The 246,599-nt window shown below is 36.5% G+C and overlaps 4 protein-coding genes, 1 long non-coding RNA gene and 1 pseudogene across 13 annotated transcripts; 2 read left to right on the forward strand and 4 right to left on the reverse strand.

Annotated features, from left to right (window-relative positions):
• Positions 1 to 33,953: 33,953 nt before the first annotated feature.
• Positions 33,954 to 36,209, reverse strand: LOC112648002 (casein kinase I-like; annotated as a pseudogene).
• Positions 36,210 to 91,170: 54,961 nt separating this feature from the next.
• Positions 91,171 to 91,997, reverse strand: LOC112648003 (dnaJ homolog subfamily A member 1-like). The gene has a single exon (XM_035718884.2). The coding sequence runs from the start codon at positions 91,927 to 91,929 to the stop codon at positions 91,207 to 91,209; it is 723 nt and encodes a 240-aa protein (XP_035574777.1). The 5' UTR covers positions 91,930 to 91,997; the 3' UTR covers positions 91,171 to 91,206.
• A 43,486-nt stretch (positions 91,998 to 135,483) lies between these two features.
• Positions 135,484 to 136,690, forward strand: LOC112648004 (tubulin beta chain). Its single transcript, XM_025429375.3, is given in 2 exon segments — positions 135,484 to 136,434; positions 136,436 to 136,690. Coding segments are annotated over 2 exon segments (1,191 nt in total). The 5' UTR covers positions 135,484 to 135,498.
• Positions 136,638 to 192,500, reverse strand: METTL4 (methyltransferase 4, N6-adenosine). Of its 5 annotated transcripts, none has more exons than XR_004817165.2 (10): positions 192,367 to 192,500; positions 190,137 to 190,964; positions 188,195 to 188,257; positions 177,282 to 177,651; positions 175,088 to 175,157; positions 165,080 to 165,254; positions 162,028 to 162,131; positions 161,565 to 161,656; positions 155,362 to 155,731; positions 136,638 to 136,906 (listed from the first exon to the last, which is right to left on the reverse strand). XR_004817165.2 is itself a non-coding variant. In XM_025429380.3 (10 exons), the coding sequence occupies exons 3-10, from the start codon at positions 190,530 to 190,532 to the stop codon at positions 155,586 to 155,588; spliced, it is 1,416 nt and encodes a 471-aa protein (XP_025285165.3). In that variant the 5' UTR covers positions 190,533 to 190,964; positions 191,802 to 191,880; positions 192,084 to 192,358; the 3' UTR covers positions 154,171 to 155,585. The 5 variants fall into 5 exon arrangements, 4 of the variants coding, with proteins under 4 accessions (XP_025285165.3, XP_025285163.3, XP_025285164.3 ...); XM_025429380.3 differs by lacking the exons at positions 136,638 to 136,906; positions 192,367 to 192,500 and adding exons at positions 191,802 to 191,880; positions 192,084 to 192,358 and having other exon boundaries at positions 154,171 to 155,731; XM_025429378.3 differs by lacking the exon at positions 136,638 to 136,906 and having other exon boundaries at positions 154,171 to 155,731.
• NDC80 (NDC80 kinetochore complex component) lies at positions 192,494 to 241,378 on the forward strand. 5 transcript variants are annotated; one of them, XM_025429376.3, is made up of 17 exons: positions 192,494 to 192,624; positions 193,919 to 194,028; positions 201,538 to 201,615; positions 204,278 to 204,401; positions 204,482 to 204,654; positions 205,346 to 205,448; positions 211,851 to 211,940; positions 214,308 to 214,401; positions 215,609 to 215,715; positions 216,449 to 216,593; positions 219,527 to 219,732; positions 224,705 to 224,857; positions 228,678 to 228,767; positions 233,267 to 233,359; positions 234,607 to 234,737; positions 236,555 to 236,657; positions 241,046 to 241,378. In XM_025429376.3, exons 2-17 carry the CDS (start codon positions 193,928 to 193,930, stop codon positions 241,181 to 241,183), a joined length of 1,929 nt encoding a protein of 642 aa, XP_025285161.1. In that variant the 5' UTR covers positions 192,494 to 192,624; positions 193,919 to 193,927; the 3' UTR covers positions 241,184 to 241,378. The 5 variants fall into 5 exon arrangements, with proteins under 5 accessions (XP_025285161.1, XP_025285162.1, XP_035574520.1 ...); XM_025429377.3 differs by having other exon boundaries at positions 204,326 to 204,401; XM_035718627.2 differs by lacking the exon at positions 241,046 to 241,378 and adding an exon at positions 237,506 to 238,101.
• Positions 211,934 to 231,920, reverse strand: LOC112648007 (uncharacterized). Its single transcript, XR_003128653.3, has 4 exons — positions 231,784 to 231,920; positions 227,674 to 227,825; positions 213,363 to 213,504; positions 211,934 to 212,345 (listed from the first exon to the last, which is right to left on the reverse strand). It is a non-coding gene; the product is annotated as an uncharacterized LOC112648007 (long non-coding RNA).
• Positions 241,379 to 246,599: the final 5,221 nt, after the last annotated feature.

Here is a 246,599-nt window from a genome sequence, read left to right on the forward strand (position 1 = left end):
TGCTTCTCCCTCTGCCTATGTCTCTGCCTCTCTCTCTCTCTCTCTGTGACTATCATAAAAAAATAAAAAAAATAAAAAATAAAAGAATCTATATAATAAACACCCCCAAAAAACACCCCTCAAATATGTCTTTCCTTGCCAAGTGTACAGAAATCCTATTTCCTAGCAACTAGAGAAATCCAATTAAAAATATGCAGAAAAAATGAAAGACATTTCTCCATAGAAGACAAACAGATGGCCAACAGACACATGAAAGATGCTCATCATCACTTATCAGGAAAGGCAAATCAAAACTACAGTGTGAGAGGCATTTGTGTGGTAAAGCCGGTTAAGTGTCAAACTCTCACTTTCAGCTCAGATTATGATCCTAGGGTCCTGAGATCAGGCCTCTCATTGTGCACCTTGCTCAACATGGAGTCTGCTTGAGTTTCTCTCTCTGTCCCTCTCCCTCTGCCCCTCCCACTCATTATTTCTCTCTCTCTCTCAAATAAATAAATAAATCTTTTTTAAAAAACTGCTATGTGATATCACCTCACACCTGTCAGAATGGCTAAAATCAAAAACACAAGAAACAAGTATTGGCAAGGATGTGGAGAAAAACAAACCTTCTTGCACATTAGGAGAAATGCAAACTGGTGCAGCCACTTTGGAAAACAGTATGGATATTCCTCAAAAAATTAAAAATAGAACCACCACAAGATCCAGTAATTCCACTACTAAGTATCTACCCAAAGAATACAAAAACACTAAGATGAAAGATGTATGCACCTCTATGTTTATAGCAGCATTATTTATGATAACCAAACTATGGAAACAGCCCAAGTGTCCATCCATAGGTAAATGGATAAAAAAGATGCAGAGTAAAAAAAAGAAAAAGATGCAGAATATATATATATATATACACACAATTGTATATATACATAGGTAAATGGATAAAAAAGATGCAGAGTAAAAAAAAGAAAAAGATGCAGAATATATATATATTGTATATATATATGTATATATATATACATACACAATGGGATTATAACAAAAAAGAGAATGAAATCTTGCCATCTGCAACAACATGGATGTATCTAGACAGTATAATGCTAAGTAAAAATAAGTCAGTCAGTGAAAGACAAATACCATATGATTTCACTCATGTGAGGAATTTAAGAAACAAAGGGGAAAAAAAAGCACACCAAAATACAGACTCTTAAATATAGAGAACAAACTGATAGTTACCAGAGGGGAGGTCAGTGGTGAGATGAGTAAAATACATGAAGGGGTTTGAAGAGTACACTTATCATGATGAGTATCAGGTGATGTATGGAATTGTTGAATCACTATATTGTACACTTGAAACTAATTGAACCCTGTATATTAACTATACTGGAATTAAAATTTTTTTAAATATTTATTGATGACCATTATCAACCAGATATGTATGTTACTAGCTATTCTAGGTAGGATGTTGGCTATTACATATACATAGTTTTACTCTTTATTTTTCCTTTTATAAGAACTAAATTGATTGGTATATTTAATTTTTTTTTAATTTTTTTTTTATTTATGATAGTCACAGAGAGAGAGAGAGGCAGAGACATAGGCAGAGGGAGAAGCAGGCTCCATGCACCAGGAGCCCGACATGGGATTCGATCCCGGATCCCCAGGATCGCGCCCTGGGCCAAAGGCAGGCGCCAAACCGCTGCGCCACCCAGGGATCCCCGGTATATTTAATTATTAAAATGATGTCATTTTCCTTACTATAGTAGACTGCCCATTTTTAAAGTTTTTTATATACTTATATGAACATTAAAATACAAGTTGTTGAGTTTATTAGATGATTTAAAACAACTGAAAAGTAAGGATTAGCTATTAAAATTGTCCATGTAAAGTTGCCTGTGTATGGCACATATTTCACCTTTTACTGAAAGCAGTCAGAATCAAATTAATCTGACTCAAATATGTCTTTCCTTGCCAAGTGTACAGAAATCCTATTTCCTAGCAACTAGAGAATGTACATTCCTGATACCAACTAAATTGCCTAGTACATGCTAGGCATGCAAGAACTTTTTTACGATTCATTTTATTTCTCTTCTAGAACACAAAGGAGACATTGTTGTAGTTCAGAAAAACACCTGCACAGAGATGTCACTTAAGTAGAAAACATTGGATGCAGACAGTTTTCCAACATGTTCAAATTCTCCATCGCAAACCTTAGAACCAGGTGAATATCATCCATTTTAAATGCTTTAGCATTTTCATCCATTTTAGGGAAAGAGGCATTTCTGGGATGACCAGATAGGTCATCCTATATATATTCTTATTATATGTGTTATAAACTAAATAGAGGCTATATGCCTAATATAGCATATATGGTAATGATATGTGTGGCACCCACACCATCACCACTGCTTTCACTCCAAAAAGAGATACATATTCTTAGTTTTATTATTTTCTTTTGATTGAAAATGACACTATAAAATATATAAATTTTCATCTGAGAGTTTCTCAATTGTATCTGGTGACATAGCACGGTTTAGAAACTTGTCTGAGACTGACTCTATTAGTAATCTAATCAGCAAAGATCATATCCATGTGTATGTGGTTATACATTTTGACTTTATTGGACTAACCCAGGACCATTTCAGTGCTGCAAATAGTGTGCCCTCTGGTTTGCCTGAAACAGTCCTGGACTTCTCAGAGTCCTTGATGAAGTCTTCCACAGTTATATAAATTGGACAATTTAGGAATTTTAAAATTTAATGATCATTTGATTCCTTTTCTATTTTATTTTTGTTAATGCAACAGGACTTAAATAAATGAACTTTGATCTTTGTTTTAAAGATTACTAAAAAAAAATTGTGTGTATATACATATGGCTCTTGAGGACAAGTAGCTTTCACTACACTACAGGATATGGTCTCCATGTAGTACATATAAACCTGCAGATGGATTTTTCTTGAGTGCTTTGTACTGTTGATTGGTAAAGATCAACAGCACAAAGATCTGTACTGGTTAGTTTTTGCCATTTCACACTAGTAAAGATCCTAGTTACTTTTGTAGAACCAAACCAAAATGGAGTCACTTATGTCAATGACAAAAATGGAAATGCTCAACACAGGCACATAAAGGAAACTTACCCAAACTTACAGGGATTTATTTACAGCTCTTCTCAGAAATCAGCAAAGCACACCAGCCAGTACCCAAACACCAAGTCTATTTGCACCGTTTCTGATTTCCTGTTTCCCTGACTTAGGTTTCCTGTTCCAAATAGGGAAGAAGACGACTAGGCTTCAGCTGAAAAAGCCAATGAACTTCTGCATTTAATCCATAAAAATCCCTTAGTATTGTAAGCAATTCAAAACTCATTGCTCCCATAGGCTTGAATTTCATGGCTTAGAGCTCAAAAACCCTGCAATAAACTCATCTTTCTGCTTTGTTTTATTCAGTGCACAGAGGTTAGTTTTTGCTATTTCACACCCTCAATGGTCTGAGATAGCCTGTAGTCTGTGCTTACTTCACAATACCACAAAGGGAATTATTTCACAGAATAAAAATATAAAAGGAAAAGAAAGGTAGAACTAAAATCTGATTTTCACTGGGTCTTTTGGAGGAAACCATTTATCGCTGACTTGAACTTCAAAATTATTGAGAAAGCTCTTTGACTTCATGATACAGAATACCCAGCTCCTAGAAGATAGTTGATGTAATACACCTGGTTTGGGAGTTTACTCTAAAGATCAAAAATGAAAGGTATATGATGGTCATAAACAAGTTTCCCTAGTCATCACCATTATATTTCCCTTGTCCCCCTAAAATACTTTGGGCTAATGACAGTGAAACTTGAGATTATTTCTTTTACTCTACTAGTGAGTACCAGAAAGAAGCAAAATGTCATCTCAATGGCACCAGAAGAAAAGTGCACTCAAGATCCACTACCACTTTTCTGCTTTAAGTTCTGTTGTCATTAATTTATTCTATTACCCCTTCTGTCTGAACTTTATCATTCTCAACCCAAATAGCACTGTCAGAGCCATTTTAGAATGCTACAATCCTAAGGTTGTCTGCTACCAAAGTATAACCTTGCCAACCCAAACTGATACACTCTCTCAGAGAAAAGATTATGTAATGCATTATTTTTGCATGTGAAACTATTCTGAGGGACCTACACATAGAAAACTGTGAACAGCTGCCAGGTCTGTCACATCTTCCAAATAAACTCTGGTGATCAATGGAGCAGTAAATGTCATAGTTAAATCACCCTCATTCTACCACCAGCATTATTATCCCCAATTCAGACAGCGAAAGATTAGAGTACTTCTTAAAAATCCCCAAAAGCTCAACAAGGGACTTAAGATTTGGATACAGCTCTCCTAATTTCTCAAAAAGCTACATCAACGCTAGCTGCTTTGTAATAGTGCATAATTCAAAATATGATTCACACTGTTCTACTATCCTCCTCAATCCTCAAACTTCTCTTCAATCAGTGAAAGCCCTTTTGAAAGTTTTTAACTGTTATTATTTCAATTTTAGGAAAGAAAACTCCCCCAAAATGTGGGAACATATTTTCTGAGCTTTGTATCAGCTACTTTGTTGGTTTTTTTTTTAATTTTTTTATTCTTTTATGATAGTCACAGAGAGAGAGAGAGAGAGAGGCAGAGACACAGGCAGAAGGAGAAGCAGGCTCCATGCACCGGAAGCTCGATGTGGGATTCAATCCTGGGTCTCCAGGATCGCGCCCTGGGCCAAAGGCAGGCGCTAAACCGCTGCGCCACCCAGGGATCCCTGTATCAGCTACTTTGTACTTCATATAACAAAAATTATTCATCATTCTTACACATTCTTCCTCCAATTTACTATACAATCAGAATCCAAACTCTTAAATGTGGCATCAGAGACTGAAAAAAAATAATAGAATACAACAAAGAATTATGTCTTCATTTTTTTCTCATGTAGAAAAAGCTGTTCAATACAGAATAAGCATATTTCTCATGGTTTTTGCCATTGTATGATTTTAAAAGCTTTGTGCATTAAAAATAGAAAAAATTCTGTTTTCAATTTACTTCATAATTAAAATTATCTTTTTATTTTTTTTCAAACCTACCTAAACCTAGCAAATGGAAAACTTTATGCACTAAGGCTGAATGAAATCACTGCATTGAAGGTCACATTTTGAGCTTTGAACCTGCAATTGTTGAATGTTTTTCACTCTGAAAATATTGTGATCAAATAGAAGAATCTCAACATTATCATTTGAATGACAATCATTATTCTACTTGGCAAATTATGTAAATTTCTGTAGATTGGCAACCAAGGTCAACAGGTTTTCATAATTCGAGAATAAAAATTAAACACCAACATTTCAGCATTTTAGAGACAAAGAGAGAATTTTTAAAACTTCACATAATATGTTGTAAGTTCAGAAAGCTGTATATGGAGAAACTGCAAAAATTCAATGAATTTGAAATAACCACTTCTTTCTTAAAGAGAACTCACCACATTTCTTTAAGGATTTTATATTAAAGCAGCATTACATCCAGTCTTTTTGGAAAATCTAGGAAAATCTTAATTCCAATTGGGAACAATTCTTCACTCCTCTGTCATTCAATTAAAAAGAGATGATGATGTAAAATTGTGTTTGCTTTTATTCATATAAATCACAACAGTCCCAAGTAAATTATTGTTCTTCTAAAGTTTATATTTGATTTTACATATTGTTTTTCTTCTCTGATATTTTTATACCGATCTCATTTTTACAGCACAATATACCTTTTTCTTGCAGTTTAGTAATCTACAATTATTATTATTAGAAGAGGATGGGTTTTTTAAAGCCACCTCCTATGATACTCTGCAATCAACACATTTATTTCTCAAGTTCTTTTTAACATTCCTAACCAAGAGCAATAATAATGTTTGAAATGAAATGATCCTCCTTTACTAATGTTGTGATAATCAGTACCACTCAGTCTGAATGTCACAAATGATCTCATATTCCACATATCTTGCATTTTGCAGTAAAGATTCAAGCTCAGGATAGTTTTTCTATATTGAATTAAACTAGAAAGAATTAGGAAATTTAGTAGGACCCTGATTCTTGGATATTAGCCATAACAAAATAGTCTCCATATATAGTCAGGCTTCCTTACTCAAGTTTTCCATTTTTCCACTTTTTGTCTGATCTCATGATTATTTACAAAAGCCTAATAAAGAATGGCAGTTTGCATTGAGTCATATAAAACCAGGGAGTTCTAGAGAAAGTAGAGTGTGATCCATATCTATGAGTTCTCTGATGATACCAAGTATTGCCAAGTAATGTTACTGCATTAATGCTATATCAATATAGATATTATCAGTAAAAGCCATTAATATTTATGAAAAATCTAAATCTATGGTTTACCCGTGTGTGTGTGTGTGTGTGTGTGTGCATGTGTCTGTATGCTATGCATATATGTACATGGTATCTGTGCACATATGTATGTGTGATGTCTACAAGGGTGTATGGGCGCATGATATGTGTGCACAGGGTATCTGTGTGTCTGTAAGCAGTGTGTGTGTGTGTGTGTGTGTGTGTAACAGGAGAAACCTGCAGGGGAACAAAGAAACAGAAATGAGAGAGAAAAGATAGATGACAGCAAGCCAAAAACCATTTTCTTTCTTTCAGAGCTGATCTCTCCAATGAGATCAGGGAGTTTTTGAGGCTAGAAGGCATAGGAAAATAGACATATCATAATCAGCCCAAGTTACCTAAGGATGTGCTCTGATAATAAAGCAAGCTCCAGGGGCAGCCCGGGTGGCTCAGCGGTTTAGCGCCACCTTCAGCCCAGGGTGTGATCCTGGAGACCCAGGATCGAGTCACATATCAGGCTCCCTGCATGGAGCCTGCTTCTCCCTCTGCCTGTGTCTCTGCCTCTCTCTCTGTGTCTCTCATGAATAAATAAATAAAATCTTTAAGAAAAATAAAAAAAGAAAGAAAAAGAAAGAGAAAGAAAGAAAGAAAGAAAGAAAGAAAGAAAGAAAGAAAGAAAGAAAGAAAGAAAGCTCCAGAACCCTAATCTGGGGCAGCTTTCATATCCCCACTAAGATTGTATAGTCACAGATTATTTTTCGTGTTTTGATCTTTTTTAATTTAGTTTTGTGGCAATTTGTATATGACAAGGTATAGAGGACAGAAGGACTGGGGTGTTTAAAAGCCTAGAAAACCCTGCTGATTATAAACAAAAAGGAATTCTGTCAGTATGTTGTAGTTCCCTGTGACTACAAAAACAAAAACAAAAAACAAAAAACAAAAACAGCAGCAAGGGCATACATTTCAGGAGACTAAGAAGCAGGTTTGCTACCGAACTGCCTTGATCAACTTTTTTTTTTTTTTTTTTGGTTTTTTGGGGGTTTTTTTTTATCAACTTTTAAATTAATATTTTATGTGACAGGGAAGTGTCCTTTCCTCCCCACTCCCATCCAAGGATTTATTACCAGCTCTCCCCAAGAGACCAGCTGGAAGAATAGCCCGAAGGAACAGGAATTTTCCCTGGCTATTATCTATCAAAGATTTTTCTTACAGCAGTAGCTATAAACTGGCAGATGTGGAGCAAAATAAATTTAATTCATATTTTTCCCCTAACCTCTATATCCCTCTAAGGAAAATATTTGGGTGTCAATAAATCTAAGCTGCAAAATGTCCTATTGTTTCATCAGCCTCTAATGAACAAATTCAAATACAGAAAAAAAGACAAATTTCTTTTTTTGTTTTTAAGACAAATTTCAAGAACACTTACCCCCTACACTGTCCCAGGGACCTGCCCTGGTGGACCTTCAGAGGGGACCATTACAGTGAATTTCTATCTTTGGGTTGAAATGTACTGAAGTAGGTCAAGGGTGTTTGGAAGGTTCCTTCCTAAGACGTATGTACTACTGCACTCCTTAGGTTGCTTGCACAGCATTCACATCACAAGCCAGGCTGCAGGGTGGGCTTTGCCACTCCTCAAATCTGAACCTATAAGCCTGAATCTTCTTTCCCAGAAGCTCTAACCACCTGACTAAAGATTACTTAGGTCCACTTGATATTTCTTTATGGAAACAAAACATAAAGAAGGAACACAAAGGGGGAAAATTGCATTATTTGAAAGCTCATTTTGTTTCCTCAACCTTCTAAGTATGACCACTAAGAGTGAGTTTGAGTTAGGGAAATTATAACAAAGAAAATTTTATTGAAAATGTGGTGGTCAGGAGAAGAGAGAAAGAGCTTCAGTTTAAAAGAAAAAGTATATATAATCATCTCTTCAAATACAACTATAAAATATTACTAAACACAGATGTATAACCATGACCCTTTATTTTTAAATATTTAATGTTTAACATGCTCCAAAGCTTGATACTTATAATGTGATATTTAAGGAAGAAATTACACTTGACAGTGTTCATAAAATACAGATTAAATTATATTTCTACCAAATTAAAACAAAATAGGAGAGAAAACCTTACTATGAAATGTTTAAGTTGCTAGAAGATAGATCACACAGAGGGATTCATCACTGTATTAGATTTTTTTTAACTATAATGTACAGCCTTTGACAGATATGAGATACAGAAAAAAACCTCCTAATGAGACAATAATTTTTGAGGCAATAAAATGAATATCTCTTCTCCTCTATATTCTTCTTTCTTCTGGAAGAGAAGAGATATTCCTTACATAAGAAAGTAAATAAAGGGGATCCCTGGGTGGCGCAGTGGTTTAGCGCCTGCCTTTGGCCCAGGGCGCGATCCTGGAGACCCGGGATCGAATCCCACGTCGGGCTCCCGGTGCATGGAGCCTGCTTCTCCCTCTGCCTGTGTCTCTGCCTTTCTCTCTCTCTCTCTGTGACTATCATAAATAAATAAAAATTAAAAAAAAAAAAAAAAAAAAAGAAAGTAAATAAAGGACCAGACAGAACATAATAGAGAAGATGGAAAGATGCGAAATTACAAAGCATAGTAAAAATATGGGCAAATAACTAAGAAAAAAAGGGGGAAAGAAACCAAGTTGATGAAGAAATGTAAGAATAAAAACTTTTTTAAAGATTTTATTTATTTGAGAGACAGAGTGCGTAGGTGCATGGGAGCAGAGGACAGAGCAGAGGGGGAGGGACAAGCAAACTCTGTGCTGAGCTTGTGGCCCACAGAGGTGGTCAGTGGGTAGGGCCCAATCCAGGACCACAAATGAAATGAAGAATGGAATGCACAACCAGTGAGCCACCAGGTCCTCAAGAGCAAAAGTATTTTTAAATAACTCTTATGAGGTACCTGGGTGGCTCAGTTGGTTAAATTCCAACTCTTGGTTTGGTGGTAATTTCAGGGTCCTGGGATCTAACGGGCCTCAGGGTCTTTACCCAGTGCAGAATCAGCTTGAGATTCTCTCTCTCTTCCCTCCCCTTCACCTCTCCCCACTCCCTGAATTGTCTCTCTTCCTCTCTCTCCAAAATAAATAAATCTTAAAATAAATAAATAAATTTTATTAAAAAGGAGAAAAAGAAAGGTAGGGTGTTACCAAAAATGTCAGAGAAACTAAATAAGTTAAAATTTGCATGGAAGAAGGGAAAGAGAACTGTGATTGTTGTTAAAGTTAATTTTTCCTAATTACAATATCAAATGGGAAAAATCTAGAAAATACATCAAACTAAATAGAAGAATAAATGATATACATAATCCCACAATCCAAAGCCAAATATTATGAATATTCTAGTGCATTTCCTTCTATATTTTAAATACATTTTTATATAGTTGTGAAGCTATCACATTTAAATTTGTATTATAATTTTAACCCTTAACATGTTATTAGAGAAACTGCAAATATTTTTGTTATATAATATTTATTATATAGATACACCACAGTTTTATTATCTTTTTTCTATTTGGGGATATTTACGTAGATTCCGATTTTTGAGCACTATAACTGCAGTTCAAAAAGCATTTATGCATTAGTTTTTAAATCTATATTTGGATTTTTTTTTCTTTTTTTATTGATAAGAATCTTCAATCTGAGTACTGCCTTTTAACAAATTTTTAAGTCCATAATATGGTACTATTCATTACAGGCACAATGTTGTACAGCAGATCTCTAGAACTTACTCATGTTGCATGAGTACATGAGTAACAACAACTCCACATTTCCTCCTCCCCTCAGTCCTGGCAACCACCATTCTAGTCTGTTTCTATCAATTTGACTATTTTAGATACTTCATACAAGTGGAATCATCTAGTATCTGCCCTTCTGTGGCTGGCTTAAAATTCACTTAGCACAATATCCTCCAGATTCATCTTTATTGTTACCGGTGACAAGATTTCCTCTTTTTTAAGTCTAGATAACAGTCCATTGTATGTACCACATTTACTTCATCCATTCATCAATAGACATTTAAGCTTTTTTCTCATTTTAGCTATTTTTAACAATGCTACATTGAACATGGGAGTACATGTATCTCTTCAAAGTAACTGGTTTCAATTCTTTTAGCTATTAACCCAGCAGTGGGACTGCTGGATCATATGATAGCAATTTTTTAATATTTTTCAAGATTCCCCATAATGTTTTCCACTTTGGCTGCACCAATTAAATTTCCCATCAACACTGTACAAGGGTTCCAGTTCCTTCACATCCTTGCTCACATTATCTTTTTCTATGATAACCATCTTAATTAATAGGTGGGAGGTGATACCTCATTGTAGTTTTGATTTTCATTTCCCTGATGACTAGTAATGTTGATCATCTTTTCACACACATGTTGGCCAACTGTATGTCTTCTTTGAAGAAATGTCTTTCAAGTACTTCGCCCATTCTTTAATTGGGTTATTTGCTGTTGTCTTTTTTCTTGTGCTGCAAGAGTTGTTTATATTTTTTTGGATATTAACCTCTTATCATCTACATGGCTTGCAAGTATTTTCTCCCATTCTTAGGTTACCTGTTCACTTTGTTATTGTCTCCTTTACTGTGTAGAAGCTTTTTAGTTTAATATCTCCCCACTTGTTTATTTTTGCTTTTGTTGCTTGTTTTTTTGATGTCTTAAGTTTCTTTCTTTGGACTGGATTTCCTTAAGCCATATCATTGCCTCAAAGGCTTCTTTGTTAAATCTCCTGTCATATATGGCTAGGTTGAATAAGCTTCTAATTCAGACCCCCAGAGACAGTGACAAGACTTCATATGACCACCAATTATTATCATTTTTTAAATTGTAATAAGAATATAATACCATTTTATTCTTATTTCATTTCACATTTCTCTGACTACTAGATAGCATGTTTTCTCTTCTGTTGTATCTTCTTATACAATCTCAGCACTTTGCAAGTGGTCTTTTTCTTTGCCAATTTATTTTAACAGAATTGTCACTTTTCTTTTTGATATCTATTAGTTTGTTTTTTGTTTTTTCTTAAGATTTTATTTATTTATTCATGAGAGACACAGAGAGAGAGAGGCAGAGACACAGACAGAGAAAGAAGCAGGCTCCATGCAGGGAGCCTGATGTGGGATTTCATGCCCAGACTCCAGGATCACACCCTGGGCCGAAGGCAGGCTCCAAACTGCTGAGCCACCCAGGGATCCCTGATATCTATTAGTTTTTAATATAGTAAAGATAATAGCTCTTTGTCATATATACATATACATAAGCCCATTGTTTTATCTAGTGTTTTATTTGTCTTTTATTGTGGAGTGTTAATTTTTCTTAATGGGTTTTCTTTTCTGGTAAAACTTATCTAATTTTCTGTGTAATTTTATCTATCAATTTAAGCCTAGAAGGTTACTATATATACAGATATCAGCTATTTCTATACGTATTCTTCTAACTTCCTATAGTTTGACAGTTTTAATTTAATGCTTCAGGACATCTGAATTTCTTTAGAAAATATAAGAATCTTAATTAACTTCACAAACTTTTCTTTTTTTTTTCTTCACAAACTTTTCTAACCAGTTTTAATTAGTTATCAAATACTTATATATTCATGATGCCTACTTAATCATCTATTAAGTTTGGATATATATTTAAGTCTGTTTTTGGCTTAACGTTTTGCATTGATATATTTCTGCATCAGAAACACATTTTTAGTTACTGTTATTTAATAATATATTCTTTTATATGACAATTATGGTGATTATGCTAACTTTTATGAAAACTTCCTTGCATACCTTGCCTGTTTATTCTTCCATATAAATTTCAGAAAAAATGATATCCTGCTCAAAAAGTAAATGTTAGGGTATTTAATTGAAAGTGTATTAAATCTATAAATGAAATCAGGAAAAATTAATATCTTCATGATATTCACTCTTCCTAATTCACTTTCGATCAAATATAACTATATGTACTTTCTTCATATATTTCTCACATGCTTCTTGCTAAGGTTATTCATTTTCTTTATGAAAGCAATTGTTTTATTAACATATTTTTATAATTCATTATTGTTAGTATAAAAGTCTTTATTTTTATGTATTTGTTGATATCCAGTTTTTTCTAAACTGTAATTATCACTGTTTAATTTTTACCCTTGGGCTTTATAACTATATGAGCAATTTGCAGGCAAAAAATGATAATATGTCCTTTCCAGTTGCGTTATTTCTGATTCATTTTTTAAAATCTTGGTTTTTTTACCATTGCATTGAAAGGGAAAACTTGAGATCACATCAGCTGTGTAATGGAATTTCAAATGCCTCTAGTTAAAAAAAAATATTTTAGGACACCTGGGTGGCTCAGTGGTCGAGCATGGGCCTTCAGCTCAGGGTGTGATCCCAGAGTCCCAGGATTAAGTCCTACATCAAGGTTCCTTGCACAGAGCCTGCTTCTCCTCCCTCTGCCTATGTCTCTGCCTCTCTCTCTGTGTCTCTCATGAATAAATACATACAATCTTTTTTTTAATTGTGCATTTAAATATATATATATATTGATGAAAAACCAAACAGTTATGACAACTGGAATGAAGTTCAAGCTAAAACTAAATACCTAACTGGGAGAAAGGTTTTCAGAAATCTCCACTTTGGGGAGAATAGGCAGAGGTATTCATTCAGGGTGGTCTCACAAAATAGCCAGAATAGAATTGAATTGAGGAGCACCTACAAACAACTACTATTGCAAAATAATTATCATACTTAAATAATTAAGACATCTAAAATTTCATCATTAGAATATCCTAAGCCTATCTCTTCCCATAGCCTCTTTGAAAATATAAATACTCCAAGGATAAGTAATACATGTCATTAGAGTCTGATTTATACAAACTACTTTCCTCCTTAAGAGAAAAATTGAACATGTAGGAAGCATTAGATCCCTGATGAAGAGGGAAACCAAAGGAGAATGAATGACACCAAAACCAGGTATACTTCATTTAAGACACAACTTTTCTTCTGACCAGCATTCCACTGATTCTCTTCCTAACCTGTAATCTTCCTCCCCTCTCCTTTTCCATCACTATTACTCTTACCTCAAAACACCTAGACTCTAGTTTCATTTCTTCCAGGAATAGAAACTATAGCTCCAAAATGCCACCTAATTCTCAGGCTTCAATTTCCTATAAATTAAACATTGGAACAAAATAATCACTTGGAAGTTTTATAATTTTAAGTGTTGATGGCTTATTGGTGTTTCTGACAGGAAAGGGTGAAATGTTCTTTCCAAATTTTAATGCTCTCTCTTTAGACAAAGAAAAATACTAAGTGTTTCACTGTCTAATCCAAAGCAAAAATCAAATTTCCTTTAAACTGACTTTTAACTATGAAATACTGATTTGTTGTTTTTAGACCATCAGACTTGAGAAACTAAATAAAATATACATTGTTCTGTTTTAAAAATATTTTTTCAGGCTGGTTATCATGTGGCAGATCAAACGCATACATTCCCCTCCTCTCCCTTGTATATCCTCACTAACAAAACTGTAAAGGTTATTATTTTTCCTTAAGGGTATTTTTGTAAAAGAAAGCATAAACTTATAAGCACAAGGAGTTTTGGAAAAAATAATGATAGGGGTTGGAGAAAGGAATGAGTAAGCAGAACACAGGATTTTTAGAGCAACAAAACTACCCTTATGATACTGTAATGGTAGATATATGTCATTATGTATTTGTCCAAACCCACAGAATGTACAACATCAAGAATGATCCCTAATGTAAGCTATTGACTTGGGGTAATAATCACATGTCAATGTAGGTTCATCCGTTGTAACCAATGTAACACTCCAGTGAGGAATGTTGATAATGGGGGAAGCTATGCATATGTGGGGAGAGATCTCTGTACTCTCCAATTTTGCCATGAATCTAAAACTGCTCTAAAACGTAAAATCTATTTTTTAAATGGCAGTAACATTTGGGGAGATGCAAATGAATATTTCTGAAGACTGGAAAAGGTTGAATCCTAAATTGTCAGTGGGAAAAACCAACAGAAACCTAAATTACAAACTGAAATTTTCAAAAGTCTCAGAAATCAGCAGATTTAGGAAGGTGCGGTGATCCCTGGGTAGCTCAGCAGTTTAGCTCCTGCCTTTGGCCCAGGGCGCGATCCTGGAGCCCCGGGATCGAGTCCCGCATTGGGCTCCCAGCGTGGAGCCTGCTTCTCCCTCTGCCTGTTTCTGCTTCTTTCTCTCTCTCTGTGTCTATCATGAATAAATAAATAAATAAATAAATAAATAAATAAATAAATAAATAAATAAAATTAAAAAAAGAAAGAAAGTAAAGATCCGGCTAAGACTGGGAAGAACGTTCAAAGTTTGGTTACCTAAATGAGCTCCCCTACTTAGCTGAGTGACTGACACTCCTTCACCACAGGGAATAGGAAAATAGAAATCCTCTGGACTGGGACACCAAGCACAGTTGAAGTCAGGGATACCACACTGAAAGATTAATGGCATATCCCACTGAAGAAGACTGAATGTTGAAACCCCAAATCTCTTCTCTGACTTGGATCACAGAACACTGGCAAAAGAGATCTTTATGTGCAGAGTCTGACCAAAACACACACAAAAAAACTAAAGATATTGATATTTCAGACAAAAAAAGAAACTAAAGATATTGATATTTAGTGTATCCTCCAAGAAATAACCAAATCAGCTCAGCCTATTATAAAGTCCATCATCAACAAGGCTTGTAAATAAATCAGCTTCTTACTGGACCACAGTTAAACATTAATTAACATCCAGGGACTAGAGACATAGGAAGAAAAAATCATGTTTTCGGAGAAAAACAAAACAAAGATAGTTAAAGGAACTTAAAAGAAATTGAGATCATTCAGGTTAAGGACTATTTTTTTAAAAATTATATCAGTATTCTCCAAAAGAAATAGGATTTTGCATCAATAAAGCATGAATAAAATACTGCAGAGAAGAAATTTTCAGAAAACAAAAAAGTACTTTTACTTTTTAAAAATAGTTGTAGAAATCAAAAATGACTAGAATGACTAGATAATAAAAATGAAATTATCTCTCAGAAAGTAGAATAAAAAAGACAGAAGTATGAAAAAATAAGAAAGAAAGGAAAGAGGTTAAGTCCAAGAGGTCCAACATCATAATAAAAGAGATCCAGAAAGAGAGAACAAAAAACTTTCCAAAACTGAAGGATACATTTTCACAGTGAAAGAATCCATGAGAGCACAGAATAGTGGATAAAAATAAGCCTACTCTAAGGTACATCATCAAGAAATATCAGAACTGAGTCAGAGAGACTGCTCTTAAAACTTCCAGAAATAAAATGAATTTACACACAAATGGTCAAGAATCAAATTGGATCACACTTCTCAAGTACCCTGGAAACTGGAAGAAATGTCTTCAAAATTATGAGATAAATTATTTGTAATAAAGAAATATGTATCTAATCAGAATATCAACTGAAGATGAATTGAGAATAAAGTCATTTTCAAACATAGGTCAAAAATTGGTCTCCCACTTACCTCTATTCAAAAGGTTACTGGATGCGGGATGCCTGGGTGGCTCAGCAGTTAGAGCGCCTGCCTTTGGCTCATAGCGTGATCCCAGAGTCCCACGATTGAGTCCCACATCGAGCTCTCTGCTTGGAGCCTGCTTCTCCTCCCTCTTTCTGTGTCTCTGCCTCTCTTTCTCTGTGTCTCTCATGAATAAATAAATAAAATATTTTTTAAAAATTACTGGATGAGTATACCAAGAAAGATGAAGACATGGGACCATGAGAAAAGTGATTCAATTAACAAAGACTTGAAAAGAATATCCCATAGTGAGAGAGATGAGTGAGTTAAGATATCAGCTATGCAGAAGGCCTAAAGAGCAACCAGTCTAGATAACAGTAAGTCAAAATCTCTATTTGGGAAGATTTGAGGTAGATAGTATAGGAAGCATCAGCAATCCATCTCCCCACCCAGATAAGAACTATACTAGCAGAATCTGTGTGGTGTAACTATTTTGGAACTCTAGAGTCTAACGAAGACTTGCCACTATCAGGGAAAGTTGTGAACTATAAGTTACAGTTAACTTTAGCCAATTTCAGCTCTTAGCAATGTAGCAGCTACCCATTCCCCATTGTTCAGTTCCATGGCAGGCAGCTGTGCATGTGCTCCTGGAGCAGCTTTCATACAACCTGTGGGATACAGGATGGGCAATAAGGTCTCTGTCCTCCAAATATTAGGAATCTCTATTCATCACTATTGATTCTACAGAAATAAAAAGAATTAGAGTACTATGAGCAGTTGTACATCCACAAACTGGATAACCTAGATGAAATGAAAAAATTCTTAGAAACACAACATCTACCAAGACATCTTGGTAGAAAAGATGGAAAAACAAAATAGATAGATTAAAAGATGGAATTAATAATCAAAAATCTTCTGACAAAGAACAACCCTGGATGAGATGGATTCACTGAGGAGCTCTATCACACTTTGAATTAGTTAACACCATTTATGAACTAACACCAATCCTTCTGCTGTACAAAACTGAAGAACAGGAACACTTCTAACTCATTTTATGAGGCCAGCATTACTCTAGTAACAAAGTCAAGGATATTACAAGAAAAGAAAACTACAGATCAATATCTTTTATGAATGTTGATGCGAATCTCCTCAACAAAATACTGGTAAACTGAATTCAATAGTATATGAGAAATATTATACACCATGATCATATATGATTTATTCCTGGAATACAAGAATTCAACATAAAAATTGATCAATATAAATATACCACATTAACAGAATGATGGGAAAACCCCATGACCATCTCAATTGATGCAGAAAAAGCATTTGATAAATTAAGTATCCTTTCAAGATAAAAAACACTCAACTAAGAATAGAAGTAAACTACCTCATGATAACTAAACATAATAAAAGCCATATATGAGAAATCCATAGCAAACATCATACTCAAGGTTAAAAGACTGAAAGCTTTTCCTCTAAGATGAGAAACAAAGCCAGAATGCCCAGAAGTGGGCACCAGAAGTGGTGAAAACCACTTTTAGCCACAGCAATTAGGCAAGAAAGAAATAAAAGACATCCAAATTGGAAATGAAGAAGCAAAATTATCTTTGCTTATAGATATGATCTTACTTATAGAAAAAACTTAAAGATTCCACACACCAAAAAAATTGCTAGAATAATCAATTTCAGTAAAGAAGCATGATTTAAAGTCAACATGCAAAAACTAGCTGCATTTCTATACAATAAACAATGAACGATGTGGAAAAGAAATTGAAAAAATTGAAAAGAGTGTAGAGATTACTTTGAATAATAATAATTTTTTTAAATCTTTTTCAAAATTTCCAAGGGTTAAAAAAAAAAACAATAGGGGTACCTGGGTGGCTCAGTCAGTTAAGCCTTTGGTTCAGCTCATGATCCTGGGGTCCTGGGATTGAGCTCCACACCTGGCTCCCTGTTCATCAAGGAGTCTGCTTCTCCTTCTCCCTCTGCCCCTCCCTCCGCTTGTGATTTCTTTCTCTTGCTCTCAAATAATGAAATCTTCAACAAAAAAGAATAAAATATTGGAGGTGAGACAATCAGTGCAGCAAGTGTAGTTGGTCACTGCAAGGCAAGTGTTCCACTCGTCTCCTTCAGTACAACCCACCAGCTTGACAGCAAATCTCTGAGTAACCAAGAAAATTTAAAACTTTGGGAAATGCAACCATCTCAGTTTTGCAACAGGCAAAATTATAAAGTTGTGGTAAGTACATGAAGAAAGTGATCCTGTTATAGCAAAGGTTATGAATGTGACCAACCTCAAAGAGTATATGGAGGCATTAAGAAGCCCCTTGATCAAAGAATCTGGATCCAGATGTGCCATACTTTGCAGAAATGTTGTAAAAACAACAGAAAATGTAGTTGTATATATCTGGGAAAACCTCCAGAAATTTCTTCTTCTGGGAGTTCTTTATAAAAAGTATATGAGACTGACAATCATATTGTAGTATATAAAGGAGAATAGCTTTTAGGGATTAGTACTACAGAAAAATTAATTTCTTTCCCTATTTGAAAAAGCTCTTTAGCCCCTTGTACTATTAATAAGTCATCACATAATTGTTATACCTCTATATTGTGTTCTGGAGTGCCTGATTTATTGAAATCATTGTGTGTAAGACCTATTGTGAATACAAACCTATCTGAAAACCAAACTTGTAAAATGAACAAACAAACAAAAAGATTAAATAGTTTATAAAACATTGCTGATATATATTAAAGAAAATATAAGGAATGTATCCTATATTCATGGATTAGAAAACTTAATATTGTTAACATGTCAATACTACCCAAAGCAACCTACAGATTTAGAATGATCCCTATTAAAGGGATCTCTGGTGGCTCAGTAGTTTGGTGCCTGCCTTTTGGCCCAGGGCGTGATCCTGGAGTCCCGGGATCGAGACCTGCGTCGGGCTCCCGGCATGGAGCCTGCTTCTCCCTCCTCCTGTGTCTCTGCCTCTCTCTCTCTCTCTCTATGTCTATCATAAAATAAATAAATAAATCTTTAAAAAAAAGATCCCTATTAAAATTCCAATGTTTTTTGCAAAAATAGAAAAATCCATCAAAAAATAATATTGAATCTCTGGGGGCCCCAAGTAGCTAAAATAATCCTGCAATAGCACAAAACTGGAGGGCTCATACTTCCTGATTTAAAAACTTACCACAAAGCTATAGTAATTCAGTTTTTGCAAGATGAAAAAAGTACTGGAGATGGATGATATTGATGGTTGCAAAATATGAATATACTTAATACTGCCGAACTGTACACTTAAAAACAGTTAAGGTGATAAATTTTATGTCTATTTTACCACAACTTTAATGACTGAATATCCAGTAGGGACATCTCCAAAATATGAAAAAGATATATTAACTGAATTTTTTGATAAATTAAGAAGAGGTTTAAATATTTATTTGCTCATGAGAGATACAGAGAAAGAGAGGCAGAGACACAGGCAGAGGGAGAAGCAGGCTCCATGCAGGGAGCCTGATGCGGAACTTGATCCCAGGACCCCAGGATCGCACCCTGAGCTGAAGGCAGACGCCCAACCACTGAGCCACCCAGGCCCTAAGAAGAGATTTAAACTTCTGAGGGATAAATTAAGGATAAGAGATAAGTACAGAGAAAGCAAAGAAAATGCAAAACAAGACAATTATTAATTGTAGCAAAAGAAATTTTTAAATCTATGCAAATAAAAAAATAATCACTGTAAACTACATGAGCAAACAAGGCTCACCTCTTACATTTGGGGAGGGGGCAGAGAAAGATTAATGAAGGCCCATATATCATATAACCATATATATTTAAAATGTAAATCAAACTAAAGAAGTATGAAATAAAATACATCCTATCCTCCTACCTTAAGTGAATGACCTAGAAAGCCAGGATTGAATTTAAAATCCTCATATTTCTCAGAGTTCCACACAAGAAATTAGCAATAGATGGAGAGTTAGCTACTGACCTCAAACCAAGAAACGTCCTGTATCAGGCTCCCTGCATGGGGCCTGCTTCTCCCTCTGCCTATGTCTCTGCCTCTCTCTTATGTGTCTCATGAATAAATAAAATAAAATCTTTAAAAAAAAATCTTTACATATAGAATTTTCAGAAGGATGAGGAGGATGGGAAGCATGCAGTACAGTGCTTGGTAAGAAGTAGGAAATGATTAAAGAAAGATAAAGCCTAATTTTTTATGGGAGTAAGTCAATAGATGATGCCTAAAAGTTAAAAAATCTAAAAGTTGCCATACAACTGTGTTATTTTGAGATATGAAAGAAAATTAAAAAAATAGCTATGAAGCACTGAGCTCTAAGAAGCAGAAAATGAGGGAGAACAGAGATATAACAGGGAGTATTATTCTTCATTAAAAGCACTGTGGAGCCATTTGACAACTGTACATATATTAACTTTGAAATTTTTTTAAAAAGAATATAGTGCAAAAATTTTTTTTCAAATTGTTTTTCAACTTAATATGATCTCTGCAAAGCTTTTCATTAACCCAATCCTTTCAGAATAACAAAAATGTAAGAACCTGTGGATTAGGGGAGAATATTAATATTTAATATGTAAGATGAACACTGGTGATGGGAAAGTGTTTCAGATTAACTAACATTCTTTTAGGTTTTTGAGGGCACTACATATTTAAATTAATTCATTCAACAGGTATTTATTGAACATCTATGTGACAGGTATTGTGCTAGAAGCTGGTGATAGAGAAGTGAAACAAAACTTTTAAAAGACATGTTTTCTGCCCTTAAAAAGCTAAATGTTCAGTCCAGGTGACGCTGTAGAATCAAATATTCATTCAATGAATATAAAACATCAACTATGATACTTGCTATGAAGCAAAGTTCTTGGTGCTATGAGTGTATAGAATAGGTAAATGTGATTCAGTGAAAAGAATGGGAAAGTTTTCCCCGGAAATAATGTATGAGCAAACATCTCAAGAATGAGTGGGTAAATGGGGTGCCTGGGTAGCTAAGTGGTTGAGCATCTGCCTTTGGCTCAAGTCATGATCCCAGGGTCCTGGGATTGAGCCCCACATCAAGCTCCTTGCAGGGAGCCTGCTTCTGAACCCTCTGCCTCTCTCATGAATAAATAAAGTCTTTAAAAAAAAAAAAAGAATGGGTAATAACTGACCCTTCAGAGGAGTCCCACATCCCCCTGGGGTAAACGCCAGCCTTAGTATCATCCTCAGTGCAGGGAGGGAGCAGCCCTAAGAAAAGGCCTCAGTAAAAAAGTAGTAATGGAGTTCAAATTTAGTAGCTGAGGCCCTATGTCAAACAAGCCCTGGAGTTTGAGATCTGTGAGGTGCATTGTTGACAAAGTACTGGAAGAAGTACAGGGAGAGAGAAAGGGACACAGCAAATGTTCATACCATCAGGCTACAAGATGGAAAATGAATTGATGGTAGATGCAAAGAGACCATGCAGTAGGTCAATTAAAGATAAAAACATTAAGTGTATGCAAGGAACAGGGTACTTTAAATAAGCAATTAATACACTGCAGGGTATTTTTTCTTACCTCTGATTAAAACCCTTTCACAGTCAGAATTTTCAAGTTACCTTAAAATACAGTATCTCTGAAAGGCATTTAACTCCTAAACTCATTAAGAGATTATCTTGTTATTTTCATAACAATATTTATTTTCCAGGAGGTGTGAAACCCTGTAAGTTCAATCATTAGAAATAAGTTGTAACAATTGGGGGACCTGGGTGGTTCAGTCAGTTAAGCATCTAACTCTTGATTTTGGCTCAGGTCATGATCTCAGGGTTGTGAGATCCAGCCCCCGATGTTGGGTTCCATGCTCAACAAGGACTCTGCTTGAAGATTCTCTCCCTCTGCATCTCCCCCAACTCACACATCCACTTGCACTGTCTCTAATAAATAAATAATTTTTTTAAAAAAAGAAATAGGTAATAACCATTATTGATCAAAAGAAACATCTAAGCTACCTCAGAGAGGCCAGACAGACCTGATTACAAATCTATTCCAGTCTTCTCTTTTCTAATACTGAGAGTCATGTGCTGCTTTATAGGGTTTTGTTTGCTTGCTTATTTCCATTTCAAGGCTTAAGGGAGAACTTTCTGGTAAATTTCTTAGAGATGTATGATGCCCTGCAATTGAGCTACTTTGCCAGTGCGTTAATTTTGTTCTTTAATGGCAATACCTCATATCTGTAAGAACCACTGCTTTATGTTTGTAACAAGAACCAGCAGATAATATCAATATCTTGTTTATTTTCAGAGAATCAATTATTTTATGGGAAAAGAGAAGATATTTCACCATTTTGGCACTTTTTTTTTTGATAGCTGCTTAATACAGACTTCAATATTCTACACCGTGAACTTTCCGACAATGTCCTATTTCCATTTAACTTAAGTCGCAAGCTCAAACACAAATATGATTTACAGAGTTACCTACTCTACTCTGAAGCACCCTGAATGTCCAAGATATTCTGGACTCTTTTTTATAAGAGAAATGAATAAAACAAACACATAATAAATTAACATATCTGACAAAAATGCTACTCTTCTCATTAAATTTTCCATTATTTCCTTTCTATTCTTTCAATCTATAAATTCATTGCATCATTTTTCACACCACATTCAGCTTTTCAGACTTAAGCTCTGTAGTTCTACTAAGTCTTCAATAGTCTGTCATTGTATGCTTCACTTATTTTTAATTATCATCCCTTAAATATCCATCTATTTTTCCTTCCCTAGAGGTCAGTGATGATGTTAGGATCTTTTATACTCTTGGTTTCTCAGTAAGAAGACTCCCTATTCCTTCTTAATTAACATGCTCCCTTTTGTCCTATGCCTCACCTACCCAATTTAAAACAAAGGACTCTACTTCAATATATGCATGAAAATGTCAAAACTTATCATTTCCACTGACCTTGAATTTTATTCCAGTATTACCTTTCAGCAATGGAAACTAGGCATTGGAATATAAATATTTCTCATAACTGAACAGTAGCTCTGATATATATTATCACAAAGCAAAGGAGGAAAAAAGCCCATAAAGCATATAGAACCATTTGCAAGTTGTTAAAATCAGAACATAATTTTAAGAATCACACTGTTAATGAAAAACATTGTTCATGTCAGCTACAAGTCATTTAATATACTAAGTTTGGTACCTCACTTTCCAAATTATGTTCCAAAAACTGAAACAATTCTCAGTATCTGTTTACATGCCATAAAATGACCTGGTGATTTACTCTATTACAATGTTGACTGGTATAGACAATCTCGGTGCAATAAACTATAAGAAATTTTCAAAACTTCAAAACTATCTGCCCAAATAATCACTTAAATCTTGACCTATGCATAATAAAGGCATTTAACCCAGTTATTCTCCTTCTTTTCTGTGTTGTCCATCTCCTTCTCAAAGCCTTCTCATGACTAATAATTATCTTGTCCCTCCTATGTATTCTTTGTAGATTTACTAAATCAGAATAGTAAAACACGGTGCCTAACGGTTCTTTTGGTTTTGTTGCCATTGGTTTATTTTCCCCTTAACTTAGATATAGGCTTCTTGAAGGCTTGATACTTGTCTTTAAATTCTTTTCTAATATTTCAGTTATCTCCCAAGAAGAGATCCCCTGCACAAGGTCCACTTGCCTTCATTACAGAATTACTCAGCCCCTACTGGCTATACTCTGCAAGTTCTGCACCTGTGGATAGGTTAAAGAGCTCTGCCTCTGTTAGAAATTCTTTAGTTGGGGGGGGGGGGAGGCGGGGGGTATATCAAACTGGCTTAAATAAAAATATAATTACTATTTAAATGAAAATTCCACATCAAGTAGTAACTTCAAGTGTGGCTTTTTTCAGCACTTGGGGTGTTTTCACAAGTCTTCTGTGCTTCCTCTGAGTTGACCACATTCTTGGACTCCCTGCAGTTATTCCTCTAACTTCAAGCTCCCATAATCATCAAATGCAGGCCATAGTTAGAGGGAAAGTCCAACAAAGCACAAATAAAAATTTGGATTGAGTCTTCTTGGTTGAAATTGGCCAGGTTGATCGTGCTGTTTGGCTTGGCATGGGTAAGAAGTCCAGCTATAGTGTCCAGGGGTAGAGGCACTCCAACCCAAAGCATTGTGGGCCAAGAGAAAGGTAGAGTGGCCTCCAGGCAAAATTGTACTGGGGATGGGAACATGGACAAGGGGGGACAAAACAAATCCACTGCCACTTATAGTACTGCATCCACTTTTGACTTTTTAGGTAATTTACTATTTTTTTTCCTAAAGGTAAGTATGGTCAGAAGATTAATCCTCTATGAGATCTGTTTTTTTTTTTTAAAGATTTTATTTATTTATTCATGAGAGACACAGAGAGAGAGGCAGAGACACAGGCAGAGGGAGAAGCAGGCTCCATGCAAGGAGCCCGACGTGGGACTCGATCAGGGGTCTCCAGGATCACCCCCTGGGCCGAAGGCAGGCGCCAAACCGTTGAGCCACCCAGGGATCCCCTGAGATCTTTATTGTGCTACTATAATGTTCCTTAATGGCAAACACATTCTACAGAACTGAACAAAATCTTGTTTTTCCAGAAATAATTTCCAGATTTGTATAACATAAAATGACAGATTTACTAATAGTATACCTAAACTTCTACTATTCTTTAGTGTGCTCTTCTCAAGCTTTCAAAACAAAATCATGAGTTTTCTTCATTACCTGTTTTTGGCATTATGAACAATTGTCACACCACAAATACATGCCTTCTATTAATTTATAAGCTCTAATTTTTTTTTGTATTCGTTGTCTCCAATTGATAAGAGTTCCAAAATAGTTCCTGGAGTTAACAGTTGTCAACTCATGGTTTTAGTTACTTTGAACCTTTTAAACGTGGCACTAAAAGCTCCCAATGGCAAGGGGAGACATGTAAAAAGTCTATTAATATATCCCCTGTTCCTCTCAAGAAGGCCATTCCTTTTAGCACTTTCTGTGTTCTCCTGTGTCACTGTCTTTTTCTTTTTTTATGAACACTTGAGAAACACGTCAGATGTCATTTCTCATTTCCTCTCCCTCTTCCTTCTCTTTAAGTATTTTGGTAGAAAACAAAATTTCCAGAAATACATCCGGATTTATTTATCCATTAGATCTGTATCTTTGCATACTGTGGAATATTTTTAAGCAACACCACGGGTTCTTTTAGTTTAGTGATTTGGGGGGTTTGGCCTCTTGTCAATTTCTTCCCACACTTATTCTTTTTCATAAAGTTGACTTTTTTTCTATTCAAACTTCTGTCATATGTTTACTTGTCTTCTCCTCTTCCTCTTAAGGCATGCTAGTAGCTTCTTAAAGATGCCTTCTACAAACAACTCTTCCAAGGACTAGGATACTGCTTAAGCCTAAAAATCATCATTTTAAAATTATTTTTTGTTTTTTATGTACTCATCGAAAATGCAAACTGAAAGAAGTAGAGTCATAAAATAAAATACTCTTAAGCTTATTAATATTCTATATTTATATATACAAACACTATGAGTCCCAAAATAGTAATTTAAAGCGCTAGATATTTTTGTCTATTGATTTTAATTAAGTTTACTTTAGGTTGTCGAGATCTCAAGTAAGAGAGAAAGGAGAAATAGATGAAAATATCACAAGCAAGCTTTTTATCCCAGCTCTTGGGGAAAAAAACTAATAAGCCACCTCCACAGTGAATTTCTAGTGAATCATTAACCAGGGATTTGTTGCCTTGGTTACTGAGCCAGGTAGAGATTCCAGTAAAAAAGCAATGTGACCTATGAGCTCAAGAAACTGAAGAAGTGAAATTTCTGCATGATGATATTTGTAGTTTCTATAGAAAGAAAACAGTATAAACGTATGTTAAAATAAAAAGGGAAAAAAGAATACCTTGATTTTTAAACTAATGTTAAAGACATTTACATACATACACACATGCTTAATAATAGCAATGGTGTGTGTTTGCTTGCAAGATTTTACAAAACATAGACCATTTCCAATATGAGACATCCGTCCTAGAAAACAACGCACTTTGCTTTTCAGTGGTAAGCAGACATTCCAACAGTAGAGAATATTTTTACAATAATAGATTTATAAGACAAGCATTCAGAAAGCAGAATAATTGAGTATATTTTATAGGCAAAATATCTCTGTGGCTTTTTCATTGAGCTATAGATATATGGTTCTTTACATTATATTGTATCAAAATAAGAATCACTTAAATATTGGTACCAAACCTAGAAGAACTACAGGCAAAAACAAGATGCAGAATTTGAAGGCGTAACTTCAGGCATCACCATTATCTTAGGCTGAAACTAGCTTTATTACTAAACTCAGGTGCACACCAAAGATGTTGATGGTCTACTAACCAACAATCAGTGTTGGCAAAGACTACGTTATCTATGATGGTTCATTTTGTTCTCTAGAGAACCCTAATAGTATCCAAGTCCTACTTCCCACTCTTTCATGCCAATTCTTCAGGCCAGTCCAGTTTACAGAAAAATAACCCAATGACAGAGTAAAAGACTGACAAATTCACAGCTGTCCTATGGATGAGAATGAAGCATTTAGTAAGATTAAATCTTTTAATTTAATTCTTAAATTCTGCCAACAGTTAGTGATAACCAGGCAGCATGACATTGCCAAAAGGACAGAGTTTCTGGAGTCAGTTGGCCAGGCTTTGTAGTCTAGCTCTACAAATTACTGACTGGGTGGCTGTGAAAGTAAAAGTGCCTCAGCCCTGTTTACTCAGCTATGCAATGTGAACTCTCATACTTAACTCCAGAAGACTGTTACCAAAATTCAGTGAGATAATACATACAAAGCTTCTAGCTCAATAAAAATGGGTATCTTTATTCCTTCACATTTCCCACATGGAAAACTTCCATTTTTCATTCTAAAAAAATCAGATTTCCTGAAATGCTTAAGTTGGGGTTCTAAAATTTAGAAAATTTTCCATATACATCTGTTAAGAGCTTTTTCTTTTCTTTTTTTTTTTAAGTGCAATATTACTATTGGCTCTCTTGGTCTGGAACCTTCCTTCAATACACATAAACAAATTCTCTGACACAAAGCTGGATATAAAAGTTAAAAGGGTAGACCTAATGGTCAAAATGTGGTGTAAATTCCTAAAGTGTGCACTTTGTTTAATCCATGCCCAAACTTGAATGCAGTCATATAGGGCTCACACCTAGTCTTATAGCCCCAAATATGCAGCATTCATGATCAACATATATTCTCAATCTTAATTACTGAGTTTACAATCTTCCCACCATACTCTTATCTGTAATTGCAAAATTTCTTTCACCATTATGAATTCAATTTGGGAAATTAACTTATTTTGTTCGAGCTTAGTTCTGGACTAAGTTAAGTAAGATAGATATTTGGGATCAGTGGTTTTTTGCAAATTCTACAGAAGGTGCTGAGATTTTCTCTATTCCCAACCTGGCCTTATTTAGGCTTCTCTTTTTATTAATGTAAAGGGCTTTCAGCCTTTATTTCCTGTTAAAGCTCTTAGATGCTTATTACTTGATGTTTACCCTTTATCTTTCAGAGACAGCCAAATCCTAAGATGTTTAAGTTTATTATGCAGATTTCAAAAGAAAAAAAAGAAAAAAAAACTGTATTACACAGATTTCAATTTTTTTAGGATTCATTTTTTTATAAGAACTATCTTACTGGTAGCAATAACCAAATGGTAAAAATACCACTGCAGCTTTAAATTATATGCTTAGTAAAACTTTCTTTTTCTTAATTTATCTATTAGCTAAATAGTGTGTTATATTTAATATGCAAGAAATAATTTTTAAATGTTAGCCAATAAGATTAAAGTTTTTTTTAATAATAATATTTGAAGGTATCTATTTTATAAAGAACATTTTTATTCTATAATTCCCTATGTTTTCATGTGTTAGTATAATTCTGTTATATGAACATGGACCTCTGGCCTATTTTATGCAGTTCCTAAGGCAGATATAACAAACACTATGACATGGTTTCTGCTTTCAAGGGATTTACAGTCTCCCAGAAGGGACAAGCATGTAAGCAAGTCACTTTAAACTACATTAGCCAAAGTACCCTAAAAAAATAGATTGAGGCAAGAGGAAGCTCTTAAGATTCATCTGGAGCATACAATTCCCCAGGAAGCAAAAGTAAGGAAAACTATAAGTAAAGCTGAAAAGAAGGGAAGCAATGCAAAGTGATGCATTACTGGTCTGGCAACTCCTTCACAATAAACCCTAAAAAGACACAGCTGGTCACTGGTGGTGCATTTGCTCAGCTACTAAGATACCAACGTAGAGACACTCAGCTTAAAGAAATCTATAGGGAAGTAAAGACAGAATACAATAAAAGATAACACTCTGTCTGGCCTGGTAGTTCTCAGAATGGTCCACACTGTTCAATCAAAGCTTAAGCGTATATAAATGTGTGGACTGTCTTTCTCTAACAATAAATCTCACCTCCCCTGGGAGCAGTGGGCTTAACAAAGGATATGATTCAGAAAAGGAACCAATAAACTCATTAACTGTTACTCTCAAACATGTCAAAAATTTCAAAATCAGTTTCCAATGGTGGAAATTATTAGTTAATCTGTTTCACCTTCAATGACAGGTGGCACTCTCTTTATTATATTTGCTCTTTGCCCTCCTGACTTTTTATCCTTTCCCCAGATAAATCCCCCCAGAAGAGAAGATAAGCAAAGTCAAATACAGGGGTTATAGCCAGTCTAAGATTTTTGTTTTTATGGTAGGTAATTTAATATAAACTATAGCTTTTAGAATTCAGCCTCCATTTAGGCTGCTGCTGAGAATTCAATTTACAATCCATTTAGTCATTTTCTCATTCTGTAGGCATTCATGTGTAAGTAGACAAGCAAAAAAATTTATATAATGAAATTAATTTTTGTGAATACAAATTATTTCATTCTGAACATGTATCTGTGTCTTCTCTATGAAAATAAAAGTCTTAGATTTCTAAAATCTCAGCTTTGATTCTTTTCAGCAATTCATACATACTTAGCTACCTATATACTTTTTACCATTGTAGACATTATAAGTAGTTCCAAAAATTAGCCTCTCCCTTAATAGAGTTCACTATTTGGTTAAGGAGACAATACAGAATCAATATATCAAGGAAAGAAGTTACTGTGGAGATTTGTTAAGGCCAACACATACACCTAAAACAGTTAATAATTATAACTAAAAAGGTAAGATATAAAAAAAAGGCAATTGTTAAAATAGTTTGAGAAGAAAGGAATGAGAACTCAAAGAAAACTGATAGAGGAGTTAGTAAATAAACTTTAACCTGAAGAATACCCAGACCTTAAATATGAAAAGCAGAAAGGGAAAGAGCAGCTCACTTATGGAAAAATAGCATAAGCAAAGGAACAAAAAAATAAGCATAGCAAGTTCTCAGGACAATGCAGGAAAAAAAAAAAAAAAAGAGAAGAAACCCAATATAACAAAGGGCAGTGGTTGGGGAGGAACAGGAAATAAAACTGGTAAGATTGCAGAGAGAAAGATTTGAAATTCTAATACACCATGATATAGATTTTTAAATATACATTAAATCCAATAGCTTAATTCTCCAGCTAACTTTGTTCAACCTTGCAAACCTTCCAGAAATCCACAATAAAATTACTAATGGGAGAAATCTTGATCAAGATGCCAGCAAAGATCCTGAGCTTACCAATTCCATGGACACATCAATACTACAACTACAGTTGACCCTTGAACAACACAGAAGTTAGGAGTGCTAACACTCTGCACAGCCCAAAATCCATATATAATTTTTGACTCCCCAAAAACTAATAGCCTACTATTGACTAGAAGCCTTACTGATAATATAAACAGATGATTAACACATATTCTGTATGCTATATGTATTATACACCATATTCTTAGAATAAGGCTAGAAAAAATTGAGAAAAAATCACAAGGAAAATACGTTTACAGTAGTTTACTATACTTATCAAAAAATTCAAGTATAAGTGGACACACACAATGAAACCCCATGTTATTTAAGGGTCAACTGTACATATAGAGCAACACTCTCCAAGGACAACCTGAAGACTAGCAGAACAGCTTTTCCACAACTAAAGGTGTAAATATAAAGACACATTAGAAGGGTAGATGGGGCTGGGATGTAATCTAGTTAGGACTTATACCCCCATATGGTGACCCACAAGTGTGGAGGTTATCACAAACATGAAGGTCCTCCCTAAGGAGCAAGGGGTTCAAGCTCCACATTGAGTACCCTATCTCTAGGGACATGTACCAGGAGAATGAGATTTGAAAATCAACAGGGCTTAACTTGAGGAGAGTTGGAAGGCCACAGGAAACCAAGGCTCTACTCCAGAAAGGTTCATACACAAATCCAGTTGTTCTGAGACCCAGCACAAAGGCAGCAGTTAGAAAAGCACCTGGACCATACATAAAGGAGATTTGCTGACTAATGTTAGTGCATATACCAGAGGGGCAGAAATCTATTGAAATTACCATCAACAGAAGTGCTACATGGCTTTTTTTTTTTTTTTTAAACTATCCTTCTACCTAGTTGTCCCAGCCAAGTCCCAATTTTTGACATCCTCCATCTATCTTGCAAGCGCCACTTGCTACACCCCAGTGTTTCCCTGCAGGCCCACACCAGTACACACTCTCTCCAAAGCAGACCTGCCCAACACCTGGTTGACAACTTCAGCCAAGGCCAAGACCAACAAACATGTAAAATGGCTCCTGGGGAAGCCAGCCTTGTCTATTAGTACACTACAACAGGTGGCCAAGCATCATAGCCAGTCATGCTAGGGGCTAGCCTCACCTACCATCATGCCCACAATAGTCACAGCTCAGCCACAACAGGAGGGTACATACAGCCCACAGATGGGACACCCCTAGAATACCTGCTTCTAGTCACCAGCAGATTGTACTTCTGGACCCCACAGTACACCTTCTATATAAAGCCACATCTTCAAGACTGAGAGACATGGCTAATCTAGTTAATACATAGAAACACAGAGATTCAGGAAAAATGACAAGACAGAGAAATATGTTCCAAACAAACGAACAAAGCAAAACCTCAAAATAAGAACTAAACAAAATAGAGATTAGTAATCTACCTGATAAAGAGTCCAAAGTAATGATTATAAAGATACTCACTGGGACGCCTGGGTGGCTCAGTGGTTGAGCATTTGCCTTCGGCCCAGGGTGTGATCCTGGAGTCCTGGGATCAAGTCCCACATCAGGCTCCCTGCAGGGAGCCTGCTTCTCCCTCTGCCTGTGTCTCTGCCTCTCTCTCTTTGGTCTCTCATGAATGAATGAATGAATGAATGAATGAATGAATAAATAAAATATTTTTAAAAATAAAAATAAAGATGCTCACTGAACTAAGGAGAAAAACAGATGAACATAGTGAGAACTTCAAAACTTTAAAAAAATAATCATAGCTAAAAAAAAATCATAGCTGAAGAATAACTACAATTAAAAAAAAAATACTAGAGGGAATCAATATCAGATCAGATGGTGCAGAAGAACAAATCATCAATCTGGAAGTCAGGTTAATAGAAATCACCCAAACTGAACAGAAGAAAGAAGAAAGAGAGAGAGAGAGAGAAAGAAAAAGAGAGAGAAAAAGAAAAAAGACAGAGAAAGAAAGAAAAATTTTTTAAATGAGGATTATTTAAGGGACCTCTAGGATAGCATAAAGAATAGTTAATATTTGCATTATATCATTCCAAAAGAAGAGAGAGAGAAAGGGGCAGAAAATTTATTTGAAGAAATATAGCTGAAACTTTCCCAAACTTGGAAACGCAAACAGACATCAAGGTCTAGGAGCATGGAGAGCTCCAAACAAGGTGGACTCAAAGAGGTTCACACTAATAAATAAAATCTCAAAAAATAAAGATAAAGAGAATTTTAAAAGAAGCAAGAGAAAAAAAAACTAATTATATACAAAGAAGCACCATTAGACAATCAGCTGATAGTTCAGCATAAACTTTGTAAGCCAGAAGGGAGTGTCGCTACATATCCAAAGCGCTGAAAGGAAAAAAACCTACAACCAAGAATAGTCTACACAACAAGGCTATTATTCAGAATTTAAAAAGGGGTAGAGTTTCCCAAACAAAAGGAAAAGAGTTCATCAGCACTAACCCAGACTTACATAAATATCAAAGGAACTCCTTTTTTTAAAGTTGTTATTTATTTACTTGAGAGAGAGAAAACACAAATGGGGGGGGGGGGGCGGCAGAGGGCAAAGGAGAGGGAGAAGCAGACTCCCCGCTGAGCAGGGAGCCTGACTCCAGGCTTAATCCCAGGACCCTGAGATCATGACCTGAGCCAAAGATACTTAACCAACTGAGCCACCCAGTCATCCCTCAAAGGAACTTCTTTAAGTGAAAGACAAATGGCCATAACTAGTAGTTGAAAATTAGAAATAAAAAACCTCACTCATAAAAGAAAATATATAGGATATATATTTAGTAGAAGATTTAGTAGAGGTATATAGTAGGGGATCAATCGCTCATAAAGGTAGTATGAAGGTTAAAAAACAGTATTAGGGATCCCTGGGTGGCGCAGCGGTTTGGCGCCTGCCTTTGGCCCAGGGCGCGATCCTGGAGACCCTGGGATCAAATCCCACGTCGGGCTCCCGGTGCATGGAGCCTGCTTCTCCCTCTGCCTGTGTCTCTGCCTCTCTCTCTCTCTCTTTCTCTGTGTGACTATCATAAATAAATAAAAAAATTTAAAAAATAAAAAATAAAATAAAACAATAAAAAACAATATTAGTAAAATCAAATATATCTAAATTAGCTAAGAAAAAAACAAAATAAAAATATATAAAATATAATATCAAAAACATAAAACATGAGGGGGGAGTAATAATGTAGTGCATTTGGAATGCAGTCAAACTTAAGTGACAATCAACTTAAAACAGACTGCTATATAGATACATTGTTGTTTGTGAACCTCATGGTAACCACAAACCAAAAACCTGTAATAGATACATTAAAAAAAAACAAAGAAAGAAATACAAGCATAACACTAAAGAAAGTCATCAAATCACAAGGGAAGAAAACAAGAGAAAAAGAAAAATGAGAACAACTGCAAAAAGCAGAAAACAATTAACAAAATGGGAAAATGTACATACCTATCAATAATTACTTTAAATGCAAATAAACTAAATGCTCCAATCAAAAGACATGGCTAAATGGATTAAAAAACAGCAACAACAAGATTCATCTGTATGTTGCTACAAAAGATTCACTTCAGACCTCAAGACACACAGACTGAAAGTATAAGGATGAAAAAAGATATTCATGTAAAAAAAATGAAAAGAAAGCTGGGGTAACATTAATTATATCAGATAAATTAGACTTTACAACAGGCTGCAAAAAGAGACAAAGAAGGTATTATATAAAGGAAAAGGGCTCAATCCAGTAAGAGGGTATAACAATTATAAATGTCTATGCACTCAACACAGGAGCACCTAAATATATAAAGCAAATACCGACTGACACAAAGGGAGAAATTGAAAGTAATACAAAAATACTAATAGACTTTAACATCCCATTTGCATCAATGGGTAGATCATCCAAATAGAAAACTACTATGGAAGCATCAACCTTAAATAACACATTAAACCAGATAAACTTAATTCATAAATAGAGGACACTGCAACCAAAAACAGCAGAATACACATTCTCCTCAAATGTACATGAAACATTCTCCAAGATAGATCACATATTAAGCCACAAACAAGTCTCAAAAATTTTTTAAAGATTATAATCATATCAAGCATCTTTTTCCTGTCACAGAAATATGAAACTAGAAATCAATCACAATAAAAAAAAAAAACTAGCAAAACACAAACAGATGGAGGCTAAAAGACATGCTACTAAACACCCAAGGAGTCAACAAAGAAATCAAAGAGGAAATTAAAAATTACCTGGAGAGAAATGAAAATGGAAACACAATGTTCCAAAACCTATGGGGTACAGTAAATGTAGTTCTAAGAGGGAAGTTTATAGTGATTCAGGCCTATCTCACGATAAAAGAAAAATCTCAATAAAAATTTTTCAGTTTTTAGTTTTTAATGAACTTGTAAAAAAGCTCTCATTTCAAAATAAAAACAGAATCCCAGATCATATAGATGTTTATTTACAGTGATTACAGTGATTACATTTATCTAAGCAACATACATACATGTTCACTTGTAAGATGTTAACTAAACTTCTGTGACAAATATGCTTTTTAATACCAAGAACATTATAGAGTTAATGCAGAATCCTAAAGATAATCTAGTAGTCACTAAGTTTTTCTGAAGTCTTTAGATGGTGTTATTTCTAGCACACGGAAGCAGGCAGGGTCTTTCACCTGCTCAAACACTGGAATCTTTGGTTGCTACCATATCAGCTGGCTGGCAAACAAGAAGCCAACCATTTTAAGAATGTTTTAAGTGAATAACTTGCAAACCCCAGGGATGGATGAACCCTAAGAATGCACAATTGTGAGCATTTACAACCATCACACCTGTGGCTGAAGACTGTTCATGCCGTTCTTCTGAAATGAGATCTCAAAGCAGTGTAGTTCAAAACAAAAGATTTAACAAAAAATTGGCTTATGCACAATTTCTCCACCAATTTGTGTCAACCATTTTGTTAACTTTTCCACTTGAAAAAATGCAATAGAAAACTGGACACCATGTTTCACTATCTCAGTTAATATTCACAGTTACAACTCGGGACACGGCATCACCAATGCTGCCCAGAGCCAGTTTATACTCAAGTTCTTTACATAAAGTAAATGGTTGTTCACAACCACTGGCTAGTGTACATATGAACAAAAATTCCTAGAACTGGGGAGAAACAAACGCTGCTCCAATCATCTGCTCTGCTTCTTCTGTTCCTCAATTCACGGTTAGAAACCTGTGGGGGTTTGGGCCTGCTGACCCTGCCCACTTGAAGAGGCCGCCTACTGTGCTGCTTTCTGCTTCAACGTTGTCCAATCAAATGTGTAGTCACACTGGTGGTTCAGGGTCCTGAAGAGAATTCGGAATAGCTGCCTCGGATACAGGTAATCCGGGGCTTCCTCAAAGCATAGCCCACGACAATACGTGGCAAATTTTGCAGGAAACCCCTTACAGAAAACTTCGACAGGAGTGGATATCTTTTCACCAATCTTTTCATATTTTTGCTTTTTTGTTGCAGCCTTTAGTCCTTGCCGTGGCTGGCTGGTTCTATTAAAATACATCAAAACATACCCTAATGATTCCATGTCATCTCGGCGATGATGTTCCATACCAAGATGTGCGTTGATGCTAGCATATCGGGCAGGGCCAGTGAGATTTTTATCATCTCTGTATGGTATGTGTTGCCTTGTCCTGTTGTTCTGTACTTTTGGGCCAAACCAAAATCAATAAGGAATAATTTATTACAGTGACGCCCAATACCCATTAGGAAGTTATCTGGTTTAAGGTCTCTGTAAAATTCTTCGTATGCACATACTCAATTCTACTGATCATCTGGTCAGCTAACGTAAGTACAGTTTTCATTGTGAACCTTCTTTTTTTTTTTAATATTTTATTTATTTATTTAGGAGAGACACACAGAGAGAGAGAGAGAGAGAGAGAGAGAGACAGGTAGAGGGAGAAGCAGGCTCCATGCAGGGAGCCCCACGAGGGACTAGATCCGGGGTCTCCAGGATCACGCCCTGGGCTGAAGGCAGCGCCAACCGCTGAGCCACCCGGGCTGCCCCATTGGGAACCTTCTTGAACAGAAATTGAAGAGGTCTTGGAGACCGGGTCCGAGAAGATCCATACCTAGCACACCGCAGTCTCTCCTGACCATACCTCCGTACGTGGGGGTTGCCCACCCCGCCTTGAAGAATCTCACAGAGTCGGCTGCCGTATAGCCGCTGGGGATGCCTGGCCTCCTGAGAGAGTCTAGCTTCTCTGCCACTTCCTCGCCGTCGGTAATGCTGATCGCCAGATAAACGTCCCCGAAGGAGCCAGACCCGACCTTCCGTGCCAGTTGGTATTTCCCTCCGGCAGTGAATTCGGCCTTGGAGCCGCCGCTGCCCGCCATCCTGAGAGACCAAGGTGGAGGCTGGGGCCGAGCGCCGACACCTCTGAGGGGAGCACGGAGGCCTCTGCGGCTCGTCCGCGGAACGAGGCTGCGGCGGAGGGCGGCAGGAAACGGACAACGTTGGCTCTTCCAAGGCGTTACGGGGCCCGGAATCGGCCGAGCGGAACCGACCACCGCGGCTCAGTCAGGGGCCGCAGTTTGCGACGGGCGGTTCTCGCGCGCACCAGACCCGGCCACTCGTTTCTGGGCGGCCGCCGGGCTCGCTTTCACGGCGACGTCGCGAGCTGGAAAAGCGGCGCGGTGGTTTACGGCGGTGATATCGCTGGCCCCGCCGCGGCCGGCTCCCGCCCGGCGGGACCCCTGTCACCACGCCGACGCCCTCGCCGACGCCGCCATCTTGTTACTCCGGCTCCAGCCAACACCTCAGCTAAAAAATTTAACTATACACCCTGAATAAACTAGAAAAATATAAGGCATAAAGTTGGTAGAAGAAAGGAAATAATAAAAATCTGAGAAGACATAGATGAGACACTGAAAAAATAGAGAACATCAATAAAACTGAGAGCTGATTCTTTGTAAAGATATACAGAATTGACAAACCTTTAGCCAGACTCAACAAGAAAAAAAAAAAAAAAAAAAGAGGGGCCAAGTAAATAAAATCAGAACTAAAGAGAAGTTACAACACCACACAAAGGATTATAAGAGACTAGTATGAAAAAAAAAAAAATAAGAGACTAGTATGAACAATTAATTATGCACCCACAAATTGGGACAGCCTAGAACATATGTGTAAATTACTAGAAACATACATTCCTCTAAGGTCTAATCAGGAAAAAATAGAAAATCTGAAACAGACCAATTACTTATAATGAAATTGAATCAGTAACCAAAAAACTCCCAACAGAAGTCCAAGACCAGATGGTTTTACAGGTGAATTCTACTAAACTTTTAGCAAAGAATTAAGACCTATCCTTCTTAAACGATTTCAAAAAATTAAAGAGCAGGAACACTTCTAATTCATTGTATGAGGCCAGCATTACCCTGATACCAAAACCAAACAAAGGTATCTCAAAAAATGAAAATTACAGACTAATACCTGTGATGAACACAGATGCAGATATCTTCAACAAACTACTAGCGGGGATCCCTGGGTGGCTCAGTGGTTTGGTACCTGCCTTTCGTCCAGGGCACGATCCTGTGTCTCTGCCTCTCTCTCTCTCTCTCTCTCATAAATAAATAAATCCTAAAAAAGAAAGAAAGAAAGAAAGAAAGAAAGAAAGAAAGAAAGAAAGAAAGAAAGAAAGAAAGAAAGAAAAGAAAGAAAAGAAAACCTACTAGCAAACTAAATTCAAAAATACATTATAAGACTCATACACCATACTCAAGCAAAATTTACTGAAAGACGCCAAGATGGTTCAACAAACACAAATCAACCATGATATATTACATTAACAAAGTGAAAAATAAAAATCATATGATTATCTCAATAGATGCAGAAAAGGCATTTGACAATATTTAACACCTATTTATATTAAAAACTCTCAACAAAGTGGGTATACAGGAAACCTACCTCAACATAATAAATGCCATATATGGAAATCCCACAGTTAACAATCTCTATGTAAAAGCTGAAAGCTTTTCCTCTAAGATCGGGAACAAGACAAGGATGCCCACTCTTGCCACTTTTATTCAACATAATATTGGAATCCTAGCAACAAAAAGCAGATGAGAAAAATAAAAAGCATCTAAATTGAAAAGGAAGAAGTAAAACTGCCACTATTTGCATATAACATGACATGATAGACATAAAAGTCTAAAGACTCCACCAAAAAGCTATTAGAACTAATAAATGAATTCAGTAGTTGCAGGATAAAAACTTAATATACAGAAATCTTTTGCATATTTCTGTATACTAATAATCAGAAAGAGAAAAATAGAGGGGTGCCTGAACGGAACGACTCAGTCAGTTAGGTGTCTGCCTTCAGCTCAGGTCATGATCCAAAGGTCTTGGGATCGAGCTGCATGTCAGGCTCCCTGCTAAGCAAGGAGTCTGCTTCTCCCTCTCCCTCTGCCTCTGCCCCTCCTGCTACTCATGCTCGCTCTCTCCTCTCTTTCGAATAAAGAAATAAAATACTTAAAAAAAGAAAGAAATTAGAAAGGTCCATTTACAATTGCATCAAAAAAATAAAATAAAATATTTGGGAACAAATTTAACCAAAAAGGTGAAACATCTATACAGTGAAAACTATAAGACATTGATTTATGAAAAAATATGAAAGATGTGGAGAAAAGGAAACTCATATATTCTTGGTGGAAATATAAATTGATGTGGCCACTGTGGAAAACAATATGGAAGTTTCTCAAAAAATTAAAAATAGAACTAAATAACCTACAATCTGGCAACTCATTGCAACATTTTTTTAATAGCCAAGATGTGGAAAAAACCTGAGTGTCCACCAACTGATGAATGGATAAAGAAGATCTGGCATATATACAATGGAATACTGTTCAGCGACAAAAAAGAATAACATCTTGCCATTTGTGATAACACAGATGGATCCCAAGGCTATTATGCTAACTACAATAAATCAGAAAGAAAAATAGAATTACCATATGATTTCAATTCATGTGGAATCTAAAAACCAAAACAAACAACAAAACAAACGGAATCAGATTTATGAATACATAGAACAAACTGGTGATTTCCAGAGGGGAAGAGGAGTGGGAGTTGGGCAAAATAAGTGAAGGGCATTAAGATGTACAAACCTTTGGTTTTAAAGTAAATAAGGGATAGAGATATAAAATACAACATAGGGAGTACTCGTGATAATACTGTAATAACTGTATGTGAGAGATGGTAACTGGGCTTACGTTGATCATTTCATAATACATATAAATGTTATATCACTATGTTTATACCTGAAACTAATATGATATTGTATGTCAACTATACTTCAACTTAAAAAAAATCTAGAATCATAAAAAGATAACAATAATCACTAATGGTTACTGAATGACTAGACCAGAACGAAGTGTCTGAAGACAGGGAAAGCATATATAATTCCACTGAGACAGCATGAATCACACTGCATCATCTAGAATCTTTAGTTATTTTAAGTGTTCCAAGAAGGATACTTTATATACTCAAAAAGCATAAATTTTTAGTCAGAGGTCACCACTTTTCTTCCCCAAACACACTCACAAACCTTTTAAGGAAAACCAAATGTGCAATATCACTTTCTGAGATACAAAATGTTCCCTCTCTTGTGACATGTGTAAAATTGCATCTATCAGCCCTTCTTCATATTTCCATGGCTTTTATTAACAAAGTACCAAAAACCTCAGTCTGACCTTTTATTATTTCTTATGGGTTTCTATTTTCTTTTATAATGTTTCCTTAGTTGCTAGAATCTAAGAGATTATTTTAATTCTAGATATATGTAACTTGAACATGATTCTGACAAATTTTAAGACATGGTAAATCTCATGAACAATGCTATGGGAGATCTTTAGTAAAGTATCTGTGTAGTTTGTGGCAGAGTTACAACCACAAAGGACTTTGGACATTATTTCTGCTTTTCAGATATTACTTGGTCTGGAATTTGATGACACACTGAGACTACATTCTGCCAGCATTTGAAAACATATGTTGATGGTTGGGCCTTGGCCAGGCTAGCTATTGTCCTGATGACACACTGACAAAACCCCAAAGCGTGTGTGTGTGTGTGTGTGTGTGTGTGTGTGTGTGTGTGGCAAAGTAAGGATCTGTGGCCCTTTGTGGTGGTAGAAAGACCCTTGCGTGCTGATGTGGCCTCTTCCTCAGCTTCCTGTTATGAAAGGCAAGGATCCCAATAGCTCCCAGTTCTACAGTCTGACCAGTGAACTTTAAGAGAACTAAGGAGACACTGAGGTATTAAAAATCTGAGGTAGTGAGACCCTGAAGAGGTCTGTGTGGGCCATCCATTCCATCTGACTCTATTTCTTGCTTTTTTATACTACTTGTTTGCCAATTTGGTAGTAAACCCACATGAATGGAAATTAAACCAGATCAAATTTACCATTCTCATTAGACTTCAACATTAGATTAGAATATGTGTTCTGTCATAACAAGCTCTGTTGGACTTCTTAAGACTGTTTGTTATTTTTTGAATGATAATATCATTTCAGTTAAATAAATAACTAAATCTCATTTCACCTGCTATATATCAAATGGGAAACTCAAAGGTTAATAAGAAGTAAAAAGCCTCTGCCTTCAAAGAACTACTATTAGAAGTCCATTGAAGGAGAAAGACAAATAAAATGTGTTCCACAGTGATGTGCATTGAGTGCAGTGGGAATTTAGAGGGTCACGTCACCCATGCAGTTGAGAACATAAGGCCTGATAGAAGTGAGAAAGAACAGGAGACAGATATCATCTTAAAGGGCTTACTAAAAGAGGCAGCACTTGAACTAAGCACTCACTAATTTGAATAATCAGGAGAAAATGAGTTCAAGATCTTCTAAAGGGAAGAGGATAAGCCAAAAAAAGAAGGCAATAAACTATGTGACATGTGCAAGGAATCAGAAGCAGTGTGCTGCCACTAAAGCATAAAATGTGAGACAGGAATGGCAGAAGATGAAGTCCATGATGTAGGTACATGATGGACTTTGAGCTGTATCCCAAAGGTGATGAAGAGTTACTAAAGGTTTTATGTAGGATGAGTAACATAGTCGGATTTGTGTTACCCACTGGACAGTGAGTCACTCAGTGGCAGTCTAAGTTAGGTCTTGATAAAGAGAAAAGAAGATTTGTGAATTGGCTCTATGGCACATGAGTTTGTGAGTTACCCTGATCTTCTGTCCAAAAGAGTTCACTTTCTTTCATGCACATGTGTGTACATGTGTGCAGGGGTGTTAGAGAGACAGATCAATCTGTATCTTTATAGCTTCTGGAATACCACCTTTATACAAATATTAAAAATGTTTACAAGAATGTTCATAGGGGGTGCCTGGGTGGCTCAGTCAGGTAAGTGTCTGCCTTTGGCTTAGGTCGTGATCCCAGAGTCCTGGAATGGGGCCCCAAGTTAGGCTCCCTGCTTTTTGGGGGGTCTGCTTTTCCCTCTCCCTCTTCTCCCCTACTTGTGATTTCTCTCTCTCTCAAATAATAAAAATATTTTAAAAAGTAATTTAAAAAAAATTAAAAAGAATGTTCATAAATCCTCTGTGCATTATGTAACAAAGATTACAAAAAAACCTAAAGTTATGAGAGCATATAATTTCAGAAGCAATGTATGGAAGGAAGGACTCTACCCAGCATCTCTCAAAGGATGTGAGCTATAAATTGCTACTGAAACAGAAATCAGCCCTGCTAACACAGCATTCACTCAATTTCAGAAACCCCATAATTATCAGTAATATTCAGGGCCCACTCAATCCAGATATCTAAATGCAATAGTCCCTAGAGGGGTCCTTTTAGCTAAGGACCACAAGTAGGCCAAAACTACTCACTGGGAATGACTCAATTCACACTAAAACACACACACACACACACACACACACACACAAAACCCCACAAATATAAATAATAAGAACTAATATTCTGAAATTGACTCTCAGGTCCTCTGAATACTCTGGCAAGCACATGCAATTAGTATGACTAAGAACACAGCTTAGCTGCTTTATCTGGAGACATCTTCCTGGGTAGCCCTAGATATGCTGAATATCCCTAGGGCTGATGCTATTTCCTTTCAGTAGGATCAGTCTTGGTATATGAAGTTATTCAAAGTTCTTCTCTACCTGTTGATTTATACTGAAGTTCTGTTTCATATAAATATGTTTTACAAAATGCTTGCAGCCCGCTCTACTTTTTAATTCTTGGAATAGCTTTTATCTGCCTACTGATCTAGGTAGCACTAATATAAACCTCATGTGTTTAAATCTCCACTATGATAGCTATAGTCTCTCTGAGGTGGAGAGGCCAAGGGGAAGTTTTAATCTGTTCCCTTGCCAGGAAGAGTGTCCATGCTATTAAGGCTCCAGCTATAAACAGATCTACGATGCATATGCCCCTGACATCTCCTATCTTAGACATTCCATCTCCAAGAGTAAAAACTCAAAGACAATACTGTGTACATTATACTCACTACACTCAGTCTTCTCAACTTTCTCTTCAGTGTAACATATTTGACCTTGTTATCAAAAATTACTATATTATAAAATAATAACTAAGGAGTCCAGTTTTTAGAAACCACTCTCCAACTTTTCCAGGAAAAGAGACATTGTTAAACCTTGTAGTTTGTATATATTCAATCTGGGAATTCTGGATAATATACTTCAGTATCTAAGCCACCTCTTACCAAAAGATAAATCTACCCAGGATGGGCTTAATTCAAATTAGTCTCAGTGAGATATCTGATTTTGAATTCAATTATGTTCTAAATACTGAGCCTAGATGTCTAAGCCTTTGTATTTTATTTATGCTTTCTATGCTATAATAAACTTCCTGGTTTCCAAAGTTGATTTTGGAATCTCGTCTTTAAAAATTCTGCACTGGGGACACCCGGGTGGCTCAGTCCCAGGCACTCAACTGCTGAGCACCTTTCCTTCTGCCCAGGGCATAATCCTGGAGTCCCAGGACTGAGTCCCACATCAGGGTCCCTGCAGGGAGCCTGCTTCTCCTTACGCCTGTGTCTCTGCCTCTCTCTCTCTCTCTCTCCCCCTCTCTCTGTGTCTCTCATGAATAAATAAATAAAATCTTAAAAATAAATAAATAAATAAAAATTCTGCATTGGTTAATAATTATTTGTACAGTTATATCTGTCACTGCTCACTTTTGCTCTCAACTGAGGAACATATTAGGCTGTTTAATAATTAACCATATTTTCTTCCATGTCTTCACCTTTTGTTTACCAAAAATTCAAAAAACAGAATTCTAATGCTGCTCTCGTAGAATGAGTAGGTAGGATCATTATATTCACATAATTCAAGTGGAGAGAAGGGAAAGGGTATTCATCCTATAAAGCCCAAGTCAAGAGGTTCTGCTCTTTCTACTCCACATAGGATTGAAAATCTGTAAGCCTCCAACAAAATTTTGTGACATTCTTGACACTCCATGAGTTGCTGAAACATTTATGTAACTATTTCTAAATAACACACCACTCTAGACTGGAGATGGAAAGAATGCTACCAGTTCTGACTTCACTTCTTACAGCAACACTCTTAGTGAAGAATGAACACTTCTTGTTATAGACTTCTAGCCTTGACTTTCTCTGTGACAGTGCCAATTAATCACCCTCTGGTTCTCTGCTTCCAGCTTCTGTAAATGGAAATGTTATAAAAACTTAACCCATCTTCTGAATGGTGATGTTGTGATGGCAACTGATACATGTAAAAATACTTAGGAAAAAATATAACTCGATATTCTAGCATTAGCATTACTGCAAGTAGGACAAAATAAGTTCCAGCCTGGTGAGGGAATGTGCTAAGCCAGTATAACAGATGAGAGCTGAAGATCAGAAATAGGGAATTACCTCTTCTACCCACTGTCTAGCTTTGGTCCTCTCTCCAAGACAAACATTATTAATGGTAAACTTCAAAAGGGGAGATGCAGAAATGCACATTTTTCTGGCTATCATAGAAAGTTGTAAGCGGTCTGAAATACAGCATAGGTCTTTGTTGTTAGATTAGAGTCACATAACCCCAGAGATGGAAGTGATTCTAGCAACCATTTATCTCTTATCTAACTGCTTCATTTTGCAGAGGATATCAAGGCTTAGAAAAAGTAAAGCAACAGGTCCCAAACAACATGGCTACTTAGTGGCACTGCTACAAGTAGAATCCAGGTACTCGGATCCAGAACTTTCTCCACTCTACCTCACTGCCCATCTCTTTCATGTTTCCTGCATCATTTTAAAATAAGTAACAAAGGAGAAGTGGGGGAGAAAAGATAAAATAAAATAACAAAAAGGGCAGTGAATTCATTTATTCATTCAGTCAACAAATATCTACTAAGTGCTTATTTGGGGTGAGGCATATTCAACGCAGTGACAATACAACAATAAATAAGACCATCAAAATACACTGTCTTCGTGAAGTTTACCTCTATATGCAATGAGAGACAGAAAAATGATTGCTAAGAAAAAATAAGTAAAGCAAGAAAGGAAAGTATGGGGGGAGGAAATAAAAGTTTCTAAATGAGGTAAGCAGGGAAGGTGACTTTTAAGTAAAGACCTGAAGGAAATGAGAAAACTAGTCAGGCAAATATATAGCAGACAGGTATTTTAGACAGGGAAGAGTGAGAACAAAGGTTCTGACGTAATGGCTCTTAGCTTGTGCAAGGAACAGCAAGGAGACCAATGTGGCAGGTGTGACAAAATGATAAAGGAGTCAATGAAGTCCAAGAGGTTCAACAGGAAACAAGTTTATGGAAAGCTCTGTAGGTCATAGTAAAGACAGGAACTGAGTCTGACAGGACGCCATAGAGAAATAACATGATTACATTTTCATTTTAACATAATCACAGGGTTAGGAAGAGAATGAAAGTAAGAGGAGGAAACATTATTATAATAATCCAGGGGACAAATGATGGTGGTCTGAGCCAGGATGATAGAATGGGAGGTGGTAGAGAGGACAGAATTTGCTGATGAACAAGATATGAGATATGACAAAAAGAGAGATGTCAAGTATGACACCAAAGTTTTTGCCTGAAAAACTGGAAGAATAGAGTTGCCATTAGCTGAGACAAGGAAGAATACTGGAGACACTGGTTTGAAAAGGAGGGAGTGAATTTCAAGAGCTCTGTTCTTTGACAAGCTCATTCAACATCTATGTGGAGGTGTCAGCTGGATGATTGGATATGTAAGTTTAGAGTACAGAGGCAGAGCCTAGCTGAAGCTGTAAATTTAGTAGGAGTTAAGAAAACAGATATTTGAAGTCATGAAAGTGGACCAGATCACCTAGGGAGAGTGAGGCTAGACAAAGAAGATGCTCAATTACTGAGCCCGGGGTTCTCCAACATTTTCACACTGAGATGATGTGCTAGAAAAGAGTATCAGGAAGCTAGAAATGCAACAAAATAATTATGATCCATTCTCTCTGAATTCCTATCTCTACACATCCTTTTATGACTAAATTTGTGTTCCTTTTTATTAGCTTATTTTTGCCCAAAAATCATATGGCCCAATTTTATCATTTGTCTTATGCATCAGTCTTTACTTCAAAGGATTTATGATATTTTCTAAAACCTGAACTGCCTTCCACTCTCTAAAGAAAACAATTGCTGCAATCAATTACACTGAAAAGAATATGCCAGAAGACATATTATAAAGTGTATAGCTTTCCCAGATGGCTATTTAAAAGGAGGAAATGTTCATCTGTATATATATTTGTATGTGTGTGTATACACAACTAATATTTATTAAGTGTTCACTAGGTACCACTCATCCTATTAATAAATACATTACAGGGCACCTGAGTGGCTCAGTTGGTTAAGCATCCAACACTTGGTTTTGGCTCAAGTCTAGATCTCAACATCATGGGATCAAACCCTAAGACGGGCTCTGTGCTCAGTGTGGAGTTTGCTGGAGATTATCTCCCTTTCCCTCTGCTCCTCCCCCTGCTCATGATCTCTCTCTCCCTTTCTCTTAAATAAATAAACAATTTAAAAATAATAATAAGCACATTACATTTATACATTATCATAATACCTTCACAATAATCCCATAAAGTAAGTACTCTTATTTCCATTATATCTGAAATGGGAAAATGAGGCTTCCAGATGTTAAATAATTTGCAAAACTTATCAGCTACCCTGGTTTATAGGAACTGAAGTTAGACAGTTTGACTCCAGAACTTCTACTCTTTAAACTTTTGCCCTAAGTTTGTAAATTGGCTACCAGTCCAGGAGATGGATTTGAGCCCATATAGCTGTTTTATTCAGGACGCATGGTGTTTTCAAAAAGGAAATGTACTTCGACTGCCTTTTGGGGGTATGCATGTTCATTACTTCACAACCCACACCAATCCTCATAGCCTTCATCTTTCCGCCTTCATCATGGACTTTCCCTGGTGCACAAGGTACATTTGAGCTATTGATGCTTGCTCTTCTATACTTCTTCCTTTGGTCTTTAATAGGTTTGGCATGACTTTAGGGTACAAAACACATATATTATTTCTTGCACATTCACAAACACACACAAACACAACCACCACCAACAACAACAACAACACTACCAGGAAAAGTAAAAATAAAGCTTTCCTTTTTTTCCATCCCTAATACTTTTCCCAATGGTAGTCATTCATAGTGCCTAAGGTTCTCGCCTAGATTTGCCTCTACAAACGTAATTCAAATCCAATTCTCACAACGTAGGTGCAACTTGTTTTTTTGCATAAAAGCACAGGACTGTGCCCTGAGCATATTCCATAAGAGTGGGAATCCATTATCCCAGAGATGCATCACCTCATCATTTGTTGATGTTGTCATACTCTTTATCTCTGAGCAGCAGCCTATGACACATATTTATGTTCTAAGTGTGAGTGGACTCAAATCATTTTTGTTTTGAAATGGAAAAACCTCTGCCAATAAGTGTTGTCTTATGGACTCATTCTTAATTGCACATCCATTATACATTAGCACATTAGAGTATTTTCTTAGGGATCCCTGGGTGGCGCAGCGGTTTAGTGCCTGCTTTTGGCCCAGGGCGCGATCCTGGAGACCTGGGATCGAATCCCACGTCGGGCTCCCGGTGCATGGAGCCTGCTTCTCCCTCTGCCTATGTCTCTGCCTCTCTCTCTCTCTGTGACTATCATAAATAAATAAAAATTTAAAAAAAGAATATTTTCTTAAATTACCTGTATCAGGAGCTAATATATTTCTTCAACTGTTTCTGGCTCTTGAGTACTATAAACGGCACTATAGTTTTGTCTCCCTTTTTGGATTTGGAGGGGAAAATCTAAGTTTGTATGTACCCTCTTTGGTTGTTGTTTCTTTAAAGAAACTTAAAAGACACTAATAAAAACCAGATTGAAATCCTGTTTGCTGTAAAAAGAAATGATGAAAAATGTTATCTATTTGTGGATCTAATATCTTGGGAACATAATCTTAGTGAGGTATTAAAACCAGTTTTTCAGAAGCTACTCTGTGTTGCAAGTTCCAACAGAGCAGAGATAAAGACGGGTGCTGAGCACTAAATTGGGCCAGCTGTGGTTTGCACCTGGGGCAGTGAAAGAGTGCACAGCTATTAACCACTATGGGTTTTTTTTTCTTTCTGGTGGAAGAGTTGGATTTCTCTTCCCTTTATATATTTATATGCAAAAGATGACTACAGCCTTAAACCAAAGAGTCACCTATTACATGTTTAATAATTCAATTCACTAATTAGAACACGAGGACTCCTTCCCATTTAAAATTTATTAAATACCTTAAACAAATAAAAAATAATCAATATACTGTGACAATTTTCTTCACATAGTAACAAAAATAATTCAGAGTAATTTTAGTAATATAGAGCTATTACTATTATTCCCATTTTATATATGAGGAAACTCAGAGAACCAAGTGACCTTCCCAAGATCACACAGTTGCAAATAATAACTGGACAGACATTCCAACTTACATCTCATCCTTCTGAATCCATATTCTGTCAGTGAGTTTGCTATCTTTGTTTGTTGGTTGCCCTCATATTGGTGATGGAAATCAGTAAGACAGATGGCCAAATGTCCCAACACTCACAGTCAACAATAGGCACTAGAAATGGGTTAGGAGAATGGAAAATGCCTTACTTGTCATCATCTAACAACTTTCCCTTAGTCAGTCTGTGGACATAAAAAGCTCCAAGTAGTTCCTAAACTGCTAGGACAGTTTTCCCTTGGAACACTAGCTCTGCAAGTTGTTGCATGTAGAGAGGTTTTATGAGCACATTTCTTCCCAGGGATTTTCAGTATGCTAATTTGCCCCAAGATTCTCCTAGAAAAGGGTATAATATGAAGTGTTTTTTCAAGATCTCATTTTTTAGAGTAACTGAATAAATCAGTGTACAATGGAAGATCCTGAGGAGCCCCTGTTCTTGTGAATCCCTGCAACTCACTAAATTCTGGAGGATTTATCCTAGGAAGCATCTCTCATAGCTTCAGAAAACATTGTTTAGGATAGTAAGTAGTAAACTTACACAAAGTTCACTCTTCTAAAATTAGTATAGAACAAAAATATAAATAGACTCAGAAATTGCTCAGAACAAATGTATTAATGGCATACTTATCATAACTTACCAAGGTAAACTAGGAATGGTACAACTTAACATCTATGCAGATGTCAGAGTTGTCACTTAGTCTGTTTCCAACCTGCCCCTCTGTGCCATTCTCTGAGATAGCATTCCAGGTTTTGTGGCCCAGGCCTGACCCAGGATGACAGCCCTGGTGTTCTTAACTCAAATTTACTTCAGGGTGGCACCCAGCACTGTATTCATTCTTGTTAGCGATAATGAGATGAACTCAAGGCTTAAAATTAATTGTGTTTAAATTTAGACATCTACATTTAGAATCTCTTTCCAAATCTCAATATATTCTTTTGAACTAATACTTATGATTTCTCCCTTATTTTCTTTCAGTGATGAATAAGAAAATTAAAAGATAGTAATATTATACAAGAAATATTTTATAAAACTCCCTTATTTTGAATTCCATAGATATGCACATATTTTTTAAAAATCAACACAATATCTAAATGGTGCTATAAAGGAGAAATAATAACTTATAATAAAACCAAATGAATGTCAGTAGATGAACGCCTAAGAATTGCAGTAGTTCAGGATATGGAGAATTCCTAGCTTATGCCAACTAAAAACAGCAGCCCACCTTCACTGTGACAGCTTAAACATGGCCTCTCTTTCAAAAATGTCTACTAAGTATCCATTTCCTCCCAACTTGAAAACAGTATATTAAAGAAATTTAAGTAGGAAGCAATATGTTCCAATTACTTCCTTAAAAGATCACTTTGGGAAAAAAAAAAAAAGGATTACTTTGGCTATTGGGTGGAAAATGAACCAGAAGGGGACAAGAGGGGAAACAGCAAGACCAGCCCAGAAGCCATGCAATGATCTGAGCAAAAGATGTTACTGATCTACATGATGCTACATTCATGCTACTGATAACCAAATCTCCAGTTGGTCTATTCCCTGTGTCCAGATGTCTTTTGGATGTCTCAATTTTAATATGCTGATAATATGTGAAATATTTTTAAAGTTTTTTTTTATATACAAGAGAGAAAGAGGTAGGAAGGGAGGGAGGGCACACAGAGAAAGAGATAGAAAGGGAGGAAAGGATGGAGTGCACACAGAGTGAAGGAAACGGACAGACTCTGAGCTGAGTGCAGAGCCCTATGCAGGGCTCAATCCCATAACCCCGAGATCATGACCTGAGATGAAATCAAGAGTCAGACACTTACCTGACTGAGTCACCCAGGTGGGTGTCCCATATGTAAAATATTTCAGTCCTCAAAGTAAATTTTAGAATCCCAGTCATTCTCTTACAAATCACTAGCATCTCCAATTTTTTTCTAAATATTTTATTTATTTATTCATGAGAGACAGAGAGAGAGAGAGAGAAAGGGGTGGGCAGAGACACAGGCAGAGAGAGAAGCAGGCTCCTCACAGAGAGCCTGATGCAGGACTCCATCCCCGGACTGGAATCACACTCTGACCCAAAGGCAGACACGCAACCGCTGAGCCACCCAGGTGTTCCGCATCTCCAATTTTATCACCATATCAGTCTTATATATCTTTTCTGCAGCACCTCTTGAATTTTTGCTTTGTTTTATATCTAATCCTAGCATTGTTTTTGCATCTGGAAAAAATGACAGCCTCTTAGGTAACCTACTACCTTGTATCTCCAGTTGAAATCCACTCTATCAGCAGCTTCTGGAACAATCTCTCTAAAATGCCAACATCTTCACTCCTAAGAAACACTATCTTACTCTGGCATTAGTAGTAAACTTACACAAGGCATTGAAAGATTAACTGGAGCTTTCACATGGCCTGGTGTGGCCATAGAACCCATGATGCACCAAACTTACCTCACTGTCAAGACACCTTAAACAAGTAAGTTATCCTTCCAATGCAACATCTTTCCCATTCCTCTTCTACATTGCCTACCCCTCTTTTGCAATTTCTAACTACATCTTACTAGACTTAACCACCAATTCCAACACTCTGAAAAAGACAGGAACATTCGATTCTCTCCTTTTAAATGATACACACACACACACACACACACACACACACACACATTTCTCAGTAAATGATAAATTCATTTCAAATGTCAAAACAAGGTTGCAAAAAGATGACATAAGGAAGTCCAAAATGTCACTTTATGTGGATTTAAGATTCATGACTTTCCAAATCACCTGATCATTCTACAGTGGCATATCAGATTAAATCTTCTATAAAGCGGCAATATAATGCAAACTTAAAGCATTGATTCTAAAGCATGAACCCAGATTATTTGGGTTCAAATCTCAGAAATGTCATTAACTACCTAAAAGAATTTAGGCAAGTTAAACTCTCTGTGCCTTAGTTTCCTAAACTGTTAAATGAATAGTAGTAATAGTATCCATTTCCTAAGATTATTCTGAGAAGTGAATGAATTGTTGCATATAAAACATTTAAAGTGGTACTGGGCATATAGTAAACATTTCTCACATATTAGCTTTATTAATACAGCAAAGCTTGCCCCTAAAATGCTTACAAATATATCCACAGACATATAACTTTATTTTATGAAATGAACAGCCTTTTTTCAATAAAGATATGAGGCTTAGCAGTTACATTATAATACTTATCACTAGAAGGAAAAATTTACTAACTAGAAATAAGCCACAGACTCTAAAATAAAGAGAAGTGCAAAAGCAATCAGGTTACATCCATTACTTCTTATGTGATATTTGTGACCCTTTTCAATGGCTATGAAATAGGCCTACTAAGATCTTTTAGAAAAGCTGAGTACTCAATGGTATGCTTCTTATGAAATCCTAATTTTATTTTATTGATGGCCATCTTTGAGCCACCGTAGGAACTTTAATTTTCATTGAAATCACCAGGACATTATGGCACTATGGTTCCTTCCCTTTAAATTAAAAATTAAAATTGAAAGAAATTGATTTTTCACTATTTTCCAAGTAGGATACTTTCTCCAGAATCAAAAGAATACCTTTTTTTATCCCACTGTCAAAACATCTTTCAGTAATGAGTATCAATTTTTCTTTAAAAAGGAAAAAAAAAAACATTTTGACCAAAACCCTAGAATGTTAACTACACAGAAGATTCCAGAGATAAGGTCTCTACACAATAAATGCATTAATATTATAACATCACAATTGGAAAGAAGAGACAATAGGAAAAGGCATTATCAAATATGTTCCAGATTTCCTTTCACTGAAGTGGTAGACAATGAAAAGCCATCATGTAACTGGTCCAAGAAGTACATCTTGTAGCATAATTCCCAAGTCAAAGCAGAGGGAATATTTGGATTTACATCTTCAACTGCCAACCACGAAAAAACAAAGCAGACTTACTTCTGTTCCCAATATGTTCAATAATTTTTCTTAACCTCTCACTAGGGTGTCTGGGAATCTACTAAATAGCAGTGCCTCATCATTTCCCCAGCCAACACGGAGGTCCTGGACATTCCTCAGAGATAAGGGCCACACTGAAGAACCCAAGGAGTGGTAGGATAATAGTCCTAGTTTCATCTCTAAAGGATGTCAGCAGAGGCATGATCAGTTCACCAGCTGCTTTTCTATATTTCAGACCTCAGCAGGGAGAAGTCTGAGCCCTACAGAGGTTTGGTAAAGTTCTGCTTGAAAACTCCTTGGTTCCCAAGAGAAGTGTGGCGAATCCAAAAACAGAACTACCCTCAGGGCAGAACTCACACCTCCAGTCTAGCTCAGCCTCGGTCCTACAGGGGATTTTCTTCAATGAGTTTCTTCAGCAAGTGCTTTCAAATTGCAAATGTGGCCTTGCATTAATTCCCAATTGGGCAATATCTTGTCAGGGAAATTGTAAATGCCTTTCACATCAGGGGATGTTTCTTATAACATCCCTTTGGAGCCCAACATACGCATGTATTAAATCAATTTCAAATGAATGAATGCAGTTATTTGGGAGGAAGGGTGAGCTTAACTAGCACAGAATCATTCCCATATCTCTGTGCAGTTTAATAAAACATCTATATATATCCATCTCTGTTAAATCAAATCATTTTAAATGTCTTTAATTCATTTAATCATTATTTACTGCCTGCCCTTTAGGTAGAGGAATACAATGGAAGATAGAGGCAGAGTCCAAGTCATGGAGACCCTCATATTCCAAATAAAGAACAGTATCTTATCTTTCAGAGGTTGGAAAGTCATTGAAGAATTTTTTGCATAGCTATAATAGTCAGTTTTGCTTTACAGATAGAATACTCTGATGACAATGTGGACTATGGATTTGAAGGGTAAGACTAGAAGCTGGGATAGGTGTAGGACATCAGGACAGAAATAATGAAGACTTCAACTAGGGCAACAGCCTTAATGATGTAGAAATGGGAACAGGTATAAGATACAAAATAGGTATAATTTGGTGACCAATTGTTGAGGGTCAAAATTCAAGAATGATCATCAGGTTTCTAACTTAGATAACGAGGTGGTAATGGTTTAGGAAAATATGATTGACTTCTCTCCAGATAAGAACCTAGATTTTTCTCGTGCTTCTTTCATAATACTCATCACATTAAAAATGTCATATTTGTCTTTTCTGCTAGCCTATAATCTGCAAGAAGTTGGGAACCATGCTGTGGTATTTTCATTATCTCCATTTACAGGCTCCAGCACATGTTAGATGCTTAAGAAACACTCCTTGAAGGAAAATTGGCATATTGAGCGGTAGCTAGGTGGCTCAGTCCATTAAGCATCTGCCTTCAGCTCAGGTCATAATGCCAGGGAGCTGGGATGGAGCCCTACATCAGGCCCCCTGCTCTGTGGGGAGCCTACTTCTCCCTCTCCCTCTGCTGCTCCCCCTTCCTGTGCTCTCTTAAATGAATAAATAAAATATTTTTAAAAATTGGTGTATTAATTTTGAGGTGACTCCTATATATCTAGGAAGAAGATCATTTGATCCAAAAAAAAAAAAAAAAGACATCTCATACTTTTTTTTAGCTCTGAGCCTACCAAGTCAACATCAGGAGTAAAACCTGTATACCGTATTCATTAACATCCCCATCAGAAATAAAATTCCACAGCTTCTCTAATTTAATATTTCCATGGTTCAGCAGACCCTGTTGTCAAAAAAGTCTTCCTAAAATATAGTGCAAAATCATTGTTTCCATTAAAATCATAATTGGATTTCATGATATAAATAAGTTAGCTTTTTTAAAGCTATCTCTTCATAGAAGTCAAGAAAGATTTGAAAGTAGACATACCTCCATGAAGAAAAAGTGAAAGCTTGTACCAAGCTTTTGGCTGCACACAAAAGATTTTATTTTCCTTAAAACAAATTAATAAAAGCATGATAGATACACAGTCTTTGAAATTCTAACAGTCTTACCTTAATATTCTTCTAGATAATAAAAAAATAATATTGTTCTTTCCTTTTTTGTGAAGTTAAGCATTAAACCCTGGTCCAGTGTAAATTTAACAACACTCTGTGTTTAATATACAGATCCTTAATAACTTTGCTTTCTTGTGGATTAATAGAATTTTTACCAGGGTCCCAGCAGGAACAGGTGGCACACTTGAAACAGGCAAATTTGAAGAGTTTATTTACAAAGGGATTAATTATAAAGGCAATGCTATCAGGGAACTACAAGATATAGGAGAGTCATCCCGGGCTGGTAGTAGACTGACTATGATGATCCCTATGCCAGGCAGGGAAGCAGTGTTACTGGCATCTAGAGGGAGAAAGTCAAGTAGAGAATAATCCCTTGAAAGGACCAGAGACTTCTGTTGAGAGGAACCGAGTCAACTTCATAGTAAGGAATCTTGGGAAGAAAATACCCAGTCAAGCTGTCTCCTCTGATCTTTTACCAGGACCACCTCCCCGCCCACACCCACCCCCACCTGGTCAAACCCATCTGAGGACAAAGGTAATGGATAGCCATATAGGTCAGCCTGCTAAGGAAGAAAACAGGGTTCAGAAAAGTAGAAAGTTGATCCTGAGGAACAAATAGAAGCTATCAACTCAGAGTTACTCATTTGAACTTTTCTACCTAGAAACGACTACCTTTATCCATTTTCCAGGGTCCAAAAGGTTTTTATCTTGCAGAGGATAAATTTTCCTAAGTTTACATTGAAATTTATAAGGATACAGCTATCAACAGACCCTGAGTTTCTATACCAGAGCAGCAGAGAATCTGAAATGAATGTAGTTCTAAAACATTGGGGAAATACGTACAGAGAAAGTACAAAGTCAAACACCCAGTAAAATTCTAAATAAACAGTCTAGGAATTACATCCAAAAAGTTCTTTAGAATTTTTTAGAAAGTTTTTAGAATTTAGGGATGACTTCATGATTTGTGTCTCATGTATACACACACACACATCAAGAGCTTTGGTACTAAAAGTATCCTTCCTTTATCTCTTTTTGGAGATCTAAAATCTGCCTATCTGTGGAACTATACCTCAACGGTCCCTTTTATCTAAGTGCTTAGTTAGACATGTTCTCAAAAAGTACTATTTCAACATGAAATCTTTTTCTTGTCTTATATGTTCATTTATCATAATATGTCCAATGGTGTTAAACTGCCATTCAGTATTTTCTTAACTACTTGATATGTATCCTACAGAGCATGGCACTTAGTAAGTGCATAAAGTTAGTAAAATGGTAGCAGGTAGTGGTTGCTCTTATTTGTTCCTCTTTTGAACACATAGTATATTGTTTTCAAAGCATGGATTCAGAAATGTACTCTTTAATGTGAGGTTAGAGGTTGGAATCAAATTTCTGCCTTACAATATGTACTGTCATGAATATAAATGTTAAATAACAATGACAACAAAAGGCACTACATTCTCCTGGTGGATATCTTGAAGTTTAGGATAAAGACACTAAGGTCAATGAGCCACGGAGATTGCAGGTAAGACCAGACTGGCGAAGACTTTAAAATCAACCCCCAAATACAGTTACTTATTCATTTATTTATTGTAGCATTACATCCTGTTTTCTTCCCAAAATAAATGAGATGCTTCACTGTCAATTTTCCCTATCTTTCTTTAGATTAGAAACTGACAGTTTAGATCACGTTCTGTCAGAGCAATGAAATCACAGCACAGCCATATGTTATTTAAAGACCTGGATTTTATTCACCATAGGTAAAGTTGACTGAAGTGAAAGAGCCTGATTTATATCACTGGGTTGCCAGCAGGATAGGGATCACAGCCTCTGCCTCCCATTGTGAATAAGATCTATAAAGGAAACTGAGCTTCTATTTTTCTACCAGAGCACTCATTTTACACAGTGTCGACTGACAGAATTTTCAGGAGCAGAACTTCAGCCAGTAAAACAGGAAGGTCTCTCTAACTGGTTTAGAGTATAACTAGCCAAAAGTTAGGAAATAGAAGAAATAAAGTTTCATGGCATGACTCCTCTCAGATACTAGGCAAGTAACAGGTGCAGGAAAAAAAAATGTCTGTTACTTTGACCTTGATATTGCTAATGTCACTTAGAATGAGAGTTATATTGGTTAAACCTTCATTTGAAATGCAAAGTTGAACATGCTTACCTCATTCACTATTCTGTAAGACTTTCATAGTCAACCTATCTTTTATATTCATGTTTTCCATCATTAACAGTACTATTTTAAAATATACCAGTCCTCTCACCAGAGGCTATCCTAGCTAGTCTGTCTAGTCCTTTACTATACTTATTTTGTTGACATCCTGAATATAAGTATTGTCCAAGGGCCTTTAATGAAGGACTTCTATCAACTTCTTTTTATTATTAAACCTATCAAAATAAATTCTACCTCTCTACTTCTACTTAGAGCATAGGAAATCATAAAAGAATATTGTTCTTGCCATAATAAGAAAACACCAGCTAAACACCAGCATACTAAAAAGTATGCTTTTCTCTAAAGCCATCAAAGCATAACAAACAGAAATCAAAATTCCAGAGAAGAATGTGAATCCTTTTTAGTTGACTAAAGACTGTGACTGCTTTCATATCCCTGACTATGTCTCATCTGGGCACATAAATAAGTAGAGGAGCTGGTCTACTATAAGTATTTCTTTGTTGGGACAAGGAAATAAACAAAATTGTACGATTATATGAACTAGAGAGATGGTATAGAATCTAGAAGAGTCTTAAAGGTAATGCTGATCTTCCTGACCCAACAATTCTTCCTCAATCTTACTAAGTAGCAGCTGAGGGGCAGGGCTAAAAAGCACAAAAGGTATCACTGACTTCTAGCTCCTGAGTCACAAAGTCCTGCCTGAGGAATAGAGCTGAACTCACCCATAACATATTTTAGAACAGAGATTATCTGAAATTAAAGCATCAACCTAGCACTGGCCCAGCTCAACTCTATTAAAATAAATATCAACTTTTTGCCTACCTTCCTTACAAAGGAAACAGCATGTCCTCCAAAGGGGGAAAAAAATCTATTTCAAGCTTTACTGTTTTTTGCATGTAATATTCAGCATACAATAAAAATTATGCAACATGAGCAGAAGCTTGAAAACGTGACCTATAATTAAGGGAGAAAAAAGTCAATAGAAGCAGATTCACAACTAATCAATATGTCATTAGCCGACTTGGATTTTGAAAATAAGTATTGTGAATATTTAAAGAGAAAAAGATGGACAAAATGGGTGATCAGATAGGAATTTCATCAAAGAACTAGAAGCTCTAAAAACAACTTGAATATCCTAGAACTTAAAATTTTTTAAGTTGAAATAAAGAATTCATTGGATGGGCTTTAAAATATATTGGGAATAGTAGAATAAAGGATCACTAAACTTATAGATAGATGAAAAGAATGTATGGTGATAACATCCTGGTGCTAAGCACTGCTTACATGTCAATTTAATCCTCACAACAATCCTATGGATAGGTTTCATTATCCAATTTTATAAATCAGAAAACTAAAGCTTGGAAAGCTTAACTAAATAGCCTAAGATCACAGAGCTAACATGGATAGAGCTGGATTTCAAACTCAGTTCTGTAAGACTACAAAGTCTCAGTTCTTAACAACTATGACAGACTGCCTCCCTTTGAAAAATCACTTAGGGGGGCATCTGGGTGGCTCAGTGGTTGAGCAACTGCCTTCAGCTCAGGTTGTTATTGTGGGGTCCTAGAATCGAGTCCCGCATCGGGCTCCACACAGGGAGCCTGCTTCTCCCTCTGCCTATGTCTCTGCCTCTCTCTCTGTGTCTCTCATGAATAAATAATCTTTAAAAAAATCACTTAGGGCATTACTCCTTCAATATGTTTTAATACATCAAATTCAAGAATTTGAATGTAGATTGACTATATGTTACACTGTATAATCACATGTCATGAAACAAAATAATTCTATAAAAGGTAATCAGTGAATAACCAATGAACAAAAAACTACAAACTCTTTGATGTTAGAATTCCTCAAAAAGAAACCTCCTTTTTTCATATATTGCTCATCTGTGCCCCAAATCTAGTAAAACATCAAATAAAATACATCCTTTTTAATTATTTGCTGCCATAAATTATTAATTCCAGAAATATTAACTTGAAATTTTTAGAGGAAGAAATTTATATTACCTAATTATAGTTAATTTGATTAATTGTGTTGTTATCTTTGCTGTTATCCTGTATCTTCTGTTCTTGTCAGGCATGACAAACCATTTAAAACTTGGGCTGTGGTGAACTTAGCATTATATATTATATATATAATATATATAGCATTATATATTATATATTCAAACATTATGATGAAGAATGGAAGAAATGCAGTGATGATTAATATACATCAAAAACTTTTCATCAACCACATGAATCTCATTTATTTAGTCACTGGCCAACTGAGCAAGGGCCTCTCAAACAGAAACATTTATACTAAAATTATTCCAATTAAAAAGCATATATATGTATGTATATATATATATATACATACATATATATATTGGTATGTCTGCTATTATGCTCTGCTTATATATATTTCATATCAAACCTACATATTGCAAATGCTGCTTCTACTTGGGACCTATTGGCAAACCATCTGAAACTTGCTTATCTTTCAAATGTAAACAAAAGAATTAATGCAATCCACTATATGAAATTGGGAAGTCATAATTTGTACAGTAAGGTACCTACCACAATCAAATAGCAAGAAGTTTCCACTTTTAATATAACTGAGCTCTAAGCAGCCTTTATCAGACTGACCAAGCATGGGAAATAAGAATTAGAGGACAATTTCCATCAAAACAATTTAAGTATGATTAAAATTTAAGTGTGAACATCTCAGACACTGAGCCCATCCTTAATTTCTAATCTTTTGTAGGGAGAACAACCACTTGATATTGTAAATCTGTACTAAGGACATTTAGTAAATAATGCAGTGATGGTCTAATCCTATGCCAGCTCAAGTATATAGAAACATTTTAAGTGATTACACATAACTGAATCATACAGCATGTTCTTCTGTTTCTTTTCTTTGCAACCTGTGAATAATTTCTGATCCTAATGATAATAAATCCCATTTCCATCACAGCACATAAAGATTTATAGTTAATTATATGATGAAGTCTTTAAATAAGCTAAAGTTAGAAATACTGCAATAGGCAACTATTAAAAATACATTTCTTTTAGGAAAGAGAAAGAGATAAAAGACATTTAGCAAAAAACAGTTTAATTTCAGGGAACAAGTACAATATAGGAAGCAAAGAATAATAAAAGGAAAGTAATGGAAATCCAGAAAGTAAAAGTGAAATTCCTTTAGTTTCTCTGCCAGATGACATGAATATTGTATTCTTTTTTATTTGATATACACAATTGAATATGTACATTCCATACAAGAGTTAGAAAAATGAATTAGAGCTATAGTAATAACACAGAAACATGCCTAATACCTACCACTGAGTATAAAAAGAAAACTGAAGAGAAATACATAGTTATAAACTTTTATGAAAAAGCACTATTAACCAAACCCATATATCATCAAGTGAACATAAATGGATGGGGAAATGTTTTAGAAAAATACATACCAAAATGTGAAAATGGCTTCCTATAAGAGAGAACTGTGACTGCAATGGGAAAAAGGAATTTTAATTTTTATTCTAGTTATTTCTGTGTTATTTAAATTTTCAGTAAGAATACATTTATATATTGTTTGGCAATTTACATAAGGAGTACAAATATGTAAGTGTTTAAGACAGACGCACAACTTCTTCTTTAGTGAATAGTACTATAGACTGGAAAACATCAAGGCAAATACCAATCCAGCATTATTGCTGCTTGGAGTCCAGTCCCAGCTCAACCCTGACTGGATATGTGACCTTAGACAAGTTGTCAAAACTGAACTGATGCACTTCAATGTCCTCATCAGTGCAATGAGGAGACTGAATTCAGTGATATCATAAACTCCTTTCTGCCTGTGTTTACAAATTTACAATGAAAAGGAAGATTCACTATCACAATGAAATTATTCCAGCTTTCAGGGCACCTGGGTGACTCAGTCCGTTAAATGTCTGCCTTTGGCTCAGATCATGATCCCAGGGTCCTGGGGTCAGGGTCCTGGATCGAGGGCCACATTGGGCTTTCTGCTCAGTAAGGAGTCTGCTTCTCCCTTTCCTTTCTCTCCCCCTGCTCATTCATTCTCTCTCTCACTTTTTCAAATAAACAAATAAAATCTTAAAAAAAAAAAAGAACTATTTCAGATTCTATTCTCCTGGTAAGTTTTTTTTTTTCTCCATAATCAAAGCATATAATCACATATATAGTTTAAAATATTCCAATTTTATATACACATTCACACCATGAACTTATACAAACACGTACATCCTTCAGGAGGAACTCAAGACCAGTCATCTTTGTGGCCCTCTACATTCTTGACTATAGTATTTAATAAAATAAAATCTTAGCTTTGTTACCAAATGTGAGAAATTAATGAATTAATGTTTATTCTAATTACTCCTATTCTGTTTCAATCCCAATTGGTGTACTTAAATTCAATTCTGGTATGAAACACCTAGAGTTCACACAAACCCAAGTTAAAGGGCTCAGCCTACAACAAAACTGCCCTCATTGGTCTGCAAGTTATCTAGGCTCCTAACCATGAGTCCTCTCATTAGCATAAACTCAGACATGACCTAAGGGTCTCATGAATAACAAAACTACTTCCATCACTTGGGAAATTCCATGGCTTTTAGAACTACATGCCAGGAACAAGGGACATAGATCAGACAAATTATTATACAGCAACACCAAACCTATAGGAGAAAGTACTTAAATTTGACAAATTCAAAGCTTTTATGTTATCAATCTAGAACTGCCACCAACATAGCACCCTTGATTATTCCACTGATTACTTGACTTCCAGCAAATAATTTCCACTTCAGATTTGTAGTTGCTTTATCTCTCTATAATCCTGACAAAGAAGACAGCATCTTGGTTAAGCATTGTAAGTTCTAGAATTAGATTTCTTAGATTCAAATCCAGGGTTCTACCACATCTCAATTTTAAGCTAATTACTTTACCTGTGTGTGCCTTTGCTTCTCCATTAGAAAAATGGGATATAAAAATTAAACCCCCCCCCAAAAAAAATAAATAAAATAAAAAATAAAAATTAAACCCATCTCCTATGGTGATTGTAAGGATTAAATGTGCTAATAAATGTAAAGTGTTTAGAACAGTATCTGACAATAAATGTCCACTTTCATTGTTGTTATCATAATGGAACCAATGGATACTATTTATTAAGTGCTGTATCTTGGCACAAAGAGCTTTAATGTTATTCAAATCATCTTTAAAGTTAAAAATCCTTTCTTAAAAGTAAATATATCATTGAGCTCCGAAAATGAAGGAGTTAGACTAAATAATCTGAAGGTCTCTTCCAACTCAGAAATATTATAATTATATAATTGGCCTCCTGGCATCTAAAATAATTCTAACTACGTAGCTTAACTAGTGTGACAACCTTATACATTCCCTTAATTTCTCTGATACTAATACCTCACTGCAAATGATTATCAAGAACTCTAATGTAGTAATTGAAAACTGGTTTTTCAGAATTGGTATTCAAAGTATGAACATGGAATCTCTACCAATACATCCCAGAAAGGGTCTATTTCAGAAGCATAGAGCTATCTGACAAAGTTTGAGAACATACACAGACCTGCATGCATCTAGCAAGATGCAAAAGAGCTATTTTCTCTTTTCTGCAAAGGAAAGTCCACTTTATCCTCCTCCAGTTTTCAGGCAGACAATTGAGTCGACCATCTGTCAAACTCATCCTCCATTATTAAGCAATACCACTCTGTGTTTGTCTTTCACTCATCTTTTTTTTTCCTGTTTGATACTGGTTCATAGAACTTGATATGGTGGATCATAAGATTTTATTAAAACCATTTAGAATTCCTAGCATCCTGACATCTCTTTGCCTCTGATCTTTTCGTATTACTTAACCCATAGGCTAGAATCCCACATGTTATATATGGATGGGAGAAAATGAAATCAAATAATTTCTCCATTTCTATAGATCAATATTTTGAAGATAAAAATAGTGCCTTGTTTTGGTTTCTTTAGAAAGCTAACATTCAAATGTTAAGAATCATTCAAACTTAATGCTGAAGGGCATGGTTCTTAATTCTCATATATATAAATGGGTATATATCTATGTATCAGCACATCTGCAATTATGTATTCCATTCAGAATGCCTCAAAGTAATGAGAATGGATAAAGAAATAGTATGGACTGGGGGAATAACAAAATAGTTTAAACAAAAATAAAAAAATACAGAAAAATCTCATATTTAGGAATGGAATATTATGCTAGAGAATGCTGTCCATATCATTTATCTTCATTTAGACATCTTCTCCATTAAAAGGTGAACTTATTGATTCATGTAGCTAAAACTCTGAAACTTTGGCCTAATGAGAGCACAAGAGAATTCCTACCTAGCTGATCTGCATGAAATACCCAGATGGTTGATTAATATCCACCACCTAAAGGGAGGACTTTTGTGCCATGCTATAGGACTTTCACCTTGTACGTATTTCATTCAACATTTTGTAATTTTTTATCTAAATGAATGTACATGAAGATATCTTTATCAGATTCTCACTGGAAGCCAAATAAAGTGTTGGTGTGATGACTGATGGGTCCAATATTCAAAATTATCTTGATGGTTTGAAACAAGAACATCGAAGAAAAAAATAGAAAAGAATAAATCCTGCATATAAATTAGGGAATTTTTAATTGCACAAATATAGCATGGGGAAAACTGCTTTTACTACATGTCTTATGAAAATTATCCGCTAATTTCTTTAAGGATAAACTCAGTATGAGCCAACAGTATAAACCAGCCTAAAGAGGGTGGATGAGAATTTGAGCTTCATTACTGAAAGAAGTGGTCCAGATTAAGAACTTCAGAAAACTGTGTGCTCATGAGGTTGTAGTTTGGGTTCCATTTTAGATAACTATCACTAGGTTATTAAGAGGAATACTGACCACCAAGTGCACTTAGATTTACATTTCAAAAACATGACTAAGGTTCTTTATCATTTACTTTGCCACAATTTTTCCCCAATGCTGCTTAGAAACCAACAGCGGGGACTCCTGGGTTGCTCAGTGATTGAGCATCTGCCTTGGCTCAGGGTGTGATCCCAGGTCCTGGGATAGAGTCCCACATCGGACTCCCTGCAGGGAGTCTGCTTCTACCTCTGCCTATGTCTCTGCCTCTCTCTGTGTGTCTCTCATGAATAAATTTAAATTTTTTTTTAAAAGAAACCAACAGCAGTCTATTTCTCCTCCAACTCATATTTATTCTGAAAAAAAATAAAGAGAGAGAAAGAAACAGAAAAAGAAATGGGGAAAGAAAAGTCAGTGATGTTTCTTCTTGTTCTTAACAGACTTAAGAATTTTAAAAGTCAGAGATGACCACAGAAGTTAGAGATGAAAACCATCTTTGAAGCTGCTCCATCCTAGAATGGCTTTTTAGAGGATTTTACCTCCTACCTTGGATGGAGTGAGCAACCTGTGCTGTGTTCCCCTCATTCAATGTGGAAGGAACCTATATTCCTCATTTGTCTTGGTACTCTAGACCCCCTGCCTAAGTGGATGGTTTTTATTTGGCATCACAGGATTTTTTGTTTTGGACACAAAGTGTCCTCATCATGTGTGTAATATTATTATTTAATAAGCGTTGATGTCATCACCTTAGTAGATACGAATTTGTACTATACAGATATCACGCATATTCTATTAAGAATGATTACAAATGATTTTTATTTTATTTTATTTATTCATTCATGAGAGACAGAGAGGCAGAGACAGAGGCAAAGGGAGAAGCAGGCTCCATGCAGGAAGCTGGATGCAAGACTTGATCCTGGGACTCCAGGATCACTCCCTGAGCCAAAGGCAGATGCTCAACTGTTAAGCCACCCAGGCATCCCCACAAATAATTTTCTAGTTTATAATTTTATTTACACAACAATCCATATTCATAAACTATATTTGCATACCATTCTCAAAGAGGAAGTAAAATAATCTTAAAAGGTATTGGGTTAATTAAAGAGAATAGGAGATTACAAATTAAAATTTCCTTCAAAATAGAGATTATAAAAGAGGAAAATGTGAATAGAGAAGAGTCAGGTTACACAAAACTCTTCAACTTCTTGGAAGACTCTTAAGAAAGAGCAAATAAGGCATTACTTTCATTATGTCAACTAATGAGTAGGAATGACAATGACAGGGCTTTCTATTCAATATCAAAATTTCCAAAAATAAAAATAAATTCAGCCAAAATAGCAAGTTCCATGTCAATGGAAGAGTTCAAGAAGAAATGGAGTTATTTTTCAGTGACATGGTAAAAAGAAAGAGATTCATGGGGTTCAAGATTGACTATAGGATCTCTAAGAAATTTCCAACATTTAAAAATCTATGATCTATACTTATGAGAAAGCTCAATAAAAGCTTTTAAAAGGTGAAAATCATAAATGGAATATGTCAAGAGTTTGCTGCATAATCTTACAACAGCTTTACCCAAAACATGACTATTGCTTATGAGTAAAATGATGCTAATATTTATATAGCCTATATAATGCAGTACCTATTCTGTAATATCGGTTATATCAGCATGGGCCTTGAAAAAGGATGACAAATTTGTGAAATATTCTGGGCGCTTGTTGTTCAGATACAACAGAGTGTTAATGAGAAAACAGGAGATTTAAAAGTATGTTTAAGAAGCTCAGGAAAAGAGGAGGGAGGAGCAAGATGGCGGAGGAGTAGGGTCTCCAAATCACCAGTCTCCACCAAACTACCTAGAAAACCTTCAAATTATCCTGAAAATCTATGAATTCGGCCTGAGATTTAAAGAGAGACCAGCTGGAATGCAACAGTGAGAAGAGTTCGCGCATCTATCAAGGTAGGAAGACGGGGAAAAAGAAGTAAAGAAACAAAGGCCTCCGAGGGGGAGGGGCCCCGCGAGGAGCCGGGCTGAGGCCGGGGCGAGTGTCCCCAGGACAGGAGAGCCCCGTCCCGGAGGAGCAGGAGCTGCACCGACCTTCCCGGGCGGAAAGGGGCTCGCGGGGAGGTGGAGCAGGACCCAGGAGGGCGGGGATGCCCTCGGGCTCCCGGGGACACTAACAGAGCAACTGCGCGCCCAGGAGAGTGCGCCGAGCTCCCTAAGGGCTGCAGCGCGCACGGCGGGACCCGGCGGGACCCGGAGCAGCTGAAGGGGCTCGGGCGGCGGCTCCGCGGAGGGGGCTGCGCGGCCCCGGGATCAGCTCGGAGGGGCTCGGGCAGAGGAAGAGGCTCCGTGCGGAGGGGGCTGCGCGGTTCCAGGAGCAGCTCGGAGGGGCTCGGGCGGCGGCTCCGCGGAAGGGGCTGCGCGGCCCGGGAGCGCGAATCACCAGCGCAGGCTCCGGAGCACAGGGCGCCGGGACACAGCCCAGGATCCGGCCTCCCCCGGGACAGGCAGAGGCCGGGAGGGCCCAGGACAGCGAGGACGCTCCTGCCCCAGCTGAGCAGATCAGCGGCCCCGCCCGGAGCCTCCAGGCCCTGCAGACGGAGTTTCTGCCGGAGCTGAATCCAGGTTTCCAGAGCTGCCCCGCCACTGGGGCTGTTCCTCCTGCGGCCTCACGGGGTAAACAACCCCCACCGAGCCCTGCACCAGGCAGGGGCACAGCGGCTCCCCCAACTGCTAACACCTGAAAACCAGCACAACAGGCCCCTCCCCCAGAAGATCAGCTAGACGGACAACTTCCAGGAGAAGCCAAGGGACTTAAAGTACACAGAATCAGAAGATACTCCCCGGTGGTTCTTTTTTTTTGTTTGTTTGTTTTGTTTTGTTTTTGTTTTTGTTTTGTTTTGCTTTTTGATTTGTTTCCTTCCCCCACCCCCTTTTTTTCTCCTTTCTTTTTCTTTCTCTTTTTCTTCTTTTTTTTTTTCTCGTTTTTTTTTCTTTTCTTCCCTTTTTTTTTCTCTTTTCTTTCCTTCTTTCTCTCCTCTCTTTTTCTCTTTTTCCCAATACAATTTGCTTTTGGCCACTCTGCACTGAGCAAAATGACTAGAAGGAAAACCTCACCTCAAAAGAAAGAATCAGAAACAGCCCTCTCTCCCACAGAGTTACAAAATCTGGATTACAATTCAATGTCAGAAAGCCAATTCAGAAGCACTATTATACAGCTACTGGTGGCTCTAGAAAAAAGTATAAAGGACTCAAGAGACTTCATGACTGCAGAATTTAGAGCTAATCAGGCAGAAATTAAAAATCAATTGAATGAGATGCAATCCAAACTAGAAGTCCTAACGACGAGGGTTAACGAGGTGGAAGAACGAGTGAGTGACATAGAAGACAAGTTGATAGCAAAGAGGGAAACTGAGGAAAAAAGAGACAAACAATTAAAAGACCATGAAGATAGATTAAGGGAAATAAACGACAGCCTGAGGAAGAAAAACCTACGTTTAATTGGGGTTCCCGAGGGCGCCGAAAGGGACAGAGGGCCAGAATATGTATTTGAACAAATTCTAGCTGAAAACTTTCCTAATCTGGGAAGGGAAACAGGCATTCAGATCCAGGAAATAGAGAGATTCCCCCCCCCCTAAAATCAATAAAAACCGTTCAACACCTCGACATTTAATTGTGAAGCTTGCAAATTCCAAAGATAAGGAGAAGATCCTTAAAGCAGCAAGAGACAAGAAATCCCTGACTTTTATGGGGAGGAGTATTAGGGTAACAGCAGACCTCTCCACAGAGACCTGGCAGGCCAGAAAGGGCTGGCAGGATATATTCAGGGTCCTAAAGGAGAAGAACATGCAACCAAGAATACTTTATCCAGCAAGGCTCTCATTCAAAATGGAAGGAGAGATAAAGAGCTTCCAAGACAGGCAGCAACTAAAAGAATATGTGACCTCCAAACCAGCTCTGCAAGAAATTTTAAGGGGGACTCTTAAAATTCCCCTTTAAGAAGAAGTTCAGTGGAACAGTCCACAAAAACAAAGACTGAATAGATATCATGATGACACTAAACTCATATCTCTCAATAGTAACTCTGAATGTGAACGGGCTTAATGACCCCATCAAAAGGCGCAGGGTTTCAGACTGGATAAAAAAGCAGGACCCATCTATTTGCTGTCTACAAGAGACTCATTTTAGACAGAAGGACACCTACAGCCTGAAAATAAAAGGTTGGAGAACCATTTACCATTCGAATGGTCCTCAAAAGAAAGCAGGGGTAGCCATCCTTATATCAGATAAACTAAAATTTACCCCAAAGACTGTAGTGAGAGATGAAGAGGGACACTATATCATACTTAAAGGATCTATTCAACAAGAGGACTTAACAATCCTCAATATATATGCTCCGAATGTGGGAGCTGCCAAATATATAAATCAATTATTAACCAAAGTGAAGAAATACTTAGATAATAATACACTTATACTTGGTGACTTCAATCTAGCTCTTTCTATACTCGATAGGTCTTCTAAGCAAAACATCTCCAAAGAAACGAGAGCTTTAAATGATACACTGGACCAGATGGATTTCACAGATATCTACAGAACTTTACATCCAAACTCAACCGAATACACATTCTTCTCAAGCGCACATGGAACTTTCTCCAGAATAGACCACATATTGGGTCACAAATCGGGTCTGAACCGATACCAAAAGATTGGGATTGTCCCCTGCATATTCTCGGACCATAATGCCTTGAAATTAGAACTAAATCACAACAAGAAGTTTGGAAGGACCTCAAACACATGGAGGTTAAGGACCATCCTGCTAAAAGATAAAAGGGTCAACCAGGAAATTAAGGAAGAATTAAAAAGATTCATGGAAACTAATGAGAATGAAGATACAACCGTTCAAAATCTTTGGGATGCAGCAAAAGCAGTCCTAAGGGGGAAATACATCGCAATACAAGCATCCATTCAAAAACTGGAAAGAACTCAAATACAAAAGCTAACCTTACACATAAAGGAGCTAGAGAAAAAACAGCAAATAGATCCTACACCCAAGAGAAGAAGGGAGTTAATAAAGATTCGAGCAGAACTCAACGAAATCGAGACCAGAAGAACTGTGGAACAGATCAACAGAACCAGGAGTTGGTTCTTTGAAAGAATTAATAAGATAGATAAACCATTAGCCAGCCTTATTAAAAAGAAGAGAGAGAAGACTCAAATTAATAAAATCATGAATGAGAAAGGAGAGATCACTACCAACACCAAGGAAATACAAACGATTTTAAAAACATACTATGAACAGCTATACGCCAATAAATTAAGCAATCTAGAAGAAATGGACGCATTCCTGGAAAGCCACAAACTACCAAAACTGGAACAGGAAGAAATAGAAAACCTGAACAGGCCAATAACCAGGGAGGAAATTGAAGCAGTCATCAAAACCTCCCAAGACACAAGAGTCCAGGGCCAGATGGCTTCCCAGGAGAATTTTATCAAACGTTTAAAGAAGAAATCATACCTATTCTCCTAAAGCTGTTTGGAAAGATAGAAAGAGATGGAGTACTTCCAAATTCGTTCTATGAAGCCAGCATCACCTTAATTCCAAAGCCAGACAAAGACCCCGCCAAAAAGGAGAATTACAGACCAATATCCCTGATGAACATGGATGCAAAAATTCTCAACAAGATACTGGCCAATAGGATCCAACAGTACATTAAGAAAATTATTCACCATGACCAAGTAGGATTTATCCCTGGGACACAAGGCTGGTTCAACACCCGTAAAACAATCAATGTGATTCATCATATCAGCAAGAGAAAAACCAAGAACCATATGATCCTCTCATTGGATGCAGAGAAAGCATTTGACAAAATACAGCATCCATTCCTGATCAAAACTCTTCAGAGTGTAGGGATAGAGGGAACATTCCTCGACATCTTAAAAGCCATCTACGAAAAGCCCACAGCAAATATCATTCTCAATGGGGAAGCACTGGGAGCCTTTCCCCTAAGATCAGGAACAAGACAGGGATGTCCACTCTCACCACTGCTATTCAACATAGTACTGGAAGTCCTAGCCTCAGCAATCAGACAACAAAAAGACATTAAAGGCATTCAAATTGGCAAAGAAGAAGTCAAACTCTCCCTCTTCGCCGATGACATGATACTGTACATAGAAAACCCAAAAGTCTCCACCCCAAGATTGCTAGAACTCATACAGCAATTCGGTAGCGTGGCAGGATACAAAATCAATGCCCAGAAGTCAGTGGCATTTCTATACACTAACAATGAGACTGAAGAAAGAGAAATTAAGGAGTCAATCCCATTTACAATTGCACCCAAAAGCATAAGATACCTAGGAATAAACCTCACCAAAGATGTAAAGGATCTATACCCTCAAAACTATAGAACACTTCTGAAAGAAATTGAGGAAGACACAAAGAGATGGAAAAATATTCCATGCTCATGGATTGGCAGAATTAATATTGTGAAAATGTCAATGTTACCCAGGGCAATATACACGTTTAATGCAATCCCTATCAAAATACCATGGACTTTCTTCAGAGAGTTAGAACAAATTATTTTAAGATTTGTGTGGAATCAGAAAAGACCCCGAATAGCCAGGGGAATTTTAAAAAAGAAAACCATATCTGGGGGCATCACAATGCCAGATTTCAGGTTGTACTACAAAGCTGTGGTCATCAAGACAGTGTGGTACTGGCACAAAAACAGACACATAGATCAGTGGAACAGAATAGAGAATCCAGAAGTGGACCCTGAACTTTATGGGCAACTAATATTCGATAAAGGAGGAAAGACTATCCATTGGAAGAAAGACAGTCTCTTCAATAAATGGTGCTGGGAAAATTGGACATCCACATGCAGAAGAATGAAACTAGACCACTCTCTTTCACCATACACAAAGATAAACTCAAAATGGATGAAAGATCTAAATGTGAGACAAGATTCCATCAAAATCCTAGAGAAGAACACAGGCAACACCCTTTTGAACTCGGCCATAGTAACTTCTTGCAAGATACATCCACGAAGGCAAAAGAAACAAAAGCAAAAATGAACTATTGGGACTTCATCAAGATAAGAAGCTTTTGCACAGCAAAGGATACAGTCAACAAAACTCAAAGACAACCTACAGAATGGGAGAAGATATTTGCAAATGACATATCAGATAAAGGGCTAGTTTCCAAGATCTATAAAGAACTTATTAAACTCAACACCAAAGAAACAAACAATCCAATCATGAAATGGGCAAAAGACATGAACAGAAATCTCACAGAGGAAGACATAGACATGGCCAACATGCATATGAGAAAATGCTCTGCATCACTTGCCATCAGGGAAATACAAATGAAAACTACAATGAGATACCACCTCACACCAGTGAGAATGGGGAAAATTAACAAGGCAGGAAACAACAAATGTTGGAGAGGATGCGGAGAAAAGGGAACCCTCTTACACTGTTGGTGGAATGTGAACTGGTGCAGCCACTCTGGAAAACTGTGTGGAGGTTCCTCAAACAGTTAAAAATATACCTGCCCTACGACCCAGCAATTGCACTGTTGGGGATTTACCCCAAAGATACAAATGCAATGAAACGCCGGGACACCTGCACCCCGATGTTTCTAGCAGCAATGGCCACGATAGCCAAACTGTGGAAGGAGCCTCGGTGTCCAACGAAAGATGAATGGATAAAGAAGATGTGGTTTATGTATACAATGGAATATTACTCAGCTATTAGAAATGACAAATACCCACCATTTGCTTCAACGTGGATGGAACTGGAGGGTATTATGCTGAGTGAAGTAAGTCAGTCAGAGAAGGACAAACATTATATGTTCTCATTCATTTGGGGAATATAAATAATAGTGAAAGGGAAAATAAGGGAAGGGAGAAGAAATGTGTGGGAAATATCAGAAAGGGAGACAGAACATAAAGACTGCTAACTCTGGGAAACGAACTAGGGGTGGTAGAAGGGGAGGAGGGCGGGGGGTGGGAGTGAATGGGTGACGGGCACTGGGTGTTATTCTGTATGTTAGTAAATTGAACACCAATAAAAAAATAAATTAAAAAAAAAATTTATTATATAAATATACACTTAGAGTTTCAAAAAAAAAAAAAAAAAAAAAAGAAGCTCAGGAAAAAAAGGAAGAAAAACACATTGCCTAAATGAAAGCACATGAATACAATCCTTAAAAAACAGCTGAATGATAATTATAATCAAAGACAAGGTTAATCAAAACAAAGAACCCCCAGAGAGGCTATGATAAAAATGATGATTAGTGGGAAGATTTGAAATTATTTAAGTATATAGACCAAATGCTAAAATAACCATGGGAGTATGGCTACATGTAAAAATGTACCCTCCCTTTACCAAAATAGAAGACTTCCTTATTCCCAGACACAGGGAATTTAGGGCCAAGAAAGCTGTATAAACAAACCTTGTTAAACTAACCTTTTATCTTATTTATTTCTTCACAATTTACTACCCATGACCAAAACTCCTTTGTCTAATCAATTCTTCACAAATGTATTGTTCCTTTCTCTAAAAGCTATAAAAGCTTCCTGCTCTGGTCACTTCTTCCAGTCTTCATGCTCTTGTGAAGGCTCTCATGTACGTGAAAAATTCAATAAAACATGTATGGTTTCTCCTGTTAACTGTCTTACGTTTGTTTCATTCTTAGGCCCAGCCAGAGATGCAAAGAAAATAGAGGAGAATTTTTCCTCCCATATATAAGTAACTGTATGGTGAACATGCATTCATTGCTCTTTTCCCCTTAGGTTGTTGGGTATTAATATTATAAATAAATAATTGTTCAGAATTTTATGAATTTTTTTAAAATTATGAATCTTCAATATAAAAGTTTAAAAAGTATGTTAACCTTGATTAACTACAAAATGCATAATTCAGTAGTGGAAGGAAAAATCGTAGTTATCTCCCCCAGCAAGCATTAGAAATTTCTTGGGCAGGACTTCCACTGGTAATAGAATTTTAAGGTATTAACATCACAAGGTAATGATACCAAATGCTATTCACAGTGTATGGGGCTGTTGTTCATAGTTTAAGTGGAATTCCTTGTTGAAAGAAAAAAAAAAACTTTCATTTGGGATGCTCAAGGATCCTTTCAAAATGTAAGAATGTCTTTTTATATAACAAAGGGAAGTAGAAAAATGACAAGAGGCCAGAAGATCTAAACTAAAGCTGTGGCTCAGGTCTTGGTGAAGAGGAAACACTCCAATAAGTTTAGGATTTAATAAATGGCTAGACAACAAAACTAAAGAGAAGAATAATAAATGGTAACTACAAATCTACATCCTGAGATTAAAAAGAATGGAGATTAATCGGAATAAAATTAGGAGCAACAGTCTCAGTAGAAAATTTGGTTCAAATCACACCAGAACCTCTACAGTGCCCCCCACCCACATCCCCAGCTATTATGAACCTAGGACTAGATTACAAAACCCAAAGAAAATGCAAAAATATCAACTGGTTTAAAAGCAAGAAACATTGAAAGAAACCAGGGAACATAATTTCTTATATTTTCTTCTAAAGAAATACCTGCAATATATAGTGGGGAGGTGAGGGGGGAGGACTCTGGTGTAGCAAAATAGATAGACTGTGACCTTATAATGTGATTAAAGTCTATTGGTGCTCATAAAAAAGGCGACACTTAATTACACCATGCTTTTCATCTTCCAAAGCACTTTACAAGTACTGTATTAACTAATTAACGATGGAAAACCTGATGTTTCTTGGAAAAGACTACTGTCGCTACTCTTCTTCACCTTTTAAATGAACTTTTTTTCAATCTTGAAATACGACATGCACAAAATGGGTGATATTTAAACTTTTCAAACTAATGATTAAAGCAAGCAGTTCATTTTCCTGGTACTTTAGAGTTGAATTGCAATAAAAGATGTAGGTAAGCTATCTAAAAAGAGAAACTACTCTACTGGCTTATGAAACTGCATCTGGTAAGCACTAGTGAGCCCTGATAAATGATGAAGTAGCAGTAACTTGAAGATGCTTACTGTTGGCCTATGGCTTCTATATCCTCTAGAAAAAGAATAAACGCACCCATTCCCACATGCACTGGGTACTCTTGATTGTCTTCTTCACCTCTAGTCATTTTTAGATCAGGCATTTGTAAAAAGAACACTGGACTAATACAGTATGTTCTCCAAATGTTTTTGATTCTTAAAAAATGTCTCTTAAGGGCTCATCTAAGAATTTGATTCACACTACTCAGCCATTTACTCATTCAACTAAAGGTTATTAAGTACCTATTATCAACAAAGCCCTCTAAGGAGGGTTTAGAGTCACATGCATATCTCTCTAATCACCTGAAGAGTTGGCTGACTAGCCCTGTATCTCTCAAATCACCTCCAGAGATGAGTGGCTATCATTCCTACCTATACTCCTCCTGTCTGCTCATAAAAATCCTGCCTGACAAGGCCAGGCTGAAATCGCCAGCCTAGAAGAAGGCAGAATGAGATAGGGAAAAATTAACAGGCTTCAGTATATATATATATATATATATATATATATATATATATATATATATAAGCTCTATATATACTGCTCTAGCTAGCAATCAAAACTTGGTAAGATTATTCACCTCCTCTGGCCCTCTGTTTCCTCATATAAAATGAGACTGATAATACTTTCACAACTGTATAAGCAAATACACAGTTATACTCTGTATATAGAGTATAATTGGCTTAGTTCCTTTGATTTTAAAAAATGCTTTTCCATTTCTTATACTGCTAACCGGGTTCCTTCTACTGAGATGGTAGAGTTTTCTGCACAAATTATAAATAATAATTTCTTTGCAACTTACTGTAAATATTAGATAAAATAATATAAGAGAAATGTCTAGCTGATGGTACAGTGTAGTAAAATATATAGGATTTGGAATCTGGTAGACCCAGTTATAAATCCTGATTATAGCATTTAGTGAGCAGGACCCTGTATTATACCTTCCCAACATCCCATAGTATCTTTCACAATGCTAAGTATATAGTAAACATTCACTAAATTTTTCTTGTTTGACACTGACTTATTAGCCAATCAAGTAAAATACACACTTGTGGACCTATACTTTATTTACCTCCCTCTAGCTATATTGGAACAAGCAGATTCCAGCAGAGCTTTTGGTCTCTTCCTGGGGGTTAGCTCAAAAGTTAGAGGAATCGGAAAAAAAACTGACACTTTCATCTCTGAAGTACACATATTCTCGGATCAGTAGCTCCAAAATGAACTAGAGATAGCATGATGCCTATTACTTATCTAGCAATCTGAGCTTTAAGAATAAAAATACAACGGGGAAAAAAGACAATCTCTTCAGCAAATGGGGTTGAGAAAATTGGACAGCCACATGCAGAGAATGAAACCAGGCCATTTTCTTATATCATACAGAAAAGTAGACTCAAAATGGAGGAAAGACCTACATATATGAGACAGAAATCCATCACAATCCTAGTGGAGAACACAAACAGCAACTTTTGTGACCTCAGCTGCAGCAACTTCTTACTAGACACGTCTCCAAAGTCAAGGGAAACAAAGGCAAAAGTGAACTGTTGGAACTTCACCAAGATAAAAACTTCTCTACAGCAAAGGATACAGTAAACAAAACCAAAAGGCAACTAAAAGACTGGGAGAAGATATTTACAAATGTCTTATCAGACAAAGGGCTAGTATCCAAAATCTATAAAGAACTTATCGAAGTTAACACCCAAAGAACAAATAATCCAATCAAGAAATGGGCAAAAGACATGAACAGATATTTCTCCAAAGAAGACATACAAGTGGCCAATAGACACATGAAAAAATGCTCAATATCATTCAGCATCAGGAAAACACAAAGCAAAACCACAATGGGATACCACCTCACACCAGTCATAATGGCTAAAATTAACAAGTCAAGAAAGGACTGATGTTGGCAAGGATGTGAAGAAAGGGGAACCCCTTGTATACTGTCGATGGGAAAGCAAGCTGGTGCAGCCACTTTGAAAAACAGTATGGAGGTGCCTCAAAAAGTTGTAGCATTACCCTATCACCCAGCCACTGCACTTCTGGGTATTTTCCCCAAAGATACAAATGTAGTGATCCACAGGGGCAACTGCATGCCAATGTTTACAGCAGCAATGTCCACAATAGGCAAACTATGAAAAGAGCCCATATGTCCATCAACAGTTGAATGGATAAAAAGATGTAGCGTGTGTGTGTGTGTGTGTGTGTGTGTGTGTGTGAGTGAGAAATCTTGCCATTTGCAATAATCTGGATGGAACTAGAGGATACTATGAAAAGTGATATAACTCAATCATAGACAATTATCATATGATTTCACCCATATGTGAAATTTATTTTTTTAATATTTATTTATTTATGATAGTCACACAGAGAGAGAGAGAGAGAGAGGCAGAGACATAGGCAGAGGGAGAAGCAGGCTCCATGCACCGGGAGCCCGACGTGGGATTCGATCCTGGGTCTCCAGGATCACGCCCTGGGCCAAAGGCAGGCGCCAAACTGCTGCGCCACCCAGGGATTCCCCCATATGTGAAATTTAAGAAATAAAACAAGATCATAGGAGAAGAGAGGAAAAAATAAAACAAGATGAAGTCAGAGAAGGAGACAAACCATAAGACTCTTAATCATAGGAAACAAACTGAGGGTCACTCAAACTGAGGGGTGGGAAGGGGATTTGGTAACTGGGGATAGACATAAAGGAGGGCACATGATGTAATGAGCACTGGGTATTATATAAGACTGATGAATCACTGACCTCTATCTCTGAAACCAATAATACATTATATGTTAATTGATTAAATTTAAATATAAAAAAGAATAAGATAGAGTGAGCTCTAGATATCTAAAAATTCTCAGTATATTTATTATTCCAACTCAGATATTTAAGGAATATCCTTTCTGACCTCTGCTGCATGCCTTTCAATAATTTACTCCAGAGGTCATGGATTACAAACATGGATTATAATTCTAGTAAATATTTTCTTGGAATTGTTCCTTTTTTCCATTCTTCCCAGTCATTCTTTAATCAAAACAGGATCTGAGCAAACAAGAAAAGGGAACCCTCTTACACTGTTGGTGGGAATGTGAAATGGTGCAGCCACTCTCGAAAACTGTGTGGAGGTTCCTCAAAGAGTTAAAAATAGACCTGCCCTACGACCCAGCAATTGCACTGCTGGGGATTTACCCCAAAGATACAGATGCAATGAAACACCGGGACACCTGCACCCCGATGTTTATAGCAGCAATGTCGACAATAGCCAAACTGTGGAAGGAGCCTCGGTGTCCATCGAAAGATGAATGGATAAAGAAGATGTGGTCTATGTATACAATGGAATATTACTCAGCCATTAGAAACGACAAATACCCACCATTTGCTTCAACGTGGATGGAACTGGAGGGTATCATGCTGAGTGAAATAAGTCAATCAGAGAAGGACAAACATATGGTCTCATTCATTTGGGGAATATAAAAAGTAGTGAAAGGGAATAAAGGGGAAAGGAGAAAAAAATAAGTGGGAAATATCAAAGGGGGACAGAACATGAAAGACTCCTAACTCTGGGAAACGAACTACGGGTGGTGGAAGGGGAGGTAGGCGGGAGGTGGGGGTGACTGTGGCGGTGACTGAGGTGGGCACTTGACGGGATGAGCACTGGGTGTTATTCTGTATGTTGACAAATTGAACACCAATAAAAAATAAATTTATTTAAAAAAAAGATCTGAGCAAACATACACAAATTCTAATTTGTTCTGTCCAAAAATAATAATAATAATAATTTGTTCTGTCCAAATTTTAAATCTCTCTTACCTATTTCTAATTTTGTTATTTATATTTATGATATAAGCTATATCTATATACATCTGGTGAAGAGCAATTGCAAAACTTATCAAGAATTCTCTTCAGAAAACTGTTCTCATAAGTACAAATTGTTAGCATCTATCACCATGTGATGTAATCATATAAAAGCTTTTTCTAGCTTCATCCCAATAAGGTACCTCTCTATTACATTATAAAGATAAATGGCAAAATGTTTTGCATGACACTTAAGCCATTATAGAATTCTACAGGGAATGCTAGGATACTACTAGTTTTCTGATAAGTAACTACAGCTAAAATTTAGCTTTAAATTCTAAGTTTTTTTATCTTGATTTTTTATTTGAGTATAGTTGATATACAATGCTGTATTAGTTTCAGGTATACAACATAGTGATTCCACATCTCTATATATTATGCTATGCTCACCATAAGTAATCTCACATCCTTAAATTGGCTGATCTCTTTCACAATATTTATTTCTGACTAGACAATTTAGCACTGAACACAATTAGATCATAAAATCAACACAAACATGTATCAAGAGTAAATATGCTGCTGTGTTCTTTGAAGAAATAATAGTTAAGTAACCAGCTTGAGGATGGATGTAACACTTTCCATTGTGAACAGCCTAAACCAGTTACATTATTCTATCCTGCAATGATGCTAACTCCCAATTATCCCTGATGATTGGATGAGTAATTAGGATTCACAGATAAAACCCAAATTTATATTAGGACTTATTAAATATCCACTGCTACTTTAGAGTAAATACAAATATTGAGCCTTCTATTTCCTACTACCCTCAGATTAGCTATCAAATCATAATTCTTTTCTGTGTGATATTATTTAATTGAAAATAACAATGCTATTACGTCTCTTTAGTTTTTACATTAATTAAAAATTCTTCATTAAAATAAAACATTCTAAATGTTCATCTTGGAAAATATTCTATATTCTATACATTTAATTATCAAATGATTTTCTTATTCATCTAACTTAGAGTGAAAATCATGAAGAAGAGGGGCAGTCCATACTGTGTATCAGTTTTGCTTGTTGTTTTCTTTTTGAGTCAAAAGAATCTTTCCCAGGAGCTCTCCAGCAGATGAGTTCCACTGGCCAGAATTGGGCCATCTGCCCCCATCCAAATCAACGTATAAGAGATAAGACCAAATGACAAATTCTTTTGATAGATATAAAGATAATAAGCTCAAATTTTTAGTTTCTATCACCATCAGACATAATCATGTGAAAGCCTTTTCTAACCAGTGTCAGGATAGGCCTCCTCCCAAAGAGTTACTATTGTCAATCACCTTAAGTCAATGTTATTTCCTTATTTGGAGATAGGAAGGTGTTAAAAATTACAGTGACCTGGGTACTGACCTGACAGGGAAGACTAGTTGGAGAATCAAAAAAAAGAGGCACAGGAGATCCCTGGGTGGCTCAGCGGTTTAGTGCCTGCCTTTGGCCCACGGTGTGATCCTGGAGTCCTGGGATCGAGTCCCACATCAGGCTCCCTGCATGGAGCCTGCTTCTCCCTCTGCCTGTGTCTCTGCCTCTCTCTCTGTGTTCTGCCTCTGTGTGGGTGTGTGTCTCACATGAGTAAATGAATAAAATCTTTAAAAAAAAAAAAAAAAGGAGGCACTGTTCCATTTATATTATGAGTAGGAATTTCAATGTATTTCACTAAAATTTCAAGCACTATTGTCTTTATTTTTCATTAAGAACTTGTCTTTCCTGAATCCCTTCCATAAAATGTTTATACCCTGTGTACTGAGGTCTTCTCAAGAGAAAAGGAAAAAGTAGTCTGGCAACTCTTGAGATGATTGTAAAAATGACAGGGGACAGGAAGAAGAGTAGAGAGCAGAGGGAGGCAGAGAAACTGAGGTTTTAGCTAGAGAAGAGAAGACAAAGAGTTTGGAGGTCAAGAAGAATGCCCTCAGGAAGCCTCTGCAAACCAGTCTTTGCAAAGCAGAGGGCTTGTTTTAGAAACCATAATCAGTGGAAGTAAATCCAGTGCTAATACAGAATATCAAAAACTATTTTCATTTCTCCCTTTTTCCCTAAGCACCCTCTTAGCATACTTCCCACTTAAGATCCTGTCTTTGCAATCATCCAGTCTATATTCCTCTCCAACCTCTGACAACCCACAGAATATTTTTCTAATGAAATTGATATGTCAAATAGAAATTCCAGCCAGAAGGCATGGCAAGCTGAAGCATCCAGGTATAAAAGTAACAACTGACAGTCACCTCACTTCATATTGGATTTGCTTATCATCCCCAGAGCAAACACCTTAAGCTGTGCAGTCCTGAAAACTATAGCATATACATATTTTTATATCTGTAGGAGGTTTTCATAAGTAGCTTTCTGATTGCATTCTCCTCAAGCAACTAGAGTACAAAACAGGGGTTGATAAGTCTAGCTGCAAATTCATTTCTCCAACCAGAAAAGAAAGAAAAGCCGAATGCTGTAGTTGGGGTTCCACGGTACTACAGACTGGCAGAGGGATTTTCTCTTACCCAATGCAAACAGGATCTCTAAAAGTAAGGGAGCAGGCAGAGCAAAGATGCAATTAAAGAGTGAAGAATGGGTGGTGGTATAGTTGAGAAGAACATACAAAAGCTCATGTTTAGGGGCCAGGGAATCCAAGAGCTAGGAAGCACACAGCCTTGTTCCATAACTGAATGGGACAAGCACCAAGTGCCAGACTGAGCCAGGCCCCACAAGAACTAGGAATATCAGGATCTAGGCAACCTTCTGCAGCTGGCTATACTATACCCTAACAGTGCACTCACTCACTTCCACAAACGCTCTTTCACTGTTTTCTTCTCATAGCTATATGGTAACTACTCCCTCATCTTTCTCACCATTTTCATAATACTTTACTGATACTTGTAAACAGAAACATCTCTCCTTACATCCTCGCTATCTCCTTTTTGGTTCTATTTATTGCTAAGGACTTAGCAATAGAAAAGGAATTCTCCTTTTTTCTCCATAGTTAGAGTTGTGATAAGTGCAAGTGGGTATACTCCTATGGCCAGAATAAAAGTGCCAACAGGGTCTTGACTTTTTTCCATTTACCACATCCCTCCCTCACAGCCAGTACCAGAGTTCTGACATTAGTAGAACCTCAGCCTCTTTCAATTCTTTTTTTGTCTGTTACCGAAAAATCATAGCCAAATACATACAATGAAAAGCTATTCAAGAGCTCACATTACCTATGATCTATCAAATCAATAGTTAAATCTTAAGCATGGCAATTTATATGAAATATCAAGTACTTCATAGCTTGCCAGCAGCTTCATGCTTATCTGTGTCTAAGAATTCCCAGAACAGTAACCCCAACATTCTCACCCTTTTCCATTCCAAAAATTTCCTTACTAGAGCCCACTCTGAAGCAAGAACAAAATCTTCAGAAAAGTCATGTTATTCTAGAAGCATAAAGAATTTTCCCTTTTGGAAACTTATAAGTTGAATTATGTCCCCCCAACATTCACATATTGAAGTCCGAACCCTCTGTACCTTAGAATGTAACTGTATTAGGAAACAGGTTCTCTACAGATGTAATCAAGTTAAAATGAGGTCATGAGGGTGGGCCCTAATCCAATATAACTGGTGTACTTTTTAAAATGAGAAATTTGGAGCAACTGGGTGGCTCAGTCAGTTAAGTGTCTGACTCTTGGTTTCAGCTCAGAGTTGTGAGATCAAGCCCCATGTAGAATTCTACACTCAGCATGGAATCTATTCAAGATTCTTTTCCTTCCCCCTCTCCTCCCCACCCCCTACCCCGTTCACACACTCTCATTCTCTCTAAAATGAATGAATAAAATCTTTTATAAATATAAAAAATGTAAACATTAAAATGGGAAATTTGGACACAGAGATGTAGAGAGAGAGAAAAGACAATGTGAAGTAGCATAAGGAGAAGACAATTATCTACATGCCAAGGAGAGAATTCTGGAACAGCTCTTCCCTCACAGTCCTCAGAAGGAGCCTGCAGATCCCTTAATTTTGGACTTCCAACCTCAAGACTGTGAAACAATACATTTCTGTTGTTTAAGCCACATAGACTATGGCATTTTGTTATTGCAGCCCCAGCAAAGTAACTTAGAGACATCTGAAATCACATCTGGAAGAGAAGATAAGAAGGTAGGGTTCTAGGGCCAAGTGGCCATCTAGAACATTTCATCCTGTGAAAAATAAAGAAGTGAGAGCACATGTACAAAACACATAGCATAGTGCCTGACTTATAGTCAAAATATATGGACTCTCACCACAGTTTCAGAGGTTAGAGGACACACATTCCATTGTTATTGCTCTGTGAAGTGAGTAACAGGCTCATCTACCCAGACAGAGAATCCGGGACTGACTTCACAGGCTAGCACAGGCCACCCATTAAATCTCTCTTACCAGATGAAAAAATACCCAAGACATTTAGTCCACACTATCAACTATAATGAAGCATGATGTAATGAAGACACTGGGATGGGTGTTATGAGATAGACAAAGTTAACAATATTTATCCCTTGCTTCAAAGAGTACAGGTTCAGAGAGTACAGGTTCTCTATATCATCAAAATAGAGACCATCTGAGGGAATGCATCTGTAAATTCCTATTATACATTGAGCATGTGTACACACTTCACTGAAACATCACTCTCAGCTCCCTATAGTCACCAAAAATTACTCAAAGAGCATTCCCTGCTTGATAGGAGCCTAGCACTTCCTGCAAGAAAGCAAGGTGTTAATCTTCATGCACTTGTGTTTCACAAATAACAATTCCAGAGGGACAAAGATACCAAATGGCTCAGCATAAGGTGGCAGCATATGTCTGCTTTGGAAATTCTAGTACAGTAGTTTCTCATTATTGTATTCTGAGAAACACATCTTCTTGAAAAAAAAATGTGTTACATACATTTTCAAACCTATTCAATAATAAAGAGAAGAATATAGTAACCCTCCCACCACCCATCCCCACTCCACACTTGCGTATTCACCACCCACCCTCACATCATTTTCATGAGATTATCCCCTTTCATCTATAACCTACCTACTTCCCCACCCACTAGATTATTATAAAGCAAACCCCAAACCTATTATTTCATTCACAAAGACTTCAGTGTGCATCTCTACAAGACAGGATATTAATCAAATATCAAACTTAAAAATTAATAAAGCTCCTTAATTTCACTAAACTTCCTAATTAGTTTATAATTTTTATAGTTTATCATATTTTTTTAGTTTATCATTTTTATAGTTTGTTCTGAACCATTATATTTGACTGATATATCTCTGAAATATATTTTAATCTACAGTTTTCTCCTCTCTCTTTTTCCTTCTACTATTTAGTTGTGGCCGAAACTGTAACATTTGCCCTGCAGAATTTCCTGCATTCTGGATTACTGGTACTGACAACTACCTCTGAACTAGTAGTTAAATCTAGAGGCTTGGTCAGATTCAAGCTCAATATTTAAAAAGAATATATGTGGTGCTAGAAACATGTCTGGCTGTCTCTCTTTCTATGACAATGTCATGAACCAGTGAGCTCATGAGCTGATCTATCCATTATAAAGTTTCTGTTCTAGTTTTGTTTTCCCCAAGTAGAGTCTGGAGCGATAACTTGAATGCAAGAGGCTTAGTTGGGAGATGATCTGAAGAAGCAGTAGTGAAAGTGTAGGGCCAGAGACAAAGGAAAGGAAGAAAAAGCAATGAAAGTGTATATTAGCAACTCCACTGAGACTTCCTGAGAAGCATGCAGGAGACCTTCAAGAATGGCCACCTAGAAAATAGGAGGCAGGAGTATTTGTCCTTTAGCTCCCATCTTTTTGTTGAGGGTTGCTCCTGGGAACATGTAACTCTTCTACACTTGGGTCTGACTGTGAATGCTGGAGCCAGAGCAACTCAAGAGGTAACAGAGAAGGCTGTGGAGCAGAGAACAAAAAGACTCCACATGCATTGAGGGGTGCTGGCAGTAGGAGAGGAATCTGAGTGCAACAGATCTGTCCACGAAAGATGAGCCAAAATAAGAGATGGTCCAAGAGGATGCTGCACGAGCATCAGAGACACCTGCCACAACCCTCATCAGCCTTTCTCTAATGCTAATAATTTTAACAGCCAATAATGATCATTGCCTACATCCATTATATGATTAAATGGGAGATACAAGATGAAGGTAATTGTGCTGTTCCTTTTTCATATATTAGCGGATATTCCTTAAAAAGGCGTTTTCCCACAAGAACTATTTGATTACCTTAAATAGTGTTCATTCAGGTTATAGCGTTTGTTCAAGAGTTTGATTTTTTCCTTTATTCATCTGTTTTCAGAGTAATAATATGACCAATAAACCATTACCCTTAATAATATGATGATGACCAATAATTATCCTTATGTACTAACAGATTTTAAACACATTTTACATGTTTTAATTTATCATAGTCACTATTTCTTTTTGATATTCAAATCACCCCATGATTGGTTAGTGTGAGCCCCTCAAATGAGTCTTTTTGACATGGCCCTAGTTGTCCTAGTAGTCTCCTTGCTTTTTGATACAACAAAGATATTTCAAAGTCATTTTGCATATTTTTTCCATTAAGACCTAAAATTGGCTATTTTCAAACCTATTCAATAATAAGGAGAAGAATATAGTAACCCTCCCACCACCCATCCCCACTCCACACTTGCGTACCCAAGGAATCTCAATTCCTTTTAGGAGACATGGCAATTATGGACCACAATCTAGGTATCAAGTGGACTCTTAGCTACCAGGTTGATCATCGTTTCTTTCTGGCCTTTTTGACAGACATATTAAAAGACATCATAGTCCACATTAAAATTTCTAACTCAAATTCAGAAATTTAGGTTTATGTAATTATTTAATTTTATATTTGTATCTCTTTTCCCCTTAAGCCAAAAAAAAAAACCAAGGTTCTTCATGACATAATCAAAATTACTCATTTTAGCCAACTCTATATATTTTCAAAATAGTATCAGTATTATTACCAATGGCATAAATCTTCAAAAAAAAGTTTTAAGATTTCTTTTTGTCTTTAACATATATCTGACTAGGTGGGCACATGGGTGGCTCAGTCAGTTGAGTGTCAACTCTTGATTTCTGCTCCTGTCATGGTCTCAGGGTCCTGAGATGGAGCCCCACATCAGGCTCCATGCTCAGTAGGGAGTCTGCTTGAGATTTCTCCCTCTCCCTTCACCGGCCCCCTCAAATACATAAATAAATATTATTTAAAAAAAACCATGAAATTAAGGCACATCAGTTATACAGTGTCAAAATATTCACTCAAAATATTTGTCTTAGTGTGGGTAGGCCACCAACTTTATACACAGTTCATTTGCTTTATTTTCCTTTCAATTTTTTTAGAATTGTTTTTTAATGTTGATTTAATTTTGTTTTATATTACAAAAATTTACATAATTCCAAAGTCAAAACTAAAATAAGGCACATTCAGAGAATTCAAGCTTCCATATCTTTTCTCTCCATGGGAACCACTTTTTAAAAAATCAGTTTTTAGGGGGTCCCTGGCTGGCACACTCAGAAGAGCATGTAACCTGATCTCAGGGCTGGGATTTCAAGTCCCATGGTGGATGTAGAGATTACTTAAATAAATAAAACTTTAAAAAAAGAAACAAAAATCATAATTAATAAAATTTTAAAAATCAGTTTTGGGGGTTTTCTCTTTCATTCATTGTTTAAAAATATAAGCAAATATATTTCATGTTATGTTGTGATAGTTAATGTGTCAGCTTGACTGCATCAGTGTCCAGATATTCAGTCAAACATTATTCTGGATGTCTCTGGATTAGATAGTTTAATTGGCAGACTGATCAAAGCAGATTGTCTTCCAATGTGGGTGGGCATCATCCAATCAGATGAACACCTGAATGGAACAAAAGACTGATCTCCCCCAAGCAAGAAGGCAAAGTGAGACATGAACTACATCAATTCTTCCTGGGTTCCCAGCCTGCTGGCCCACCCTTAAGATTTTGGAATTGCCAGTCTTTATAATTGTTGAGTCAATTCCTTAAAATAAATCTCTTTATTTATTTCTAATCTTTTCTGTTATAGATAGTACTGCAATAAATGATCTTGTGCATCAGTCATTTTGTGTTTTTGCCAGTGAATCCTATTAGACACCTAAAAATAGGATTATAGGTCCAAAAGCAAGTGCATATGTAATTCTGCTAGATAGAACCCTATCTATCTCATAGGAGTTCTACAACTTTGACTTCACAAGCATTATATGAAAATGCCTATTTCTATTCAGGCTCCCCAACAGAATATGATGAGTATCACACAATGATATCTATAGAGGCAGTTACTTTTGATAGGTAAGAAAAGATAATAGTATCTCTCAATATGAACAAGGTTATATATCTATTTATATGTAATAGGGCATATTTACTTCTTTTCCTACTAACTGAATGCTCAAATCCTCTGCCAATTTTTTCTAAAGAATTTTGGTATTATTCTTAGAGAAGAAAAAGAGGCTTAATATATAAGAGGTTTTTTTAAACCTCTTATATATTAAATATAATAATTATTTGTGATATATTGTATTTTTCCCAGTTTATCTTTTTTTCATATAAAAATTTTAAAATGTTTATTATTATTCATCCCTAGTAATTACATCACATAAATGTCATTGTTTTTGTTAACAATTAAGTTGTTATTAAAAGTTAACAACTTAATAAAAGGTGTTAATTAAGGGACGCCTGGGTGGCTTGGGTGGTTGAGCATCTGCCGTTGGCTCAGGGCGTGATCCCACCTTCCAGGATCAAGTCCCTGCATCAGGCTCCCCGCAGGGAGCATGCTTCTCCTTCTGCCTATGTCTCTGTCTCTCTGTGTCTCTCATGAATAAATAAATAAATAAATAAATAAATAAATAAATAAATAAATAAATCTTTCAAAAAAAGTTAATTCCAACCACAGAGAAAACCAGTCACTAGCATTATAACATTTATGGTGCTATGAGATCTGATTCCATTCTCCATTCTCCCCATCCAATTTCTGATCTTTCACATAACCCACTATTTATCCTATACTACATGTGCTTAGGGTAAAATTCAAGACCACTACTATAAAATAGAGCTCCCTGTCCTCATTTATCTTCTAGAGAGTACCTTTTTCTGCCAAGATAAGGTAGTCCAATCTACCTAGAGGCCAATCCCTTAAGCTATTGGCTATGAAAAGTAGGTGGGTCACATTTCTTTTTCCTGAAAAGAATTTTAAAATGTGATATAAAGAAATTATTTACTTGGGACCTTGATCCTGAATGATAGAGTCAGGAAATCAAGACCACAGGGAAGGCCAGCTCCTACAAGGAGGGTATACAACAGCTGGCAACTCTGACAAGAGCTCTTTCTGAATCATGAAAATGGAGTCTCTGAATTGGAGTGTGGGGGGATGAACAGAGAAAGAGGAGGATATAACATTCCTGTATTGGTTCATGATGGCAGAGCATTCCTACAACCCATCTCTTCCAGGGTCTTTCACCTGTCATGAGGCACAGGTAGAGTGGAGAAAGTTCTGGTACATTCTCCAATGATAACAATGAGCACTAGAAAATTAAAATCAGTAGGGAAAATAGTGGAACAATTTATAAATAGGAGCCCTTAATTCATTAAGTGAGTGGATACAAGTCTAACTTCTCCAATTGACTGCTGTTTTTGAAATTTATTTCCAGTAAGAACAAAACTTAATTCCTCTACTGGGGGAGTGGGGAGGACTTTAAACGTAAACAGTCTCAGAGAGGTGATTCTGTGTATTACAGACTGAGAGAGTCATTAAGGTTAGCATTCTTACCTAACAGCAAGTTTTGATCGGGGTGGGGAACAGAGAGTAGCTTAACCTGAAGGTAAAAATGAAGTAAGAAGGTAAATTGTGAGAGGGGAAAGAAGGAAAGATAGCCTGGAGACACTAAAATCAAATTCTCAGCTTCAATGCTTTGCCTAGAGCAACCCCTGAGTTGCTAATTTCTTAGCCTGCCTAAAAAAAAAAAAAAGAAAAAAAGACTTCCCCTAAAAGCTTCATTAACTCCATAAACCAGTGATTACAGCAGCCTTTAATACAAAAAGAATGACTTTCCATTTTACTGAAACCTTAAGGGAAGACACTTCAAATCAACTTTGAAGTGATCTTAGAAGAAATGAGAAGAAACAGAAGAGAGGCAGAGAGGGAGAGGGGAGGAGGGAAGAGGAAAATGGAAGAAGCAAGGAAAGGGTCCATGAACATGATACAAGACACCACTATCACGTGGTGGGGGTGGTTAATGGGGATAGTTAACTCTGAGATACATCTAACAAAGTAGATTAAATTCCACTGGTTAATCATTATAGACTGCAGGAAATACAATCATGGCACTCTAAGGACAGCTGTACTGAACAGGTGTCATTCTTTTTGGCTACTAAACAACTGAACACTCCTCTTATGTCCTAGGACTCCCCCTACCTTGTCAAATTTTAGGAGAAGCTGAGTCACCCTCTGCTATAAAAGCTGAAAATCTCTGCTACTTTGTTTCCCAGTCTCCATGGCAGGTATGAGTGTGTTACCTACACATTCCCTTCTCAGACTTTAGTGCGCATAGTGTATTATGCCTGAGGACTTACCAAACCAAGAGAACTTGTTAAAATACTCCCTGAGATTCTGACTCAGTATGACATTGGAGCTACATAATTTGCAACTCTAGCAAGCTCTCAACTGACAGGGATGCTGCTAGGATCTGAACTACAGTTTGAAGAAAACTGACAGCTGTCGCTAATCTGATGAACCCATGTCGGGCTTTGCCCTAGTGATGCAAAGTAGAGATAGAAAAGAATTTTCTGGTGAAAAAGGGAGTTTTCAGCAGGTCCACAGGGGCAGGGGTCATCCACCTTCCCAAGTTATCTATGTTGAAAGTGAAAATGCACATGAGTGGGGCGGGGAGGTAGAGCAGAGAGGCAGAGGCATCTTTGCTGAACCAGTTCTGCAGCATAGATCCCAAGTCAGCTTCTCCAGTCGTCCTGGTGATTTTGTGAGCCGGCAAATCCTATTTCTTTTTTTTTTTTTTTTTTGCAAATCCTATTTCTGCTAATGTCTGTCACACCCTGTTGTCTGGAAACAAGGGCTTTGACAGAAATAACAATTATTAAAATAAGGAAAAGACTTCTCATATCTGTTCCTCACAGTACCTCACTCATTACTATGCACTCAACAAAAACAGTGTTATTGCCATTTGCTATTATTACTACCTAGAAAATAAATAGATCTTAATGATAATCCTCATGTATTTCTTTAATTACACATGTCCCTTTCAAAGACACAAAATATGTGTATGAAAAAGATGAACTTAATTTTACAGCCCCCTCATTTATCAACTCTCCTCCCCATCAGCACCTTTGACCTTGAAAAGGTAAAGAGACAGGAGAGGAAATGGGAGCAGACAAGGTATTATGGTCAATGCTGACAATTTGGGATGTAGCTGAAAGAATCAATTACGTAGAAGAGGAGAAAATGCTGACTATATCCAGCAGGCATTCAAAGAGGAGTATCCTAATCAACATGTATAAGGAAAATGTACAAAGTACAGTGTGCAGCTGATCTGCAATATACATTTTTAAAGATTTATTTACTTATTTACTTGAGAGAAAAGGAGAGTGTGTGTGAGTGGGGAGAAGGGACAGAGGGAAAGAATCTTCATTCACTTCTTCTGTTCCTTTCTCTCTTGTCCTCTTCCATTCCCATTACACACATCACATGTTTCATAATTGTCCCACAGTTCTTAGATATCCTATATCATTTTTTAAATTATTTTCTCTTTGCTTTTTAATTTGGGACATTTATATTAATGTATTTTAAGTCTCACTGAGTCTTTCCTCTATTAATGAGACTATCAAAGTTATTCTTCATTTTTCTAACTTTTTTTATTCTTAGAGTTTCTATCTCTCTGCTTACATTATGCATCTGTTCTTGTATATCATCCATTTTTTTCCATTAGAGAATTTAGCATAGTAATCACAGTTATTTCAAAGTCCAAGTCTGATTATTCCAAACTCTCTGCCATAGCCGAGTCTGGTTCTTATGCTTGTCTCATCTCTTTACACAAACTGGATTATCAACAAACTGACCAAAGTTTATATGAAAAGGCAAAATACCCAGAATAGCCAACACAATTCTAAAGAAAAAAAGCTAGAGGACTGACACTACTTAATTTCAAGACTTACTATAAAGCTACAGTGATCAAAACAGTGCAGTATTGGCAAAAAAAAAAAAAAAAAAAAAAAAATCAACGAAGTAGAACATAAAGTCCAGACACAGACCCACACAAATATAGTCAACTGATTACTGACTACAGAGCAAAGGCAATTCCACCAAAAAAGGACCGTCTTTCAACAAATGGTGCTGGAACAACTGGACATTCACATGTGGAAAGAAAATAATCTAGACACAGATCTTACATTTTCACAAAAATTGACTCAAAATGGATCATACATTTAAATGCAAAGCTTCAGAACTTCGAAAAGAAAATAGGGGAAAAGTAAGGTGCTCTTGACTTTGGTGATGAATTTTTTGATACAACAAAAGTACAATCAATGAAAGAATAAAATTGATAAATACAACTTCACTGAAATTAAAAGCTTCTGTTCTGCAAAAACTGTTGTTAAAGACTAAAAAGACAAGCCACAGACTGGGAGAAGATCTTGGCAAAACACCTATCTGATAAAAGACCTGTATCCAAAAATAACGCATAAAATTCAACAATTAAGAAAACACTTATTCACAGCTGATGAGAATGCAAAATGGTATAGCCAACTTTGGAGGACAGCTTGGCAGTTTCTTATAAAACTAAACATACTTTTACCATATGATCCAGCAACTGCACTACTTAGTGTTTACTCAAATGAGCTGGAAAGTTATATCTAAACAAATACCTACACACAAATATTTGTAGTAGTTTTATTAATAATTACCAAAACTAGAAAGATATCCTTAAATAGGTGAATGGATAAGCAAACTGGTACATCCATACAATGGAATTTTATTCAGCAATAAAAAGAAATTCACTGCCAAACCACAAAAAGACATGGAGGAAACTTGAATGCATATTCCTAAGTTAAAGAAGCCAATCTGAAAAAGCTATATAGTAATTATTTTAACTATATAACATTCTAGAAAAGACAAAACTAGAGACACAATAAAATAATGCATGGATGCCAGCAGTTCAGGGGGGAAGAGAGAGGGAAGAGAAGGAAGAAGGATGACTAGAGGGGCACAGAAGATTTTTAGGGCAGTGAAACTATTCAGTATGATACCGTAACAGTGGATATATGACATTCTGCATTTGTCAAAACCCATAGAATGTACAAAGGGTGAATTTTTTTTTAAGATTTTATTTGTTTATTTGAGAAAGAGAGAGCAGGAGGAGGGGCAGAGAGAGAGGGAGAAGCTGACTCACCACTGAGCAGGGAGCCCAGTGCTGTCTGATCCCAGGACCTGGGGATCATGACCTGACCAAAGGCACACAAGACATTTAACTGAATGAGCCACCCAGGCACACCCAAGGAGTGAATTTTTACATAAATTATGGACTTTAATTAATAATCCATCAGTATTGGTTCATTAATTGCAACAAATGTACCACACTAATGCAAGATGTTAATAATAGGGGAAATTATGTGTAGAAGAAAAGAGCATATATGGGAACTCTCTGTAGTTTTTGCACAATTTTCTGTAAACCTAATACTGCTCTAAAAAGTAAAGCCTATTAAAGATTTTTTTACTCTCTGAACACAGTTATGCTCTAATGTTGAAATCTCAGAGCAAACATACAGTCTATCAAAGAGGTATCTACATGTAATTTTCCAAGGGTGTTTTTAGTAAATAGCCCGAAGCTGTTTTCTCAGACTCTAAGTAAACAAACCAAGTTTAGTCTATAGCTTGTGACTCATCCTGGCCTATTTCCTATGAAACAGAAAAATATCGCCATAATCTGCTTCACTGAATTACTTACATCTCATTCTCAAAAGCCTTCTGTATCACATATTTAAAAGCTCTTTCCCATCTGAAATATTATTATTATTATTATTATTATTATTTAGATCATCATCCTACTTTCCTTCAACAAAACCAGCTCATATCTCTTGGTCCCGAGATTTTCTTGCACATTTCTACCTCTTATGGAGATTCCCCAAATGTCATTCTTCATTATCTTCCTTATTATCTTGCTATCCTATCTTCCATAAATTACTCTTAATTTTCAAATCCTTTCTGAATTCTTCCTCTATATCAATATTTCTCTAAAAAGTTAGGTCTCAAGTAACAAATTGGGCTAACATATGACTAAGAAATAAAAAACATAGGGAAAATGAACTACTGTGAGTTAAAGTAATTCCTGGCTAAAAACCATAGAGTAAATTTTGAAGTTGAAATTAGACTGTTGCCTTTGTCCCAAACTAACCCTCTTCCACTGGCAACATTATGACCTTAAATATGCGAAGGAATAGCATGCACCACTCAGCAGAAAGAAGAAAAATGGATATCAAGAAATGCTTAAGTAATATTTATACATAACTACCACAAGTACCCAGGAACCAAAACTAACTCTTCTTGTCTGGAACTACACATTTTATTTTTTTATTTATTTTTATTTATTTATTTTTTTTGCTTTTATATTTGAGTTTATTCTTCATTTAACTTTTAAAACACTACTATAGTTGAATATTAAAACAAAAACAATAGCAAGTCGTGAGCTATGATTATAGTCCTTCACTCATCCACTACTGCATATAAAATGCCAGCAGCAGTGTTATTCACCGGCCCCATTAAGAAGTCTGACACTGAACACCACCCCTAGGATGATGTTCATCATCCTCATATGCTTCCCCATTGTAATGGCGCCGTCTCTCCTGATTGGGATCAAAGTCCACAAGTTCTACCTGGTCCATTTCATCAGTCTCTTCTACTTCCTTCCTCTCAGGTAGGAGTTTTTCCAGCAAAGAAAGTTTATCAGGAGAGAGAAAGCCGTTCTCGGGGAAGTTTACCTTAAATTCGATGATTAGGCGACCCTTCTCATATGGTCTACGATAAATTGGCATGCCTTCATTTAGCACACACTTGATATCCCCATGCTTGACAATCTGACCTGGATGAGAGGTGATGACGATGGTTCGGTTGTCAAGAGTAGATATTGGCTTTTGAAAGCCACACAGGGCTTCAACCAGCTGTATATCCATACACATGAAAAGATCTTCTCCTCGTCGAGTAAAAACAGCATGGTCCTTCTGATCTAAAACAATGATAATATCTCCTGGTTCCAGTCCTGGTTCTTGGTCTCCCTCACCATGGAATGTTATCTTCTGGCCATCTTTCATGCCTTTGTCAATATGCACTTCTAGAATCTTCTTCTCTCGAACTATCTTCCTTCCGTTGCAGCTTTTACAACTATCTTTAGGACTGATCCGTTCCCCATGGCCCTGGCACTCCATGCACACAGACTGAATTTGCTGAACCATTCCAGGTCCTATCTGATGAATTCTTATTTGCATTCCAGTACCTCGGCAATTGGGACAACATTCGACTGCTCCTTTCTTACCACCTCGGCCTTCACATTTATCGCTCTGCAAAAGAATGTGATTTGCGATAAATGGAACTACACATTTTAAATATAAACTAAATTGATAGACGGTTTTAAAACATAACCAAGAATATGAGTTTAGAGGCAGGTTAACTTGGAGGTGGTTTACTTATCACTACCACTATTATTCTCCTACTATTACAACTAACAGGTGAGGGAGCATCACAATTCAGAAATGATACAATAATAGTCCTGGAAAAAGAGATCCTCCTGAAAAATACTGATACCTGAAACTATGAGGGATATGTAACTCATGAATATAAGTTCAGGCCACAATGAGATATCAGCTCACACCTGTTAGAATGTCTATGATCAAAAAGATAAGATATAAAAGTGTTAGCAAGCATGTGGAGAAAAGGAAATCTTTGTGCAATATTAATGGGAATGTTAATTGATGCAATCATATGGAAAACAAGATTCCTCAAAAATTTAAATAGAAATACCATATGATCCAACAATTCCACCATCCATATTTGTCTAAAGGAAACAAAATCACTATCTTGAAAAGACAACTGTACCCCAATGTTCACTACAACATTATTCACAATACCCAAGACAGAAACAACCTATGTATCATCAAAGGATGAATGGATAAAGAAAACATAATATGTATATATCACATATACACATATAATATGAATATTATTCAGCAATTAAAAAAGAAGGAAATCCTGCCATTCACAACATGGATGACCTGCAGGGTATTATGCTAAGTGAAATAAGTCAGAGAAAGACAAATACTGTATGATATAACTTACATATAGAATCCAAAACAAAAACAAACTAAACTCATAGATCCAGAGAACAGGTATGTGGCTGCCAGAGTCAGAGAGTGAAGAGTGGGCAAAATGGATGAAGGTGGTCAAAGGTATAGGGGCACCTGGATGGCTCAGTTGGTTAAGTGTCTGACTCTTGATCTTATTAGCTCAGGTCTTTATCTCAGGGCCATGAGTTCAAGCCCCATGTTGGGCTCCACAAAGGGTGGGAATCTACTTTTAAAAAAAAAAAAGGTACAAACTTCCAGCTATAAGATAAATAAGTCCTGGAAATGTAATGCACAACATGGTGATTACAGTTAATGCTATATTGTATATGTGAAAGGTGCTAAAAAGAGAATAGATCTTAGAAGCTCTCATTACAAGCAAAACTATTTTTGTAACTATGTGTAGTAATGGATGTTAACTAAACTTGTTGTGAGTCATTTCATTGTATACCTGAAACTGGTACAATGTTGTGAGTCACTTATATCTCAAATTTAAAAACAAATAAAGTAGGAAAATAACAACCTTAAAAAGAGAGGGAAAGAGGGTGGGAGGAGGGAGGAAAAAAATTAGTTACCTCAGGAATAATACTTGGGCCAACCAAAGTATTCTGGGATCATCTGTTAACCTTCTTATCATAAGGATCACCACTGAGCTTCACTGGGACACTGAAATAAAACATATGTAGAGAACCTACACTATAATCAATTTAAAGTTAAGACTGATATGAGTAGCTGAAGTCTTCTACCATGTAAACACCCTTTTTAAATAACTTCCTCACTAAGCTGGCATCCACAAGACAAAATCTTTTTTCTGCCAACTAAATTAATAGGATAATTGTGGTTTAGCCCTCATTAATGCCATAGTGTCATCACACATTCTCTATGAGATAATGAATGCAATGCAAAATAGCACCTTCATAGAACTTTAATTTTTTGAAGTTCTACCATATTATTATTTCCATAAAAAATATTTAAATCATTACTGAAACAATGACTATTAAATAATTTTTGTTGCTGCTGTAAGAGATTACTCCTTCACATACTCATTATATGATCAAATCTTATCATTTAATATATGACAATTTCAGTGATTTTCATGACTCTTTTGGACCTACAAGATATGGTCCAGATGTCTTAAGGTCTTTCAATAGATGGCCTTACTCTACCTTTCTAATCAAATCAAAGACACATATTCTCTAAGAGTATTGCTCTTTCATGCCCTTATGCTAAAACATATCCTTCCCCTTGGCAGTAACTAGATAAGGACAAACAAAGGGAAATTGTTCCACCTTTGGTGAGGGCTTCTGAACAGCAGCAAATGTGAACTCCCCTCCCAAGGGACCAGGGAGCCTGCTGGTGCCATTTTTCCTCCTACCCATCATCAATGAGAGACTTCAGTGAGCAGCACACCGCCCCACAGTGAAGGCTTGAGCCACTTAAATCACAGCCTGCAGGCCTGCACTCTGCAGGTGCTTCTGAAGGAGAGCAAATGCACCTGAGAGTCAGAGCAGCACACAGTCCCACCCCCAGAAGTCCAGCACAACCCCCCCCACACACTAACTCTACTGACCATAGAGTGCTGCAAAGCTTAAGCTCTAGGGAAAATAGGATCTAGCTTCTTTTAACAAAGAGGCCAAAACAGGTCTTGTTAAAACTGGCAACACCCTGGAGGAAGCACAAGCACTCCCCACTGCAGACAAGGAGAAACACTACAGAAGATTGATTTGAGGGAAAAAGCAGCCAAAACACCATACATCAGAGACACTTCCTGAAGCACCAAGCTCTGGAGAGTATCTGACCTCTTCCTCATAAAGTCATTACTCTCAGGAGTACATTAACAGATTTTCCCAACACAGAGAAGAAGACAGAGACCTACATAAAATGCCAAGACGGAAGAATTCATCCCAAAAGAAAGAACAAGAAAAGGTCACAGTCAGGGATCTAATTGAAACTAACATATCTAATTTATATAAGTAATATGCCTGATCCAGAATTTAAAGCAACAATCATAAGGACACTAGTTGGGCTTGAGAATAGCTTAGAAGACACAAGAAGTCCCTGACCAGAGAGATAAAAGACATAAAAACTAGTCAGGCCAAAACAAAACAAACAAACAAATAAAGAAACTAGTCAGGCCAAAATAAAACATGCTATAACCAAGATATAAAACCAACTAGATAATAATGACTATAAGGATGGAAGAAGCAGAGAAACAAATAAGTGATATAGAAAATAAAATTATGGAAAATAATGAAGCTGAAAAAGAAGAGAAGAAAGAAAAATATTGGATTATGAATGTACACTAAGAAAATTCAGTGACCCCATAAAGCATAATTACATTCCTATCAGAGGAGTCCCAGAAGAATATGAGAAAGAAAAGGAGGCAGAAGGTTTGTTTGTTTGTTTGTTTGGCTGGTTGTTTATTTGTTTTAAGATTGTATTTATTTATTCATGGGAGACACAGAAAAGAAAGAGAGGCAGAGACACAGACAGAGGGAGAAGCAGGTTCCTCGCAAGGGAGCCCAATTATTCCCAGACCAGGAATCATGCCCTGAGCCGAAGGCAAACACTCAACTGTTGAGCTACCCAGGTATCCTGGCAGAAGGTTTATATAAGCAAACTATAGCTAAAAACTTCTCTAATCTGGGGAACGAAACAGACATACAAATCTAGGAGGCACAGAGAACTTCCATTATAATCAACAAAGGAGGCAACACCAAAACACATTGTAGTAAAATTTGCAAAATATAAAGATAAGGAAAGAATCCTGAAAACAGCAAGGGAAAAGAAGTCCCTAACCTACAAGCGAAGACAAATAACGATAGAAGATCTCTCCACAGAGACTTGGCAGGCCAAAAGGCAGTGGCATACATATTCAACATAAAGAATGGGAAAAATATGCAGCCAAGAATATTTTATCCAACAAAGCTGTAATTCAGAAGAGAAGGAAAGGTTAAGAGTTTCCCAGATAAACAAACGCTAAAGGAGCTTGTGACCACTATAACAGCCCTGCAAGAAATATTAAAGGGGGGGATCCCTGGGTGGCGCAGCGGTTTGGCGCCTGCCTTTGGCCCAGGGCGCGATCCTGGAGACCCGGGATCGAATCCCACATCAGGCTCCCAGTGCATGGAGCCTGCTTCTCCCTCTGCCTGTGTCTCTGCCTCTCTCTCTCTCTCTCTCTCTCTCTCTCTCTCTGTGACTATCATAAAAAAAAAAAAAAGAAAAAGAAAAAAAAAAAGAAATATTAAAGGGGACTGTTTGAGTGGGAAAGAAAGACCAAAAGCAACAAAGACTAGAAAGGAACAGAGAAAATCTCCAGAAACACCAATTTTACAGGTAATGCAATGGCACTAAATTCATATCTACCAATAGTCACTCTGAATGTAAATGGACTAAATGCTCTAATCAAAAGACATAGGATATCAGAATAGATTTAAAAAACCAAGATCCATCTATATGCTGCCTACAAGAGACTCATTTAGACCAAAAGATACTCGCCGATTGAAAGTGAAGATATAGAGAAGCATTTATTATGCTAATGGACATCAAAAGAAAGCTGGAGTAAGGAGAAACCATATTTATATCAGACAAACTAGATTCTAAGCCAAAGACTATAACAAGAGATGAAGAGCACTATATCATGATAAAAGGGTCTATTCAGCAAGAAAATCTAACAATTATAAATATTTATAACCCCAGCTTGGGAGCACCCAAATATATAAATCAACTGATAACAATAAAATAATAGTAAGCAACTTGAATACCCCACTTACAAATCATATGAGCAGAAAATCAACAAGGAAACAATGGCTTTGAATGACACACTAAAACAGACGGCCTTGGGCAGCCCCAGTGGCGAAGCGGTTTAGCGCCGCCTTCAGCCCAGTGCCTGATCCTGGAGACCCGGGATCGAGTCCCACGTCGGGCTCCCTGCATGGAGCCTGCTTCTCCCTCTGCCTGTGTCTCTGTCTTTCTCTCTCTCTCTATTTCTCTCTCTCTCTCTCTCTCTCTCTCTCTCTCTCTGTGTGTGTGTGTGTGTGTGTGTCTCATGAATTAATGAATAAAATCTTTAAAAAAATAATAAAAATTAAAAATAAAACAGATGGACTTAACAGATATATTCAGGACATTTCATCCTAAAGCAGCAGAATGTACATTCTTTCTGAGTACATATGGAATATTCTCCAGAACAGATCACATACTGGGTCACAAATCAGCCCTCAACAAGTACAAAAAGATTCAGATCCAAGGGCCTGGGTGGCTCAATCAGTTGAGCATATGACTCTTGGTTTTGGTTCAGGTCATGGTCTCATGGATCATGGGATTGAGCCCCACATCAGGTTCTGCGCTCAGTTCAGAGCCTGCTTGGAGATTCTCTCCCTTTGTCCCTTCCCCCACTCGCTCATGCTCTCCCTCTCTCTCTCAAATGAATAATAAATGGATCTTTTAAAAAAAAGATTCAGATCATATAATGCACATTTTCAGACTATAAAGCTCTGAAACTTGAAGCCAACCACAAAAAAAACTTGGAAAGACCACAAGTACATGGAGCTCCAAGAGCATCCTACTAAAGAAAGAATGAGTTAACCTGGAAATTTAAAAAAGAAATTTAAAAATACATGAAAACATGGGATGCCTGGATGGCTCAGCAGTTGAGGCCCTCAGCTCAGGGCATGATCCTGGCGTCCCGGGATCAAGTCCCACACTGGGTTCCTTGCATGGAGCCTGCTTCTCCCTCTGCCTATGTCTCTGCCTCTCTCTCTCTCTCTCTCTGTGTTTCTCATGAATAAATAAATGAAATCTTTAATAAATAAATAAATAAATAATACATGAAAACATGATGGTCCAAAACCTTCAGGATGCAGTAAAAATAGTCATAAGAGGAAAGTACACAGCAATACAGGCCTACCTCAAGAAGCAAAAAAAGTCTCAAATAAACAACATAAACTTATACCTAAAGGAAGTAGATAAAGGACCAACCAATAAAGCCTAAAGCCATCAAAAGAAGTAAAATAATAAAGACTAATGCAAAAATAAAACATAGAAACAATAACAACACCACCGAAACAGTAGAACAGATCAATGAGACTAGGAGCTGGTTCTTTGAAAGAATTAATAAAATTAATAAAACCCAAGCCAGACTTACCGAAAAATAAAAAGGACTCAAATAAAATCACAACCAATACCACAGAAATACAATTATGACAGATTATGAAAAATTATATGCCAACAAATTGGGCAATCTGGAAGAAATGGATACATTCCTAGAAACATGAAAACAACCAAAACTAAAACAAAAAGAAATAAAAAACTTGAACAGACTCATAACCAGCAAAGAAATTGAATCAGTAATCTAAAATGTCCCAACAAACAAAAGTCCAGGGCCACGGGGATCCCTGGGTGGCTCAGCAGTTTAGCGCCTGCCTTAGGCCCACGGCAGATCCTGAAGTCCCAGGATCAAGTCCCATACCGGATTCCCTGCATGGAGCCTGCTTCTCCCTCTGCCTGTGTCTCTGCCTCTCTCTGTGTGTGTGTGTGTGTGTGTGTGTGTGTGTGTGTGTGTGTGTGTGTTTAATGAATAAATAAATTTTTTTTTTTTTTAAAAAGTCCAGGGCCAGATGGTTTCCCAGGGAAATTCTACCACACATTTAAAGAAGAGCTGAGTTATTCTTCTCAAACTATTCCAAAAATAGAAACGGAAGGAATTCCAAACTCAATCTATGAGACCAGCTTTTTCTCGATTCCAAAACCAGACAAAGACCCCACTAAAATGAAGAATTACAGGCCAGTATCCCTGATAACATGGATGCAAAAATTCTCAACAAAATACTAGCAAATAGAATCCAACAATACCTTAAAAGAATTATTCACCACAATCAAATGAGATTTATTCCTGGGCTGTATAGGTGGTTTGATATTCACAAATCAATCTACATGATATACCACAGTAATAAAAGAAGAGATAAAAACTATATGATTTTCTCAATAGATACAGAAAAAGCATTTGACAAAGTACAGCATCCATTTTTTAAAGTCTTTCTTTCTTTCTTTATTTCTTTCTTTCTTTCTTTCTTTATTTATTTATTTATAAGAGATACAGAGAAATAGAGAGAGAGAGAGAGGCAGAGACACAGGCAGAGGGAGAAGCAGGCTCCATGCAGGGAGCCCAACGTGGGACTCAATCCCTGGACCCCAGGATCACGCCCTGGGCCAAAGGCAGGTGCTAAACCACTGAGCCATGCAGGAATCCCCACATCCATTCTTGATAAAACCCTCAACAAAGTAGGGATAGGGAGAACATACCTCAATATCATAAGACCATGTACAAAAGACTTACAGCTAATATCACCCTCAATGCGGAAAAACAGCTTTTCCTCTGAGGTCAGGAACAAGACAGGGATGTCCACTCTCACCATTGTTATTTAACATAGTCCTGGAAGTCCTAGCCTCAGCAATCAGACAACAAAAAGAAATAAAAGACATTCAAATCAGTAAGAAAGTCAAACTTTCACTATTTGTAGATGATGTGATACTCTACGTAGAAAACCTGAAAAGACTCCACCAAAAAATTGCCAGAACTGATACAGGAATTTAGCAAAGTTTCAGGATACAAAATCAATGCACAGAAATCTCTTGCATATCTATATACCAATAATGAAGGACCAGAAAGAGAAATCAGGAAATTGACCCGAGATCGTGATCTTAGCTGAAACCAAGAGTCAGGTACTTAACCAACTGAAGCACCAGGTGCTCCATATTTTTTAGTATTTTAAATAACGCTAGGAGAAATACTTGTGTAACAAATCTTAAGCATTTATCACCTTAGAATGGAACTATGTCCTATGTCCTTAGAATTTGAATTACTGATTATGAACATTTTTAAGGCTCTTAACTCAAATTATTAATGTGATTTCTAAAACCTCTCCCCCAATTTATACTCTTCATAACAGTAGAGCAATGTGTTTATCACATATAATATTATTATTGTTGCTTTTAATCTCAGCTAATTTGTTTGGTGAAAATGGTAAAAATTTTTATTGATTTAATTTGTGTTTCACTGATGACTAATGAGGATGAATAATTTTCATTTCTATTAGCCATTTGTACTCCCTGTCTGCATATTTTCCATTCATTTCCTCCACTCTAATTTCAACTGGGTCTTTTTTTTTTCAAGTTTTAACTTTTTATTTTAATTCCAGTTAATATATAGTGTCATAATAGTTTCAGGTGTACAATATAGTGATTCAACAATTCCATACATCACCCAGTGCTCATCACGACAAGTGCGCTCCTTAATCCTCATCATCTATTTAACCCATCCCCCCATTCGCCTCTCCTCTGGTAACCACTAGTTTGTTCTCTATAGTTGTGTCTGTTTCTTGGTTTCTCTTTCTCTCTCTTTTTCCCCTTTGCTTGTTTGTTTTGTTTCTTAAATTCCACCTGAATGAAATCATATGGTATTTGTCTTTCTCTGACTTACTTTGCTTGCTAAACTATACACTCTTGTTCTACCCATGTTGCTGCAAATGGCAAGATTTCATTCTTTTTTGTGGCTGAATAATATTCCATTATTTATATATACCACATCTTTATCCAGTCATCAACTGATGGGCACTTGGGCTGCTTCCATACCTTGGCTATTGTAAATAATGCTGCTATAAACATGTATCCCTTTGAATTAGCATTTTTGCTAATTCTTTGGGTAAATACCTAGTAGCACTTCCTAGATTGTAGGATAGTTCTTATTTTTGAGGAACCTGTATACTGTTTTCCAAAGTGGTTATATCAGTTTGCATTCCCACTAACAGTGCAAGAGAATTCATTTTTCTCCACATCCTCAACAACACCTGCTATTTCTTGTGTTGATTTTAGCCATTCTGATAAGTGTGAGGTGATACCACATTGTAGTTTTGATTTGCATTTCCCTGATGATAAATGAGAATGAGCATCTTTCCATATGTCTGTTGGCCATCTGGATGTCTTTGGAGAAATGTCTGTTCATGTCTTTCACCCATTTTTAATTGGATTATTTGGTTTTGGGGTGCTGAGTTTTATAAATCCTTTTGCACATTTTTAGTGTATATCCAAAATATATAACCCTTTATCAGATATGTCATTTAGAAATATCTTCTCCCATTCTGAAGGGTGCATTTTTGTTTTTGTTGGTTATTTCCTTCACTATCAAAAGCTTTTTATTATGATACAGTTCCAAGAGCTTAGTTTTGCTTTTGTTTCCCTTGCCTCAGGGTATCAAATGGGTCTTGATGTTTTGCATGATGTGTATATGCTCTTTATAAATTAAGAATACTAATCTTTTATCAAATCATAATATTTTCTAAATATTATCATTTACTTTTCCATTTTGTTTATGATGTTTTGATATTCTAAGCTAATAAGGAGCCATAATTCACCACCTACTTGGGGAGAGGGTACCAACTCCTTGAGAATCTAATAAAGTCACTCCTTAGAAATATTAATATATGCAAATACACATTTCCAAATAATTTTAAAGGGTTTATGGATCTCTTGAATTCCATCTACGGACTCTCAATTATATTACTTATACATTAGTCTTTCATCTGGGTCCTAACCACCTTACAATTCTACAGGGTTATAGAAATTCATCTTAGCAATTGTGGTATGTGAAATGAATGTAGAGCGTGTTGTACATAGTGTTGTGTTGGACAAAACCAATGTGCAATGTCAGTAAGAAACTGTTTTAGGGGCCAGCAAACCTGAGCTCTCAAGCTAATTCTTTCAGTAGCTAAATGAGCTGAGAAAGGAATTTAATCTTTGTCTTCAGATTTTCATCTGTAAAGTATGCACATATGTGTGTCCACTCATATGTGTGTCTGTGTGCGTGCATGTAAGGTGTAGTGGGGATAATTAACATTCTCCTATTTCTAAAAAGGATATATGATATCCCATTATGCAACACTTTTACTTTTAAGTCATTAAAAACCTTCCTGTAGAAAAGAAACAAACTCCAACAACACGGCTGTGACTATTCAGTACTCCTTAGTTGCAAGTAGTTACACTGCCACTTAATGGTACCATTAAAAATGCATTGTCACCATAGTAACTGCAGCATTACAAGACACCAAATCTTTCCCTGAAATACTCATGCTGAGCAGCATACATTGTCTTATGCAATAGTTACTTCCACCTTTTGTTTTTTTAACTGAACACTTAGCTTTCCCTTCTTCCCCAATTTATTTGTAGCCATGAAAAAACTGTCAAGAAACTGCTTAAAAAAAAACAAAACTTTCTGATACTTGAAAATACATAGTATCAGTTGTCAACAGTACACTATCTTGTAGAATGGGAAACAAAAATGTTCCACTCTGGACAAAATTCTGATATAATTCTTCTGCTACCAGTTTTTCACCCCTTTGTCCTTATTATTCCTCCCTGCTGGCCTTTTGTCCTTTGACTGATTTCACTCCCCTACTCCTGACAGTCTGTCACTTGTACATCCTATGTCCTATTTTCTCTGTAGGTGATCACTAAGAATAAAAATATTAGTAGACATTGATTTGAGCGATGAACTTACAAAGTTAATTGCATTTTAAGAGAGGAGTTCTGAAGGCTACAAACATTTCAAGACTCAAAGCTTTAAAAGTCATGGAACAGATAATGCGGTCAGTAATTTGAAACAGATATCCCAGCCTCATGCCTCTTCAATTCCAGATAAGCTATTTTTACTCCATCTACTTTCAAGGTCCTTTTTTTTTCCATTAAAAAAAAAATGTTTATTGAGGGGCCCCTCGGTGTCTCAGTTAGTTAAGGTCTGACTCTTCATCTTGGGTCAGGTCTTGATCTCAGGGTTGTGAGTTTGAGCCCCATGTTAGGCTCCACACTGGGTATGGAGACTACTTAAAAAAAAAAAAAAGTTTGTGGAAAACCTAGCCAGTGTTTTCTAAGGCACAGAGGCTACACCAGCCAATGAGATTGACAAATGCGTATCATACATTCTATCTAGTTCAAAGGAAGACAGAAGATCAAAAAAGTAAACATACATTTTTTAAAAAAAAAAGATAAATTCAGCCCTGAAGATCTAAAAAAGCTTTTCAAGTAAAGTATATTACCCACTAGTTGCCAAGTCTTGAGGTAGAGAAGATTCTACATGTTTTTGGAATAGTAAAAAGCCAATGTGTCTAAAGCACAGTTCATGAAGAAGACATTGGTTTAGGGTGGGGTCAGAGACATTCCTGTAAGATCCTAGAGATGAAAATGAGAAATCTGGATTTTATTCTAAATCTAATGGCTAGTCAATGGAAGATTTCACAGAAGGAAATAAAATGACCTGATTTGTTTTTTGTAAATATCACTCCTGTTTTCCATATGAAGAATAAACTGTAGCAAGTGACAAGGGAAGTAAGGAGACAAATTTGAAGAAATTGCAATAGTCAAAGTCAGGTACAATAATTGTAATTGGCAGCAAGGGCTATGGTATGGCTCCTTTTGATATTAAAATGAAAAGCCCCTGACTAGATTGTTAGAAAGTTTTATTTGCTTTCACTCCTCAAATGCCATCATGTTTGCTATTTTCTGATCCAAACTCCAATGAACAAATGAGAAGAATATAATCACAACTTTTCTATTCCAGGACTTCTTCTCTTCTGTATCTAGCTTTGATTTGGTCAAATACTTAAGTGAAGCACAAATCACAAAGTCTCTCAGAACTTTTAACAAATCATAGCAATAAATGTGATTTATACAAAACAGAACAGAGTTAGAACCAAGGCAGAAACCCAGCATTCCACCTTTCACTGTGTAGTTCTCTCCACGAGCCCATACTTCCAGTGATTCAAGATATGTTCCATTACATCTCTTAATACCTATTTCAAAAATCCTTATCTGTGTAGCAGCCATCCAAAAAGAATGCAACAAATAAGTGAAGAAATTAATTAAATGGCTAATTGATCTAGAGGTATCACAAATTTTAGGAGAGATGTGCCATAATCTTTTATAAAAAACTGAATTCATTAGTGTAAATATTACATGCTTTCACGTGGAATCACAGAATGACAAATTGTTAGAGTTGCAAAGAAAGAGTGTATTCTAGTACAACCCCTCATTGCATAAATTGGTAAATTTAAATAATTTTCCCAAGATTATGATGCATACTAAAATCAGCTGCTAAACAATAACACAATTGATACCTTCCCTCATAGGTTGTATTCATTTATTTTGCCCATTATCCAAAATCCTAACCTATATCATGTCATCATTCCCCCCACCTTGTTACCTTATATTCCAAGGGCATCATTGTAACCACCCCCTTGCACATGTGCTCAATTATTCTGACCCTCATTCACTCTGCTATAGTCTGAGTCCTACTCATGATTAAATCCAACTTTTTACCTACTCCACACCTATATCTAGGCATCTGGCAGATCAACTGGAGCTGGAAGCCTAGCATGACCTCATTCCTCTGTCTGGTTAGCTAGGGCTCTTGACTGGGATGTCTCAGTTCTCTTCCACATGGCCTTTCTAGCAAGATAGCTCCAATTTCTATTACAATGGTGGAGCATTCCAAGAAGGAATGAACAGAAACTGCAAGCTACCTTAAGAACTTGCTGAGAAGTTGCACATCACTTCCAGTGTATTATATTACCCAAAGCAAGTTAAAAAGCCAGTTCAGATTAAGAGGGAAGAGAAAAAAATCCTATATCTTGATAGAAGGGGCTCCAAATAACTTATGGCCATATTTCATCCAACACAATCAAGATATTTGAGGAAATGTCAATGCCTCATTTGCTGAAACCAAAAAGAAGCCACCTTAAACATTATCCCAACATCTTCCAAGTGTTCTTATTAAACTTTCAGAGAGAGAATTATGCCCCATGCTGGAGCTATATTAACCATCTTCAACCCGAATTCCCCTTCTCAGTAACATTGGAAATAATCTCATAAAACTGTTCCTTCTTCCTTTCAAATCTCCTGCCCTCTCAGACACAGCCCCCATCTTAACAGAAAAGTAGCTGCCAAGAACAGTTGGGGGAAAGAGAGTAAGGTGGGAGTGAAAGAGGATTGCTAAATATGTTACATGCATTTATTTTGAGTTAAGTAACAAGTCATTTCAAACATTTCATTCAATTAAATCATAAAGCATGTAGAAATGGTAGAATTTTAAAAGGTCTTCAATGAAAAAAACTGAATACTTAGAATATATTAGCTTAGAAAGCAAGTGTCAGATTCTGACAAGAGGTACCAGCTAGATATGCGCAGAATATTGGATTGAAAAAGAAAAGTAATAGATATAAATGAGCTATTTAGAATAAAAAGTGCTGATATTGGGTCTTGAAAGTGACAGTAGGGAGCTTTGTTAATGAGGAGAACAATCTAAAAACATTGCAGGTATTCTTACATGAAGAAAACTGTGTTCTCTTAGCAGTCGATACAAAAATTCCTTTGTAGAGAGAACATCACCGTTATTAAGGAGATGCTCTGATAAGCCCCCTTGCAAGAGAAACAAATTGGCTGGGCTTTGGTTTCTTAAAGAAGAGCGGAAGTAGTTGATGTTAAAGGAAAGAGAGAGAAACGATTTGCTTGAGTGCAAGAGAGAAAAACCCAGGGTTGCCCAACACTGACAGGGAAAGCACTGGGCACATGGGATGGAGTAACTTTGAGGCAATAAAAGGCTGTTGGGAGATATTTCAAGGGAAATGTTGAATATAACTCGAACTCCCCCAAAACCCAGCAAAGTGTGCCAAATTTCATAAAATGTTGCATGTGCCTGACTTTTTTTTCTTTATAGACTCTTAGTTGCATGTGGAAAAAAAAATTCAACTAGCTTTGGAAAAAAAAAGATTTAAAAAAGGAGGATTGGTAGAAATGGGGCTGGATCCTGGAACTGGAATACACTCCTATTCTCTCCGTTTCTCATTTCAGCTTTTCTCTGGATGCTTACCTTATCCCTTTTCATGCCAAGGAGCAGAGAATATGACCCTCAGCAGCTCCAGGCCCCACACCCCAGTTTCATCACTCCACTAAGGCCCAGCATAGGTCAGATGTGTACCCCCACATCAATCACTGTTGCCAAAAAAATGACATCTTCCATTGTATGACAGCGAAAAATGCTGGTCTAAAAAAGGAGGAGGGGTGGAATTGACACACAAAACAGTAAATGCCCACTCCAGACTACATGGAAAATACTAAAAGGCCTAGGTCTGCACACAAGCAGGTTCAGGACTAAGAAACAGTCAACCAGCACTCAGTGCTACAAAGAAACAATTTAAATCATATACTATTCACTTTCTCTCTAGTCATCAAGTAAAATATTATGTCATTTCTGCTTCCTATTTTTTCACAGGTGACAAGAGGCTAAGGTTTCATATGAGGATATATTAAACAGTAAACTGAAAAACAATTTTTCACATTAACTTTTTTCTGGTCCCATCAGGCCTTAATATATGAATGCATATTTCCGTGAAATTATTAATACATAAATTATTCAAAGGAAGTAGTAAAGAAAATTTAAATTACAAATGGTAATTAAAATTAAATTTAAATACATGAAATACAAAATGGTAGGAATCTTATCTCTTATCCAACTAAAGCAAATGTGAACCAAAATATGGCTGTTCTGCCTATCAGCAAATTTCTTTCATATACAGTATGAAATGAAACCCTACTGGCTTTATCTAAGTCATTGACTCCCAAGGTTTTCTTGCTTATTTTGATTTTAAAATAGAAAGCAGTGATACTTTGGGGATAGCTATATATGAAAAGAAAGCAAAACCAATCAATACAAATCAAAACTACAATGAGATACTACCTCACACCAGTGAGAATGGGGAAAATTAACAAGGCAGGAAACAACAAATGTTGGAGAGGATGCGGAGAAAAGGGAACCCTCTTACACTGTTGGTGGGAATGTGAACTGGTGCAGCCACTCTGGAAAACTGTGTGGAGGTTCCTCAAACAGTTAAAAATAGACCTGCCCTACGACCCAGCAATTGCACTGTTGGGGATTTACCCCAAAGATACAAATGCAATGAAACGCCGGGACACCTGCACCCCGATGTTTCTAGCAGCAATGGCCACTATAGCCAAACTGTGGAAGGAGCCTCGGTGTCCAACGAAAGATGAATGGATAAAGAAGATGTGGTTTATGTATACAATGGAATATTACTCAGCTATTAGAAATGACAAATACCCACCATTTGCTTCAACGTGGATGGAACTGGAGGGTATTATGCTGAGTGAAGTAAGTCAGTCGGAGAAGGACAAACATTATATGTTCTCATTCATTTGGGGAATATAAATAATAGTGAAAGGGAAAATAAGGGAAGGGAGAAGAAATGGGTGGGAAATATCAGAAAGGGAGACAGAACGTAAAGACTGCTAACTCTGGGAAACGAACTAGGGGTGGTAGAAGGGGAGGAGGGCGGGGGGTGGGAGTGAATGGGTGACGGGCACTGGGTGTTATTCTGTATGTTAGTAAATTGAACACCAATAAAAAAATAAATAAAAAAAAATATCCAATTTTAAATCATAATATGTACACGTAACAATAACTGTCATATTATCAAGGTAACCCTCCAACTTCTCACTGTATATGCTACATATCCTACATATCCTAGGGCATTCATTTCTATCAGGAAGCAATTCACCACTATAAACCATACTTTACAAGGAGGGGAAGAAAGAATCAGCTTTTCTAGGTACTTTGTGACCAGAAAAATCTCATTGCTTAGAATAGGAAGCACCAGGGCCACTGCTGGGTTTTGGTTGCTGGTAAATTACCAGGAAGGAGAGAGAACATGAAGCTACCTTCTTTTACAACCTCCATACCTATCAAAAACAGTCCTCTTTTTCATGCCTTGTTAGAGGTCTGTCCAAGAGGCTAACAGTAGACCAAAGAGAAAATAAACCTACTGTGGTGCAAGAGACCATTTAGATACATTTTGAACTGGAGTAATCACTCCAGCCTCATCTTTTCTCATCCCTTTCAAGATGATTGCTTCAGATAAGTCTGACACCCTTTTCCAACCAGGAGTTCAAGTGCTAGTTGTCCAGAGGAGACTTTAAACAGAAGGTGTGTTGCCTAAAATAGAGTGCTATCAGCAGTTAAAGGAGATTTGTATTCTAGTCACTTGTATTATACTTTTTTCAGAAATACTCACGTTGCTGACCCAAGCAAAACTACATGGCACACAAGATAGAAATAGGTCTAAGCAGAGTTGTCCTTTAGAGGGATGCATACTTGTTCTGCCCACCTGGAGAATCAAAAATGTTACACAGAGGAGCTGGTTCAATTCAGGTATCTCTCCTGAACAAAATCGGAAGGCTTGGGAGTTTTTGTCTGTTTACTGGTTGGTTCATTGATGGGCTGATTGGCTCAGCATCTTAAAACACATCTAAAAATAATGTTAAGAGTGATTAAAGTCACCTAATGGAGTATATGATAAAGATTGTAGAATACATAGAGACATAGACACAGCTTACACAGACCTCACAACACAAATAAAATAAAGGCATCCTGGTCTTTATCACCAGCACCTCTCTACCGAAGTACTGGTAAAAGTGTTAATCAGGAACAGCTGAAAGAATCATGCCTATTTTGGTTCTATACCATCCTTTTTTCGTTATTTATCCAATGTATATAATTTACTAATCCTCTTTTAGAGCTATATAGAACCATGTTCTGTCTTCATTGGTCACTTCCTTTTACCAAAGCCAATGAATTTTCTGACTAAAATTGTTCAAAGTTCAGATTCATAAACTTTTCAACTGTTATAGTCTTTATTCAATTGCCCTTAACAACATGGATTTTTTTTTTTTTCCTCTGCTGTCATTGTAGGTGATTCCACCTCTGGCAAGAATTAAATAATTTCTGGGCTAAGTGCTACTTCAAGGGCTCTTTTCTTATGACTCAAAATAATAAAAACCCCTAGTTCTTCCTCTGCCAAACAACCCCCACCCTTCACTTTTGTTGAACAATTTCACTAATGAGGGCATCAAAAAACACATACTACATAAATGAATGGATAAAAAAGGTGTGGTGTGTGTATATGTGTGTGTGTATATATGTGTGTGTGTGTGTGTGTGTATATATGTATATATGCAATATTACTCAGACGTTAGAGAATGAGATCTTGCCATTTGCAATAACACAGATGGTATTACGCTAAGTGAAATAAGTCAGCCAGAGAAAGACAAATGCTGTATCATTTCACTTATATGTGGAATCTAAAAAACAAATGAACAAAGAAACAAAAAAAACCAGAAAGATCCATAAATACAGAGCACAAACTAGCAGTTGCCAGAAGGGGTGGGGGCAGGGTATAAAATACATGAAGTAGAGTAGAAGATACAGGCTTCCAGTTATGAAATGAATACACATAGGAATGAAAGGTATAGCCAAGAGAATATAGTAAACAATATTTTAATAGTTTAAATGGTGACAGATGGTAACTACACTTAGGGTGAGCATAGCATAATGTATAGAGTTGTCAAATCACTATGTTATATACTAGAAACTAATGTAACATTGTGTCCACTATATTTCAATTTTTCAAAATTTTTTAATTTTTCAATTTTTAAAAATACACTACAAAATCTATAAATTAGGCAAATTTTATTTATTTTACAAATGTGTTCACTGGAAGATTCACTTAAAGAACACATTATTTTACATTCTTTGAATTTTGACATTATTTAATTTACATGTCACATTTTAGACTCACACTATTATTGAGCAAAATTGGTTTGCTATTCTAAAATGCAATTCATTCATTTACAAACATGTACTGCCACATTGAGTTATTTACAAATATGCATTCCCTATAGGGTTCTAGTATATTAAATTTGGAATATACTAAGCAATGGAACCCATTACTATAACCTGCTCCTTCCACAAAGGAAGCTTAAAGTTCCTTCCATAAACCCCTGACAGGACAATCAAGATAATCTAGAGAAGACTCAAAAGTGCCAGATGGAGACTCCCATTTCTAACATACTGGCAGACTACATAACCTAAAAACTCCTACAAAAGCGGACTTCATATATTCAAACCCTCTTAAACACATTACTGAGATAACAACAAGGTAAGAAGAATAATAATCCCTCCGTGCTGAAAAATATCAAGGCAGTTCAAGTGTGCTGAAGCTTTAGCTACTCTGGAGTGGAGATGTGAGTATCTTTCTATAAAATAAGGTCATAAGTTTTAATGACCATATGGTGACAGAAAGACCTTAGGCTCAGACAAGTCAAGATGTTGAAACCAAGACTGCCTCATTCTGTAAGCCAGAACCCTCAAGCAGCAACACCCTCAGGAAAACATCAACTTTCTGCTCACATCAAAGAAAACAAGAACTTTTGTCTATCTCACCTTCACTCTGTGCATCAGTTATCGACCACTGCATAACACCATCCAAAACTCTGTGGCTTAAAGCGATGATTTACAATTTTTCAGAATTTAGTGAGTTGACTGAATGGTCTTCTCCTGTCTAACCTAAGGCACTCCTGCAGTTGCAGTCAGATGTTAGTGGGAAAAGCTGAAAAATCCAAGATTTCACCTCAGGTCTAGAGTCTTTGTGTTGGATCTCCTCCATGTGACCTCATCCTCAAGATAATTAGACCAAGTTTTCCTACATCTTCACTTGGGCCAGACTTACATCATGGACTGACAGCTCCTCTAGCCTTCCCCTGCTTCCTCCCTACTTTCTCTCATGTGGGCATTTTCTTATGAAAATCCCTGTACAATTAATCTCATTTTGGTGTCCATTTCTGGAAGGACCTGGGTTAACAGATTAATTCACAAAAACTATAAATTAGGAAGTAATTATTTGCTTAACAGAGTAATTCTACTAAATAATGAATGAATTCCCCTGGGACACTTTACATTTTAACCTTCAAAAGGTACTGAAAACAACATAATAAACCCTTATGTACCCAACACCAGTGGGGGACTAAATGTATTTGACTTAGAAATTATTTTTTTAAAAGATTTTATTAATTTATTCATGAAAGAAACACACAGAGAGAGGCAGAGACACAGGCAGAGGGAGAAGCAGGCTCCATGCAGGGGAGCCCGACGCGGAACTCAATCCTGGGTCTCCAGGATCAGGCCCTGGGCTGAAGATAGCATTAAACTGCTGAGCCACTGGGCTGCCCTTAGATATTATTTTTCTAGAGTTTGACAAATATGATTGGATTAGTGTTCTGTCTCCATACACTGCTCTGTTCTTCTCCCCAAATTCATGAGGCTCTAGGACAACTCAGGAAAATTAGTTGTCTGATTCCTCAATGTTCGGAATAATGAAAACACTAGAAGATTATAATAAGCAATCTCTAATGCATACTGTTTGTTCATTTTACATTTCAGGGCCATTTGTTTACAAGCTTCTTTTAAAGATCCTATTAAATACCTCTGCAAAGTTAGCATAATGGTCAAGCAACATTTTTACTCATCAGGTAGGGAAATGTAAGCCTTGATATTCCCAATGTTTTACAGGGACTCACTTAGTGGGGTGCCAAAGAGTGTCACCTAACATCCATTATTTCCAAGAATAATTAAACTAGAAAAGCTTTAAAGACCTGTATTTCACAATAAAAAGAACATGCTCAGAAGAAAACATATTTGGAAGCAATGTCTTTATTGCAAATATTTTTTAACAACAGAGAAAATACAGGAACTTTTTATCTCTAAATAAAAAATTAAATTTTTAGAAGACCTTGGGATTCCTTTCTAAAAGAAATGTCTTCCATGATATATATGAATGAAGCATAGTTTTTATTTCTAGCTTTGTATCAGTCATGAAAAGATCTATTACTTCTCTTCTCTGATCTTTCCTACTTTTTCTCCCTCACTTGCTCAGTGGTCCACTATTCAGTTATACTGACCATGTAACACTAAAATTCCAGAAATCAAAACTTAATTCACATCTGTTTGGAATCACAATAAAGATAAATATCCTGTTTAATTTCATGCCACTCAACTTTTTGCTAAATTTTGAAGGTGCAGCTTTAGGAAGCTTTCCTTGAATATAATCTCCTATCTTCTCCCTCATTATGATACTTCTGTAAATAAAAACTTTTTTAAAAGGTTTGTAAGTTGAAGAACATGGATTTTTATTCATGCACTTATTTGCCATAAGCCTGAGTGGCTCAGGCTTATGACACAACTCTGCCTCCAATTCTTCTGTACTATCTGCAAGGCTAACTTTTCTACTTTCTTTCAGGAGATTTTTATTCCATCATCACAGTTTCAGCTATGACTTTAGGATTGGATAGCTGTTAAGAAACACCAAGGAGATGACCAAATCTCAGAGACATAGGCAGGAATCTCTGATGTCAATGTCCCTCCTGCCACAATCTTTCCTCCAAAGAGTGCTAAAGAATTTGTGCTTAGTCATTTTGAGAGCAATACTCTCAAAGGTTATAATCTTAGCCCATTCAGGCTGCTATAACAAAATACCACAGACAAGGTGGTTTATAAACAATAGAAATTTATTTCTCAGTTCTGGAGGCTCGAAGTCCAAGATTAAGGTACCATCATAGCCGCATTTTGGTTAAAGATCCCCTTCTGGTTCATAGCCAGCACCTCTTCTTGCTATGTGTTCTCATATAGTAGAAAGGACAAGTGAGCTGAATATCTTCCTTAAGAAAGTCTTCCAAAGACTTCAGATGAAAGCCCAGACCCATATCAGAAATATGGGCTGAGGCACCTTTGGCTTTATCTTGTTTGTGCCTCACACACAGCCAGGCCTTACTGATCCCCTGGTAGGTCATCAGGGCAGACTGCACATACCTGTGTGGCACTGCTACTATGTTAACAACTCTGCCCACCTCACTCCCTGGGAGCACGTGACTTGCACTGGACCAAGGACACTGTGCAGCTTCAGTGAATCGCCTAAGGGAAAGGGCATGTGGCCTATGCCAGGTCCCATGTTCACCAGGAATTTTGTAACTACATCCAGGATAGAAGATTCTCCTTCCTCTTGAGGTGAGATGCTATAAGGCTCCGAGCCCAGAACAGCCTAATATAGATGGGGAAAGCACGTGTGAAGTAGGAGAAAATAAAATAAACAAGTAGAGGAAATCAAAACCAAAAGATGGAAAGAGCGCTGAAAAAACTTTTATTTTGGACCAAGATAGCTCTCCCTTACCCTTTTCATAGTTGGTTGGATGACCAATTAATTTCTTATTTTTTTGAAGTTTGTGCAAGCTAGGTCTCTGAAACTTAGAACCAATGAGTCCAGACTAATGTTTTCTACTTTTTATGCACAGATAAAACCACAGCTTATGCAAGTTAATGGGCTAATTTAATGTTGTTTTATTGAATTTCATATTTGAAATGAAGATCTCAGTATTTCCTTTTATCACACTTAGTCGGCAATATGCTATTCTTGGCATATCTTCCCTTCATAATGAATATATAGTATCACAATCCACTACTGTAACAGAGAGAATAAAGTGAATTTTGAAAACCAAATGCTGTCTCTTTCTATATTCTGAATGAGGATGGAATAAGGGGACAAATCTCCATTTTGCTCTATTCCTCTTGAAGGGCCAGATGGAGAAGGCTGGATAAGTGGGCCCAAAGTTGACAGTCTACTGCTTAGCATAGCCCCGTGAGGATCTTTAGACACACAACAAACATCCAAGGACTAAGTGTAGAGGCAGGGGTTGGAGAAAGCTGAACTGATCTGTACATAACAGGAACAATAACTGGGAAAGAGAAGTAAGAGAAAAAAAGAAAAAGAGGGAAAGAATAAGAAAGAGTCCCAAACACATACTGGGAAACTGAAGCCCTGTTGTCCAATAAGGCTCTTTTGAGAACAGGGAAGCTGAATATTTAATTTGATAAGTTAACTACTGCCTGAAGTTGTAGTATAAGTAGGACAACCATATAATTTATGCCTCAAACTTGTGCCCTTTGAAAGTAAAAAAGGATGCTATTAATAATCATGCAGTATCAACAGACATAATCCAGGGCTGCCACATGCAAACAGACCTATAGTCCCTCACATAACCTTGTTATTATCCTCGTTATTCAGTGAAGTTGGCCACACCCATGACTTGTGTGAGGTTTTCAGAGGTAAAATAAGAAAAAAAGAACTCTTTCAGATTTTGGATGGTGAATGCTAAACAGGAACAACTTCCCCATGATTGCCAAAATTCCATTCACTACACTGTCCCAGTGGGGAGAGGACTGAGGGCTGGTCATGGTGACAAGCCACCTGGAGATATGAAGCCCTCACTCCATGTGAATTTGGAATCAGCCAATCATTTGAACACAGGCCAAAACATTAGTCACATCATGTTCTACCTTTCTTGCACTGTCATTCTCTCCATTAAGAGATTAGACAGGAATTTAATTAATTCCTACCTGGAAAACTAAAATCTTTCATTTTAATTTAAAAAATATATAATTAAAAAAATATATATATATATAATTAATGCCTCTTTTTCCTATGGCACCTCTGGCTAACTTCTACAGCTTCTCCCTTTACTCATCTGAAAAAGGAATAATAAAATTTTGAGGTGTTTCCAGAGTTCCCAGGCCCAGGTAGCCATATAGAGCTTGCAGTATATTACAATATGGCAAGAACATTCCAGTGTGTTAAAATAGGGCAAGTGTACACATCATTCAGTTTTATAGTCTGTCCAGAAGTTGCAAGGCAGAAAAAAAAGAGTTGGGGCCATGATTATCATGAGTTCTAATATCATGATTTTCCCTCACTCTCAAGCATAAAACATAGGTCTGATAGAAAGAATTATGACCCTTGATTCACACAAACCTAGATTTGAACCCTAGCTGCATCATTTACTACCAGTCTTGTAAATTAATGTAAATTAACTGTCATACTAATTACCCTACTGAATCTCTTTATTCATCTTTAAAATGGGATGATAGAACCTAACTGATAAGGATATTGTAAAAATTAAATCAGTGTATCAGACATCTACTGTTCCATACCTCACATTCTCTTGAAACAATTTTTTTATTCCAACCATCGTACAGCCTTATGTGGTGTACCAGTTTGATGCAAAATAATTCAACAGCCAAAGAGACCTACATAATTTGGAGGACCCAGTGCAAAATTAAAAGGCCCCTTGTTCAAAGATTATTAAGAATTTCAAGTCAAGGATATGAGTGAATTAGGCTAAGCACATATTGCACATATGCACACACATGGAGCCAGTGCTATTGTTCCACCTCTCCATAGTACTAGCCATCTCTCTCATTCTGCCCCAAAGCTTCTTGGGTACTGTGGCACTCATACCTGTGCAGTCTGGAAGCCTGAGTGAATTACAACCCATGGACCAATCCTCGAACATTGGATGATGGAAGCTGGTGAAAAAATGCCACCCTCTTCTGTCACTCAGGTGGATAATTAGAGATTCACTGCATTCTACACATGGCTCTTCAGAGGCCAGAAGGATACAACTTTAGTTGTCCGCAGTATAAACAACCTGATGATGAGCCCACGAACCAGCTCCTTCCCCTCTCCACACACACAAGCTGTGTTCATCTCTGCTCTCAGGCTTAGATGGGGGCACAAATTTGGCAAAGCACTTTGTAAAGACTGGGTTCATCAAAGCTCTCCCTCCCTTCTCTTCTGAGCTGCAAAAGCCAGCAACCAGGAAAGAAAATAAGAATCAAATACTGACCATAGTCTAGAATTAGAAAACAAAAAGAGAACTTTATGTTCATTATACCCTTCTACCTTCTCAGTTCACCCCTCCCCAACCCTTCACCCTCCTTTGCCTCAATACCATATACTCAGATTTTCTTTAAAACCCATCTGGTTAGTCTTTGATTAAAAAATTGTGGAGATTCTATTTACTGAAGTCCTATTTTTTCCAACCTTCATTTGGCCTTGGTCCTGTAATAATCTCACTACAAGAGAAAATATGATCATGACTCAGGCTCTGAATGAGAAAAGAGAGCAAAAGTCATTATTTTTACCAATAATACAATAAACTAATTTAAAAGAAGTAAAGTACTTTCAAGGCACTACTTTAAAAGAATAAAGAACTGAATTCTTGGCTAGCTAAGAATCACATTGAGATTACTATAAAAAATTTATATATTTTACTTGCTTTATGTCATATGTTACAGTATTATACTTTGTTCTCCCAAAAATAGTGTTCTTTCTTTCATATCTTGTATTCATCAACACAGTTATTCGATAACCTCACTGAGAGTCATAATTAGAACAGGAAAACTGTATGAAACAATAAAATGATCTTGAGCTGACCATATTGGTTGCCCCTCCAATCTGGGTACCACCACATACTAGATGCCCACTCTCAGGCAAATTCTAAAAAAGCCCAATAATCAAAATAAAATAAAATAAAATAAAATAAAATAAAATAAAATAAAATAAAAAAATAAAATAAAATAAAATAAATAAAATAAAATAAAATAAAATAAAATAAAATAAAATAAAATAAAATAAAAAAATAAAATAAAATAAAATAAAATAAAATAAAATAAATAAAATAAAATAAAATAGCCCAATAACCCAACAGGGTCCAAATTGATATGGATCAGTACCAGAATTGAATTTTTCTATACTATTGAGTATTACACTACAGATACCAGTATGCCAAAATACCTCACAGTTTTCATCATCAAATCTACAACACTTACAAAAGCACAGTACTATAAATAGAAGAGTATATTCTAGAAACCACTGAACACAATAGACTGTCAACACACTGATAAATCCAGTACTTATAAATATTATAAATAACATAAATACTAGTTTGATCTTTTACACGGTACTTACTAATATGCTGTACATAAGAATTAACTGCAGATTAGGGTACATAGTCTCTTCATTAAAAATACTTATATAAAGTTTAAAAAAGTATTAGATCTATAACTTAAAGCAGTTTCTTTTTTCCAGCAAAATCATAACAAATTTAGGTAGTTTTTAAAATATTTTACTTAAATTCAATTTGCCAACATATCGTATGCACCAAATGCTCATCTCATCATGTGCCCTCCTTAATGCCCATCACCCAGTTACCCCATCCCCCCACCCACCTCCCCTTCTGCAATCCTTTGCTTGTTTCCGAGTTAGGAGTCTCTCATGGTTTGTCTTCCTCTCTAATTTTTCCCCACTCAGTTTCCCTCCTTTCCCTTATGGTCCCTTTCACAATTTCTTATATTCCACATGGGAATGAAACCATATGATAATTGTCTTTCTCCAATTGACTTATTTCACTTGGCATAATACCCTCCAGTTCCATCCACATTGAAGTAAATGGTAGGTATTCATCCTTTCTGAATCAGTCCATCTTTCCATATGTCAAAGGGCATCATGGCTCCTTCCACAGTTTGGCTATTGTGGACATTGCTGCTGTGAACACTGGGGTGCAGGTGTCCTGGCATTTCACTACACCTCTATCTTTGGGGTAAATACCCAGTAGCGCAATGACTGGGTGATAGGGTAGCTCTATTTTTAACTTGAGGAACCTCCACACTGTTTTCCAGAGTGGCTGCACCAGCTTGCCTTCCCACCAACGGCAGAAGAAGGTTCCCCTTTCTCCACATCCTCGCCAACATCTTTTGTGTCCTGTCTTGTTCATTTTAGCCATTCTCACTGGTGTAAAGTGGTATCTCATTGTGGTTTTGATTTGTATTTCCCTGATGCCAAGTGATGTGAGCCATTTTTTCGTGTGCTTGTTAGACATGTGTAGGTCTTCTTTGGAGAAACGTCTGTTCATGCCTTCTGCTCATTTCATGACTGGATTGTTTGTTTCTTGGGTGTTGAGTTTGATAAGTTCTTTATAGATCTTGGATACTAGCCCTTTATCTGATACATCATTTGCAAATATCTTCTCCCATTCTGCAGGTTGTCTTTTAGTTTTATTGACTGTTTCCTTTGCCATGCAAAAGCTTTTTATCTTGATGAAGTCCCAATAGTTCATTTTTGCTTTTGTTTCCCCTGCCTTCATAGATGTGTCTCGCAGGAAGTTTCTGTGGCCAAGTTCAAAAAGGGTGTTGCCTGTGTTCTCCTAGGATGTTGATGGATTCTTGTCTCACATTTAGATCTTTCAAATATTTTGAGTTTATCTTTGTGTGTGATATAAGAGAATGGTCCAGTTTCATTCTTCAACATGTAGCTGTCCAATTTTCCCAACACCATTTATTGAAGAGACTGTCTTTTTTCCATTGGATATTCTTTCTTGCTTTGTTGAAGATGACTTGACCATAGAGTTAAGGGCCCATTTCTGGGTTCTCTATTCTGTTCCAATGATCTGTCTATTTTTGTGCCAGTACCATATTGTCTTGATGATCATAGCTTTGTAATACAGCTTGAAGTCAGGCATTGTGATGCCCCCAGCTTTGGTTTTCTTTTTCAGCATTCCTTTGGCTATTTGAGATCCTTTCTGATTCCATACAAATCTTAGGATTATTTGTTCCAACTCTCTGAAGAAAGTCCGTAGTATTTTGATAGGGATTGCACTGAATGCGTAAATTACCCTGGGTAGTATAGACATTTTCACAATATTAATTCTTCTAATCCATGAGCATGGAATGTTTTTCCATCTCTTTGTGTCTTCCTACATTTCTTTCATACGTGTTCTATAGTTTTTAAAGCATAGATCCTTTACTTCTTTGGTTAGGTTTATTCCTAGGTATCTTATGGTTTTGGGTACAACTGTAAATGGGATTGATTCCTTAATTTCTCTTTTTCAGTCTCATTGTTAGTAATAGAAATGCAACTGATTTCTGTGCATTGATTTTGTAACCTACCTCATTGCTAAATTGCTGCATGAGTTCTAGCAATTTTGGGGTGGAAGCTTTTGGGTTTTCTATATGTCATCTGCAAAGAGGGAGAGTTTTTTTACTTCTCTGCCAATTTGAATGTCTTTTATTTCTTTCTGTTGTCTGATTGCTGAGGCAAGGACTTCTAGTACTATGTTGAACAAAAGTAGTGAGAGTGGGCATTTCTGTCATGTTCCTGAACTTTAGGTAATTTTAAATGAATATATTCACATATTAATTCATTCAATAAATATTTCTTGAAGACTAATATGTGCCTGGAGATAAAATAATACACAAAAGAGAAATGGATCCCAGCCTTCAGGAATTTATACATTGGTCAAGAAAACAGACAAGTAACACGCATTTAGAAAACAGAGCGATGTGTGTCATGATGGGAGAAATTCAATCTACTGTAGCAGTGCTGGAGAGGAGCACTAAATCCATATGTGTGGGGTCAGGAAAGCTTCCAGGAGGAAGGAACAATTAAGCAGACTTATAAAATGAGTAGTAGGGGTTGGACAAATACAGAAGGGCAGAAATGGAAAAGGTTTAAGGTGGAGAAAATACATGTTCAAAAGTCTAGATGTCAAAAACTAAAGTATACTCTTTAAGGGATTGAAATAGATTTCACATAGCCATATTATCGAAGATTAAAAATGCTTTATAAAAAAAATGCTTTATATTCAGGGTACCAGGCTGGCTCATTCAGTTAAGCATCTGCATTCAACTTAGGTCATGATCCCAGACCTCCACATCTGGCTCCCTGCCCAGCAGGCAGTCTGCTTCTCCTTCTCCCTCTGCCCCTCCCCACTGCTCATGCTGTCTCTCAAATAAATAAATAAAATCTCTTTAAAAAATTTAAATGCCTTAAATTCCTTAATGTGAATAAAAATGACTTTATATAAATTAAATCTTTCCTTCTTCTGTGGCTGCTCCACTATTGGGATGGATACACTACTGATGCGGTGATGCCAATGATGTGAGGATTCATTGATATCACTGATAAAATTGATGCAGTCCCCAACCAGTTGTCACCAAGAGAAACTCTATACTTCCCTCTGACAACCTAATCATAACTGTTACACTGATGCTATTTTTAAAAATCCTATGCTTTTTCTTGTATAAACTATTAGCTATAAATAATGTCTTAGCATCAGATAATATTGTAATACCAAATTTAATTTCCTCCCTTATAGTCCTTAAACAAAATAGAGATTAGCAGTGTCAGTCCTTCACACAGTGGAAAATTTATATAACTTTTGACTCCCCAAAACTTTACTAATAGCCCACTACTGACCAGAAAGAAATTTTATCAATAATATAGTGAATTAGTACATATTTTATATATTTGTCATATACTGTATTCTTAAAGTAATCTAGAGAAAATAAATGTTAAGAAAATCATAAGGAAGAGAAAATACATTTACAGCATAGTAATGTATTTATTGAAAAATATCCACATATAAGGACCTGCAAATCCATGTTTTTCAAGGGTCAACTGTATACGTCTTTATCTTCAGTTTCATCAGAAAAATCTTGATGCTCTTATTCTACCAGTTTACCCCTGAAATCCATAACCACAGAGGGTTTGAATAGTTAAAAAGCTGAACGTAAGGATTATCTAGTTTATTTTTAAATGAACAAATACTTTTGGCTAAAACCTTAACCACTCAAATATATATACTATAGAATGACACATTTTTTCAGTTGCAAATGTGGGTCTTTAAGAAATTAGAGGTTTCCCAGAAGAAAGGAGTCTATTTTTCAAGGTAGCTGCAGGTTTTTTCAGTGCTCATTTGTCTCTATTCATTGCAGTACGACTGAAGGTTTCTCCTACCATGGACCTACAGCAGTTTTGATCAATAAACCAACCAAAAATAGGATCTTATTATACTGTACTGTTACACAGATTTTCTTCTAATGATTCCTCAAGTCTGTCAAATGTAGCCAAGGAGAAAAGATTCTGAACTTCACTATATATACATATTCAAAACCAAGTTTCTACTATTTTTCTCAAAAGTAAGCAGCATATTACAGGCTAATGCTGGGCACCTAATAAGATTAACTGAAGAGAAAATCCAGACAGTGTATCAAATTCACTTATGTAAAAAAAGAATTTCAAAAACATAGGTAAGGAAAAAACCAAGAGGCAAGTAGGAAAATGAACAAAAATATATGAACGGTTTACAAAAAAAGGAAAGGCGGGCAGCCCTGGTAGCGCAGCGGTTTAGCGCCGCCTGTAGCCCGGGGTGTGATCCTGGAGACACTGGATCGAGTCCCACGTCGGGCTCCCTGCATGGAGCCTGCTTCTCTCTCTGCCTGTGTCTCTGCCTCTCTTTCGCTCTCTCTGAATAAATAAATAAATCTTTTAAAAAAATGATTCTTTAAAAAAAAAAGGAAAGGCAAAGGCTATGGAGAATAAAGTAATGTACAACTTCAGTCAAGATAAGAGAAGTACAAATTAAAGCAATACTCACCCACTATCTTTCAACTCTTAGATAGGCAAAAATCATAAAATTTAATACCACACCATGTTGGTAAGTCTATGGAGAAGTAGACAATATATATTGCTGTGTGGAATGTAAATTGATTCAACCTCTACAAAGTACAATTTTACAATATATATCAGGTAATCTCTCTCTCTCTCTCTCTCTCTCTCTCTCTCTTTTTTTTTTTTTTTTTAGGTAATCTACTCTTAAACAGAAAATTGTTTTCCTAGGAATTTATCCAATATAGTCAAACGTGCAAAATTATATATGTACAGGATATTTTATTGCAGCATTGTTTGCTATAGCAAAGATTAGAAACAAACTACATATCCATCAATAGATAAGTGGTTAAATAAATTTTGCCATACCTATTCAAGGAAACAGTCTACAGCCATAAAAATTGATGAGGATTCTCCTTTTGTAACAGTATGAAATGATTTCAAATGCTGAGTTTAAACAAAAAATACAAGTTACAAAATCACATAAAGAGTATGCTACAATTTGCATAAAAAGAGATGTCAGGGAGTATCTACATATATACTTATTTGTATATGCATAAAAGACTTCTGAGAATATGTTTACAAAACTGATAGCATTGTTTGTTTCCAAAGAGGGCAACTGGATGGCTAAGGAATGGAATGGAATGAAAGGGAGATTTTTATTTAAGCACTCTGGTAATTTTTTATTTTTGAGCCATGTGGATATATTTCCTATACAAAAATAAATAAATAAAATTTAGATTAAAAAAAAAAAGAAAGAAGAAAGGAAAGAAACACCTTAGCCTGAGCATCAGGATTTTTAATCACTGGTTCTGTCTCAGCCTCTAGGGTCTTAAGTCACCTCACATCTCTGCAGCTTATTTTTCCTTTCAAAAAATAAGTTAGATTGGCAAAATTCTAATTGTACCCTTTTATGCATTTGTAAGAAATCATGGCTTCAGAGGAAAAACAAAGTAATACTTTTATGCATTTCACATGCAAAGCTTAATGGTGGCTCTGACCAACACAACTGTGATTCATTTCCTTATAATCATACAGCAAAAGCCCAGATTCTATGCAAACAGTCCCATTCTCTTCTTACAAATACATGATATCAACATGGTCTTTATGGAAATACATCAAGTGTCCCTATAACCATATGCCAAGCAAGCAGGTGCCTGTCATTCTCCAATTCCTGAAGGCAGGTGGTTCTTACTCTTTAACACAGGTCACTTAAGGAATGCCAAAGACCCCAAGGCACATCTATCTCACCTATTGGTTCTCACTACAGTGTGCATCTGCTTCATTCAATACAGAAGTATGCTGGTTCATATCTGTGCATACACAACTTAGTGATGCATAAACAACGTAGTGGTTGGCATACATATATGTACACAATAAAACATACTAAATGAATTTGTCTGAAGGTGAATTTATTTTACATATAAAAATATATTTATTATATATACACACATATATTAAAATAACCTTAAGGTAATAATTTACCTTAAAATCTATTTATGATAAAAAAAAAGGCTAGAAATATCATCGTTGCAAATATGCAACACTCTACAGAGCAAGGTTAACCAAACAACTCACAATACTCTAACAGTAACTCATAAAGCAAGAGCATCAACTAAAATGATTACTATAGTCAAGAAAACAGGGATGATGCAGGGATAACTGAGTGTTTCTCCTTGACATTGCGGTAACTGCAACTATCTACATCAGAACAATACCTTAGGAGTTTTGTAAATTTGCCAAGAATTACACAGTAGCCACAAATGTACTGACTTAGAGCCCTCTGATTACCTGTTAATTTTCCTCATGAAAGCCAAATTTTGGTCTACTTTAATGGTTCATTTAATAGATTATTGGTTAACCAGCCGTACTTATAACATAAAAATGAAAGTCTACGGAACAGGTCATTCACCTTTCCTCATTTGTAAAACAGTACTTACTCCTACCTCACAGGATTATTTGGAGGATCCAATGATAGGGAAGGTTGTAACACTATTTTACAAAATGTGACCAGGTCGTTAAATTCCCCATTAAAGCCGAAAACAACTCTTGTTGCAAGAGCCATGCACCTTGAGCTGCCAAGGACAGTAAATGTTGAATTGTTAAAGGTCTCAAAGGACCTTCGTAGACTGAGGAATCAGGACAAATGTTTATGTTTAGTTGAGTAACTGAAATTAAAGTTATTTATAACTTTCTAACTAGAAAATTAGATATTAAGGATACACTGATTCATACAGATATACATGTATACATGTGGAGGGGATGTGTGTATATATATTTGACCAGTATAAACAAATTGCCTAACAAGTATGATATGCTAGTACACTCAATTTCTAGCTTCTGGTAAACAACTATTGAAGTAACAAAACAAGCCAAATTTTCACATTCTCCACTTGGGAAATATGCCCTGTAGATATTTAATAACGCATTCTGCTTTTTTGAAATTATTATATTAGTATATACAAATTTACCTTCAGGATCTGTTTTAATTACAAATGTGTCATGCATAAAACATGTGGAATCATTTCAATATGTTCATTATCCTTTGCGCCATTCTTCAATTCATAAGGCAAGTTTAATTGTGGTATATTCATCAACTCTTCTTTAGTCTTATGATTTCTGCAGATATTACTTCAGCTGAAATTTCTAGAAAATAGTCCTCTGGCCAGTTATCCCTGATTGGGTTCCACTTCAGAGAACAGTATTAATCAATATACTGGAAAACACATGAGCACCAAAATCACATTAAATCTAAGCTCCATCCATCCCATGGGGCTCTGACTATGGAAATAGATTCACATATTTTAGTAGATAATATTAGCAGCCACAATTCTTTTTCAAATGAAACCTGAAGCAGTCATGCAGATTAGCACCAGTTTAACATTTTAAAACTTAGTTTTTAATCAGGCCTAGGAGGAAATGATTGTAGCCTCCCTGATTATTTATTCTCTCCACTCCACTAGGTAACATGAAGCTTAATTATACTTTTGTTGAGGCTATTTGCTCTTCCGAAGTTTAAGTTTCTATGAATGTTGAATCATTAAAATACGTGCAGTGGAAACATTAAAAAAAAAAAAAAAATCCTTGCTCCCAATCAAGAGACTCAAGAAATCCCAAACTACCTGAGGCTGAAGGGATTGAAGCATAATTAGTTGATAGATACAGCAATATTTATTTGAGACAATAAACCAGAATTTAATTCTCAGATGAGAAGCCAAAATGGAAAGCCAGACGGTGAAATAAAAAGGCAAACTCCTAAAGGAAACTAAAGAACTTGAGGAGAAAAACAAAAGTAAGAAGTTATTAGAATTGGATGGTGGCATTAAACATCGAGAGCATCTTAGGTGACTTTTTATAAGGGTGAGGAGCCCAGAGGAGAAAGGGTCTAATCGAATTGACGTTCAAGTGGCTGAAAGGAAAGCAATTTGACCAGTCATCAAAAAAGTGGTTTGGGACTTTTTGAGATCCAGACTAAAAAAAAAAAAAACAAAAAAAACAAAAAAAAAACAAAAAAAATTCTATCTCAATAAGGAAAGATGAGACCAGAGAGACATTTATACTAAAGCAATTGCTTTTATCCCTTTTTTTCCTAGAATGATACATAATGACAAGTGAGGTTTCCATTTAAGACACATCCCCCACAAGCACAAATATGTGCAACTTTTTACATTTTGTCCCTCTCTTTTCAATTTTGGAATTGTAATACATGACTATATCATCTTTGTGGGATAAGCTCTCTAATGTGTGGGAAAGCACTTTAATGTGTGTGAATAATGTAATTATTCATTACTTGGAATATACCTCACAAATGACTTAACATGGGCTGTTAATCAACCAAAGGTAAGACAAATTAGGAAAGGTAACCAGAAATCCCTAGAGAAGGCCAAAGTATCTGACTATTTTTAATAAGCTCATGAGGGCCCATAGATTAAAAGAATTGATATTCCCCAAAGCCTCATCAGATTTGAACTCTGTCACTCACACTCCATACTAGCATCCAATATATCTCTACCAAGTTCACACTACCTTCTATCTTGAGATTCGGAAATCAGAATCAACAAAATCTGGTGCAAATTTTAAAAGTTATAACTTATGAATCTTAAATTTTGGGAAACATTTTGAAAATCTATCAGCTCACACTCTCAATACACAATTTTCTAAACTCTGCTCTGCAAAGGATAGATTGAGAAAACAAAAATTGGCCACCCAGGGCACTTACTTTTGATTTGGATCTGGTCAAAAATATGAAACTAAAAACCCACCATGGGGTACTGAATATATAGAGAAAGATCAGAAAGTCTCATTTCACATATTCTAGGAAGCTTACTTTGTGTATATCTCGTGTTTTTTGAGATGCAGTCCACACTCCTTGAAGCAGTCATATAAGGGTACAACCAATTTTAGAAATTCTTCAAGGTACAGACAGGCAGCAGTTTAAATGACAAGTAGGACATGAGGCATATTGTAAACATTAAGTATTTCAACATATGATATCCCTTAAGCATCAACAGAGTAGGAAGACTCTCAATATTCACTTCATGCTTAAAGGCACCATTTTCTATCATGTGAATGTATTCTTTAGTCTGCTCTAATTTGACATCTGACGGAAGGAGGAGGAAAGCCAGGAGGGAACAGATAGATATGTCAAATGTTTATTTCCACATATATTTTATTATCAAACTAGAGAACATGGATGGCCAAGAGTCAACAGCAGTTATGATGGAGGCTGTAAACCAGTGGCAGCTCCCTAAACAAAATGACCCAATGCCACACTTGGGCTGTAACTCCAGCTGTAGTTATTTAGCATCCCTTGGTTTCTGCCCATGTTCTGAGCCTGGTTCTCAAGACTTCCCAGTACTGGATATCTTTGCAATAAATTTTTTTTATGCTTCTTAAGTTAACAAAACGTATTTCTGTTGTTTGCAACCAAGAACAACTACAAGTGACAAATACTTTTTTAGGCAAAATGAATAGTGGAGTATGCTAGAGTCCCTGGCTCTGTTAAAACCCCTACATTGAAGTATTAGGAGTTTCGGTTTCTAAACATAAAAGCAAAGTTCAAAGGAAAAAAGTGACGTGACAAATTGAAAATTAAAGCATTTCTATATGAGAATATACCATAATTAAAATTAAAAGACAAACTAAAAGAGTACTTAAGGGATCCCTGGGTGGCGCAGCGGTTTGGCGCCTGCCTTTGGCCCGGGGCGCGATCCTGGAGACCCGGGATCGAATCCCACGTCAGGCTCCCGGTGCATGGAGCCTGCTTCTCCCTCTGCCTGTGTCTCTGCCTCTCTGTCTCTCTCTGTGTGACTATCATGAATAAATAAATAAAATTTAAAAAAAGATTTAAAAAAAAAAAAAATAAAAGAGTACTTAAGAAAATGCCAAGGTGGGACACCTGGGTGGCTCAGTCAGTTAAGTGTCCAACTCTTTTTTTTTTTTTTTTTAATTTATGATAGTCACAGAGAGAAAGAGAGGCAGAGACACAGGCAGAGGGAGAAGCAGGCTCCATGCACCGGGAGCCTGACGTGGGATTCGATCCCGGGTCTCCAGGATTGCGCCCTGGGCCAAAGGCAGGCGCCAAACCGCTGCGCCACCCAGGGATCCCAGTGTCCAACTCTTGATTTCAGCTCAGGTCATAATCTCAGGTTGTGAGACTGAGTTCTGAGTCTGGCTCCACGGTGAGTGTGGATCCTGCTTAAGATTCTCTCTCCCTCTCTTCCACTCTCTCTCACATACCCTCTCAAAAAAGAAAAGAAAAGAAAAATGAAAATGCCCAGGGATCCTAAGGGCTTTCCAAGTTAGGAATATCGCCTATCTCTCCCAGACTGTGTGTTGGTTGTTTTGATCTCCCTGAAAAAGAAATTATACAAGAAATACAACTTGTCAAAAGATTTTATTCTCTATTAAATTTATTTATTAAATTCAGGGTCCAATAGTACTGCCTGAATAATTCCTACCTATGCCTTAAAGTGAGATACTACAACCATGTAAACACTCCTGGGTTTGAGAGATGGAATTATCTTGGTAATGAGTTTTTATGGGTGACAGAGGAATGGTCCTTGAACTTGACAAAGTTAAGCCTTCATGGGTGTGACAATAGTCTTAACACGGCAGAGTAGAGGGTGGAGGCAAGGATAGGAAGAAAGTAATGTTCCCATCCCGTTAACTGTTTCACTTAGGCAAGAAGTTATGATTAAAACTATATAGCTAGTCATAATTTTCCTTTATCTTATGAGACCTACCTAGGGAAACATGTAAGGCAAACAACCACGACTGCTAAATGAAAGGGTTTCTAGCAGATGAGTAGAACTTCCATGTTTTCTTTTTTTTTTTTTTTTTTTCATGTTTTCTTGTATTGATTACATAGCCCATCTCTGGGAAAGGTACTGTTAAAAAACAATTCAAGTAAGTAAATTTGAGGATCTAATTGGCTTTATCAACAATTCATGAATTGGTATATCTCATCTAGCAAACAGAAGGGAGCTCTGAGGACTTATACAAAGTGGAAGATTTTTATAAGCAGGAGGGTGGGACAGGGAGGGTAACCGAGTAGATAAAGCTGCTCAGGAAACTCCAGGCTGATTGCCTTAAAATTCCACTCCTGGGAGAGGCTAACACTGCAATAAGGTTAGGTAATAAGTCTTGGTGGGGCTTAGAAAAAGGGACTCCATTTGGGGCTTGTTGTTTCTTTTTAACAACACAAATACTCCGGTTGCCTCACTTATGCATAGCACTTCATGGTAATAATCCAGGCATCCTATATGCTTCCCATGAAAGGGAAAAATAATTTTTTAAGTGTCAGTTCTCATGGAATAGATTTCCCCAAGATTCTCCCTATCTATATAAAATCACTTTTGCATCTGCATCTTGGACTCAGCTTTAGTCCCACAGCAGTAAACTTACATCTGACTGATTATAACAATTAATACAGTGAATTCTAATGAGTTCAGTTTTGAAACTGAAATCCTTTGCAATGATTAGCAGCCCTGTTAATCTGGAGAATTCCAGTATACAGGAGGTCCAAAAGGCAGAGTGGAAAAAACTGACAGAGGGCAGTGGAAGGGTTAGTTTGAGAGGAAGGCGTAGCATAGCAGCACAGAGCCAGGCTAGAACAGCCAAATTGGAAAAGACACAGGCCTAAATGGGCTGACATTTCAGGGACATAAAAAATGACAGAATCAGAGGCAAAGTGAGCTTAGCTAGGCACAGTTCTGACTAGAATGCATCACAGGTTACTGTGCTGAGACAGAGTAAAGAATTGAGGATTGCCTTGTTACCTTAGTACAGGCAGAAATCTCTACAGAGGACTGATATGCTCTGGGCTCTGAACTGAACACTGGTTGGGGGTGGGGGAAAGTTTTATGCTTTAGCAAAGTACAGACACCAGGGCATTGAGTTGTTAGGTGAGGGTGAGGTCCATGTTAGAAGGGAAATAACCAACATTCTGGCAAACTTTTAAAGAAGCAAAGCAAAATGACAGTAAGAAGATATTCTCTGTCCTTGTCCTCAAACTCACACGACTCCTGTTCTACTTTTATCTTTACACATAACTTCCCAATCAGTCTGCTTCTATTCTCTACTCTGTAAATCTGGCAATTATAAATTATATGCCCAGGAGGCCAAGACACATCTGTCTTGTTCCATACCATATCCCTAGCACATAGTACAGTGCCTGATAAATAGGTATATGATAAATATTTGTTGAACTAATGAATTAGATTTTTTTACCCAAGTGCCACATAGTCTATCACTAATCTCTCATTTTATCACAATATACTGAAAACTTCTAATACTATTACATCATTTTTCAGGCCCTTTTTCCTGGGTATGTACAAAGCTATTATGTCACAGATTAAGGACTTAGAAGCAAACTCTAACAATTGAAATAATAAGTAGGATACTAAGAATATAATGAAAGTAAAAATAAAGTTTTCTAAAATATTAATTTCCAAAGATATTTCAGCAATAAGCTGTGAATACTGGAAAAAATATGACATAAAAAAATGAGTGGTGATATAAGAAATTCAGTAAGATCCTAATTAAAGTACATTTTGCATAATAACAATTCTTTTTATTACTTATTTATTTGAGAGAGAGGAAGAGAGCACGAGCAGGGGTAGGGACAAAGGGAGAAGGAGATGCAGACCCTGAGATCCCAGTGAGTTAGGGACAGATAGGTCTAGGCAGGGAAAGATAAGGGAAGGCCCCAGAGTCAGGCTCCCATAAACCCCAAGGACACTGAAATGCAACAAAAACACAGATAAGGAAGTAAATCTGGCCCCCAATTCCAAAATGATAGGGATATCTTCTTTTGATGGCTATCAAGTAATCACCGAGTCAGTCATAAGTCATTCACTCAAGATGACACAAGAAATCTCAAGGCTATCATCTCCCTAGTCAGGTTTTCTATAAAAGGCCAGCCAAAAAAGCCCTCAGTGGCAACCCTGTCTGGACTCCTCTCACTCCTGAGAACCTTTTCTATACCCTTGCTTAATAAACTTCTAGCACTTTACTCACTCTCCTTTGTCAGGAAGATTCATTCTTCGACTCTATGAGACAAGAATCTAGCTCTCCCCCATTACCAGAGCTAACTGGTAATCGGCATCATGACCTGAGCCGAAGGCAGACGCTTAACCAACAGTCACCCAGGCGCCCAGGCATAATAACAATTCTTACTAGTATATGTCTTTTAGCAAATGCTTGTGAATACCTCAGAGAAATGTGGCACAGATTTGTAGCCCTTAAACATTTCAAAAAATAATTACTTCTAAATACAAAAAAAAAAAAAAAAGAACTAATACTCCCCTGGTATTAGAAGTTCTACCATTTAGCAACATTAAATTATTGAGAAACTATGCATTTTGAGTTGAGCTAATATTATAGAACAACTTGGGAGTTATTCAAATCATTATATTTGTCCAGTTATAAATATAGAAGAAAACTACTTTGCTTAGAAAAGATTTCTCCCCATGAAGAAAGTCTGAGTATCCACTCTTTCAGTAATCTGCCCATCTTTAACTGTCTTGCAAGCTTTCTACTCCACTGAAATGGCTTTTTTTTTTTTTCCAGGAAAGCCATGAATGTTTTTGTAAAATTATATCTTCCTTAATATTTTCGTAGCTCTGAATCTTCAGTTAATCCTCTCCTGGAAAACTCTCTCTTCCATTCGAAGAAAAAGGAAAAATAGGTTTGAGACCTGACTCTACATGTAGATAAGACAGTAAACAGGCACTTAACCTCACTGGGCCACTTAAGTAAAAAAAGAAATGATTTTTTTTTATTGTGTTTATTTATTCATGAGACACACAGAGAGAGGCAGAAACATAGGCATGGGGAAAAGCAGGCTCCCCATGGGGAGCCTGATGTGGGGACTCAATCCCAGGACCCTGGGATTATGATGTGAGTCAAAGGCAGATGCTCAACCACTGAGCCACCCAGGTGCCCCAAAAAAGAAATAATATTTACCTACAGAATTGATGTGAGAAAAATAAGACACTGTGTGTAGCAATCCTTTGTAAAGTCTTACAGACCTATTAGTGTCTTGTATTTTGCAACTAAAATTGATTCATTCTATCAAAGACCTGTCATCCATACATTCATCTTCAACTTTAATGCAAACAATCCAATTCCAAAGCAATTCATGTTTAATATGTTAAACATTTTTTCAATGAGTTTTCCTATATTCAGTGTAATAGGAGCTAAAGATCCAAAAAGGAACACTCAAGGAAGGAGGAGAAAACCAGATGGGTTCAGCTGTCCTCAATGTATAGTTAACACAGTAGAATAACCTTGAGCCATGTTGTCCAGAAGCATAAACAAAATGCTTGCCTATTTTCACTTTTTTTTCTCATTTTTCTCTCTCTTTTCTCTCTTTATCTCTCTTGCTAAATTCCAAGAAGGCCTAGAGAAGAAACATAAATTTTATTTAATTAAAAGCTTTCAGAGCACTGAAGTTGCTATAGAACTGTGCCCTCAGAGACAACAAACCATCCTTCCCATCAAGACATTTAAAATCATAGTGTGATGTAATGTCTTAGTCTTCACACATGAAAAGGCTGACTGAATCTCTCAAGTCTCTGATTCTTTAATTAACTCCTTATCAGAGATCCGTAAGAGCAAGTTTCTGGTCCTACGCCCCTAACATCTCTCCTATTTGGTGAGTTTGGACAGGTCATGTACAAATACAAAGACTACTTGGCCAGCAGCCAAAGCTACAGTTGGACTCTCCATGTGCCTTCTATTCCCTACTTAGTGCCTGTTAGGCTTCCCAAAGGCAAAAGTGAAAGGAGAGATAGTCCAGAGTCCTTCTCATTAGGCATACTGGAGAGAAGAGAGGGCAATGGAAAGGAAGGGAAAGGAAGAGATCCAAAATACATTACCATTTCCAAAAAAATCATGTGAAAAAAGCCCTTTTACCCTCTTTATACTTACCTCTCAAATTTTCCCTATTAGGCCAATTCCAACCCCACAGTCCAGTTATATGTACCTAAGGACTCCATTCCACATATGAGCTACTTTTCCCTAGAAGGGAGGGAGAGGGAAGCATGAGTTCCTTGAACCCACACAGAAACCAGAGTAAACCACTAATAATACAAATTTAACCACTTCAATGATAGTTTTATGAAACTCAGTCCTGAAAGTATCAAAATAATAAAAACATTCAGAAAGGTAGAAAATTAAATTGTGATTTTTTTCAAAAGAGCGTGCAAAAGTTATTTGGACCTGCCTATATCTCCTATGACCATTCAGCTCTCGGTTTTAGTTTCGTTTTTGGTGAGCTAAGAGAACAGAAACCTCTCCCTATTGAATGTCCTGAGTATCCCTCAAATTCAACTGTAATGATTTGAGTTTAGTCAAAACACATGTAAAGACTGGCCTTTGAAGAATTATTACTTCCGAGATGATATCAATAAAAAGAAAACTCTATATTCAATCCTATAAAAACCATACTTTATCAGAACTAGAAGGAACCCTGCATTTCCATCCACTCCCAACACTTTCTAAATTAGGCTCTCTACTGTAGTAGAGGAGATTGGGAATTACTGAGAGAAAAAGGTTAAACTTAAGGGACAGCATTCCTAATCCCAACCCACTTCTAATTTCACTTGTCTTATCTATGAGGTTTCTGCTCAGTTTGTCTGGCTTTGTTTTTAAGAAAAAAGTCCCAATACTAAATATAAATTTGAAAATCAACAGACTCCTCATTTTCCAGGCAAGGAAATTATCTAGAGAGATAATTTGCCCAAGCTGCTTAATGGCATAGCCAGATGAGAACACAAGCCTTCCTATTCCATACTCTACGGCCTCATCTCCAAAAATATCGTAACAGAATCAACTACGCAGATACAAAGAGAACCTGTGCACACTTAACATGATTTTTTCTAACTCAAATTATGTTATTTTTTTACTATAGGAATAAGAAATCAAATTAAAAGTCTAACAGAGTAGCCACTAGCATACATGATTTAAATTTTAATTAACTAAAACGAAACATAATGAAACATTCAGTAACTCAGTCACAGTGGCCATATTTCAAGCATTCAAGAGCTATATGTGACTACTGTTTGACAGCACAGAGAGGGCACAGTTCCATCACTGCAGAGAGTAATACTGGAAAGTGATGGTGTAGACACTATGTCAGCACAGTCTGAACAAAACAGCATTTGATTCATGTGTCACAAATGCCACCAACAGACACTCATCACCCCATTCAGTACCATAATCCCTTCCAAAGAATAGGGCAAGATACACATTTTACGTCCCGCTTTCTTCTGTTTAGCAGAAAGCACAACTATAACTCACACAAAACCTTTGGAATTTATCCTGTCATATTTCTCTATACAACCAATCATGTTCAAGGAGCATGTTTATATACAGAAAAAATAATTTTTCAACTGCAATTGTTAATATTTTCCTAAATATAATTTTACATGAAGTAAAAAAATGGATAGTATTCCCAAGATTTTAAAAATAGGATTAGGTAACAAATCTAGGAATTCTATATTGATACCTTAACTTCATTATACATTATCCACAAGAGTAAACCAAAGTAAAGTTGAGATAGTTTTTTATAATTTAAGAGGAAATTCCTATAGTAAGATATATTGGAAGATCACATACTTTTTAAACAATACTCCAAATGACCATAAAGCATGAGAGAAAATAATATTACCATTAAAAAGAATTCAGTTTAATGTTGAGCGTGGCCCTAAAGTGAGCCAAATTGCTTCAGAAATTCTTTGCTAGTATAGTTAAAGATAGGTTTGGATTTTTTTAAGTCTAAGCATTTTAAAATAGAATTCAATGAAGAAGTACTCTATGATAAAAGTTATTTTAGAGACATAAAGAAAGGAAGCTGGGAAATTCTATAGCAAGCCCTCATTTCCTGGCATTAATAAGTTTTATGTAAAGGTGAATATAAAATTTAGTATCTTTACTACTCTTTCCTAGAATTCTTAACAAATATCAGATACTTACCTGTCTAACCAAACAACGAAATAACAAATAATGCTTTCTCTTTTTTTTAAATTCTTTTATTTCTTTCTTTATTTCAGAGAAAGAGAGAGCATCCCAGTATGGGGAGGAGCAGATAGACAAGCTGACTCCCCACTGATCATGGAGCCTGCTCTGGGGCTTGATCCTAGGACCCTGAGATCACGACCTGAGCCAAAGGCAAATACTTAACTAACTGAGCCACTCAGGCACCCCATAATTTTTTTTTAATTTTTAAAATTTTTTAAATATTTTTTAATTTAAATTCAATTTAGGTAACATATACTGTATTATTCATTTCAGGGGTAGAATTTAGTGATTCATCAGTTGCATAACTGATGACAGTGTTAACCCACTGCTCATTACATCAAGTGCCCTCCTTAATGTCCATGATCCAATTGCCCCATCCCATCCACCACTTCTCCAGCAACCTTCAGTTTGTTTCCTGCAGTTAAGAGTCTCTTATGGTTTGTCTCCCTCTCTGTTTTCAATTTAATGTTTTCTCAAAACACAGTCAGAATTATGATCTGGTATTGCAATATGGAAATGCCCGTTCTAGGTAATGTCCCCACTAGAGTCTATAAAGCAGATTTCCTATATTCTTAGTGATCATAAAATTCCCTTATGATCCCCATTATTTCACTGTCTTACTTATTCAGCAAACATTTATAATGTACATACTATATGTGAGATACTATAGCTAAGTGCTAGAATACAAAGACAGGGCAGTTATGGCTCTTGCCCTCAAGAAGTAATGATAATTTGGAAAGCCTGGGTGGCTCAGTGGTTGAGCATCTGCCTTTGGCTCAGGGCATGATCCCAGGTCCTGGAATAGAGTCTCACACTGGGCTCCCTGCAGGGAGCCTACTTCTCCCTCTGTCTGTGTCTCTGCCTCTCTCTGTGTGTCTCTCATTAAGAAGGAAGGAAGGAAGGAAGGAAGGAAGGAAGGAAGGAAGGAAGGAAGGAAGGAAGGAAGGAAGGAAGGAAGGAAGGAAGGAAGGAAGTTATGACAATTTGTAAAGACAAATTTGTAAAAACCTTTTTTAAGGTTGTGTGGAGGAAACTTGGAGATACTGCAGGTTCCTGTCCTGGAAACAGGAAGTACAACTTCTGGTTTGTCCTTATTTCATGTTGAAATTGTTAATGTTTCTGCTGGAATTTCAAAGTTTTCTTATCCTAATTCATTTCTCTTTCCTTTGTTGTTTTCAGCTTCTTACGCATTCCATTTATTTACTTTCTATTATCTTAACCCTTTCATATTTCTCTAGAATGAAGTCTCAATTTATTTTCATTTTTAAATCATTTTTATTTTTTTAAATATTTATTTATTTATTCATGAGAGAGATTGAGAGAGAGAGGCAGAGGCACAGGCAGAAAGAGAAGCAGGCTCTTCACAGGGAGCCCAATGCTAGACTTGATCCCAGATCCCAGGATCACGACCTGAGCTGAAGGCAGGTGCTCAACCACTGAGCCGCCCAGGCGTCCCTTAAATCATTTTTAATTGACTTATCTATACATGGGGGAATAGGAACAACATGATCTGGAGAGCATCCACATTAGATGCCTGGCAGTTTGGAGGCTTTCTCCTCCCTGCTCTCATACCCTATATGCATATCCTCTAATTCCTTCAACAACTATATCTGTGCTCTCAGAAACCATCTCCCAGCCCAATACAAGATGGCTCTACAGAGAACGTTCCTGTCACTGTGCTCGGACCTCATTGCTCCAGCCTCTGGACACATCCCATCCTTCCAGCCTGCGAATAGCAGTATAGGAAAAAACCACATCTCACTTTCCACCCCATACACACCTTTGAGAGAAGCAAAAAGAATTAAAATAAATTTTAACAATAAGGGAAATTGTGCACATCCAGGCCGGTCAATGTGGTGACCAGACAGGTGCCAAGTTCTGGGAGGTCATCAGTGATGAACACGGCATCGATCCCACCAGAACCTACCACGGTGACAACGACCTGCAGCTGGATCGTATCTCCATGTACTACAATGAAGCTACAGGTGGCAAATACGTACCTTGCCCTATGTTGGTGGATCTAGAACCCGGGACCATGGACTCTGTTCGCTCAGGTCCTTTAGGGCAGATATTCAGACCAGAAAACTTTGTTTTTGGGCAGTCTGGGGCTGGCAACAACTGGGCCAAGGGCCACTACACAGAGGGGGCTGAGCTAGTGGACTCAATCCTGGATGTGGTGCAGAAGGAAGCTGAGAGCTGTGACTGCCTGCAGGGCTTCCAGCTGACCCACTCACTGGGCAGGGGCACGGGTTCTGGCATGGGCACGCTGCTCATCAGCAAGATCCGAGAAGAGTACCTTGACCGCATCATGAACACCTTCAGTGTGGTGCCCTCCCCCAAAGTGTCTGACACAGTGGTTGAGCCCTACAATGTCACCCTCTCCATCCATCAGTTGGTAGAGAACACAGATGAGATCTATTGCATTGAAAATGAGGCCCTGTATGACATCTGCTTCCGCACCCTCAAGCTGACCACGCCAACCTATGGGGACCTCAACCACCTTGTCTCAGCCACCATGAGTGGTGTCACCACCTGCTTCCGCATCCCTGGTCAGCTCAATGCTGACCTCCGCAAGCTGGCAGTCAACATGGTGCCCTTCCCACGTCTCCACTTCTTCATGCCTGGCTTTGCACCTCTGACCAGCCGTGGAAGCCAGCAGTATCAGGCCCTCACTGTGCCTGAACTCACCAGGCAAGGCTTTGATGCCAAGAACATGATGGCTGCCTGTGACCCCCGCCATGGCCATTACCTCACTGTGGCTGCTGTCTTCCGTGGGTGGATGTCCATGAAGGAGGTAGATGAGCAGATGCTCAATGTGCAAAACAAGAATAGTAGTTACTTCGTGGAATGGATCCCCAACAATGTCAAGTCCGCTGTGGCCCTGTGGCCTCAAGATGGCAGTCAAGATGGCAGTCACCTTCATTGGAAATAGCACGGCCATCCAGGAGCTTTTCAAGCGCATCTCAGAGCAGTTCACAGCCATGTTCCGGGGCAAGGCCTTCCTCCACTGGTACGCAGGTTAAGGCATGGACAAGATGGAGTTCACCAAAGCTGAGAGCAACATGAACGACCTTGTCTCTGAGTACCAGCAGTACCAGGATGCCATCGCAGAAGAAGAAGAGGATTTTGGTGAGGAGGCCAAAGAGGAGGCTTAAGTCAGAGTACCATCACCTCAGGCTTCTCCATTCCCTCTTCTTCAGCTGCCCCTGTCCTCTCCCTCAGAATTTGCCTTCTCTGCCTGTCTTGGTTTTTTTAGTCTTCTTCCAAGTTCTGTCCTGAACGGTTTCTTTTGCAGGAGTCTGTGCCACTGTTGAATGGGATCCTTCCCTCCTACATAAACTGCTTCACATGTTGGACTTCTTCCTTTTCCCCTGGAAAAGAGGGACTAGCCTTGATCCCTAGTCTCTGGAAAAGGCCCCTCACACTACCCACTTTTTCTTAACAAAACTCCAGCTCTGCTGTGTACATATGGAAAAGTGTGTATTGCCACCTAAATCATTTGGGACAAGGAGACCCTCCACCTTTTGGCAACACCTCAGCTCTTCCTTCTGCTATTCCCTTTTCCCACACACTCTTGATTTTTGTCCTGTTCTACATTTCAAATTTCTACTTTGTGTTGAACTTGCTTTTTTTTTCATATTGAAAAGATACCCCAAGAGCCAAAAATAAATGAAAACTTAAAAAAAAAAAATGGCTCTACCAAGCACCCTAAATCCATTTCCTGGAGGACTTTAAATATAAGGCTAATCACACAGTCGATTTGTTATAAATGTTGCCTGCCAACCCCATTTACAATTGTACCAAAACCAATAAAACATCTAAGAATAAACTTAACCAAAGAGGTGAAAGACCTGTACTCTGAAAACTACAGAAAACTGATGAAAGAAATTCAAGACAATGCAAAAAATGAAAAGATCTTCCATGCTCATGGGTTAGAAGAACAAATGTTGTTAAAATGTCTATACTACCAATCTACAGATGTAATGCTATCCCTATCAAAATACCAACAGCATTTTTCACACAACTAGAACAAAAAAATCCTAAAATTTGTATGGGACCACAGAAGACCTCAAATAGCCAAAGCAATCTTGTAAAAGAAAAACAAAACTAGAGGTATCACAATTCTAGATTACAAATTATATTACAAAGCAGTAGTAATTAAAACAGTATGGTACTAGAATAAAAACAGATACATAAGAATAATGGAATAGAACAGAAAACCCAGAAAAAAAACCCATAATTATATGGTCAATTACTCTTTGACAAAGCAGGAAAGAATATTCAATGGGAAACAGACAACCTCTTCAACAAAGAGTGTTGAGAAAACTAGAGAACCACATGCAAAAGAATGAAACTGAATCACTTTCTTTCACCAAACACAAAAATAAACTCAAAATGGATTAAAGAGCTAAATGTGAGACCTGAAACCATAAAAATTCTTGAAGAAAACACAGGCAGTAATCTCACTGACATTGGCTATAGAAAGTTTTCACTAGACAGGTCTCCAGAGGCAAGAGAAACAAAAGCAAAAATGAGTTATTGGGACTTCATCAAGATAAAAAGCTTCTGCAAAGTTAAGGAAACAATCAACACAACTAAAAAGCAACCTATGGAATGGGAGATGTCTGCAAATGACATATCTGATAAAGTATTAGTATCCAAAATCTATAAAGAATTTATCAAACTTGGTAGATCCCTAAGTGGCTCAGCGGTATGGCACCTGCCTTCGGCCCAGCACACGATCCTGGAGTCCCAGGATCAAGTCCCACATCAGGCTCCCTGCATGGAGCCTGCTTCTCACTCTGCCTCTTTCTCTCTCTCTCTCTCTCTCTGTATGCCTCTCATGAATAAATAAAATATTTAAAAAAATAATTTATCAAACTCAATACCCCAAAAAAACAAATAATCTATTTTAGAAATGGGCAGAAGACATGAATAGACATTTTTCAAAAAAAGACATACAGATGGCCAACAGACACATGAAAATATGTTCAACGTCATTCACTCCCTACTCAGGAAATGTAAAGCAAAACTACAATGAGATGCCAGTTCAGACCTACTGGAATGGCTAAAATAAAAAACACAACAGGTGTTGGTAAGGATATTGGAGAAAAAGAAACTCTCTTATCCTGTTGGTAGTAATACAAATATGTTCAGCCATTGTGGAAAACATACAGAGGTTCCTTACAAAATTAAAAATAGAACTGTCCTATAATCCAGTAATCACACAACTGGATATTTACCCCCAAAATACAAAAACAATGATTCAAAGGGATATATGCATCCCTATGTTTATTGTAGCATTACTAACAATAGCCAAATTATGAAAGCAGTCCAAATGTCCATAAATAGATGAATAAAGAAAATGTGGTGCAAACATATATATATATATATACAATGGAATATTATCATACCACAAAAAATGATATCTTGCCATTTGCAACAACATAAATAGACCTAATAAGCTAGTCAGAGAAAGACAAATACCATATGATTTTACTCATATATAGAATTAAATAAAAAAAACAAACAAGTGGAGAAAGGAAAAAAAAAAGAGAAACAACCAAGAAACAGACTATTAACTATAAAGAACAAACTGATGGTTACTAGAGCGGAGGTAGATCAGGGGATGTGGGAAACAGGAGATGGAGATTAAAGAGTACACTTACCATAATGAAAAAAAAAAAGATTTTTTTAAAAAAGGAAAAGAAATTCGTTGCCTGTCAACATTTCAAACTGTCACACTCACCAGTTACTAACCTATGGTTTCCAAAGTAAACAATGAATCTGGATTAAATCAAAATACTTAAGGAGGGCACATGATATAATGAGCACTGGGTATTATATAAGACCGATCAATCACTGAACTCTACCTGTAAAATAATCTATGTTAATTAATTGAATTTAAATTTTAAAAAACATAAAATAAAAAAAAAAAATAATCACATCATGAGCCAAAAGATCTCCATAGGAAGGGACTGCTTACTATTTCCATCCTAATTTTTACCAAGACATCACATTCTTCTTGAAGGAATTTTTTTTAAACTCTTGGGATCAGGCTCTTCCCCAGCTCTCTTCATTTTGGACAGATACAAAGCAATCCAGAGCAAGGGCTATTCCACTAGGACATAATTTAAAGCACTATTTCTGTTTTGCCCTACTGGATGGTTCATAAACTGAGGTATGGAATCCTAGGCTTAGAAGCTCAGGCCTCCCAGGAAAGGTGGCTTTGGATATGATAAAATAGCTCCTCTCACTTTCCTGCCCAGGATTCAGCAAATGCAGAGCCCATAATTGCAATACAGAGGTCAGGAGGCTGCATTACTTTGATATCCTATTAAATAAGGGGAAATTAAACAATGCCTTGGGTACCTCCATTTGAGGCTTTCTTTTTTCCAAATACTGAGAAATCGAAAATAACCTTAAATCAGAATTGCAAAATAACATCAGAAACATAAATCTGCCCTTCCTAATATTTGCTTTTCAAGGACTTCCAAGGTAGCTAAAATAATTCTGTGGTCTCACAATAATCAAAAATTAAGAAATAAAGCTCACAAGCATTATGAAACATTTCCCTATGAATTTCTTCTTCATATCCCCCTATAACACTATAAAATTAGTCTTGTCTCCAACTGAGGTATTCTTATAGGTAGAAATGAGATTTGTAGGTCAACCTCCTGACTCCAAAATCCTATGTCACTTTCACTGTGCCACATGAGGGCCCACTCTCTTTGAAGAATTAAGGACTGAATTGCAGCTATTTGCCACCTAGAAGCCTACTCATTTTAGATTCAAGTCAAGGCTGAGTTTCCAGCAGGTAGAAGATAGGATGGCTGAACTTCCTGATAAGGTCTTCTCAAATACATCACAAACCAATAAGAAAGGGAGAGAGTTAGGACAAAGAGAAATCATATATGGATATTAAAAAAGGAGGGATCCCTTAAAAAAGGATTCCTAAACAAACCTAAGCTATGGCTATAGTACCAAGCATTGTTGTGCCCAAGATTGCGAATCCGAGAAACCACCAAGGAGCTGACACCGATGCAAGTGCACGAGGGTTTATTTACAAGCTTGAGCTTGGGTCCAAGTGTGCCCAACACAGCAGAGCAGGGACTTGGACCCCGAAGTGGGTTACAGCTGGGTTTTTTTATAGGCTGGTCTAGGGGATTTTCAGAAGGGGTGGAGGAATTTCTCAAGTTCTGTTTACATTCTGATATGGGGCTTTCAAGGGCATTGAGCTCTGTTCTCATTTTAATATGGGGCTTTCAAGAGCATTGAGCTCTGTTCTCATTCTAATATGGGACTTTCTACCACGGGCATGGGCTCTGTTTCTTTCTGATACAGGATTCTGTGCCTACGGCAATTCTGAGCCCTATTGTCTTTCGGATATGGGATTCCCTGCCGAAGACATTCTGAAGTTTTTCCTGTAAAGTTCAGCTCTTATTCACAGGGGCCTAAGATGGCTGTACTTGTGCTAATGCTAAACTTGAGGTGGAATGGCCTTGATTTTTCTCGGCCTCCACAGCATAAATCCAATAATAAAAAAGGATTAAGGTTTCAGTTCAAGATGGCAAACATAGGAAGGCTGAACTCACCTCCTCCAAGGAACAGACCAAACTACACCTATTACTAGAACAACCCCTCCTGAAGAAAAACTAAGGACTGCCTGAATCACTATTGAAGAAACAAAGACAGAAGAACAAGAGAGATGGAGACACAGTAACAAAGGGAACCCCTACACCCAATACTGCGTACAAACTGCGATGAGGAGGAATACTACTAATAGACTAGGACAGACCCCTCTGTCCTTGGGCACAGGAAAAAACCCATGGTTTAAAAGAGCAACTAGCATGTAAAGGAGACAACAGTAGAACTCTGCCAAATAGCAGAATTGCTACAGGGAAGTTCTCCAGGTCAAACTCGAGAATGACATGGCTTATGTTCCCACCCTACACTAAAAGCCTGGACCAAAGCAGAGTCCACACACCATGGCAGGCAGGTCCAATGGCCTTGGTAGGCTTGCAACTTCAGTGAGCCCAGGGTCCACAGACCCACACCAGCCCTACATGCACTAGGACACAGAAGAAAGTCCAAGGTTTAAAGGGGCCAAGGAACTATGATAATGCTCTCTCCCCCTCAATCTCAAGGGCCCAGACCAAAGCAGGGTCTGGCCACCATAAGGGCTAGAGTTCAGACACCATAAATGGGGGATAAGAGCATTACAGAGGGCTTACAACCTCAGCAAGCTCAGAGTATAAAGGCCCACGCCAGCCCTAGCTGCACTGGGAAACAAAAAAAACCATGGTTTACAGGGATCATGAAACTACAAGAACACTTGTTTTGTTTTTACTTTTTACCTTTGGGATTTGGTCTTCTCTTTTTTATTCATTTTTTTTCCAGTCTTTCTTTTTTCTTTTATATTTTATTTTTTACTTTTGTAAAAAAATTGTTATTTTTTCTTTATTCTCTCTGTAAGAAGCCACAGTTTAAAAGAGTAGGTAGCATATACAGTCATAGCTCCAGCGTGCCAGAAAAAGTAACCAAACACACATAGTTTGTATAGGAGTCACCACACACAAGACCACACACAAGACTCCTTCAATATTAGAAATAGTCATTTCACTAATCCATACAAGGAAAATCAAGCAAAATGGGAATAAAGAAAAATATGCTTCAAAAGAAAAAATATTGCATTATGAGTGTCCCAGAAGAAAAAAGAGAAAAAGAAAGGTGTAGAAATTTTATTTGAAGAGATAATAACTGAAAACATCCTCAATCTAAGGAGGGAAATAGACATCCAAGTCCAAGAAACAGTTCCAAACAAGATGAATCCAAGGAGGTCCACACCATGGCTTATAATAATTAAAATGTCAAAGATTAAAGATAAAGAATCCTAAAAGCACCAAGAGAAAAACAAAGTTACGTAGAAGGGAAAACCCTGTAAAATGTTAAGCTGATTTTTCAGCAGAAACTTTGTAAGCCAGAAGGGAGAGGATGATCTATTCAAAGCACTGAAAGGAAAAAAAACATAATCAAGAATGGTTACTATTTAGATTAAAAAAAAAAAAAAAAAAAGAGGGATACCTGGGTGGCGCAGCAGTTTGGTGCCTGCCTTTGGCCCAAAGGTGCGATCCTGGAGACCCGGGATCCTGGAGACCCGGGATCAAATCCCACGTCGGGCTACTGGTGCATGGAGCCTGCTTCTCCCTCTGCCTATGTCTATGCCTCTCTCTCTCTCTCTCTCTCTCTGTGACTATCATAAATATAAATAAATAAATAAATAAATAAATAAATAAATAAATAAATAAATAAAAATTTAAAAAAAAAGAAAACAAACAAACAAAAGAAAGATAAAGGGATTTACACCACTAAACCAGTCTTACAAGAAATGCTAAAGGAGCTTCTTCTTTTTTCTCTTTTTTATAAAGATTGTATTTATTTATTCATGAGAGACACAGAGAAAGAGTCAAGAAGAAAAACCTGACGAGAAACGTGACGAGTCAATGAAGCAACCAAAGAGGAAAGAAAAAATGTTAATATGTACATATCTATCAATAATTACTTTAACTGTAAATGGTCTAAATGCTCCAATCAAAAGAGAGTGATAGAATGGATTAAAAAACAAGACTCATCTATATGCTGCCTACAAGAGATTCACCTCAGACCTAGAGTCTGAAAGTGAAGTTCAGGATGGAAAAACATTCACCATGCAAATGGAAGTTTAAAAAAGCTGGGTAGCAATACTTAATCATACAAAATAGATTTTAAAACAAGGCACCTTGGTGGCTGGAGACAATGAAAATGAAACAAATGGAGACAATGGAGACAAAGGAAAATGAAAACACAACAATCCAAACTCTCTGGGACCCAGCAAAAGCAGTTCTAAGAGAGAAGTATAAAGCAATACAAAACTACCTCAGAAAAAAGAAAAAACTCGGGATCCCTGGGTGGCGCAGCGGTTTAGTGCCTGCCTTTGGCCCAGGGCGCGATCCTGGAGACCCAGGGATCGAGTCCCACGTCGGGCTCCGGGTGCATGGAGCTTGCTTCTCCCTCTGCCTGTGTCCCCTGTGTCTCTGCCTCTCTCTCTCTCTCTCTCTCTCTCTCTCTCTGTGACTATTATAAATAAGAAATAAAAATTTTAAAAAAAAAAAGAAAAAACTCAATTTCACCTTCCTTCAAAAGGAACGAGAAAAAGAAGAACAAAATTCAAGGTGAGGAGAAGAAAGAAAATAATAAAAATCACAGCAGAAATAAATGAAATAGAGACTAAAAGGACAATGGGGGGGGGAGGAATCAATGAAACCAAGAGCTAGTTCTTTGAAAAGATAAATGAAACTGTTTATTAGCCAGACTCATCAAGAAAAAAAGAGAAAATACCCAAATAAGTAAAATTAAAAATGAAAGAGAAGCAACAAAACAAATGCTGGCGAGGATGTGAGGATAAAGAAACACTTGTGCACTGCTGGTGAGAATGTAAATTGATAAAGCCACTTTGGAAAATAGTATGTACATTCCTCAAAAAATTAAAAATAGTACTACCATATGATCCAATAATTCTACTATTGAGTATTTACCTAGGGAAAATTATAACACTATTAGAAAAGATACACACCCCATATGTTTATTGCAGCATTTTTTGCAATAGCCAAGATACGGAAGCAACCTAAGTGTCTACCAACAGATGAAATGGATAAGGAAAATGAATATTACACAACCAAAAAGAATGAGATCATGCCACTTGAAACAACATGAGTAGACTTAGAGGGTATTATGCTAAGTGAAATAAGACAGAGAAAGACAAATCGTATATGATTCTACTCATAAATAGAATCTAAAAAAGTAAGAAAATCAACAAACAAAAGGCAGAATTAGATCTATAAATAAAGATAACAGATTGATTGCCAAAGGGGAAGTGGAAGGTTGGCAAAACAGGTGAAGGAGAGAGGGAGATACAGGAGGAGTATATTCTAACACATACACACACAAACACATACACAATACTACTATTTCTAAAAGTAGTAATAAAAAGGTAGGAGGAAACTTTGGGAGGTGATACATGTTTATGGCCTTGATAGCAGTGATAGTTTCACAGGTATATACTTATTCCCAGACTCATCAAGTTGTATACATTAAATATGTAGTCTTTTCATTCCAATCTCATCTCAGTAAAAGAGTAAAGCACTCTTTTAAAGTGCTTTAAAAGTAAAGAAACAAAGTGTAAGCTTTGAAGTGAAAACAGACTGGGGTTCAGGTCCCAGTTTTGCCACTTATTAGCTATATGACTTTGACGAAATCATTTAAACTCTCTGAATCTTACTTTGCTCATCTGTAGAATGAGGACACTATAGATGGAATAATAAGATGTCTAGGATTGTCTTTTTAACAATCCAGGTGGGAGGAGTAGGCAGGGGTATAAAGTAATCAAAACTGGTCACAGGTTGGTAATTGTTGAAGTTGAATGATGGGTATATAGAGATTCATTATATCACTGTCTCTTATTTTGTGTATGTTTTAAATTCCCGTTTTACAAGGCTTAGAAAAATTAATTTAAAAATATGAATGCCTCATCCGGATAATGGATAATCAAAAAGAACTATTACTAACTCATGAAAGAAATATAAATGGCCTAATAGTTTTAAATGTTTGGTGTTACTAATTTTTAAATGTAAATTTTACAAATAAAAATGGTATCTCTTAAGTGATGACCATATATGGAATTTAAGAAACAAAACAGATGAACGTGGGGGAGGGTAAAAAAGAGAGAGAGAGAGAGAGGCAAATCATAAGAGACTTTTAACTATAGAGAACAAACATGGTTGCTGGTGGAGGGATGGGTGGGGGGTGGACTAAATGGGTGATGGGTATTGAGGGCATGTGTTGGGATGAGCACTGGGTGTTATACATAAGTGATAAGTCACTAAATTCTACTCCTGGAAAAGGGAACCCTCTTACACTGTTGGTGGGAATGTGAAATGGTGCAGCCACTCTGGAAAACTGTGTGGAGGTTCCTCAAAGAGTTAAAAATAGACCTGCCCTACGACCCAGCAATTGCACTGCTGGGGATTTACCCCAAAGATACAGATGCAATGAAACACCGGGACACCTGCACCCCGATGTTTGTAGCAGCAATGTCCGCAATAGCCAAAATGTGGAAGGAGCCTCGGTGTCCATCAAAAGATGAATGGATAAAGATGTGGTCTATGTATACAATGGAATATTACTCAGCCATTAGAAATGACAAATACCCACCATTTGCTTCGACGTGGATGGAACTAGAGGCTATTATGCTGAGTGAAATAAGTCAATCGGAGAAGGACAATTATATGGTCTCATTCATTTGGGGAATATAAATAATAGTGAAAGGGAATAGAGGGGAAGGGAGAAGAAATGGGTAGGAAATATTAGAAAGGGAGACAGAACATGGAAGACTCCTAACTCTGGGAAATGAACTAGGGGTGGTGGAAGGGGAGGAGGGCGGGGGGGGCGGTGACTGGGTGGCGGGCACTGAGGGGGACACTTGACAGGATGAGCACTGGGTGTTATTCTATATGTTGGCAAATTGAACACCAATAAGAAATAAATTTATTATTAAAAAAAATATATATATATATATTCTACTCCTGAAACCAATATTACACTATATGTTAACTAGAATTTAAATTAAAAATTTTTTTTTAAAAAGTGATGACCAAAAACAACAACAAAGTTTGTGGACTGATCCTATTTGATTTCAAAACTTATTATAAACTATAGTAATCAAGATAGTGTGGAACTGGCATAAATAAAGACACAGTTCAATGGAATAAAACTAAGAATCTATCAATAGATGCATATATATTTGTCAACTGTTTTCAACAAAGATGCCAAGATAACTCAGTAGCAGAAAAGAAAGATTTATCAGCAATTAGTGCTGTATTAACTGGTGATACATTTAGAAAAAAAATCAACATTGACTTTCAACTCATACTAAACATAAAATAACTATAAGTAGATCAAAAATCAAATTTTATAGAACTTCTAGAAGAAAAAAATAACAAAATGTGAATGATCCTGGGCTCAGTAAAGACTTTTTTAAAATATTAGCAAATCAAAAACAGTATATAAAAAAGAATTATAGACCTCATTCAAGAAGGATTTATTCGATTTGAAAGGCTACCTCAAAATTTGAAAGCCAGTGAATGTAATACATCAGATCTACAAACTAAAGAAAAAAAATCATATGATCTTATCAATTGACACAGAAAAGGCATTTGATGAAATACAACATTTAGTCATAATAAAAACTCTCAAAACAATAGAAGGGAACTTCCCCAAGTTGATAAAAATCATCTAAAAAAACAATTCCAAACAAGATCCATACGGTTCGGGATCCCTGGGTGGCGCAGCGGTTTAGCGCCTGCCTTTGGCCAGGGCGCGATCCTGAAGACCCAGGATCGAATCCCACATCAGGCTCCCGGTGCATGGAGCCTGCTTCTCCCTCTGCCTGTGTCTCTGCCTCTCTCTCTGTGTGTGACTATCATAAATAAATAAAAATTAAAAAAAAAAAAAAAAAAAGATCCATACGGTTCTTCAGATTTTATATCAGCAGAAATGATACCAGCTTGGCCTAAAGGGGAGAGAGTATAAAATGAAAGGAAGGCTGTCAATGCACAACACCGCCCCCCTTCAAATTATATTGACAGGAAATAGGTTGATAAAAGAAGTTAGCTGTAATATGCTATCTTTCATAGAAAAGGAAGGGTAACTCAAAGGATGAAAACAAAACACAAGAGAGATGAACCAGAGCTTAGAGGGTGGAGCCAAGAGCTGGGAGCCAGCATTACTACCAAGCTTTACTGAACTTTTATTGAAATCTAATCAAGCAAGTCTGCCTGGAGTTCACTTGACTAGATTTTCAAACTGTTTTGGACAAGTAAGGCCTTTATTTTTCATATATCCTCTTTTTTAACCAGAATAACTAGAACTCTTATGCTTTGCCTATCCCACTATTGTATGTTGGTTATGTTTGAGGCAGGACTTGTTTCTTTCGTTCCACAGGTTCTCAAATGGACAGGAATTTTGTCCAGAAGCTGTACTTAATGGATTATTTATCAGAAGCCTCAATTCTAACCTGATTTAGGTGACTTAAAGGATGAGATCTAGGACTTTTAAGTTGAAGAAATTTAGATGAGATCCTAAACTTTGAACTGATGCTATAATGGAATGATAGCCTTGCAAAGTTTGAGGAGGAGGAAATATATTTTATACATGGGACACACATGGATCACTGGGGGCCAGAGGTTGGGCCCATGATAGGCAAAATTCTAAGAATGACTCCCAAAGAGCTTCACACTTGTAAAATCTCCTCTCCTTTGAATTTGGTTAGAATCTATGAATATCTACGAATATGATCACATTATCACTCACAAAAGGGAGATTATTCAGGTGGGTCAAATCTAATCACAAAAGCCCTTTACAAGTCTTTTCTTTAGGTGGCTGCACAAGGGGAAGTATTGAAGGCTAAATACTCAACATGCTATCGTGACTTTGAAGATAGAACCATGGGGAAGAACTGGAGAGCAGCCTCCAAAAGTTGAGAGTTGACTACTAGCTGACAGCCATCAAGGAAACAGAACTGTATTTATCTAGCAACCTGAATGACCTTGAAAATGGATTCTTCCCCAGAGCCTCCAGATAAGAGCTCAGCCTAGCCAAAACCTTGGTTTTGGTCTTTTGAGATTCTTGGCAGTGACTCAGGTGAGACTGCTCAGAATTCTGACTTACAAAACTGTAAATTACTAATGAATGTTTAAGTTGTTATGATTGTGGTAATTTGTTACTGCAGCAATAGAAAACCAATACATGAAAAGATGTGGTATGTGCATACAATTTAATACTACTCAACAATAAAAAGGAATGAATTATTGATACACAAAAAAATAAAGAATCTCAAAATAATTATGTTTTGAGTGAAGGAAGATACACAAAATAAGAGTGAATGCTGTATAATTTCATCTAGGTTCAATTTTAGAAAATGTACCCAACTCTATGGTGCAGAATGCAGAACAGTGATTGCATAGGGATAAAATGTAGAGAGGCAGTTAGAGAAGATGAATACATAGAGCTTTGACAAAATCTTGGGAGATTATGTTTATTACTTTGTGTTGGTGGCTTCTCAGGTATACACGAAAGTCCAAGTTCATTAAACTCTGCATTGTAAATATGTGCAACTTACTTATATCAATTATACCTCAATACAACTATAAAATAATAAAAATGATCCTATTAGACAAATCTAGAAAAGATACCCAGATAACATTTTAATTCAAAAGGTGGAAAATATCAGAGTAGGAAAAAACTCCTGTTAATTTAGACTCTAGCTCTAACAAATTGATAAAATTGCATGTACTAATATTCTCTATATTTCTAGAGAAAAAAAAATTTTAAGTTTACAATCAAGAACAAAATGCTTTCTTTGTAACTCTTCTGAACTCACATTTTAGCTGCCTATTGCCTAGTAACATCCTTACAGTCACTCCTACAATAAGAAAATAAACCAAAATTTAATCAGGACTTGGTTCCTGCTCTCCATTTCTCATATTGCTTAGTGATCTCTAGTGATCTGCCTCTCTAAACTTTTGCATCATTTTCCCTCTATTCTGCCATTTAGTCTTTGCACACTATGTACACTTTGCACATTTTGTTATGCTCTAATGGTTTCTTATAAGAGTCTTCTACTCAACTGAGTTCAAAGATACCTGAGGCCAGGAGTTAGTTTAGTCATTCATTAAATATTGGCAGTTCCAGATCTGCTGATAGGAAAAACATAAATAAAAATTTGTCCTCCTCTCCTAAGATAGTCAAGAGGATATAAAGTCGTCATTTTTTTTTCAGCGAGCCATCTGAAGAATAAATTGCTTTTCAGTTTTTATGATAAATGTGAGGGAAAACATATCTGAATAATCCAAGCATGTGAAAAATGGCTCTAAGAGCAACAATAAAAAGCCTTCCTTCAGGGGCATAAAAAGTGTATCATGAAGATATGCTACCAGGAAGACTGCAAATAAAGAGAACTAAGTATCCATATTGAATAACTTCTAAGTACCAGGTCCTATGCTAGGAAACTTAATATACATTCATATATTATTTCATTTCATCCTCATAATAATCCTACAAGGTCCAAAAATTAGCCTTCATATTCTTTAGAATACAAGAAAGTGTAGTTTAAATAATTATTCAATCACTCAGAAGATGAATATCAAGACTCAAAATATAGACCCAGGTGATCCCACCTGGTGGGATCAGCCTAGTTTGTTCCTGAGGAAGATTCATGAGCAAAAGCAGAGTCCTAAATTCAAATAACAGTCTAGTTTGACTAACAATCAGGATATGTGGTTAATTTGGGGAGATGCTAAAAATCAGGCTGGGTGCCTTGTTTTTCCTTAGAGATATTGACCAAAAATGATTTAATACTGTGACTATTCATTTGCCTTAGCTATCATCCAAAGTTATGCCATTGTTGTGTCACAGTAATCTGATAATTAGGCCAAAGCCTGATCAGAAAAAGCGAATGAAAAAAGTTTCCTCATGTTCTCTACCCATAGAGATCAATTTGTTTTTATATGGTGCCAAGGACTTGGGGTCTGCTACTGAAAAAGACCAAAAAGTTCTCAGAACTGGGAAGTTCACAGAAGTCCCAGATTTAGGTTAACTCCTAGGAAAATTCAAGGGAAGGGGATCCCTGGGTGGCTCAGCGGTTTAGTGCCTGCCTTTGGCCCAGGGTGCGGTCCTGGAGTCCCGGGATCGAGTCCTGCGTCAGGCTCCTGTCATGGAGCCTACTTCTCCCTCTGCCTATGTCTCTGCCTCTCTCTCTCTCTATGTCTATCATGAATGAATGAATGAATGAATGAATGAATCTGAAAGAAAGAAAGGAAGGAAGGAAGGAAGGAAGGAAGGAAGGAAGGAAGGAAGGAAGGAAGGAAGGAAAAGAAAGAAAGAAAGAAGAAAGAAAGAAAGAAAGAAAGAAAGAAAGAAAGAAAGAAAGAAGAAAGAAAGAAAGAAAGAAAATTCAAGAGAAAAGGCTGGTTATGGAGCTATCAAGGTAATCTGACTTGCTTTCAAGCTGGAGTAGACTAGTCAATAGAACCATGAATTAAGACCACCTATGTAGTTCTGGGTTGGTCCATACAACCAAACACTGGTAGCAGATCACCATGGTACATAAAATAATTTGTACCCCTACTTACCTTACATAAGCTCTCCTTTCTCACCACTTGAATAGCCACCTTCAAGTACAAATCTATATTTTGCAGAAGAGTTTTCTTTAAAAATGTGAATTTAGATGGCTAATCTAATTGAGGGACACATAATTTCATGGTAAATGTGCTCATGGCTTGTATCAAAGAGCTTAACAGCCCATCTCATTCTGAGTGAGTGGCACTCCAGCTATCAGTTCAATCAACGTCACTAAAATCTCTAATGAAAAATATTAGTAGTAACCCAAGACTGGTTATATCATATACTCAGAAAGGTATGTTTAGATGATTATATATGAACCATTCTAAATTTCCTTCAGGCTACCCAATGGATCCTCTGATTAGTGGATAATGAGCCTATTATTAAGATCTCAGGTTCATTAGCAAACATGATACAACATAAAGTGCCCTAACTTAAGAATCAGAATTCAAGTCTTGGTTATCACTTATTAGCCATGTCAGCTACCCTCTATGAACCTGTTCCCTCATTATAACTACAACTCCATAAAACTGCTTTGAGGGTAAAGTGATGTAATTGACATAAAAGAACTCTGATAACCAGAGAACTATGCCAACAGTGCTGTGGTGCTTCCCAGGGTGTGGCAGGCCAGTGCATGATATGAGTCAAATGAGGTGAACTGCAGAGCATTTTCAGGGAAGGGAAGGCCCTTTAATGCAATTATAATCCTCCCCTGAATCACTAACGGTAGAAAACCCAAAGTCTCACTGAAGCTGAATATATAAAAATTCACTAAAGAAATGTCTCTAGGGTACCAAACCTGAAAGGTACATTTGAGATTTCTCATAAGAATGATCTTGAGTCATAGAATTTAAAGGACTCGAATAGGACAAAGTAGATACAGCCTACAGCAAGGACAGAGCAAAGGTAGCAATTAAAGCCTGGTCCAGACCTGAGTCAACCAATCTATCTTCCTCTAAGACAACCAGCCCACAGTGACACTGGCCTCTCTCAAATGGTGACATCCAGGAAGAAAAACCTATTCTCACTTCTAGACCAAAGAAAAAGGTCTTATTTACTTAGTAGGTATCTTACCAACTAGAAAATCCCTTTGGTGGCTGTCTCAGTCAGTTCCAGGCTACTGTTAACAAATTACCAGACTGGGTGGCTTACACAATAAATATTTATTCTTCACGATTCAGGAGGTTCAAAGTTCAGGACCAGGTATCAGCATGGTCAGTTTCCTGGCGAGTGCCCTCTTCTTCGTTATGCTATTATATGGCCTTTTCTTGGTGTTTATATGCAGAGTGAAGTTTCATGTTTTGTTTTGTTTTTATAATACCATTAATCCTGTTATGAGGGCCCAACACTGATGACTTAATCTAGCCCTAATTGTCTCCCAAAGCCCTACCCCTAAATACCATCACACTTAGTTTCAGCATACGAATTTTGGGAAGGTACAAACATTCACACCACAGCTGCTGCACATAAAAATCAAGTTCCTGCAGGTGTAACAGATCCTCCAGCAAAGTGTAACAAATCTATTTTGAACCAAAATTAATGTGATACCAGCCTAAAGTCTCTGAATATAGAAGAAACATCAGAAAAGCCACCAATTAACCACTTATGGAAGTCATCAAAGAACAACACAGAGTAACTATGAAGTTCAGAGTCAAGAGCTAAAGCCCAAAGCTACATGTGGTCTTTGTTTTAATGTTTTTAATGATTTTTTTTAAGCCAGGACCACAATGGAAATGATGGATTTCAAAGCTTCTTCATCTATGAAACCAGGTGTAAGCTAGGAAATCCAATCTCAAGAAAAAAAATCAAGAAAATATGATGTTTAACAGAAAAACTCTATGAATTTCCAGGTGAATCCCCTGAATTGGAGTAGAATGTGAAAGAAAACTTTTTTTTTTTAAAGAAAACCTTTTTGACCTAAAACTAACACTATGCGAAGAATTCAAACATTACTGATTGCTTATAATACTCCAAGTATAGTTCTAAGTATCTAACAAGTGTTAACTCATTTAATCCTCATAACAACTTTAGAATTAAGTATTATTACTGCCCATTTCAATGCATGAAGAGGCTAAAGCATAGACTTAACTAACTTTCCCAAAGTCCTAAGCTAGTAGTTGAAAAAGTTGGGGTGCAAAGCTAGGCAGGCTGGCTTCAGAATGCACTGACTGTGTGCTACATGGAACTGACTACCATCTATACAAAAATATCCTGGGCCTAAAGTGGCCAAGAGAACTGAACGAAACTAAGTTGAACTTTGACTACACAGGATACAAATAAAGGCTGAATGAGAAAGAAAGACAAAAAAGGACCAACTTAAAGAGGATTTGCTTCCAAAAAAGTAGTTAAATACTCGTGACTCTAATGGATCCTGTATGGGAGGGTGAAAGAGCCTCAATAGAAAGGCCATGAATTCTAAAGATAAAATCTTATGAAGCAAGATTCCCCAAATTTTCTTGTGTGGCGCCCACTGCTAACCACGTGCAGGTGAAATGACTTTTCGTGTGATTGCTCAGGATGTCAACTGTGATTGGATGGCCTCCAGGTAAGTCAAAATCAAACTGAACACTAGAACTGGGCTCAAGGGAACTGATAACACTTTAGAAATTGTTAGTCATTTGCTCAGTTTCCCATGTTCTTATATGGAATATAGCATGGACTCTGGAATCAGGGAGCTATGCATTCCAATCCTAGTTCTAATACTTATTACAGATTTTAGGACAAAATAGTCTCCCTGGCCTCAGTTTTCTTGACTATTAAATGGAGATAGTATCCCTCAGGACTGTACAAGGATTAAATGCAAGAAAATATAAAAAACATAGTGAAGAGTAACACACACTATTCAACAAACATTAGCTCTATCCCTTTGCCTAAGCATTTCCAAGAGTCCTAAAAGACTTTAACTCTATAAAAAGAATGACAGAAAACAAAATCCTTACAAGTTTTAAAGGTAATATAAAAATCTCTGAATAAAGATATAACATTAAGTGAATAATAAAAAGTTCATTAGGTCAGTTGGCTAAAATTTAGTGGTAATGAAATCAAAGTTCAAAGTTCCTAGTCTGACCTTTTTGTTCTCACAAGGGATGTGATTGTTCCATTTTGCAGAACTATCCTTTGTTCAAAAAAGAGCCCAATAATTAAACAGGCATTACAAACAAGGCCCACAGGTTGTACAACTCAGGAGCAGAGAGCTAAGACTATGATTTCTGTGTCTTAAAAACAAAACAAAACAAAACCTCTGTCTTGAATACCACATTCTGTAAATAAAAATTCTTTTTATCTCAAGTATCAGTATTTGTGATGCAAAAATAAGAGTCCAAAAACTTGGTGAGAATAAAATGTTTCCACAAATTATATAAAATCTACAAATACTACAAGAGGTTGTAAATAGTTTCAAATGAGGCCGTGAGAAGTGTGCTTCATGTTTAATACTTTTTTTATTTCAATAACAAGTTAGAATATCTCTGTAAATACAAAATTAAGCCTATAATACTATATTCACATACTCAAAGAATGAACAGACTTCGAAAATAACATTTTTCTTTGGCAAAATCAGTAAACAAATTGGCAACCCTGTCAGATAATCATTCCAACCTAACATTTTACTTAGCAGATAAATATCCATAGAAAAGCTGTAAATTATATAAATATTTTTGTCAAAATGCTAAGTGAAAGAAGCCAGACACAACAGGTTACATATTCTATGATTCTGTTTATATGAAATTCTAAAAAACTAATGATAGAAAACAAATCATTGTTCACCAAAGGCCAGGGGTGGAAGGAAGGGACTGACTATAATTGGACACATGAGTTTTGGAGGTGAAGAAAATGTTCTACATCATGACTACGGTGGTAAGCAGATAACTGTATATCTGTTTTCTAAACTCACTGAACCCTACAGTAAAAATTAGAGAATTTTATGTGAAATTATACCTCAATTTTTTTTAAAAAGTTACAAATAAGGATCATTTCAGTAAAAATATTTTACTTATTAAAGAAATATTTGTGGAAAACTAAATAATATAAATATCTTTTAAATCATAAGCAGTGTTTATCTTCTGACATTTTTATAAGAAATATATTTTTTAAATCTTCTAGAAAACCAAACAAAACCAAGAATTACTTGAATAGTGACCCTCAATGCAATGTCAAACCCTCCAAAACTGTTTCATAAGCTCAGTACAATGATGAGGTACTTGGCAGGTCTCTCCGTATTTTTTCCAGAATGGAACAGTATACCAGAGGTCATAAGTTTGGGTTACACAGGGCCAACTAGACAATATAAGTGAGTAGCACAGAGCAAGTGTTACTGTGGTAAACTGCAAAGCCCATGTCCCTTCCCAATTTTGCTGCTACCACTGGGTCCTACTTACTGATGCCAGAAAGAATAGAGACTACACTGCAGCCAGAGCTTCTGATGTTTAAAGAAAAGCAGAAATCTATACTTTATGTGAAATGTCCTGCTTTTTCAAATGATGGTTCAATTTCTTTTTTTATACCACCATATGTGCCAAACAAAACACATCCATAAGCAGAATTATGATATATGGTCTATAGTGTATGCTTTCCAAAATTTTCAATAAGAAAGTCTTGTAATTTTTCTGCTTACCTCTTTATTTGCAGTGAATCTGGAATAATGGGGAATACTAGTGCAACTGAAGTAAATTCATCTCAAAACTACATAAAGACTTGTCACTTCTGGTCCTTTGCAGAAAAATCAAGTCCTGTTTACATTTCTAAGCATACTAGTTGGTAAGAAAAGGAAAAATCAGTTCGAATGAAGGAAAAAGAGGTGAGGAAAAACTGAAGAAAATCACAACTTTATGATCAAAGTCAGCTTTTAGACTCCAGAGCAACAAAATAATCCAAGTGTTGAAATTTGAGAACTTCATTGCCCCAACTAGTCCAACCTGGCTGTAAATTTCGAGCAAACAATTCCAAACACTCCCCATCTGGCTTGACATAGTCTTTTAGAACCTCTGTTCAAAAAAGAGAAAAAACACAAAAATTATTATTAAGAAAGGAATCAATTTCCTTTTAGCAGTTAAAAGCAGAAAAGCAGGATTGTTTCCGTTATTTATTTATTTTTTTTTAATTGTTTCCTTTAAAACAAACAAACAGGGGATCCCTGGGTGGCGCAGCGGTTTGGCGCCTGCCTTTGGCCCAGGGCGTGATCCTGGAGACCCAGGATCGAATCCCACGTCGGGCTCCCGGTGCATGGAGCCTGCTTCTCCCTCTGCCTATGTCTCTGCCTCTCTCTCTCTCTCTCTCTCTCTCTCTCTCTCTGTGTGTGTGTGTGACTATCATAAATAAATAAAAATTTTTAAAAATAAATAAATAAAATAAAACAAACAAACAAAAGACAGCTAATTAGTTCCAAGGATTTCATCACAGGCTATCCTATTTATAGTTAGAAATCATTTGAAATAAGCAATCCTGAGATTGGAAACAATACCATCAGAACTTTCGGGAGTCCTGATTTATCAGTTTTCAGTTGTAGATGAGAAATAGGATTTTAACACCCTCACAGATGACTTTCCAGTTTTCCAATACTGCTGACACATCTCCTGAGCACTGAAACTGAATTTTTTAATAAATCTTAATCTGTGCATGAAAAATATACAGGAACAACAGAAAAATAATCCACATAAAAAAACAGATGTCTCTGCAAGCATATTCATTAGCAAAAGAAAGTAAAGGAAGAACTGGATACCGATAAAAATATGGAACACATATAACTAACAAATACAATATCTTCGTAGCTATAACTTGGTAGCACATCCCATCATTTCCAAATTGTAGATAATTTTTACCTAAAATTTTACCATATTATTTCCACAAGTAACTATTCCTTAAGTAATAATAACTACCAAAAACTATATTTCATTGGTAAAAAGGTACCTGCATACAAATGTTGACTAAATGCTATGATTGATACATGGTAACAGAAAGAAAATAGCATGGAATCGTTTTTTTAAAGCACATGTTCATTTGGATTACAAATATATAAATCAATTTCAGCTTAATCACTGCTGGTTAGCTATATCAGCCACATTACAGAACAGGTATGAAAATAAAAATTCACAGATGAAAAGTCCTAGAAAGAGCATTTTTTAAATACAGTTCGTAATTACAAGATGGAGCTTGGCAGAAATTTATCAAATTCCCTCTAGGAATGATAGGTATTCTTTAGGAGCACATGATATAGGTAAAGTTTAAAAGAAAATACATAAAAAACTTTATGTTCATAATGTTTTCTAATCATTTTCACAATAAAATAATTATTTATTTCTGTAAATGTATTGCTCCTGTTTAACAAAAAACAAAGAATTTAAAGCATTCATTGTCTATAACCCAAATGAAGCCAGATTTGGGCTTTAATAGCTTTTAGGAGACGCTAACATAAGATTTCTAGTCCTTTTATAAGTGTATAATTAAATGTTACTAAACCTGAAAGAGAAAGATTTCCCCAGAGTCTTAGAGGATAATAAACCTATATTACTTTTCCATTTTTTCTCCATGAATTCAATGCCTTACCAACCTCAATTCACTTTGAATGTGGTCTAAGGTTATACTGAAGCAAGGTTTTGTTTGTTTTGCTGGTTTGTTCAGAGTTTTGGTACAAATAAATTAGCAACTCTATTCTGGAACCTTAATCTGGAATCTAAAAAGGAGTTAGCCAGTCAAAAATGTTTACTATTCTGAGCACACAATATAATCAGTGCTATGGAATTTAACAAAGGAAACAGATACCCATGTTTTCTAAGAGTACACAATGTAGTAGAAAAAGATGGTCAGGCACTTGGGAGTTGACAAATATAGTACATAAAACCTAAAGCCATTTACTATCTCCTACTTTCTCAATGTAACATATTTCTGCATTTTTTTTTCTTTCTGGTTGAGAAAAACAGAAAATCAAGGAGTAATATTTTTTAAATGTTAACCACAGTTCACAACAAAGCAAAAGAAATAAAAGCAAATTCATGGAAATGATTATTCTTACTAATTTTAAATATCAACTTAAAAGTAAACTCAAGATCTTAAAAGTTCTAATTACAAGGGAAAAATTTGATAACTATGTATGGTAATGGATGTTAACTAGACTTACTGTGATTGGTGATCATTTCTCAATATATACATACATCAAATCATTATATTATACCCCTGAAACTAATAAAATCGTGTATGTCAATTATACCTCATTTTAAAAGTAAATTCAAATGTATAAATTAAAGTATGAATATGACACATATACTTGATTAATTATATAACATCTGACATTAGCAAAATATACTTCTAATGAAAGAAGAGGAAATAACACATGCATAGCCAGTCATTCCCCTTTTGCTCTGGGAACAAAGGGTAGGGCTACGGGACAAGGGGCTCAAACACCAGTGTACAGAATTTCCAACTGTGTTTTATTCTTCAGATAAAACTGTTAATGAGTATAGCAGTAAAAGGAATGGAAATTCCTGTAAAGTAAAATATAAAAAAAACAATTTTGATCCAAATACTTTTATTTCATAATTTGCCTATCTTATTAAATCTTTACATATAATATACATTTAAGATTATAAGCCATAGCTATTGAGGCTTATCTTTTAATCTGTACCAGGAAACATCAAAACTTAAAAACAGAGTAAATGTATCAATAAGTTAAAATTTTAAAAAAATCTTGGTGCTTCTAGAGGCAAAAGAGAGTATTTCATTTTATGAATTTGCATAAAATGTTTAAGAGCATTTACATGTACAAGTTCTAAGCATTATATATAGTACACATACTATCCCAAATCCTAGAGTTATGATTTCAGAGTAAAATACAGTGCAGAAATTATTTTTTGGTGGCTTTAATTTGTATGGTTCTATATCTAAAAATACATGCACTTGCTACACAGTAACATAAATTCAAAAATACTACCTAACCAAAACATAAGGGTTACATATCAAGTTGTGTGGAATTTTTCCCCCCCCCAAGAATCTAACTTTTCTTTTTAAAATGTTCTCAATCCAAAAAAGGTGTTTTTGCTGTCCTCTACAGGGAATATGGTGGAACTGCACTTCATGGATATAGGCTGTTAAGACTAGTTTTTAAGAGGATTAATAAAAGACTAATTTTTATTTACTATTACAAAACCTTGTTTCTTAAGATTAACATTTAAATATAGTTTTATTCTATGTGAAAGGAATCGATAAACAGTTTATAATTTGGGAATTAAAGGCTGGGTCTTAGCTTTTAGATTTTAAAAGTAAAAAAATAAGCCCTAAGATGAACACTAAATTATGCTTTGATACTCACTGAATGATAATGAAAATTCAAATGAGAAGAATACAAATTAAATTTCCTCCACTGAATATAACTGGTACCAAATAGAATTTTTTTTTCAAAGAAAAGTACAATCTCACTTTTCATTTAAGTCACATATTTAATGCAATGAAGAGTCTATGACAGTACAAACTTAAAGATGATTATTCATTCAGCACATCTCTAAGTTAAAGAACGGATCATCAGGTAAACATCTGAATATTTCTCAAATGAAGTTAACACTACAAAGACTCTTCTGCATAAAATTTAGGATAACAGAAATCCTAAGCACAATCAATAAAAATTACCTTGGGAATTTGTATTTACTTTCCTATGTCATGAACTATCCCATATGCTACAAAATAATGATAGGCTAGGGACCCTGTAGTTTTCCTCAATGGCAGCTTAAAAGTTTGTGGTGTTTTAAGTAGGGATCACCAAATTCATAAAATAGATATTCCTTAAAAATTGTTTTGAATAGGAAACAATGAATATCAAATTGACTATGTCTCAAGGACTACATTTCTATATTTTTTTAGAGGAGTAGGGCATAGAGAATGAGGGAGAAAGAATCTCAAACAGACTCTGAGCTGAGTGTGGAATCCTTCGCGGGGCTCTATCCCAGGACCCTGACGATCTTGACCTGAGCTGAAATCAAGAGATGCTTAACCGACTGAGCCACCCAGGCATCCCCACATTCCAATTTTTTTGAATTCTCACTTGAAAAATTTAGCATTTACTGAGCTTCTATTTTATCCTGTAGAATTTAAAATATAAGCAATCCTCACAATTCTAAAAGATTAAATACCATGTCTCTCTCTCTCTCTCTCTCTTTTTAAAGATTTTATTTATTCATGAGAGACACAGAGAGAGAGGGGCAGAGACACAGGAAGAGGGAGAAGCTGGCTCCATGCAGGAAGCCTGATGTGGGACTTGATCCTGGGACCCTGGGATCACACCCTGAGCCAAAGGCAGATGCTCAACTGCTGACCCACCCAGGCATTCCCCATTAGTCTCTCTTTAAATAAGGGCTTTAAGGTAGAAAATGGTTACAGTAACTCATTAAGTACCAGAGCCAGGATTCAAAGTCAGAGTCAATCTCCAAAGCCAAAATTTTCCATTATTCCTTGCTGCTTAGTTTCACTAAATGATGAACATTATACTAAAGCATTAAGACTAGCAAGAATTGTAAGGCTTCAGTAATCACCTTTTCAGTGATTCAGAAAAACACTATCTCAACATAAAACTGAATCTCTACCAAGTAGCAAGGAGATCTAACCACCCTTTTTGGACTGCTATTCTGAGCTCCTGGTTTCAGAATAAGCAAGTGATAGAGCCCTCATAGTAAAATAAAACCCATAGAACTAAAATCCCTCAGATGCTCCATCAGTCTTCAGTCTATCAAGGATAGTAAAGGAGTAACTACCAATAATAAGGGGAGGAAAAGCAGGTGAAATAAAACATCTACACAGTGCATCCAGCAAGCCCACAAATCTCTTGCTTCAACAGTTCAATAACCTTGTTCAACAGTTTCTGGAATGGAACAAATCCAGGAACTCCCCTTCTTCTAGTCTCTGACCACCCTCCAACCACCTTCCAATCTCCTTTCCAAGAACAATCTCCAGGGCCAGCCAACCCCATTTTTTGTGATTAGCTCCTTATTGCTGACCAAAAATGAGCTCCCAGATTCATCATGTAGAATTATTCTACAAAGGTGAAGGCCACTGTCAACTGTCTGGTCAACCTGTATTTGCAGGCCTCCTACACCCATCTCCCTCAAGGCTTCTATTTGGACTGTTGATGATGTGACTCTGGAATGCCTGGGAACTTCTTCCTCAAGTTGGCCAGGCATCTCTTGGAAGATACAAACCAGTAGCAGCCATGCCCTTTTCTAAAACATGAAGAAGTCCTCCCAGATGAGTGAGGCAAAGCTGTGGATGCTGTGGAAGCTTCATGGCTCTGAAGAAGAACCTGAACCAGGCCCTTCTGGATATGCATGCTCTAGGTTCTGCCCACACAAATCCCCATCTGTGTGACTTCCAGGAGAGCCACTTCCAGATGGAAAAGTAAAACTCATCAAGAAGTTGGGTGACCACCTGACTAACTTCCACAGGTTGGCTGGTGGCTGGCCTTTGGCTGGGCTGGGAGAGTCAAGAATTTCTTCAAAAGGCTCACCCTCAAGCACAATTATAGGAGCCTCCAAAGACCAGCCTTTGAAGGGCACCTCTACATCCCCCTGATGTGAGAGCTTCTGCCTCTCTCCCTGCAGCTACTCAACAGCTCTTTAACCATCATAGAGCCCTCTCTCAAGTCATGGGCCAAATGAAAATAAATCTTTTGTAGCAAAATAAAAAACATTATTCATAAGTTCTGCTGTAAAATTTTAGAATATTAGCAAAAATAAAACATCCAATTTAATTTCCAAATCTCTACATGACTCCAATACTAAACTCAATCCTTTTTTTAATTTGACAGAAGTCATAATAATTCTATTTCATAAAAAAACATACCAGCAAGCGGTGGCTTATGTGAGTGAAGAGTACAGGGTACACTGACAATTAACTTGTGATCTGGAATGGGAAGCACTTTTATACCTGCATTCCTAATTAAAACAAAACAACAAAGTAAATTATATTAAAAGGACAATTTTTCATTCTATAAGCCACAGTTATCTCGATTTTTTTCACCTTTCAAATAGAACCTGAATTTTAAAATAAATTTTAGAAACAATAATGGAAATCATCAATTTAAGTAGAGACATTGCAGATAATTTCCTTTTCTTCAATAATAACAGTTACAAACTGAATAAAACAAAAGATAATATAAAATTTCATGTGCCATACCATTCACATTTTTCTGGTCTGGGTCACTTTTAGATTTTCAAAAATGTAAAAATTAAGGAAAATCAGTGATCACACTATTAACTTTATAAAATGTATATATGTGTACAATTTTGAAAATCGCCTTTCCTACCTTAATGGTATAGTTTTTTCTCGAACTCTCCCCAATATAAGACCTTCATAAGGCTTTTTGTGTGGAGAATCTAGTGGGAACACAAACTCTCCTGAATTGGTGATCTGATAGGAAGGAGACAAAACAAAACAAAATAAAACCATACATCTGTAAATATCCAGGAAAGAGTTTGTTGGTTTTTTTCCTATCGCTATACATTTCCTTCCAAAGAAAAAGAAATTATTAAACCTCTAGGCTAGTGCTATCCAATAAAAATACAATGTAAGCCACAAATGCAAACTGCATATGTAATTTAAATTTTCTCCTAATTTAAATGTAAAGTAAAAAATTTAAATTTTCTACTAACAACATTAAACACTAAGAAAAGTAACAAGAATGTGATAGAAATAATTTTAATTATATATTTAGCTTAGTCACATAACCAAAATACTATTTCAATATGTAATCAATTCAATAAGTTATTGAGGTATGTTATATTTTCTCTTTCATACCAAGTGTTTGAAACCCGATGTACATTTTATACTTAACATCAATTCAATTTTTTTTTTTTTTTTTTTTTTATTTATGATAGTCACAGAGAGAGAGAGAGGCAGAGACACAGGCAGAGGGAGAAGCAGGCTCCATGCACCGGGAGCCCGATGTGGGATTCGATCCTGGGTCTCCAGGATCGCGCCCTGGGCCAAAGGCAGGCGCCAAACCGCTGCGCCACCCAGGGATCCCCTCAATTCAATTTTGACTAGCCACATTTCAAGCGCTGAAGAGACACATATGGCTAGTGACCATTGCTTGGACAGAACAGCTATAATGGACCAAAATATTTTAAATATCACTTTATCATCTTCCACATAAAAATCTACTTTTCATTAAAATTTATTCCTGGAAACTATGTCATCATTAATTCATTAATTCATTCAAATAATATTTACCAATTACTGGCAATGTGACTAAGTATATTATAATAAAATATATCTTATTACACTTTATAGAAAATAATGTCATTATATACTGTCAAAGCCAGAATTAGTTAAAAAAAAAAAAAAAAAGTTCAGGGACTGATAAGATGGACAATACTTAGTCTAATCCCTTGGCATTATAAATCCAGAAATTCAATTTTGTCATTGTACCCTGGAGTGATCATACTCTCAAAGACTCACTTAAAGCTAATCAAACTGAAACACAATATAATATCAATTTATTAACTAACCACTGAAATACATATTCACCATCAGAATATTCATATCTATTATCTAAGGAATCTTTTACTTAGTATCAAGATAACTAAGAAGTCAAATCAGTAAAGTCCTTTTATCATCTCTAGTGCCCAGGAGAAATAGTATCTTTTCCACACAGTGCTGTATAAATACAGGCAAATTTTTATTCTTTGTATATACTTCATATTCAATGCAAATTACTCCTTCTGTTATAATAGTACATATAGTTACCTAACAATGTTTCAAATAACATACTGTCTTTTTGTTTTAAACTCTGGGCTTATATTATCTCTTAGATAATACTACTACAAATGAATAGAATAGTCTTAGATTTTACGTATTAACATTTTACTGGATTTTATTTCAGAAGGTACCCTTTTCCTGACTTTGGCCCTCATCTTTGACAATAAAAGAACTGTCATATACAGGAAAAAATGGGGATTTATATTCCTGTCAATGTCCTACATACCAAATAAACCAAAGCAAAGCCCAAAATACATTATGAAAGCAAAGATACAACTGTTAATGTTTGCTAAGTTCATTAAAATAGGTGCAAACAAACAACATACACAGATTTTAGAGGATAGACCAAGAGACTACAAAATCCATACAAAGCACATAAAAAGAGAACTCTCCTGTCTAAAATGAATATTTCAGCTATATAAATATTAAACATTCAACTGATAACAAGTTGACTTATCTTTTAAATATGTAGGAAAGCTTTTGCAAAATTCATCTAAGTAGACGATGTATTTTTAAAAGGATGTCCAGGGATGCCAGGGTGGCTCAGCAATTGAGTGTCTGCCTTCAACTCAGGGTGTGGTCCTGGAGTCCTGGGATTGAGTCCCATATCAGGCTCCCCTTGAGGAGCCTGCTTCTCCCTCTGCCTATGTCTCTGCCTCTCTCTCTGTATCTCTCACGAATAAATAAAATCTTTTAAATAAATAAATGTCCAATGGACTCTGAACTGATGCCTTATTTTTCTGTATTTTTTATTCTTCTAGTAAACAGAGAGAGATTAAAGATCATTCAACTAATCCAAGAGTTGGAATTATTTCTTTAAAAAATAGGCACAGCAGCACACAAGGTGCTGAGGTTAAGTTAAAATTTAAAACATGTAAGGTTCTTGGTTCTTTCCACCTCTTCCATCCTGGGTTACTTAGCTATTCTCCCTCCCATCCCCAGCAACATAAGAAAAAAGAAAAAGGAAAAGGAAAAACAGGAAAGAAGTCATAAAGGGTGATTGAAATTGTGGATGTATAAAGAGTAAGAAGAGGGGCACCCGGGTAGTCAGTCAATCAAGCGTCTGCCTTTGGCTCAGGTCATGATCTCAGGGTCCTGGGATTGAGCCCAGCACCTGGCTCCCTACTCAGCGGGGAGTCTGTGTCTCTTTCTCCCTCTGCCCTTCCCCCTGCTCGTGTTCTATCTCTTTCAAATAAATAAGTAAAATCTTTTAAAAAATAAAAGTAAAGAGCTAAAAGATAAAGGGTAACATTATTTCTATGTTTAGTGATAGATTCTCCAAAGTTTTTGTTTGTCGTTTTTTTAAACTATAGACATCAGAGCTTTTTAAAATGACATCCTGATAAATCCCTGAATGACTTCTCTAGGCCAGCAGTTTGGTCCTCACCTACAAAAAGACACAGAACGAAAGTAAAAAGCCTTCCAGAATAAGAAGATGTAAGTATTTAGTGTCAAAAGGAAAAAAAGTATTCGATATCAAAGTAAAAGTTTCAATTACACTGTTTTGAAGGAGAACAGTGACATGTTAAGTGTTAAAAATTAGATGTTTATGTGACTTATATGTCACACTACATTAACAAGTTAAGCTTTTAACTTACTTTTACCCAATGCCACTCAGCAACTATATCAACAGACCAAGAAGGATAAAGTTCTTCCTTTACAAAACGTAGGTGCTTTTGTCTATTGGTCACCCAAGTAATAACAAGACAGTTTGGAGCAGCCAGTTTAGGAATAGGTATCTGCTTTATTTGCAGTGGTGATAAATAACTGTACCTAAAAATAAACAGAAAAAGATAGTAGCAAAATTCACTGCAAGAAAAGGAAAAATAAGCAGAGAGAAGACCCATATAATACTGACTCCACAAAAACAAAGCTCCTATAGCTGTATATTTGTATAACTAAATATGAAGCCACAGTGACACCCAGAGGACACATTATTACATGCAAGTCAGAAATAACCCTTTTTTCATTTTTAATACTGTAAAATTGTCAGGCTTTATCATTTCTAAATATATTACATTTCAAAAATTTCACTAATAGGCTTTTCTCCCATTCAAAATTAAGCAAATACCATTGCTTGGTTTCTATGGTCTATACACAGGGACCCCATCACAGTGAGTCTTGAAACTGCTATCTCAATATTCACTATGTTTTCAACCCTCAATCTATCATCCTGCATATTCCCAATCAATTCCACCAGACTTTCTGAAACCCTCACACTTCCATTTCAAAAAATTCTATACTCTTGCACCTCACAGTCATTAATAGTATAAAGTTTAACTTCTCTTGCTAGAACCACTTCTTCTATAAAATCCAGTCTAATGTGGCCCTTTCTCTAACACTTCCAGTATATCTCATAATGCTAGTTATTCCTCTCCTTCTGTGTTTCAACCTCTCTAGCAGTTCCTTACTGTCAACCTAGGTCTTAAAGGAAGAAAGAGGAGAGAAGCAGAGAAGGTGGGGAGGGGAAGAGAGAAGAGAAAAGAAATTCCCTCGATTCAGTCTTTTTAGGTCTACAACTAAACTAAGGACTGGTATGCTTTTAGTCTTTCTACTTTCTCTCCTTTATCTTATTCCTCAGTAGATTATAATGAGATTTCTACTACTATACCTACTCTGGAAAAAAGTAAGTAACACCTTACCAGCCAAATACAATAAACACTGGAATCCACTTTTCACACATAGCAACTGTATAATGTGAGGAAGTGATTAAGTATTTTTTAAATAAGCAAATGAGTAAAACAATCCACATCTCATGCACTCAAGTTTCCTACCATCCAGACCAGTGCTCTTCCAGGAGAATAGCATTTCTTATCATCAAATTGATAATTTTAAAAAAACTACGTTTGCCACAGTATGAAAAAACATCAGGTCAAAAATTTGAAGTTTGATGTTCCCAACAACTGTAGATTTTTTGATTGCCTTCATTTTATTTAATCGGGTTCATGTGGGGTGGAGGAGAGGAATGAAATATTCCATTTTTCGTTTTAATCTACTAGAAATCACTGAGCAAATTCTAAAATATACATCTTCATCACCAAGGCAGTATTCTTACCAAAAATGTTTAACCTGAATCTAATCATGCAGAAATAATCAGACAACTCCAAATGCTAGGAAATCCACAAAAGGGGCACGAAATCTTAAAAAAGAGTCAATACCCTGAAAAGTAAAAAATGGTCAGGAGACTATTTTGATTTAAAGGAAGAAAAGAAAAATAAAGACCAAATGTAATGTATGATCCCTGACTGGAGTTTAAATCTGAAAAACAAGAAGAAAAATGTAGCCACAAGGAAACACTGAGAAGAGGTTAAAAAATGAATATATAATGTATATTTTATAATACTATTAATGATAATATTAACATTATTGGGAGTGATAATGGTATCATAGTTATGCAGAAGAGTTTCTTGTTTTTAGAAGATATGTGCAAAAAATTTATAGGTGAAAGCATGATGTCTACAATATCAGATTAAAAGAGGGGAGATGGAGAAAAAGAAACTGTACACAGATGTAGCAGAATATCAAAACCTGGCGAATCCAGAGGAAAGGTGATTCAATATGCATATACTACTTTTTTAAGATTATTTGTTTGAGAGAGTGCGTGAGCAAGAGAAAGCATGAGCCAGGGGAGGCACAAAGGGAGAAACAGACTTCCCACCAGGCAGGGAGCCCCAGGCCTGGCTCCATCCCAGGACCCTGAGATCATGACCTGAGCTCAAGAGAGACAATCAGCTGAGCCACCCATGTGCCCCATTCAGGTAATTCTTTCAACTTTTCTCAAAGTTTGGAATTTTTAAAATCAAAATTTGAGGGAAAGAAACAATATAATAAATCATTACAAAAAGATCATAAAGGGGCACCTGGGTGGCTAAGCGGTTGGGCGCCTGCCTTCGGCCCAGGGTGTGGGTATCAAGTGGAATCGAGTCTCATTTCGGGCTTCCTGCAGGGAGCCTGCTTCTCCCTCTGCCTGTGTCTCTGCCTCTCTCTCTGTGTCTCTCATGAATAAATAAATAAAATCTTTTAAAAAAAATTACAAAGATATACATAACAAGTTAAAAAAAATTTCAAAAAAATTTTTTTGAAAACTAAAAACAAAAAATTTCAAAATATGCTGCATAAAATTATCATAAAATATTATAAAAGGAATGAGTCTGTTTTTCAAAATTACAAAAGCCGCCCCCAAAGATGTTGCTTATTATGATTAAGCATTTGTTTACTTTTTTAAAGCTTCTAAAGAGTATTCAAGAATAACATATAAAAAACTATCAATTTTCATTAAAATAAAAAGCAAATGAAATATAAACTAGTATTTTAAAAAATAATTCTTAGAGAAAACTGGAACACATTACTAAAGAATATTACAAAATTGGACTTCATTCTTTTGAATTTAACACTTAGCTCTAGCAAATAAAAGTAACTGTGAACACTCTTTTCAACAAATGATGCTGGGACAACTGGATATCCAAATGCAAAAGGATAAAACTGTGATTCTAGCTACATCATATATAAAATTAAATTCAAAATGAATCAAAAATATAAACGTGAGAGCTGAAACTCTTAGAAAACATAGATGCACATCACCGTGACCTTGATTAAGGCAATAGTTTCTTTTTTTTAAATTTTTTTTTTAAATTTATTTATGATAGTCACACACAGAGAGAGAGAGGCAGAGACACAGGCAGAGGGAGAAGCAGGCTCCATGCACCGGGAGCCCGACGTGGGATTCGATCCCGGGTCTCCAGGATCGCACCCTGGGCCAAAGGCAGGCGCTAAACCGCTGCGCCACCCAAGGATCCCAAGGCAATAGTTTCTTAAATACAATACCAAATGCAGAGAAACAAAAAGAAAAATAGGTTAAGCTGACTTCAAGAAAATATAAAACGTTGTGCTTTGAGAACACTAGCAAGAAAGTGAAAAAGCAACAAAAGAAAATATTTACCAACTACCTAAGGTAAGGGGGCCTAGTATCCAGAGTATATAAAAAACTCTTAGAAATCAACAAAAAGATAAATAATTTTAAAATGTGCAAAGGATATGAACAGTCAATTCACCAAAGAATATATACAGATGACCAAAAAGGACATGAAAAGATGCTTAATATCATTAGTCATTAGAGAAATGCAAATCAAAAAACACAAGATATCACTTCATATTCATCAGGATGGCTATAATTTAAAACAAATGAACACAAAACAGAAAATAAGTATTACTGAAAATGTGGAGAAACTGGAACCCTCATACATTTCCAGTGGGAATGTAAAATGTAAAATGACACATCCACTGTGAAAAACACTTTGGTAGTTCCTCAAGAGTTAAAGGCAGAGTTACCACGTGGTGCAGCAACTCTACTCTTGGGTATACACCCAAAATAAATGAAAACATATTATTGTCTGGAATTAGGCAATTACAAAGTCTGAAGGAAGAGGCTTTAACACTGCCTGCCCTCTCTTCTACAACCAACTAGAAGTTTGGGCAGTTTCCAAAACCACTCTGAGGTTCAATAATTTGTCAGAAAGACTCACAGAACTGTACTGAAAGGTATTACAATCATGATTACAGTTTATTATAAGAGATGACTTATTACAATTTATCACATAAAGGTTATTACAGTTTATTACAGATTAGACTAATGCCAACCAAAGGAAGAAACTCAGAGCAGAGTCTGGGGGCTTATAAATACAGAGCCTCCAATGGTCCTTTCCCATGGAATCAGAACACATTACCATCCTGGATAAATGTGTGATAATACACAGAGTATTGCTAACCAGGGAAGCTCACCCCAGCTTCAGTGAACAGAGTTTTAATTGGACATCCATTACATAAGAAAAATGGAGTGACTAACTGCCCAGGTGTTTGATGACATGGTTGGCATTTCTGGTGTGGCAGTCCCCACCCTAAGATTATTTATACAGCCAGTCTCTCAACCCCACCCCCCCACCCCCACTAACCCAAGCACACTAAAAAATAATCCTATCAGGTATAGATTCCCTCCCAGAAGCTGAAGGCAAAGGTCAAACTCTGGACAAGGCCAAATTCTTTACCACACCTGTTCACAGAAAAGCTTGTACAGAGGCGCCTGGATGGCACAGTTGGTTAAGTGTAGGACTCTTGGTTTCAGTTCAGGTCTGATCTCAGGGTTGTGAGTTCAAGCCCATGTCAGGCTCTGTACTCAGTGTGCTGTCTGCGAGAGATGCTCTCTCCCTTTCCTTTTGCCTTTCCTGCTCATGCATCATGCTCTCTCTCTCTCTCTCTCTAAAATAAATAGTCTTAAAAAAAAGAAAAAAGAAAGAAAAGCTTGTACACAAATGTTTATAGCAGCATTTTAGCCAAAAGCTGGAAACCATGCAAACACACCAACTGATAAGCGGATAAATAAAATGTGGCATATATCCATTCAACAGAATATTATACAGTCATTACAAGGAATAAAGTACAGCCCGCCCTTAGGCCAGCCCGCCCTTAGGCCTGCCCCAATGGACTGGGGCCTGGGAGCCTGCAGAGCTAAGGGGCCCACTGGGGAAGGCCAGGGGTTCCAATCTCCGGCCCTCGCCCGGGTTCCTCATGTAAATAAAGCCTTTTGTGTGGCTCCCATCCCTGAGAATAAAGGAGCCCTGGCTTGGCCCTGAGAGGCACAAAAAAAAAAAAAAAAAAAAAAAAAAACAAGGAATAAAGTACTGATATATGCTAAAACATGGAGGAACGAACCATGAAAACAAATATCAAATGAAGTAAGCCAGACACAAAGGCCACATGTTATAAGATTCCAGTTATATGTAATGTCCCAAAAGGTAGGTTCTTAGAAACAAAAAGGAGATTAATGGTTGCCAGAGTATGGGCAAAGAGGAGAACTGGGAAGAACAGGGATTCTTTTGGGGGTGACAGAAATATTCCAGAATTAGATAAGGTAATAACTGCACAACATTAAAGTGGCTAAAATGGTTAATTTTATCTAGTTTTCAAAAACCTAGGAAGCGTGGGTGGCACAGTCGGTTAAGCACTGGACTTTTGGTATCTGCTCAGGTCATGATCTCAGGGTTATAAGATCAAGGCCCAAATGAGGCTCCACGCTCAGAGTGGAGTCTGCTTGGGATTCTTTCTCCCTCCCCCTCTTCCCCTCCATCTGTGCTCACTTGCTCACATAAATAAATGAATCTTTAAAAAAAAAAACAAAACTATATTAGCACCCTTCTCTCAAAGAACATATAATCTAATAATAAAAGAGAAAAAGGATCACTCACAATTTTAACTAAAATACAGAACAGATTGAAAGCATTAAAATTTGCTAAGAGGGTCCAAGATGTGGCACAGAAAGACTCTGAACTCACCTCCTCCCACATAATAAATCTATTCCTATATAGGGCAATTCTTCCAAAAGAAGACAGGACTGACTGCACAGCTTGTATATAACAAATGATAAAGGGGCCAATAGGGAAAAGTAGGAAAGATATGGATACAAGAACCCCACTGTTGACTAAGTGGCCTACAGTAGAGAAGGATATTGATGAGGAGCCAATGCAGACTCACCTGCCCTCAAACATAGCAGTTTAAAGGGCAAATAGACTATAAATCAAGGAAAAACATTTACTAACATTAGAGCCTCCAACAAATAGGTATAGAACCAACAGAATTTTCACTGGGGTAAGAGGCACCAGCAAGTGCCATTTTTACATTCTGCATCTACCTTCTAGTCTAAACAGCAGCAGGGTTCAAGTACTTCACCAATCTGATAGGCACACTCCAGACCTGTGGCCCACTCCAGCTCCAGCCCTCAAAGGTGGGCCAAGTGCTATGCAGTATGCCCCAAATCCCAACCACATCAGTCTAGCTCCAGCCATCCTGCCAAGGCAGCCCCAAAACAGCACCCTCCAGGACGCAACTGACCTGTGCCCACAGCACAGCACATGCTGTGCCTATGGATATATCCTGCCTATGCCCACTTCCACTCCAGCAATTCCACAGAGATGGCCACAGAATAACATGCCCCAGGACCTCCAAGCCATGCCCACTGCAGCTCCAGCCAGCCTGCCAAAGTTAGCAGGCAGTCCTAAGAGGGAAGTTCATAACAATACAAACCTACCTAAAGAAACAAACAAACAAACAAAACCCAAACAATCTAACCTAAACTAGAAAAAGATCAGTCCAAAGTTAGTAGAAAGAAGGAAATAATAAAGATCAGAGTGGAGATAATTGAAATAGAAAATAAAAAAAAGGGAACCCTGGGTGGCGCAGCGGTTTAACGCCTGCCTTTGGCCCAGGGCGAAATCCTGGAGACCCGGGATCGAATCCCACATAGGGCTCCTGGTACATGGAGCTTGCTTTCTCCCTCTGCCTGTGTCTCTGCCTCTCTCTCTTTCTGTGTGTGACTATCATAAATAAAAATTTTTTTAAAAAATTTTAAAAAAAGAAAAGAAAAAGATCAATAAAACTAAAACCTTATTCTTTTAAAACTTAAAATTGAAAAACCCCAGCCAGACTCATCAAGAAAAAAAAGGGCTCAAATGAATAATAGCAAAAATGAAAGAGAAGTTACAACTGAAGCCACAGAAATTCATAAGAGACTATGTATCACAAGACTACTAAAAAAATTATATGAAAACAAAACAGGAAACCTAGAAGAAATGGAATAATTCCTAGAAACACACAAACTTCCAAGACTGAATCACAAAGAAATAGAAAATCTGACCCATTACAAGTAATGAAATTGAATCAGTAATTTAAAAACTCCCAGAAAACAAAAGTCCAGGATCAGATTACTTCATTTATTATTCTACCAAACATTTAAAAAACAGTAACTATCCTTCTCAACTTATTCCAAAAAATTAAAGAGAAAGAAATGCTTCCAAACTCATTTTACAAGGCCAGCAGAACACTGATACCAGAATCAGACAAAGATACCACTAAAAAAAGACAGGCCAATATCCCCAATAAACATAGAGGCAAAAATTCTCTTCAAATATCAGCAAACCAAAATCAACAATACTTGATAGGATCATAAACCATGATCCAGTGAAATTTACCAACATAATATGCCACATCAACAAGAGTAAAGATAAAAATATGATCATCTAAATAGATGCAAAAAAGCACTGAATATATATAACATCCATTTATGATTTTAAAAAACCTAATGGAGAGGGTACTAAGAACATATTAGGTATAATAAAGGCCAGATATGATAAACCCCAGCTAACATAATACTCAACGGTAAAAAGCTGAAAACTTTTCCTCTAAGATCAGAAATAAGACAAGGATACCCATTCTCACCACTTATTCAACGTATTGGAAATCCCAACCACATCAATTAGGCAAGAAAAAAACCAAAGGTATTCAAATTGAAAAAGTAGTAAAAGTGTCACTACTTGCAGATGACATAATATCATACATAGAAAACCATAAGGCTCCACCAAAAAGATACTAGAATTCAGTAAAGTTACAGGATACAAAATGAACATATAGAAATCTGTCGCATTTCTATACACTAATAACAAGCTATCAGAAAGAAAAATCAAGAAAACAATCCCATTTATAATTGCATCAAAAAGAACAAAATACCTAGAAAAAATTTAACCAAAGAGGTGAAAAATCTGTACTCTGAAAGTGTTAAGATGAAAAAAACTGAACAGTAATAAATGGAAATATATACTGTGCTCATGGACTGGAAGAATTAATATTGTCAGAATGTCTACACAACACAAAGCAATCTACAGACTTAATGTAATCCACATCAAAGTACCAAAGGCATTTTTAACAGAACTAGAACAAAGAATCCTAAAATGTGTATGGAACTGCAAAATACCCTAAACAGACAAAGTGATTTTAAGAAAAACAAAGCTGGAGGTTATCATGCTCCCCGATTTCAAAATAGATTAAAAAGCTATACTAATCAAAACAGTATGGTACTAGTACAACAAAACACACATACATCAATGGAACAGAAAAAAGAACCCAAAATAAACCCACACATATACAATTCAACATTTGGCAATTCCTTTAATAATAAAGACTTGGGCAAGACTCAATCAATAGATGCTGTTATTAGTTTTCTACTGTTGCTTTCGGAAATGTCACTTTCACAAAACCCCAGAAAAGACTCAGTAACTTCCAAATTAAAGGATACTAAAGAGGGACATGCGGGTGGCAGAACAGGTTAAGCCTCCAACTCTTGGTTTCAGCCTCAGGTTATGATCTCAGGATCATGAGATAGAGCCCTACATCGGGCTCTGCACTCAGCAAGCAATCAGCTTGAGAGTCTGAAGATATTCACTAGAATGGGAGAGAAATACTTAAAAGGTTTTAAAAAGCTATTAAAAGGAAATGTCCTCTCAGTAATTAATTGAACTGATTACTCTAAGAGATGACATAAAAAATGACATAAAACAAATTTAAGATGGGTTAGACAAATTCATTCACAGCAGCTACTGAAGAAAACTATACAAGCATACCTCAGAAATATTCCAAATTCAGTTCCAGATGACCACAACAAAGCTAGTGTCACTTTAATAAAGTGAGTCAAAATAATTCTTGGTTTTCCCAGTGCATATAACAGTTTACACCATACTGTTAACAGTAAACTAAGTATGCAATAGCATTATATCTAAGAAAACAACACGCATACTTCATTACCAAAAAATGCTAACCATCATCTGAGCTTTCAGGGAGTTATCATCTCTGTTCACAGATCACCAAAACAAATGTAATGAAATATTGCAAAATGTGAAACAAAGTGAACAAATGTTGTCAGAAAAATGGTGCCAACAGATGTGCTCGATGTAGGGTTGCCACAAACTTTATATTTTAAAAGACAATATCTGCAAAGCACAATAAAGCGAAGCACAACAAAACAAAGTATGCCCATATTTTGGCAAATATTTCTAAACTTTAAAATCTGTTATCAAAGGAGGCAAAAATGTTGCTCTTTGGTGTTATATAAATATCCCTGAACTGGTTCAGTCAGTAACCTCAGTCATTAATAAGTATATTACTTTTGACATTCTTGTACCTATACATAGTTCTAGTGCAAGAGAATTATCTAATTAGGGGAATTAAAAATTGAAGAGAAAATATTTTAGTAGTTCAGACAACCTACATCTCAAAGTAATATTTTTAGCAAATGTAACCAGAATCTACAATGGACAATAGCTTTGAGAAAGCATGAGGTGGGGGTGCCTGGTTGGCTTAATCAGTTAAGCATCTGCCTTTGATTCAGGTCATGATCTCAGGACACCACATCAGGCTCCCAGCTTAGCAGGAAGTCTGCTTCTCCCTCTCTCTTTGCCTCTTCCCCTTGCTTGTGCTGTTTTGTCTCTCTTTCTCAAATAAATGAATAAAATCTTTAAAAAAAAAAAAGAAAAGAAAAGAAAGAAAAAGAAAAAGAAAAAGAAGAAAAGAAAAAGAAAGAAAAGAAAGAAAAAGAAAAAGAAAGAAAAAGAAAAAGCATGGGATGCCTGGGTGGCTAAGTCAGTTAAGCATCCGACTTAGATCTCAGCTCAGGTCTTGATCTCAGGGTCCTGAGTTCAGGCCCCATGTTGGAGTCCATGCTGGACATGAAGCCTACTTTAAAAAAAAGGGGGGGGGGCATATCTAATAGACAATTAATTTACACTTACCTATTACTTCTTTTAACTGATTTGTTCTGCCATGGTGGATCTATCACAATTACATCATATGTTTTCCTACCTGAAAACAAGCAAACAACTTCAGAAAATATCTTCTGTAGGTGATTACTTTAAAAACTAAAGTGGATTTACAACAGACACGAATATAATGGAATGCAACAAAAGGACTTACAAAATTTATTCAAATAATTTAATCTAAAAATATTAAGATTTCCTTTATAATTTAGTACCCCTAGGATTTTAACATCAGTTCACCTATTGCTATTTTTGCAAAGACCACCTGAAAATAACTACAGTTCACTTAGCTGGATAGCAATCATTTGTAAATGCCCTTTATGTCTTGATAGCCATATTAATATGGTCTTTTTAAGCCTAAGTGAGGTGTTATTTTTGGTGAGGGAGGGGGTTCATTTCTTTAGCTTTTTTTAAAGTTCATTTTGAAATAATTTTGTTAAAACTGATACGAAGACCATAATATAACCTCCTCAGTTGTCTACACATCTTTTTTCCTGGCCCAGGATCCAAACCAGGATCCCACACTGCATCTGGTTGCCATGTCTCCTCATCCTCTTCCAAACTGGGAAAGTTCCTCAGTCTTTCCTTGTCATGTATGATCTCGACAGTTTGAAGGCTATTGGCCAGTTATTTAATAGAAAGTCTCTTAATTTGGATTTGGTATTTCCTTGTAATTAAATTTATATTATTAATGTTTGGCAAGAATATTACCAAAGTAATCAAAAACACGTGTCAAAATGTCTCGTTATTGTGATACTACCTTTAATCATTTGGTTAAAGTGTTGTCTACCAGGTTTCTCTAGTTTTCACTTTGTAATTAATAAATATCTTGTTAGATACTCTAAAACTGTGCAAATATCCTGTGTCTCATCTTTTCAACTACTGTTTTGAGATCTAATCACTATAATGTTTGCCAAATGGAAACTTGCTAGTTCCATCATTCCACTCACACTCATTGCCTGGAAAGGAAGAGCTGTATCTTCTGCTTTTATAAACATAGGTATATTTTGGTAAATGTACAATTTCACAAGTAATCAAAACAGTGCAAATTGCAATGAGAATGTAATGGTTTTTAAACTATTATGGTGACAAAAATCAAAAAGAGCAGAAAACGTTCAAACATAATTTTCCCTTTATTATCCTGTCACTTACCCTGAAGAATTTATGACACCGTGACATGAATAATTACTCAAGTATAACATGCATTGACAGCAATTAAAAGATTTTCCTTAATGAACTATGTCATTTAATAACTTAGAATTTTTATATTAAATATACAAATAGCAATAGCATATTAAATTGATCAGTACAGTTCTTTCCTACTGCATCTCTTAGAAATACCTATTAAATACATATAAATCACTGAGATAAACAATTGATGCAGATTAATCCATGTATTCCTTAAAATGACCTTCAGAAATAGATTATTATGATAACCATTTATAAACTAGGAAACTGAACTTCAGTTTTGTGAAATGAAAGACTAACATTAGCTTTAGAATCTAAATTCATATCCAGGTGTGTATGATGATGGACTTCAACCTTTACATTTTGTTAACATTATATAGGAAAATATTTCAAGAAATTTTAGACAATAAACTTGAACACTAGCTTAAAATGTAACCTAAAAGGCAAGGGTGTTAATATTCGTATCTGAAGTGAATCTACTTTGCCATAAGGAAAAGTTAAATAAAACTGTTTGGCCAGGGATACCTGGGTGGCTCAGCAGTTGAGCATCTGTCTTTGGCCCAGGGCGTGATCCCAGGATACAAGATAGAGTCCCACATCGGGTTCCCTCCCATGGAGCCTGCTTCTCCCTCTGCCTGTGTCTCTGCTTCTCTGTGTGTCTCTCATGAATGAATAAATAAATATTTTTCAAAAAATTGTTTAGCCAAACCCAATCGTATCCTGAATTCCTAAGTACAGAGCAGCAAATATATTTGTTTCTATGGGAACTAATTATTTTTTGACCCTTTGTTCTTAAGTACCTTTTTAAAAAAATTTTAAATGTTTTTAAATCAAAAGTCAGCATTTTAAAAGAAAAAGTCACACAGAGAAAATTGTTTATGCTACCCTCATAATGTTGATCCACATCCAGCATTCAGACTAGATCTTGACTTTTGAGGCCACAAAAAAATTACATTTTTCTAATAACATAATAATTACTTACAGTTTAGAAGTGGATGCATACAAGAAATGTCAGACAAAAGAAAACTGCTTTTGGGTGGCACCAGGTATTTCTGCCCCATTAAAGTAATCATTTTTGTAAAGCTAGAGTTGTTTTCAACAACCCGTGAAAATAAATCCTGTTCTGTAACAGATATATCTTCTTCCATCAATTGTAATGCCTGAAGTTCCGTTTCGTTCAAAGAAGGCAAATGCTTCGCCATTGCACATAATTCTGACAAATTGCAGGTATCAAGTGGTAAGGTAACAGGCTCACTACACTTGTCCCATTTTTCAGAAAGTGGATGAAGAAAGCCACTTTTGAAACCTTCTTGGATTAACTCTGAAGAGCCATCCAAAATCAGTCCCCTGATCTGTAAGAAAAATTTGTTAAAATACATTAAAAGGTCATTTATATTAAAACACTTTCTCTAAAAAATGAAATTCCTACTATGCCTTGAATATGTGAACTTATGGATTGAAATCAATATTATAAAGCTTATACTAAAATAATTTTATAATAAAATATAATGGTAAGAATATATGAGTATACCTTTTAATTGCTGTTTCTTAAATGTGGAATAAAACAAACCTCATAAATTCATTTAAAATTAAATAAACGGGGCAGCCTGGGTAGCTCAGCAGTTTAGCGCCTGCCTTTGGCCCAGGGTGTGATCCTGGAGTCCCGGGATCGAGTCCCGCGTCGGGCTCCCGGCATGGAGCCTGCTTCTCCCTCCTCCTGTGTCTCTGCCTCTCTCTCTCTCTCTCTCTCTCTCTCTGTCTATCATAAATAAATTAAAAAAAAATAGAATTCCTAATCTATAAAGCAAATTAAGTTGAAATCACATTTAATATTAAATTTTTCTAGTGATCTAATTTTAAGATCAACTTACCTTTGAATTTATATTGCTTAAATTATTAAAAAAAAGTATTAAGTGAGCTATAAACAAAGTTTTGTAAAACTACAATTACAGTTAATTATAAAATTAAAACTTAAGTTCCACTTCAAGGCAAGATGTAGTAGCAGAGATCAGATTTAACTTTTCATCTGAAATTATATTTTTAAAAAGTATAAAATTATTTTTTAAAGGCTTTCAGACCTTGGATGGATGTCAACATCCATCAAGTGAACAACAGTGGTCCCAAAAAAGGAGAAACAAATAATTGCTCCCGCTTACAGCCTTGAGAAAGTTTCCAGGCAGCAGCACAGCAAAGGAGACCCATTCAGAGTCCAACAGTCTTTCTGAGTTGAGAAGATGCTGCTGCAAGTCTGGAAAGGTCAAAGCAGCTAGAGTTTGCAAGGCAGGGTATCAAAGAGGACAGAGCAACACAATTCTTAAAAGCTGCAGAAGAGTCCACTCAAGTCTACCCAAGTTCTGGGAAAGAAAAAGATGTGAAATGATCAGAGGAACAATCCACAAGGCTCCCAACCAGCCAGAATGGAAAATCTCCTAATTTACAAGGCATCAAGTGGACTACTTAAAAGGGTATTGCCTCATGAGTGGGGGAAAAAATAGCTCTAAAGATTGCTCTAGTCCTAACTAAAACACCTTAAAACAAGCTACAAAACTTTAAAAGAAAGTCACAAAAGCATCAACCAGTTTCAAAGTAACTTTGTCAAAGAACAAAGTTCAAGAATATGTATAGGAATATGAAAATATCTAGTACCCAAAAAGCTAAAATTGAAAGGACTTACAAAAAATAAAATTATCAGGTATGTAGAGAAGATACAACACATTACGGAAGAATAATCATTCAATAGAAGCATGCAAGAATAACACGGATGATACAAATAGTAGAAAAGGTTGGACTTGTAGCCCATTTAAGTGATTAGGAACAAAAGTAGAAAAGGATAATATGGTATTTATCATAACCATATTCATACATTCAAAAATGTAAACCAAAATCTGAGTATGTTAAGAGACACAAAAATTACTAAAAAAATAAATAATAGTTGAACTTCTGGAGAAAAAAGTACATACCACAGAATAATTGTGGATTGCGTTCCAGACCACCAGAATAAAGCCAAGTTATTGCAATAAAGGCAACCATTTGAAGCAACGGCTGCAAATGACTCATCTGCATTTTATAAATCAGATTATATACTCTCTTCTATGATCATTACATTTCTGTCCCTTTGGTGTAGTCTTTCTCAAAATACGGTATTTGGACTATTTCTAAATCACCTGATTGGAATTATCTGAAGGTCAGTTAAAAATTAAAATTCCTGGTACCATATGGGAGACTTTGGTGATTTAGTTCCAGGCCACAATAAGGTGACTATTGCAATAAAGTGAGCCGAATGAATTTTTTGGTTTCCTAATGCATATAAAAGTTATATTTACACTATTCCATTAAGGATTCAATAGTATTACATCTCTAAAAACAATGTATATACCTTAATTTTAAAATATTTTATTGCTAAAAAATACAGACTATTAATCTTTCAGCAAGTCATATTCTTACTGCCAGAGGAGGGTCTGGTCTCTGTGTTAATAGCTCTTGACTCATTAGGTGGTGGTTGCTGAAGGTTGAGGTAGCCAAGGCAATTTCTTAAAATAAGACAACAACAAAGTTTTCCACATCAATTGACTTTTCCTTTCATAAATGATTTCGCTGTAGCGTGAACACTATTTGATAGCATTTTACTCACAGAACTTCTTTCCAAACTGGAGTCAATCCTCTCAAACCCTGTTGCTGCTTTAGCAACCAAGTTTATGGAATATTCTAAGTCCTCTGTTACCATTTCAGCAATATTCACAGCATCTTCACCAGCAGTAGATTCCACCTGAAGGAACCATTTCTTTGTTCATCTATCAGAAACAACCTCTCATCTTGTTAAAGCTTTATCATGAGATTGCAGCAATTTGGTCACATCTTTAGGCTCTACCTCTAATTCTAGCTCTCGTGCTATTCCCACCACATCTGCAGTGACTTCCTCCACTGAAGTCTAGAGCCCCTCAAGGCCACTCATTAGAGCTGGAATCAACTTCTTCCACGTTCCTGGTAATGTTGATATTTTGACCTCACCCATGAATCACAAATATTCTTTTTTTTTTTTAATCACAAATATTCTTAATGGCACCTAGAATAGTGACTCTTTTTCAGAAAAGTGACTCTTTTTCCATTGACTTTGTGCCCAGATCCATCAGAGGAATCACTGCCTGTGGAAGCTATAGCCCTATGAAATGTATTTCAATAATAAGATTGAGTTGAAAAAAAAAAAAAAAGATTGAGTTGAAATTACTCCTTGATCCATGAGCTACCAAGTGGATTTCATATTTGCAGGCATGAAAACAACATACATCTAATTGTGTATCTCCATTAGAGCTCTTGGGTCAACAGGTGCATTATTAATAAGTACTACTTTGAAAGGAATCTTTTTTTCTGAGCAGGTCTTTTTTTTTTTAAGATTTTATTTATTTACTCATGAGAAACACAGAGGAAGAGAGGCAGAGACACACGCAGAGACACACGCAGAGGGAGAAGCAGGCTCCATGCAGGGAGCCTGACATGGGACTCGATCCCAGGTCTCCAGGATCACGCCCTGGGCTGATGGCGGCGCTAAACCACTGAGCCACCTGGGCTGCCCAGTATACCTTAACAGTAGGTTTAAAAGATTCAGTAAGTGAGGCACCTGGGTGGCTCAGTCAGGTAAGCATCTGCCCTCAGCACAGGTCATGATCCCAGGATTCTGGGATCAAGTCCCACACTGGGCTCCCTGCTCAGCTCTGTCACACACTCTCTCCCAAAATCTTCTCCTGCTGAATGCACTTTCTCTGTCACTCTTTCTCAAAAATCTTAAAAAAAAAAAAATTCAGTAAGCCATATAAACAGATATGCTGTCATGCAGGTTTTGTAGCTCCACTTATAGAGCAAACACATAGCAAATATACCATAATTCTTTTTTTTTAAGATTTGAAAGGAGAGAGCATGTGTGCCCATGAGCAGGGAGAGAGGCAGAGAGGGAGAAAATCCTCAAGCCAACTTCCCACTAAGTACAGAGCCTGACACAGGGCTTGACCCCAGCACCCCAAGACAAAATCAAGTGTCAGAAGCTTAACCAACTCAACCACTCAGGTGCCCCAATTTAGCATAATTCTTCAGGGCCCTGGAATTTTCAGAATGGTAAATGAGCATTGACTTCAACTTAAAGTTACCAGCTTCATTAGCCCTTAATGAGTCAACCTGTTCTTTGAAACTTTGAAGTCAGGCATTCTCTTATCTGTGAAAGGCTTAGCTGGCATCTTCTTCCAATAGAAGGCTATTACATCTACATTGGAAATCTGTGGTTTAGTGTAGCCTTCAATAATGATCTTAGTTACATCATCTGGATAACTTGCTGCTTCACCTCGCACTTTGCAGGTGAAGACACCTTCTTAAACCTCATGAACCAACCTCTGCTCGCTTCAAACTTTTCTTCAACAAATTCCTCACACCTCTTCTCAACCTTCATAGATTTGAAGAGAGTTAGGTCCTTGCTCTGGATTAGGCTTTGACTTAAGGGAATATTGCGTGTGTATGGTTTGATCTTCTATCCAAACCATTAAAACTTTCTCCATCTCAGCAAGAAGGCTGATTTCACTTTCTTATCATTCATATATTCACTGGGTTAAGACTTTAAACTTTCTTCAAGAACTTTTGCTTTGCATTCACAATTTGGCTAACAGTTTGGTGAAAGAGGCCTAATTTTCAGCATATCTCAGGTTTTGACAGGCCTTCTTCACTGAACTTAATTATTTCCAGCTTTTGATTTAAAGCATGAGACATCTTGGAGTGCCTGGGTGGTTCAGTCGGTTAAGCATCTGACTCTTGATTTTAGCTCAGATCATGATCTCAGGGTCATGAGATTGAGCCCTGTGTCGGACTCTACACTGGGCATAGAGCCTGCCCTCCCCTGCCACCCCGCACTCTGTCTCAAAAAAAAAAAAAAATTAAGTATGAAACCAGCAACTCTTCCTTTCACTTGAACACTTGGAAGGCAATTGCAGGGTTATTAATTAACCTAATTTCAAGACTGTTGTGTATCAGGCAACAGGGACCTAAGAAGAGGGAGAGAGACGGGAACAGCTGGTTGGTGGAGATGTAAGATCACACAACACTTATTAAGTTTGCCATCTTATATTTGTGGTGCCCCCAAACAATTACCTAAGATCACTCATCACAGATCCCCATAACAAATGTTATAATGAAAAAATTTAACATACTCCAAGAATTATCTAAATGTGACAGTCACAAAATGAGCAAATGCTGTTGGGAAAAATGGCACTGACTGACTTGCTTGATGCAGGGTTGCCACAAAACCCATTTTTTAAAACGTATGATATCTGCAAAGTGCAATAAAGCAAAGCACAATAAAACAAGGTATGCTTGTTCAATGCAAAAATGAAATATAGACTAGGTTGTATTAAAAGCAGGTATTGATGAAAAGATTAGTGCACTTGAAAACAACACAATAAAAATGTTCAATATGAAAAAGACAGAAAATATCTGAGGAAGTAATGACCAAAAATTTCCAAATTTGCTGAAGACTATTAATTCACAGATTCAATCTTAACAAAGGAGGAGTGGAAAACTGCAGTAAGAAACATCATAATCAAACTGCTAAAAATCAATGATAAAGAAAAAATGTTCAAAGCAGCCGAAATTTTCTACTTTCAACCAAGATGGAGTCTCAGGAACAACGGCTTTCAAGACAGGACATCAGGAAATAAAACAATGAAAGTAATCATAGGTAAGCCCTATGACTGCCCCAGCTAACGGCCTGGGAAGTTTCCAGGCCACAAGAAAGACGGCTCTGGACAAAAGCTAGGAGAAATCCAGAGCTGAGTAGACAAGGCAGAAAATATAGGGAGGTCAAGACAAGAAGCCACAGGATAGAGTACCAGAGAGGAAAGAGCCACAGAGAGAGAGAGAACTATGAAGATCTATAGACAGTAGCACTAGAGAAATTCCCCTAAGTACTAATATGCTTAGGTGTATAAGGGAATTATCCAAGGCCAGAAAAAGAACCACCCAAAAGATAGAAGAAACAGTGCCAGGAGTTCACACAGGGCCAAGATTGGTGCCTGTTTCCAATATTCAGATGGAGAAACTTTATGATTCACCAGGCTAACAGGAGACAATTCAACATGTGTCTCTGTGTGAGGAGAAGGTACTGACAGCTGGTCATCTGGAAGCATATACTACAAACACAAGGATGGTTACACATGAAGAAAAAATCAAAGAGAAATACTAGTAGAAAAATCAGCTATTCAATCTCTACAGATGCTTAAAAAAACATTTCATAAAATTCAATAACCATGTTTGATAATAACAATAAATAACAGATAGAGGGGCACTTGGGTGGCTCAGTCGGTTAAGTGTCTCCCCTTAACTCAGGTCATAGTCCCAGAGTCCTGAGATTGAGCCCCACGTCAGGGGCTCCCGCTGAGCAGGAAGCCTGCTTCTGCTTCTCTCTCTTCCTCTCCCTCTGGCCTTCCTCCAACTGTGCTCTCTTTCTCACACTCTCTCACTCTTTCAATCAATAAAATCTTTTCTCTCTCTCTCAAATAAATATATAAAATCTTTAAAAACTATACTGTATTATATTTTCCAGCCTATACAATTACAAACAAGAAATAAATTAAAAATACAATAAATGGAAAGCTGTAAGTAAAAGTATTACTGTTTTCAGAAGTTATAAGTATGACCTGGAAAACCCATGAAATTAAGAGAAAAAAAAATACAGCAACTTAGTAAATTGGCAAGACTTTTATAAAGAAAATCTTATATAATGTTAACAGAAACTGAAGTAAATGGAAAGATATATTCGTGTTACCAACATCTTAAAGAAGTCAGTAGGCCCTAATTTAATTTATAAATTTAACTTGATGCCATAAAAAGTCCAATTGCTTATTTTTCTAACTAGAATTAAATTGATCCTGGGGGATCCCTGGGTGGCGCAGCGGTTTGGCGCCTGCCTTTGGCCCAGGGCGCAATCCTGGAGACCCGGGATCAAATCCCACATCGGGCTCCCGGTGCATGGAGCCTGCTTCTCCCTCTGCCTGTGTCTCTGCGCCTCTCTCTCTCTCTGTGACTATCATAAATAAATAAAAATTAAAAAAAAAATATTTAGAATTAAATTGATCCTAAAATTCATATGGGAAAATAAACAAAACAGAATAACTCTGTAAAAGAGCAGTAAGGATGGGGGGAGAGGTGAGCATACCAAATATTAAAACATACTCATGTTATATAACCTGAAAAGAAACTGGAAAATAGACAAATTAAATAAGTATAATGTCCAGAAATAAACACATGTGTACGTGCAATTACACTTCATATCTAAATGAATCAAAGATATAAATGTGAAATGAAATCACAAGTATTCTAGGGGATCCCTGGGTGGCGCAGCGGTTTGGCGCCTGCCTTTGGCCCAGGGCGCAATCCTGGAGACCCGGGATCGAATCCCACATCGGGCTCCCAGTGCATGGAGCCTGCTTCTCTCTCTGCCTCTCTCTCTTTCTCTCTCTGTGACTATCATAAATAAATTAAAAATTAAAAAAAAAAAAAGAAATCATAAGTATTCTAGAAGAAAACATGGGAAAATTCTTTATTTTTTTCCTCCGTGGGAAAATTCTTTTAAAGCTTTGAAGAAGAAATTCCATTTTAATTAGGACTAAAATATCTAGAACTTCTAAAAGAAAAAAAAAAGAATAAATTAAATAAAAATATAACTGTGTATGTGCTAAAAGACAATCAAAATTAAAATGACAAACTGGTAAAAATATATTTGTAATGTATATCAAAAAGAACTACTTTCCCTAACATATAAAGAGCACCTAGTAATTAAGGACACAATTTTTTTAATATGCAAAAGAAACAAATAGTTCACATTAAAAAAAATACAAATGGTTTTTAAATATATGTAAAAATACTTAACTACACTCCTAATAAGAGAATGCAAACTAAAATCATACTGAAATATAATTTTTTACCTATCAGATTGGCAAAGATCAAAAACAACACATCACATACACTGTGATGGTAAGGATGTGGGAAAATAGGAAAAATTACACATTTTTAGGGACGCCTCAGTGGCTCAGAGGTTGGGCGACTTGCCTTTGGCTCACATCGTGATCCCGGGATTCGAGATTGAGTCCCACATTGGGCTCCTTCAAGGAGCCTGCTTCTTCCTCTGCCTATGTCTGTGTCTCTCATGAATAAATAAATAAATCTTTTTAAAAATTACACATTTCTGGTTTGCTAATAAGATGATAAAACCTCTCCAGTAGCAATCTGACAATATCTATCAAAAGGTTAAAACCTCTGAAACTAGCAACTTAATTGCTTGAAATGCATTCTGTAGATACACACACATATATAGAAAGCAGCATGTGTATAATATACCTAAATGTCAATAAAGACTAATAAAAGTTGAACAACAACGAAACATAAAACAATTTGTAAAGTATGTTTTTACCTGAAGGGAAAAAAACAAGGGGCAAAATTGTATCAAGTATGCTACCATCTAAATAAAAAAGGAGCAGGGGAATATATGTCCATACTGTCTTTCATATATGAACACTACCACTGGACAAATACACTGGGAGGAGGAAGCAGTGACTGAGGGATGGGGATTAGAGAAAGACTTTACTATATACTCTGTACATTCACTCACCAAATGAATGCATTATCTATCTAAAAATAAAGTTAATATTAAATAAATTAAATAAAATACAAATCTGATCCTGTCATCTGCTTTCAACAGCTTCCCAACACCTTTAAGTCCTAAATGTCTTAAGGTAGACTTGGAAATCCTCACATAATGTGACTTATTTCCCCAGTTTCATCTCTAACCATTCTCTCCACATTCCACAGTCCAGCCATCCTGAGTCTTTTTCAGTTCCTTAAACAAGCTTTTTCCATTTTGCTTCTAAATGCTACAAAATGCTATTCTTCTCAAAGCCCTCTCTTCATCATCACCTTCATATGACTAATGCCTACTGCAAAGACTCAACTTATACGAAATCAGTGCCTCCATTAAGCTTTCCTTGACACCGTATCCTCAACTCTAAGTTGGATGCCCACTCTATTTACCCTCACAGTATACTAAAATTGTCCTATGATACTGCTTTTTATGATATATAGTTTAGTTTTATTGTCTGTGTCTCTCAAGAAAGTAAATGCTGCAACAGAGGCACTATATCTCAACTTCTACTGAAGTCCCAGAGCTAACACTGTCTGGTTGCTGGCATTTAATGAATATTTGTAAGTAAAGTGAATTAATGTACTTAATAAGTGAGTGAATAAGTGTATAAATGAATTAGATAGGAAGAAAAGGAGGGGCACAGATAGATTCAGTAATAATAAGACAAGTTCTACTATAGTCTTTTCCTTAATATATGTTCCTTACGATTATCTACATATCTTGTCTATTAACAGTCCTCATACCAACATCAAACATTCCATAAATTCAAGAAATTCTATTCTCTAATTTCATTTAACATCTTAAAATTGTTCAGCTTTCTCATATCAGATCCTTGATTTTTGCAAAGTTCTGCAGTTTAATCTTGCAAGTGACATTTCTAGGCAATAGAAATATTTCCAAAATTAACAAACTAAAGCAGACTTTTGTTATTGAAAGACTTAGCATTTGTGTATTCAGGTATCTTCAATATGTGTAAAATCCAACATATTAATGAAAACCACAATGAGATACCACTCCACACCTATTAGGATGGCTTTTATTTTTAAAAAGGCAAACAGAAAATTTTAAGTATTAGAGTGTGCAGAGACTGGTCCCCTTGTGCATTGCTGGTAGGAATGTAAAATGGTGCAACTGCTATGGAAAACAACTTGGCAGTTCCTTAAAAAGTTCAATACAAACATGATCCAGCAATTCACATCTGGTTATATTCTGGAAAGAACTGAAAGCAGAACTAAAATAGATACTTATATACCAAATATTCATAGCAGCATTATTCACAAGAGCCAAAAGGTAGAAAGAACCCAAATGTCCATAAACAAATAAATGGATAAACAAAATGAAGGTGCAGTCATACAATGAAATACTACTCAGTCATAAAAAAGGAATAAAATTCTGATACAGGAATGAAACTTGAAGACATTATGCTAAATGAAATAAATCAGACACAAAACAATAAATATATGATTCCATTTATATACCTATAATAGGCAAACTCAAAATATAGAAGGTAGAATAGAGGTCTGGGAGCTGTGAAAATAGGAAAATGCAGTTATTTAAACAGTGTAGATTCTATCTGGAGATGGATGCATGGTGATTATGGCACAATATTGTGAATATACTTAATGTCACTGAATTATACACCTAAAAATGGAAAACCGGCAAATTTTGTTATGTATATTTTCCAACAAAAAGAGAGAAAAAAATCTTACATCCTACCATCAAATTAACTCAACATATTCAAGACTGTATTTACTATCATCCCTCCTAAGACAAATTCCAACCCCAATCTTCCCATTTTGATCAAAAAGTTTCCTTAGAGAGTTAAAGCTTAAAATACTTGGGTACCCTCTGCTTCTTCTCATTTAACTACTAGTTCCTCTTTATCGCCACATTTTAAAAATACATCCCTCACCTTGTTCATGTTTTCTACTGCAATTATTTTAAGTTGTTTTACCTATGGATGACAGACTTTAAAACTTAACAAATTTCTAAACCTAACCAATATAGTATAAGTTTACTAATGTTAAATAGTAAAACTAATAGAATATAAAATTTTAATAAAAACTGGTTTGAATTATTACTATAAAAATAATAAATCAATCCATTATTAAATTCTAACTCAGATCAAAATAACTGCTTAATTTTTAAGAACATCCTTATTTATATGGTTCATTTATACTACACATTAATCTTCCAAGGTCATCAATGAACATTTTACACCTTACCTTTGTATGGTATTCCATTGCATCCAATTCACCTTGATTGAAAACAACACATCTTTTACGCTTCTAAAGAGTAAATTACAGGGAGAAAATTATGTTACCGTCTAGCACAATATTGATATTTTGAAATGTATTAGTATCTCTTTTTTATCATATTTTCCATAGTATCTCAGTCTTTAAGAGGTTAATTGACTGCTAAGGTCGAAATCAGTGAAAAGTGTATGGACAAAGGAAATAAGCTTTCCCAAATAAAAAACTACTATTTATTATCATCATCATCATCATTATTATTACTACTACTACTGCTACTACTACTACTACAGGCTTACTGAGTAATATAAAGTCACCTAAGCTATTAATAAGAACTAGTAACAATGATAAAATGTAGCAGGGACATCCATAGAACACCAGAAAACTGTGACACTGTATAAAATTACCAGTATCATCTAACAGTTATATATGATATAATTCTCAACCTCTTCATTTTTGAGGAGAGGAACTATTCATATACTATCATTCAAAAAAAAAAAATCCAGTGCATTTTCAATAGCTCTTTATGATTGATCTGAAAGCTAGGTGCAAATCAGGTATACTAACACGGTTCTGTATCTAACAACTTCATAGAAAAGAACATTTAAGACAGTGCAAAATAGAGCAGAGACTTCATAATTCTTATTGCTGAAACACTAATGTCTATATGGTTGCATACTCCTAGTAGGCTAACAATAAATGCTTGCTAGCTGAATAAATAAATGAACTGAAGAATAAGCTAGTTGTATAATTTGCTTTAGCATGTCAGAAATAAGGTGAGTTTTGTCAAGATGATTCATTACATATGCTCACCTATATTTTTCTATATTAAAATGACAAATTTAACCAACGTAACAGTGTAAACATTAAAAGATGCCCATACTTAGCAAACTGTAAATGCTTATTTGTCTGAACTAGTAGTAGTTATGATAATCTATATACTATTTTGCTGAAATCTCAAACTATATGTTTTCTTTCCTATGCCTGACAGTAAAGGCTCAATAAATATCTGCCAAGACAAAAAAAAGACGGAATAAAGAAATTACAAACATATTAAAAGTTCTACTTCAGGAAACTAGAACAATGTATTAAATTATCTCTATTACTTCCCTTATTCTAATTCTCAACATGCTTTCTTATTTAGTATCTTTCTTCATGGCTATCAATTATAAGATACTGCGTTTATCTTGTTTCATCCCTTCATGTACAACAGCACACAGAAAGATCTCAAACACGTATGGGTGAGTAATAAAAGTTATTCCTATCTCTATCAAAGAAAATCTTAATATAATGTATCCAAAACAGACTTTGTATAATCACCTCTGAACTCTTCAGAAACACACAAAGTATTAAAGCATAATTAATTTGATTTCGTATGGCATTCTTGAAACATCACCAAAAGACTGCACCGGTGAATATACAAATATGTATACTTTAAGAACACATACAATTTTCTATAGCAGCTTTCTACTTTTATTAATAAAACTTTATGAAATATCATCCCCTTCTTGCAAACTTCATTATGAGTTTATCCCCAAAGGACAGGTCTCTAAAAATCTCCCAAAATCCAAATACTGTTTTAGGATTTTGCAGACAAAGCAGCAGTTGTTGAACAAAAACAGCTGCAAAAACAATTAATACAAATGACTAAGCATAAAGGGCTTTTTGCTATTGTTGTTCAGTTTTAATTTACAGAGCGTTCACTTTTAAACAAACTTTGCTTACTTTTGAAATATGCAAATGTGGCCTAAGAATGATAGAACATTAGTAAAGAATTAAAAATTACACTGGATAGAACTAAAAACTTTCTACACTTTGCTGTTTTTAGACTTTATAAATTATATTTAAGATATTGGAATGATAAATTTCTTTTACATGTTCTGTAGAAAAATAAAAACATATTAAAGCTGTCTACCTTCCCAATAATAGAAAGGCAGTTTTCTTCTTTAACACCATCCACTGGATATTCCTTTTCATTCCTCTGTTGGCATTCATTGTGAACAGCTGAAATTATGTAAGGTTTGGTGACATTAAATAGCTCAGATCGAAAAACGTATTTCTGTATAGAGATTTCACATTTTCCTCTGTCATCATTATCTGGCTGAGTGGCAGAGTCAAAAGCATTAAATGTAGCAGAGGTTCCAAAAGAGGTCAAAGAATCCATTTGAAGAGAATCAAAGTGAACAGATGAAGTAGGCTCATTTTTACCACAACAAGGCTCATGATGTTGGTGAAGTTGATAGTTTATGTTGTTAATGAAAGAAAGATGATCTAGTAACCATCCTGGTGACAGCTGGTGCACCACAGACATTCTCTTCTTTTAAAATAGAAAAGCAAAAAGCAAAAACAAAAATCTCTGGAAATGAGGGTTTAGATGTAAAACCCAACTTTTCAGATTAACTTCTTAAACGTCCAACATATCAATAAAAATATACTTCATATGCACAGGTAGATTTCATGTGCAAATATATAAACTTAACACATACACACAAAAGAATTTGACATTCATGATACGTTAAGGAAACATAATGTTTTAATATAAACTTTTAATTTCAGGGTTGATAATTCAAAATTTTCAGCCACTTGAGCAAAAGAGCATTAAAATATGATCTTGTTTCTGGAATCTCAGTTGAATCCTCCTATTTTCCTGAGCCCTCCACACAACCTCCTGTTTCATATTTGAATCTAGCCACTAGGTCCACATCCAAGTCAGGAAGTCATTCAATTCTTAAAGGTGAGTGTCCTGTCAAAGCAAAGAATACTACATTATCTATGTGAATTCACCCTTTTTAATGAGATAAACCTAGAGAAGCCACAGAATTTCAAGAAAAGTTGTTAGCAGATCAATCCTTGTTTTTTTCAAAGCACATTTACCATAATAAGTCAGCTCATTAATATGCCCAGTAACCACTGCTACCAATGGGACAGCAAAAACCATAAAATCGAAGACTGGTCTAGACAGAGCACAATGCAATTTTAACAGATTTCAGAAATACCAAACCCTAGCAAAATTGCAAGGTTATTGGTTCTGAGCAGTCCTCCTCCAGCAATTATGTTTTTCAAAACTTATTTTTTAACAAAAAAAAAAAAAAAAAGGTAAAGTTCTGGATATGGCCTATTAAATCTAGTGTAATGGAGAACTTAAGAGTGGGACAGAAAAAGATATACATTAAGTGGTTAATAGCACGATTAGTAATAGTCGCCTTTAGATCCAAACTTCTAGCTCCATGTAGTATTAGCAATATAACTAGTTATATTAGTTATTTAATCTGAGTCTCAAATCCATCTTTTTTATTTTTTATGACATCTCAGAAGGCGGTTTAGAGAATTAAATGAGATACTCTACGTGAAGTGCTGTGCAGTGCCCAACACACAGCAACTTTTCAAACAAATGCTATTAGTGATGGTAATCGTGGTATTTGGTCCTCCCCCTCAGAGTCACCACCTGCAGTGAGGAGCTGATGTAATAGCTAGTGAGAGCTAGAAATTTAGTCCAGAAGACTGAAACTGAAAACGCGACGTGCCCAAAATTACTATTCTAGTTAACCGCAAAACTGCTTCAAGAATCAAGTACCAGGACCTTGGCTCAAAGCTTTTCATTCCCTCCAGGTATTGGGCAGTACTTGTCTTGAGTTCAGACTCAGGGAAGCAGGTTAGTCCTGTTTAGGCAAAGTAAACTACTGTGCTTAAGCTCTCCGGCCCCTACCTCTCCCCTTCACATCCAACCCCACCCCTACTCCCTCGGGTTCCTCGCGGCTGCACTCGCCGGCCACCGCGGGGGACCAGGACGCCCGAGCCGCAGCTACACCAGCTGGAACCTCGAAGGCGGCTCCGCCCACGCGCAGCAGTCCTCATCTCCTACCTCACCGCTTCCCTTGTTAGAAAAACTGCACGACGCCTCCGCCTTGCATCGTGAAAGCAGCACCCCTCTAACCAGCGGTCATGTGAGACTCCACTTTGACGGTAAAAGAAAGAAATTTCTCTTTTTTGCTACGAGACAAGGGCGCGGCCATGTTGCTGTACGGAAAAATCATTTCCAGGGCGATTAGGAGCGCTCTGTCCGCTAATCAGAGGCAGACAGCTCCCGCGGCCTCAGCGCTAACTTTCAAATCGGACTGGACTTTGGAGAGGACGCTTGCACTCACCAGAGTCGCCGGGGTGCTGAGTGAGGCAGCGGGACGCCAGTAGTACGCAGAATTCCTGCGACCGAGAGCGGCGTGTGAGGAGTTGCGCACGCGCCCGACGTACGTGATGACGTAGGCGCCAGCGGAGATTTCAAATTCGAACTGCGCCGGCGGGTGCGGGGAGGAGTTGGGTGTTTTGGCGGCTGTCGTCCTGCCTCGCAAATAGTTGCGCGGATTACGGATTCGGCCCTTGGATTGTATCACGAAACTGGAAGAAAGGTAATTAATGACTTTGGGCTAATTTTGTGCCGGCAGAACTGTTCTGAAGGGAGAAAGCGATGGCGCTAACAACTTAGATTCAGAGGCTCTGAGGGACAGACGTTTTAGTGTCTACTCTTGTGAGGAGGGCTCCGGGCCGAGTCTGTGCGAGGCACCAGTTTCCCGGAGTTTAAGAAGTTCCTACTGACGGAGACTTGCAAGGGAGGAGAGGACCGAGGGGCACACTGGTGGAGAGCAGAGAATGGAGGGAGGAAAGGGGGAGAATTGCCGGGAGCTTGGGGGGAAGGACAGAATGAAAAACTGCCTGAGGTGTTGCCTTTGAGACAGCAGTGTAACATCCTAGTGGGCGTGTAGGGAAGTCTTAAGCCATATTTTAAGTGGAGATTTGGAGTGCACACAGGGGTGAGTGGAAGGGTTGAAAGGATAGCAGAAATGTATAAAGGAGTGAAAGAAATAGGTGGTCGAACCAAGGGTAGAGTGTAATCGGTTTTTAAAAAACAAAGGAGGGCCCAAAGAAATGACAGGATAACTACAAATGTCCACTTCCCTGGAAACCAGGACAGGACCTGAGAAATCTGGGTGTATGGTGTCAAATACCACAGAGATGAGATAGGGTCAAAAGATCTGTCAAAGATGAGCTAGGGTCAAAAGCTGTTTCAGTAGATAGGAAGGAAATGAAATGTTAATTTTCTGGAAAATAAGCAGCAGCCTCCGGACCATTTTGTGGACCAGATAATTTGCCCTTGTTGGGAGGGAGATTGAAGTAAGAGCGGCGCCAATTGGATATAAATCGAAAGCAGCGGGTGGAGGACAGAGCGAGAGAGATGGACTCGGAAAAGAAGACAGAATAGCTGTATTCTCTAAGCCCAGAGTAAAGGAAACATCTTGAGGTAGTTCTCGTCCGGTAGCCTCTGACTTTCCCAATGAAAACGGGTAGTTAACAGCAGTAATGTGATCTGGGTTAGGACTCAGAGCTTTAACTACCATGGATATGTGAAGGCAGGCATTACACCTTATTTATCATTGTGTCATTTCAATTGCCTTGCACACTCGAGTGTACATGGTAGACAGTGAGTAAATATTCCCGCGTGTTGAATTATTTTTAAATGTAATTAATACACATTCCTTGCAAATGAGGACTTCACCTTATATGAACAAGAGGGTCCAAGAAAAAGTTACCTTGAAGAAATAATGGGACTTGGCTGCTTTCTGCTTGAGGATGAAGCTAAGAGTTGGTGCTTAATGTGGCATCTATATCTGAAAAGATTTTTTAACACTGAATTCACGAATACAGGTAGTAAGCATGAAGCGCAGTTCAGTTTCCACCGGTGGTGCTGGCCGCCTCTCCATGCAGGATTTAAGGTCTCAGGATTTCAATAAACAAGGCCTCCATACCCCTCAAACGTAAGTACCTCATGACTTACTGTTGTGGACAAAGAAATCTGAAAGATGGTTAATACATGTATTATGAGTGATGTTCTGATGAATCTTGTTCCTTCACAGTATTACCTAATTTGGATCAATGAAGGCTGAAAATTGGCATGTTTTTAGGTGTGTTTTATCTCATATGATCCTTAAATCTCCAAAGCTGCATCGTTTGCCAGGCAACCTCTAAAAAGGGCTGTTAATTCCTTTTCAGCACTAATTTTCCTATTTTCTTCCTTTATTGTAGCCCTGCTGATTTGAGCAGGCTCATTGGTAAAACTTTCAATTTACTGAAGCACATGCAATTGCCAAAATTATCAGTTATTAGTTATTTGCTCAACGATAAGCTGCAGTTTTAAATAGCCTACAGAACTACTTCTACAAACTTTTCTCAGTATTCACTGGAAAATGGTATATAATTATACTATCATAAAATAGCATTTCTTTATAAGTTCGTTTCTTCTAATTAAGAAAAGGCTATTTTTAAGCCACTGAGGGCTCTATCAATCCTTATACCAAGGTACAAGTTACTTGCTAACTGTACTTAAATTACTTAGGTTAACGTTGTATAAGCCTCAGCTACTTTTAGAAATTTATTTTTTTTAATTTTTTTTTTAATTCTACCAGACTTTTTTTTTTAATTTATTTTTTATTGGTGTTCAATTTACTAACATACAGAATAACCCCCAGTGCCCGTCACCCATTCACTCCCACCCCCCGCCCTTCTCCCCTTCTACCACCCCTAGTTCGTTTCCCAGAGTTAGCAGTCTTTACATTCTGTCTCCCTTTCTGATATTTCCCACACATTTCTTCTCCCTTCCCTTATATTCCCTTTCACTATTATTTATATTCCCCAAATGAATGAGAACATATAATGTTTGTCCTTCTCCGACTGACTTACTTCACTCAGCATAATACCCTCCAGTTCCAACCACGTTGAAGCAAATGGTGGGTATTTGTCATTTCTAATAGCTGAGTAATATTCCATTGTATACATAAACCACATCTTCTTTATCCATTCATCTTTCGTTGGACACCGAGGCTCCTTACACAGTTTGGCTATCGTGGCCATTGCTGCTAGAAACATCGGGGTGCAGGTGTCCCGGCGTTTCATTGCATCTGTATCTTTGGGGTAAATCCCCAGCAGTGCAGTTGCTGGGTCGTAGGGCAGATCTATTTTTAACTCTTTGAGGAACCTCCACACAGTTTTCCAGAGTGGCTGCACCAGTTCACATTCCCACCAACAGTGTAAGAGAGTTCCCTTTTCTCAGCATCCTCTCCAACATTTGTTGTTTCCTGCCTTGTTAATTTTCCCCATTCTCACTGGTGTGAGGTGGTATCTCATTGTGGTTTTGATTTGTATTTCCCTGATGGCAAGTGATGCAGAGCATTTTCTCATATGCATGTTGGCCATGTCTATGTCTTCCTCTGTGAGATTTCTGTTCATGTCTTTTGCCCATTTCATGATTGGATTGTTTGTTTCTTTGGTGTTGAGTTTAATAAGTTCTTTAAAGATCTTGGAAACTAGCCCTTTATCTGATATGTCATTTGCAAATATCTTCTCCCATTCTGTAGGTTGTCTTTTAGTTTTGTTGACTGTATCCTTTGCTGTGCAAAAGCTTCTTATCTTGATGAAGTCCCAATAGTTCATTTTGCTTTTGTTTCTTTTGCCTTCGTGGATGTATCTTGCAAGAAGTTACTATGGCCGAGTTCAAAAAGGGTGTTGCCTGTGTTTTTCTCTAGGATTTTGATGGAATCTTGTCTCACATTTAGATCTTTCATCCATTTTGAGTTTATCTTTGTGTATGGTGAAAGAGAGTGGTCTAGTTTCATTCTTCTGCATGTGGATGTCCAATTTTCCCAGCACCATTTATTGAAGAGACTGTCTTTCTTCCAATGGATAGTCTTTCCTCCTTTATTGAATATTAGTTGCCCATAAAGTTCAGGGTCCACTTCTGGATTCTCTATTCTGTTCCATTGATCTATGTGTCTGTTTTTGTGCCAGTACCACACTGTCTTGATGACCACAGCTTTGTAGTACAACGTGAAATCTGGCATTCTGATGCCCCCAGATATGGTTTTCTTTTTTAAAATTCCCCTGGCTATTCGGGGTCTTTTCTGATTCTACACAAATCTTAAAATAATTTGTTCCAACTCTCTGAAGAAAGTCCATGGTATTTTGATAGGGATTGCATTAAACGTGTATATTGCCCTGGGTAACATTGACATTTTCACAATATTAATTCTGCCAATCCATGAGCATGGAATATTTTTCCATCTCTTTGTGTCTTCCTCAATTTCTTTCAGAAGTGTTCTATAGTTTTGAGGGTATAGATCCTTTACATCTTTGGTTAGGTTTATTCCTAGGTATCTTATGCTTTTGGGTGCCATTGTAAATGGGATTGACTCCTTAATTTCTCTTTCTTCAGTCTCATTGTTAGTGTATAGAAATGCCATTGATTTCTGGGCATTGATTTTGTATCCTGCCACGCTACCGAATTGCTGTATGAGTTCTAGCAATATTGGGGTGGAGACTTTTGGGTTTTCTATGTAGAGAATCATGTCATCGGCGAAGAGGGAGAGTTTGACTTCTTCTTTGCCAATTTGAATGCCTTTAATGTCTTTTTGTTGTCTGATTGCTGAGGCTAGGACTTCCAGTACTATGTTGAACAGCAGTGGTGAGAGTGGACATCCCTGTCTTGTTCCTGATCTTAGGGGAAAGGCTCCCAGTGCTTCCCCATTGAGAATGATATTTGCTGTGGGCTTTTCATAGATGGCTTTTAAGATGTCGAGGAATGTTCCCTCTATCCCTACACTCTGAAGAGTTTTGATCAGGAATGGATGCTGTATTTTGTCAAATGCTTTCTCTGCATCTAATGAGAGGATCATATGGTTCTTGGTTTTTCTCTTGCTGATATGATGAATCACATTGATTGTTTTACGGGTGTTGAACCAGCCTTGTGTCCCAGGGATAAATCCTACTTGATCATGGTGAATAATTTTCTTAATGTATTGTTGGATCCTATTGGCCAGGATCTTGTTGAGAATTTTTGCATCCATGTTCATCAGGGATATTGGTCTGTAATTCTCCTTTTTGGTGGGGTCTTTGTCTGGTTTTGGAATTAAGGTGATGCTGGCCTCATAGAACGAATTTGGAAGTACTCCATCTCTTTCTATCTTTCCAAACAGCTTTAGGAGAATAGGTATGGTTTCTTCTTTAAATGTTTGATAAAATTCCCCTGGGAAGCCATCTGGCCCTGGACTCTTGTGTCTTGGGAGGTTTTTGATGACTGCTTCAATTTCCTCCCTGGTTATTGGACTGTTAAGGTTTTCTATTTCTTCCTGTTCCAGTTTTGGTAGTTTGTGGCTTTCCAGGAATGCGTCCATTTCTCCTAGATTGCCTAATTTATTGGCATATAGCTGTTCATAATATGTTTTTAAAATCGTTTGTATTTCCTTGGTGTTGGTAGTGATCTCTCCTTTCTCATTCATGATTTTATTAATTTGAGTCTTCTCTCTCTTCTTTTTAATAAGGCTGGCTAATGGTTTATCTATCTTATTAATTCTTTCAAAGAACCAACTCCTGGTTCTGTTGATCTGTTCCACAGTTCTTCTGGTCTCGATTTCGTTGAGTTCTGCTCGAATCTTTATTAACTCCCTTCTTCTCTTGGGTGTAGGATCTATTTGCTGTTTTTCTCTAGCTCCTTTTTTTTTTTTTTTTCTCTCGCTCCTTTATGTGTAAGGTTAGCTTTTGTATTTGAGTTCTTTCCAGTTTTTGAATGGATGCTTATATTGCGATGTATTTCCCCCTTAGGACTGCTTTTGCTGCATCCCAAAGATTTTGGATGGTTGTATCTTCATTCTCATTAGTTTCCATGAATGTTTTTAATTCTTCCTTAATTTCCTGGTTGACCCTTTCATCTTTTAGCAGGATGGTCCTTAACCTCCACGTGTTTGAGGTCCTTCCAAACTTCTTGTTGTGGTTTAGTTCTAATTTCAAGGCATTATGGTCTGAGAATATGCAGGGGACGATCCCAATCTTTTGGTATCGGTTCAGACCCGATTTGTGACCCAATATGTGGTCTATTCTAGAGAAAGTTCCATGTGCACTTGAGAAGAAGTGTATTCAGTTGAGTGTGGGTGTAAAGTTCTGTAGATATCTGTGAAATCCATCTGGTCCAGTGTATCATTTAAAGCTCTCGTTTCTTTGGAGATGTTGTGCTTAGAAGACCTATTGAGTATAGAAAGAGCTAGATTGAAGTCACCAAGTATAAGTGTATTATTATCTAAATATTTCTTCACTTTGGTTAATAATTGATTTATATATTTGGCAGCTCCCACATTCAGGGCATATATATTGAGGATTGTTAAGTCCTCTTGTTGAATAGATCCTTTAAATATGATATAGTGTCCCTCTTCATCTCTCACTACAGTCTTTGGGGTAAATTTTAGTTTATCTGATATAAGGATGGCTACCCCTGCTTTCTTTTGAGGACCATTCGAATGGTAAATGGTTCTCCAACCTTTTATTTTCAGGCTGTAGGTGTCCTTCTGTCTAAAATGAGTCTCTTGTAGACAGCAAATAGATGGGTCCTGCTTTTTTATCCAGTCTGAAACCCTGCGCCTTTTGATGGGGTCATTAAGCCCGTTCACATTCAGAGTTACTATTGAGAGATATGAGTTTAGTGACATTATGATATCTATTCAGTCCTTGTTTTTGTGGACTGTTCCACTGAACTTCTTCTTAAAGGGGAATTTTAAGAGTCCCCCTTAAAATTTCTTGCAGAGCTGGTTTGGAGGTCACATATTCTTTTAGTTGCTGCCTGTCTTGGAAGCTCTTTATCTCTCCTTCCATTTTGAATGAGAGCCTTGCTGGATAAAGGATTCTTGGTTGCATGTTCTTCTCATTTAGGACCCTGAATATATCCTGCCAGCCCTTTCTGGCCTGCCAGGTCTCTGTGGAGAGGTCTGCTGTTACCCTAATACTCCTCCCCATAAATGTCAGGGATTTCTTGTCTCTTGCTGCTTTAAGGATCTTCTCTTTATCTTTGGAATTTGCAAGCTTCACTATTAAATGTCAAGGTGTTGAACGGTTTTTATTGATTTTAGGGGGGGATCTCTCTATTTCCTGGATCTGAATGCCTGTTTCCCTTCCCAGATTAGGAAAGTTTTCAGCTTGAATTTGTTCAAATACATATTCTGGCCCTCTGGCCCTTTCGGCACCCTCGGGAACCCCAATTAAACGTAGGTTTTTCTTCCTCAGGCTGTCGTTTATTTCCCTTATTCTATCTTCATGGTCTTTTAATTGTTTGTCTCTTTTTTCCTCAGTTTCCCTCTTTGCTATCAACTTGTCTTCTATGTCACTCACTCGTTCTTCCATCTCGTTAACCCTCGTCATTAGGACTTCTAGTTTGGATTGCATCTCATTCAATTGATTTTTAATTTCTGCCTGATTAGCTCTAAATTCTGCAGTCATGAAGTCTCTTGAGTCCTTTATGCTTTTTTCTAGAGCCACCAGTAGCTGTATAATAGTGCTTCTGAATTGGCTTTCTGACATTGAATTGTAATCCAGATTTTGTAACTCTGTGGGAGAGAGGACTGTTTCTGATTCTTTCTTTTGAGGTGAGGTTTTCCTTCTAGTCATTTTGCTCAGTGCAGAGTGGCCAAAAGCAAGTTGTACTGGGAAAAGGAGAAAAAGAGAGGAGAGAAAGAAGGAAAGAAAAGAGAAAGAGAAAAAAAAAGGAAGAAAAAAAAACGAAAAAAAAAGAAAAAGAGAAAGAAAAAGAAAGAAAGAAAAAAGGGGGGTGGGGGAAGGAAACAAATCAAAAAGCAAAACAAAAACAAAAAAAAAAAAAAAGGGAACCACGGGGGAGTATCTTCTGATTCTGTGTACTTTAAGACCCTTGGCTTCTCCTGTTGTCCTTCCAGCCGGTGTTCTGGGGGAGGGGCCTGCTGTGCTGATTTTCAGGTGTTAGCAATTGGGGGAGCTGCTGTGCCCCTGCCTGGTGCAGGGCTCAGTGGGGGTTGTTTACCCCGTGAGGCCCCAGGAGCAACAGCCCTAGTGGCGGGGCCAGCTCTGGAAACCTGGATTCAGCCCCCGCAGGAACTCCGGAGGTCTCCGTCTGCAGGGCCTGGAGGCTCCGGGGCGGGGCCGCTGATCTGCTCAGCTGGGGCAGGAGCGTCCTTGCTGTCCTGGGCCCTCCCGGCCTCTGCCTGTCCCGGGGGAGGCCGGATCCTGGGCTCTGTCCCGGCGCCCTGTGCTCCGGAGCCTGCGGTGTTGGATTCGCGCTCCCGGGCCGCGCAACCCCCTCCGCGGAGCCGCCGCCCGAGCCTCCTGAGCTGCTCCTGGAACCGCGCAGCCCCCTCCGCACGGAGCCTCTTCCTCTGCCCGAGCCCCTCCGAGCTGCTCCCGGGCGGCGCAGCCCCCTCTGCGGAGCCGCCGCCCGAGCCCCTCCGAGCTGCTCCGGGTCCCGTCGGGTCCCGCCATGCGCGCTGCAGCCCTTAGGGAGCTCGGCGCACTCTCCCGGGCACAGGTGTCTGTTAGTGTCCCCGGGAGCCCGAGGGCATCCCCGCCTCCTGGGGTCCTGCTCCAACTCCCTGCGAGCCCCTTTCTGCCAGGGAAGGCTGTTGCAGCTCCTGCTCCTCCGGGACGGGGCTCTCCTGTCCTGGGGACCCTCGCCCCGGCCTCAGCCCGGCTCCTCGTGGGGCCCCTCCCCCTTGGAGGCCTTTGTTTCTTTATTTCTTTTTTCCCGTCTTCCTACCTTGATGGAAGCGTGAACTCTTCTCACTGTAGCATTCCAGGTGTTCTCTCTTTAATTCTCAGGCCGAATTCATAGATTTTCAGGATAATTTGAAGGTTTTCTAGGTAATTTGGTGGAGACAGGTGATTTGGAGACCCTACTCTTCCGCCATCTTGCCCCTCCCTCCTAGAAATTTAATTACTTTATATCTTTTCCTTCTAAAATCAGGGACATTTTTTTTTATTGTTACATATTACATACACTAAAAGATTTATGCCTTAATGGTATTGAAAACTAAATGGCTGCCTTTGGCAATGTTTTGGGTCTGTTATTTACATGATGTATGTTCTTATGGGTAGCTGCATTTTGATAGACTTGGCCTTAAAAGAAAAATGTTAAATGTAGCTATCCTATGATTGAAGATACCTATTTTTAAATTTTTTTTTCCTTTAAGTTTATCCATAAATGTACTTAGGTTAAAATAATTGAAATTAGAATGTAGATATGGTTTGTTTCTGCTTTCTTTGTTTCTGCTTTCTTCTTGACGTTTTAGCATTATTGCTTGTACATGTTGTTAGCCTGTCCCATTTGTAATAGCTATGATTGCTACTAAAAATTTTCATGATTCTGGATTATTTTTATAAGTAATGGGAAAGAGTTTCTAGTTCCAACATATTTCCAAGAATTGCTTAAACTGTTATGTTTTTATATTTGTTTTTTAAAGTTTGTTTTTTTCATTTTGTTAAAGCAAAGAGAAACCAGCCTTTGGAAAGTTGAGTATAAACAAACCGACATCTGAAAGAAAAATCTCTGTGTTTGGTAAAAGGTATGATATTTTTTATTAGTTTTAATGAAGGAATTCTTAAAAAATTGGATGGCATGACCCCTTACAAGAGAAAGTTATAAGCTAGCTTTCTTCTGTTCTAAATGGTGAAATGGTTATATCTGTTTTGGATAGTGCTAAAAGATATATCAGCACATTCAGACCACTATTTCATGTTATAAGTGAATAGTCGATTGAAAATTCTATACCTGGCTTTCAGAGTGTGTGGAACCATAGCATTTTAAATTAGGAGGAATCAATATCTATTTCAAAGTCCGAGGCTTTTTTATATTCTTAAATATTAAGACTGCAAAGAGCTTTTATTTTGTGGGCTGTATTTATGGTTGTTAACCATATTAGAAATTAAAACTGGAAAGTTTTTAATTGTGTTTAGTGAATGTGAAATAACAATAACCTCTTACGTGTTAACATAAATAACATACTTTTAACTTAAAAGAAATTTTTTTCCAAAAATGGAACTATTTCAGTAAGGAAAATGATGTTTTACATTTTTGCAAATCTCTTTAACGTCTGGCTAAATAGAAGATAGCTAGCTTCTCATATCAACTTCCACATTCAGTCTCTTAAAATATCATACATCATGTAGCCAATCTCTGAAAAACTCCAGTGTACACTCATGAGAAAATAAAAATGAAAGGAGCAAATAACATCTTAGTTTTTCAGTATGAAAATAGCTTTGACCTTTTAGAAATCCCCGAAATCATACTTCCAGAACCACTGTTTAGAGTATATCAGTGATTGCCTGTGCTGGAGGTGGGGCAAGGATTGAATGTTAAGTAGAAGACTTTCGGGATTATGAAAATTTTCAATATTTTCATTGTGGCAGAGATTACACAGGTATATATACATTGTTGAACCCCATCATACTATACACTTTAAAAGGGTACATTTTACTCCAGGCTAATTACACCTCAATAAAATTGACTTACTTTTTAAGAAATGATCAACCCCAAAATTGAGAAAAGGAACTTTCTTTTATCTCACCAAAACAAAATATAACTGGTTTTAAAGCAAACCAGTTCATTGGTTTTGAAAATATTCAGAGATCAAATGTTTGTTACCTAATGAAAAGTCTTTGCCTTGAAACCAAATTAAGCTCTTTCTGGTATTCATTCCAGTTGATAAAAAAATCTTAAGACATTTTTGTAATGTAACTTTTCTCTCATTGGTGAACTTCAGAAATAATATGATAATTATAAAATCTAACATTTGCTTAGCAAGTCTAACATTTTTATAAGGCAATTTTTGTAAGTGCTTTATCTGTATTAAACCTTAGAACTGCCCTATGAGTAGATACTGGTATTGTATCCATTTTATAGAAAAGGATATTGAAGCACAGAGAGGTTAAGTAATTTACCCAAGGTCATACAACTAGCAACAGAGACAGAATTTCAAACCACAGACTGGTTCTAGACTCTGCTCTCAAGCTATAAGTTGAATAAGACAATATTTGATTGGTTAGGGAACTCTTGTAATTTAAAAAGATATCTAATAATGCAGTTTTGTGTAGAATAAGAGCCAAGTCTATACATGTGTTCCTTTTGGGAAAAAAAAAGAAAATTAATTAAAGATAAAGTAATAGTATATAGAAAAGTGGTTCTCAAATTAGCAAATTCTCGGGAAAAAAAGCTAATTAATCCGGGCAGTGGAGTAGGAAGGCCCAAGTTAAAGAACTTTTAGAGTGTTAGCAGGAGAGAATTCAGAAGCAGTAAGCAAACCTGCAGGGAGAAATAGAGCTTTGATGAATAGAGTTCAGATATTACAGCAGTGTTCATTGCAGCAGTTTTGTGGCATCTGTTCAATAAGGAAAATAATTATTTTTTTAAAGATTTATTTATTTATTCATGAGAGACACAGAAAGAGAGTCAGAGACATAGGCAGAGGGAGGAGAAGCAGGCTCCATGCAAGGAACCCAATGTGGGATTCAATCCCAGAACCCCAGGATCACACCCTGAGCCAAAGGCAGCCGCTCAAAAGCTGAGGCACCCAGGCGTCCCAGAAAATAATTATTTTAAGGGTATTTGCTTAATAAACTGCAGTTGTTAGCTAAATCAGGCCACAATGTTAGGCAGAAGGAACCATTAAAATATAAACCAGTTAAGATTTGTTTTATAGGAAAAGGCTTAGAATGGAGCACATATGTTGTATCCATTAATGGCTAAAAAGTAGCACCATGTATATTTACAGTAAATAACAGTCAGATTCATAATTTTGCTTGACACAAAAATGTTCAAGAGAAAAAGTATGTACAACCTATTTTAACATCTCAAAAGTAATTTTCCACAAGAAATGGTGGCAAATGAAGGGGTTAGGAGTGAAGGACCAATCATGGAAGGCTAAATAGGATGGCAAAAGGACTTAGGTTACTGAACAGACTTAGAGAATGATTGTATAGAAGATCTTGTGGTCTCAAAATTCTCCTTCTTAAATAATAGTTTATGTGTTAGGAATGCAAAGCACCACAAGTACATTTTTCTTCCCACCTAATTTTACACTTATCATTATTTGCTCTTTTTTTTCTGCTTTGAATAAGAGAAAAGAATTGAACTTTAATATTTAATGGTTATAGTAAAATATAAAATCACATTGAAATAATTTAGACTTGACCACAGACAGAAATAGTTTTGACTATTTATGTTTCCAGAACTAGTGGACATGGCTCCCGGAATAGTCAATTTGGTATATTTTCCAGTTCTGAAAAAATCAAGGACCCCCGGCCACTTAATGACAAAGCATTCATTCAACAGTGTATTCGACAACTCTGTGAGGTATTTTATATTTTCTTAAGTGTATTTTCTAATAATTTTTCTATTATAAGATGTTTGATGTTTCATACAAATTATTATAGTTTCTTACAGAAAATGGTTATGCATATAGCGTATCCATGAAATCTCTACAAGCTCCTTCTGTTAAAGACTTCCTAAAGATCTTCACTTTTCTTTATGGCTTCCTGTGCCCTTCATATGAACTTCCTGACACAAAGTTTGAAGAAGAGGTTCCAAGAATCTTTAGAGATCTTGGGTTTGTATGTTATATTTCTTATTACCCTAGAGAGATGGTTGGAACACAGAGAAGAATCAGACTCAATTGATTTGTAAAGATTCGGAGTTAAAGAAATCATATATTTTAAGATGGTCACTGTGGGCAGTATATCTTAAGATACATTTAGAAGGCAAGAAAAACCACTGTGTAGAGGTTATTACTGAACTATAGAAGATAGATCGTAAGGCCTTCCAAGTACTGAAGTGACAGGGTATAGACAGGGAGTAGATATCACTGATGTTATAGAAGCAAAAAAGGCAAGATTGAAGGCCTAAAGAAAATGGGGTGGATGAGGTCAAGAATGGCTGTGTAGAGTAAACATGGGAAGGAAAGGATTGGAGGATGAGGAGTATACACGTGTAGCTTATTTGGGGTACATAGAATTTGAGAGAACAAACAATCTTTTAGGAGAGAAGTCCAACATACTGGTTGTAAATCAAGTTCTGCTGCTTTAGGGATATATGTACAGAGTTATCTGCAGAGAGGAAACCAAAAAATACACAAAATCATTAGAGTAAGAAGACCAAGGACAAAATCTTCTAATAAATATCTTCTAAATAAGTCAAGACTGTTAGTATATACATGGAATTTTTCCAATGTAACTTTTAGCCTAATTTAGCCTTATTTTCACAAAATTAACATTGTTGGCTTTTTTCCTCATTTTTCACAGGTATCCTTTTGCATTATCCAAAAGCTCCATGTATACAGTGGGGGCCCCTCATACATGGCCACACATTGTGGCAGCCTTGGTTTGGCTAATAGACTGCATCAAGGTATTTGATTTTCATTTTAAAATGTATATGTAGGAAAGATTTTTTTTTTGACATTTAACTTGCACTTCTTCAGACTATTAATAAATGCTTCTAGGTGTAAGAGGAAGGAATTACCATATTGGCAAGGAAACTATTTGTTTTCACGAGGTTTTAAAGCTTTAAAAAAGTAAAGTGGGATCCCTGGGTGGCGCAGCGGTTTGGCGCCTGCCTTTGGCCCAGGGCGCGATCCTGGAGACCCGGGATCGAATCCCACATCGGGCTCCCAGTGCATAGAGCCTTCTTCTCCCACTGCCTATGTCTCTGCCTCTCTCTCTCTGTAACTATCATAAATAAATAAATAAATAAAAATTAAAAAAAAAATAAAAAATAAAAAATAAATAAAAAAATAAAAAAAATAAAGTATTTCCCTATTACATATATAACATTACTTTGAGTTTTTCCCTTTTTTATTTTTTTTTAAACATTTTATTTATTTATTTGTGAGAGACACAGAGAAAGAGGCAGAGACATAGACAGAGGGAGAAACAGGCCTCCCATGTGGAGCCTGTTGTGGGACTCGATCCCGGGGTCCTGGGATCGTGCCTCTCTGTGTCTCTCACAAATAAATAAATAAAATCTTGAAAGAAAGAAAGAAAGAAAGAGAGAGAGGGAAGGAGGGAGGGAGGAGAGAGAGAGAGAGAGAAAGAAAAGAGAAAAAGAAAAGAAAAGAAAGAAAATATTCCTTGTACTCATGAGAAGAATGTATAGTTTGTTGTTAGGTAGAATGTTCTGTGTGTGTCTGTTGAGTCTATTTAGTCTGTAGTGTTGATCTCTATTTATTCTTTAGATCTCCCCATTTTTGAGAGTGCAGTATTAAAATCTCCCACATATTATTGTATTGGTGTTGTTTCTTTTAGTTTTATTAGTATTTCCTTTATGTATTTAGGTGCTCACTCCAATGTTAGTTGCGTAATTATTTACAAATAATTGATGGATTGGTCCTTTTATTATTATGTAATGACCTTCGTTGTCTCTTTCTTCCATTTTTAATTTAAAGTCTATTTTGTCTGTTATATCTTTTTCATCCCTTCACTCTCAGTCTGTGTCTCTAAAACTAAAGTGAGTCTCAAGTGAGTTTCTTGTAGGCAGCATTTTCTGCCTTTTGATTGGAAAGTTTAATCCATTTACGTTTAAAGTAGTGATCCATAGGTAAGGGCTTACAGCCATTTTGTTAATAGTTTCCTGACTATGTTGAAGATCTTTTGTTCTGTTTGGTCCTTATTTTACTATCTTCTTTTTAAATTTGGTGATCTTTGATATTAGCATACTTTGACCTCATCATTTTTTTATGTATCTACTTCATGTTTTTCCCTTGTTATCATAAGGCTTACATAAAATATCTTTAAAACTATAACATTCAGAGCACCTGAATGGCTCAGTCAGTTAAGCATCTGACTCTTGATCTCAGCTCAGGTCTTAATCCCAGGGTTGTGAGTTCACGCCTCACATTGGACTCCATGCTGGATGTAGAGCCTAATTAAAAAAACAACTATAACATTCTATTTTAAACTGATGGCTTCAATAACATTTGTAAACTTTACACTTTCATTTCTCCCTGTTACATTTTAGGTTAGTTTACATACTTTTTATATTGTGTTTCTGATAGCAGGTTATTGCAGTTATTGTTCTTTTTAATACATTTATTTTTTAACTATTAAACTAGAGTTGTAAGTGAATTATACAGCACCATATAGAAAACCAGACTTTGATTGTATGTTTACCAATGAGTTTTACGCTGCCTTCATCTGTATTTACAATGTTAATTAGCATCCTTTTGCTTCCATTCAAAGAATTCGCTGTAACATTTCTTGTAAGGCAGGTCTCTTGGTGGTAAACTCCATTTTTTATTTTGGGAAGTATCTCTGTTTCATTTCTGAAGGACAGTTTTTCCAGATCCAGTATTTTGGGTTTATATGTTTTATTCCTATCAATATTTTTTTGAATACACCATCCCTTGGGATAAAAAGTTTCTTTTTTTTTTTTTCAATTTTTTTTTAAGATTGTATTTATTCATGAGAAACACAGAGAGAGAGAGAGAGAGAGACGTACATAAGCAAAGGGAGAGGCACCCTGTGGGGATCCCAATGCAAAACTCAATTCCAGGACCCTGGGGTCACGACCTGAGCCGAAGGCAGATGCTCATTACTGAGCTACCCAGGTGCCCCTCTCCTGGCCTAAAAAGTTTCTATTGATAATTCCACCAATAGTTTTACAGAGATTTCTTTGTATGTAACTTCTCTCTTTTTTTTCTTGCTGCTTCCAAAATTCTTTGTCTTGAATTTGACAACTTATTTATAGTATGTATCAACATAGCCCTGTTTGGGGTCCTGTGTACTTCATGGATCGGGATGTCCACTTTCTTCCTACGTTTGGGAAGTTTTCATCTCTTACTGCTTTAAGTTTCTTATTGCTTTATATTTTCTATCCCTTTCTCTTTTCTTCTTTTGAGATACCCATAATGCAAATATTCTACCATTTGATGATGACCAATAAGTCCCATAGGCTTTCTTCACTCTTTTTCATTTTTTCTTTCTGCTTCTATGACTGGATAATTTCAATGTCCTGTCAGCTAGTCCACTGATTCTTTCTTCTGCATGGTCGACTCTGATTTTGAAGCTCTCTGTTCAATTCTTTTAGATCAGTCATTTTTTTCCAGCTCTCATTTGTTGGATTTTTTTTTTTTTTGACAGTTTTTTCATTGAATTTCTTGTTTTGTTCCTACATTGGTTTTCTAATTTTGTTTCGTTGACTGTGTTTTCTTATAGTTTACTAAACATCTTTGAGAGGATTATTCTGAATAATAGATCTCCATTCCTGTAGGGTCAGTTATTGGAACTTTATTAGTTTCCTTTAGTTTTCCTTTTCTTTAGTGTCATGTTTACCTTATTTTTCATGATCCTTGATTCCATATAATGGTACTTGCCCATTTGAATTAGTGGTCTCTTCCACATTTGACAAGTTCTCTTTGGTAGAGACAGTTCTTTATCAATCAGCTCAGATTGGGTTTTTAGATACATCTCTAGTAATGTACTTGGGCAGGTGGGGCTTACTTATATCAGGATCTATTTTTGGGAAAGGCCACTGCCCAAGCTCTGAGGTTAGAAGAGTGGGGGAAATGCTGCTGTCTGAGAACAGTTATAGAGGACTGCTGGCTTGGTTCCCTGCCCAAGTGAGGCTATAGGGCAGCCTCCATGATTTCCTGGATATTTGGGCCTGGGTACCATACTCAGCAGTAGGCAGTGCTGCAGTGCTATAAATTAGTTTCTCTGCCATGGTGGTGCAGCAGAATAGCCCCAAAGCCTGTCTGACTTGTTTAGAGACCCATATCAATGATATGAGTTTGTGCTGAATTCCTTGTACAGAAGGAGCCACTTCTGGTTTTGCTCTCCGTATGAGGAAGGCCGTGAGCTGTGTGCTTCCCTTCAAGGGTCACTGTAAGTAAGGCTGTAGGATGGGCTATGCTCTCGTTAGGTTCTCTGATTAGGCAGGCTGAAGGCTGTAAACAGCAGCAGGCAAGGCTACAGTTTAGTTTCCGTGCTTAGGAGGAGGCCCCCATACATGCTCCAAGATTGGAAAGTCTCTTGTTTGGGGCTCAAATTAAGCAGAACTATGCTCCAAGTACCCTGGTCTAACAGGGCACCATCTCAGCCCTGCAGATGGTAGGGCCACCAGTGAGATTCTTCACCCTGGAACCACTATAATCAGAGTTGTCAGATGGGTTACACATATTTGTAGGTGCTCTGGTAAGGATTTTCTGGTCAAGTGGGGCTAGAGACTGTATTCAGTTTGGGCAGCACTAAAAATTATCTTCCCCGTCCCACTGGGACTTCAAACCAGGCCTCATGACAAACCAGGCTTCTTGGGGATCAAATCAGAGAGAATTACATGCTTAGCTCCCCAAGTAACAGGGCTACTGTCTTGGGTCTATAGAAACAGAGCAGGTTCTCCATTCAATTGCTGCTGTAACTGGGGCTAAAGGTGGGCTATTGAGATTCCCATGAGCTCTATCAAGGTTTCCTGGTTAGCAGGGTTAGAGGCTGTATTCAGCAGTGGTAAGAGCTATATGGATTAGATTCTCTACCAGAGTAGGGGAAGGAGACAGAACAAACTACAGGGCTGGCAAGATTCTTGTTGAGGAGCTAATCAGACAAACCTTTGTACCAAAATCTGGCCCAGATGGGATTGCTGACTTGGCTCTATAGATGATCAAAGCCTTTGCCAGGCTATCTTCATATGCTCCTCAGCCAGGCAGTTTTCCAGGTGCTCCAGCTAGGCTTCCAGCCTGGGCAGGGCTAGAAGCTATACTAGCAGTGGATAAGATTGTAAATCAGTTCTTCTGCCTGAGTAGAGCAGGTAAACAGGCCCCAATGGCTCTTTGTGGTCTTGACTTAAGCCAGCCTATGCCCCAAATATCCTGTCCAAATGAGGTCACTAGCTTTGCTCAGTGGATGATCAGTTCTGCCTTCTAGGCTCTTAGCTCAAGTGTCTCTGAGCTAAGAAGCTTTTCAGATGTCCCAGCCAGGCTTTCTGGGCAGGTAGGGCTAAGAGCTACACAATGAGCAATGGATTGGGCTATGGTTTAACTCCCCTACCTGGGCAGGCTCAGGCCTTCTGAGTCCTTTATTCCTCTCATATTTCACTATAGAGAGAAGTGGTATATTGAGAAATGTCACCTTTTATTGAAAAAATATTACTCAAATCCATATTTCTGATTATCTCTATACAATTTCACTTTGAAACTGTTTGAACCAAATCTCCTCAATTCAGAAGAACTTTTAATTCTTGTAGTAATGTTTTATATAGCTCCTATTAAGTGGTTTGTCCCTCTGTAAGGGTCTTTTTTAACTTTGTGGAGTATCAAGAATTTTCGCATGGACCTTTGACAAAGCATCAGAAATACTTTCTTTATCTATCCTGATAACAAAATAGAAGATTCTGCTCTTAATCTTGGGCTCTGCCCTGCATGTCTTTCAGACTTAGTTAAATCTGATTGTCACTTGAGGCCTTCTCAAAGGAAGAAGTAGTAAAGGATGAGTTGATGGACTTGCCTGCATTCTCCTTAGATGTACAAAAAGTCTTCTATGAGTGTCTTTGGAATAGGAAAGTAGATTTGACAAGCAACTCTGGGATAAGAATTTAGGAATCTGATATGTAAGTCCTAGGGTAAGAAAAATTAATGAAATATTTTTTTTTAATTTTTTTATTTTTATTTATTTATGATAGTCACAGAGAGAGAGAGAGAGAGAGAGAGAGAGGCAGAGACACAGGCAGAGGGAGAAGCAGGCTCCATGCACCGGGAGCCCGACGTGGGACTCGATCCCGGGTCTCCAGGATCGCGCCCTGGGCCAAAGGCAGGCGCTAAACCACTGCGCCACCCAGGGATCCCTAATGAAATATTTTTAACAGAAACCACATTCTTCTTTTACATCCCTAATGCATGATGCTTTTCTTAGAAGCTTGGTGTGCATTATACTAGATACAGATTTATATCTTTACATTTAATAGCCACTTCATTTACATTTTCTAGTAATTTTCATGTTTGGAAGGTTATGCTTTTAAGACAATTTATAAAAACAGGTATTGCAAAATGGGATTTCTTTGCCTTAAAATCCTTTAGCCATTTCCTTTTTAGCTTATCATTATAAACATCTGAATGTTTTGCTACAATATCTGTTGTCACTTTCAAGGTTAAACAATTGTGTTTCTGAATATTTTATATTGTAATCAATCTTAAGTTCATATTTATACACCCTGAAGGAACCTGTGGATAACTTTTAAATACCAAACTTGAATTCATTAAAAGAAATAATTTTTTGGTTTACCTTTTATGTGGCAATTTTTTTTTTTTTTTAGATTATCAGAGTTTCATTAAAATGTGTGTATATGCTCTCAATGAATTAATAGCAGCATAAAGATCAGCATATTTGGGACACCTAGGTAGCTCAGTGGCTAAACATCTGCCTACAGCTCGGGGCATGATCCCAGAGTCCAGGGATTGAGTCCCGCATCGGGCAGGAAGCAGGGAGCCTACTTCTCCCTCTGCCTGTGTCTCTGCCTTTCTCTGTATCTCTCATGACTAAGTAAATAAAATCTTAAAAAAAAAAAAAAAAGCCTATTTTATAGAACTAAATATGGAATCCATCCTTTCTAAAATTGAATCCTTTTTTAATCCTAATGGATTTAGTTACTAACATATCAAAAACATTACATTTTGATGCTCAATGAAATGACCTCTTGAGATTTTCAGTCATAGAGTAATGTAAATGCGTTAAAAATCACGCTAAAACAAATGTGACAAACATAAAAGCTGTACATTTTTTTCATACTTCATCAATTTAAATATATTATTTGTATACTTATTAGTTACATAATGCCATGAAAGAAAGCTCACCTTTGTTTGATGATGGACAGCCTTGGGGAGAAGAAACTGAAGATGGAATTATGCACAATAAGGTATCTTACATTACCACAAACATTAGCATTATCTTGATATTATTAACTTTGTCACTGTTGAAATTAGTATAGTCTTTTGTAGTGTTTGTCTTTTTGCTTCCTGAAAAACTTCTAAAATTGAATCTTTTAGATATTAATAGATTTATTCTTGAAATCACATTGTAGTTTCTTAAAATTAAATAGGTGTAGAAATTTAAAATGTTATATAAGTGGGGCACTTGGGTGACAGTTAAGCATCCAACTCTTGGTTTCGGCTCAAGTCATGATCTCAAGGTCATGGAGTTGAGCTCCACATCTGGCTCCATGCTCAGTGCAGAATCGGCTTGAGACTCTCGCCCTCTCCCCCTCTGCCCCTCCTCCAGCATGTGTAGCAGTGCACTTGTGCTCATGCTTCATGCTGTCTCTCTAAAATAAATAAATCATTTTCACAAAATAAGTATAAATAAATAAAATGTTAACTAAGTAAAAAATGCAAGAAAATTATAATTAAATCATAACACATTATTGTTTTATTTATAGATGTAACATTTCTTGCCTACCTTTTAGAATGAAGTTATCAATACTGGCAACATAAGTCTAATATAATTATTTGTCAATAGAAACTATAAGTCTTTGAGTCTTAAGATATTACATGTAGGTTGTTTTGTTTTGGCCTTTTTAGTCAGGCATATTACCACTTAGATCTGAGTTACCACGTCCAAAAGGGATTGAGGTAAAAGTGTAAACATGATCTAAATCGGTTCCCAAGCCATACTTTATTGGAGCCTAAACTATGTAAGTAACTCCACCGTATTTCCTAAAATAAGCAAATTTACATGTCTAAATAGAGGAAATACCAACTCCAAGGAATAGATTTATAATACTGATATTAAACATTAATGTGCCAAGCACATGTAAAAGATCGATCACCATGCAGGTCCCTAAGAAGGAAAACCATTTTCTATGCTAATTCTAATCTACATTCTTTGGAGCATTTGACATAAAAAGAAAGTGGCAAGAAACTTCAGTTTCATTTTTTTATTACTACCTGGGAAATAGTTCAAAGAGGTATCATTGCTTTTTTTCCTTTTAAACAGGGAGTAAACCATACCTTTTACTACTTCAGGATTGACCCCTGCTGGAAAAGCTGTTAGAAAGCCTTTGATCATACTCTTGAGAGAATTCTCCTCCTATGTTGCAGTATGTGTACTGGACTAGATTTATCTCTACCTCATTTTTCAGTCAAATACAATTTCAACACTTATTAGATATTTAAGTTTTTGACATTTATCCTAAAGGTTACAGCAGTAAAAGTTATTCTTGTTATTTTAGCTATTATTTCAAATGACAATATACTGAGCAGCACTTTGGAAATTATAAAGTGCTATTATAAATTAAAGAGGGTTTTCAAAGTATCCAGATTCACCAGATTCTGAGCCTCACCTTTGTGGATCCAGAAACTCAGTTTGTTAGTGGCAGAGCATTTGGTTGCAGAAGCTTAATTTTGTTTTTTTAATCTGCAAAATCAATATTGACCAAACTTAAAGAAACTAATTCACGGTCACCAAATTCACAAGAGACTGATCTGAAATAGAATGAAAATATATTAATTTATCATCAGTGGTTTACCTTTCCAGTTACAGGAAGACTCATACTGCCTCTTCAGAGTACCCTTTACATATCAACCAAGTAATAGAGAGGTTACTTAGTTAGCAGAGAATCAGCACAAAGGGAATTGGGAGATATTTATTTCATCTAGGCTTTGGAAAATTCTGATCCGCCATTCTCACATCCTAACAAAGCATGCATCTTCAGTGACCAAAACACCTCATAACTGCAAAATATAGTGTTACTTTTTCTTGGATAAATATTAAAAATGACAATATTCTACTATTTAGATCTCTACAAACCAAGCCATTTATTTAGACTGAAATTACTGTGTAACTATAGCCTTCATTCTGATTTTCATAGCTAGACTTTGTCAGTTTAATTGGATTTAGATGATCATCAGTTCATGAGTTTTTCATAAGGTTCATTCATAAGGATAATCTGTCCCTAAAGATGAATGTGCATTTTATGTTTATGTTTATTAATAAGCTTCTGTTGTTTGACCTCAAAATTCTGAAGATATGTTTCTTTACTCTTTACTAATTATCACCATTATCTAAATTTGTGTTCTTTCTATCCTCATCACATTGGAAGTAGCAGACTGAGTAAGTCTGTGCAGCATAATTAATGATATATACTAGGTTTGTATCTCGTTTATAGGAATTCATATAATTAGTATTCCTGACTTGTTTTAATTCAAATTCAAATTTCCACTTAGAAAAATGGAACAAACTAAATAGAGAATAATAGCTTTGTTTTAAATCTGCTTAACCCAATCAGCTGTTTTTGGACTACACCATAAAATGCTATGAGAGTTTCATGACTGGTGCTGACAGTTTTGAAGAGATGAATGCAGAGTTGCAGTCAAAGCTGAGTAAGTGTTCTCATTACTAGTGTGCTTGCTATTAGTCATGTATTAAACTGTTCATGGAGTTGTAGCTTATTTTACTACACCCAACATTTATATGAGCTACTCTAAATGTATCTTGATGCCTACTAATTTTCATCTTCATTGTTTCTTTGATGGAGAGAAGTGATAGTTAAGCAGAAAGAATACCAATGTTGAAGTCAGTCTGAGGCAAAATCCTTTCCTGGTTATGTGACCTTAACAAATTACTTAACCTAACGAAGTTTTGCAAGGATTATGTGGCCATGTACATAAAGTATCAAACACACTACCAGAAACACAGAAGATAAACAGCAAATGTTATTCCTGTGATATTCCTATAATATTCTAGCTCTACTGTTCGAGAAATTAAAGTGCTAATTAGTCAAAAGATCTAAGGTCCTTTCAAAATATGTGGTAAGCAGTTAATGGACCATTATATTTCTGAAGAAAGAAATTCTTTATGTTTCCACTCTTTTACAACCTAGTGACATTCAATATATACTTGCTAACTTTAAAATGTTCCAGAGGAATTATTTTACTTTTTTTTTCTTTTTATTGAAATAGTCTTAGATGTAAAATGAGTGGTGGGTAAAACATATAAGATGTGTAAAACTATTTCTCTAATGAAATCAATCAAAATGGTAGAGTATCGCCTTGCCATTATTGGCACAAAAGGCGAAAGCATTTCCCATATATTCCCATTGGACGTATCTCCCTGAAATAATAAGGACAATTTCAGCTTGTCCACATAAGAAAGGGATGTAAATGAAGTTTCATTTTAAAAGAGGAAAATTCATAGTGATCTAGTATAAAAAACATTTAGTGAATTCATTTATTCAGACAATATTACATACCTACAGTGGGCAAGCCACTATTCAGGCACAGAGGATACAGTAATGAATAAGCGATAGAAAATCCGTGCCCTATGAGATTACCTCTACTAGAGATAATAAATAAGCAACTCTAAGTCAAAGGATGATAAGTGCTATGAAGAAAAATAAAGCAAGATAAGAGGGCAGACTGTGTAATGAAGGGAAAGGTTTGCTATTTTAGAGAGGATATCCTTCACTGGTAGCGTTTTGAGCAGAGACTAAGAAGGAAATAAAGGGAAAGCGCGATCAATGGTGAACTGGGGGAAAATGTTTATAGGCAGAATTGAGATCTTAACTAAGTTTTGGGGTTTTCTCTCCAGAGGATTTATTTAATGTAGATGCTTCTAAGCTGGAGTCACTAGCAGCAAAAAATAAAGCATTGAATGAACAAATTGCAAGATTGGAACAAGAAAGAGAAAAAGAACCGGTTAGTAAACATGCTTATCATTGATAGGCTTATATACTTAGCTCTTTTGAACTCTTGGATCTCCTTAGAGGATATCAGCTATTTATCAAAAAAAAAAAAAAAAAGCATCTTAAAAGTTCTTTTTTTTTTTTTTACATAGGACAGACCTCCCCATGAAAACATGTTTGTTATCTCTAGAGCTTTGTTTTCCCTTGTGATCTATCAGTCTTGAACTAATGGTGTTCAGAATATGATGAAAGAATCTTACCTATTTACATAAGACTAAAAAGATCTTTTGAACAAGGTCTCCATGTTACACACCTCTAGGGAACAATATTTACAAGAAGCCCTGAGTTATGTAGTTAGTGAAAAGGGAATGGTGATAAGTGGCTTTATATAACATATTGTATTCTAAGGGTTTTCTAAAAGCTAAATAATATGCAGATACCTAATTTTATTTTGTGAATTATATTATTGAAATGCCTAGACTGTTTTATAAAATATCAGATCTTAAATGTTTGTGCTTTTTCATTCTGGCCCTTGGCTTTTTGTATCCCAACTGACTTCCTGAAAAGTGTATCTTCTTAATTAGGTAATAACAGCAAAGTTCCCTTTTAGTTCTTTGGCTCCTTCTAAAAGGGAAAGGAAATGCTAATACACCTTTCTCTAAGATGAATTTAAATAATACTGTGTTACTTTCAAGTAAAGTATGGAATGGTTGTCAATTAGAATAATATGTTCTTTTCTTTTAAAGAATCGTCTAGAGTCATTGAGAAAACTGAAAACTTCCTTACAAGCAGATGTTCAAAAATATCAGGCATACATGAACAATTTGGAGTCTCATTCAGCAATTCTTGACCAGAAATTGAATGGTCTTGATGAAGAAATTTCTAGAGTAGGTAAGTACAATCAATGCTAAAAGAGGATATTCAAACTGAAATGGGGACCTGCTTGGGATTTATCATATACAGAGACAGCTTTGTCATCCAAATCATTTTTCCTTTAATGGTGAATGGCTATAGCAGGCTACCAAGTTTTCAGTGCCTTCTACATGTATTAGTTTTCTGAGGCTGCTGTAGAAAAATACCACAAATTTGGTGGAACAACAGAAATTTGTTCACTCACAGTTCTAAGGGCCAGAAGTCCACATTTTAGCACAGAGAATTCATTCCATGTCTTGCCCACCTTCTGTTATCTGATAGCATTCCTGAACTTTTGGCCATGTCACTCCAATTTCTGCCTTCATCCTCACATTACCTTTTTTCTATTCGTGGGTCTTCTCTTTTGTTTGTGTCCATTTCTCTCAGCTCTGTCTTTTAAGGACACTTATGATGGCATTTAAGACCCACTAGATAATCCAGGGTAATCTCACCTCAAAATATTTAACGTAATCATATCTGTGAAAGCCTCTTTTCCAATAAGGAAATATTTACAAATCCCATTAATTAGAATTTCATATGCTTGAGTGACCATTATTCAACCTACTACACCTTCTAACATGTTTTCACGTGTCTGATATATTTTTTTTTTACATGTCTGATATTTTAAAGCCAAGAGGGACCTAACCTAAAAACATATGCTGCCTGATATAAATGAATATTCTATTCCACCTTATAATTAACAAGCCAGATTCTTAAATCTCTACTGGCTTTAGTCTGCTACAATTGGTCTTATCCTCCATCACTCCTCCTAAGCCACTTGGGAGAAAAGTAACTTGGAAAGACAGAAGTACTACAGTTCCATGGAAGCAGAAGCCCAATTAAAGAAAGTGTGTTTATATCATGTGTGTTCTTAACCTTGTTTTTCATAAGCATATATCAGTTATAATCATAAAACTGTAAGGTACTGTTATCTTACTGTAAGATACTGTAAGCTATGGATTATATTTCTGTACTGCCAGCAGGAGAGCAAAGGAAAGTATCCATACATTGCAGGGCCATTGGATGGCACTTTACAAAATGAATAACTCAGTGGACCTACTGTAGTATTTTTCTGGGTGTTTGGCTGCTTCAGTTTTATTCTTATAGGGTTTTTAGGCTATGTCTATCCCACATAGGATTTCTATAGATAGTCCTAGGTCCTTAGGATATTTGATTTAATGCTTAGTATATGTAGTATTAACCATCTGTCAATTCAAGGATAATAATTATATGGAGTATTTGTCAAATCAGCTTATTTTTTTTCCAAATAACTCTGATTACATATATTTGATTTACTATAAACCAAGCCTTTAAATTATTTACATTAGCCCCAATGTTTGTTCTACATGATGATGTGATAGACTAATTTTTATTATAGCAATATTTGTAATGCAGTTAAATCAATACTTTATAATATTCTCTTTCTCATTAGCATTTAAGAGAATTGTCATACTTCTGACTTTTCTTGTGAGAATTTTCCCCAATAATTTCAAGCTGAAGAGGTGAGAAAGATACTTTAGCAATCATTTGCCATTCCAGATTGATTTAGTTTGAGATAATAATTTGATAACTTAACCTAAGATGTTTTTATTCTGAGTATTTTAACTTTCATGATTATTTAGTCATTCATGGCCAAGAATGAAAGACCTATTTAAACTATATGGATATTATACATTGTGGATTTTTTTGTGCTATGATAAATGTATAAAGTTTTACTTCAACTATTAATTTATTTTGAGCTCAAGTGTAGAGGTTTCCAAATACAGTGCTACAAATGAATTATAACAAAGCCAAGATCTTGACCATGTCAGCCCATGGGATGATTGTCTTGGCCCCTTTGGTCATGTGAGTTCTCATCCATCTATCCCAACCAGCTTAAAAGTACTATCATATTCTTTGTAAGCTACAAATAACAAAAGGTTGGGAAACACCATTCTATATAATCCAAAATATTTTTAAGTTTGATAAATTTTCTTGCCCCTTTGCGTGATCATTTGATCATTTGCTGTTTCTAAATACCATTATCTTAGTATAATAATATAGTCATTTTTGCTTCTTAATCTTGGTGATGTAGTTGGTTAAGTGTCCAACTCTTAGTTTTAACTCAGATCATGATTTTAGGGTCCTGGGATCAAGCTCCACATCAGGCTCCATGCTAAGCATGGAGTCTGAGATTCTCTCTCTCTGTCTTTCCCCCTGCCTCTCCTACCTGTGCTCTCACTCTCTCTGTCAAATAAATAAATCTTTTTAAAAAAACAAGTTTTGGTAAATAGAGCAAGAACTTAACCACTATAGTTAGTTATTATCTGATCAAACTACTGAGAATGTCAGTGAAATAATAAAGTGATGTATTTGATATAAATATTTTTATGTTTGTGAAAAATTTGTATGTTTTCTGACTTATTGCAGAGAATCATACTGGCGTATTAAAAGCATTTGAACTGAGCATTGGCAGACTATCCCTTTTAAGTGTAATAATTCTCAATCCAGTCATTAAGTCTGGGGTCATTTTTTTTTATGTAGCACTTTCTGAAAGTCATGCGAGCCAATAGGGAAGTAAGTTTCTAACATAAAACTTTAATTGTATCATCTTTCAGCAATGTTATTAACAAAGTGGGATCAAATAGGATCATCTCCAAAAAGAGAAGAGAAAAATATACATGTACATAACTTGGAAATTTAGACGTCTTAATCAACTTTATTAAATAATGGCATCCAGGTGCCTGACTGGCTCAGTTGGTAGAGCATTTGACTCTTGATATTGGGGTTGTAAGTTAAAGACATTAGGTGTAAAGACAAAATTAAAAAAAAAAAATTTTATTTTAAAATGGCTCAGTGATGTTTTAAAAATAAATAATGGCCTCAATTTCTTTGTAGGAATTGAAAAACTTAACAAATTTGTTTTAATGCAGAACTAGAATATGAAACAATGAAACAGGAGAATACCCGCCTACAGAATATTGTTGATAACCAGAAGTACTCAGTTGCAGACATCGAGAGAATAAATCATGAAAGAAATGAATTGCAGCAGACCATTAATAAATTAACCAAAGACCTGGAGGCTGAACAACAGCAGCTGTGGAATGAAGAGCTAAAATATGCCAGAGGCAAGGAGGCGGTATGTCATATCATTTCCAGAGTGGCAACTTAGAGCTGACATCATAAAGGTCTATCCCTATTAAGAAAAACTGGGTAGAATAAATTGGCTAAAGAAGTAAAACTTTTTAGCATTGATATTTTACTAAAACACACTTATCCCTTTATGTCAATTCAATAACACCCCAATTTCTCTCAATCATATTTAAGGTAGCCTGTAATTTTTAGTAGTAAACCAAGAAAAAAGCAAAAAGATCTCTAAGTCCATGAAAATAATTTTCATAAATCACATGCCTTCTAGAAGAGGGTATGAGTCAATTCTTCATTTACCTATTCACTAGTCAAACATTTAATTAACATCTGCTGTGTGCCACTTCCCATGCTGAGCTTAGAAGAATAAAAAGACAGACTCTCCTCTCAAGAAACTTCTGATCTAGTTGATATTTTTCTACCAAGAGATCACACCTCTAAAGATGTTTCCACAGGGTATTGAGAAAGCATATAGTATACCTAACCCAAATGTAGTGTTTTTGTCTCAGGGAGATATATGAGGTGATTTTTAGAAAGGTTTCCTTGAGGAGGTAACACTTGAACTGAATTGGGGAGTATAAATAAGAGTTATCTTGGCAGGGACTCCTGGGTGGCTCAGCAATTGAGCGTCTGCCTTCAGCTCAGGTCCTGATCCTGGGTCTGGGGATTTAGTCCTGCATCAGGCTCCCTGCGAGGAGCCTGTTTATCCCTCTGCATATGTCTCTGCTTCTCTGTGTCTCTCATAAATAAATAAATAAAATCTTAAAGAGAAAAAAAAAAGAAACTCTTTCCCCATTAAAGAACTCCTCACTCTCCCCTCCCCCAACCCCTGGAACCACTAGTCTACTTTAAAAAAAAAAAAAAGAATTATCTTGGCAAAGGTAGAGGATTCAGCAAACGAAGAAGTATATGGGAAGGCCCAGAGAGCAAATAGCATGTTGTATTCTGGCATCAGAATCTTTTCATATGGCTGTAGTTTAATAGTGAGGGATATGGCACAGCAGAAGAGAAGACTCGAGAAAAAGCTCAGAGCAGACCATAAAGATTCTTTTCATATTTAAAAGTTTGGACTTTATCCTGAAAGCTCCAAGAAGCCCTCAAGATTTTTAAACAGGGGTGCCTGAGTGGCTCAAGAGGTTAAGTATCTGCCTTCAGCTCAGGTCATGAGATTGAGCCCCATGTCAAGAAGGAGCCTGCTTCTCCCTCTCCCTGCTCATTCTCTCACTTTCCCTCTCAAATAAATAAAAATCTTTTTTTAAAAAAATTTTTTTAATCACATACTACGTTTCAGAAAGATCTCATTTTTGATCATGGGAAAAATGGATTGGAAGGAAACAAAACAGATAAAGATATGTGGCAGTAATGTGGTGACAAGTTATGAGCTGAATTTAGATAGTGCTCAAAGAAATGGGTAGATCCTGACTAGTTAGGAGGTAGAGTGAATAAGACTTGATGAAAGAAAAGGGGTGTATTCATAGTGTCTGGCTTGGGCAATGGGGCAAGCAATAGTACCACTTACTCCAAAATAGAATAGAAATCAGGCATAGAGATAGTATGCTAGACCTGTTAGGTCCATGGGGCATCCAAGTGAGAATATCTAATAAGCTGTTGTTCTGTGAGTCTGAACCTGAGCAAACAATATGTGTGTTTGCAATGTAGATTAAGAAAAATCAGTATGTATTGTGATTGAAGCCACAAGGGTAGATGAATTCACCAAGGAAAAACGCATAGGAAGAAGGGAGCACTAGCATCTTAAAGTGGGCAAAGGTCCCTTAAGAGTGGACTAAAAGAAACTGAGGACTAACAAGAGAGTTCAAGAAGATAGAAGCTGAGAAAGGAAGTCAGGAAGGAGTGAGCAGTGTCAAATGCAATAACAGGATTTAAAATTTTCTCTCAGATTTGGTAACAGCAGTCACTAGTGACCTTCACTAGAACCAAATTATTTGACTTCATTTCAGTTTTATAGATAGTATAGTATCCTTTTAGCCAACATTGTTAAGAAAGTAGGCTCACTGACCATATGAATTTCTAGATAATTAAAGTTGATCCTTATTTTTGTTGGCAATCCCTTTTAAATGTTCTATACTGCCTTGCTAGCTATGCACTATTTACTCTTTCTTTTTAATGTAGCTCTCAGTAGACATGAACTTTTTCTTAATGATTTAGCATAATCATGATTATAACACCAATGTATTCTAAAACAATAAGTTAACAGGTTGTCTAGGGACCAAATAATATTTTCCTATCAGAGAATTCCAAAGTTATCTTTTCTGCTATATACACTATTGCATTCCTAAGAAAAGTTATGTAAATCAAGACTTTTTTAAGAACAGGCAATAAAACATGTCTTCCAAAGGGCTATCTTTTTTTTTTTTCAACAGAAAAAATAGTTTCAAAATTAAGTTTTGAAGTTTTCTCCTCTAGTATTTTCAGTTATAATGTTTGTTTATTGTAGGTATAGTACTAAAATTTATACCTCACTGAGAAAAATTTAGTTTCTGTTTTGCTCCAAAGGTAATGGGGTTTTTTGTCCTATTACTTCCAGCACTTTCCTTAGCACATCATTTCTTATAAATACTTATCACTATGTTAAAATGAAAAAAATAGTTCAAACAAATCAGCTGTTTCTGCCCAAAGGGACAGTATTGATTTTTCATCCTGGTCACCTTATAAAGTAGGCATAATACAGATTATTTCTAATTTTTAACTGTGTTGCATTTTTAAAATTTTGTATTTTACACACCTATACATGTAATTTTTCATGGAAAGGACAGTTCAGCATGAGCAGTAAACGCTGCCTCCTTTTTAGGCCTGTTTCACCATACTTTTGCTTTGCTTTGACTATCTTTACTCTCTCATCCTAACCCTCTAGGTAATCTCTTGTGTATTAAGGAAAAACATAGACATTTATAAGAAATAGACTGTAAAAAAAAATTTTTTTTAATTAAAAAAAAAAAAGAAGTAGACTATACTGGTGATCCTAAAAGTCTTTGAACCTAGACTTTGGTAACCTATATTTTAAATCTGGATTTGCCATCATATACCTGTGAGGACTCAGCATGTTATCTAACCTCTCGTAGCTTTGATTTCCTTATTAATAAAATGAGGTGTGGATAAACTACATCAGTGAATCTGAAATGAGTTCCTTCAACAAACGTTAATTAATATATTTTATCTCTGAAGCACTGTTTGGGAAGGGAGAAGTTATGAATCTCTGGACCAGGTGAACTCCTGAGTTTATAGCTAGCTAAAATTAGCCATGTAAATGCTATTCTTTATTTGGGAAGATGAGGCTGAAAGAAGAAAATTATGTGGGAAATAAGTAAGCAGTGATTTGGTTAGGGACAGAGTAGGCCATATACAGTGAGAAGAAAACCTTAGGGTACATACTAGGTAAGAGAAAGATTAAAGAATGATAGTAGAGGGGATCCCTGGGTGGCTCGGCGGTTTGGCGCCTGCCTGTGGCCCAGGGCGCGATCCAGGAGTCCCGGGATCGAGGCCCATGTCGGGCTCCCTGCATGGAGCCTGCTTCTCCCTCTGCCTGTGTCTCTGCCTCTCTCTCTCTCTCTCTCTCTATCATGAATAAATAAATAAATCTTTAAAAAAAAAAAAAAAAGAATGATAGTAGAATGCAAAAGTTTAATATAAACATTGTATCTATCTTTTTTTTCTGGACTGATTTTTATTCCACATGCCATCTCTGACTGGTAGTAGCCTTCTGGATCTCTATGTTGAGGTAAACATTGAGCCTGCATCTGCTCATTAGGAAAATATATGATCAGTTTTCACTGTCTGAATTAGTTGTAGGAAGAAAAAAATGTGTCACACATTTGCTCTCCGTGCAGTTAGACATGGTAAAGTGCATGGGCTTGTAAAAACTGTTTTCATTTAGAGAAATAAAATGCTAGTGAAGAACAGAAGCAACTACATGTAAAACCATTTATTAAGGACAAACAGCTACACATCTTAGTAATCCCTAGAAAGCTATATTATAATTAGAGTAGTTGAAATTATTTCCTGATTCATTAGTAAGAAATGTTAAATGAGTGGCACCTGGCTGACTCAGTCTGAAGATTTTGTGACTCTTGATCTTGGGGTCATGAGTTTGAGCCCCATGTTAGATGTAGAAATTACATGGATGGATGGATTGATGGATGGATGGATAGATAGATAAATAGATTAGATGATAGATAGATAGATAGATAGATGATAGGTAAAATCTTAAATGTAATATATAAGTAATATTGCTTTTAGGAGCTTTAAATTTTTGGAAATTACAAATTAAGCAAGTTCCAAAGAATGTTCTTCCCCCATTGCATTCTTTCACTTGAAGTGTTCAATTTTGTGGCTAGAAAACAACAAATTATGTGTGTATTAAATTAGTAATAAGTGTTATGAATAAAAATAAGAGGATTGAGAAAATCAGGGTGCTATATTAGAGGAAAAGCCTTTTTTTGATGATGTAATTTGAACAGAGCCCTGAAAGGAAAGCAGACCAGGAAATATGGAATTGTGTTATTGAAATATTTTTGTTAAAATAACATATGTGACTTAAATGATTGCATTTCACTTATTTTGGATAAATGAAATGTTTAATTTTGTAAATTAACAATATTAAGGTTTACTTTGTTTCATAATTTCTCTGACACTTTAAAAAGTAAGTTTTAGTTAATACCTGAATATAGATTCTTGTTCCAAACTATTTGGTAAATGAAAGAACAGTAGTATATTGCTTACTAATTAATTACCGTCTTTAAATTATCCTACAAATTTAGTGTGAATAAAATCTTTCATTCTTTGTATTTTAAAACTACCACCTTTACTACTGAAATAAACCAAATTACTAAACTACCGTAAAATACATATAATTTTTATGTATAATTGCAGAAATGCTATTTGAAAACCTTATGGAATGGGACTCTTCGGTTTACTTTAACATTTCTTTTTGTATTCTCTTCTTACAGATTGAAACACAATTATCAGAGTATCACAAGTTGGCCAGAAAATTAAAACTTATCCCTAAGGGTGCTGAAAATTCCAAAGGTTATGACTTTGAAATTAAGTTTAATCCTGAAGCTGGTGCCAACTGCCTTGTCAAATACAGAGCTCAAGTTTATGTAAGTAATCATGAGTACTTCAAAAGATTTTTAAATGATATGACTGATGTCTTGTTCATTTATTTGTAAGAGTTTAAACTTCAGCATGTTCATAACTGAGGACTGAACATAGAAATAAAACACTGAAATTTTTAATCTACTTTCTTTTTGGTACTTAAATTCTCTCTATTGTACCGTCCTCTTTGAACTATAAAGCCTTTTCCTCTCTCCTTACTTTATTTACTCAACTAACCAAAAGAAATTTTGATTATATTTAATATAGACACTAGGATTATAAAGAGAAAAATTACCTGTGCTCTTAAGTTGCTACTTGTCCCCTCAGAGAAAGAGAGATATAAATAAATCATTGCTATGTATGTGCTTTATTAGAAATGTTTATAAGCTATGGTATTGAGATCAATTCTTGCCAGAATTGAGGGGAAAGAAAAATATCCACAGAGGTAGTGGACGTAGAATGAAATCTTGAAAGATGAGGTATTTATTGGGATGGTCTGTGGGAAAGAGCTTTAGGCACAAGCACACAAATGAAGGCATGTGCGAAGGCATGAAATATAATAGGGCATTAAGTAACACCAGCAGTCAATAATGAAAAATCTGCACCAAATTTTTAAATATGGACAAGGATGTAATTTGAAGAAGAAAATTTTTAAATCGTTCTGTTGAAACTTCTCAATTATTCACAGATTTTAGTATTTTAGTGCTCCCTCAAAAATATCAATTTTCAAAATACTTAGTTTTGAATAAAGAATGTCAGTGAGGGGGGCGGTTGGGTAGCTCAGTGGTTGAGCATCTGCCTTTGGCTCATGGCGTGATTCTGGGGTCCTGGGATTGAGTCCCTCATCGGGCTTTCAGGAGCTTGCTTCTCCCACTGCCTTTGTCTGTCTCACTCCTCTCTCTCTGTGTCTCTCATAAATATATAAATAAAAGCTTTAAAAAAAAAAAAAAAGCATGTCAGAGTCTAAAGGTATGCATTTTTCCCTTGAGAATTATTCATTCAATAAATTATTTATTAAGTACATACTATGTTCTATACCAGCTAGGTGCTGAAGATGAAGTACCCAGAAACAACCAACTCCTGATTTCCCAGAGATCATAGTTTATTGGTGAACAGAATTTGATTAAATAGGGTTAGACTCATTTTCTATAGAAAAAAAATTCAGGGGATCCCTGGGTGGCTCAGCAGTTTAGCGCCTGCCTTTGGCCCAGGGCGCGATCCTGGAGTCCCGGAATCGAGTCCCACATTGGGCTCCCAGCATGGAGCCTGTTTCTCCCTCCTCCTGTGTCTCTGCCTCTCTCTCTCTCTCTCTCAGTAAGTAAGTAAGTGAATAAAATCTTTTAAAAAATTCATCCAATAAACAGTCTTTTACTGAATTGTTTCTCAAAGAATAACTAGGTAGGCAGGTAGACAGAGACAGGCTGGTAGGGATATAGTTTACACACTACTATTTTGAGTTGTTTGATGCTGATGCAAGAAAATAATTGCCTGCATCAAATCATTGTAGAAAGGATTACCCAGGGATGTCTGGGTGGCTCAGTGGTCGAGCATCTGCCTTTGGCTCAGGGCATGATTCCAGAATCTGGAATTGAGTCCCATATCAGGCTCCTTGCATGGAGCCTGCTTCTCCCTCTGCCTAGGTCTCTGCCTCTCTGTGTCTCATGAATAAATAAATGAAATATTTTTTTTAAAAAAAAAAAAGGATTACCCAGTACAAAAAGAATGCACATTCTGTGAAAAGAGGGAAAAGTTTTTCTGTGATCTCTGAAAATAGTTTTACATAATAATAGAATAATAAAAATAGGAATAGCATCCAGAAAGTATATAACCCCACTGTTACAAGTAGTATTTGGAGAAAAGTTCTTAAAGAGGCATTTCATCTTTCAAAAAAAGAACAGCCAAAACTAAAACTCAGCAATAACTTCAAAAGACATACTAAAAACATAGTAACATACAAAGTTTTCTTTTGGTGATGAATATGATTTGGAGTGAGAGGTGGCGGTTATACAACATTGAATGTACTAGAATGCCACTGAACTATATGCTTTAAAGAAGTAGTTTTATGTTAAATTCATTTTAACTTAATTATTTCAGTTTAATCATTTTTAGTTTTTTAAAGATTTTATTTTATTTATTCATGAGAGACGCAGAGAGAGAGAGGCAGAGACACAGGCAGAGGGAGAAGCAGGCTCCATGCAGGGAACCTGACGTGGGACTCGATCCCAGGTTGCCAAGATCACACCCTGGGCTTGGGCTGAAGGCAGGGCTAAACCACTGAGCCACCCAGGCTGCCGAGTTTAATCATTTTTAAAGTGTGAATATGACCTCTATAAAAAAAATAATAATGAGAAACTCATATTATGTTGAAAGATAATTAGAGGATAAATAGAAATGTAGGGATCCCTGGGTGGCGCAGCGGTTTGGCGCCTGCCTTTGGCCCAGGGCGTGATCCTGGAGACCCGGGATCGAATCCCACATCGGGCTCCCGGCATGGAGCCTGCTTCTCCCTCTGCCTGTGTCTCTGCCTCTCTCTCTCTCTCTCTCTCTGTGACTATCATAAATAAATAAAAAATTTTTAAAAAAATAATAAATAAATAAATAAATAAATAAATAAATAAATAAATAAATAAATAAAAATGTAAGCAGTAAGAATTTCAAGGTTGCTAAACATGTGGAGATGCCAGGTGAGTGGCACACTAAGAGGGCATGGGAACTCTGTGCCTCTTCTCAAGTACGTTTCCCTATGCATCTCTTCCATCTGGCTGTCCTGACTTTTATCATTAAGTAAACTGGTAAACATTTGTCTATTCTGGACTCCTACCTTGCATTATTCATGGAACAACCCACCCTGGTGATCTCTCTGCGGTAATGTGTCGAGATGTTCCTAGTTCTTTTTGCAGCCTCCAAGTCCTCATTGTTGTAGGTTATTCAACCAGTCCCTGCTGGTGGACATTTGCTGTTTCAAGTCTTTTGCTATTATAAAAAAATTTCAATAAATACCAAAGAGAAGACATACAAGCAGATAATTGTAAGATTAGACAATTGAAAAGGATTAAGAGAAAAACAAAAATTATTTTCAAAAGAGATAGCTATATTGGGACACCTGGGTGGCTCAGTGGTTGAGCATCGGCCTTCGTCTCAGGGCTTGATCCTGGAATCCTGGGATCAAGTCCCTCATCGGGCTCTCTGCAGGGAGTCTGTTTCTCCCTCTGCCTGTGTCTTTGCCTCTCTCTCTGTGCCTCTGCCTCTTTCTGTGTGTCTCTCATGAATAAATAAAATCTTTTTAAAAAAAGTGAAAAGCTACTGTATTAAAATAACTGTACTTATAAAATGTATAAATAATAGCAATGAATCTTCAGACTCCATAAGCAAATCTAAGATTTTGCAAGTATTCAAAACCAAAAGCAAGTTACATTCTATAGTTACAGAAATTACACTGAAAATTAGTTTTGTTGATACTCCTGGATAGCTCTTCGGTTGAGCATCTGACTCTTGGTTTCAGTTCAGGTCAGGATTTCAGAGTGGTGATATCAAGCCCCGTGTCAGGCTTTACACTCAGCAGGAAGTCTGCTTGAGATTCTGCCCTCTGCCCCTCCCCCTGCTCCTGTGTTATCTCTCTCTCTCTCTCTTTCTCTAGAATAAATCTTTAAAGAAAAAAATTAGTTTTATTGTCTTATTTATGATGTGTTAATTTAGTTTAAAAACATCATGGCTTCACTTTTTTTCCTCCAAAGTGGCTACTTCTATCATAATATGTAAATGCTTCCTGAGAAATTTTGTAATTACATATATCATATGTAACCCATATCCCTGTGTATTTTATAGGTACCACTCAAGGAACTCTTGAACCAAACTGAAGAAGAAATTAATAAAGCTCTAAATAAAAAAATGGGGTTAGAAGATACTTTAGAACAGGTAAGTAACAAAACAATTATTAAAAGCAAAAAAAAAGATTTTTAATGCTTAAATGTGGTTTGTAGTTTCTAAGGAATAAATTTTTAAATAAGATATTATGGAAAATAAGAGTTGAGTACATCCTTGTCTTAGAAATATTTGAATTAAATTTTTAAGTAACTTAAACATTCTAGGCTACACATACATTGATGAGGAAATGATAAATGAGTAAATTTCCCTTGTTTTAAATGGAAAATTGCCTCTTTCAACCTGAGATAATTTAATATCCCTTTTGAGTTTTATTTATGACAAAGACTTAACAGGCTAATACAGAAATTTAAATAGTTCTAAATGAAACTTCGCTCCTTTAATAGAGAAGACTCAGTTTTCTTAAGTAATCAAAGACCTGTTAAAAACAACACAGGAAATTATTTTAACAAAACATAATCTTTGCTTTCTAGGCAGATTACCTAAAAGTAAAGAAAAACTTTGTTTAAAATTCTTATTAAGAGTAGACCAGTAATCTAAGAAACCTGTTCTATTAATAGAAAGAAAACCAAATTCTAAGTTTGTACTGGCTTATTTTTGATATTAAAACTCTAGTACTTAATTAAAATTCATTCCAATCTTGGGGCCCCTGAGTCTGCCTTTGGCTGGTCATGATCCCGGGGTCCTGCCCCACATCAGGCTCTCTGCCAAGCAGAGAAGCAGAGCCTGCTTCTCCCTCTGCCCCTCCCCTTGCTTGTGCTTTCTCTCTCTGTCTTAGTCTCTCTCTCTCAAATAAATAAATAAAAATATTTTAAAAAATAATTCATTCCAGTCATACAACCCTGACCACACATAGGATGTTTTTCCCTTATTATTTCTAGCAGTTTTAATTACACATATTAGAATTTCTAACCCTTAGAAATTTTTAATTTCTAATGAAATCTAACAAGTCAGAAATTAAACTTTTACATTACCATTCTGTGGATTAGCAGACAAATACTTTTTTGTGATTTCTAGAAACATGCTTTTGCAGAGAAAATTTGTCAGAGTGGCATAATACGTTTACTAGTAAATCCACATACCTTGAGTTCCTCTGTAGAAGGAAGTAAAAAGTGGATAAACCAATATTCCAAAAGCATTTAACCAAAGCAATTAATGTTTCAGTACTTTATCTTATTTGAAAATGATATGAATAGTTAATGAATTTAACTTAACTCATCATTTAACTTAACTCTGTAGAAGGAAGTAAAAAGTGGATAAACCAATATTCCAAAAGCATTTAACCAAAGCAATTAATGTTTCAGTACTTTATCTTATTTGAAAATGATATGAATAGTTAATGAATTTAACTTAACTCATCATTTAACTTAACCTAGCAAAACTTTAAGGTTCCAGGTTACCAAAAAGATTTAGAGAGACTATTTAAAAGTTCACCTAAAAACTTTTTATCTTATTTACATCCATTTAATTTATTTGTTTTTTACTATGTTTAGATTACCCACCAAAATTTCATTAGACATTAGACAAAATCGGCCATCATCCCAAGCTAATTTTTCTTGCTGACAAATTTTGTTAAGAGTTAACATAAACTCATTTGATTGATAAACCCAGGTGGAATAAGACTTGTATGTATGCATTTTATTCAGTGTTGATAACTTGAAAGAAAAGTTTATTTTAATTAAATCAACAAAGTTTAAGCTAATGTTAGTATTAAATATTTTCTTAGGTGACGTAAATTCAGAAAGTATTTGGGTTAGTTTCTATTTTATTTTAACTTTTTATGAATACTGAATTTATTTAAGCACTTATTTTAAGTCAATTTAATAGAGTTTTTTACAAAAAATTTTAGAATACCTTCCAGAGGTAGAAAATACCACTCATCTATAATACACACATATAATAGACACACGTAAACATACAGACAGATGTAAATAGAGACCTTATGGCCTCTGTGTTACTAGTTAGAAAGAATTTGTATCTAAGTTGTTTTTCTGGTAGATGGAGTAAGTTAAAGCTGCCTGCCTGGATGGCTTAAGCTAAGTTTTAAATATTTCCTTTTTTCATTTTTTTCCTGATAAGAATGACCTTCCTGATGTTGTACTTTAACATTTAAATCTCAAAGGCACAGGGAAAGAATACAAGTTACAAGCCTTTTAAAATAAATAAGGGAAACTTGGGCACTGATAAAAAAAAAAAAATAGATGAACTTTGAAATGCTTCTAGAGCTGCATTTCTAGTTTTGCAAAGAAGTGAGTAAATGTGAAAATCTAATTGGCTTTGTTCAATTAACAAATCATGCAGTATCCCATTATAGAAAAGAGCTCCAAATGGCTCAGAAAAGGAAAGAGAGTAGAAGCACACAGTTAGGAACCCTAACAGTATCCTGAGTGATAAATGGTAAAAACTCAAACCAAAACTATTGCAGTAAGGATAGAAAAAAGAGATTGAAAAATTGAAACAATGTAGTTCAGTGGTCCATTTGGACACAACCCTGAGATCAGGACCTGAGCCAAAATCAAGAGTAGGATGCTTAACCGACTGAGACACTTAGGCGTCCCTGAAGATTTTTAAGTCAGTACATAATACCTGTGTATTTTAGTAAGCCCACAATGTTGGCATTTTGAAGGCTAGGTTAGAAGTACATTAGACTATAAGCACACAGTTCAAAAGCCTAACAGTATCCTGAATGATAAATGGTAAAAACTCAAACCAAGGCTATTGCAGTGAGATTTAAAGATTGAAATAGTGTAATTTAGTGGCCCATTTGGTTGTGAAAGTTAAAAAAGAGAGAAATTAGGAATGTTCAAGTGTCCAGCTTTGGTATATGATGTTAAAAAAAAAAAGAAAAATTATTCATGACACCTGTTAAAGGAAATAAGGTGGACTTTAATCAAGAGGGCTATTACAAAGAGGTTTTATAGTAGGTGAGAGAGATTGGGCTCCTCTCCAAAAAATGAGAACTTATAACTAAGAAGTAGAGTGCAGATCAGTGGATAAAAAATTACAGAGAGGAAATACTAGGGATAGGGAGGATTCTATCTAAACCAACCTAATAGGATTCTTGCTGAAAGCAAGCTGAGGTGATCAGATATCAGCTGGAAGATGTTGGAAGATGAGAGACTTGATTAGATATTGACCTCTCAGAATAAAGTTCAAAAGAGCTAAGTAATTTGGTCAAGGAGAGAATCTTTTGGAGGTAATGTTCTAGAACCTTGATAAAGAATATGAGAGAAGGATTTAGAAGAAAGAATTTCAGGCTAGGATATGCTGATTTTCAGATCTCTAAAACATCATTGTGGAGAATGTTCTGTAGGCAGTTGGAGTGTGGACGTAGACATAAATAGTTATTCTTAGCATGCAGTTAATTAAAGCTGGAAGATTTCCCAGGTGTGAAAATGAAAGCACTCTCCCAAGTGACCAGATGAGAATATAGCCAAGATCAGAATCCTGGGAGAACATCCACATCCAAAGTACAAGCAGAAAAAGAAACTAAGGAAGAATTAGAAGGACCTCCCAAGATTTAAAGAGAAAACTAGTAGCTTCCATGGTCATAGAAACCAAGGAAGGAGATTTCAGAAGGGAGTGATAAGCAATTATATATGTTACTCAGATATCAAATAAGATTAAGTCTGAAAGATGTTCATTGACTTTAGCAATTAAGATGTTAATGGTGACCTTTGCAAAAGTGACTTCATGAAGCAGAAGAGCCAGAAAGCATATTGCTGTGGATTGAGGTTTGAATGGTAGTAGAAGAAGATACTACAGAATGAATAGTCTACCCCATGGGATGCTGCAAATTCGAGGATCACAGAAGTTTGAGTCTAAGGAGAAAAGATGGAACAGTAGTTAGAAAGTAGTATAGAGGAAAGGTTTTCATTTTTATGGGATGGGGGAGGGAATTGTTTGGTTTTAAAGATGAGAGAGTGAGTTCAAGAAAAAGAGGGTAAAGTTTAATAAATTACGAGCCAAAGGGATTGATGGATCTGAATGTGGTTCAGCCTTCGGCTTGGGTCCTGATCTCTGGGTCCTGGGATCAAGCCCTATTTCGGGCTCCCTGCTCAGTGGCAAGTCTGCTGCTCCCTCTTCCTCTCCCTATTCCTCTCCCTCTGTTGTCTCTCTTGCTTTCATTCTCTCTCAAATAAGTAAAATCTTTAAACAAAAAAAAAGTGTATATAATACATGTAGTATCATATAATATATATGAGAGTTCAAAAACTCCCAGAGCTACTATGGAAAAGTTACTGGTGTCCTTATTTTACTGAGAATTGAGCCAGATTTTTGATTCCTAACTAATGCTACTCTGCATTTAAGTATTATACATTAAAAAAACATAAGGGTTTTTTGTGTGTTTTTTTAATTAATTTAACTCCCCTGGGGAATAATATTTGGGGTCAAATGGTACGTGAGAATCTAAAAGGACTAGAAACAACATGGTTCAGTTAGTTGACTTGGTAATATGAAAGTTTTTATAACTTACTAAAATGATTTTGATGTATGGCTATGATTTCTCAAACAAAGTTTTATTCCCCAAGTTAAATACAATGATAACAGAAAGCAGGAGAGGTGTAAGAACTCTGAAAGAAGAAGTTCAAAAGCTGGATGATCTTTACCAACAAAAAGTTAAGGTAAGAATATTGCCATAGTTTGTATAGGTGAACCAAAGCTATGTCATAATATTGACCTGTTCTGACATCTAACTGAATCTTTAAGCTATATCCTGTAACTTGTGTTTAAGTTTAATCTTCTAAAGTTTATTATAAGGAGTTATTTTATTTTGTTCTTAATTTTTAAAGGATTTTTTTTCTGGATTTGGGCTGCTTCACCCTAGAACCTGTTTATTGTTCCATTAGTTTTTATACTTGAATATGAGATTCTGTGTCCTTGTAAGACCAAAACATGTTGTAAATGTAATTCTTCTACCTTTTATAGAAATTTAGTTAAGTACTCCTTGAAGCATAAACTTCCAATAAAGCTTTGTGTCTGTGGTTGCCTGTAAGTCATTGCAAACTGACTATCTTGGCCAAATTCCAAAGATCATTATTATGAAACTTGAAATTTTGAAATGTGGATAAAATAATAGGATTAATTTCCAACCACCTCTGACCCTCTACCTTCTGTCCACCATTTTACATAGGGTAGCACTCAGATGACTGTTTATTACCACCTATATAACTTACGTGAAAATTTTAGTCCTACCAATATTTTTTACTTAGTTATACCAACAAAGCATCAGGAATTAAAAACTTTCTCTCGGCCTTGTATTTAGCACCTATACATTTGGTCAAGCAGTAGAAAGTTTTAGATAATACACCACAGTAATATGATTTACATGTGAAATATGAGGCAGTTGGTAATCATTTTTGTTTTTTCATATGTTCTCCATGGCAATACTTGTGTTTAACCTCTTAAAGCACTTCAGTGAAAGGCTTTCATATTTCATCTTGAGAAGCCTAAGAGTTGATGATTTGGGGCTCCTTTGCCTGTGCATAATGACTACATGTGTGAAATAAAGGTAGTGTGAAATTTACCCACATTTTTGCATATAGAAAAGGCCTCTTTGATGATCAGAGGAAAAATTTTAATTAAACTAAAGTTTCCTATTGTAGTACATACTTGAAGATACTGCGGAATGAATTATACAGGCCTGTTGGGAGAATGTCATATTTACATTTACAGTATAAAATTCCCAAAGGAGCATTTTAAAGTCTCTTATATGTAAAACAGTACACATGCTGAGAATACAAATGATGATACAACTTGATTTTTTTAAGTGTACACCATATACCAATTTATGGTATATGAAGTATACATAGTACATGGAATATATAGAACATAAATATAAAAAACCATAACCATCCCTTTATCTTGATAGGAAGCTGAAGAAGAGGACAAAAAGTGTGCCAGTGAGCTGGAGTCCTTGGATAAACACAAACATCTGCTAGAGAGTGCTGTTAATGAGGGCCTCAGTGAAGCTATAAATGAATTAGATGCTATTCAGCGAGAGTAAGTTCATGTAACCAAGATTTATAATGTTTATTTTGAGATTATTTAGCATTGCTGTAAAATTAGATCTTTATTAGCTCTAATTTATACTATACTATCTGGGGGCGAGGGAGTAGTGAACAGAACTTACACAAAAAGAGCTTGTAACTTGAGATACTGTCCCTAAATGAATAGATTCTGCTATTACAGTTATTGCCCCCTAAGAAATCATTCATTTTTATATCTAGTTAATAAATGGTTTAATGGCTTTTAAACCTTAAAAACAGCATGAGATTTTCAATCAAAATATTTTGGCTATTTGTTGGTATTTTTAAGATATTTATACTTTCTAGAAATTATATAGAGTAAACTATATACTGTAAATTATATAGTCATTCTATAACAATATGCACATAATAATCACCACGCTGCAAAATCATGGAATAAAAAATCAGGACTTATAGGAAAATTGAGGTTAGGACACAACACTCAAAATCTCTGTCAATGACAAACATAAATAAAAGATGGAAACCTAACTAAAATGTTAGCACAATTGTACACATGTTCAATGGCTAAGAAATACATAAATGCTATGATAAATATGACACTATCTTAAAGAGATCTGAAGTTTGCCTGGGGAAAGGGGCATTCAAAGGGTTGTAGCTTGTAAATTATGGAGATGAGGTGGAAGGAGGATTATCTGAAATCAGATGGAAAGTTTTAACACCAGATGTGGATGCATGTTACTCATCTTGTATGCAATGAACTGAGGGAGCTGGTCCACATTTGAGGTGTGTACTTTAAGTGTTGTGTATATTCCTTTGCATCTGGATTCAACTGAGTGCAGTTTTCTGCATTCACCTAGTAGTTCTCAAGAAGGAAATGGCATAGGGACACCTGTGTGGCTCAGTTGGAAGAATATGCAACATTTTTTTTTTTAGCGTGCAGCTCTTGATCTCAGGATAGTGAGTCCAAGCCCCATGTTGGGTATAGAGATTACTAAAAATAAATGAATAAACTATTTTAAAAAAGGGAAATGGCATAAGCAAATACAAATTGTTGCATTTATGCTTAATATATGCTCAAATATATCAATCCGAACTGGAACAAATACATATTTCCAAACAAGCAGCAGAACTACGTATTATGTTATAGTTCTTAGAAGTTCTTCATTATCAAATTACACATTGTCAAATTTTCCCTCTTGGTTTCACTTGTTATTTTAAAAGTTATATTGGAAGAGTTTTAGCTATTGTGTATTAACAGTAACTAAAATAGTGACATCCTTTTTTTAAAGAATATTCTGCCTTTGTGTATATAATTCTCTCATGCAACCTATATAAAGTCAATATACTAAATAGTTAATCCATAGGCTTTTTTTTTTTTTAAGTCTTAATTAAGTGACCCTCAACTAAGAAAAATCTGAGATTAGAAGTACAATCCTTAAAGCACACCTCTTCACTTGCTTATTTGTAGTTTAAGGATAAAAACAGCTGAAACTTTTCAGTCTTTGCATGCCTAAAGGTAAGACTCCCACTCCCCCATTCAGATGTATGTAATGCCTTGCCCCTGAAAGCATTTAAATTTACAATCCTTTGGAGATTCAAGCAAGACCATTTGTTCCCCAAGTTTTATATGTTTAAGCATGAGGTTTGGGTGCTGTTTTGTTGCTTTCAAAGGATCTTTGAAAATATTTTTGTTTTAACGGTTGAGAAGCAAACAACACATATACCAATTACAGTCTGGTTTTATTGAATATGAAAAGGAGAAGTGAGCTAATTAGAACTGATGCATTAGTTTTTTCCTAGACAACCTAAATGAGAGTTTTTATTCTACAGATACCAACTAGTTGTGCAAACCACAACTGAAGAACGACGAAAAGTGGGAAATAACTTGCAGCGTCTTTTAGAGATGGTTGCTACACATGTAGGATCTGTGGAGGTAAGTGTATGAAGGTCTTTCCTACATTCTAATAAAGTTTTTTGTTTTTTGTTTTTTGTTTTTTTTTAAAGATTTTATTTGTTTATTCATGAGAGATACAGAGAGAGAGGCAGAGACACAGGCAGAGAGAGAGAAGCAGGCTCCATGCAGGGAGCCCAACACGGAACTCGATCCCGATCCCAGGTCTCCAGAATCACGCCCTGGGCTGAAGGCAGGCACCAAACCGCTGAGCCACCCAGGTGTCCCTAATAAAGTTTTTTAAAACTATATTTCTCTTTTGTTTCTACAGAAATTAAGTGATAAATTTTATTTCTATGGAAAGTATGTCCTAGTAAAAAGTTATCAGAAGAATCCTCTTTAATGGTGTTGTAAGAGACGTCTGCATTTCGTAATCTGTTTTGTTCACATAAACAACATATGATATTTCTTACATCAACAGTATATAATGTACCAGGCCACATTTTACATACTGAAAACATAGCAACACATTTAAGATTTCATTAAGATGAAAGAGCATGTGTTATGACAAATATTTTTCCTTTCCGTTAATTTAGTTTAAAGTACTTATAAAATATAGAATAAAGTACTTATGAAACATGAAGCATGGCTTAAAAGTTCAACAATAATACTATTACTCCAACCTGCTCTACAGAGCCCAGAAACCAATATATATATCTTGCTAAACTTTAAAATACCTGGGTAGTCTATTATTTCTAATTGTGAATGGTTAAGAGGGAAAAAATACTCGTTATATCACATTGATAGGCTTCCATTTATTGAGACAGAGCGTGTGGTATCTACTTCCCTTCCTTTATCCTGAAACACAACTGCATTTTCTTGTTTGCCAGTTTTCTTCACTGCTTGGTGATAGCTGAGAAAAATATACTGGATTCTACATCAGAAAACCTAGATTTTCTCCAGTATTGTTACTTTGAACCACAGAGCAGAAAATTGTTTGAGAAATTACTTTCTTGTTCTCTCAAGTATAATGTGTAATAAATGCAAAGAGAAAAATTCATTCACAACCTATAATGGTTGGCTCAGATTGAGAAAGTCTGCTTGTATGTATCATCTTACTTCTTTTGGTCTTCACTTTCTTCATCTGTTATAGTGAGAGAGCTGTACTAAGTCACTGCCAATATTCTTTGCATCTCTGTCTATTACCTGTACTAATTAGTTTGACTGCAGTGTTAATCCGATAGTGATTTATCATGAGGGATTTATGTGAAGGGTAACCACAACTGTTAAAGTTTTATTCAGTTAACATGAAGTTAAATTTGAAACCCTAATGGTAACTTTTTATTTTCTATTAAGTTAAGTGTTAATCAAGAAGATCAGACTGACTTCAAACATTTACAGAGCCCTTCCTTTGCACTATGTAAAATTCACATTTAGCCAGTAAAATGTGAAAGGAGCCCCTAAAGTCAACCAATCATCTTTAAAACCTAGTGTGGGGATCCCTGGGTGGCGCAGTGTTTTAGCGCCTGCCTTTGGCCCAGGGCGCGATCCTGGAGACCCGGGATCGAATCCCACATCGGGCTCCCGGTGCATGGAGCCTGCTTCTCCCTCTGCCTATGTCTCTGCCTCTCTCTCTCTCTCTCTGTGTGTGTGTGTGTGACTATCATAAATAAATAAAAATTTAAAAAAAAAAAAAAACTAGTGGGGAATTTTACAAGTGATAAAATTAGACTGAAGGAAACAGAGGACTGTGGTGGATCTAATGGTATCTTTAGATGGGATGTTTTTCCTCTGGGGTAAAACATTTCTTTGAGCAATTTTTTTTTTTTTAAGATTTTATTTATTTATTCATAAGAGACACAGAGAGAGAGAGAGGCAGAGACATAGGCAGAGGGAGAAGCAGGCTCCAAGCAGGGAATCTGACATGGGACTCAATCCTGGATCTCCAGGATCACACCCTGGGCTGAAGGCAGCGCTAAACTGCTGAGCCACTCAGGCTGCCTTCTGAGCAATTCTTGATTGGAGCCCCATGCAAGTCCTGTATGTGGCTTGATATTCTAGACTAGGAGACAGCAAACTACACCCCACAGGCCAAACTATTTTTGTAAGTAGTTTTATTGCAACACAGACACTTCATTCACTTCCATGCTCTTTATGGCTGCATTCCTACTATAGTAGCAGAGTTGAGCAGTTGCAACAAAGGTCATCTCACTTATAAAACCTAAAATATTATTTGGCCCTTTACAGGCAAAGGTTCCTGACTCCTGTTCTAGAATCCTACCTCCCTGAGGGGCACAAAATCTGTTTTGTCTGTTTAGATGTTCAGAAAGTATTATAAAGCTGTAATAACTAATCCATTGTAGTATTGAAACATATAAACCAAGCTCGCTGATTGAGAAAAAAAATGGATGAGCATAGATAGGACTTATGAGAGAAGTATTACAGACTAGTGGAGTAAAATGAATTGTTCAATTGATGGAGTTAGGATTCCTACCTTAAACCCTAGACAAAAATCACTTCAGGATGGATTAAGAAATTAATGTGAGGCTGATTTTTTTTTTTTTTTTTTAGACAGAGAAATAATGAGTGCTGGGGAAGAATGGCATGGGAATAGGGAGTGAGAGAGAATCTTAATCAGGCTTTACTCCCAGTGCAGATCCCGATGTGGGGCCTGATCCCAACACCCTGAGATTATAACCTGAGCTGAAATTAAGAGTCAGATACTTAATTGACTAAGCCACCAAAACACAGCTTAAGTTTTTAACTTTTAGGAAAATTATAGACCCTGTCTTTATACCTCAGGAGTTGTAGAGGAGTTCTTAAATTATCTTAAATTAGATACAAGGAGTACAAACCACAAAAGAAATTATTTATAAATTCAGCTTTGTTAAAATTAAGATCTCTACATCAAAAGACAAAGAGTGGAAAAATAAGCTACAAAACCGTAGATAATATTTTTTAAAACAACTAATAACATCCAGATACTGGATTGTAAATTGATGTTAACAATTTTATAAAAACAATTTGGCAATCCCTAATAAAATGGTACGGTTCCATTCTAGGTATTTAATTAAATTTTTACACTGTGTGCTGGAGTACTGTACTAGATTGAATAGTATCCCCTCAAAATTCATGTGTATCCCTGAATCTCATTATGTGACGTTATTTGAAAATAAAGCCTTTGTGGATGTAATTAGTTAAGATAAGGTCATACTAGATTAGGATAGGCCTTCAATCAAGGGACCAGTATCCTTGTAAGAGTCCTGTGAAGATGAAGGCAGAAATTAGAGTGACACAGCTGTAAGCTAAAGATTACCTAGAACTGCTAGAACTGGTAAGAGAAAAGGAAAGATTCTTCCATAGAGCCTTCAGAGAGAGTGGCCCTTTCAGTATCTTAATTTTGGACTTCAAGCCTCCAAAACTGAGAGAATAAATTTCTGTTGCCTAAGCCAACTAGTATATTTAAACTTGCTATGGTATAATTGAAATAGTAAAAAACAGATAACCCAATATATTAGTTTCCTATTGCTACTGTAACAGATTACCACCAATTTAATGGCTTAAAGCAACACAGATTTATTTTCACATATATCTGGAAGTCAAGAGTATAAAATGGGCCTTCTAGACTACAATCTTTCTAGAAACTAGGATGGAATTTCTTTGCCTTTTCCCTTTTCTAGAACCACATACATTCCTTGGCTTGCAGCCTCTTCATTTTCAAAGCAAGCAGCATAGCATCTTCTGTCCCCTTTGACCTCTCTTCTGTGCCTACATTTTCTCTCTCACATTGCTGATTCCCTCTTACCAGGACCCTTGTGATTGCATTGGACCCACCAGGACAATGCAGAATAATCTCCTTTTCTCAAAATCTTTAACTTAATCACATCTGTAAAGTGTGCCCTATAAAATAACACATTCACAGTTTTGGGGATTATGCCATGGACATCTCTGAGGAAGCTGCTATTTAGCCTTCAATAACTGGAATCAAGCTGAAATTCATTAATAATAAAATGGATAAATATTGATATAATCATGCAATAGAAAACATATAACAGTACATGAATAAAAAGTATCTGCATTAACATCAATGAATCAAAATACTGGTTGTGAAAAAGTCATAGAATATTATATTTAATATCATTCAGGAAATAGAAGTGTAAAAACCAGATGCCATTAAACTAGTATATTGTTTAGAAATACATATCTGTGTGGGGCAGGAGGTAAAAGCATAAAGAAAAGAAAACCACCATGGAGAAGAGTGGTTGGCTCTGGAAAGAAAAATGGGGATATTATTAGGAAAGGGCACAAACACGGACTCAAGAATAGTATCCCTTTTATTCCCTGTTCTTACAAATGTTATACTTTATATTCTTCATAATTCTTTAAAAGAAATTGTTTTTTCATTAACAATTGCTCATTGTTTTCACTAGAAACATCTTGAGGTGCAGATTGCTAAAGTTGATAGAGAGTATGAAGAATATGTGTCTGAAGATCTCTTGGAAAATATTAGAGAGATTGGAGACAAGTATAAGAAGAAAGCTGCTCTAATTAAGCCTTCTGAGGAATGAAGATGAAATATTGATTATCTAAGCAAGAACTTTATTAACTGTAAATTTTTAAATGTCCTTTGTAGGTGTGAAAAATCTCTAACATGTCCTAAACCCTTCCTTACAATGAAGTCTTAAGACCGTATCTTTCCAAGCCTGTGAAATATTTTTATATCTTTTGTAAATCTAGTTCATTAAAGTATGTATAACCTGAAACTATGATACTTTGTTGGATTTTTTTCTTTAGATATGAAAGACTAGTTATGTATCCAGAGTTAATAAAATTATATCAGTAAAGCATATTTTTCCCTGATTTCTCAACCTAACTTCAGAAGGTAGTTAATTTGATCTAAACCAGGAATTAGCCAACTGTGGGCCAAGTGCAGTGACTCCCATTCACTGATACATTGTCTGTGACTGCTTTCATACTACAGCGGCAATGTTGATTATACGTGACAGAGACTATATGGCCCATGGAGCCAGAAATGTGTACTGTCTGGCCCCTTATACAAAGTTTGCCATTCCCTGGTGTAAGCTGTATAGGGTTGGGCCTCTTTAAAAAACGTAGGCCAACTCATTCCTTATTCAGAGCCAAGAAGCTAAATTTCCTTCTGGCTTCATGCCACCATTACTCTAAAATGAGCAGAAGAATATGGAATCTGGTAATCAGAAGAAATAATAACATAGTTCAATCCCCTCATTTAAGAGATGAAAATCTATTTCTAGAGAAGTTCTGATTTACCTCTGGTCACACTTCTTTGTTGTGTGGTAGAAGCCGCACAGGAACTTCATTGTAACAGTACACAATCCTGACTACATACAGCCAACCACAGGAGCTATGAGACATGAATGTTCTGGATGGTGAGGAAGTCATGTTAGAATGTAAGATTATTAAGTCTAAATTGTTAGGAAGCTCCTCACATTCAATTGACATCGGCCCCTAGCTGAATTTTCTATTCAAACTTTATTACAACTCTAATTCAAGTCAGAATGAAGAACATGATAAAATGTAAGCAATAAAAGAACCCAAAATGGAATCCCACCAAAGCTCTATGAAAGGACAGCATGCAGCCTGAGAGAGTGGGATAAACAAAAACAGGTCATGGTTGGGAGAGAATAGATAGGACAAGATTAATAGTTACCAATGTATTCAAGAATCTTGACTAATAACATCCAACAGAACTTTCTTAAATGATGAAAATATTTTATCTGCGCTCTCCAGTATGGTACCAGCCATTTGTATGTATTGTCACTCAAATGACACATCTGTTATTGACAAAGTCAACTCGAGTTTTGCCCTTCAAAGTGTGGTATGGAAACAGCAGTATGATTTGAATTTTTCATAAGTTTTGACATCCATCTACACCTACAAAATCATCACAATCAAACTAATGAATCTATCCATCACTACTAAAAGTTTCCTTGTGGCCTTTTGCAATCTTGTCTCTTGCCCCTAACACTTGCTCACACCTATCCCCAGGCAAGTACTGATATTTCTGTTATTACAGATTAGCAGAATAGTATGTACACTTTGTATGGTTTCTTTCAGAATATTTTGAGATCCAAGATTATTTTGAGGTCCACATTGCACTGGATATCAGTTCATTCCTTTTTGCTGACTAGTGTTCATTATATGAATATATTGAGTTTATCCAGTCACCTGTTGATGGACATGTATATTCTTTACGGTTTTTGCCTTACAAATAAAGTTGTGAACGGAACATTCATGTACAAGTGTTTGTATGGTCATATGCTTTCATTTCTCGTGGGTAAATACCTAGGATTGGACAGGCTAGTTCATACAGGGTAGGTGCACATTTGACTTTTACGAAATTTAGAAAATGTTTTCTAAAATGATGGTACCATGTTTCTACCTGCAGTGTATGAGACTTCCAGTTGCTCCACATCCTTACCCACATGTGGTATGGTCAGTCTTTTTAATTTTAGTCATCCTAAGGGGATGTGGTTCTGTCTCATGATATTAATTTGCACTTACTTTCCCCGCTCAATCCCCGGAATCAGCCAGTTCTCTAAGAATGACTGGTCCCTATTAATGGATAATATTTGGAAACCAAACCTTAGCACTGTATGTGTTCATTGCTCCTACGGTGCCAATGCTTCCAGGCCTTCCCCAAGGACAGAGCAAAAAATTTAGTATTCATATGCATACACATACCAACATATTTCTATATGTATCAATATATTACAAACCATGAGTTCATGTCAGTATCTCCAGTTCCAGTCCAAACCCACACGGGTTCTTGATACATAGGTTCAATATGCAAGAATTCATTGGCTTAGGCACACTTTTTCAGAATATGGAATTTAACACCCTGGAAAGGACTATAGTAGATGCAGTAAACTCACTGGTGAGGTGGCTCTTAGGAGGGTGGATAAGATGAAGGCTAATACTGCCAAGTGGAAATGCCTGGGATGCTCTTGCAGTGAGTAGAGGAAGAAATAGAAAGGCTGAGGCAAATGAGAATGCTGTAATACACAATGTAAAGCCAGAAGAGCTCCCAGTGTTTCACAGGAGGACCTTAAGGACAACCCATGCATGAAGGCCACAGGAAATGTCCTGGTGAGAAAGGCAGCAGTATCAGTAGAAGTTCAGTGGTGGCTCTTCTACAGACTGGGTTGATAGAGGAAGAAGCAGGCATGGAGCTAAGCTCATGAATATTCATGGAGATCATGGGTCTCTGAAGTAACAAAGGCCAGGAGGCTGCCCATGCTGATGAACAAGGTCAGAAAAGTGGTTGAAGGGGCTTAATCTGAAGAAGTTATAGAGGTGGTTAATAGAGATGGTATCCCTAGGGGCAAAAGAGAAGGACAGAATTGTGTTAACTCTCCTACCTTCTGTGATGATACGATCCAAAGAAATATGATCCAACAAGGAACAGGTAATCTTTTTTTTTTAATTGATAGGCTATTTTTTTAGAGTAGTTTTAGGTTAACAGGGAAATTGAGCAAGTGTGATTTTTAACTCTATAAGAAAAAGCAAGAATACTAGAGCAGGGCCCTAAGGGATGGGCATCTCTATAAAAAGTCATAACCCCTTGCTCAATTCCCAGATCTGGGCCATTTTCAGATCTGAATACCATTGACTGAAGAGGTAGCTGAGTCTCTAGAAGAAAGGACCTAGCAACATCATGATAAGTGTGTATGGAGTTGATTCCTCCAGTCCTTCCCCCCAAAAGACCCACACCCGTTTACATGAGTGATTGTACCATGTGAAACTAAGACTAACCAGACTGTTTTAGGACTATTTGACATAAGATCTGAGTTGACATTAACCATAAGCACCACCACAAATGACCACTCTATGAGAGTAGGACCTACAAAGACTAATTTTTTTTTTTTTTTTTTTTTTTGAAATAGAGAGTAGGACCTACAAAGACTAATTACTGGAGTCCTAAGAACAGGCTTGTCATTTATCCATTGGGTCAATTGCCCCATCCACAGGTCATTTCCTCAACCCCCAAGTACATAATTGAAATTGATATATTTGTGATATATTTGAGATTTGGAGTATACCCCACAATGGGTCCCTGGTTACAGCATAAAAGCTGTAATACTGAGGAAAGCTATATGGAAACTGCTGAAACTACCAGCTCAGCCAAGATAGTAAAAAATAATATACCAGGGAGGATGGCAGACAGTAATGCCATGATTAAAGACCTGTAGGATTCAGAGGTGGTGAAGGATTCACTATCATATCTCCATTTAATTCACCAGTCTGGCTCTCTCAGAAACAGGATGGCCTCTGGAGAATGACTAGGAACTCCCAAAGACTTAATCTAGTTGGTAGACCTTTTCCCATCTCCTATACCAGAGGTGGTATCACTGGTAAAGCACATTAATAAGGCCTCCGTTATATGGTATGCATCCATTGACTCAGTGACTACATTCTTTCCCATGCCAATTAGAAAAGAAGATCAGAGCATCAGAGCAGTTTGCATTGTTGTAAGATGGACACCGATATTCATTAATAGATCTTCACAGTGTTGTCACAGACTATCTTAACTCTCCTGCCTTCTATCATGATATATTGGGACCCCCTGGACAACATATTGATCATTTACATCAATGATATCCTGATTAGACAGGATGACTATAAGCTGACTAGGATGCTGATGATATGCTCCAAACAATTGGAGATAACCCCTAAAAAGACTCAGGGACCTCTAAAAAGTTTTTAGGGGTCCAAGTTTTTAGGGGCATGCTAAGATATCACTTCCAAAGTTAAGGACAAATTGCTACATCTTGCATTCCCTAACACATGAAAGAAATACAGTGCATAGTAGACCTCTTTGAGTTCTGGAAACAACATATTCCATGCCCAGGAATATTATCCCAATTCATATATTGGGTGACCCGAAAGGCTTGAATGGGGCCACAAACAGCAAGTCCAGGCCATGGTACAATCAGCCTTGCTTCTTGAAGCATATAATCCCGTAGACTCTAGTATTAAGGGTGTCAGTGGTAGGAAAATGTATACCATGGAGCTTGTTGTAGGCTCCAGTAAGCGATTTAAGTGGCAGACCTCTATGGTTCTAGAATCATTCATGTCATCATGTAGAGAAGTGCATACTCTTTGAGAAAGAGCTCTTGACATGTATAAGGGTAGAGACCAAATGCTTGACCATGGGACATTAAGTGTCTGTTCCTTTGAAACATCCTACTGTGACCCACAAAGCCATAAAATCAGACAAGCCCAAGAGCAGTCCATCATAAGATGAAAATAGGATAACTAGGATCAATCTGAGCAGGACCAGGAGGAGATTCCAAGCAAGCAGTTCAGACTTTTATGTGACCCAGCACAATTGCACCAGTGTTCCTTCACCAGCTTCCACCTAGAGACAAAGAGGGTCCCATACAACCAACTGAAAATAGAGGGGAAAAATCCCAGCCTGGGTTTATAGATGAGTCAGCTCATATACAGGGTCCAAAGGGAAAATAGCAGGTACACTGTAGCCACATTCAAAAGTAGTCTTGGAAGACTGTGACAAAGGAAAATCTTCCTAGTGGGCAGAACTGAACTGTGAGCAGAGCCTCTGGACATCCACTTTGTGTGGAAGGAGAAGTGGCCCAAGATGAGAGTACATATAGATTCAAAATTAGCAGCAATGGCTTAAAAGACAGGTGACAAAGTTATCTAGGGTAAAACCAGGGGCTGAGCATATGCAAAGTGGGCACAGAGCATGAAGACTTTTGTGCATGTTACTAATCACTGGAAAACATCTACTACAGAAGAGGCACTGTCAAATCCCTCAGCCAGCTGAAGTTAGCACTGATGTGATGGGTACCTGAAAGGAATAGCCATCGTGTCAGAGATGGAAACTCTGTGTAGTTCCAACACCAAGGAGTCCCACCTACCAAGGCTGATCTAGTTACCGTTACCTCTGAATGTCCATCTTGTTAGCAGCAGAGACCAACA

Source organism: Canis lupus, chromosome 7 (assembly GCF_003254725.2).
Source record: "Canis lupus dingo isolate Sandy chromosome 7, ASM325472v2, whole genome shotgun sequence".
Taxonomy (NCBI): Eukaryota; Metazoa; Chordata; class Mammalia; order Carnivora; family Canidae; genus Canis; species Canis lupus.

Bases quoted from the DNA above. Each gene is read 5' to 3' on its own strand.
- LOC112648003 (XM_035718884.2), bottom strand. From the start codon at position 91,929: ATGCAAATAAGAATTCATCAGATAGGACCTGGAATGGTTCAGCAAATT.
- METTL4 (XM_025429378.3), bottom strand. From the start codon at position 190,532: ATGTCTGTGGTGCACCAGCTGTCACCAGGATGGTTACTAGATCATCTT. The intron at 188,258-190,136 runs GTAGACAGCTTT...TTTACTCTTTAG, and splicing joins GCCTTTCTATTATTGGGAAG to AAGCGTAAAAGATGTGTTGT. The intron at 177,652-188,194 runs GTAAGGTGTAAA...TTTTTCTTACAG, and splicing joins CAATGGAATACCATACAAAG to ATCAGGGGACTGATTTTGGA.
- NDC80 (XM_025429376.3), top strand. From the start codon at position 193,928: ATGAAGCGCAGTTCAGTTTCCACCGGTGGTGCTGGCCGCCTCTCCATG. The intron at 219,733-224,704 runs GTATGTCATATC...CTCTTCTTACAG, and splicing joins ATGCCAGAGGCAAGGAGGCG to ATTGAAACACAATTATCAGA. The intron at 234,738-236,554 runs GTAAGTTCATGT...TTTATTCTACAG, and splicing joins TTAGATGCTATTCAGCGAGA to ATACCAACTAGTTGTGCAAA.